Here is a 260,275-nt window from a genome sequence, read left to right on the forward strand (position 1 = left end):
GATGCCTATACTGTAAGAGTGGATTCAAATCCAATCCAATCCCACAAGCGAATCAATCGAAGAGATCAAAATAGAACAGAAAAAATCCAAATTGATCCAATCACTAATTGAGAACAAAGACGTAAAAACTCGATTTTGCGGAGACAAACATAGAGAGGGAGAGAGAACTTTTCACCTGTGGCGAAATTAGGGAATTAGATTGTTCGCTAGGTAGAGAAAGTCAATGGGATAGAGAGACCGGGTTTAGGTGAAAAGTCAACGAATCAAAATCAGTGTCGCGAGATGAAGAAAGAGAAAGTGACGACGGAACCCAATGAAGCGGAGGAGGAAAGAGCCAACGTCAAGAGGGCGTGCGGTGTTTCTAGTATTTTCCGATTAGGAATGGGAAATAGACCGATTTTGAGTTGTCCGCTCATTGAATATAATTCCAATTTTACCCTTGACTGTCCTTGCTTATTACACAATCGGGACATGCTATTTTTTTTTTTTAATAGCAGTGTTGCTTGATTATACACAATTTTATCTCATAAACATATGGAATTCCAAAATGGTGGATGTTGAGTTCCAAGAACGACTAATACGAAATTGCAAAAGTAAGATGATATTTCAAGCAAGTTCAAAACTTTATAATCGAATAACGTAATTGAAACAAAAACCACAAGAAGATGATGTATCAGATGTAATCTCGAACTAGATAAAGCGAACAGCTAAGCTTTTTTACTCCTGCGATTAGTCGAAATGGCTTTTTTTCTAGGCTGATGAAGCAGCTGTCTTGTTCCTTGGCTTGGCTTCAGTACCTACAGTAAACAAAGAAATCAAGCCATTTAGAAAAAAACCAACTTCGACTGTAAGGAATCAATCAGAGTCGATTAATAAGATAACACTAACCTTCTCTGAATCCAGTCTTGAACCGGCGGGGAACATTTCGGAGATATCGCATCCTCCCGGTACCGGTAGTCTTTCTTCTGATGGCCTTCACACTCCAGTTATCTAAAATAAACCAAAGAGAGACGGATTTATAAAGATAAGAAGAATATCAGAATCGAGAAAGAAGACAACAAAGTCCATATACAATTCTCGAAAGTCCAATGGTTATTACACTTTCACAAGAAATCAATTGGCTACAGATACACGAGAACAGATATAGTTTCTACATTTTAGGTGATAATTCCAACTACACTACAATTCAATCGAGCTACACCTCTATTTCAGAACGATCATTGCATTTGCTCCACACGTTCATGTGACACACTAAGCTAATCTTAGTTCCATAAAGTTTCTAGATTTTCAAGCCACGTGTAGACTAAACTGCAATCTAACAACATAAAACGAAGAAAATGAAACACAAAGTGAGAGTTTTTAATAAAATTTCAGGAGTCTTACAGGTCCTCTTGCGAGCGGCAGGGTAGGCGCATGCGGAGCAGCGACTCTTCTGGATGTGGAAGCTACGGCGACCACATCTCACACAGAGAGTGTGACTCTTGTTCCTCCTCTTACCGAAACTTCCTGTTCCCTTCCCCTGCAATACTCAAAAGTGTCCACAACCAACATCAAAAATGGCTCTCTCGACGATAACTCCAAGAGAAAGTGTGGAGATGTAGATAGATTGAATTGAGAGATCACCATTGGAGCGAGTTGCGTGCCAGAAAGCCCTAGGAAGAAGCTTTACTTTTGTGACAGCTTATTTATACGAAGGTGATTCTAGGGTTGACGTGAAAATATGGGCCTTTTTATGTTTTGACGGAAATGGGCCTTACTGCAATTGTAATTTCGTTTACCCCTAATACAAATTTGTTGAAAACATGTCAGATTCTCATTTGCGAAAAATATATACAGAAAAGTATCAACCACAATAATTTTCAACACTTTTTGATTATTTGTTATTTAGTTTCGATGCATCTATTATTTCTATCAATTCTTTTTATTTAAAAATTATGATATAGAGCACAAATATCATCTTGAGAATTGGAAAATAGGAAGGTTTTTCTCTCTAATAGGTGTTTTTTAGTGAATTTACGCAATTACTGTTTCTTTCACCCTTTTTACGTGTTTTGTTAGAATATTAATGATATGCATTTTCAGTTACTTTAGTTTTTTTTTCTATTTTGTTTCCCATCAGATGCAAATATTGGGGAATGAGGATGATGATCATAAGAGAAATCAGTGTATTATGTGTCAATTACAAGGTATATTGAACAAATATTTTGCTGCTGAAATTTGTATAATAATAAATGAAATAAGAAAAATAAGCTCAACGTTATTATCATGGCACCACTTATTAGAAAAATTACTTTGCTGCCATGACTCATATGCTATGTGTAGGAACACCATAGATAAGCTGATTGTGGCAGCAACGGTAATAATATCCTCCACACTGCCATATTTTTCGGATGAGAGAACCATCTTAGCAAGCATTTGCTCTAAGGGGAATTCAACCATTTTTCTCTGCCCATTTTTGTTAGCTCCCCTTTCTTGTTTATTGCCCCGAACAAATATAAAGTTTGAAAAGCATTTGTGAGCTTAAGAGTCGTATGTCTTGCCTAATCAATGTTAAAAATGAATTGGTAAAAGAACAAAATTTTTGACAAAATTTCATCAAAGTTAGTTCCAGCATATCTGCATATCTCCATTCTCTAGTCACTTAGAGAAAAGTCGCTTAGAAAGCAGAACATGACAACAATGTCATAGTGTACCACTCTTGGTTTTTGTAAAATCTGAAAGTAAAAAATTGACATTTGTTAATAATCCATATTGACATAATTTAAAAAAGTTGCAAGCCATCTTTTTAAATTATCACACAAGTTGAAAAATATGTTGATTGAAAAACTATTACTACACAAAAATATCTAATATTGCGATTATCAAATTGATTTTTCATTGTGCATGTGTTGTGCAAACAACATAGGCGTTTTCGAGTACCATCAAATGTATCTATACCAACAAATTTGTTTAAGACAAAACAAGAACAACATTGTCGATAAGTGTTTAATTTTTCTTTATGTACAAATAAAGAAGAAAATATCATTTGTTTATACAAGATTTAGAGGAGTCAAAACAACGAAACCTCCTAGAAATCTTGAAATGATGCAAGGGAACGATTTGAATGAAAACAAAATTCAGATCACTTAGGTGGCTAATAGAAGCAAATATCATTTCCACAACCTTCGTGAATTTCCAAACTTTTGATTCTAGGGGGTCGATGTTGAATCATGGGCCTTTACATTAGGCTATGCATCGAAACTTCTGTTGCCCATTAATTAAGTTTAAATTGTTTTACAAAATCTTATTTCGCTTTTGGAAAAGTATATTTTGTTCATCACATCACCTTTTATTGTAACTTTTTTGTAAATGAAAATTGAGAAAACAGGTACATACGAAAACAGTTAGAGAGATAGGCGTCTCCAGAAAATGCCCCAAGGCATATAGGAGAATGATCGGATTCTGCGGCTGTCATCTCGCGATTAATGGAGTCGGGAGTTTCGGGGACGAAAGCCCAAGACCTATCGATAATGGAGTCGGGAGTTTCGGAGACGAAAGCCCAAGACGGAGTTGAAGACAAGAACCCTTGGAGAGATAGGCAGCTCCCCCCAAGACGGAGTTGAAGACAAAAAACTATTTTCTAGCAAGGTCGAAATTTGCCAGTGACCGACTTGAATTCAAAATCTGTAGACCGGTGTTTTTTTTTTCTTGAAGAATTATGGTATAATTTTTGTTCGAGAAAATTTCTCTAGGAAAACGAAGCCTTGTCGAGAAAATTTGTCCGACCCGATATCTTTCGTGGTGGTCGTCTCCTCCGGAAATTCTTAAGAGACATTCACGAATGTTGTACAAATAATATTTGCATCTAGGTGATCTGGATCATCATTTGCATTCTTACCTTGGCTTGCTTCGGTAAAGCTACCACCACGCTGAAGCCTTTCATTGTGTCAAGTCTTAGACCTAACCGTTTAACCTTGTTGGTCACTTGGCAGCACAAATTCCATTCTTATCTTGTAGTACGTAATTAATCAAACTAATCTGTAGTGTACCATATGTATATATGTTTCACATGCAGCAATCTGAGTCCTTTATAACTCAGCATAGGTTTTGAATGATGTTGATTTTCGCAGAAGCAGAAATAAATGTGGAAACCCTCAAATCAACTTCATCTGTATCATTTTGCTTTGAAGACATAAGAAAAATCGTCTGTGCCATATGATAAATCCTCAACCAGTTATTGATATTACGACTTAAAATGGTATAAATCCATTGTTCCTTAACGTATAACAAAGATGGATACAATTTCGTTAGTTTTAGTTTTTGGACCAATCTTGATACAAAAACTAATTGAATCAAGATTGGTCCAAAAATTAAAACTAACTAGATGAGTATATGATGCGAGTTTGGATGAGTAAAACTAAAACTAAAACTAAGTCCTAATACAAAATAACCAAAAGAAATCGCAAAACGGCAGCGTTTGGATGAGTATATGATGCGAGTTCCCAACACAGTCTCTCTATTCAAGTTTAACTTTTCACTTTTTCCTAAACGAATCTAGTCAAACGAAAATTTTCCTAAACCGAAAGGAATTTGGACAACCCTATTTCTAGGTTTGCTTATAAAAAGAGAGAGAGAGAGATTGCTTATCCGACATATCAGTTTGAGACGCTTAGAAAAGAACAGGAAAAAAACAAAGCTAGAGAGATTATTGGAATCGGACTCAGGCTTCGGAGAGACGTACGGGACGAGATCTACTCGATTGCGAAGGTATGTCATCTAGAAATCTGGAGATGAGAAGAGAGCTTCCCTTTGAATTAGTGGTGGAAATACTCGCTAGAATTCCTGTTAAGGACTTAGTGCGGTTTAGATGTGTCTGCAAAAGTTGGCGGTCGTTGATGCAAGATGAAAGGTTTTATAGAAAGCACATGACTCATGCCCGAACGAGGATTGTGGCGTTGCGTGATTTGGATACTCGTATTCCTATATGCCACTTTTCTTATGAACGTGGCAAGCTAGAGGCGATACTAGAAGCGCTTGACTTGAACATTGGAGATACAAGCTTACTTCTAAATTCTTTTGTGATTGGTCACTGCCATGGACTCTTTTGCTTAGATCTTCGAGATAATACTTTTGGTGTTTGGAACCCGGCATTGAGAGAGTTCAGAAGAATACAAACAAGGCATCTTAACTGGGCTGAGGTGGGTTTTGGCTATGACCACTCAACTCAAGATTACAAGATCGTCGTGTTGGTTCCGGATTTGGAAGGCGGCTGCTCTAGAGCACAAATATTATCCTCAAAGTCGGGTACGTCTTGTAATCTTGAGTTGAGTGGTCATAGCCAAAACCCACCTCAGCCCAGTTAAGATGCCTTGTTTGTATTCTTCTGAACTCTCTCAATGCCGGGTTCCAAACACCAAAAGTATTATCTCGAAGATCTAAGCAAAAGAGTCCATGGCAGTGACCAATCACAAAAGAATTTAGAAGTAAGCTTGTATCTCCAATGTTCAAGTCAAGCGCTTCTAGTATCGCCTCTAGCTTGCCACGTTCATAAGAAAAGTGGCATATAGGAATACGAGTATCCAAATCACGCAACGCCACAATCCTCGTTCGGGCATGAGTCATGTGCTTTCTATAAAACCTTTCATCTTGCATCAACGACCGCCAACTTTTGCAGACACATCTAAACCGCACTAAGTCCTTAACAGGAATTCTAGCGAGTATTTCCACCACTAATTCAAAGGGAAGCTCTCTTCTCATCTCCAGATTTCTAGATGACATACCTTCGCAATCGAGTAGATCTCGTCCCGTACGTCTCTCCGAAGCCTGAGTCCGATTCCAATAATCTCTCTAGCTTTGTTTTTTTCCTGTTCTTTTCTAAGCGTCTCAAACTGATATGTCGGATAAGCAATCTCTCTCTCTCTCTTTTTATAAGCAAACCTAGAAATAGGGTTGTCCAAATTCCTTTCGGTTTAGGAAAATTTTCGTTTGACTAGATTCGTTTAGGAAAAGGTGAAAAGTTAAACTTGAATAGAGAGACTGTGTTGGGAACTCGCATCATATACTCATCCAAACGCTGCCGTTTTGCGATTTCTTTTGGTTATTTTGTATTAGGACTTAGTTTTAGTTTTAGTTTTACTCATCCAAACTCGCATCATATACTCATCTAGTTAGTTTTAATTTTTGGACCAATCTTGATTCAATTAGTTTTTGTATCAAGATTGGTCCAAAAACTAAAACTAACGAAATTGTATCCATCTTTGTTATACGTTAAGGAACAATGGATTTATACCATTTTAAGTCGTAATATCAATAACTGGTTGAGGATTTATCATATGGCACAGACGATTTTTCTTATGTCTTCAAGCAAATGATACAGATGAAGTTGATTTGAGGGTTTCCACATTTATTTCTGCTTCTGCGAAAATCAACATCATTCAAAACCTATGCTGAGTTATAAAGGACTCAGATTGCTGCATGTGAAACATATATACATATGGTACACTACAGATTAGTTTGATTAATTACGTACTACAAGATAAGAATGGAATTTGTGCTGCCAAGTGACCAACAAGGTTAAACGGTTAGGTCTAAGACTTGGCACAATGAAAGGCTTCAGCGTGGTGGTAGCTTTACCGAAGCAAGCCAAGGTAAGAATGCAAATGATGATCCAGATCACCTAACATTCGTGAATGTATCTTAAGAGTTTACGGAATTTCCAAACTTTTGATTTTAGTGTTGAATCCGTGATTGTCTCTTAAGAGTTTACGGAATTTCCAAACTTTTGATTCTAGTGTTGATGTTGAATCATGGGCCTTTACATTACATAAACAGGCTATGCATCGAAACTTCTGTTGCCCATCAAAGAATCCCTTTGTTTACAAGGCCAATCACACACAGAGCAAGCATCAAATCCAAAATCTTTCAAATCATCTTAACATAGAGAAAAAATATGGAAAAAGATTTTTAAAAAATTGTTACGCCAAGATCGAGTAAAATCAAAATTTAGATTAACGTTGGTGGGTAGGTCCAAATAATAAGAGCAGCTTTAGCTTTGCTTGCATCTTAATGAATACTAAACCATGCTTTTAGACAACAATTTGTCAAACACCAATAGTACTTCCGAGGGGACATATGTACATAATTCTTTCTCCTTCCCTTTACTCTTTATTGAACTCGTACAGAAATAATTAATGTTTAACCAAGAATAACGTTTAATACCTTATAATACAATGAATAAAGGAAATGCACAGCTTCGGCTGCCAATTTAAATTCGTGCATCCATCACAATCCCGTTACTAAAACGAAGAGAGGTGACCAAGTTACAAAATCAATAATTTCATCTTTGATGTAAAGGTATAAGTAAAAAGTTTGTCTTTCGTCGTCAATAATTTCAAAAGAGAGGTAGCTAGATTATTCATTTATTGGAAAAGAACACGTCAAAATCGTAGTCGTTGCATACAATATGAAAACCGAATTCATGGTGTCATTATGGTTAGAAAGGAAAAAAATGGAATTAGGTGAATGGTGAAACTCATGAAACATGATTGTACACAACGGCAATCTCGGTTTTCTTATTAACTTTAATTTAAGATCTTTAATCGATTATATAAACATGAAAAAAAGAAAGAGAAAGGTGACATTCCAAGACAAGACAAATTTTCACTTTAGCCTTTTCTGATGCTGAGTAATAGACACTAAAGATACATTCGCAAATACTATGAAACTAAAGTAACTCATTAGGACATTAATAATATATAATTCGATTTCAATGACTGCAAAATGATTTATATATGTGAGAGAACATTGATCTGCCGACAAGAACATATCAGTCGCAGTGAAGAGAGATGTTTCATAAAACAAAGAGTATCTTCCACAAAACACTTCACAGTCTCAAGTCAATCATTCTCCGTGCAGGTAAGAAACTCACTAAACCAAAAACTCACTTCTCATGCACATTTTTCAGATCAAATTCTCTCGATGGTGATAATATCTACGCAAGTTTCCTCAACATCTGGGAGTCTGATATCGAAAACAGCATCGGAGTTCCATTAAAGTTGGAGCAGAAGAATAAAGAGCAAGAACAAGATCAAGAGAAGAGAATAGAAGCTTGCTCTTCGCGTTCATCAAAAGACTGCGATACAATGGAGAGGAAGATTAAGGAGATGTATACGATTGAGGCAGGAGATATAGAGCAAGCCCTTGACGTTGAAGAGGCACTTCATTACTATTCTCGTCTTAGAAGTCCTGTGTATCTCAACATCGTTGACAAGTTTTTCAGTGATCTCTACGCCTGATCCGAACAATCTAGTGCTATTATAATTTTTGTTTTCAATATTCTTGATTTGTTTGGTTATTACAAGTCTTTCTTCTTGAATGTTTGAATCATGCTTGTGTGTACTTCTTTGAAACGATGCACAATGAGAAAACAATACTTGAGCAACAACAAAATGAAGCTACTAAGGAAGAGAAGGAAAACGTAACAAAAGACATACTAATATAGAAGACTCTTACAAAATGTATTTCTGTATCTTTCTAAAATTTGCAAGATGAAATTTATGCAGTCAAAAGTGATTATCGAGATTCTATGAGGAGAAAAAATTCTATAAGTGCCATTGATATATCCCATCCAGTTTTAGAGGAGAAAAAAATTGTGAAGTGCATATATCAATGACACTAATAGAATGTGGAGAAAAAAATTAATATATAGATGAAACCATGAAGAATCTTATGGACTGAGGAATACTGGTTTGCCTGTGGAAAATTACGATGTGCTAAAAAAAAGTCGATGTGTATCAATATTTTGCTTTTACTGTTTTTTCATATTTAATATTTTTGATAATGTGTCACCTTTTACAAACATACAAATCTGATATGTCAACTCATATGATGAGATTCTAATATTATCATAGATTTATAGTATTGATTAATAAAAATAAAATAAACTGCAAATATGTGAAATTTTAGAATGTAAAGTAAGTTTAGATTATGAGCTCATTTTGTTAATCACATAGATACTAGATAAGGGTCTTACTTAGTTATATATATAAGATAAGATATTATATCAAGGGCTTGCTGTATAAAAAAAAAAGGATAATATATCATGGGGCTTTTTTATATCAAATTTTAAAACATACAAAAACAATTAAAAAACTGGGCGCTGGATCCACGGCGGTCGCTCCTCTCGCCATGGGTTAGAGCCGGGACTGGGAGCAGTCAATAGCCAGTGGTAGACACCAATACATTGTGCTCCCTAAGGCGTTTCTGGAAATGAGCAAGACGTGTCTGCAGTTGGAGTATACCTGCAGCCTTCTGAGACAGAATTGTGTTCAGTCTTGAAATATAACCATCTAGCTGGTTTCCGGGTTGGTCTGCTTCGACCAGCAAATTCATCTCCTGCGCATGTGAGTTTAAGGTGATTAGAGACATTCAAAAATAGAACGCAACACTAGGCTTACCAAAACTATCCAAATTAATACCTCTTTCACTATGTTCATGGTATCCTCAACTTGTTTACGGTGGGCATTCACAAGGTCTTCTTCTTCCTGGAAAATATGCATGAGCAATGATTCTTGCGTCAAGGCTGATAAAAACAGATAACTATTTTTTTCCTTTTTCTTAAGGAGAATATGTTACCTGCAGAAGCGCATTTAGATTGTCATCGGAGTTTGACTTCTTCATATCGGGCCTTGGCATGTCTCTTGACTTCATCGGCATAGAAGGTTTTGGGATTCTCTCCTGTGCCTGTGCCTGACCATTATAGGATGGCTCTAACTTCCCGTTTTTCTTCCACATTTGTTTCTCTTGCTCGTAATCCGATGCATCAAAGTCATCGTTTTCTTCCGTCCACATCTCATTCACGTCGTCATCATAGTTAGATGGAGTCGGAAGTGTGGAAGACAAAGGAACTTTTGTGGACTCCCTTAGGTTTACGGTTGAAGACGATACATCTTTCTTAGACCCGTTTCCTTTCGAGAGACTCTTAACCCTACAATTCTCATAGTTTATAGATAAGTTTATGGGACGCACATATGACAAAAAAAGAACAAAAAGTTAACAGCGAGCGAGTAAAAACCAACCTGTCCGCATATCTTAAGGTGTTAAGGGTGTGCTCACATGATCCAGAGCTTGGAGATATGCAAGAAATCATTACAGTACGAGAATTTCCCATGAACGAGTCCCTGAGAACTTCAGTCAACTTACTGCCTCTGAAAGGGATGTGACCTTGATCATTATCCAGAGCTCGAATACACTCCTTTAAGGCGAGTAAGCTCTTATTGATCTCTGCTCCTTCCAATCTGTGCCATATTTGATTTTGATAAATATCGAAGCAAATAGCCAGAAACAATATCCACACTGAACAATTTAAAGAGTAATCAGTGCCCCGGAACAGAGATAGTGTAAAGTGCTACCTTGTCTGCTTGTCATTGTCTGTTGTGTCTGCACCACGTTCACTTCCAGCAAGATCAATGAAAGAAAGTTTGCCAACGAGGCGAGGGGGCTTTGACTGATTTCCCTCTGCTGATTTTTTTATAGCGAGCTGAAGTATAGCATGTGAGCGAGAGGATTCTTCATTTGCACCAGTGGTTCCAGTGCTTCTTGTTGCACTACCTCTCTCGATAAGTTCCATAATCGCATCTGTATCAGATACTCTGTACTCTTGTAAACCAACAATGCACACTTGCTGCTTACCATCCTCTCTCATGCACAGCTTCCTATAAATTAAAAAAAAATTTGACTTTCAGATACATACATAAGCATTGCAGTCAGATAAGATAACAGCACGATATGCTTTTCAACTTACTTCCTCTCACTGAGAAGATCATAAAGCTTTCCTCCATAGATTTCAAAGAAGCTGACAAATAACTGAAACCCTTGGTTTCTGTATGTGTGGTGCATCAACCTCAGGATATCCCTTGAAGCCTTAAGAGGCAAAGGCTTCATAGTATAGGTTTTACCACTACCTGAGAGGCATACATAAACCAAAGATGGTTCACATTTGAATTTATACAATTCTAGAAAATTGGCTAATGTAAAGCAGAATATTAGTTGTTTCTGATATGTGGATGTTGATTATCACCTATCAGACTCATACCAATTTCTCAAATAGATTGAAAAAGACTATTTATATGCACGGTTTAGGAACGAGTAAGACGACATGCCAAATACTACATGAATTTGTAATGATCTAAGCTCTTGCTGTTATCTTGTCAGATTTTCTGGAAAGTGACCTTGTGTATCTATGATTCCTTCGGAGACTGTTTACCTGTCTGCCCATATGCAAAGCAAGTGGCTTTGATGCGCTGAAAAATTAAGGGGACAACAGGCTCCACTGTCTCACGATAAACCTACAGAGAGTGGCATAATAACTTGAGAAACAAGCGCCGCAACAGTGACTAGTTATTTGTAAAATAAGGCTTCCTCCAGCGTAAAAGTCGATCCTGTGTACTTTAAAACAGAATTTACCTCATCATTTGATACTTCCTCATCTAGCACAGCATCAAACACAAATTCATGCTTTTCAACATAGGCAGTTAAGTCAACCTGCAATAGTTTAGTTATAGATCAGTCGTAGTGTCTTGCTACAGTGATGACTAAGAAAATTATGACTGCATGAACCCGCACCATCAGAAACTGACCTTAAGTTTAGTTTCATGAACTGTTAAGCCATTGGAGTGGGTGTCAACTATGTCTTCCTCATTTTTCGTCGACTCCTTTTTGTTAAGTGGTCTCTTACGCACCTGTTCTCAAACAATCAGGGAACATCATGTCATGCTGAGGAAAATATTTAGTACTCACAACGCAAAAGGCAGAGATATCACATAATCCAAGGGGTAAATCAAGTGATCTGTGATGAGGACAGAAGAAAAAGGAAGAAAACGTACAACAACTTTGATCTTTGCAACAGCATTCATCCTTTCCTTCTCAGCAGCCAAGTTTTCAGCTAACACGCGACTACGGTTAGGCTGCTTGTTGTAAGCCTCAAAGTCATCAAAGCTTTGGCCTTGGCTAGGATTGAACATTGAGGGGCCATCTAAATGGCTAGAGACTGGAATCTGCTGATAAGATAATAAGTTAAGAACCTACCACAGGAACATAACGGCAAACGCAATAAAATCCACATATTTATCTTATGTTAAACAGAGAGTCAAATAACCAGATGTCGTCATATGATTCTATCAAATGTTTTGATTTATGTGCACCAAATTGGTAGGAGAAAAATACCCATGACAAAAAATCAAAACTTCTTCAACTAAAAATAGTCTGATGACTTAAAAGTGCTTTGTAAGGACTAAGGAGTCCACTCTTACAGCAATCAATCTACTTTATGGTACGGAAAAAAGAAAACTTGAATTGCAGTTTTGCCTCTGTAGCGCGAGTATGTAAATGGCAATCAAGAAGGCACTAAAAGTTTGAAAAGAAGCACATTTAATAGGTACCTCAGGAAGGAGCTCAGTATCAAAAGAATGCAGATCTAAGAGCCCGGGACTAAACTCAGATTCATCAGTGTTCTTTCTTTGGCTCGATGGACGAGCACCGTATTGAGGAGTAGTGGGTTCACCAAAGAAGTCGTTCCCTCCATTAAACCCTCTCTGAGCATTCTGGTATCCTCTTGTTGCTTGCCCACCGCCTTGTCCACCACCAGCATAGTATCCGTAATCCTGCTTGTAGTCTCACCATTAGCTTAAAAAATATCGAATACACTAAACTCGGGTTTAACACAGACAACTTCTCCGAGCAATCAAACACCAGATCGGAATAATCAATCCACCCAAGGAAAAGATCCAGAAATCTCCTCGACTAAAATTCAAAAATTTTAAACATTTTCTCTATCCTCGATGAAATGTAAGATGGAGAAGAAAAGGATCAGATTCCAGGGATTACATTGGCGGATGACTGGAAGTGCTGGAGACCATTGGATTGGAGCCATCTGCCATTGGAGGAGGACATGTCGAGGAGGTTATCGGAGAGCTGCCTCTGGTGGTGCACCGCCGCTGCGCCAGATCTCTGTCTCCCGCTCATCGTCTACTTGAATGCCGGAATCTGAGTTCTTCTCTAGCTCGAATCGGAGCTCGAATCGGATCCTTTAATCGGATCTCTAAACCACACTTTGTTCTCTCTTTTCTCTTTCTTCGTCTCCTCCTTCTCTCTATCTATCTAAACCCTTTATCTCTCTCTCTCTCTCCACAAGTTCAAATTAAAGCGCAGAGAAGAGAGTATTGGTCGCTGTTTCTCTCTCTCTTTCAAACGCTCCCTTAATTTTGTATAAATGTCGATTTCAATTCATCTAATATAAAATGAGATTTGTGGACCAATTCTAATGTTTACATAACATTATTTTTATGGGATTTTAGATTGCATTACATTTCTTATTACTACCAGGTAAATTATATAGAGTTGTTTTCTGATAAATACCTATAATATTAATAATTTAAGAGAAATGGATTGGATTGGACTATCAAAATTTGAAAAATCATATTCAAATATATAAACATTTTATTCTTCCTTTTATTTTTGCTTTACATCTTTAGTGACAAGTGATGACTGATGAAGATTAAACTAGAACTAAACACGTTGGTAACCAAATAGTTTGGATTGAAAATGTTTTAACTTTAAATTCGTAAAATAGATTGACAATTAGTTTATGATGTCATAAAACTCTGCCTAGTTGAATTATGATCGGATAATCAAATTCTAAATAATGAAATTCAAGTACCATATAATTTAAGATGCATCCTTTTCTACTGTACATTTAGAATGATGAGGATTTATATAAAAACAACAGCTAGAAATTTTAGATTTTGTTTCATTTTTTTTATCTTGCCGACTGTTTTTGTCTCATCTTATTAGATTGTAAGAACTTTACATTTACTTTAGAACTTTATTAAACCCCAAAAAACAACTTTAGAACTTTGGTAGTGGTGTGTAGCAGGGAGAGAGTAAAATCGACGGAAAGAGTAAAATTCACGTTCTCGATTATAATTGATTGAAACCTGGAAAAAAGAAATTAAAAATTTGATTGAACCAACAACACACAACTTGAAGCTCGTGAGGAGCACTAAAACGACGCCGTCTAGGTCGTGGCAATTGTCATTTAAAACAGAAACCCCACATGTGGTGGGCCACTAAGTAAGACAATTGTTGGATTGATTTTGGCGCCCCCTTTATTTCGTAAATTTCGTGCTTTCTTCTTTGACTCGTGTCCCTTTTCAACAAAATATCTGAGGAAGCGAGAATCACACAAGATGATGCCACCTGTTTCCTTCATATCGAACGGCTCTTAATAAAAGCCCCAATTACTTTGGGTCTTCGTTTCGTGGAGGCCCACTTTGTTTCTCTTACTTGGACAATACGACGTCGTCGTTAGTGAAGAACTCTCGATTCTTTCTCTGATCGGCGACCTAATTGATTCTCAGAGACGACCTTATTTTGACATTTTCGGAAGCTTCTCGACCAAACCACACTCTTCCTTCTTCTCCATTTCTCTATATTTCTCCTCACTTTCAACGTTGCTTCTCATTCTCTTCGCCATTTCCAAATCAGATCATCCATTGTGATAACCATTCTACAATCCAACAATGGCGGACCAAGATCAAGGCGCCGTTACTGTCTACAGCGGATCCGCGATCACCGACGCCGCGAAGAAAAACCATCCCTTCTCCGTCAAAGTTGGATTAGCTCAGGTACTCCGCGGCGGCGCCATTGTCGAAGTCACTTCTGTAAACCAAGCTAAGATCGCTGAATCCGCCGGCGCATGCTCTGTAATCGTCTCAGATCCAGTTCGATCGCTCGCTGGCGTCCGTCGGATGCCGGATCCGGTACTCGTCAAAGAGGTGAAGCGAGCGGTGTCTGTTCCGGTGATGGCACGCGCTCGCGTCGGTCATTTCGTGGAGGCTCAGATCTTGGAATCTCTGGCCGTCGATTACATTGACGAGAGCGAGGTCATCTCCGTCGCTGACGAAGAAAACTTCATCAACAAACATAATTTCCGATCTCCGTTCATATGTGGCTGCCGAGACACAGGAGAGGCCTTGAGGCGAATCAGAGAAGGTGCGGCGATGATCAGGATCCAAGGAGAGCTCACCGGGAAAGGGAACATTTTGGAGACTGTGAGGAACGTTAGGTCATTGATGGGTGATGTTAGAGTCCTGAGCAACATGGACGACGACGAGGTGTTCACGTTCGCTAAGAAGATATCAGCACCGTATGATCTGGTGGCTCAGACGAAGCAGATGGGAAGGGTTCCGGTGGTGCAGTTCGCATCGGGTGGGATCACGACTCCGGCTGATGCAGCCTTGATGATGCAGCTAGGTTGCGATGGAGTTTTCGTTGGTGCAGAGGTTTTCGATGGTCCGGATCCGTTCAAGAAAGTAAGGGGAATTGTTCAAGCTGTTCAGCATTACAACGATCCTCATGTGTTGGCTGAGATGAGTTCTGGGCTGGAGATTAGTAGAGCAATGGAAAGCTTGAGCGTTCATGGTGACAGGATTCAAGATTTTGGCCAAGGAAGTGCTTGATGGAGGTTACATTTGCAAAACATTTTGGACTTGAAAAGTTGTAATCTTTTTTTGGTTTCTTTCTAAATGTCTCATCTTTTGTTGTTAATGGTGGTGTGTAATCGGCTTTCTAACTAACATCTGTTGTGCTGGTGCAAATGGGCTTCTTTCTCTTGTTGTTTAATCGAAGCTTTGCAACATGATGTTAATGGTTACAACCACGAGCATATATATAAGTTTTCTGAAATATGAATTCCCAACAAGAAGGGAGATTTGAGAATTTTTTACATTGAGGAGATTGCTCTCTTATTTCTTCCCACTTTTCTTAAGCCCTGCGCCTCCAAATGATCCCTTTTGTGATGCCTTGGTCCTAAGTTCTTTAAGTGCCTGTTCTCATCAGAAAAACAACATAATCAGCAACCAATTCTTCTTTAAAATTGTAAAATGAATCATGATTAGGATTAGAAGAAGAAGAAGAAAAGAAAACAAATCTTACCTTTTCTTCTTCCTTCTTTTTCTGCAGTAACTCCATGTCATGCTGCATTCGGAACAAAGTAAACGTTGAGCTAATGAAATACGCACAAGTTGAAGTCATAATTCAAGACCAGTATTCAAGACAGCAATTGACCTAAAGATTCGGATACAGGATTAGGAGCTGATGTTTATGATCATAGCTCAGATCCCAGATACATAAACTTTGCAGGCAAAACACATGCACAAAACACATAAACCGACCAAAAATTGCCAAGATAAAAGGGGCAATAAGCGAGTTGAAGAAAGATCATACCTCATCATATTCCTTCTTACCAGACTTGGGCTGCTTCAAGGGCTTCAATTTCCCTCCTGAAACACCAGAAAGAGAAACCGATCAACCAAGAATCACATCACATTAAAGGTTGGATTTTTCAAAATGTTTTACAAGAACCACGTCAAATCAAAAGACACGATTTTTTTTTTTTTTTTTTGAATTTCAATGATGCGTTAATAGCACACGAGATTAATGGACCAGCAGGTTGATCAATGAACCCATGAGATCAAACCAGAAAGCAAGCACATGTCAACAAAAAAAAAACAAAAATTGTGAAGCAAGATAGATCAAAATGATTGATTCGAAACGAGGTTTCTCTACGCCTAAAATCCTGACATCAATAATCTTTCTTGGGGATAATTAACAGAGTACTTGAGGGCAGGAGGAAAATAGTAACCTTGCTTGGAAGACATGGCTGAATTGTTAGGGTAAGGGTTAGACCTGAAACTCGAAGAGAAAACAAATATAAGTTCCCTAAGCCCCCAAAACACAACAATAATATAATCTGTTTCTTCGAGTTTAGATAGTTGGTTCTTGTTCTGCGATCATTTATATATATATATAGTCCTATGTGAATCCCGCGTGAATCGTGATCACTCCGTGCCACACAAGCGTCCACGTGGAAAGTCTAATTTGTATTCGAATTCGAAATATGGAAAACCGCTTCTTCTTTTTTTATTTTTCTCCACAATAAAAATAGCCACACACACCCAACGAATATAACACAGAGTGAAAAAACCCAACGAATATTAAGCAAGTGACAAAACTAGAAAACGATGTAAAAGTGCATCGCGTTCCAAGATGATATGCTGTTTGATATGCATTAGGAATTTGACATCACAATCTTGATGGAAATTGTTGCTAGGAAAATCCGGCCTATTGAGTGGTCGCTAAATCTGAGCTCGAATAAATACATTTTTACTTTCATATATTTTAGAATATATCAGATATCTATTGCGATTTATATTTAGAATATTCTACGAAAATGAAAACTATTAATCCAATGATTGATTCGTAGAGAAAATATTATCTAAAAGATTTGTCGGAGTGGTGACAAATCTTCCTAAACCTTTATATAATGAGGTAAGGTCGGAATGGATAGACTCACAAGTCACAAATCATCAAAACTCAATCTAAAAAAATCCAACTATCCAAGTGACAATGAAATTTACTAGCTCATCTTGCTTCCACCACCATGATGGTAACTCTATTCACCGATACATTTTCCAGCTCCAGTGCTCAATAATTTACCAATGATGGATTTACGTGTATTGTAGAAAACTATATAATTACGTGTTTTCTACTAGCATAGCATGGAGTTGAATATCAAAGAGAGAGCCATAGATCTCATCTCATGTCCGAGAGAAGAAATCTCGTTTTGATTTTAATTTTGTTCCCTCCTTCTCTTCTCTCTTATTCATGATCTTAATTTTCTTCTATTATTGTGATGATTTATGGTACTATATATACATTATTTTTGTTGAAAGAAGGGGTTTTATATATCTATGGATTATAAACCTCTTTGGAGATTTATTTTAACTAACATCAATTTATTCACATGTCTTGCAATTGGATCTTTAATTTACATTTTATTATTATCATAGCTATGCTTAAGTCTGATAACTTAACTCTAGATCTATAAGAAGATGCATGGAAGCTTGACCGCAATATGTCAATGAACTAAGCCTTTTAGCAAAAAAATACATATATGTCATGAATCATGATGAACTAACTCTATTTAAATAACTTTTATCTATATCTAAATGACGCCTAAATAAGGATCTACGTAAAGTTAGCATACTAGTCTTAGCTTTCTAATGAAGACTAATTAATTTTCTTAGGATAATGATATAACTGAGCAAAGACTAATGTAAGGAGGTAGATTTAGTCTCGTATCCTTCTCCGAAGACAATATTCATGATAGTCGATTGACCAGATAGAAAATCACCATAAGAGAATCAATCATAGTCCATAGAGAACTTATATATATATATATATATATATATATATATATATATGTTTGCCAAAAAAAAAAAGATTGAAATTTGATTCATGCGTTTTTTTTTGGCTTAGAATTTGAACAACAAGCCAATTATGACATACATAATTTACATATTATCCCGAACTTCCTCTAATCTGTATTTTGTTTACTCTTGTAATTTGTTTTTGGTAATCGTTGGTTACCAAGAGTTCCATGCTACTGGAAAGAGGTGTAACCGAATGCTATTGGTTTATACAGTATTTATTGTTACCACTTACCAGATATAATCATGCAGAGATCGTCGAGTGAAATATTAACTTTATCAAGGATTTACAAAATAATAAGTTAGGTAAATACCATATATAGAGTGCACTGAATATATGATATAAGTATAACACATGCATCTCAAGTTTAGTTATCACCTAATCTAATCATATAAATGACCTGGAACGCTTAAAACGCATAAAAAGAAAATTTATAAGATTTGCATATTACATTTTAAGTAATAAATCTAATGATTTTCAGTAGAAAACAATAAAAAAAATAAGTAATTGGTCTGGAATAAAACATTACAGTGGCACAACATTTTCGTCTGTTATGTGCGCACCAAAAACTCTCGTTGCTTCTATCTTATGTAGTTAAAGATTTTTAACTTGAAATTAATTTATAATAAAAACATGATTAGCAAGGCTGACGAAGGAAACATGTGCAGAAATGGTGGTCGACACCTCCCCTTTTCTGGTCAAGACAGTCACAACGAGGAACAACCTTCTGAAATTCGTTCATGCAAGTTTTGTTTCCATCAGCTCCGCATTTCCCAGGGAACCTCAATCCAAATTGACACGCCCTTCCTTCTACCTCTAATATTGTGGTGTTTTACATCAATACAATGTTGTTTATTAATTATTTGTAGATTAGTACGTAATCTTTTTTTTTTTTTCTTCTAGGTAAACAATCGATAAAGTAACAGTCAATGTTTTCATATTCTCTGTATAACCAATCAAATTCAAAATTACGAATGGTATATCTATTAATTACCTTTAACATGGCTAATTAGAACGATGAATATGAGAACGCAAGAAACCACCTTACATAAAATAGTAAATCTCATGATTCAAATGATCAATAAAAAAAAAAAAAATGGTTTACTTTACGTGCAAAAATTTAGCTTTTGTTGTTAACATTTAATTATTTAAATATGTAATCAAATCAACACACTCAAAATAGATCGTTTGTCTTAAATTAGGGGTAACAAACGTGTGGGAGGGCCAAGTCAACGACATTATTCGTAATACCCTACTTTGACTCGATATTCATCATTCTGACTCATTCAAAATACTTTGGTATCAAATAAGGTTACATGTTAAATCCACATACATAAACAATGAGCTTTCACATACGATCTTTTTTTTTTTTTGTTTTAAGTTCACTAGCTCACATTGCTTCCATTACCGTGATCGTAGCTCTAGTCTCTTGATAGCCACTTCTTCCCCATCTTCAAGAAAGTAGCGGAAACATCAAAATCTGCTTTAAGTTAATATCAGAATATGTCGTACCTTATATATAAGACCAAAACCTCCTTCACCGAGCTTGTTTTGCATCAGAGAAGTAATCGGTTGCCAAGGCTAAACCTTTTTTCATTTCACTCTGTTTAAATAATGAGAGTTGTAAGTGCTCGATATGTCACTTTCTTCTTCTTCAGACCCAAATCGGAAGATCAGTTGGTGATAGCTGCTGGCCCGAACCTGAAAAACAGAGCCCAGTATCGTTACCTTTAGTAACAAGAAATCGAAGACGAAGACCTAATACATAATAGAAAGAGACGAGAGGCATAGAGAAGTCGTAAGAGAGTAAGAAACAGAGCCTAGTATCAAAGAAAAAGGAAATCGCATGACAATGAAAATTGCGTTTTTTATTACAAGTCGGTGAATGTACCGTGACTTTCAAGTAACCAAGGTGAATGTCCTAACGAAGAAGAGAAAGAGACTGTTAGACTATCGATTCATTTCCAAGGATAGTATTTAATTTAACAAATATTTACATGCATTAAAAAAATGTTACTGCAGCATAATATTATTGATAGATCACTTTAATGGACCGATTAAAAAAAAAAAAACAAACGTGGGTAAAAAGGGAGACTTTCTCAAATCCTAGGGTTTGTTCGTCATCTCCATATCGATTCAGCGATGAGTTCAGCGAATGAGAGTGAGGGACCGAAGCCTCCGTCCCCTAAAAGTCCGAAACTAGAGGAGCCGCCAAGCAGCGAGGAAGAAGATGATTCTGATGATGATGAGTGCAGCGAGGAAGAAGTTGATTCTGATGATGATGAGTGCAGCGAGGAAGAATTTGATTCTGATGATGATGAGTGCAGCGAGGAAGAATTTGATTCTGATGATGATGAGTGGGATAATTTGTCAGAGGACCTTCGACTCTTTGATGAAGAGTGGGGAGATGTTAGGGGATCTCGATCTTCTTTCTCTCTTTGTTGATTAATCAAACAATCTATTTGATTTATGATGAATGATTCTTCTCTTTATTGTTTCAGGGTTTTGATGTGGACTTCACGAAACTCCGTCACACATTCGGTGCCGGAGCTGCGGATCTCGACAGCAGTACCCTGGTTGCAGAGCCTGACACAAACAGAGCTTTGCTCAACAGATTGTCCGAGATGGCTATCTCCTACTACAAAGAAAACATGGTTTGTACATACGTTTTTTGTTCATTGTTTAGTGATTTACTTACGGATTCTCATATTGGTTGGTTCTTTATGGAGGTGGTAGGGCACAAGCTTGGAATTTGTTCAGGTGTCAAGAGCAAATTATCATCCATCTGCTGCAGTCACCATCTACATGACATTTGAAGCCAATGACCCTTCAGATGGTAACCAGAAAAAATCGTTCCAGACAGTGACTCGTTACTTGCCCGGAGATACTGAAGTATGTTCCTGCAGGCCTAAACCCTGTTGAGTTTAGATTTAGAGAGCTCAAAGGTTTTACATTTGCTCCAGCATATTTTGGTTAGTTGAATCTGTTGTGGCAAATTCTTCTACTTTGTTGGTTTCTCGGTGTTTTAAAATGGTTTTCATATGATGGAACAGAGTAGTAATTTTTTTGCAACTTCTACTTGAGTTTTATTTGGGTTACAAAGATGAAACATCTTTAACATGATCCACATTGCCAACAGCATCAAGTATCGATGAATAAGTGATTGCATCATACACAAAGCCTTTATCTTTCATCTCTTTCATCATTCTTGCAGCTTCTTCAAACATTCCAGCATGTGCAAAACATCCAAGAAGAGTATTGTAAGTGACACCATCAGGCTTCATACCAGAAAGCTTCATATTTTGAAACATATCTATAGCCCGCTTTGGCACACCTGTTCTTGCAAACCCATTGAGGATGATATTATGCGTGTTTAAATCCGCCCTGCAACCGTTTTCTTCCATCTTCCTAAGCAACGAGTTAGCTTCGTTTATCATACCAGCTTTCACCATTCCTGACATGAGCGCGTTGTAAGCATAAACATCAGGACCGCTTCCTTGGCTCTTCATCTCATTGAAGAGATCTACAGCTTCACTTAGCTTCCCACATTTCCCCAACTGTTTGATCATCACGGCGTATACTCGAGAACTTACATTCCCGTAATTCTCTTTTAGCTCTTTAAACAGCTCATTCGCTGCTTCATTTCTTTTCGCCTTTCCAAGAGCGTTTATGAGGCTGCAATACGCTGCAGGACAAGGTGGAAAGCCTTTCTCATCCATCTCTTCAAGAAGCAACAGAGCTTTCTCCACTCTGTTTGTTTTACAGTAACCATCTATAAGGATCGAGTAAGTGAACTCACTAGGAGAAACACCGTCTGCCTTCATCTTATCAAACCAAGAACTCACTTCCGAAACAGATGCTTTAGAATCAAACAGAGCTTTGATCACGGTATTGTATGAAATAACAGTTGGTGTACATCTCCACCTTCCCATCTCGCTGAAGACATTAGTCAGTTCCTCCACTCGACCCACTTTGCCTAAAATGTTCATCAGATTGTTTAAGAACACAACATCAGGAGTCAATCCATCTCTAAGAATGTCCTTATATAAACCATATGCTTCTTCTACCCTCCCTGCTTTACCAAGTCCCTTTATCATTTCTGTGTAAGTATAAACAGTCGGCGAGCAACCTGCTCTTTTCATCTCCTCGAAAAGATCTAAAGCTTTCTCAACTTTACCCACTTTAAAGTATATTCCCAGCAACGTAGTGTATATCTTCTCGGTAGGCTGCAAACCGTTATCCCTCATCTCATCAAACAAGCTAATCGCAGACTCATCACGACTTAATTTACCATACGAGGATATAAGCGCAGAGTAAGTAATCGTGTCCGGGAAACAATCACCTTCGTTACACATCTCAGTGTAAACCTCATGGACTTTCTCGTGCTGTCTTTCTTGCATCAACATCAGAATAACTGAGTTGTAAGTGCTCGACGTTGGTTTGCACTTGCGTCCTTTGGCTTGGTAAAAAACCGACAAAGCTTTGCTCACCATCTTAGCTCGCCCCAATGCTTTCACAAGCTCAGAGAGTACCGATGGGCTGACGCTAACATATGTGTTACGGACCACCTCTTGTATCGTTCTATACATTTCACCATAAAGCCTAGCTTCTTCTAGGCAACGTATCAAGGACATGTAAGTGGAGGAATCGTGTTGAAAGTTTCTTCTTTTACCAGCCCACTTGAAAAACTGAATCTTGACATTAATCTCAACGTCTATCTCAAGAATCGAACGAACTAGTCGATGATCAACTCTCAGTTTAAGCACCTCCAAAGCTTTCTCAGCATCAGGTCCCCATTTGAAGATTTTCAGTATCCTTATGAATCTCTCATCCAACATCCGCACTGACGGATCTCTTCTAGATAATTTCCATTTCTCTTGCGGCTTCTCAGATTCCTCAGGATTCGGAATACTAAACATCTGAACAATCTCATTTTCTGCTAATTTCAGAAACACACATGGATAAAAATTAAGACTTTGGGTCAAAAACCATGAATCTCGACAAGGCGATTTACTTATCGGCGAACAAGAGTAAGAGGAACAAAGTGTGCTGATTACCTGTTTGTTTAAATCTCTGAGAGAGGTGAGGTAGAGTTGAGACGCGTCGCTTCACGAAAATGGATCGAGCCGATATAAAAACCATCTTCATAAACGGGTTTTATATGCAACAGTTTCACGAATTTTATTCATCCGGTGGCGGCTACTTCCGGCGTCCAAAGATCGGGATTTCAAGTCGCCGTCGGTGGTTTTAGCTTTCAGACAAAAAAATCATTAGGGTCAGAGACTTGAAGTTGAAGAAGACGCACGTGAGCATCACGTGTTTTCTTAAAGATAAAGAGAGGATGACGAGGCGGTAAAGCCTTTAGGTGGCTAGTTTTCATTGGTTAATATCATCACAAATCACCGAACTACTCGAAAATTGCAGAAATTGCCATTGCCTCCAAATGAAAATGTTCGATCTTTGATTTCCCAATTTCGTTTTTCCAACATTGTTTTTAGGAATTTACGATGAATAGATCCTATTTGTTTACTTGAGATCGAAGGAAATAATTCTGAATTTCTTAGCATAACATTTTTCTTTTTCTTCTTTGGGATTTTGCCGAGGTCACATACAGTACACAACACAAAGGAAGCTCTTTTTAGCTGACAAAAAAAGCTCCTCTTTTTTTTCCTTGGGTGATTTTAGGATTTGCCATTTGCCACACATTTCCAATCTCCAAATAATTCACGGCGAAGAGATGGGTTTCCTGATTGGAGGCTCTTGCTTCGCCCCATCTACTCCTCTCCACTCTCGATTCCTCCCATCTCCTTCTTCTTCTTCTTCTTCTTCTTCTTCTCCGTCGCAGTTCGTGCTTCTCTGCTCCAGCAATGCCGCCAAGTTCAAGCGTCGCCGACCACCATCGGCTTCTCTACGCCGCCAAGATGCAAACGAAGACTCTGCTTCCGTTGATAGGAGAGCTTTTGTTCTTGTGGGTATCTCCGTTCTTCCGTTTTTGCAATGTCGATCGCCGGCTATGGCGGATGAAAGTTAGTTCTTTTATTCTTCTTCTTCCTTTTTAATTTCGTGATTACTCTCTTAATGTCTACATAGTGTATGAGAATGCTCAAATTTGCTTATTGCTGTCTTTCATTAATCATTACTGCCATCAATTGTTCATTTTTTTTTTCTAATCTCAGGAGACGACAATGAGATAAAGACATCAAAGCTTAACCAAGGAACTGAGGTTTTTTAAAACTCTCTTAGATCTTCTAAGTTGAATTCTGAAACCTCCTTGCATCCATTTTTTGAGAAACAATATGTTTTTTTAAGTGCTATAAGCGTTTAAACTAAATCAGTATTGCTTTGGTTAATAGGTTGCAGTAAGTGAAGGAACATCCCCAAACCCACTTCTGTCTCTCTTAAATGGTCTTGGCATTTTTAGTGCTGGTGTTCTTGGTGCTCTCTATGCACTGGCTCGGCAAGATACGAAAACTGCTGAAGAAACCATCGAATCTGTAAGCTACTCTGCTACTCGCCTTTATTTGCTTATCAATTGTGGCAGAATGCTCTTGTTGGCCTTTGAATTCTCTCATTACAGGTCTTGTGGCAGAATGTTTTATCATTTAGTTTGAACTTCTTTAACTTTCTGAAGGTTATGAACATATACTCTGCTGGATTTCATCCTCTTTTTCTTAAGCTACGGATAACCTTGACTTACAGCTAAAGAACCAGTTGAGAGACAAAGAAAGAGCTCTAATTTTGAAGGAGAAAGACATTGAAGCAAGACTGCAGCGTGAGGAGGAAGAGCGGAACAAGGAACAAAAAAAGTCGAAAGAAGAACAATTGTCATTGATCAACCAGTTGAATTCTGCAAAGAATGTAGTGGCAGGATTAGGCCGGGAGCTAAGCAGCGAAAAGAACTTATGTAAGGAGCTTAGAGTACAAATCGAAAGTCTACAATATAATCTGTCAAAGGCTGGCGAAGACAAAAAGGCACTTGAAACAGAGCTCAGAGAAAAGCTTGATTTGGTTGAGGGGCTACAAGATCGGATCAACTTGCTTAGTTTGGAGCTGAAAGATAATGAAGAAAAAACTCAACGTATTAGCACATCACTGGCTGAAAAAGAAGCAGAGCTGAAGAATCTCAACTCTACTTACACTCAAACTGTCCGAGATCTTGCTGAAGCAAAATCAGAAATCAAACAGCTCAAGGAAGAAGTCACAAGAAGCCAGACTGAATTGGACTCGAAGAATTCCGCCATTGAGGAGTTAAACACGAGCACAAAGACTTTAGTTGATGAGAAAGAGAGTTATATCCAAAAGCTTGATGATGTTTCAAAAGATTACAGCGCTTTCCAATCGACCTCTGAAACGCGAGCAGCTGCTGATGCGGAGCTCATAAGCAGGAAAGAACAGGAGATTCTGCAGCTCAAGGAGAAGCTGGATCATGCGCTAAATGATGTGAATGAGAATAAAGAGAAAGTTGTTGACTTTACTGAGAAGTATGAAGACTCGAAGAGGATGCTGGATATAGAACTAACTAATGTACAAAATTTGAGGCATGAACTTGAAGGAACAAAGAAAACACTTCAGGCATCTCGAGATCGTGTCTCTGACCTGGAAAAGCTGCTTGATGAATCGAGAGCTTTGTGTTCAAAGTTTGAATCAGAGCTCTCTGTAGTTCACGCAGAGTTTGATAAAGCTAAGGAAAGATATGAAAGTAACCTTGACGAGGCAAAACGAAACGGTGAGATTTTGACTAGCGAACTTGCAGTGGAGAAAGATCTTCTGAAGAAAGCTAGAGACAAGCTTGAGGGACTGACTCATGAACTCGAAGAATCTTCTGTCAAGAACCAGAGCCTCCAGAAGGAACTAGTGGAGATTTACAAGAAAGCTGAAACCACTAACAAGGAATTGGAAGAGGAGAAAAAGACGGTTTTGGCATTGAACAATGAGGTGAAAGCAATGGAAAAGCAGATGTTGATGGACAAGGAGGCGAGGAAATCACTTGAAACAGACCTCGAAGAAGCAGTAAATTCCTTAGATGAGATGAACAAGAACACATCGACACTGTCACGAGAGTTTGAGAAGGTGAATACCCTTGTCTCAAGCTTGGAAGACGAGAAAGAAGTGCTGCAAAGATCACTAGAAGAGGCAAAGAACGCATCAAAAGAAGCCAAGGAAAACGTGGAAGACGCACATATCCTCGTGCTAAGTCTGGGAAAAGAGAGGGAAACGCTAGAGAAGAAAGTGAAGAAGCTCGAGGAGGACTTGGGCTCTGCAAAGGGAGAGATACTGCGCATGAGGAGCCAACCAAATTCTGTTAAAGCTGTAAAAAGTACAGACGACAAAGAGAAGAACGGCGATAAGGTTACTGTGAAGAAAGTTGTCAGGAGGAGAAAGAGCAGTACCAGTTCTTGAAGAGACAAGGTCATCATGACCAGAGCTTGCTTCTCTTATCATATAACTCTAATCTTTTATTTGTAACCAGTATTAAATCTTTGTGTAAATTTTGACAAGAGGCAGATGGCTCCAGAGTTTTATCGTTGAGATCATTCCTTCAATGAAGATAGGAAATATAGAGTGAGAAGATCAATGCTTTGCGTCGGGCTATTCATGTCTAAGTTATGATTTCATATCGATATGTTAAAGCTGAAATTACATTTATTATACAACTAAAACCGAAGCTTCCTCAAGGAGTTACACGGCTAGCACCAAAAATTGTTTCTCAAGAGGCTGCTTTGTCTTCAGAAACAACCATCCAGGAAAAGTTCTCAAATTCTGACCATTAGAAGTTCAAAGTTCTCATATATATAAGAGGCTGCTTTATTTCATGGCTGGCCCTGAGCTTTCCATGTTGATGAGAGATCAGCCACAGCTTCACCAACTGTTAGATAAAGTCCACTCAGCCCTAGTGACTCAATGATCTTGGATTTGTGTAGCTTTTCCATAACACTCCCCACAGGATTCACCAGCACAAGCTATTTGAACAAGTGAAAACATAAAATTAGCGTGTTTTCCTCTCATAAGGTATGATCTTTGTTTAAAGGTAGAGGTCTAACCTGAAGTGATTGCTTTTCCAGCCTCCTCCTAAGTTCAAACACCGCTTCAATCCCGCTTGTGTCTATGGACGAAACAGCTGAAATAATTCCAAAAAAGGATAGGCATAAGTAAAGAAGATGAATCAAAAATTCATGATCATATCTCAGATGGGAACAGAAGTTACCTGTCATGTCAAGAATCACGCATTTTAAGGTACTACCATTGTTCTCCTTTATCCGAGTTTCCTCTTCCCTGGTCCATCTCAAGATCCTACAGAGCCATAAACTCATTTCCATAAGAACAAACACAAAACCATATCATCAAGAAAGTTATTTAGTACGAAGATAGTTATTTAACTGACCTTTCTTGCAGGTAAGTGCTATTGGCGAAGTAAATTGGAGATTCAACGGCAAGAATAGGAAACCAGGGATTCTTGAGGCTTCTCTGTATCTCTTAAGACTCTGATATATCTGAGTCCCTTGGATATTTCCAAATTCTAAAGTGTTTGGCTGTCACGTGCAACAAGATCTTGAGACCGAAACTCCCACCTGTACAGAAGTATCAACTAGATAACAACAATCTGAGAATTTAGTAAACCAGAACTGAAGAATAGTTGTACACTCACTGCTATGCTAGGCCAAGAGGTACAGAAACGAAGAGAACGCCAAAGAAGGAACACATGCAAGTGAAGAAATCGAATTTGTCTACTTTCCAGAGCTTGTAAGCCGCTTGATAATCAATGAGGCCTATCACCGCAGTTAAGATGATGGCGGCTAGGATCAAATTAGGAGTGTAGTAGAAGAGTGGCATCAGAAACAAAAGGGTCACAAGAACTGCCGAGGCCATCACAATGTTAGAAACCGCTGTTTTCGCTCCAGCATTGTAGTTTACAGCAGATCTAGAGAAAGACCCTAAAGAAAACAATAAACAGAAGTCGTCAAAAAACATTGTTCCCTGAGCCACAAGGTAAATGAGATTGGTTTCCAAGTTAGTTTATAAACCTGTTGTAATATAGCAAGAGGTGCAAGAACCAGCCATGTTCATAAAACCTATAGCCATCATTTCTTTGTTCCCATTAACTTGATAGTTCTTTAGCGATGCAAAAGTTCTCCCTACAGCAATCCCTTCCTGAAAAATCACATTGAGCTCCAAAAGTTAATAACTTAACTCTGCAATTTACGTTGGAGCTGGAAGTTTTGGAAAACTTACTGTAAGAGAAAGAATGCCGGTTATGATACCGGTCTTGATGGCTAGAGCAAGATGAGTACCACTGAAGTACAACATGTTTGATGAAGGTGGATTCAAACCCTTTGGTAGATGACCAATCTGCATTATAGAGTGAATCTCTTTAGTCTTAGTTTTCTCAATCTCAGTCTACACAGTAACACAAGTCTGGTTAAAAATGTTCTTACAAAAGAGATGGCATGGGTCTTGTTTCTGATGAGGAATACAAGCAGAGTTGAGATAACAACTGATACCAAAGGTGATGCAGCTGATATCCAGAAGAGTTTTGGCTTCCTCATGCTCTACATATTCGCAAAAAAAATACACAACAAGAAATGTTAAATAACCGATCTCAGTTAATTACTGTTGCAAAGAACTTGAGTTTACAAGTACTTACTATGTGTCTTGTGATTAAAAGAATGCTCAAGAAGCCAAGCCCCATCACAATAGTTTCCCAAGACCACTGAAATTGTGTAGTTGTAACATTATTAGATAAAGGGATCATTATGGTTTATTCTTCATAGCCTGTTTAAAGAGGAAAGTAATGTTTGACTTACTTCAGATTTATGGTTGAAAACAGATGACATGACAGGAACGAATTGCATTTTGCCAGTGAAATGAACAATTCCAAGAAGACCCTTGAGCTGTTGAAGTGACACAATCACTGCAGCACCAGCAGTGAAACCAACCAAAGTTGCCTTTGACAAAAAGTCAATCACAAATCCCAGCCTGAAATTTTTTTAGAAAATAGTTAAATTTATGGAAAAAAATATAAAATATTAATCCAACGTTGCTGACCATGAAAAAAAAATAAACAGTGAAACCACTAAGTAGAACGAAGCATCTTGGGAGGTCGACATTAGTACATGTCACTTGTCACCATCAAATCAAACTATATAGAATCTTGGTCTTTTTTACATATAACAATGTTATTAATCTCTCTATTCATCATGACGAATTTTCCTTTCGTTTTCAATGATAGTTCAACAAATGAGGCTTAAGCAAACTCTGAATATATTCTACACTAAGAATACTAAACTGCAATAAGAGGCTTTACTACATATTCTTTCACATGACGACGACGATTGCAGATTCGAAAGATTAATTTTGAGTTTTTTGATTAAAATTCAGAGAGATTATAGATTTGTACCTAAGAAGGCCAAGGGAGGCTTGGAAGAGACCAGCAAAGAAAGTTGAAGTGAAGGCTAACTTGAGATATAGAATTGAGTCTTGTGTTGGAGAAACACTTTCACTTAACATTGAACCCATCACAAGTGATGCTATTGAGACAGGACCAACCGCAAGATGTTTTGAACTCCCAAGAACTGAGTATACAAGTGGTGGCACAAAGCTTGAATCTGCATGCAACCCCCACAAATTTATTAATGATAACTTTGAGTTAGTTAATTAGACTGATTAGTCTGCAATTAGGTGATGATGATCGATACTTACAAAGACCAACTATGGGTGGCAAGTTTGCTAGCTTGGCATAGCTGATTCCCTGCATGAATTTTTCACAATTAATTAACGTGCCTTAATTAACACAAAAAATACAAATTTAAGAAAAAAAAACATTGATTAAAGGAGCCATCAGCGAAACCACTATGAAACAAACGAAATTAAAATATTCTGTTTCAAGTTTATTGAAACATTGAATGACATTAAATAGTCCAAAACAAAGACAAACAGAGAAAGACTTTTTTTTTCTTTTGTTTTAAACTCTTTGAGTCCAACCAGTCATCCCAACACTACTCAACGATTACATGACAAAATCTCTTCAATTACGCCTTTATTATCCTACCAACATAATATCGCCTTTTATTATCATCCCAAAATTAAAAAAAAAAAAAAAAATCAAATTCTTTGTTTTTAACCAGATTAGAAGAATCGTAAAACAATTTCGAATTGGTAGGATAATGTTTTTTTTTATATCGTCAAACTTTTTAAAAAGAGTAGAAAACTAATTTTGGAAAAGGAAATAAAAACATCAAAACCAGACATTAAAAAGGAAAAGAATCATAGTCATAGTAAAAGGAGAGATTTTGAAGTTTGTAACCTGAGGAATGGCGAGACTGGCAATGGTGAGACCAGAGATAACATCGGACCTAAAAAGCTTGAGATCGTAGTGAGAGCCCCATGTGAATATCGGGAACACGCTTTGAAGAGCCAGGATCACTTTGTTTCTCCATGTCTGGTTCCTAAACCTCTCTAACGGATCATCCGGGAAGAAAACATCAGCGACGCGCTTTTTCAGTTTCTGAAACGCTGTTTTCTTCGGCGGTAGACAAACGCTGTGTATCTCCACGATCGTTTCTCTCGCGTTTGCGGAGGTTCCATTGTTGGGTGACGACATGTCTTCTACTCTGTTCGTACCATGACCCATTGGTTTTTGAGACTGAATATATATGTGAAGGATTCTTGTATATAAACAGAGACGCGAAATTCAATTTTTATTTGTGATTATTTATGTGAGATTGTGTTGTAGGATTTGTGTGAGGAAAGATGGTTTAATTGTGCTCTGTATTTATAGAGACACTTGGCTGTGAAATTGTAGTTGGTATTATGGGTAATGGCAAAAGAAAAATTTGAAAGAAAAATGGAAAAAGCGGTTTCTGTTTTAATGTTTGGTCTTATAGGGGTAAATATGTCATTTCACTTAGGTCAAGTGAGTTAAAAAGGAAATTTTATATCCGCGTAAAAAGAAATAAAATCTTGAGGAAATCATATTTTCTGAGAGCATGGCTTATGAACAAGAACAGGATGAAGATTGAGAAAAGAGGAATCATTCGGATATCAGATATATAATTTATAATCAAACAAAATTTGATCCAGAGGGATTGTTTTCGTCTGACCTGGAGTAATCAAGAGAGATCGATTGCAGACCGAATCTTCCACGCTAGTGATTCAAACAAAATTCATCAGCATTTTAAAGTTTGCTCAATGGGAATTTCTTTAAGGTTTCAGCCTTTCATGTATACTATTCGATAATATAGTAAATATATATTAATATTAAGATTATATTAATTATCAGGGAATGTATAATAATTATCTTTAACAATGAATGTATAATAATTATCTTATCTTATCCTATAAAAAACATTCCTTGTTTAGCACATTTTAATATACATTTCCTAATCTATCGAATTTGGTAAAGTTTTCCAGCATTAACAATTCTGAAGGTCAAATTAATTAAAATTTTATTATGGTAGTTAATGTATATGTGTGTATGATTTCAAATTTTTTTTTTTTTTAAAGTAAATTTCGGCAAGTGTAATGTATGCATGTCAAATAAGCACACTAATTTATGGCAGTTAATGTATGCGTATTTTGGTCAACTTCTTGGAACGTTTGTAAATGCAACTCGTGGTTTTCAGCATTTTATATTAGATTTCTTATGAAAAATAAATAGAAAAATAGTGTTTTTAGAGGATTCTTACTATCTAATATTTTTCTTTACTGTATAAAGAAAAAAACTCTTTTTGGAAGGAAATAAGGAAAAAAAAATTCTTTGAATTCTTAATTGAAAATGAAGTAAAAAAAAAAAAATCCTATTGACTTGGCAAAAGACAGTGTCAATTGTCAAGTAAGAAAAAAAACTTACAGACAACAGTGGTTGCGTGGATCAATACTGAACGCTGATTGTTTTGGAGTGATGAGGACAGTTGAATTTGCAAGACTGGTGGGGCCTCCACTTTTAATGGCTTCAAATTAAAATTTTAAGAAATAAATTAAAAACTTTTTTGGTACTGAACAAAATATATTATAGAGCTATTGAACAAAGAAAAAGAATGGTTACAAGATTCCAAGTTGATTCAAAATTACTTTTATACCGTTAAAAGTATGTGTTCCATACGACAAATTATTTTATGATTTAATGGTTCCATATTTTTGATATAAATACGTTACAGATCCCTATAAATATCTATGGGATCTTATTATTGACCTGAAAGTTTTGCAATACTTAAAGTCCACTCTAATTAACCCGATACTAAGCAGCCATTGAACAAAGCATTAACGATGGAGAAAATTGATAATCTCCTAATGACATGGTTTTAATTGGTAAAACTGCTTCCTTTGTTTCTAATCTGACGTCTAGGTGATACGAAAAAGTTAGAAAAGGTGGCTCAGTAGAACACATGATTAGAAATTGAAATACAAAATAATTTAGAAACCCCATCTCTCTCTCCCTCTGTTTGGTAAAATAAACATGTTGATTTTTATAAAGAGGTATCTAATTCTTTTTAAGTATCTTTATTATTTATAACTGTTTTATATCTAAAACGTACACATTTTGCAAAGCGTTTTTTATATTTGTATATTGTTTCGACCATAATTATCAATTAAATTAACCTTTCGTTTCGTTTCGGTGAAACTGCTATTTGTTTTCTTATTGTTATCTTTTTCTATATTTGTATATTGTTTCGACCATATATAATTATCAGTTAACCTTTCGTTTCAGTTAAACTGTTACTTTGTTTTCTTATTGGTATCTCTTACAATTAGTTTTAAGTTTTAACCCACGGCTTTAATTCCCTTTCTCCCCCTTTTCATTCAGATTGAAAGTCTATCTGATTGGTCCAAAGATGAACTTAGTGTTTGGAGATTTTTTTTTTTTTTTGTATTTTAGAAGAAGAAAATAGAAAAGAACTTAGTCTGAACTTTTTTGACCCAATAAAATACTATTTTCTTATTTGGCCGGGGTGTTCTTTTTACCTAAATTGCTTTCTACTTAACATTGATCGAAATGTGTTCGTAATCAAGTTCGGTAACTTCCGTTCATATTCTTTCTTCTTAAACTTTGTTTTGGTAACTTCCGTTCATGTTTCGCGGAACCAATTAATTGTAAAACTCAAACCTGTTACTTAGCTAGTCCTTGAGATAGATTGTTGTCGGGTCATCTAATGAGCATTTCAGAAACTGTGGGTCTCAAATTTAATGTACTTTGTAGTATGGAACAATTAACTCAATTTATTAATGTGAGGAAATGGGTTATAATTTTTACCGCTGTCATATATTTATTTTACGGTTGCAACTTTTAAAGTTAATTCTTAACACGTTTACCAAAAAAAACTTTTAAAGTTAATCATGAAAATATCGGTCCAGAAACTAATTTTATCAGAAAAGATTAAGACAATCAAAGCAAATCTAATTCAGAAATCAGAACGGAAATCAATATAGAAGATGAGTTATACTAATTAATAGAAAGATATTTGTACTCCTATAAAACGTATCTTTCTAAATAATTTTTTGACTGGTATGATTTGTTTGTCTCAGTCTGTACATATAACAACATATATAAATACTGAGTGGCATGTATACTATAAGATAAACCACTGTGAGAGCTCCATCTGGATTTGTAAGATTCTTTTTATCGATTCTGTTTTGCTAAAGCAATATACACTTTAATTATCAGTATCCTCCCCTCCCTATCTCTATCCCTTTTCTTTTGTGATTGATTTAATTATTACTTGTTTTTTTGGTTAATAGTAATATATTAGTACTTGAAATTCGATTTTGTTAATTTTAAACTATTGATCATTATCCATCGACGTGAATTTAGACAATTCATGTAACATCACAAAGGTCTCTGCCTCTGAGTATTGCATATATACGTCATGGATGAGATGTATAGCCTATATTCATGTTGTGGTTATTTTGTCTTAGTGCTCATTTGAAAAGAAAAAAAAAAAAGATGGTGAAAAACTTCAGTCTTAGTGTTATTTTTGTTTTGTCACAACCAATGGATTTTCATACTTTGAAAATAAGCTACATGCAAGAAAAAGAGTGTCCACTATTTCTAACAAAGACTTGACACGTTAAATTTGAAAAGCATGTTAACTAAAATAGTAATTGGAAAATGAGAGAACTTAGAATAGGCTAAAAAGAATTAATGCATATATTCTTATATCGCAAAATGAATTGCTTTAAATCTCCATCCCACAAATAATTAATCCTTCCTCAAATTTCTTAAGATATAACAAAATAGATTCCAAAAATATCAATATTTGATTAAAGAAACATATTCGATGGTTGAAATCAAATATATCAAGTTACGATTTCATGTCTTGTATAATGTAGTGTTTTTTTCTTTCTGAAGAGTAAATTTGAGTATTGATATATAGCTCAACTAGTTAAAATCGATTTGACAATTTAGGCTTTGTACAACAACACCACCGGTGAACAAAATGATCCATAAACTTTGACCTTGGAGAACTATAAATCAAGAACAAATTTTCCCTAAGCTAACAAAAAGTGTCTTATTAATATGTGTGTGTTCTAACAAACTCAGACCAAACTCATTTGAAAACCGATCGAATAGTTTGTGCTAACTGGTAAGACAATCCAATTATGTATCCACGATCAATGCATCCATGCAAACATGATATGTATAACCAATGCGTGAAAAGTAAACTTATTATGACCCATTCGTATACTCGTATACAGTATACTCTGAATTAAAGATTAGGAATCTTAATATTTGATGTCAAAACAAAAGTTATGTTGTATCTAGTAGAATTTGAGGTATTTTTAGAAAAAAAAATGAAAAATAATATTTCTGCTTTACAATCAAAACAATGAAGTGAACTAAGAGTATATATATATATATATATATATGAGAATTCGCATAATTTTTTTTTTTAATTTATACAATATTTATTTTAGATGGAACATTTCTTTTATGGACCCTAAAGTTTGAGGTTAAAAACAAACATTTCATGCCCAAGGCTGGCCTGCTTACTCATTATTATCAAACCATATGAACTAAGCTTATCAAATAGTTATCGTTTACGATCTGGTGATCTTGTTTGTGTAATAGAAACAATGTATTGTATTTTTACCCAAAAAAAAAAGTGTTGTATATGCCACTAATGCAATATGCAAAAAGGTCAAGGTAGAAAAAAAAAAAAAAGCCAATAAGAATCTCTAGAAGGGAGCACGCGGACGCGACCTCTCTCGTTACGCGGCGAGAAGTAGAGGCGCCATTATATTCCATTTACTTGTTCAGATTTTCGTTTTCTTAAGTTAGATTCTTCTTGCTTTATTTTTCTATTTATATATTTCTTCTTTTGGAAATTTGTGGAAAAACAAAAATCAAATTCTAATTTCTCTCTCTGTTTTTTATTGTTGTGTCACATCATATTTTTATAAAAATGAATAACTGTGAAAAGATTTGTTAATCACTACGTCGCCACAAACGACGAACCTTATATTTAAAGCACAATGGCCTTCTTTTTGCGTTAGTTTATTTATTTTTCAGTGAAATATATAAACCTCTGTGTCCACTTGTTCCCTTCCCCTCAAAACATTAGTTACTATGTTCCTTTTTAATATGTTTGTTTTGATGTAATTGGGTTCTCACGAATCTCTATCGTATGCACGCATTGCAAAACATATGTAAGGTTATGGAGATACCCACATATTATAAACTCTTTTTTTTGGCTAAAGCAGATATTATAAACATATATATATATATATATATCTTTACAAATTGGTTACAAAATTTAACACACGACTAACTTGTTTTTTTTATTGTTTAGTAGCTTTAAAATAAGTTTCTTCAGCTGGAAACAGGTCGATTGATGCGTCATGATCTTCATAAATATCAAATAAAGAGAATCATCAGCATCTATTTTCCCTAAATTAAAATAATAAATATTGAGATATATCAAAGTTGCAACTTTCACAGAAAACACAAATTCATAACCCCTGCAATGGCAATATGTATGAATTCATATACGGTTGCTTTCTATCCGGACTTAGGGTATTTTTTCTTTCTTTTTTTATTAAATGAAATTTCTTATAAAAGAGTCAAGTGACCAGATACAATAATAGAGAGAATTTTTTTTTGTTAGTACAATAGAGAGATTACGAGTAGGAATCTCAAGATAATTAATACAATTCAAACTTAGGAGTTTACATGAAACGAGAATACCCTTCGGAAAAGAAAAACACGTGGGAGATCGTATAAGAGATCATATTAGAGAAAAATAACAATGAGTCAAGAGATCCATATTTTACTCTAGTTAATACCAAACATTCTAAAAAGAGGAATTGGCTAATGATGTTTTTTATTTCCTGGGAGAGAAAAAAACTTAAGATATTTAATTACTAGTATAGCCACAATATACGAACAGAACCGATTAAAATGGTTTTATGAAAAAATTGATTATAACATATATATATATATATATATATATATATATATATCAAGACCAACGTTGGATATACAAAATCAATTAAAACATGTGAAATCACATTAATTGATTGCACACGTTTGTTAATATAACATCATCTGTGATGAGGTGTATATATTTTTTTGGATGAGGTGTATTTTGATATATGATATGAAGAATTTTTAACCTTACATAATGCGTAATCTGATTTGAACGAAGGCGATATACTACGAAGATATGAAATCTATACTGTATGGTTGGCCGATGTTGACTTATATAATGATGGGAACGGAGATAAAGTTCCCCATAATCCATCTTATAAAATATAAACATGCATACGTAAAGTTTTTTTGCGTTCTTCTCTATACTTACACGATTATAGTACATACATTATATACATTGATTAAAACATCAACAAGCAAATACGTGGAATGAACAAAAGAATTGGAATCAGTTTGGAATTGGAACAATTAGAATTGATGTTACTCAATGGGATTGAGATGAGGATTTGGGGTTTCACTACTATGATTTCAATTATTCTTCGTTATTATGGACGTATTAACTAATTGAATATTTGATTAGACTAAACATTTATATGACTAGTGGGTTTTGCTGTCCGAGATTTTCAAATGATAACAAATATAGTACTATATAGTAGAATAGATGAAACATAATACGCATGCCACACACATGTTCACATTTTTATAACCATTTTCATCATAAATTAACAGCTGATAACAAATGTTAAGTGGTGGCGAAATACGTTTGCTGCGACTGCACTACTCCAACCACAACGAACGCATTAGATTCGTGAGCTTGTTGGTGTCCACCCTAAGGCACATCCCACTTTTGGTAGCCTTTAAACTGAAAAAGCAAGATCTTGAACAAATGCGAAGATAACTTGAACATTATTAGTCCATTGATCTATCCAACGGTAGATAGCTCTTTTGTAGGAAAATGGAATGTCCAAGTTTTTACTTTTGATTGGTTAATATCGTTTTTTATTTTCAAAAATTTATAAGTGGACAGGTATATTCTTTGGAATATACCAGTTTCATTCTCTTTCGACCTTTCTTCCCTCTCTCGTACGTGCTTCAATCATTTCGATCTTAATTTTGACCTAATTTCTCTCCTTTGACGGCCAATGCAAGGTCCCATTAGAAAAAAACATACATTAGAGACATCATTATTGTAAAACTCATAGTATTTGAATATGATGTTTTCCCCATAAAAATATAGCCATATGTTGGGTTTATTTAGCGAATTTGCATGTATGTGAAGAGCCAGGAAAAATTCAAATGAATGGGACAGCAAGCATCTAAACAAGTAATCTCTTTTGGGAATTGATGTGTGATGCGTCGAGTAGCTATATGCAACAACTAGAGGTGAAAAAAAAAACAAAAGCTGCGCAATAAGTATATATATATATATATATATATATATATATATATATATATATTCATCATGGTCTAATGTTAAATTCAGTTTCTGAACAAGAAAACAAACCAGTTCTAGCATTAGGTCTAATGTTAAATTCAATATATATTTACAAAGAAAACATTTTATCAGATCAATGCCAGTTGAAAGATATCAACTTCGAGTAGAAAGACCATATAACAATCTATAATACTGTATATTCAAATATTTATTCGGAATTGCCATAGACGACCATTGTCACACTTTTTTTTTGTCGATATATAAGCTTCCGGGTAATATCTTTTGCAAGTTCATAATATATAGGTTAAGGAAATATGAAGGTTTATCCTTCAACCAAGTAAATATGTTGTCTATAAAACTTGGTAGCTAGGAGGATCATGAAGGTTTATTCTCACTTACAACAGCCCTTTTCAAAATATCTTAAAGTTTCCTAACTTTCCATCAATCTAAACATGAAAGGTTGGTCTGCTAACAAATACTTTTTCTAAAAAAACTTGGTAGGAATCATGAAGGTTTATGCTCACCAACAACATACCTTTTCATTTTTTCAAAGCTTCTAATGACATTGTCTCGCTTTAAAAAAAAAAAACACTTTCTATCAACTTTGTTAATTTGGTCTTAAACTCGATTACCTATGATTAAATTAGGGTAATGTGCCAATTATAATTCCATTTCAATATAAAGAATGATAAAAAGACAGCTACAAATGAGTAGGGAAGAGTTAAGGAAACTAATGATAGTATAAACACGAAAACGATCTAAGCGGCAGAAAGTGCATACTTCTTCTATCGGTTTCTTTTGTTTAACTTGCAATAGTGATACTTTATTTTGTATTTTCTGGCTGTCAAATTCCAAATTTGATGTAAAATACAGATGAACCGACATTTCAAAATACAATTGATTATAATATAATGAATATTTTCATGAATACCTCTATTCAATTTTCAAGAAAAATGAAGGTCAGCGTAGTTGTCGACGCAAGATGCTTCTTAAGATTTGGGCCTAAACTCTTCGTTTACGAGTCTGGAGCCTTGGGCCATCATCACCTATCGGTTCCATAACCTTACTATAGAGCTTTAGTCAAAGGTAATGCTTTAAAACTTATTTAAACCAATATTACATGAGAGATTACGTTACGTCGACGGTGTAGAAACATATTCTTAGATCTATAGAACACTGTAAGTGCAACGTGTGAATGCTCGAGCAAGGGCATTAAGAAAGAGAACAAAGAGACCTGTAGGCAATTTTTTTTTAAAAAAGATCAGACAAAAATGGAAGGTTTGAAGAATATTTTTGTCGTTGTTTCGTAGTTTTTGGTTAATCTGTTAACTGAAAATTGGTAATATAATCTTTACATTTTATTAAAAAAAAAAAACATTTTTGGAATGTATGATTAATTACGACATTTTGGTTTATAAAGAAAATGTGAAGAAGTTATAAGAGTATAAAATTTTATGTTATAAGAGACATATAATGGGAAATCAAATTATGAAATTATGAGAAGTACATACTTTTCTTGCCATGTGTCAAAATTTGATTGCAGAAGTGAAATCACCTGTGTTTAACATTAATATTATTACATAAAGGATATATTTATCTCCGCCGTATACAAAGCTCTTAAAGAGCACTCAACGCCGAGCCTAACGTCTTTTCTTCCAACTTCGATCGCCGGTCTGCAGATTTTAGCGAAAATACGAGATCCGAAGAAGCAGATCATCTGCATAATCTGTAAAGATGGTGAGAAGTCAAATCTCTCATTTCGTTTTTCTTTCCTCCCCTCCCAGATCTCAAGTAAACTTGCTTGCGATGCGATCTAGATTTCTGCATCTCATCTCATTTGAGTGAGATCGTGGAATCCGAAATCTCATATGTTTTTTTTCGTTTCCTATTTGCTTAATTTGACACCTCAATCTCCGAATCCTGTTGTTGCTATTGGTTCATGAAATCGAGTGTAGTGTTGTCTGGCATTTGGTTTATGAGATTGAATTTGGATTGTGGTTATTGAATTTTGAAAAGATCTGGTGTTTCTGGGTTTTAAAGCTATCTATGCGTTCGCGCTTTGAATTCTATTATGTTTAGCCTGGTACTGACTATTATTCTCTTTCTTTCTATTGCAACAGCCGCTCAGACTCGATATCAAGGTATTGTTTATTCTTTCATGAAGTATTATATTATGAACACTTTTCTAACTTTTCTTCTCTGTTATTTTGTTATAATGCTGTGGTGATTATTTGCTTTTGTTACGTTTGCATCAGAGAAAATTTGCTCAACGATCAGAGAGAGTAAAATCTGTGGATCTGCATCCTACAGAACCATGGTAATTTCAGCTTTGGTTGTGCTATCTTGCTACTCTGATACTTGTTTAAGCTTTTATATTCTGGGTGTTGTTATGGAATAACAATTTACTCATCACTTGAGAAGCCTCAGTTGCTGTGGGTGCTACTTTGTCTCATTACGTTTGTACAATTTATAGCTGCTACAAATGACTGACATTTTAAATAATGCGGTGTTACAGGATTCTGGCAAGTTTGTATTCTGGAACCTTGTGTATTTGGAACTATCAGACACAGGTGGGTGAATATTTTGAATTTTGTTTCTTTGTCTCTTTGTGCTTGTATTATCCTACACTGAATAGCCTATGACATGGACTGGCCAAAACATAAAGTAGAAGCGAGGGTATCCTCACTATGAGTTAAGAGTTCTGTAGTTGGTCTTTTTTTATTTCATGGAATTACTTCTAATTCAAATCTAATATGATTGTCCTCAGACGATAACAAAATCCTTCGAGGTGACTGAATTGCCAGGTATAATAATTTTATGGACATCTTCTCAGTTAGTGTTTGTTGTTATAGATTTTTGACTTGCTGTATATGGCATTGTTCAATTTGTCTCTGTTGCTGAAATCTATATTTGACTCTGCAGTTAGGTCGGCCAAGTTTATCCCACGCAAGCAATGGGTTGTGGCAGGCGCGGATGATATGTACATCCGTGTATACAACTACAATACAATGGACAAGGTTAAAGTATTTGAGGCTCATTCGGATTACATTAGGTGTGTAGCTGTCCATCCGACCCTTCCATATGTGCTGTCATCTTCTGATGATATGCTCATAAAGCTTTGGGACTGGGAAAACGGTTGGGCTTGTACTCAGATATTTGAGGGACATTCGCACTATGTGATGCAAGTGGTATTTAATCCAAAAGACACCAACACTTTTGCCAGTGCATCGCTTGACCGTACCATAAAGGTGTGTAAGTGGGCCAAGCGCTTAGATTTATGGCTTAGTCAACATGAGGTGCTGTAAAAAGTTTTTGCTCTGACATTTTTCTCATGCTTGTTCATCTTCAGATATGGAATCTTGGTTCCCCAGACCCAAATTTTACACTGGATGCTCACCAGAAAGGAGTCAACTGCGTAGATTATTTCACAGGTGGTGATAAGCCCTATTTAATTACTGGCTCTGATGATCATACTGCAAAGGTATGCTTCCGGTTAAGCTTCCTATATATCTGTTTTCTTTCGCCTGAGCATGATGCATTGCAGATCATTTACTAGTTGTACTTTTGAAATCAGGTATGGGACTATCAAACCAAAAGTTGTGTCCAGACGCTAGAGGGACACACACACAATGTCTCTGCCGTATGTTTTCATCCGGAGCTTCCAATAATACTCACAGGTTCTGAGGACGGCACTGTTCGCATTTGGCACGCCACGACTTACAGGTACTTTACCTAAAAACTTTCTTCTGTCAAAAGACTACACCTTGTGCACATGAAGTTTTTTTATTATTGTATTCATTGTCAGAATATGTTTGTTTCTCTATTTTGTCAATTGATTTTGTTAATCTAATTTTTTTTTTTTTTTTCCAGGCTAGAGAACACATTGAATTATGGCCTTGAGAGAGTGTGGGCCATTGGTTACATAAAAAGTTCACGCCGGTGAGTTATTGGATTTTTGCTTCCTCATTTTACCTGTCTATAACGCTTTCAGGAGTAGATGTTCTCTCTAGGTAGAATCTTTGCTTCTGCCATTTTTGTCAGTATTATTCTGAAATTGACGATTTGGAGAGATTAGGGCGCTTCTAATATCTAAAGCTGTTGAGGGATCAGTGTTAGCGCTTTATTCATCTTATCATACAAGACCATCAATAGCGAATGTGTTTGCATTTTACAGGGTTGTGATTGGATATGATGAAGGAACCATCATGGTTAAACTTGGAAGAGAAATTCCAGTCGCTAGCATGGACAGTAGCGGAAAAATTATATGGGCCAAGCATAACGAAATTCAAACTGCAAATATCAAAAGTATTGGTGCGGGTTACGAGGTCTAGCTTCTAACTAAAACTATTGTATGATAGCATGGCCCTACCTGTGCGACTAATTTGTATTGTCTGATGATTTTAAGCTTACATCTCTTTACCTAGGTTACTGATGGAGAAAGACTTCCCTTGGCTGTTAAAGAGCTGGGGACCTGTGATCTTTATCCACAAGTGAGTGTTACTATGCATCGTCTGAAATTTGTCATGTTGTGCTGAATTATTATCGGGGAATACATTTCTGCTGCATGTCCCACTTTAATGGGTGTTATGGAAGTGTGTTGAAGTTGTGGGTATCACTAGAGCCATGCTTCAGCTAAATATGATGTTTCAGTGGTTCTTTGATACAATATGAATTTGAAACTAGGCGATAATTGATGATAAATTAAGTTGTGTTTCATACGAAGTCTCAAGAGTATGGTTGAGAATAATCATCTCTTGTCTCTCATAAATATATATTCATTCTATCTCACAGAGTTTGAAGCACAACCCTAACGGGAGGTTTGTCGTAGTCTGCGGTGATGGGGAGTACATAATCTACACAGCTTTGGCTTGGAGAAATAGATCATTCGGTTCTGGACTGGAATTTGTTTGGTCGTCCGAGGGGGAATGTGCAGTTAGAGAAAGCTCGTCAAAGATAAAGATATTCAGTAAAAATTTCCAGGTTTGCTATGCTCATTGTGGCCTTTCCAATTCCTTTTATTTGAGAGTGCTTCTAGGGTTAAATAAATTGCTGATGCTTGCAATGGAGACAGCTATTGGTGGTCTGGTGTATTAATTAAGGTGGTGTTTTCAGGAAAGAAAGAGTATACGGCCTACTTTCTCAGCTGAGAAGATTTTTGGAGGAACGTTGTTAGCAATGTGTTCAAATGATTTCATCTGCTTTTATGATTGGGCTGAATGTAGGCTGATTCAACAAATTGATGTCACAGTAAAGGTATTCACAGGTTGACTTGTCTCTGTTGTGTAATTTAACTTTCATCCTTTTTTTTTCAGTTCTCTCTTTAAATTTAATTTTCAGTTGGAAGTTGTCCCCGTTTGTGTCTTTTCTAACTCTTTAGTGCTCCCCTGAAAATTACGCAGAATCTTTATTGGGCTGAAAGTGGTGATTTAGTAGCTATTGCTAGTGATACGTCATTCTACATCTTGAAGTACAATGTGAGAATCCCGCTCAATCTCAAAATCTTCAGCAATATATTTACATTTCCACTTTCGTGGATTGTCTAAATCCTTACTCTGGTATTCCGCTCTGTTACAGCGTGACTTGGTTTCCTCACATTTTGATAGTGGAAGACCAACTGATGAAGAAGGTGTTGAGGATGCTTTTGAGGTTATCCATGAGAACGATGAACGTGTTAGGACAGGTATATGGGTTGGGGACTGCTTCATTTACAACAACGCTTCTTGGAAGCTTAACTATTGTGTTGGAGGCGAGGTACTTTGCATGTGTTTTCATTTCTCTTAGATTTAGTCATGTTTATCAAATAGACTATATCTTAGCTGCTAATTTACTTATCGCAGGTAACCACAATGTATCATTTGGACCGTCCAATGTATTTGTTAGGCTATATTGCCAATCAAAGCCGGGTCTACTTGGTAGACAAAGAATTTAAGTACGTTCCTTATTTCTGTGTTTCAGACTCTTTTATAATGCAGTCAGAATTTGCTGACGTATTTCACCTTTTCGTGGGAATGCAGTGTCATAGGATATACCCTACTGCTTAGCCTTATCGAATACAAGACTCTTGTGATGCGAGGTGATTTGGATAAAGCCAATGAAATTTTGCCTACAATTCCTAAAGAGCAGCATAACAAGTACGTTATAGGTTATTTTGGTCTAAGTTTCTACATTTACAGATTTATTCTTTACTGCACCTTATATCCTGCTGCCTCCTATGTCCTATGTGATGTTATTTTTGAAATTTTCCAAAGTGTTTTTTGTTTCCAATATACGAAGAATATTGTTATCAGGTTTTCTTTGAGATGTTTTTGAGGATTCACTCAGCTTGATAATCTACATAAAATCCCTCCTCCCTATTGGTTATTCACTATTTTAAGTATCCCTCTCTTAATTTTTTTCCTTGAAAATGCTTCCAATCGTTAGTGTTGCTCATTTCTTGGAGTCTCGGGGAAAGATTGAAGAAGCTTTAGAAATTGCGACAGATCCTGACTACAGATTTGAGTTAGCCATACAATTGGGTAGACTTGAAATTGCAAAGGTAATATTATATGTGATGATTGGTTGTTGAAGAAGGACTTTAACCTTCTTTTTTTTTGAATAGTAATTTGTTTCTTAACTGTGTTTTCCATGCTTGTAGGAAATCGCTGAGGAAGTGCAGAGCGAGTCTAAATGGAGGCAGTTAGGAGAGTTAGCCATGTCCTCTGGGAAGGTACATCTTCTCTTGAATTTTTTTTTTCCCTAAGGTTTTCTAATGGTAATAAGAAAATAACTCTCTGTGTAGATGTTATATCAGTCGATTAACTAAAATACATTGTACTAAAAACAGAAAGTTGTTATATTTAGATCTTATAATGTCAATTAGTTTTCTTCTGATTCGTGGATTCATCTCTGATACCCTACTATCTAAGTGATTTTGTTGCATTTGTGTGTGCTCCATCATGATAGCTGCAATTGGCGGAGGATTGCATGAAGTACGCTATGGATTTGAGTGGTTTGTTACTACTTTATTCTTCTCTGGGAGATGCTGAAGGGGTGTCAAACCTTGCATGCCTTGCTAAGGAGCAGGGAAAGAACAATGTCGCCTTTCTTAGCTTATTCATGCTGGGTAGATTGGAAGATTGTCTGCAGTTACTGGTGGAGAGGTATTCCATTTTTGTTCACTTGCACTTTGAAAAAAATTCTAATTCATGTGCCTTTTATTATCTCTGTGACAATATTTTCTATTTTCCAGCAACCGGATACCAGAAGCTGCTCTGATGGCACGTTCTTATCTTCCAAGCAAAGTTTCGGAGATAGTAGCTCTTTGGAGGGAAGATCTCAGCAAGGTTATTTCTCATCTTTTTTTGTTGAGCTTGGTCAATGAATAATATATTGTATGGATTTTAAGTTGCCTTTGACTTGTCAACAGGTAAATTCAAAAGCTGCAGAATCTTTGGCTGATCCTGAGGAGTACCCGAATCTTTTTGAGGATTGGCAAGTTGCTCTTTCTGTTGAAGCGAATGCTGTAAAGGCGAGGTAATCCTAGCATATCTTATTTGCTAATGTTTATTTTTCTCAAAGGTCTTTTTTGCTTTAAGCTGCAGGTCCTTAGTTATATTATATATGTATAGCTACCTTCGATTGTTCTGATTTGATGAGAATGCCCATAGGAAAACTTCCTTCATGAGCTACTCATTATTTCACATGTTTACCCAACGAGTATCATTGGTCTTGTCAAACCAAGAAATTGACTCTTGTTTATCTACAGGGGAGTTTATACTGCTGCAGAAAATTATCCAAGCCACGCCGATAAATCTTCCAGTACCCTCGTGGAAGCCTTCAGGAACATGCAAGTTGAAGCAGAAGAATCACTTGAAAATGGAGACATCGATCACGAGGTAAGTTTTCCTGGAGCAATAGGGGTCCGGATGACGGTTTCGTCAGTTGAATTGTTAAATTGTACTCTGTGCAGGTAGCAGAAGAAAATGGTCATGAAGAGATTGATAAGCATGAAGAGGAACAACATGAAGAAGAAGAAGTAGTGAATGAAGAAGAAGAAGAGGGAGTTGTTGATGAAGACTCTACGGATGGTGGTGCTGTACTTGTTAATGGAAGTGAGGGTGAGGAAGAGTGGGGTACGAATAACAAAGGAAACCCATCAGCCTAATAAGCAAGTCAGTCCAGGATCAATGTTGAAAAGTCAAATTTTTGTGTCTCTGGTGATTAATTGAAACCTCCCCCACAAAAATAAAATCTTCCCTTGTTTCTTGATCATTTACGCATAGGATGATTATATGTCTCCTCACCCTTAATAACATCTTTGAGTTTGCATCAGATGGGTTCAGTTGTTTTATGAGTTAACTTTGCTATATAATCTCTGCATCTATGTTTCTAGGATTTGGAGACTTGTCTCTCAATCGTTTAACTTTTGTATCTTTTGGTTTTGCAGTGCTTACGCCACGTCAATAGCCACCAGTGCCAGTACTTGGAACCATTTTGGAACAAGAAGCAATTCTTGGGTGGAAATTATGGATAAAAGAAGATGTGATCCGCGGTTTGAGGAAGTAATAGTTTTCTTTGAGTTATATCTTGGTGGCTCCCAGGTGGTGTTTTGGTTTTCATATATAGTCATTATATTTCAAAATCTTTTAACGGTTTGTTATAGTTTGTCCCCTATCTCTACTTTACTCCCTACCATTTCTCTTTTTTTCAAAACAAAGGCATTTTCGCCAACCAATATTATGTCTCTCACATCTTCTTACATAATTTTTTTTTAATATAAAATTATTGGTATTTACCTCGTTAACTCTTTTACAAATCTCTGCTTTAGATCTCAGCTCATGTCAACTAATTGCTCGTGCATATATAATAATTTTTTGGAAACCTTATTTTTTCTACCCTTATAAACAATAGTTGCAGAGTACTTTCAATAAGAAAATGGTTATTATTCTACTAATCTGAGTAAAAATTAAAAACGTAAACAGACAGTACATACTTACAAAATGGATGCAACGGGTAAATAGTGATTTATTGTATAACACGTAAACATCTTAGGAGTATTACATTATTACTAGAGCTGAGAAAAGACATTGCAAATACCTCTTTTTAATTAAAAATTAGATTTTAAAATGGCTCAAAAAATCGATTTGGAGAAGAGAACAATAAAAAACAAAATCTAAAATCGTTTTTTTTTTGTTACCGTAAAATTGACTTATTACCTTTCTAATTTTTTTTTTTTCAATCGACGCTATCATTATTGCGATTAATGTGCTAAAAATTCGATCGATAATCTTCCCCTTTAATACTCTCTCTTGGCTCCGGCGACAGGGTTTTTATGCTGCTTCTACTTGTCGGTAAGTCTGCCGAATTATCACAACCTCGTCGTCGCTGGTCTCCTTCTCCGAATCCGGATTTCTTATTGCCTTGTTTGGTATACTCTTCTTACTGCTCCCTGCTAGATTATCGTTGTGTGCCTGTCGGGAATCAGCTTCTACTTTTCTGATTCTGGTTCTTGTGGCTTTGTCTTCGCTGATTTATATGGGATTGGATTAACTTTTCTTCTGCACTATCATCGTATTGATTTTTAATACGAATTTCGTGGTGTTAATTGTTAAACATAAACGCCCTGTAATTTGGGTGGAACTTTTATCCTCGAAAATTTGAATTTTAAGATCGCAAATCGTTTTCTGATATCCTCTTACTTCTGTAAATCCCTCCTTCCTTTTCTTTGTGGTGATAGTTTAGATTTTCAATGTGTGTGCTCATTTATACGCTGGTTTCTCTCATCATTTTGATGCGTCCATCAACTACATCTTAGGTTGGTTTTTTTACTTGGTTCTGTTCATTTCTCCATTGTTGATCTCTTATTAGCCGGGTTCTTTGCATTAGAGGCTTCTTGGTTCTGCTTATTCACCTACAATACAGGCCTCTGATGGTTTATCAATTTCCCAATGCAGTTGCATCTTGACTCAGGCTTCCTAGATTTAGAATTTATGCATTTGTCTATGGTTGGTCTTTGGTTAACCGTGTAGATCCGCTGAGTTAGGTATACGTTAGCTATATAACGATGCTTTGGATATGAATTCAGGACCTCCTTATCCCCAAGATCGGTTCTGGTTAGTTGGTTCTTTGGCACGAATGGGAATATAATCTTAATGGAAATTATTTTGCACGGTGTTGTAGGTATTACATTTCTCAACGTATCAATGGGGGACTCAGAAAATGCTCAGCAGCCTTCCAGAAAGAGAGCTGCTTTGAAGGAGCTGTCTCGTGAAAATCCTGGTCTTGATGATGAAGAAGACTCCTCTGCGCTAGATAGTGCTACCTTCAAGACTGCAAGTGAGGAGGTGTTGGTAACCAGAAGAATTGTCAGAGTTAAGCGCAAAGATCCATCTCCAGCAGCACCATCATCCAATCCATTTGCTGGAATTCGTTTTACTGCTGCTCCGGAAACGAACAAACCTCTGTCTTTGTCAAATTCGGCTGCAGCGGAGGGAAAACAAGAGAGACAGGTTGATGGAAGATCTGATGCGACCAAGGATATTGATGGTGTCGAGAAAGATAAGTGTGAAGCCATTAATAGTGGAGATGGTGGAGCTGAAAACAAGATTACAGATGAGACAAAAACAACCACGGAAATTGAAGATGCCTCTGTGGAAGAGACTGAAAAGGCCAAAGATGACAAAGACAATAGCAACACTGGTAAGGGGATTGGCTGTGTTGACAAGGATTCAGGAGGTGATAAGAAAGAAAATAAAAAAGGCGATGGAAATGAATGCACTGATAAGAATGGAGATAGTGGAGCCTTGAGCTCTTTTCACCAGCATTCAAGTAGCAAAAACGCATTCACAGGACTTGCCAGTACAGGTTTCTCCGCTTCTTCATTCTCGTTCGGTTTGGTTCCACAGGAAGGTTCGGCTGGTTCAGGTTCAGGGTCTCTGACTGAACAGTCATCCTTCAGCTTTGGCCTGCCAAACAATGGAAACTCTTCTCTTTTCTGTACATCCGGTTCAACTTCCATTTCCACAAAGAGCTCTGGAACTACTACTGCATTTCCATCAAAGCAAGAGGTCTCAGTGGAAACAGGAGAAGAGAACGAGAAAGCAGCTTTCACAGCTGATTCAATAATGTTTGAATATCTTGAAGGAGGATGGAAAGAGCGTGGGAAAGGAGAACTCAAGGTAAACGTATCGACGACTGATAACAGAAAAGCCAGACTAGTAATGAGATCAAAAGGAAACTACAGGTTGATCTTAAACGCAAGTCTCTACCCGGAAATGAAACTGGCAAGCATGGACAAGAAAGGAATCACATTTGCTTGTGTGAATAGTATAAGTGAAGCCAAGAACGGTCTCTCTACGTTCGCACTCAAGTTCAAGGATCCAGCGGTTGTGGAAGAGTTCCGAGCAGTTATCGAAGAACATAAAAAGAGCAAACCAAAGGTTGTAGAAGCAGCAGCTTCTTTGAAGACACCTGAGAACTCCCCGAGGGCTGAAGATGCTTGAAAGAACATATCTTTGGAAATAGTTTCCTTGTGTTCCTGTCTTTGTTGTTTGAAGTTCAAATTTAGCAGAGAGAATAGAGAGAGATTATATAAGATCAGTTAAAACTCCTTATGGTTCTTTATATGAATATTGGAGGTGACTATGTTCTTAAATCTTATTGAACTCATCAACATCAAATATACATCCGGCGTAATCGGTAGCTAATTCAGTACAAAATAATTCATCTCAAGTGTCAAACAATCGGTATCAAACACTACATTTGTATAGGATTTGTTCATCTCATCTCATTCCTTAGAATCCTGTTTTCCTGAGACCAAAAAAAAAAAAAAAAAAAAACAGGTTTTCAATATTACCAATGTCGCACGTCAACGTCACCACAGTTCAATGAAAAAAATATATATATATAAGAAGATTTGGCAGTTTAGTCTTATTATTTATTTCGATCATCTGAAATGTAAAAAATAAATAGTTGAAAAAGGGGATAGTTGTGGTTTTTACATGCATTTATTAAAATTATTATACAACTTTATTCATTTTGTACCGTTTATTTTATAGTATGTTTAATTCCTTTTACATATTTATCATATTTGTGTTGTTTGATCTGTTTATTCTGCATTACTTGTTTAACGGTCGGAATTTTTATTTATTATAATAAGTTTGCAGTAAAAGAATTATCCAGTGTCTTTTTTCATTATTTATGCTCTACCATCACCATAATTCATATACTTTTCTGGTTTCCAATTGGCTACGCCAAACAGCAAATGCATGCATCATGCTACAAAAAACACATCCAAATCAAAGTCAATATTAATATATTAATATACTTTATTAAAATTTCATAGTAATATATATAAGACTTAAATCGGGGGTAGTCATCATTAGTTATGCATGTATTTAATTTCCTTCGTCTATTCATGTCAATTTTACAGTTATAAATAAGACCTTAGGTCGGGTCGTCGGGATAGTCAGAATAAATAATGTATTTGTTTCCTTCATTTATTCTTGACCATGTGAACCTATGTGATATATAACCCTATAAACTAATGTTATTGTCAACTCCATATGTTTAGAACAAGTGGGCAAGTCGTACCTTTTATGTTGTACAATGGATATGTAAAATGTTGACAGAAACAAAATTAATATCAAATTTCATTGTCGAACCTTATATCTCCTGATATCTGTTAACGTTTTTGGAATGAGTTCTGTATTGAAGAGATTACTAACTTGTTTAGAAGATTTACTTTTTAGTTAATCGTTCTTAATTTTTTTTAAAAAGAAGCGTATATTTTGATTTGTCATTTATTGGTTATAAATCCACTAACCTTCATAATTGTTACAACCATATAACAACTACTATTCAGAAAAAAAAACCTACTACGATTCGATTTTTTTTTTTCCGATAAATCATAGTAATAATTCAAATTTGAAGTGTGTTGGCCTTCATATATAGCTTGAGCCGGCCCTTGTTCTACATGTAAAAACGAATAGGCTTGAATGTTTTTTAATGAAACAGCGAAAACAATTCCTAATTTTAGTAAAGAACAAAAAATATAACCTGATCTCGTCAATTCAACCCCCTTTAGTGACACCATGCATCATCCATATTCAACAAACAAGATTTGAAGATAACTCAACAACGTACTTATTCGATGATAGATTAAGTGATACATTTTGTTCATAGTATATCACTAGTTACAAAGTTAAGATAGATACACCAACATAGCATAGTTTGAATCAGAAAAGGGAAAACCATCGACCACTTCAACCTTTTTTTTCTTTTTCCATAGTCGTCTATAATTCATATACACAACCAGATCTGAACCTTATTTATGACATAGGGGATGCATTTTTCAAATCATTAAGTTAAAAAAACACGGTCAACTACTTCAATATTTATCAGTAGATGAAGACGTAGACTTACATTAGTTATTAATTACGAAACATAAATGTACATATTGATGATAAAAGAAAAGACTCGTTTATTGGTTTATATATAAAAAAGACTGGTGATTATTTAAAGACATGAGAAAAACAAGACTCGTTGGTTTAGTCTACATCATGAGCTCTATATAAAGCACAGCAAGTTCTATTACAAACATCAAAACAAATTCAATTTTAATTTAAGGATCAAAGCAGTGTCTTTTAAGTTGGTGTTTGTAATGACAATCGCTGCGACGGGAAAGAAATGTGTGATTCTGTGTTTAGCAATGTTTCTCCTTCTCTCAAGTTTCCATGAGGTTTCTTGTCAGGTAAGTAAACCACAATTTAATACCTTTTGCTTTCTATTAATAATATATAAAAAAAATGCATAGAAGCATAAGAAGATGAAGATTGGAAGTAAAATCGGCTTGCATGCATTTGATTTTCATTTTAGGTTGACGCAGCGTCCAGCGAATCTCAAGAAGTGACATCATCATCTGAGTCTCGGTCGGTTGAATCCTCGGTAAAACCCTAGAGCTTTTTTTTTTTTTTTTTTTTTGGTTTGATGTTTGTAACATGATCTAGGATAAAACAGTAACTTATTGGTGCACTTTGGATATATATATAGTCTGAAGTTACTAGTGGTCAGGAAGTGCGTCAAGGTTCAAGTAGCTCGGAAGACGTGAGACGTCTACTGGAAGGTATGTTAATATGAGGTTTGAATGTTTTCAGACAATTAATGGGTGATTTATTGAACATGTGTCGATTTTTATTTGTTTTTTCGATCGTAGGTTTAAAAGGCAAAGCTGGATCTGATGGTGGTGAATCTATGGATGTTTCTGGGAATGGTAAAAGATAAACAACAAAACTTCCCCTTCTACTTTGTTTCTCCACTATGGACGCGCAGACTTGTTTTTGGTAATTTTTATTTTAATGTGTGTGTTTGATTCAGATGCTGAGAATCGGAAACGGCTGGAAGAGATTGAACGAAAATTCAAAGAAAGTGGTAACTTCCAATGTAAGAAACACTTCTAATTCTTTTTATGTTAGCTGGACATTGGATCTCTCTAACAAATTAAATAGATTCTTGGTTGATTCAATATAAATTCTCATTTACATGAATATACATGTGTTAATGTCACAGCTGGGGAAAACCATGACTTCATGATAAATGAGCCGAAAATAGTTGGAAGTGATGAAGGTATAATAAATCTTTTGTATTTTCAAGGCAGTTTTTTTTTTTTGTTAAAAGTATTATCAGATCATTGCAATAAAATTAATTATTTACAATGTATTCCAATTTACATATATCTGCGTTAATGTCACAGCTGAGGAAAACCAAGACATCATGATAAATACACCGAGAAAAATTAGTGAAGGTATGTTATAATCTTCATATTCTCAAGGCATTTATATATCAGATCATCATCATCTTTAACAACAACAAAAAAATATATTAGATCACACCAATGTACATAATTAATTATTTTCTTTCAGGTGTGTCAAGTGAGAGTCGTGAACAGTATGAGGCGACGTCGCAAAGCAGGTCTTCACAGATTAGAGAATCTCTAGGAATTGGAGAGTCAGGTTTATCTCTCAATGAAAGCTTTTATTTAGACATACCATACAAAATAAATTAACATGCTCGTATGATATCGTATAAGTGTTTGTCGTCTTTAAGTTATTTTGCTAATTAATAGGCTTATTTTCGCAAAATCTATATCTTTTTATATTAAAAAAAAAATTTGACAATGAAAAAAATCAAAATCTTAATTTAATTTTTTTTCTACAATTATAATAATTACAAGAAATCTTCCTTATAACAACTTAAGCCGATTTTGTCATCTCCTAATCAATACACAAGAAACTCAGAAGAGCTTAATTTATTCATATTTTTTTCGGTGGGTAGGTGCATGGCGCTGTATAAACCAAAACAAAAATGGTGCTAAGGACGACGATGACAGTCCTATCGTTATACCAAAGTACGACATAAATGACATCATCAAGGAAGAGATTAACCAGGTTTCTTCTTAGACTTAATTAGAGGAAATTTTTTTAATACTTCATGAAATATAAACGATAGATAATTAATATACCATTAATGGACTGTATATAGGGCTCCTCGTCAAAGACCTCTAGTCTCATAACATCGCTGACCGAAATTGTTGAGAAACATAAAAGAGGAAGATGGACAGATGTAAGAATAGGACAGGTTTCTACCAAGGAAACATCAGAGAGAGTAACAAAGCTAAAAACGACCCTTAAAAGCTATGTTGGTATACACGTGCGTGATCTTGTGGCTCGTTCAGATTTCGAGGAGATAATGACAATGGCTGCACGCTACGAACAACTAAGCTCGGCTTCGGTAACGTACATCGCAAGGCTGGCCACGTACACGACTGTGATAAAGCAAGGATTCAAGGCCTCGCAGCGAGTTCAGACCGTGCACGAGCGTGTCAAGTTACACGAAAACGTGGCCAAAGACCATCAGAAAAGAGTGGACGAAGAGTTCGCGGCAGTGAAGGCTGTGGCTAAGAAAGGAGACAATTTGTCCGTTCAGATATTCGCCATGAAGAGACTTGTGATGAAGCTTGAGGCCGACAAGAGACAGGTTGATGTAGAGTTCCAGAAGATTGTTGAGAATCTATCACGTGTTCTAGAGGAATCTTCTCACGCCTACGAGAAGTACCATGTGGTTGTGCGTGAGTGGAAGGAGGTTCAATCTACTGTCGAGTATTCGCGTGAGACCATCGAGAAGGCAGAGGGCGTTTGGGTTCAGTTTCTCAATACTCTTAGTCATTAGACACAACTTGTGTCACGCGAGCCTCCTCTTCTTCTTCTTCTCTTTTGATTTACACACTTTTTTGCTTTCTTCTTGTTTATATTTGTTTCATTATTCCTTATTGTCCTCACCTTTCAAATAAAAAGCTCCTTCTCATTTACGTTTCTTTTTGTTGAAATTATTCTGACCGACACCATATATATAAAATGTGCTTATAGCTAAAGATATACATAATCATATTCATGGCTTTGAAGGAATTTGAGAAAAAACTCGCTGAGTGTTGAAAAAATTAATTATACATATAGACAGTTTGATTTGATCCTTTTTTAGTTATTTATGTATTTTATGTAGTTTCATGTATAATTTTTCAATAACATGATTGATCGTCCTGTAGTATGATATATATACATACGTAATTTTAGCTTTGTGGAGAAAAAAAAAGAAGATATTTTATTGTTTTTGGAAATTTGGAGAATTTTGAAAGAAAAAGTAGTTTGTAGGTGGAAATATAAATTTTGTAGACTTGGGTGATAAAAAAGAAAAGCAAAATAGAATGGGAGGTGATAAAGAAACAAAAGAAAAAAAAAAGGAAAGTTCTCTCCATTTTTAAGAAACGGCGTCGGCTTGAACAAAAGATGGACTTTGTGAATTAAAAGAAGCCCAAGGCCCAAGCTGTTGTGGAAGTGCTCTGTTTTTTTTTTTCTAGAGCAAATGGATCTCTGAAGGGATTAAGGGAAGGTCACAGCAATTTTCTATGTGGTTGACTTTTTTACTACGGTGACTTATTCGTTTAGGTTATTTATAGAAACATTGAAGTGACAAAGACGAAAGAGAGGGGATATTGGATTTGTAGCGTGTTGATTTGTTTAAAATATTTCAACATTTAGTACTTGATGCTTAACGTGACTAAAAACTAATTGAAAATCAGTTTTGTTTTATCCCTCTATGTTAGCATGTTTTAGGAAACTATTGTTAAAATTAAGACGAAGCAGCTAGAAGAAATTATAGAGCAACGAAATGAAGAGATGGATTAAACATGGGAAGCTCGGTCGCGTATTATATGGGGTATGGGGAGATAATGTGTCCCCTCTTATTTGATTCTCTGCTGCTCTATCTTCATGTTGTTTGTACCAAAATTTTATATTTTATAGTAATTTTATAACACTATATATGGAGACATGTCATTGTGATAGTATTTAATTTTCCACGCGAGTCCCTATCGTTTATCGATGGGGTTGAGGACTTAATTGAGGCGGCTGGTGATCAATTAATTAATTTTTCTTTATTATAAAACAAAAAAGTATGAACTGAAAGCTAAATTATACTAAGTTTAATCTAAACAGCAAGCTATCTTTATCATTTTGCATCAATTACTTATTTTTGTACTTTTTAAAAGTTCTAGGCCGAGCCCCGTAGTCTTCTGCTTATATGTGATATCTTTCTACTTCAAACAAACAGAGGACAATATATACAATATGTATTAGACAAAGGTGGATTGGGTAAAAAGTGATAGAAATTACTCAGTCAACGTCTTGGGATTGTATAAACCTGAGTTGGAATTAATTGCTCTCGTTTAGAAATATATTAATAGTCAATAATTGAGTTGAGGGAGACACACATGTGTTGCACGCTGATATTATCTTATACCTGTAAAGATTTCTTCGCCAATGAGTGCAATATTAAACACTGATCGGTATGACATAGTATATATTAAATAGTTGTGCAAATCTGAAATATACGATTTGGTTGTTATGAGTCTAATGACCATTACATTTTTGATTTAAAGCAGCAAAGAAGTTCACAACAACTAGACAAAGATTAGTATTATTTCATAATATCGAAGTTAGTTAAATCGATTAAAAGTTAAATGTTGATTTTTTTTTTTCAAAAGTTAAATGTTGACTATAGTAGCTTTTATGGATCCTCTATATTTCAAAATTTAAACTATTTTCATTGTAGCGTATTTTCAAAAAAAAAAATTTTGTTAAGATAAAAAAAAAATTATTAGCCTAAGATGAAATTGTGATTGATAAAGAGTGGATAATCATAATTAATGAACATTTCACACAGAGAAACTACTACAGACAAAATAAAGAGGGTTAAATCGTTGTTAGTAAGCAGGGACGTGCAAAATATATAAAAAAATAAAGCCACGTGAATTTCTAATATAAAATAAAAAAGCCACGTTGAGTTGATTTGGATTTTATTTAAAGTCAAGTTTTATGCTTCCTCAAGCTTCAAGACAGTATTTTTTTTGATCTTTGTGATAACAATCTCCGCCATGGGAACGAAGTTTTTAGCTCTGGGTCTGTCCCTGTGTCTTGTTTTCTCAAGCTTTTATGATGTTTCTTGCCAGGTACGTAATACTCAACACACTTTTTCTTTAATTATATATATATATACAACAAACGAAAGTAGTAATCATATATGATCAATTGATTTAAGCTACATTCGTTTTTTGGTTTTAGGATGAAGGAACTACAGGTTTGAGTTTAGATCTATTTGAGCGTGAGTATCAAGGTAATTTTAAGATATATTGTCTCAAGAAGTCAATACATCTTAGATGAACACAAATCTTTGAATATTAAATGGAGATGATTTATGGTTGCAGCCAATGTAAATTCTCTCCAAGGCAACGAAGGAGAAGATCAGAGACAGAGTGAAAACCAGACCAGTGGTCAGAAAAACAGTACTGTGACGGATAACAACACCATTTCTCTGTCTCTATCGGAAGATTCCGTGAAAACTCTTAAAGATTCTGCTGATACCTCGTCTCAGGTCAATTACTGTTTATTAATTAGATTGCTAGGATTTCGATTTTGTTTTAGGATGCACATTTGATTGATCACTGGTTTCTTTTACTTTGGATCTATAGTTAGGAGCTGTTACTGATGAAGCGGGTAAAGGTTCGAGTATGTTGGACCATATTGAACTTGAGTTCCAAGGTATGTCATGACGTTTACTCTGTTTTTGATCTGTTTTCTTAAATGTCTCATAGTTGATTATGTTTCTGAAAGATGCTTGGATCAAAATCTTGACATGAAGAGTTTGTTTGTTTTTCCTTTTGTGTTTCTTGATTATAGCACATATCAATGAGCTTCAAAAAGCTGGTTCTGATGGAATCAACAATGTTGATGAACTTCAAAAAGCTGGATCTGATGGTATCAACAATGTTGATGTATCTAAGGATGATGAAGAACAAGGTTAAACAAACAAAAATCCTTCCTCTTTAATCTGATCACTTTTGCTAAGAGATTTGTCTTATGCTGTCTTTGTTGTTTCAGCTAGGAGACAGAAAATGCTGGAAGAAATTGAACGCGACTTTGAAGGTACCTTTCAATGTCCTCACATCAGTTCTTGAAACCACTTTTGTTGATAGATTCTTACTGACATTTGGTTCTTGTCTTCTTTAGCTGCTGCAGCTGGATTTGAACAACTCAGGACTAATGATTCCTCCCAAGGAAAAGATGATGAACAGTGTAAGAAACACACTCTTCCTCTAGTACTTGTTACAATCACATTTGGTTCTTCTTCGATATTCTTAAGTCCAAGTTCTCTGTTTTTTTTTTTTGTCTTTCTTTTGTTACAGCTGCAATGAGACAAAGCATGCTGGACGAGATTGAACGAGATTTCGAAGGTATCTTGACATACTAAATATCTGTTTAATTAATTACTTGATACCCAAAAACGTTAACTAATAATTAGTTTGTGTCCTCTGTTTCATTTCTTACTTGAAGCTGCTACAAAAGGTCTTGAACAACTAAAGGCTGATGATTTAACTGGAATCAATGATGAAGAACACGGTAAAAAAACTCTCCCAATGTTGCTTTGTTTGATGCGTAGCTTGTTTTTATTTACAGTATATTTGACTCAGATTTTGTGTTTGTTATAGCTGCACGGAGACAGAAGATGTTGGAAGAGATCGAAAGAGAGTTCGAAGGTATCTTAAAACGTATATAACCATTTATCTTGTCTTTAACAAGGTATCTTTTACAAAACCATCTTAGACTCTGTTTTTTCCTCTGTTTTCAGAAGCTACAAAAGGTCTTGAAGAACTAAGGCATTCCACCTCAAGCACAGATGATGAATCAAACTGTAATACTTGCTTTCTCTCTATTTTCATGATTCCTTAATGGGCTTAGTCTCAAATTATAGGACTCATAGATCTCATTGCTTTGTTATAGCTGCAAAGAGAAACAGTATGCTAGATGAAATCGAACGCGAGTTTGAAGGTACCTTGACATACTCAATATCTGTCCTGATTGGTTCACGTTCTTTTTGGTGAGACTTCTTAGATTATAAAGATTATGTTTCATCTTCTACTTGCAGCTGCTACGAGTGGTCTTAAACAGCTAAAGATTAATGCTTTCACTGTCGAAGATGATGATAAAGAACAAGGTAAGATATTGTTATCTTGACTTTGATACTTCTTTTGTCCCTTATTCAGTCTTCTGAGATAGATCTATGTTGTGTATTATTTACAGATTCCAGGAGACAAAGTATGCTAGATGCAATCGAGCGCGAGTTTGAAGGTAATTCAACATACCAATCATCATATTTAGAGAGAATTTATAACTCTTTCTTGGTTCAAGAAGTTCTAAGAGTTCTTTCTCCTCTTATGCAGCCGTTACCGAAAGTTTTAAACAACTTGATGATCTCGCCGAGAGCAAAGATGATGGAGACCAATGTAACAAAATCTTGCCATTCAATATTTTCTTCGTTCCTTTACCTTACTTGCAGTATTGTTTGTTCTCATACATGTCATTTTTTTCCAGCTGCAAAAAGACAAAGTATGTTGGATGAGATTGAACGTGAATTTGAAGGTACTTTCAATGTAGTTATATTTCTGATAATTAGTTCTTATGGTTCCAATATCAAATCTTGCAACATTTCCTCTGTTTTATCAATTTGCAGCTGCTACAAGTAGTCTTAAGCAACTAAAGCTTGAAGATTCCAGTGAAGGAACTGACAGTGCAGAATGTAATAACGTGTCCCCTCTGTTTTTTTTTTTTTTCTTATCACTTTGCATCTTCCATAGTATTCTGAAGAATGGTTTTATGTTTTCGTAACAGATGCAAAGAGAAATAGCATGCTTGAAGCTATCGAACGCGAGTTTGAAGGTTACTTTTATTGAACTTCTAAGCTGAATGTAAATCCATTAAAATAGATCAAGTAAATAAGTTTTATTTTGTTTTATTTTCTTACTTGCAGCTGCTACAAAAGATTTTGAAAAGCTAAAGGCTAGTGATTCAACCGAAGGCAAGGATGATGATGACCACGGTAAAAATTCTTTCCCTTAAAAGGGTTTTTGTGTTCCATTTTTGTTTCTAATGTATTCTGAATCAGAGTTTTTTTCCCATTTCTTTTAATAGCTGCAAGGAGAAAAAGTATGCTTGAAGCTATTGAACGCGAGTTTGAAGGTAATTCAACATATTCCTCTCTCTTGAGTTTGAAGAAAACTTGAACCATTCTTGGTGCAATAAATCTTGTTAAGTAGATGAATCCAAATCAAAATGATATAGAAAGAGTTTCCTTATGTATTATTGTTCCTATTCCTTATTTCAGCCTCGACAAGAGGCCTTGCAGAGATAAAGAATGATGAAGAACAAGGTAACTAATCTGATACCTTTGTTCCTCTCAAAGCCCTTAATTCGGACACAAATTTTAAAACTTTTGTTTTTTTGGCTTAACAGCTGAAAATAAGAGAAACCATATGTTGGAAGCAATCGAACGTGAATATGAAGGTAAACTCGAGAATCAAACGCAAGAATTCATAATGAAACAAGGAGAGGACTGTATAATCTGACAGTTTGGTTTATTTTTCCTGTTCATTTCTAACTTGCAGAAGCTGCAAGTGCCAAGGCTGATGAAAAAGAGAGTAAGAGATTCTTTTTCATCTTTCTCTGTTTGTGTCATGTTTATATCTTTTAAAAACATTTCTGAGAACAGCTCTCCTTATGTGTTGCCACAGCAGCTTCAAAGGACCCACAAACCATAAGTACAGTGGAGGAAACTTCTGGCGGATACAATGGTAATTAATCATCAGATTCTCTCAGCCATGTCTCTTTATAAGGAAAGTAGATCTCAATGTTGGTATGTTCTTTGTTTGACAGCTGCTGGTTTAGACAGTCTTCTAAAGCAAGCAGGTTAGCTTTCGACCTCATTCTTCTGAATGTTTTCTTTTTGATACTCACAAGATAGCTACTCTTAATTGTCTTCTCTGTGTTTGTGTTTCTTGAAGATGGTGTCTGTAACATAGCGGAGATACTCGATGAAGAATCCAAATTCCAGGTTTCTTATCTAGAATTTTTCTTTAAGGAAAACAATGGAAGGACTCTCACATCTAAATCAGTTTCTTGACTTTTGTTACATCTTTTGATTTTGGCTTTTGGTAGGGCTCAGAGACCCCTAGCCTCACCACATCACTGAACAATCTTGTTCAGACCCATAGAAAAGAAACGTCCTCAAAGGCAGCGTTTGGCTCATCTCCATCAGTTACTTCCACCACAAGCGAATCATCCGCTACATCAGAGAGCATAGAGAGCTTAAAGCTAACGTTACAGAAGCTACGTGGTCTAAGCGCACGTGATCTCGTAAACCACCCGAATTTCGACGAGATTATAGAAGCCGGTACACGTTACGAGGTACTCAGCTCAGCTTCCATTGGTTACATCTCATTGCTCGGCAAATACAAAACCGTCATTAAAGAAGGACTCGAGGCTTCTCAGAGAGTCCACATTGCTCAAACCAGGGCCAAACTGCTAAAAGAAACCGCGATGGAGAAGCAGAGAGCCGTGGACGCTGAGTTCGCATTCGCTAAGACTCTGGCTCAGGGAGGAGACGCCTTGTCTATCAAAATCTTGGCCATCAAGAAACTGTTGCTGAAGCTTGAAGCAGAGAAAAAGAATGTTGACCTAAAGTTTAAGTCAACGGAGACGAATCTAGCAAGACTTCTTAAGGAGGCTTCTCAAGCTTATGAAGAGTTTCATGCGGCTGTGCGTAAGGCAAAGGACGAGCAAGCAGCTGAGGAATTCGCGCTTGAGACGACTAAGAGAGCAGAATATATTTGGGTTGAGTTTCTTAGTTCACTTAATTGAACTAACGAGATTCTTGATTGTGCTTAAAGCACATCTTCAGTTAGTCGTTGTTCTTGTCTTGTATTTTCTGGTGTTGTTTTGTTTGAGACTTTGTTTGTTGGTTATATCAGGAGAGAGAGGTTGAATACTCTGAGAGAGATTGAAAAGAGTGACTGGGTGAGAGATGTTTTAGTCCTCTAATAAAACTTTTTTTTGGTTCCTTCATTCTAATTGATTATGCTATAAAATGGTGATATCATAACTATTTCTTTTTATTCTTGTCATTCATATACTGTATAGAGTAATTAGCTTATTTCTACTAGGCTAGTAGTAGGTACTTATAACAACTATATAGGCTAAATTTGGAAAGATATAAGAGTTTAGAGGCCAAACTCAGAAATCCGGATTCTTTTTTTTTTGTAACTTAATTTATTAGTAAATAAATCAGATTAAATAGCTATTAGTCCACCATTAACCTGATGATCCCATCATCATCAGAAAAGAACGTTATAGGTTATAACCACTTCAATGGATTAATTTTTTTCCGCTAATATGCAGTGTCGTGCCTAAACTTATAGAGGTCTAAGACAAATTTTATATCTTTGTATTTTTTTTTGGTTTAAACTTAAAAAAAAAATAATTTTTTGTATCATTATAAGCTAAATTCTATTTTAAAGTAAGAATTTAATCATTTATTCTATTTTATGTATGTAATATTATAATGATATAAGTATATAGATGTAAGTGTATGATATTTTGTTTAAAATCTTAAAATTTAATTATACAATCTATTTATAATGGTTAAAACCACATATAAAAGTTAATTCAACCTACTAATTAAACTACTTGTTACAAAAATGTGGCCCTTAATTTTTAAAATTTTGTCAGTGGCCTAAGGCAAATGCCTTTTTTGAATAAAGGAAGGCACACTCTGCTAATATGTTTCAAATTCAATAACTTGTAATTGGTTATGTTGTCATTGTTTTGGGTCAAGTTTTAATTTACGTTGTCAGTTAATAATTGTAGTGAGCCATTGTTTACGGTTTATTGACTCCTTCAAATTGAAAAATTTCCTTGCAAATTCAGACAACTTCACAGATAAGAAAATCTCAAATATCATGAAAAAAAAAAACAATCTTATAATAACCAAAAGCAACTGAGTCGTTTTGCAATATGAGCCATGAGGGAAGCAAAGCAACGCACCAAATATTATGGAGATAAGGTAAAGATCAGCCAAAGATTCTCCACTTTATATTTACAACCATATCCTACGACGTGGTGGACTTCGCACCGCCAAGATCTCAAGTCTCTCTATCTATCCAACGGATACGATCAAATCCACGTGTGCCTAATCTTATCGACAAAACGAACGACCATTAACTACTCACGTGTCATCAACGATGCGATTATTATCCTCTCGATCCAACGGACCCAAAACACTCTCTTTCTTTCTCTCTCGCCGCGACTTCTCCTCCGATTCTCTGTTCGCCGTTTCCCGATTTCTTCCTGAGGTCGATCTGAGATGGCGGATTCCGACAACGATTCAGGCGGTAACAAAGACGGAGGTAGCGCGTCGACGCGTGAGCAGGATAGATTCCTCCCGATTGCAAACGTGAGTCGGATCATGAAGAAAGCATTGCCTGCGAACGCTAAAATCTCCAAGGACGCGAAGGAGACTGTCCAGGAGTGCGTATCGGAATTCATTAGTTTCATCACCGGCGAGGCCTCCGATAAGTGTCAGAGAGAGAAGAGGAAGACAATCAACGGGGACGATCTTCTCTGGGCGATGACCACGCTAGGGTTCGAGGATTACGTGGAGCCATTGAAGATCTACCTGCAAAAGTACAGGGAGGTGGAAGGGGAGAAGACGACCACGGGGAGACAAGGGGATAAGGAAGGCGGCGGTGGAGGAAACGGAAGCTCTGGCGGCGGCGGCGGATTAGGAGGAGGAGGATATAATGGCGGAGGAGCTACGACGGCGGGCGGAGGGATGTACGGTGGGATTGTGACGATGGGGCATCATCATCAAGGACACGTGTACGGCGGTGGAGGATTACATCACACGCAGCAAAGCGGGTCCGCACGTGCTGATTAATTAAGAACAAACACGATTGGGGAAAAATTGATTAATAAAAAACACAATATATTGGAACAAATTAGTAGAATCAGGAACTCTCTCTGCTCTCTCCTTGCGCAGCTCTGACTCCGTTAACATAATGGCTCAAGCTTTAGATTCACAGGAGAATACTATAATGCAATGTAAATGTCTTCGTTCTTGTCTCTTTTTTACTTTCCTCCACTTCTTATGCAAGCTTGTGTTGTTCCTCCCTGGTGTTGATTTATTTCTTCTATGTTTTTTGACAAGTGTTCTTAGATGACTCCTAAATCATATATACAAACAAATCAAAATGTTACATATAAGAGTTTCTTTTTCTCGTTTCAGCCGCGGCAAGAGGCCTTGAAGAGATAAAGAATGATGAAGAAATCTGTTCCCTTTGTTCCTTCTTAAAGCCTACTTAATTCATCATGAAACAATGGGGGTTGTGTATGTAACATCTTGGTCTTCTTGTTCATTTCTATCCTAATTTTGCAGGAGAGCTATTCTTATATTGTCTTCTCTTTGTTTGTGTATCTTGCAGATGCTGTCTCTGGCTGTTTTGACCAAGACAGTCGACTTCTTGTTCAGATCACTGACCAATCTTGCTCAGAAGCATAGATAAAGAAACGTTCTCAAAGGTAGCCACAGTCTTCATCATCAGCTACTTCTACTACAAGTGCATCATCGGCTACATCAGACAGCACGGAATTTACTATTAACCATTGTCTAATAGTAGATACTAATAACCATTGTATCTACTATTAACCATTGTCTAGGCCACACTGGAAAGATATAAGAGTTTTAGGAGGCAAAACCAGAATTCCTGTTTCTGATCCTTCTTATTTGAACTGAAATTTATTAGTCAATGAGTCAATAACTAGAGATTAATCTACCATTTCCCTCATAATTTTTTTTTTTGTCGGCTCATTTGTCTGATAATTTAATTGACAAAAAAGGACGTTGTAACCACTTTTTATATATTTTTTTTTTGGTCGGCTAATAAATTTGTTTTTTAAATTCAACGAATTTAATATTTAATCAAATAACATAGTAACAGACTAGAGCAAAACTATAAATTATATTTCTTCTTTTCATCAAATTTAATTACGTTTTCAGTTAATACTTTTTATTATTTTTTAATTCCCATGACTTCATACAAATTCCCCGAAAAATATTAAAACAGAGTGCCCCACACGAGTCTCTAGCACGTGTGAGCCATCTCATACTCTCGGGAAAGCAAACAAGAATTATTTTATTGATTTGACGTCAGCAAAAACGTTTAACAAACAATTGGGAAAAATCAATTAATAAGGAAAAATTCGAACAAATTAAAATCAGCCACCTCTCTCAGCTCTCCCCTCCTGCACCTCTGACTCCGTTAAACTCCGAGTCTCTCTCTCTCCCTCTCTCTCTCTCTCGCCGCGATTCTGTTGAGCTCTTTTCTCATGCTTAGATCAAGGAGGAATTCTATATGCAATGTAATGTATATATTTATTTGTTTGTCTCTTTCACCTTCGTCTTCGTCTCTGCTTCTTCTGCAAGCTTGTGTTGTTTCGTCTCTCTTTGCATCGACGATTTTTTCTAGCTTAGTTGAAGAACATTGACTTTGGTATTCTTTAGATCGTAATTTCTGAAAATTCGTTTCAATCTTGTTGCGTTGCTTTCTTTCAGTACTTCAGAGCAGCTGCAGCATTGGAGCATCGGTGATCCAACTCGGAGATTTACTCAGCTTCGTAAACGAGTGTCTGACCTATCTGAACTAGTAAGATACTCGCTAAGATCTTGATCTTGAAATTGGAATTGATTTCTCTCTCCGCTTTATCTGCTAACCGGAAATTGTTTCCTTATTTAGTCGAACGCGATTCCCATTGAGATTCTATTTTGTTTCTGGCCTCCATATACCAATTGGAGTTCGAAATCCTTGTATTTGGAGAACCTATTGTGTGTGGAAACAAGTATATGATGAATTTGGATATCAAGTGATGTTATATATAGCTAAATCACACTTATTTGATATGCATTGCATGCTGATGATTGATTTTTCATTCTAGGTTTCAGTTTCACTGCTTCCTGAGAAATCATGGGCTGATGAGAATGGACTGTTTTTCTAAATGATGTTGAAGTGTGGAGAATAGGATATTGAGCATGCTATTGTAGTCAAGACAGTATGGAAGATCTTCGTCTATCACCGCTGAAACAAGGTAGCTTTAAGTCTCCACTGTCAGGGAAGTCTACTCCAAGGGGCTCACCGAATTTTAGGAGAGTGCATTCAGGCAGGACTCCACGTAGAGAGGGCAAAGGTAGTGGCGGAGCTGTTCAGTGGTTCAGAAGCAACCGACTTTTTTATTGGCTACTTTTGATTACTCTTTGGACCTATCTTGGGTTTTATGTTCAGTCCAGATGGGCGCATGATGATGATAGCAAAGTTGAGTTCTTACGGTTTGGAGGCAAACTGAGGGAAGATGTTTTGCATGTGGAGCAGAATAAACGACTGGATTCAGTTGCTAATGAGAGTTCTCACTCTGTAGTAGATAATACCAATATAGTTCATATAGGAGTAAATAAGAGAATGCATGTAACTTTGGTCAAGAAAGAGGATAGCACATCTCGACGAAGCTTGAGTTCCAGGAGGCGGACCAGAAAATCTGGTCGTGGTTCACGTACTAAGACTCGTAGTAAACAGAATGTGAGAAAAGTGGTGGAGAGTAAGGACTTGGATGATCAAGATCAAGAACTTCCAAAGACAAATGTTACGTTCAGTAAGCTTTTTGGTCCCTTTGGGTCACTAGAAGATAAAATTCTTGAATGGAGTCCGCAAAAGCGATCAGGGACCTGTGACAGGAAATCAGACTTTAAACGCCTTGTTTGGTCAAGGAGATTCGTCCTGCTTTTCCATGAATTGTCAATGACCGGTGCTCCAATTTCAATGATGGAGCTGGCTTCCGAGCTTTTGAGCTGTGGTGCAACAGTGTATGCGGTGGTTCTTAGCAGAAGGGGTGGATTACTGCATGAGCTCACCAGGAGAAGGATCAAAGTGGTTGAAGACAAAGGAGAACTCAGCTTCAAAACTGCTATGAAAGCAGATCTTGTCATTGCAGGATCAGCAGTTTGTGCTTCTTGGATAGGTAAGGCTGCGATAGTGATTTTTAAACTCGAGTTTATGATAAAGGAAAAATAGATCTGGTGATTCTTTGACATCGCTGTTTGCCTGAACATGTATTGACTTTCATTTCTAGAAATGTGTTTTATAGAAATGCATCTTATAATTATAAGTTGTCATGTTGGAGCAGTCTCATTTTAGATTTTTTTTTACTAGTGTGAATCTTACATATAGTTTGTTCATCAAAAAAAAAATTTGAATATTCTTTTTCCGCCTCAAGTGCGAAAACTCATTATGATATTTTTTACAATCTCTCGTCTTTTTTCCCAGATCAATACATGGATCACTTTCCAGCTGGTGGAAGTCAAATCGCTTGGTGGGTGATGGAGAACCGGCGAGAGTACTTTGATCGAGCGAAACCTGTGCTGAACCGAGTGAAACTGTTAATATTTTTATCTGAAATACAGAGCAAACAGTGGTTAACATGGTGTGAAGAGGATCATATAAAGCTTAGGTCTCAGCCGGTTATTGTTCCGCTATCTGTTAATGATGAGTTGGCTTTTGTTGCTGGGATTTCCTCTTCGTTAAATACTCCGACACTGACCCAGGAGATGATGAAGGAGAAGAGACAAAAACTACGTGAATCAGTCAGAACAGAGTTGGGTTTGACTGATAGGGATATGCTTGTGATGTCTCTTAGCAGCATAAATCCGGGAAAGGGACAGCTTCTTCTCCTTGAGTCTGCCGCCTTGGCACTGGAGAAAGAACAAGAAGCTGAAAGTAATCAGCCCCAAATAAAGAACCTCAATGGCATCAGGAAACAAAAGATGAGTCTTTCTGTCAGACATCGTTTAAGAGGTTCATCACGGAAGATGAAAATCGCGTCTCCTGTTCTTGACAATCCATCTGTTCTCTCTGCCACCGGTAAAAGAAAGCTGTTGTTGTCTGGCAACGTAACACAGAAACAAGACTTTAAACTTCTTCTTGGATCAGTTGGGTCTAAGAGCAACAAAGTTGCATACGTGAAGGAAATGTTGAGCTTCTTGTCAAACAATGGAAACTTATCGAACTCGGTTCTGTGGACTTTAGCGACCACTCGTGTTGCCTCACTATACTCTGCAGCAGATGTCTACGTAACAAACTCCCAGGTAATCTTTTTCATCTTGATCCTTATAAGGCTACACTCAAAACAGGGAATGCTATTTGAAGTCTTCTTCAACTTCTGTTTACCCTCTTCAATTTGTGAAACAGGGAATTGGTGAAACATTCGGGAGAGTGACCATCGAAGCAATGGCTTATGGTCTTCCGGTGAGAAACAAACTATAGATAAATCTGTGTTTTCTTAATCTGGAGAGACGAAAGGTGAATTTTTTGTGATACTAATCATTGTTTGTCATGGGACCAGGTGCTTGGAACAGACGCAGGAGGAACAAAAGAGATAGTGGAGCACAATGTTACAGGGCTACTCCACCCTGTGGGGAGGCCAGGTAACAAAGTTTTAGCTCAGAATCTCTTGTTTCTTCTTAGAAACCCATCTACAAGGCTACAACTAGGTAGCATAGGACGTGAAAAAGTTGAGAAGATGTATATGAAGCAACACATGTACAAGAGATTTGTGGACGTTCTAGTCAAATGTATGAGGCCCTAAGTGTGTACTCCCTTCGTTTATTTTGTTCAATTCTAGTAAGTTCGTGATTCAAGAGAAAAACAAGCTCCCCCAATTCTTTTCAGAATTCATGTTATTCTTTGGAGTTATTGCAATTCGAAGTATTTTACTTCTTCTTCTTTTTTGGGTCGCTATCTGTATTCTGAGAAGCTTAGCTGCTTCGCGACTTTTTATTGCACGTGAAGAAGGCATTGAGCATTAATTTTTCAGTGGCTTGGTAATAGTCAGGCAAGTTGTTGATAATTATATAGGACAGAACGAATCTTTACTAGTTAAGATCGATTCTGATTCGCCATAAGATTGACTTTGATATCATAGTTTAATGCAGGGAATCTGATGCTTCATCCTTCAATACTGGATCTATAATTAAATGATTTAGCTTAAACTATTTTAGTACTTTATTCTCGTTGCTATCTTTTAATGGTAACAAGAAAGAGAGAAAGAAAAGAAAAAAAAGAGCATTAGCAGAGAAATATTTTGAACCGCATATATTTAACCGTTAAGGTTTAAGAGGTCTTACATCAAGATAGAAGATTTGTTTTTGCCCTCCACAACAAGAATGAATTGCTCAGTTCCGTAATTAAGATATCTTTGATGATGATTAATGTCTATCCAGTCAGACTGAAAAAAACCATATTGGATTTTCCCTGGATGTCTAATCTGCCTCTGATTCTTGTTCAAGTTACACAACTATGTGGATCATATAAAGCATGTTGGAGATGTTCTGAATTGTCTTGATAAGCAAGTCTGTCTGGCTCTGAATGATAGGCGAGAGATCTCAGGCTTCTGTAGAGGATCAGAGCTTAAGTGCTCTGATCCGGTCAGATGGTGATTGCTATAGGCAATGCCCATTCTGTACAGGTTCGCAAAACCAGATTCTGTCTTCTATTCGATTGGTCCACAAGGTGCCTGCGTAAAGAGTGATCTTCCAGCAGATAAATTCATCAGTTTCCCCTGTAGGCTTCCCAGACTGGATCCAGCCTCTAACTGAATGTTGTGTTGAACAATTAAGTGAAACTTGTGCTGTCCTCTTATCCACAGCATTCGCCACAACTTTGACAGTGACAAACTATCATCTGTTCACATCTCAGGGTTCTCTATAATCTTGAACTGTGTATCCCTGGCTTCAGAAGCAATCAACTCGAAACTCATAGCTAAATTCTCTGTGAAACATAATCTTACCTAGCCTCCAACAATAATTCGGAAGTACAAGCCAGGTTCCCTGCAAATGTCGACTCCTGGGCTAATTCTTCTAGTTTTATGTAAATCTCTTCAGATTGAAGATGTGATTTGTCTCCAGAAACAAACTCTTGAGCAACACCGTTTACCTCAATTAAACTACAGCCTGGTATCTTCTTGGTTGTTATGTCCATCATCTTTCTTCTCACTTCTCGCAAATCCTCCCATCTTTCGCAAGCTGCATATATGTTGCATAGCAAAGAATAAACAGCCCCATTATCAGGCTCCAACTCAAGAATGTTCTTAGCTGCCAATTCAGCCATCGCTTCATCCTTATGAAGTCTAGAAGCACCGAGTAGAGCTCCCCACACAATCGAGTTTGGATTCATTGGCATGTTCCTAATCATTTCATATGCTTCCTTGACCAGCCCACCTCGCCCGAGCGCATCAACGATACATCCATAATGTGCTAAACTCGGCTCAATTCTATGGTCGCTTCTCATCTTGGTGAAAATTTTCCTTGCTTGGTCTACCATACCACTATGGTTACAAGCAGAGAGGACGCCGAGGTAAGTAATCTCATCTGGTTTTATCGACATGTCTTGCATTTGAAAGAAGACTTTAACGGCCTCTTGACCTTGTCCATTGTTTGCAAGACCAACAACCATGGCTGTCCATGTGAATATGTCTCTTTGACACATTTCATAGAAAACCTTCTTTGCTTTTTCAGCGCGCCCACATTTGAAATACATATCGATCAAAGCATTTCCTACAACAACATCGTTCTTGATCTTGTTTCTGTCTATGTATGTCTTAATCCATTCACCTATCTCAACGGCACCCCGATGAGCACAAGCTGTGAGAACACTAACCATGGTGAATTCATCAGGTACCAAGCCTGCACTTTGCATCTCACGGAAAATTCCTAGAGATTCATTAAAGCAATCAGCTCGTAGGTAACCATCGATCATAATAGTCCACGAAATTCTGTCTCTCACTGGCATCTGATCAAAATATGTTCTTGCCAATTCTAGATTCCCTATCTCGACAAACCCTTTCACAATAGAAGTCCAAGAAATCACATCCCTAGTCTTCAGACTCTTAAAGATCCTTACTGCTACATCCATTTCCCCGCACGCAGCATATGCATTTACCAGAGCATTCTCCAATCTCAAACTTGGTTCCCTCACACACTCACTTACATAGCCATGAACCCCTCTGCAGAGATCTTTATCCTTTACCTTTGCACAAGCAGAGAGAACAAGAAGTAAGGTAACAGAAGTTGGAACAACCAAGTTTCTCTCCATCTCCTTGAAAAGTGCCACGCTTTCTTCATATCGTCTCATTCTATTATACCCAGAGATCATCAAGTTCCAAGAAAACACATCCTCTTTGCATCTCCTGTCGAAAACCCCACGAGCCATATCCATTAGTCCACATAAAGAGTACATCTGAACAAGAGCATTCTGCACATAAAGGTTAGAACCTAATCCGAATTTCTCAACATGGCAATGCAGCTTCTTACCACAAGCCAACGCTTCATCCCGCTTAAGACCGTTGAACAAGAAAGGAAACGTGTGGCTGTCTGGGGTCACAGAGACACCTTTCTTCAACATATTCAAATACAATCTAACACCTTCCATGTCACAATCCACTCTTGACCAACCCTTGATCATATTGTTCCACACGACCACATCTGGTTCAGGTATTTTCACAAACAGCTTACAAGCATAACCCATGTGGCCACCTAAACGAGTACACCAGAAGAAAAGAAGCTTCTTTTGGATTGTTGGGTTTGGCGCAAGACCTCTCGTAATGCTCTGTGAGTGTAGTTGCTTGAATTGGTCCGTCGTTTTGCAGGCTCCAAGGATGGAGATGAAATGAGAGTAATAATCATTGGGAACAGATTCTGCGATCGTTGAGATGAACAGTACCTTGAAGATCGATACTTTAGGGTTAACTGGATTACGCAAAATCATTTCCGGGAAAAAAACCAAACATTTGCATCTCTACCAGAAGCAAAAGTGTATAAATATATTTCTTTTCGGAAAAAAAAAAAGAGCTCAGACGGCACTTGCTAACGTCACGGGTTAATCGGGACGACAGTGACGGACTCGCCGTCACTTTAATTGTTTTATCTTCACAGCTCTTTTCCGGACGGTCGAACCAGAGTTCTTAGACTCGGTATTCAACCGCCAGTCAAACCACTCGGCTAGAGTGGCCTTTGTGTAGATGCTTAAGAATAAAAGTACTAAAACGAAAGGGAGCCAAACGCACCGTTTTGACTTGGTGGGTGCAAGAACAAGAACAACAAAATGGGGGAGTTTTGATTGACAAGAATTATCTTGGAGAGAAGAGGAATCAACAGAAGAGTAAACGAAAAGGATGAATCTTTACGCGCACGATCTCTCAATCCTCGATTTTAACTATAATGTCTCTGGTCCCTACGGCGAGCCAGTTTCTCACCAGTTCCTCTCGCCTGGCCCTTTCTTCCACGGCGAGGACGACGATTATCCCCGCAATATTAGCTACAGTCTCGACGGAGCTTATGGTGGGGAATCTGTTACTGATCCGAGGTCATCTCCGGAGCATCGCCACGACGGGAAGTCTCCGTTACCTCTTGGGATGGATTGGAGTGCTCCTCCTCGTCATTGGGTATGTTTTTCTCCACCTTTTTTCCTGCAATATTTCAGTTTTTGGTGTTTCTGCTTCAATGTTCATAGCTGCCTAGCCTGCTTTGCTTAAAAGTGCTCTCTTTTTGTTTCACTTTTAAGTGATTTGGTCTTAACGCTCTCGTGCCTTTGAACATCTGCAGGACATTGAATAAGAGTTTTCCTTGTTCTGTTGAATAAGTTCATGACATACGGTTTTGTTAGCCTTTGCTGATTTTGCAATTACGAGAATGCATTTTACTAATACTCTATGTAGAAAAAGAGCAGGCTTGGTTTAACTTAAAATTATCCAATATTATTAGATTTGAGTTTCCCTTTTGAAAAATTAAACCATAGGTCCTTTTTTCTGTATTTTTTGATGGTTTTTGTTTGGATATTGTTCCTAACTGTAGGAAGGACGGAGCACTGTTTGGCCGCATGATCCTCGAACTGGTTGGAGTTATTGTGTTACTGTACCCTCTTGGGTTGACCATCCCAAATCAACTGTTTCAGAACCTGCCGTGGTGTGTAATACCTTTACACGTAGCTGTCTCTTTTGTACGAAACTGTTTATTTAATCATTCTATCTTGTAATTTCATGGTCTGTATGAACTAGAAACGTATTGGTTGTTTTTTTGTCCTTCAGAGTCCCTCGTCTTCCCATGACTGCAATCATATAATTTTCTTTCCTGATTTTTCTTTCCTCCTTATCAGTTTTATAGAGTGCAAGTGGCGATACAATCTCCCGAGGGAATCACCTCCGCTAGGCTAGTACTTAGAAGATTCAATGATTTCCTGGAGTTATATTCGTCAGTGAGTACTTTCTTTCCTCAATGCCCTTTTCTTATTTCTGGCTTGCTCATTTGTTTGTGTATGGAAGCGTAGAAAATCATACAACACTTTTATAAACAACTATGAGTTGCTTGGATATGATATTTCAGCCATTTTCGTTGGGATATGGCGTTTTCATCTTGATTCCCCATTTTCCAGATTAAAAAGGAGTTTGTAAAGAAAAGGTTACCGCAGGCACCACCAAAGCAGAGACTGAGGATGAAAAACCAGACACTTTTGGAAGAGGTATATATCGATTCTCTCAACTCTAAGCTTAGTGACAGCAATAATATTCTCAAAATGTTTAGTTTATTGCAGAGGAGGTGCTCTCTTGAAGATTGGATGAATAGACTTTTGTCAGATTTAGATATATCCAGAAGCGCTCTGATCGCAACATTTCTTGAGCTAGAAGCTGCTGTCAGGTCTTGTATGTGCTCTTCTTTATCTTCTGCTTTTTCCCTTTTTAATGAAAATAATGCAAAGAGGAAGTGAATTTATGTGAGCTGTCATCCCTTTATATTTTATATTGTGCCTATGTACTAAGTTGCTTCTTACTATTTGCTTTTTCAGATTTCAGTGATGAACATCAAGAAACTGAAGATAACTCTGTAGATAGTCCGTTACTTCTACCTAACACCAGTTCTGATGTTCCTGGTAGTTCATCAGTTACCATGGATCATGTCAATGACTCCGCTGATGAGACATCTGATACCTCAGCAATGAAGCATGACGAAGCTAGTATAAAAAATATGGTCTCAAGGAATTCAACTTCTGAAGATAATGTGACTGATTGGCATGAATTAATCACAGAATATGGACTTCTTGATAAGAGTCCTTTGCAGAAAAAAATAGAATGTCTTTCCAGAACTGATGAAACTGCAGACACTGATACCATAATTGGTGAGGCCATTTCTAGTGGAGTTGGATTTCAGAGATTGGATGGACGTGATAGAAAGTTTCAGAAAAAGACAATTGAAAGTGATATAACTCAAGTAAGGGACTCTGAGGCGTCAATTCCTGGGGAACCTAAACAAGGCTCTATGGACATTCATGATGAACCTCATGGAAATAGTTATGGTGAAAATACTGAGACTGAGAAGGATGTGGCAATTGTATTTCAGTCTGAGGAGAGAAATAAGTTAAAGAGAGTAGTTGATATGTTGCAGCAGAGACTGGAAACAGCAAAAGCTGATACGGAAGATCTTATCTCAAGGCTTAATCAGGAGTTAGCTGTTCGACAATTTTTGTCAACAAAGGTGTTTTCCCGCAATATTTCTAATGTCTTATTCTAATTTAATTCAAGTGAAGTGATCAGTGTCACAGTTGTCATTTTACTCTGTGAATGGATATAATATGTTGTTTTGGATGTTTGGGATTGGTCTCGTAGGTAAAAGACTTGGAGGTTGAACTTGAAACAACTCGAGAGAGCTGCAAGCAAGGCATGGAGCAAACAGTTCTGAACGAAAAGGAAAGATTTACTCAAATTCAGTGGGATATGGAGGAACTTCGGAAGCAATGCATGGAGATGGAATCGTTGTTAAACTCTATAACGGTTTGTGTTTCTCTTAGTTTCTTCACATATTATATCATTTGCATTCAATGATAGATATTTTTTATATATTTGGCTTACAGGACGAGAAAGCACATATTGAAAGTACAAATCAGTCACTCGTTCAAGAAAATCAAATGTTGCTGCAGCAGATCGATGATCTAAGAGACAAGTTTGAGAACTTGCATAAAGAACATGAAGAGCTGGAAATAAAATCGAAAGCAGAAATGAAGGTCCTTGTCAAAGAGGTCAAGTCTCTTCGAACCATTCAATCAGAATTGAAACAAGAGCTTAGCCGCACGATGAAAGAAAAACTGGAGATGGAGGTAATACGCTCTTTCCATGAGATTTATTCAAGTGTGTCGCAACTGTAAAATCTTCTTCGGAGAATTGGAAAATCCAGTAGCTTTAACGCCTAAATCTTAATGCAATTCAGAGGATTGTTCAGCGGGAGAAGGATAGAGAAGAAACTGCAAAAACAGCAAACAAGAAGTTGCTGCATGAGTGTGATGTTCTACAGAATCGGCTTCAAGAGTGCAATATCAAGTTCCACATAGAAGAGGAGAGTAAATTAATAATGGACTCATCATCTGCATTAGAAGCCTTGGATCTACTGACAACATCTGATAACCGAATAGGTCTTCTAATTGCTGAGGTAGGTTTACACCAACGACACTTTGATCTGAGTTTGCGCATGTTGAGTCACAAAATGTTAACGTTTTTTCTTTCTGGATTTGAACATTTTTATGCTCGATGAACAGACGCAGCTTCTCTCAGAAGAAGTGGAAAAGCTGAAGATACCAAGATCGGAAGAAGGTAGTGGAACAGATGATGTTGTAAGGAAGATGCTAACAGAGGTTCTGATTGATAATGCCAGATTAAGGAAGCAGATTAACTCTGTTATTCGTTGCTCTTTGTCCGGACATGGAATATCAGTTAGAGAAGCCAAATCAGAAGAAGAAGACGAAGAAAAGAAAGAAGGAAGTGTTGATCTAGCAAGAACTGTTCTGAGGAAGATCCTTGAGAAATGAATTTTATCAGGTTTTTCGTAAAAACTTTGAATTTTATAAATGGCTGTTTTTATCTTGTATTACGAATTCCTCTTGTAATAAACTTGTTTTCACTATATATATTAATTTGAAATTTTGTAATATATCACAATATCAATCTTGTTATGAAAGTAAGTGAAACGCAAACGAATTTAGACGCGTTTTAAAAGATTTCAAGAACCAACGCATAACGTGAGAGGTGTGTTTTAGCCTTTTAGGTGAAGTGTCGTGTCTCTCTTATCCTCTCTGAGTCTCTGTTCACGCCATTCACAAGACTGCTTGGCCAGAAAATACGGCAGCTTTAGAGAGATAAAAAGTGTGTGTGTGTGTGAGAGAGAGAGTGATGTCAGGTTCTGTCTTCGTTTCCGGTATGGTGGTTGGAGTTTCGAGGCTCTCTCGCTCGAGCTCTGTTCACCGGAGCTTGGAGCCAACGATGAAGAAGACCACGAGTAGCGTCAAATTCGTTACCAGTTTTCGAACTCCTTCCATTAATTCAGGGACAAAACGGTCATTTCGCGTCACGGCTTCCGATGACCGGTCGGAACAAGCCGATAACGGTCCAGGAATGCAGGTCAGTTCTGTGGACTGGAGAGCAAAGCTATTTTTGTTTGATTGTAGGGGCTTAAAGAATTCAAAAGTATCAAATAGCCCCTTAAGTTTAGAATTTGATCGATAAAGTCATGAGCTTATATTTAACTTTTTGGACTCAAATAATTCATATATATAGAATCAGCCCTATTTTTGATATGTATTGCGTTGACCAACGTACAGGAGGACTTGAACTACTTGTTGAAGCTCGGAGTTGGTTCTGTGGCGGGAGCAGCTATAATCAAATACGGAAGCGTTTTGCTCCCAGAGATCACAAGACCTAATCTCACTCAAGCACTCTTCATCATAATCGCTCCTGTTGTAATCTCTGTTATCCTTTTGATCCGATCATCTTCTTCCAAGAATCAGAACTTGAACTGATTGAGAAATATTATCTAATTCAGCTCATTGTGAAAAGATCGTGTTAAAAGTGTAAATGTTTCAGAATATAAGTATCAATTTTGCAACAAGACCAGAAGTATCACATTTTTGCCTTGAGTTGTCATACCCACACCTTACAAACTCCAATATCAGAGAATCAAATCAATGTTATGAACGAAAAAACACACAAACACAAACACAAAAATAAGCAATACCTCGAATCCAGTGATGCCATGGATAAAAAAACTAGCAAATATGAACAGAGAATGGTAAAAAAATAATAATAATCTGAGAGAACAAATTTATGCGCCTAAAAATACCCTATTCTTGTTGTTGTTGCTGATGATCCTTTTCTTCTGAGATCACATCTGAGCTTTCCTCTGCAACTTGCTGCTCTCTATTGTTTTCGTTTTCGTTTTCGTTGCTGCTATACGGATTCTTGAAGAGCGGATTGGCTTCAAGTTCAGACATTTTCTCCTTTGATTCATTCATTAGCAACTCCACCACTTCAGACATAGTTGGTCTCTTCTCCGGCTCTGTCTGAGCACACATAAGCCCCACCAAGACTACTTTTTTCAGCTTCTCTTCCACATGCTCTCCGCTCAGTCTCTGATCCACGATTTCACCAAACTTTCTTTCGTAAACAAGTGGTAACACCCATTCGGTTATACCACGCTTCGTTGTTGTGTTTAGCCTCTCGATTGGTCTCTTGCCACTAACAAGTTCCAGCAAAAGGATACCAAAACTGTACACATCTCCCGTTTCTGATTCTTTTCCTGATGCAACACACTCTGGTGAGAGATACCCATTATTACTTTTGCCTTTGGTGGCTCCATCTTCGGTATCATCTGGCATTAGTTTACCATATCCAAAATCTGTAACCTGAGCTTCAAATTCAGAATCAAGCAGCACGTTGCTAGCTCTCACATCTCCGTGGACTATATGTGGGGTTGCATGATGGTGTAGGTAACTAAACAAAGGACAAAAAAGATGTCAGAAACTATAACATATTAAGAAACTTCTCATGAATGGTTTTAAGATTATGAGACTCACGCAATGGCCTGTGCAGAGCTTATGGCGATCTTTATCCGCTTGGTGCAATCTAGAAGGCACTCAGCTGAATGCTGGCCATGAAGATGTGAAACCAAGCTCAAATTCGGCATGTAATCATACACAAGAAGACGCTCCTGTCCTTCTGCACAGTAACCACGAACAGACAACAAATTCTTGTGACGTATACGGGCAAGAATCTCGACTTCCACAACAAAATCTATCTCTTCCCTGTTGCTCCATGCCTTCAATCTCTTGACTGCAACCTGCAAGAAGACAGATTATTTTCCTCATAAGATCAGTTTCTAACAAGAAGCAAGTCCTACATAACAATTTAAGTCAAATTAGAAAAAATGTTGAGATCAGTTACTTGTGATCCATCCCATAGCTGACCCCAATACACACTCCCGAGTCGACCTTCACCGAGTTTGTTATCGTAATTGAAACTGTTAGTGGCCGCATGAAGTTCTTTCAATGAAAATATCCTCCATGATGGCTCTGTCTTCCCTTTCTTTTTTCTGTGTTCACATCAACCAAAACTTTAACCTCAGTTATCTTTAAAATAGAGCCTTTTTTCAGATTATTCAGAAACAACAATTTTTACGATGCAGAGCGGTTGAATCAATCATTCATTGCAGAACCAGTTCTTGTGATCTATAAACTTCGAAAACAATGCAATTTAGAAGCTTTACAAGGGATAATAAGATTACACTAAAACCAATCAACCGTTTCAACTGTGTTCAGATATAAGCGAGAGCCATCTATGATCCTCATCAGCTATTCAAAGATCAATCAGGTCATATATAGTGATGAGGATAAGCAATGGCTCTCGCTTAAACCTGATTTGAAATGCTTATTCGAACAGATTGTTTTCCCACTTACAACTTAGAAAAAAAGAAACTTTACATCAAAAAAACTAGAGATGAAGGAAAGGCATGAAGATGAGCACAAATAAGCTCCAAAATTCAAACATCCAGAACTGATATAAAATTCTTAAACCCTAATTAGGAAGAACACCATAACCGATTTAAGCAATAACACTTGTTTTTGCAGTGACCCAACAAAAGGGAAAATCAAACAAATCCATAAACGAAAGGAGCAAAGATAAACAAATCACCGAGTGAATGAATCAAGATAAATCCATACATACCCATCAAATCCTTTTCCACAGCAGCTATTAAAAAGTTGCATCTCTTAAATTCAGCTCCTTCTGTCTCTAGATTCTTCCTCGTTATTACGGAACAGAGAGAAAGGACAAACAAAAAGTAACGCTTTTTCTGGAGAATGTAACAGCAAAATAGAAGTCTCAGTCTTGACGAGAGAGAGAGAGTAGACTAATTATTTATTTTCTTCTTTTTATTTTTGAAGGATTTTCTTTCTTTTTTTTTTATTTTTGCACGCTTTACTTTTTCTTCATCTCACAGAAAAGCAGAAAAGGAGCAAATCTTACAAATATAAAACAAAAAAATAAAGCCATTCCAAAAGAAATAAAACTTTACCAAAAGAAGAAATTAAATTTTGAAAGGTATAGAAAAAGTATGTTTTTTAACTGTGTATTTTATATTTTACATGTTGACGAAATGGTCTTTTAATTTTTAAAGTTGTTGCTAAGGGCCGGCTGATGAGTCACGACAACTCATCGAAACCTTCTATTCGGATGTTTTCAAATATTAAAAAATTTAAAAAACCAGAAAAATGATTCTGCGATCTTCTTCAAAAAAAATAATATATTAAACAAATTCAAAATCGAATAGCTGTAGTACAGTTATAAACTTTTTGAATTAAAGCGATCGAGATAGACTTATAGTAACAATACGTTGATTAAATCGTTAAATAATCATCGTGATCAGAAAGGAATGTTTGCTCGAGACTCTAGTCATGAAATTCTATTTGAGGTGATGCTTCACTAGCATGGGCTTCAGGGATCATGTGCTAATTAATTCCAATCATTGATGATATTGTAGGAGTGTTTAAGTGATATAACAGCAACTATGGGGTATTTTTTTAGGAAACAGAAGATGATTCTGCAGTCTCTAATCTCTATGCGATGTTAAAATTTTCCAAAATATTTGATATATTTGTAAGCAAAAAATGGTTTGCTATATAAATTTTGGAGGGTTTCGTGAAAAAACATTTATCGATCGATATAAACAAGAAAAATCTGTTGGAATGAAATTAGAAAAGCACCATTAGGCGGGCCTATATCTAGTAAACTGGACTTAAAAGCCCAGAACCAATCAAGGACTATAGTGGGGAACTTTCTTGTATATGGCTCCTACTAAGTACTAATAGCATATTGTGGCTATAAAGTTGCATCAGCAATTCAGCATGAATTTAGTTTGCCAAAAACTTCGGTGGTGACTTTGTCATAACTAAAAATGATTTTAATATTTAATTTTTATAAAGATTTTCGTAGCTCTATAATATAGATAATATAACCATTTTCACACAAAAATATCATCACTGCCTCTATCTCGAACATCATTGATATATTTTCCGTTTTCTCATTCCATCAAAGATATTTTGGAGGTGATTTGGATTAGATTTGGATTTTATAAAGCTTGGCCTATAGATTAATCTCTGGCAACACGTCCAAATCCAAATTATGTAAAATTATCATATAATATTATCAAATCTCCAGCTTTGATAGAGAGTTGTATCTCTTCTTTTGGAAGACGAGGGAGAGTTTACAAAATTGTTTTAGATTTAGAGTGGCATGAAGCATAAGAACATTCTCTATTGTAAGAGATAGACGATGTCCGAAAAAAAGAAGAAGATAGACTATTGGTCCGTTTTTGAATTTAACTGCATACTGATTCATTCAACACATGGCGAATCCTGGACAAGGATCTAGTGTTTTCATGTCCCAGCTTAGGTCCACGTCTTTCTTTACGAGTCTGATACAACCGAACTATGATTTCAATTAAGGAAGATAAAAAATTCAATGTTCATGAAACAAAGAATCCAATTGTTCAACTTACAAGAATCCAGAGATAAGAAAGATTCTTTGTAGAGGATGAACAGAATCGCAATTACAGAGAAGAATTCCAGAAAAGAGAAAACAATCTAACAAACTCTCATAATTCTTTACAATTCCCCCGTCACACCTATATCTCTGTAATTTGCTTTCTGTTAGACTTGAATGAATCTCCACCGTCGCTTCATCTTTACATCACCACTGTCCACGTGTCTCTTTCTGTAAGTGATATAATATCTATATCAAATCCTTCCCTCCCAGACAACCATGTCCTCATGGTTGAAATTGTGGGTAACGCTGCAACAAATCGTATAAAAACTCCCAAGTGGCCTCTGTCTCATCTTCACCAACCCATTTCACTAAGACTTTAGTTGCTGCACGTCCTTGCCTGTTAACCATTCTCCTTTCAATTATGCTCTCTGGTTCTCGCAGCAAGACATCAGGAACCATTGTTGGAAATGTAGACCCAACCATGCCATTACCTACTCGCAACTTGAGTTGAGAAACGTGGAAAACGGGATGGATGCGAGAGTTTGCAGGAAGTTCCAACTTATAAGCCACTTTCCCACATTTCTCCAACACTTTGAATGGTCCATAATACTTCGGAGCAAGTTTTTGGTTCACTCGAAGTACTATAGATCCTTGACGATAGGGTTGAAGTTTCACATAAACAAGATCATCAACACTGAAACTTCTTTCTGAACGTCTTCTATTAGCCCCTTGTTCCATCCTATGCTGAGCCCTTAGTAAGTGAAATTTCAGGATCAACAGCATATTCTCACGATCCTGTAAATTCTGAGCAACCATAGCAACTCGTGATTTTCCTGGTACATACGGTAAATGTTGCGGAGGTAACTGACCATACATAGCTTCATATGGAGTCATTTGAGCTGATGTATGGAAGCTCGTATTATACCAGTATTCTGCTAACGGAAACCACTTACTCCATAAATGTGGTCGATCACTCGTCATACATCTTAAGTAAGTTTCAACACATCGATTCACAACTTCTGTTTGCCCATCACTCTGTGGGTGATAAGCACTGGAATAGTTCAGAGCAACTCCTTGCAGAGTGAAGAGTTCTCGCCAAAACTCACTTAAGAATACTGCATCTCGGTCACTTACTATTGACGTAGGAAGGCCGTGCAACTTGAAAACGTTGTCAAGGAAAACTTGTGCAACCGTTGTAGCTGTGTACGGATGTTTGATAGCCATGAAATGTGCAGCTTTTGTCGGACGATCGACCACTACATAGATGACAGATTTTCCAAATGAATTCGGAAGCCCTTCAATAAAGTCCATAGAAATTTCCAACCACATCGTCGTAGGAATTGGTAAGGGTTGGATCAATCCAGGGTAAGCTGAAGTATCATACTTGCATTGCTGACACACTGAGCAACTGCGTATGAATGCCTGAATATCTTTAGACATACCCTTCCAATAGAAAATTCCTTTAACTCGTTGATGAGTTGCATCTCGTCCAGAATGACCTCCTATACCAGAACAATGTAACCACTCCAATATTGATTGGCGTAGGGCTGGATCATTTGGAACCACCAGTTTCGTTTTTCTTCTTAACACTTCACGAGACCAGACATAGTGTTTCTTAGAACCCGGGTTAGCCTTTACTGCTTCTATAATATCCCTCAATACTCCATCAGTTTCATACCCGTTCTGAATTTGTTTCATTAGATCACACTCCATAACAGAAAGAGCCATATGCAGAATTTCAGAACCCTCAACACGCGACAATGCATCAGCCACCAAGTTTTCCTTCCCCTCCTTATACTGAATTTCATAGTCAAATTCCAACAACTTTGGGAGCCATTGCTGTTGGATCGGTGTATTTAACCGTTGCTCTAGCAAATATTTGAGGCTCCGTTGATCTGTTTTGATGACAAAATGACTATGCAACAGATAGTGTCGCCATTTTTGAACTGCAAACACCACGGCCAACAATTCTTTCTCATAGATGGAGAGATGAAGTTGTTTACCCTTTAAAAGGCGACTGATATAGGCCAAGGGATGACCATCTTGCATAAGTACTGCACCGATGCCCGTTCCACATGCGTCTGTTTCAACAACGAATGGCTTATCAAATAAGGGTAAAGCCAACACTGGAGCAGTACATAAAGCCGACTTCAATGCTTCAAATGCTGCTTGAGCTTCATCACACCATATAAAAGAATCCTTTTTTGTCAGTAAGGTCAAGGGTCTTGCGATAACACCAAAGCTCTTAACAAATCTTTTATAATATCCAGCTAACCCCAGAAATCCTCTTAGCTGTTTCAAATTTGTTGGTTTCGGCCATTCTGCTACAGCTTGTACTTTTGCTGGTTCGGTAGACACACCTTTGGCCTCAATAAAGTGGCCTAAATATTCCACTTTCCTTGTTGCAACCGCACATTTACTCTTTTTTGCAAATAGTTTCTGAGTTCTCATCTCTTCAAATACACACCGCAGATGTTGTACATGTGCCTCCACTGTACTGCTATAGATGAGAATGTCATCAAAGAATATCAAAACAAACTTCCTCAAAAACTCTTTAAAGACTGAATTCATCAATCCTTGAAATGTGGCTGGGGCGTTTGTAAGTCCAAATGGCATGACAATATATTCAAAATGACCGCTATGAGTTTTAAATGCCGTCTTGTGTATATCCGCAGGACACATTCGCACCTGATGATAACCTGCCCTGAGATTGATCTTTGAATATATTGTTGACCCCCCTAACTCGTCCATCAGATCTTCGATCAGTTGTATAGGAAACCTGTCTTTGACTGTTAGGTTGTTTAAACCTCTGTAGTCTACACATAATCTCCATGACCCATCCTTTTTCTTAACCAATATGACTGGTGATGCAAAGGAGCTTGCACTAGGTTGAATGGTACCATTTTTGAGAAGTTCCTGCACCATTTTATCGATTTCATTCTTTTGATGAATCGCGTATCAATATGGCCTCTGGTTGATTGGGTTAGCACCTTCCATCAACTGGATCTTGTGATCATGATTCGTACGAAAAGGTGGTAAACCAGTTGGTTCTTCAAATATGTCCGCATATTCATTCACTAATTCTTCCACCGGAGTGCATAACATAGTCTCTGTGGGAACTGTGTCAATTGAGAATAATGCAGCTTCTGTCAACTCTTCTTCTTGTCTTACACATATCATTGATATTTGCATATCCTCAGCTTGCCTTTTGTTCAGTTTCTCTGCTTTCACACTATGCACTGAACCTTCAGATATACCATGTAAAACCACCTTGCGTTGATTGTAGATAAATTTCATGGTAAGCTTCCTGAAGTCCCACGTGATTGGACTAATGGTTTCTAACCATTGACATCCTAACACACCATCGCATCCATTCAATGGTATTGCCATGAAATCATCTTCAAAATGAGTACCTTGGAATTCCCACTGAAACTTGTCAATACGAGCTTGCACTGTGACTCTATTCCCGTCAGCCACTATTGCTCTTGCATTCCCTGCTGGTCTCATACGACAACCCAACTTCTCAGCCACTTTAGTATCAAGGAAGTTGTGTGTTGATCCTGAGTCAATAAGGATGAATATAGGACGTTTCTGGTATATTCCTTTAACTCGCATTGTATTGTGTGATGATATTCCCGCAAGTGCTTAACCGAGATCTTGGCTATTTCTCCTTCCAGTGGTTCATTCTCTTTATCCTCTTCCATTGCACAAGTGTATTGTTCTTCCTCCACATCTAACAGAAACAACTGTGCCTTTTTGTGGACTTTTGCATGCTCCAGAGAATATTTTTCGTCACAAAAGTAACATAATCCCTTCGCTCTTCTTTCATTCATCTCCTCTGTAGATAGGAATTTCCTTGGTTGAAAAACAGACTCTCTACTTCTGTCTGTCATCCCTTGCTTGAAATTCTCGGGTTCCTTTTTCAGTTGCAGGATACCTCTCCCTGTATTGTTAGTCTTCCATGTATTTGGTTGAGTTTTACGAGGGTGAGCTGTTTCATATAACCGACCTAGCATCAGGCATTGACGTACCGTTTATGGTTGGAACATCCTGATGTGCATTTGTGTATCAGTTCGTAATCCCGCCAAATATGCACTAACCAAATACGCCTTAGAAAGTTTTACCCGAGTTCTGATTTTCTCAAACTTCTTGTGATAATCCATAATCCCTTCTGTTTCTTGTAGGCGTTTCAATTCTGCTATCGGATCATCCCAGAACTCGTCAAACCTCTCTTTCAACATTTCTTTATAAACTGTCCAATTTCTAACATTCTCAAATCCCAGTTCTTCAACTACTGACTGATGCCACTCAGCTGCATCATCTTCCAAATGAATTGATACAACCGGTATTTTGATTTCTTCAGGAGTATGATCAATCGCAAAGAACTGTTCTACTTTGAATAACCATTCCTTCAACTTATCTCCATTAAACCTAGGGAAATTCAGTTTAGCAAGGCGCGTGACTCCGGCATAGTTAGAGATGTTACCTGAGAAATTCCCATTTGTCGGAGGCAAATTAACTCTCGTCGGAGCTGGGGATGAGTGTCGAGAGTCTCGCTCACCGCTATTCGAAGTCGATCCAGGTGGTTTTTGAATGAGTCGAATCGCTTCGAACATATCGGCCACCGTCTTCTCCATCTGTTGATTTTGGGATGCTAATGTTTCCTCAAGATTCTCTGTGCGACAAAGCATCTGATCTACTCGAGTACTCAGATCTTCAGCTACCGCTTGTGATGTTGTTTCCTTCCTCATCGCCATCGATCTTGTTTCTGCCATCGATTCCGAGGATGACCGTTGTCTGATACATTTGATACAACTGAACTATGATTTCAATTAAGGAAGATAAAGAATCCAATGTTCATGAAACAAAGAATCCAATTGTTTAACTTACAAGAATCCAGAGATAAGATTCTTCGTAGAGGATGAACAGTATCGCAATTACAGAGAAGAATTCCAGAAAAGAGAAAACAATCTAACAAACTCTCATAATTCTTTACAATTCCCCCCGTCACACCTATATCTCTGTAATTTGCTTTCTGTTAGACTTGAATGAATCTCCACCGTTGCTTCATCTTTACATCACCACTGTCCACGTGTCTCTTTCTGTAAGTGATATAATATCTATATCGGAGTCTCGGTATATTTTGCTCCAGAGACTATAAAGCCGAATTCATCATTACAGTAAGAAGTAAGTTCATGCTAAATCAAGCTCTTACGTCCCACACTGCATGCCCTCTAAAAGTTCTTGATGAAAAGCTGAAGATCATCAAGAATACAATCTCACCGTTCAACAATACCAGTTTGATTTCTAGCGATTACACAAAAGAGAAGAAAAACATGTTTCTATATCCTTGTATTTGTTACCATTTACACATGATTTAGATTTATACTTTACAAAAGTAAAGATAATCCCAAAAACCTATTTTCTTTTTTTTTAAAAAGGAAAGGCGATTCTTTCGTTCTAATAAACAATTTTATTATCACATCTGATTCAATAATTTTCTCAAAGTTCAAATCCGTTCCATATTATTATTTTGTCAAGGAATGATTAATTAATAGTCAGTCAGAAAATTTTAAAATGTTTATAATTTATTATTGACGGTTAGCTGATGTCGTAATTGATAAATACTCCCTTTGTTTCATTATAGTTGATTTTCTAGGTTTTTTTTCTTATTTCATAATATTTGATTTCCTAGATCTAATTAATGCATGTCTCTTCTTTAGATTGAATGAATAATATTAATGCATGTTACTTTACTCTATTAATACATAGTTAGAAAAGAAAAAGTAATAATAAAAATAATGAAATTAGTTGTAAAAGTAATTTAATTAAGAAAAATAAACAGTAAATAATTGAGCATTTATAGCTTTCTTAATCTATGTGTAAATATTCAGAAAATCAACAGAGGGAGTAGTAAGTATATATAAATGTCACTAAATTCTACAGAGGAAGAGAGAAATATGCCAATTATGAGATACTTTTATTTAATGCATCGTTTGAAAAACGAGACGAAGTTACGTCAAAAGACTCAAAATCTAACGAGAAAGCATTTAAGTAGACAGCAGTGAGGTACTAAGATTCGCAAAAACATAAATGCATACGGTCTTAATACCGTCATTAAAAATAATAATACTAATAATACATTAAATTTTAAAAATAAGTAAAACGAGCTTATTATGGTGGGGTGCGACGTATATTAATCTTTCCTTTTTTAGTTGGCTTTTTGCCTTTTTCACTTAAATTCCTATCTACAAAATACACGCTTCTTCTAATAAAGTATAAACACAAACGCCCAACGACCACACAAAAAAATAAAATAATAATAACAAAAAATTAAGAGCAATAAATCCAAAAAAAAAAAGGAAACTCCGAAAACGAGACAGCATCAGAAATTATCGGCATAAATAGCCCACGACTCTCTCTCTTTAATCTCTCTGCTCTCAAAGTCTCTCTTCTCTCTTCTCTCTGTTTCGTCTCTCTCCTTTGTTCAAAGTCAATTCAACAGGTATATTTATCAAACTTTCTTTACATTTTTTTCGGGGGCCTCCCCGTATATTCTCGCACGTGCGCTTCTCGCCACCTGGGGATTCGCCTTTCATTCCGATCTATTTGTGTTTCGATTCTTGTCTGTTTAGATCTGTATCTTCGTGTTTTCTTATGTCAATTTGCTTTCTTTTTTTTTGTGGGAGATGATGTTTAAAACCCTAATTCTCTTGGATGGTGGTTTCTGTGTGTGTTGAAAGTGTTTCATGAGTGGTATTGTGATCGATCTCTTACTTTTGGAGAGAGGATATGTCGTCGCTCAGCAGAGAACTCGTCTTCTTGATACTCCAGTTTCTCGACGAAGAGAAATTCAAAGAGACTGTTCACAGGTTCATTTCTCTCTCCATTTTCCTCAAACATTTTTAAATTTGTTTGCTTGTTGGCATTAGAGTAGAGTTAGTCGCCTTAGAGAATTTAGAGACTTAAAGTTAAGTTTATTGGAAATGAGACGGAAGCAGTTAGAGATTTGAAAGCTTGTCTTCATGTCTAGTTTCTTCTTTTTGCTAAATTATGTCCCTTTGCTGAGGCTTGTGTGGTTTTATTCTAAGGCTGGAGAAGGAGTCTGGATTTTTCTTCAACATGAGGTACTTTGAAGACAGTGTAACAGCTGGTGAATGGGACGATGTAGAGAAATACCTTTCTGGATTCACTAAAGTTGATGATAATAGATACTCCATGAAGATATTTTTCGAGATTCGAAAGCAGAAGTACCTTGAAGCACTTGACAAGTAAGTTTTCTTGTTTTCTATTTGGATGCCAAAGACTCAACTTTGTTGTTGAGTCATTGAATTGGAAGGTCTTTGAGGATCCAGAATTTATATATTGATTTCTCCTTTTGTTTTTCTGTAGGAAAGATCATGCCAAAGCAGTTGAAATTCTTGTTAAGGAGTTAAAAGTGTTCTCGACATTCAATGAAGAGCTTTTTAAGGAGATTACCATGCTTTTAACCTTAACAAACTTCAGGTAGAGTCCTTACTTGCTTAACCGTTGTATTTTCTGTGTCTGAAATGAAGTATGGGAGAGAGAAATTTCAGTGAAGATGTTTACTGCATTACGTTGTTGAGTACTTGAGTTGATAACTGGTTTCGTTGACCACTGGATTATTAAAAAAGCTTGCTTTTATGATGTTGATTTTATTCAAGGGAAAATGAGCAGCTTTCCAAGTATGGAGATACTAAATCTGCAAGAGGAATTATGCTGGGGGAACTTAAAAAACTGATTGAGGCAAATCCTCTCTTCCGGGACAAACTTCAATTTCCAAGTTTGAAGAATTCAAGATTGAGAACCTTAATAAATCAAAGGTACAAGCTTTATTTTATACTGTCTCTCTCCCGTTTTTTTTTGGTGGGGCAACTAACTGAGTGTGTTTGTGCTAAATTGTAGCTTGAACTGGCAGCATCAGCTTTGCAAGAATCCAAGGCCTAACCCGGATATAAAAACACTGTTTGTTGATCATACTTGTGGGCATCCAAATGGTGCACATGTTCCCTCCCCTGCAACTAATCATTTAATGGGTTCGGTCCCTAAAGTTGGAGGCTTCCCACCATTAGGTGCTCACGGTGTAAGTTGCTCTAAAATATAGCTGCTTGTGTTCGACTAGTTTTTAGCACATGTATTTAACATCTTAGTCTATATGTTTATCTCTTGGTTCAGCCCTTTCAGCCAACACCAGCTCCTCTTACAACATCTCTTGCAGGATGGATGCCCAATCCATCTGCATCACACCCTACTGTTTCTGCTGGGCCTATCGGCCTAGGTGCCCCCAACAGTGCTGGTAATGTTGTCATGACTAATTTTTATATTCTACTCTATCTGTGTTGGAGATCTATTTTACCTAGAGTATTAGTTACTTCGATTATGGAAGTATCATCCCTTGTTTATAGTAACATTAGTTGAATGGTTTATCTGTGATTCTTATGGACTGCTTGAACTGCATGAAAGGTGATATGATATACTTACTGAGTCACATTTTTCCACAGTTGTACTGGTAAACTACATCCATGGTGAATAATAGATAGAGAAACATACGTTCATATGTGCCCATTTGTTTTGTTTTCCCAAAATATTCTTGTTTATGGATAATAGATAGAACCAAATATTTGATTTAATGTAAGATAACCTTTAAATGTCATCATATGTCTGAAAGTTCCTCTTTATTGCCATTTTGTGTAGTTCGTAATGTGGAGATCTCTTTGTGTATTATCTGTTTGCCAATTAGATATCTCACCATCATCTGTAATCATCATTTCCTCCTTACAGTGTCGATGCTAAAGCGTCCAAGGAGTCCTCCAACTAATGGTCTAGCAATGGATTATCAGACAGCAGATTCTGACAGTGTACTGAAGAGACCTAGACCTTTTGGTATATCAGACGGGGTATTAATGGCTGCTTATTCGTTTTTCATCTTGAGTTCTCATCCTTAATATTTTAGAAGTTCACAGTTTTCTTTGAACACATTGCAGGTTAATAATCTTCCAGTCAATGTCATGCCAGTCACATACCCAGGGCACAGCCATGCTCATGCAACTGATTCTACTGATGACTTACCCAAAAATGTTAGCAGGGTTTTGAGTCAGGGTTCTGCCATTAAAAGCATGGATTTTCATCCAGTACAACAAACTATGCTTCTTGGTTAGTTTTCACCACCGAAGCATGCATCAGTCTTATGATTTATGCTGGCTTATACCATAGTTACCTGCAAAACTTGTATCTGAAAGCACGTATTTTTATCTTCTCAGTACAGTATCTGATTTATCTTGCTTTTAATGTTGTATTTGCATTGGTTACATAGTTGGCACCAATCTTGGTGACATTGCAATATGGGAGGTGGGTAGCAGGGATAAGCTAGTTTCTAGAAGCTTCAAAGTTTGGGATCTTGCTGCTTGCACTGTCAATCTTCAGGTATTGTTCACCTTTTCATTGATCTATTGTAACAGTTAAAAAAATAAATCGAGTGGGAGATTTTTTTATAAGTTAGACAAAACTACAGAGGATTTTCTTCTCTTCCTTGTGGGGAACATAGAAAGGTTAATAGCTAGCTATCTGAAATAACTCATAAAGCTTTCACTATGGCCATATACTATATCAAGTTTATCTTTTCCTTTTGCTGACCTGTTGTTTGGTCTCATTCTGTGCATTAGGCTTCACTTGCTAGCGAGTATACTGCAGGAGTAAACCGAGTTGTTTGGAGTCCTGATGGAGGTCTTCTGGGTATGCCATTCTGATTCTTGTGGTCGTATTGTTGAGTCAATTATTTGTGTTCCTCATGGGTTTAGGGCTGGTTGTCATATAAATTTTACAGTAAATCAATCTCATAATGTCTACTTCCTATTTTCAGGCGTTGCATATTCCAAGCATATTGTGCATATTTATTCATATCATGGTGGCGATGATTTACGGAATCATCTAGAGGTTTGTCTCTTACTCACGACTTTATATTTGTTACGAGTTTGCACCAACTTCTGTATCTTTCCCTAGTCAGCTACCATTCCTTTTATGTTTTCTTATTTATTTTGTGATATTATTGTTATATGTTGAAAACATAGGCATGGAAATATGGAATCTGCTCACTGGACGAATATATAGTTACCTGGTTTATATATTTGTTCTTGTCTGTAGGATTCTAATAGTATTGTCTTATTCGCTTGGGTCCCTATTTGTTTTTATCACTGAGCAGCATTCTTAGATCGTTGATGTTTGTTTTTTTTTTTGTTTACCGTTATAGATTGATGCTCATGCTGGTAACGTCAACGATCTTGCTTTCTCCCAACCAAACCAGCAATTGTGTATTGTGACTTGTGGAGAAGACAAGACAATTAAGGTTTGAATCCTGGCTTATGTTTTCGGAATTGTAATGAGACCATCCTGGTTATATAATAGTTTATATACAGGTCTGGGATGCTGTTACTGGAAATAAATTGCACACATTTGAAGGCCATGAGGCACCTGTTTATTCTGTGTGCCCGCACCAAAAAGAGAATATTCAGGTAGTGTAATATGCGTAAAGTGTCTCTTGCTCTTTATTCAAAGGCATTCCGTAAGATGAAATCATCCTTTAGCAAGGTGTCTGTTTGTAGGTCTCTGCTCTAGTAGAATTCTTGATCTCCTGTACTTCCCATCTTATGCCAAGCTTATATTATTTACAGAAATACAAATATATGTACATATCCTATTAGAAGCATCTGCAGCACATTCTGTTTTCAAAGTTTAAGCTTGAAACTCACTTTTCGTGATAATTTCTTGTGTTTTGCTATAAAGTGATGTGAGGACCTTTATGTTTTACTCACTCTTGCCCTTAAAATTGTTATGATGGAAGTTTTTTCTTTCTGTCAGTTCATATTCTCAACCGCTGTCGATGGGAAAATAAAGGCTTGGTTATATGACAATATGGGTTCTAGAGTGGATTATGATGCACCCGGTCGATCTTGCACGGCAATGGCATATTGTGCTGACGGAACTAGGTAAATGATTCCCAACTGTTCTTGCCATGCTATACTTATCCAAACTTTTGCTCATGTCTCTTTTACCTTCTCGTTTGTTGTAGATTATTCTCTTGTGGTACTAGTAAGGAGGGGGAATCATTCATTGTTGAATGGAATGAAAGTGAGGGAGCTGTGAAGCGGACTTACCTTGGATTGGGGAAACGATCTGTGGGGGTTGTTCAGTTCGATACCATGAAAAATAAATTTTTGGTAGCTGGTGATGAGTTCCAAGTCAAATTCTGGGATATGGATAGTGTTGATCTCTTGACTACAACGAATGCAGAAGGGGGATTGCCGGTAATGGTCTACTTTGATCTCAGTTGCTATTCGTCTAATTGACCTTTAAAGAAATGGTTGCTGACTTAATATTATCAGTCTTCTCCTTGCTTAAGGATCAATAAAGAAGGAACCCTGCTGGCTGTCTCAACTACTGAGAATGGAATCAAGGTACTATCGAATGCTGAGGGTTCCAGGATTTTGCACACCATGGCAAACCGTGGCCTTGAAAGCTCTAGAGCTCCTCCTGGGTCAGTTGCAAAGGTAGGAACCTGTCATCATACTTATTTATTCTGTTATATCTGGGTGCTATTGCAGAAAAAATAATTGAATGCATGATTTTGTTCATAGGGTCCTATTGTTAGTTCAAGCACTGGAATGAATCTATCAATGTCTGAAAGAAGTGGACCAGGGGCATCTGTTACTGCAATGGTAATTTCGATTACATATCTACATATTAACTCAATGGAGATAGTTGACCATTTAAAATGTCCACTTTCTTTTTCTAGTGAAGTTGGCAGAGATCAAAGTGTAATTTTTTACTAGTTCATGCAAACGCCACAAAAAGGAAAATGTTGGTACTTTCCTGAATTCCTGCTAAGTTTATTTCGCAATCTTTTGGTTTTAGAATGGAGAAACCCGCAGTCTGCAAGATGTCAAACCACGTATCCCTGATGAGTCAGAAAAATCAAAAATTTGGAAGCTGACAGAGATCAGCGAACGTTCCCAGCTTCGTACTCTTAGGCTTCCTGACAGTCTGCTACCAGCAAGAGTATGTATCCAATCATGTTGCCATTATTCTTCAAACTAGAATCTGTGGCAGACCTTTACTTACAAGAGTTGTAGGCGAATTCTTTTCATTATTCTATTGATTAGATATAAAAAAGTTCATTATTGGTAGTTCACATAATCTTTAAGTAGAGCATCTTAGATTCTTTTGGATATCTAATTTATTTTCCATTCCAGAAAAGTTGATATGTGGAGTCGTTTGTATGCACTCTCTTCTCGCTTCTTATCTTTGTCATGATGTCATCTTGTTTCTTGGTGCAGGTTGTTAAGTTAATATATACAAATTCTGGAGGTGCTATATTGGCATTGGCAGAAAATGCTGTACACAAACTATGGAAATGGCAAAAGAGTGAGCGGAATCTTTTGGGAAAGGTACATCATATCCGTTGCGATACGACATCTAGTGATGATTTTGAAACACATAAGTATAGCCTCTTATATAGTTTTTGCGTGTTTAGGCAAACAGCAATGTCCCACCACAGCTTTGGCAGCCATCTAGTGGAGTAATAATGACAAATGACACGCGCGAGGGAATCATAGAAGATGTAGTTCCATGCTTTGCGCTCTCAAAGAATGATTCTTATGTCATGTCAGCCTCAGGAGGAAAAATTTCCTTGTTCAACATGATGACTTTTAAGGTCCCTCCATTTCTGAGTTTGCGTTTATTCATCTGTTGGGCTACAAGCTTCGCATTTACTCACTTATATTCTTTGTTTATTTTGCAGACGATGACGACATTCATGGCGCCACCTCCAGCAGCGACTTCCCTCGCCTTCCATCCTCAAGACAATAACATTATTGCTATTGGAATGGACGACTCGTCTATTCAAATCTACAATGTTAGAGTGGATGAGGTATCCCGACTCAACTGAAAGTATTAAGAGTTTTTTTTTCTATTTGTCATAGAAACTAATATTCCAAACAACTTGTGGCTGGTGTAATGATTCATGTAGGTTAAAAGTAAATTGAAAGGTCATCAGAAGAGAGTGACTGGTTTAGCATTCTCAAACGTTTTAAATGTACTTGTTTCGTCTGGTGCTGATTCCCAGGTATGCTCAGATAAACACTACATTGGCTTTCATCTGTGGATCTATCTGTTTTCCAAAGTAATTGGTTTTTATCTGTATATAGCTTTGTGTGTGGAGCATGGATGGTTGGGAAAAGCAAGCTAGCAAACAGATACAAATTCCTAGCGGGCATTCGCCAAACCCACTTGCTCATACACGCGTTCAGTTCCATCAAGATCAGACACATGTTCTGGTTGTCCATGCCAGCCAGTTAGCCATATATGAGGCTCCTAAATTAGAGAGCATGAAGCAGGTTTGTTGCTCTACATTTTTCATCCATGTCTTTAGAGCTTTGCATTAAATGTTTTGTCAACGTCATTCAAGACTTGATCGGTTGGCTTCTCTTCTCTCTTACTTCAGTGGATACCAAAGGAGTCAAGTGGTTCGGTGACAGATGCTGTATACTCATGTGATAGCCAGTCAATCTACGCAGCCTTTGATGATGGAAGTGTGAGTATCCTGACGGCAACGACACTGCAACTGAAGTGCCGCATTGGTCCCAGTTCATATTTGCCTTCAAACCCAAGGTAAAGAATCCTCTCCTGTATTTCAACTTTTATCAGAGTCAAGACCATAGGCCAACACAAACATCAGTAACATATGGTTTCTGTTGAACAGCTCTAGAGTATATCCAGCCACCATCACAGCCCATCCCTCTGAACCGAACCAATTTGCAGTTGGTCTAACCGATGGTGGGGTTCACGTGATTGAACCACCAGGACCAGAAGGGATGTGGGGAATTTCCCCACCGCAAGAAAACGGTGCAGCCAGCAGAGCCGGTTCTGGGTAGAACCACCATAGAATTTTTAAATTAATTTAGGAGCCATTTTGTATAAATACTAGTTGGTTAAGATTGTTTTTGAAAAATGTGTCATGCTGTTATTTACTAGTGATTATGATCATATTTTTCATACTTTATTTTTTAATCAAACATTATATTATAAAATTAGTTTTCCTTTAACAAATAAACTGAAAAAGGAACAAACAAAACAAAAAACCACATTGTCCCTCTTACAAGAGATTTAAGTTATATATTGCCTTCCATTTAATTCTAGTGTTCTATTGTTAAATCGTTCTTTCGAGATTATTCTTATCATCGTAGAGTTTCCTTTCCAAACAGCCTGGTTAATTGGTTTTCAAGGTTTGTTGATATAAGATTAATTAGCAAATTCAAAAATGCTGATAATGTGAAAGTGTTCTTGGAGGCACACAAATGACAGAGTTCTATTTACTGAAAAGAATTAGGACATTATTCATAGTAGTTGGTTTGAGATAATTATTAAAGGTGTAGAAGATAATTTATGTAAGGAATGAAGGATCAAACCAAAGCCATTCTCTTCTTTTGAGCTTGAGAAGGTAGCTTAACGTTAGTGGCCAAACCAATAGCTTCAAGAAACCTAATGAGATACCAAGTAACGTCTAGTTGCCACCACTCGAGTCCATGCCTTGCAGAGAACTCGAACGCATGATGATTGTTATGCCATCCTTCGCCAAGTGTAATTATCGCTGCCCACCTGATTCAGTCATCACCAATTATATTTATCAGTTACTATAATTTAGAGAGAGATAAATATACGTAAATGCATAGAAATTAAGAAGTAGGTACCAATTGTTTTTGGAGAAGTCAGGTGTGTTCCAAGCTCGTTTTCCCCATATATGGCAAACTGAGTTCACCAGAAAAGTCCCGTGGAGTCGAACCGTAGTTGCCACACCCTGTGCCATTGCCAATTCTCTCATTATTATTATTATTTTCTTAAAGGTAATATTTTCTCTTGGGGTTTTTATTTGGATTATATCATTGTGTTCCACAAAATGACTTGTCTCTTCCTGTTAGATCGTCTCAGACTCTCTCTCATGTGTCTAAATCAATTTGACACTAGTCCTAGTCAAATTATTTTATCATGATATATTGAATATATACAGTATATATATATATATCTCACAAATTTCAAGAATAGTATTATTATAAAGTGATGAAAACTAAGAAAAGGAGGATGTGTGCCTTACTATTCCCCAGACGAGGAAAGGCATGCCTCCACAAATATAGAGGAGAGTGGCAAAAGCCATCAGATGCAAAAGAAAGGTTCGCTGAAGGAACCTATAGAAGGGCTGCCTCACAAGGTCATTTACATTCTCATGTCCACCCAATGATTTACTCAGAGTTAGATGGTGGAGCCAGAATTTTTTTTCATTGGGAACATATAGAGACATATATGATTTTATAAGGGAGGCATTAACACTAAATTTTTATAAATTACACTAGTTTTTTTAAATTCATTGGGGGCGAACGCCCCCGACTGGCTCCGCAAGGTTGTCTGATTCACCCATATAATCAATCCTAGCAAGCTAGTTCTCTAGTAGGCTAATGCCGGATTTTCAATATACCTTTTTGAGGATAGAACCGGTATCAAATATCCAAGTCATGTGACTAAACCAAAACCCTTGTGTAGGGCTGTGTGGGTCAAGTTGTGTATCACAATGCTTATGATGGTACCGATGGTTGCTCACCCATTCTATTGGGTCTCCCTGCACTTACACAATTTACAAGTTACGATATGTTTATAGCGTTCATATCAAAAAAATCATATTTATTAGAAAAATTATAAAGTCAAACCTGAAAAGACAGAACACCACCATAAGCAAAGAGATACTCGAGCCATTTCGGTAGATCGAAACTTCGGTGAGAAAGATTCCTATGATAAGACAAGGTGATGCAGAATCCAATGATCACAGCCAGCCAAAGGAAAAGCCTAAAAGCCGCCCAGCTGAAGTAAACTGGAGCCGAGAGGCTCAGCAAATGAAGCCCAACGAACATGACTAACTTGCTCACGTCCCAGGAAGTCCAACTCCTTTCCCAGAATGCACATTTCTTTCTCACCACCAAACCCTCCGTCAAGGGAATTCCCCAGGAGCTCTCGACCTGAACCGGTGTATCATGTACTGCCATGAACGTGTGTTTCTTGTGAGCCACGGATCCTGCTCGTTTGGACAATAGGGAGTTTGTAGAGTTAGGTGTGTGATGAGTGAACAAGGCATTACGATTTCTGAGGTTATGATGTTTAACAAATGGTGAAACCGGAGAAAGCGGTTTGAGAATTGTACATAGAGAAACCATGGGTATAGGGTTAATTTGTTCAAGTTGATGAGAGTTGTATACTATATATTATTATCAAACATGACTGGAAAGTTATCAGTGTTTTTATTTTTCTTACCATTTGAAGATACTTTAATTTCTGTAAGAAACAATTTCAGTATATATATACGAGGGACTATTAAAAGATTGAATGGATAGAATTTCGTGTAAATGTTTACAGAAATAAGATTCTATTTTAAGAACAAAAATAGTCTCTTGCAATTTCTTTCGTAATGATATATAAGCAAAAACTATTTGTTGGCTTTGCAAATAACATATTTGTTCCTTTGACAAAAAAAAAAGAAAAAAGAAAAAAAAATCACAAGATCCTCATTATTTGTTCTAATGAACAAATGTATTAAGTAGCCTTTTTCAACAAAAACAGTCAAATAGAGATATTAGCAAAAAGAAACCCAAAAAATAATGTCAAATAGACATTTTTTATGACTCAAAATCAAGATGAATAAGATAATAATCGAGTAAAAGTAGACTGAACTACAATTGTTCAGAGGATGAAGCAAAAGTCTCTTTTTTATACATTAATCAGTAAAATATTATTGGCATAAGTAATTTGACTGAAACATATAAGAGCATATTAAATTAATTAAATAAACCTTTAAGTATTCCTTCAGTTTTCATTTCAAATTATCAGATTTATGATATTTTGGACTCAACATCTTGTGTCTTGAGCCAAAAAAAAAAAAAAGGTTTTTCGCTGAATGGTTTACTCATTACTCTTCAAAATGAAACCAACTTCAAATCAAAATATCCCTTTACCGTACAGAAGAACGAAATATGTGTTTACCATACAAAGTAAATATAATATATATATATATGTGTGTATATATAGAATGGTTGTGATGACACGTTTCACTCACGTAGACGTAGTACAACTTGTATAAGTAAGTTTTTAGGTTGGTGAGTTATAAATTATAAGTTTTGGCGTTTAATGAACTAAAAAAGGTACAAGTACAAGTGAAGTGGTCAGTTGGTCACAACTTCACAAAGCGTTAAGAAGTACATCTAGTACGCAAAATAATGGAGGAGAGAGAGGCCGCCGGTAATCGATAAGAGTATATATATATATTCAGTCACAATCTTACAAAACGTAAATCATTAATTTTTTAACTGAAAAACTCTAATCGGGGAACAAAGCTCTCCCAAGAAATACCACAAGTCCCCTTTGAATCCATGAAACTAACAAGAAAACCGAACAGAAAACAGATATCATCCATATGATCAATTTATGGTGTGTGTTTGATAACAATGTTTTCTTAGACGCAAACTATAAATTCTAACGGATTTCTTCTAGATAAAGTGCGTCATTCTTCTAAGTTTTATTTTTTTAATTACTATCACATGATAAGGTGAAAGTTTCCCTTTTACTTATCAGAATACTCGTTGAAACCCACACACACGCACATACACAAAAGAATAGTATATTTTTTGCTGTTGAAAAAAAAAAAGCACGAAGGAGATCGATTACAGGAATACGAATAGATATAGTACATGGTATTGTATCAATTCCCTCAAACGCACCTCTAAAATATTATTACGTGAAGACTTAAGACCATGTATATATAACACTGTGAAGAGGAGAGTGTTAGGGTTATGATTTGATCATCGTCCTTGGACTGTTAATTGGACAATTATGTAAGGAAAGGCAGAGAGTGGTTTGACTTTTGAGCGAAGTAGATAGAGAAACCATGTGTGTTAGTAAATAGTAATGAAGTGATGAGATAATAAAGTAGTACTGAGTTTCTTCAAACACTCATTATCTCTCAAGACCCATCTTCTTCATATTCTCATTTCATTTACTTATCCCTCACCCGTGGTAAGTCAAGGTCAGCGAATATTTGCTGATTATGATCATCATACTGTTGGAAGTTGGAACTCAGTGGTCTCTTCTATTCTATTTGCCCAGTCCAATCAACCCTATTTCTTCTGAGGCTCAAGAGCTGAGTCTGGGCCGAGATTTCTCAATAAATAGGCCCATAAAACAAAATTGAACCGACTGATAAAGCTATATGAGACAGCTTCATTGACAGTTCTGTTACGATTGATCAAAATTTACATTTTTAGCATATGTAACCATTTGTTTGTTGACACACCAAAAAAAAACCGTTCGATTGTTTGTTTTTCCTCGAAATAAAATCTAAAAAAAAAAACTAAAAGAAAGTTTAACAGCTTCGGTTTTCAAGTAAACCATGATAAGTAACATATATTTATGAGAGAGGGACCAACTAACGATCGAGAACACAAAAAAAGAAAAAGATGGAACTTAACATCAACGTTCTCAAAACCCTAGCTCGGTGGTGTCTTCTTCTACAAGCCATCATGATCTCTTCCAACACCGTGGCTCTCAAGGAACCCGACTACGTAAACATGAACATAACAATCCGAAACGCATTGACCGGATTAATCCGCCCGGAGATCGTATATCGATGCCAGTCTAAACACAAAGACTATGGTTGGCATCGATCTTCAAAACCAGGAATTCAATTTTCATTCCCAATCATTCTCATAAAAGGCGAAAGCAAGATACCGGCAATTCACATCTGCCATTTCCGGTCCGTCTTAGGAACCGCCACACTCGTCATCGAAAACACTTATCTTGACGCTGAGATGTGCCCTAAATCATCATGTGCACACGAGGCAACACCGAAAGGGATCGTGTTCAGAGGCCTTGAATGGGATTTCAAAACCGTATTTCCAAAACTCAAACCAGTTGAGTATCTAGAATTGCCATGGACACCTTGGCCAAACAGAACATGATTATTTCTCCTCTTTTGTTATTGAATGTAATCATAGATATTTAAAATTCATAATCAGTTTGTCACATACAATCTCTTGCACAGATATATACCTTTATGTAAACACACACAAAAAAAAGAAGCACAAAACCCTTTTTTTGACTTTCATCATAGCTCCAAATAGATTTGATTCTGGACATTGCCACATAGTTTTACGATCAGTCGCTGGTCAATGCCATTCTCTGTTTCTGAGCTTCTGAAGGCAGTTTCACATCGGTTGCTAAACCGACGGCTTGGAGAAATCTAACGACGTACCAAGTCATATCGAGTTGCCACCATTCTAAACCGTGCCGAGCTGAGAACTCAAAAGCATGGTGATTGTTGTGCCATCCTTCCCCAAATGCAAGAGCTGCTACCCACCTGAAACGTTATATAATTCAGAGTTTTTTTAGTACTTCTTAGATCAATATGTGAAAGACATTTCTCAATGGATTGATCGGATGATGATGAGTTTTACCAGTTGTTCTTAGACAAATCGCCGGTGTTCCATGCTTGTTTTCCCCAAACATGACAAGCTGAGTTCACTAGCCAAGTTATATGATATACCCATACTATTCTTACACCCTGCAAATTAAGAGACGAAAGGTATGAGACGTAATGCTCGGAACAATCAAGTTTCTTGTGCCTTTTCCCCCTTCTTACGTGCCGTTTACGAAATTTTTCTAAATTAGTTATTGTAGTTTCGCTTTTAAGCATGCAAAATGTTGTCTATTTCTAAACACAACCAAAAGAATTTAGTCACCATTCACGAGAAGAGCGTGAGCTTAGAGATCTTTCCTACAAGAAGGATAAGATATTTACTTATGGTTCTGGCTTTGTTCAACTAACAGCACTTGCGTGCCTTAGGTCAATAATCTAATTAACACTAAATGACAAGAAAACTCAAGTTGTCTAAGAAAAAATCAGGTGGAGGAGATCTTGCCAGCAAATTGATAATGATAGCCACACAAACACTGGTGGATTTTATTTTTGTTTCCGGCTTTTCGCCGAGCTAAAACACATCATAGTCCTAGAGCCTAGTTCTGAGAATTAACAGTGATCAATTCAAAATGCACGATTAGCCACAGAGCATACCATTCCCCAAACGATGAAGGGAAAGCCACCAATTGCGTATAGAGCAACTGCTAGAGCCACCGGATGCCAAATGTAGGTACTTCGAAGGAATCGATAGAATGACTGTTTCTCCAAATCCCCAACATTATTGGGCTCTCCAACCTTTAACCATCAAAAAACAAAACACAAAGCTTTAAATCACTGGGAAACAAAAAGAGCACATTTTTGCAGACAAATCTTAATAAGAAACAAAAATGGTTACCCTTTGGGTGATTGTATTGGTATCAAACATCCAATTCATGTGACTGAACCAAAACCCTTCAAGTGGGCTATGAGGGTCTCTGTCTGAATCACAGAACTGATGATGGTACCTATGCGTACTCACCCAATCAATTGGGTTCCCCTGAAGAAACAACACAACAACATCAATTGCACACTTCAACATGCCAAAATATGTAAAGAGACAAACTACATTATCATCAAATCTATGAAAAAACTTCGTATTTACCCACCTGAAGAGCTTGAGCTCCACAATAAGCGAACAAGTACTCAAGCCATTTGGGAAGCTTGAAACTTTTGTGAGAGAGGTTTCTATGGAAAGACAGAGTAATACCCAGAAGACCTGTGACGATGTAGAGCCCAAAAGCAACAGAAACAGCTCTCCAATTGAATTGAAACGGAGCCAAGAGGCTAAGCAAATGCATTGACAAAACCACAGCGACAGCTCCAAAATCCATCGGCTTCCATTTCCTTTCCCACCAAAGCACCTTATCTTTCTTCTTCACCATAACATCGGAGAGCATTATCCTCCTGTAATCTCCCTCCGCCGCCGCCTCCGTCGCTGCAGCTGCGGTGACATCTCTCTTCGGACCCTTTTCAGAGAATGCGGCGACTAGGCTCGGAGGCCTGAAAGAAGCTAGCTTTTGGCTGTGGTTGAATGGATTGAATGAAATTCTGGTGAAATTCAACGACGGTGATGTGTTAAGAGTTCGTGGAGACAGGAAAACGGGCTTGGGCTTTGTTATAGGAGAAGTCAAAAGAGATGCCATTACCGATGTGATAGCTGAGAGAAGAAGAAGAAGAGGAAGAAGAGGAGAAGAAACTTAAACCCTACAATTACATACATATATATATTAATTGATATATATGGTATAGTGTGTGCGTGTATAAATGAGGGTCGGTCTTTTTGTATGCTCACAAGTAGTAGTTGTGATGACAAAGACGTGCAAGATCTTTCATCTTTGTGGTTCACGGATTTCTACATTGCGGCTTATAGAGAGAAAGAGAGGATAAGATGGTCTAGAGATTTGGATTGCCAATTTGGGGCAGTAAACTAAAATGCGGATCTTCCCTTCACATTTTCTGCTGTTTTACTGGAAGAGCCCTTGTTGTTTCTTGGAGTTTGCAAATCGCCCGAATCATTTGTTTTTGGAACAAATCAATGACAATTCTTAGTTTCCCCAATTTGGGCTTTGATTGGTATTCTTAAATGGGCTTATTTAGGTTTTAGCATTATTCTTCCATGATGTTCCGACAATTAAAACACGATATTTCTCTCCATGATGTACTTAAAAAAGTCTTTGTTTTCATCTGTGTAAGGAAAAATCTTTTGACAAGATATTTGTATTTGTGGTGGCAAAAAACCCTTATCTTGAAACCATATATTAATAGTCCCATATTTCTCTCCTTCCTTCATCCATCCCAAAACGTGTCTCATTAGATCGGTTTCCATGGCTGCAGCTGCTAACACCGCCGCTATTTTCGCCTCTCCTTCGCAGCCTTTATCCACTAAACGCAGTCTTTGTAAGTCTTTTCCACACAAGATTCCTAATTTATTGATGTTGATCTATATACTATATACGTTTTTATGTAATGCTAAACATTGAAGCTTATGAATAATACAGTGTATAGTTCAACGATAATTAGTCCAATACAAAGGAGATTTCCAAGGAGGAAACTTGAACTGCAAGTAAAAGCTGTTGCCACCACTCTTGCACCCCTCGAAGAGATCAAAGAGTTTGTCCTTTTTTAATAGCTCGTCTTGTTACTTTTTTCGATATAAACTATAGTATGAGAGTAAATTAGCATAGTTCATGGTTGATCATTTCTGTAGATATAAGCTTCCTTCATGGGCAATGTTCGAGTTGGGGACTGCTCCTGTGTACTGGAAAACCATGAATGGTCTTCTTCCAACCGCAGTAAGTTTCTCTTGCCATATTCTGATGCTAATTAAGCTTAAAGTTAAATACTCTTTTTCAATTCAAACTTCTCTTATGAAACATTTTTGAATTTTAGGGTGAAAAGTTGAAACTTTTCTATAATCCAGCTGCAACCAAACTCACTCCTAACGAGGACTATGGGGTTGCTTTCAACGGTGAGTTTCTCATACAACACCTAATAAACTTGTATTCAAATTTGTTCCAATGAGTTGAGATTGTTTTTGGGATTGTTTTGGTATCTAAAATTAATTAGCAATCAAAGCGTACTACTTACTCACGGAATTTAATCAAGAATTACATCAAAGTATGGATTGCGAGTAACTTCGTGTCATTTTGAAATAAAATTAGTCGGACGCTACATATATAGACCACACCAGTCTTATGGAATAACAAAAAAAAAAAACAAACTGAAAAATAATTATTCAATTGATTCCTAATGGTGCAGGAGGATTTAATCAACCAATCATGTGTGGTGGGGAACCAAGAGCAATGCTTAAGAAAGATCGAGGCAAAGCCGATTCTCCCATTTACACTATGCAGATTTGCATTCCTAAGCATGGTCCGTTTTTATATAATCCAACCTCAAAGGCGAAATCATTATTATGAGATAAAAAATAGTTATTGCTATTAATATTTGACATTTTCATCGTCATTTTCAGCTGTAAATTTGATATTCTCGTTCACCAATGGTGTCGATTGGGACGGTCCATACAGACTTCAGTTCCAGGTCCCCAAGGGATGGCAAAACAAACCTATTGAGTTCTTCAACGAGGTATATAATGAATTTCTTTCAATATTTTAATTTATATTACTTAGTCATCTAAGTATCTCTTGACCTAAAAAGAAGAGTCATCTATACATAATACATCTCTAAATATCCACTGTACACGCCTTATTGTTTCATTTATTTGTATCAATTATTGGTGCCTAAAGGGTCTAGCGAAAGAGTTGGGCCAAGATGGAGCATGCGAGAGAGCAATATTTCCTGACTCGAACATCGTTGCTACAAGATGCACAATGATTGCCAACTTGACGGTCGAAGGAGTATGTATCTCACCAACTTATATTAAAAACCATTTGTTAAATATATTTCAGGTTTTAACTAATGAATATATTTCAGGGAAATAGATGCAATCTGGATCTGGTTCCTGGGTGCATGGATACAAATTCAGAACATTTCAACCCGTTGGCTAATGTTGATGATGGCTCTTGTCCCCTCGATTTATCTGATTCTCATGAGGAATAGAACTAATCTTTATATATATTCATGTAAATATAAAAACACATATGTTACTGTCGATATTTGAATATGTACATGTTGATTTGTGGTAATTGTATACGGTTGATTTTTATTATCTATAAGAGCTTTACGATTAAAATATCTATTTTCTTAAGTCACCGAACATTATAAATGTTCACATGCATGTTGATCTATTTATTAGCTGAACTAACAAGTTTAAAGACTTCAATTATATTAGAAAACTTTCTCAACAAAAAGGCAAAACAAATAAATTAAGATCTATTGCTTTCCCCTGAGACCAAACACTCATGATCATGGATCGGTGTACCTGTCCCGTTAACTTATACGAAACCCATCTTCACCTACCAATGGAAAACATAACACATGTTGCACCAAAAATAGTGAAGAAGTACATTCAACGTTTAATTGCCGGTTTTTTTGTATCAGTAGATTTAGGCTCTGATCGATTGGCAATTTACGCATTACCAATATGGCCACATGATTTTGTAATTTTAAGTTCTTTTATAATCATATCAGAAGGTTATATAGAATCAACCACCCACGCAAGTCAGTAATAAAATTAATAACAATTGGAACATGAAATTTATATGATAGACACTAGACAGGATGTTTTGACTAAGTTGTAGAGACAATCAATGTTGGATAGACTCAGTACCTATCTCATTGAATTGAATGAAGTAGTTGTATGAAGAGCATAGAAACTCCTAATGGTAACCTCACAAACACGTATACACTTGGCTACGTTCAAGTAACCGTATTCAATTAGAATCAGTTGAAAGAAAATAAATTTAATTCATTAGACTTCAACTACATTCAATATGTTCAACTAAACATTTTAACAAGAAAAACAAAAATTACTTGACTAGAGAGTCTTTCGATATCAAACTAAAACCATTGCCTAAATTGTGTCTCTTGCTCATCATCTCTTCGTATTTCCCGGCAAATGAGTCAAAGAGAATCCCAGCGCCTACTCCGACAGCGAGATCGATCGTGTAGTGACCTCTAGTCCCGAGCAGCCTGATCGATTGTAATACATTGAGGATGTCAAAAAGCATCGCTAGTCTAAACCTCTTCATTCTCCTCATGTCCAATGATGCTATCATTGAACCAGCGACGTGACCCGAGTAAAAGAGGAAGAATGACACGTTTCCCACCGGAAAATCGACTCCTGATCCTAGAAAATCCTGTTATAAAAGATATTTCAATAATTTCTAGGATTATGTTTATCTTAATCACGCACAAGAGGTAATTAGCCTTAATTTATTCTTGAACATGTTAATATGTTTTATTCGGACGACGCATACAAATCCATATGGATTGATGTTACATCACAAAAGAAAACTAGATAAACGAGTGGCTAGAAGCCTAGAACCCTGTAGAACGTAAATGAGTGAGAAACTGATATTTATGTCCAGTCAATCAACTCGTGAAACATTATTTTCAAAGATGGCAAAAAGTTAGGTAACAAACGAAAACAAAATAGTGATCCCTAAAAAAAAACAGTCACTCTGATGATGATAGACTGATAGTTAACACAAACCCCACAAGTTAAAGCATTATATACAATCATTTACTCTTTCTAATTCACAATAAATGTTGTTTTAGGTAATGATAGAAAAATCAAAACTATTTTGAATGGGGGTCCAGATTATCAAAATATTTAGAGACACTACATTTTTTATACGGTAGTGGCCAAGGGAAATCACACGTTCAAAAAACATTGGAATTATGATATCGATCGAGTGATAAAATTGGACTTTGCTTCTAATTAATTGGTAGAATATCACTAAATTATCTATATATTTCAAATTTTAGCAGAAAAAATATATATATAGATTTTTTAATAGCTAGGGAAAAGTAATGTTGAGTGGAACCTGAGGAAGAGGGAGCTGAGTAGAGTAACCGAGAATGCCTCGACAAGTAAACATGAAGCAAGCCGAGATGGTAGCTCGTGGTCTTCCTTCCATTAACCATGTCCATACTATATACGTCGTTTGCATCCCTACGAACACCTGTCCCCACCCATCCACCCACAATTTTTAAAAATATACTTCAAAAAGTACAAAACTCAAAGTCGAATCTAACCAATCTCTCTGTTTGCATGTGATCGTGTCTTCAACTCATAACCCATGTGTTCCTTTTTTAGTGGGTTTATAACTTTAAAAGTTAAAGAGCGATCTTATATACAGTAGTACTTCGTTATAATTCAACAAACAAACAAAATGGCAGTTGTTCAAAAGCTGATGATGATAACTTAACAAAGAGATTACATTAAATACATTTTTATCCACTAATTATCCTACTAAACACCATTTTAATATTTTGATTGTTCCTTTTGCCTCTCTCTTGGGAAATTTCATTGCATGTTACCACCGTTGACAGAAAAATTCCAGCTGGAGAATTAATTAAATACCTCACAAAATAAAGAAACAGATCTAGGACTTGTTTCCATCACTAGCCCATTTATTTTTTTTTTTGGTATTTGACTAATTCAATATATTATTACGATTTAAAAAATGACAAAGAAAAAAACAAAATATTTAGGTGAGGAATTGAGAGATTATAAATCATTAAATATATTTTTACCCTTTGATCATTAATACGACATTACCGTGTTTAGAGCAGCTAAAACGGTGTTAAGATCCGGCGAAGATGCCAAGACGCGATTAAGAGAGCGCGTGGCCACAAAACCAATATCGAACGGCTCAGACCTCGCGGGAATCATCTGGAGCGTGTACTCCACGCCCGTGAAGAACAGAACCCCGACAGCGAACAAACACGGTATCCAATGGTGTCTCGCCACGTACACAGCGTCACGCGCCGTCCACGTCAGAAACGACGCCTTGCTTCTCCCTCCTCCTCCTCCGCCGCCGTTTGCGTAGCCGTTGTCCGTTTTCTTGACAATGTTCTCCATTTCGCTATTAACTGATCCGATGCGGCGACTTTGGCCGTCGACGGAGACGCCGTTAGTGTGTTTTCCGTTGAGAGGGTTAGATCTGCGACGGAGAGGGACGACGGTTTTAGTTGACATGACCGTTAGATTTAACGGAGAGGAACATTTCGAGGTTCGGAGAGACGGGTTATATAAGAGATACGAGGCGGAGAGTTCGAAGGAATATTGTTTTTATTTTTTATTTTTTTCGAACTGTTGGAAGGAAGATTGTTTGGGCTAATTCAATTCATACGAAAACGATGAGTTTGAGGTTAGAGAGCGACATTAAGCTTATTTTACGCTAAGTCGTATTTTATTTTATTTTCCTTTGTTGGGCTATACTTTTTGTACCGACATGTTGTTCTTTTTATATGTCAAGTTTGATATTTTAGACGACAAAAAAAAAGATAGAGAAGAGTATGAGATTCTCATTACTATAATACAACTAGTTTATATCACATCTAAAACACATTAGTGTGTGTATATGTATTAATAACTTGTATGCAATCTTAATTGAAGATTATGGAAATATCAAAAGATTCGATGGTTCGTTGAATACATCACTAATAGATTCGATGGTTCGTTGAATACATCACTAATTTTATTGCATTGAGGAGTTAGATAGCGATTTTGAGAGTTTCGTCTTTGCTGTGAGTATTGGGATTTGATTTGAAAAGTTGGGTTTCAAAAAATGAAGTCTTTGGTCTTAAATCCAATAGTTTTCACTTTTCACCATCACCGCTTTTGGAATTACAAGGAGTGCACAGAGCCGAGGGTGGAGGTGAAATCTTAACTTGTAGTATAATTAAAACAGCATGAAGCCTTAATTAGTCTTGGAAAGATTCGATATTACAAGAAACTACATATTACATATATGATTATTTGTTAGCGAGTATGGCTTATCGTAAGAAATTAACATGTAAATTCGTTTTTGCCTTCTTTTTTTTTGTAATTTGTTCTTTGTAAACATGAATATGATGTCAAGTTAGACGTTTTTGCCCTTTGGCGCAAATCTTCTTTCACACTTATGTGATAGCTATCGTCTATTGCATTACTTTTAAACTACTTAATTAAATCCCCAATATAGTAATTCAAAAACATAAAGACATTTCTTACTTGTCGAATTTAAATGATTTATTTCTATATTCGTGAAATTGACAATGTATCTAATTCTATATGTATTCGTAAGTTATACCTAATACTGACAATCATAAATTTTTTCCAATTTATATATATATATATATATTATAATTTCAAACAGTATTTAAATTTTACATAAATTGTGCTAAAAATATCTATAAAAAGGTTGATTAATTTACAGACGCTAAACTTTTTACTGTAACTTATATGCAAATACTGAAAATTTTCTCATATGATATGATATAAGGTAAAATAATGTCTTGTCATCCAAAGCAGCCAAAAGCTGCAGTAAAAAACACAAATGCTACTCGGCAGTAAATAAACAAATATAGGAAAAAACAAGATGATTGACACATACCAAGCGATATGGAACTTTTTCTTTTTGGCAGATTGACATTATTTACCCAGTACGATCACGGATTTTGATATATAAGGTCGACAAAGTTGTATACTTTTTCCAAAACCTAACATAGATTTTTTCCCTTTTTTTAACATACATCCAACCATAATTAATATGTTTTGATTAAATTTCTCTTTAGTTTGCCCATGTAGAGTAAAAAATTGTTTTAAGATCTAACTTAAAAAGTTATTATTTTGATAAGAGAATTTTTGTATCTTTCTAAAAGATTATACAAGTTTTATTGTTAAACGATGATTTAATTTTTAAACTTTTAAGAGCATGTTCTTTTGTTTGGTAAAGACGAGGATAGAAACAAAAGGTACGAGAGGCAGTTTAGTTATGTTTATCTTATTTTGTTGTACATACTCCATGATTATAGAGTTTTCTGTAGATTTATAGTACTAGACATAAGTACTAAAAGATTAGTCATTGCGGAAGCATAATAAATGTTATTATTCTGTTTAGCATAACTATTAAGTTATTAAAAAGGTGGGGTATAGGTAATTATATAAATGATGCAAAATGTAAATTTAAATTAAGAGGAGGTGAGGTTTTATGTTTTTCAAGTAATTAATTTCGATGTGTCTATCTAATCTTCACCTAATTAGACGTGTTTCTCGAGTGGTCTAGGCTATGATTTGGGACATTGTTTGATTCAATATTTTTTAACTTTATTTTAAAATATTCGATAGATTTTGATTTACAAATATTGTATCCACCATAACCATCAATTTCCAATTTCTCTTTTCTCATATGCTATGAATGCATACTTTTAAATAATTTACAAATGATGCATGCTATTATAATTTACAAAACTCTCATAATTAAAACGTAGCACGTGAACGTTAAAAAAAATGTTCAAAAAAGTTACAGTTATAAACTTGCTGTGTGAATACATAAAACTTTGTCGACACAAAAATACATGAAACATTAATGTAAAAAATACCCATCTATAAAGTTTCTAATGACCATGCCTAGGCCTAGCTACTCTGTTTTTTTAAGCTGGGATATAAAACCGGCGTGTAAGCAGATCTAAAAACCGATTAAAATACCAATTTTCAAGTCGTCGCATGTTATTAAACTATATATATACACATGACTTTTTAATTTCTATTTCCTGGCCAATAAGGAAGGAGACTATTAAGAGATATTTCGACGTTAAAATATAAACGCGTCAAGCGCGTGTATGTATATAAATAGAGGCATTGGGAAGGGGAGGAGAAGAGTGTCCATATCATAATCATTTGTAAAATCAAACCACAAAATCTAACTTCCTCGCACACACACACACACACAAAAAAAAAAGAGAAGAAAATGGGATTAGTTGAAGAGACCTTTTCAAAAGAAGAGAATAATATGGGAAAAAGAATTGTGGTGGACAAAGCTTATCTCTACGAAGAAGACAAACCACTCACAGTTTGCAAAACCTCTCTCTTCTCCACCGGCGATGGTTTCGCCGCCTACGACTGTAACGGCGATATTATCTTCAGGGTCGATTCGTACGGACCCGATACAAGAGATAACGATGAGTTTGTCCTCATGAACGCCACCGGAAAGTGTCTCCTCACCGTTAAACGAAAGGTAATCTTTTTAAGTAATTAAGTCGACCAATCATATCTCTCTCTCTCTCTCTCTCTCTCTCTCTCTCTGTGTGCCTTTTTCTTTCTTTTCTCTGAATTGAGTTCGGGTGAGTTACTCGTGAAGGTGACTCGGTGATTAGAAATAAAGTTTGATGCTTTGCTTGTTGAGCTGGTTTCGAGACTAGATGGGTTTTGTTTGGTAAATAAACTTCATTGATGGGTATCGTTTCTTGTTCTTGATAGCTTATGTTAAACTATCTGAATTACATTTGGAAATCTTGCGTTGAGTAAACAATTGGATAATTTGGTTAAAAGGCTAAATTTTTCGATAAACTGTTTTTTGGTAGAAAAAGATCTTTTTTTGAGCTATACAAAATGTAATCAATTGTTTGTTTCAGCCGAGTTCCGAGTCAATCAGATCGACTAAACCCAATTATGACCGTGTTCTTTGCTATTAGCTCCAAGATAATACTGAGTTAACTCGTCAAGTTTTCTTTTTTGTTCTGTTTTGATGAACAGAGACCGACTCTGCATCAGAGATGGGAAGGTTTTCTCGGCGAGAGATCGGAGGGTCAGAAACCGATCTTCAGCGTCCGGAGATCGTCGATAATCGGACGGTGTACGATGGAAGTTGATGTTTACGACGGAACCGGAGAAGAGTACACGATCGATGGAGACTTCTCGCTACGAAGCTGCCTCATATACGACACGGAGAAGCGAACTGTGGCTGAGATCAAACGCAAAGTGGACGCGTCAACGAACGTCATGCTTGGACGCGATGTGTTCACTCTCGAGATTAAACCCGGTTTCGACGGAGCTTTCGCGATGGGTTTGGTCCTTGTGCTTGACCAGATCAACGGTGATGATCCGGTTGAGATTGGTGATGAACAGGTGCACCCTTTTGTTGAGGATTAGTCTCTCTCTCTTTCACCTCTATTAAACGGTCAAATCTATGTTCCGGTTTAACGAATCGAATCTAAAATCTTTGGGGTTTTTCCAATCTTTGGATTCGGATATTTGCGGCTGTTTCTGTATCATTATGTGTAAAAAACATAAAGTTGCTACGTTACATGATAATATATAGTCTCTGTCTAGAAATTTGATTTGACTATAAGTTGATGTTACAAATCTATTCTTTCTATTTAAAAACAAAAAAAAACAAATCACTGTATTATAAAATGTCTTAGAAATCTGTAGATCTGGTCATCTAGATTTATCCGTTGACCAGAGTATATGATTGTAGAAATAATACGCTAATCATACGTTATAAAAAATTTCAAGTTCAAATAATATATGTAGTATGGTACTATCGAATAACTCTTTTTGGGTGTACGTATGATATGTAATCATGTAACGTGATTTGTACGCATGTTTAATGCCAAGTGGAAATTTAAAAGTCTCGTGATTCCTGAATACAGTTCTATTTTAGGTGTCAGTTGATGACATAAGATAATAAGAGAGTGCGTAAGAATATTGATTAATTAAAATAAAAGGAAAGAATATTATTACATAAATAGAAGGTGCCCGAATAAGATTTGATAAAACAATTAGTATGGGAATCTAATTAAGAGAGAAGGTATATCTTGACTACTTGCTCCACTCTATGTAATATATTTGATTAATTGATTCGTTAGCGTAATCAAAATTTTCATGCTGTCGTAACTTTACAATTAATATATATATATATATATAAATACTTATATATACATATATCTACACCCTTTCTTTGTGTATACAGTTGATTAGTTGTATACCAAGTGTACCATAAAACAAAACAAAATATCAGAGCTACAACTAATCATAAGGCGAAGATAATTTTGGTGTATGTTGGAAATAGTTGTAAAAGTTCTCTAATAGTTTAATTAATGTAGAAAAAATCTAACATGTCAAAATAAATAATATCGTCCCAAAATAAGCACATGTAGATCAATCAAGAAGTTCTTAAATATAAAGAAAGAGGACTAATGAAGTTCTTATATATCAAGTTAAAAAGGGACTAATCATATACAAATCAAGAATTACGGGGTTAAATTGAATATATCTCCATAAACGAAATGGTCAACTGAAAAGAAAACAAACAACTCTCACGACAAGGGCAACAAACGGTGAAGAAGAAGAAACATAACAACAGAAGCAGAAACAAGAGCGTTCAAGGACGTGCCAAAACGACACCGAGTGGCAGAAGAATACTTGAGTCCCGTGAAGCCAATATCGTAGGCAATGCTACCGTCGGGCTTGAAAAGGCCGAAGTTTCTCTCGGAAGTAGGACCCGGTTTTAGATTCTCGTTGAAGAGAGCAAACACGTAGGCTCTAACCACCATGTCTGGTCTGTACGGTGTGCCTTTTCTCTTCTTGAGCCGTTTCCTAAGATTCCGGTTATATGTTCTCGCGTTCTTCACCGTCGCTCCGGCTTCGTCTGCGTCACCTTTTGATGCCCATCCTGTCTCCGAAACGATGACCTAACACGCATAATATAATGGTTCAATCAGGTTCATGACAAGTAAAACATTATGGTAACATATAAACAGAAACTAAAAAAGAGTCAAATGAAGGTTTATGTTGTGTTTGTGTGCCTTTACGTATACAAATTGTGTTAATGTACATACTTTCAAAAATAGAACGACGTTTAAGAAAGAGAACAAACCTTAATTTTTGAGTTAGTTTAATGAACATATATAAAAAAATTAAGCAAATTAACCCTAGTTAATTAATTGATGGTGATAAGGAGTACGTACAGGGACTTTTGGGAAGCCAGCTTTTTCGAGAGCAGCATAAGAAGCATCAACCATGGCATCAAACATGTTATCGTAATGAAGCTTAGTTTTGTCGTCGTAGATGCCATTGGTGTGCTCGAAGATAGCGTAGTTAAGGTCAATGTGACTCGGATCTGATTTATAAGCTAGAAATGGGTAAGCGTTAATGTAAAACGGCGACCCAATCTGCCAGAAAAACGCTAACAACGGTTTCATAAACGGTGCCACATCGTCCCTGAACGTGCAAGACGACGGTGGATACGAGTTTGCAAACACCGCCTCCGAATGTGGACTCGAAACCTACAGATACAAGTTTGATTATTTATGAAAAAAAGACTTTAGACTCGAAATTTAATGTTACAAGATTAATGTAACGTACCTCGACGATGGTGTGAAGTCCAAGACGGCGAAGAGCGGTGTAAACGTTTTTAGCCGCGGGTAAAAGAACTTCCCAAAGCTCGATAGTGGTGCCACCTAAAATCTCGTTTCCCACGGCGATACCACTAATTTTAGTACCACTTCGTATGAAAGGCTCGACGTTTTCTTTAACCCAGTTCATGGCTCGGTCTTCACCAACGCTAATGTCTTTGAGAAACTCATTGCCTAAGCCAACGATGATCTCGATCCCTGTGTTACGGAACGCAGTGAGGACGGAGTGATCAGCGTCGTAGATACGTGTGTTTTTGATCTTTGCTGATTTAAGGAGTGTTGCTACCGCGTATGGAGACGGGAGATTGTCGGCTATGCGACCGTAGTTTACACCGTATGTTCCCGTGAATGCTAGGGACGTTTGCGAGGAGGAGAAGAAGATAGAGAAGACTAAAAGAAGCGAGAGAAAGAAAGAAGAGAAAACCATACGCGAATATTCCATTTCTGAGAAATGCATTTGCGTTTTGTCTCAAATGATTATGTTTTAAAAACAGAGTACTTAGATGTTTTTTTTGTTTTGGTTTTTTTTTTTTTGGTTCTAAAATGGGAACCAGAAGAGTTTATACTATTATGTTGTGATCCTTAATAGGAAGATTCTAAACCTTTGTTACCGGGACCATCCATGCAAAAAAAGAAAGGAATCAGGGGAAGTTGTTTTGAAGGCAAAATCAAAAGATTCTTCTACTTGAAACTGAATCTAAAGAAATAAGAGAACTAACATTGTGGGTCTTTCTTTGCATTAGATTCTTACTTTACCTTCAAAGCAAAACTTTTTCCTTTTTGCTCTTGAATCTTCTTTTGCCTTTCTTCTATTCTTTTTTTTTTTTGGAAGAAACTCTTCACATTTCTTTGGCTTTTAGATTAAAATTGGACCAAAATCAAAAGATGTTATGAAGATTAACCATTCTGCTGGTCTTTAGTCTGACTTGCTTAAAAATATGGCATGTAAATTGTAAAAAGAAACTAAAGATTGCACCAGAAAGATAAACACCAACACATAACGATTGCAAAGGTTTTACAGAAGAGTTAAGTTATATCCTCTACATAATCATATACCTAAGAGAACATGCACTTGCAAATCTCAGCCTAATTAGATACAAAAAAAGCATGTAAGGAAAAGGAAAGCAGATATTTCAATAGATTAACAGAGATAACTGACTTACACAGTACATGAGCTAAAGAGAAGCAGAGCAGGGCATGACTATTCAGTAACTTATGCTTCTACCGTTCTCACTTTCCCCTTCAACTTCTGTTGTCAAGACCATTCATGGTTTCTGGTCTTAGCTTCAGACTCAGGTGCCCCTTGGCCTGCAACATCCTTCTTTTCCTCACCAGTATCTTCAACGTTCTTAGTCTCTGCATCAAGCGATTTCTTTTCAACTAACCCAGTCTCCTCGTCTTTGTCACTCTGAGACTCCACTTTCTCATTCCTGGTATCTTCAACTAGATGTGATGCTTTCTCCTTTATCGATTCACCAGCTTCTTGAATTGGAGCAGGTTTAGGAGCTCTCTCTCTCTCTCTCTCTCTCTCTCTTTTTTTTTGACATCATTATACTGTTTCAGCTCTCATAAGAACAAAATGACCAAACTTCTCTCAGTAAATTATACTGTTTCAGCTCTCACCAGTTTGTGCATAATTTGATCTGGTGACTGTAAAGAGGGATGATGACTATATGAGATTAGCGTTTCCAAGAAGATAAGACGAGAGAATCATCTTATCATGTATTATTGTATACTATCACCTGAACAACTGATCTACAAGAAATATGCTCTGAGTTTCTACAGGTGGTTTTGATCTCTCTGGACATAACAGACATATATCTATATATACAGCGTAGTAGATGATATTCAATCACCAAACTTGGGAAGACTATTTGAAACGTGAGCCCTTCTTCCCTTTTCCTTTACCTCTCCCATCGGTCACCGTAACCCAAAAGAAGAGAGACATCCAAAATAGCACTGCGAGGAAGATCTTTACACGGTCTTGAACCCTTGTCACAGCTCCTACAAGACCTATCCAAAGCCACCAAAGAAAAGAAGAAGAAGTTAAAACCCAAATTATGTGTGTAAAGGACTAATGGGAGATGAAGAGAATGCATTTCAGTCTGTGTAGTAAGTTGAGTGTTTTCTGAATCACGAACAAATACACATCTATTCAACACAACATATAGAAGAACATGTCCACAAGAAATGGCTGCCCTTTTGGATCACAAAGAGGAGGAGAGTCTGCAATCCTAATTTGCCTAAAACGAAAACCCACAAAACATGTAATAGGACACATTTAATTAGATAAAATCATCACCCTCTAATGGAAATTTGATGAAACAATGACGATCGGCACGAGCCATTACTCAGTACCAACCACATAGACTTGGTAAACCACATATGCATCAAACTATCCGAGCAGAAAGAAAAAAATTGAATCTTGGGACCAAAGAACACATTTTTAAGTGAAAAGTGGATACAAAAACGGCCAACAAAACAAATTCGAAGGCTGCACAATATTCTCTTTTTTGTGTTAAAGAGCAAAAAATTATCTGGGAAAGAAGAATTGAACCTTCAAGCTGAGTGGTGTTCTCAGGCGGAGGCGGATCAGGACTCGGAGGAGATGGAGATGGAGAGCCACCAACGATGGTGAGGCGGCGTAAGCGGCGACGAGTCGCGAGTAAGAAGATATGTCGACGGCGAAAGTGAAATGGCGGTGAGAACGGCGAGAGAATTGAGTGGTGGTAGAGGTTAGAGCTCGTGGTCGTGTTGGACAAAGCCGTCGCCATTTTTTTTCATCCACGATAATAATTTCGACCTCATTTTCTCACCTTTATTTAATTTTATAAATAACTTTTTAATTTGATAACTGATGAAAATATTCCAGTCAAGCGATTTTCGCCACGTTAAAGTCCTCAGGAACGAATTGACAAAAACCAAAAAAACAAATGGCATAAGTCAGACCTCAAATTAGCACTATTATTATATTCAATTAAATAGATAAGAAATCACCTAGAAACCTTTATCAATTGGGATCATTTACTTTTCTATTTACACATTTAGTTTCTCTCTCCTCTCTCTCCTTTTTACGTTTCTCTTTTCAAAAAAACCTTTATTGCTCTTTTTTACGTTTTCTCTACGTTTTTTCACATTTAATTTCTCTCATTCCCAAAAAATATAGAAATGTTAATGATTTTGATAATGAATAAGTCAATTACATATATACAACTATTTCTTAGTCACCTATTCGAATATTTATATAAGTATAATACTTTAATATTTCAAATAATTTTCTATGTATTCATTGATTTGATGATGAATTACTCATCTATATTTAAATAACTATTTTGTCAGTAATTATCTACTCGAACATCTACATTAACATATGATGTTTTAATGCTTCAAAATTTTTATTTTGTATGTGCATATATTTATAGTAGTCTATATTTATATGACTATTTCATCAATAGTTACCTATTCGAGTACTTACATAATTATGATGCTATAATATTTCAGAAATTCTTTTATGTGTTTATTGTTAGTGATTTAATAATGAATTAGTCATATATATTTACACGTTAATTTACTCATCTATTCAAGCACATATGTTAACATAATTATAATTTTTTTATGTGTGTACATTTATAATCATCTACATTTAGACGACTATTTCATCACTAATCATCTACTCGAGCACTTACATTGGCATAACTATAATGTTTTAATGTTTCAATTTTCTTTTTATGTTTATACATTTATAGTCGTCTACTTTTACACGACTACTTCGTCAATAATCACCTACTTGAATACCTACATAACTATGATCCTTTAATGCTTCATTTTTTTCATATGTGTTTATTGTGAGTGATTTAGTGATGAATTAGTTGTCTACATTTAGGTGAATATTTTGTCAATTGTCATCTACTCGAGCACCTAAATTAACATAACTATGAAAAACAAAATTTCTCATGTGTATACATTTATAGTTATCTACATTTAGACGACTATAACTATAATAGTTTAATGTTTCAAACCAAATTTACTTGAACATCTATAATGTAGTTATTTAATTTGTTAACAAATACAAAAATAGCCATTTATTTTAATTGTCGAGATAGTCATCTATTTTATTAAGAAAGAGAAAACGTTAAATATTTGTTTTGTCTTTTAGTGACATAAAAAAGAATTTATGTACAACATTTTACATAAAGTAAATGTCATTTTCGTGTCAGTATAAAGCAATATATGAGATAAAGGAACAAAGAGTTTTTAGTATTTTCCTTTGACTACTGTCATTTACCTAATTGACCGATCTTGCATGGTATTCACCTAATTGTCACAATAAAAAGTATTATTTATGCAAATCACCATAAAAAATTGGATATAGAAGAACGGGAAGAACTGGATTTTCGGTTCTCAATCATTTTTATTTTTGTAAACTCTCTAAACAAAATGATTTTTTCACACCACAAAATGTTGATGTTATAATTTGATATTTTTTAAAGAACTAATAAAGTCAAAAATGATTTTTTTTAAATAATGTTAGGTTTTTTTAATAGAGTGATTTGCATAAATAATACTTTCTATATCCAATTTTTTTTTTGTTGAAAACCTATTTAGTACTCTCCTGGAAACGTAATAATTGATTTTAAGTTAGAACACAATCCAGATAAATTATATAGTTCAAATGTTCAATGTGATACACAAATTTTACAAAAAGTCTTTTCTTTCACTTTCTCAATCTGCTAATGAGTACTGACTAATTTACTGGTCAAATATACATCGTCACTTTTGATTTTATAACAAATAATTAGAAAAGTAGAAAATAAGAAGACCACCCACTCCTAAAGAATAAGAAGAAGAAGTCCACCTACTACAATTTCTGAAATTTCCAAGAAATATTGTATTACCGGAAAATATAAGAAAAAAAAAAAAGTCAATAAGAACATTGAGTTCTGTGATCTCGATCTCTGAGAATCCCACTGTACAGAGCCATCCGGTTCGCTGGCATCGTGGAGATTCTACAATTCGAATTAGTCTTTCCCGGTTTAGTAACTGGTTCCGGTACGGTTATTTTGCTGAGTTCCCTCCTCCGGTACTCTTTTCCGTTCCCTTTCGTATCTTTCACATTCTCGGCGAAGCGAACCTTCTTCTTCCTCCTCTGTTTCTTCGTTTCCTCTGCATCCCAAGAAAAACTTATATATATTCCCGAGAAAACCAATCGGAAAGAAGTTTTGAGCCCGAGAGGAAAAAGATCGTACCTGAAAATAGACAAGAACGGAGGATTGGTCGTGGAGTCTGATCATGAGCCTTGGAGGTTTGATTCCCATGACGAGCCATCGCAAGAAACAGAGCAGTGCTCGAGAAAACCATGGCGGTCGCGATCGCGACAGTGCCATTAGAACAACCCAACATACAAGACATGTGCTTGGAGCCGGCGAATTCGAAGAAACCAAGAAAGTGGTTTCGTCAAGTAACCCAACGGAAAAGAGGAATTTGGGCTGAGCTGAGAGCGATGATTGGTTGTGAGGAGAAACGTGTCTGTGTGTGTGTTTTTGCAGAGACTTGTAACTTAACAACTGTTGAAATTCTATGGTAGGATCTCTTCTCTTGACTCTCTCTTCTATACTTATACAAACATAATCGGTAGGAAATTTAATAAAATAGATAAATGGAAAAATATATAAAAGTTGGAAAAGAGGAGTGCGAGTTAGATTTTGGTGCTTTCGATATCCACAATGCATGTCCAAGTGGGAAAAGGAAATTTAATTAGAGTAAGACTATTTTTTGGTCAATAAACAAGTCGTATTTTAGAGACCTCTATCTATTATTTATGTAAAAAATCAACTCGGAATTTACAATTAATATTCCTAGTTTTGAAAAGAAAATCTATTGTATAAATCTCACCGTGTATAGTCTCTCATATATATTTATCAACTAACATCCGTTATATGTTTGGATAAAGTCGAACAATATCACATGTATAATGTAAAATCCAACTCATAATCTTGGTTGTCAAATAAATAAAAATAGAAATTACTTGATGGATTATTAAAATATATATATATATATATATATATCCAGAAAAAGACACACAGTGTAGTAACGAGAATTATTGGAAGCTTGCTTGTCCACTGAACGTGAGGTTTTGTTAACTTGGATGAATGTTAACCACTGACCTTATTGCACAGACATATCTAGCAGATGATAGACAATATCGAATGAATCTAAGCACTTACGTAAAGCTGATGAGAGTTGGGCTTCATACACGTGTCTTTTCGATTTCGAAAACCCAATACTTGCTAATATCTCTAACATTAAACCAATAAGGTTCCAACATGTTTTCATAATAAGAAATTTCCGTATTGAGAAAGAACTACTCGAGAAGAAATCTTACGAAACTTCTTAGTAATTAGTTTTCGAATTAAAAAAGTTTGTTTCTTACAAGTAATTTGTTTTAAATCAAGGCCAACTTTGATGTAAAACACTTAATTTGTAATAAAATATCAAATATAAGATTCATAAGTTCAACGATACATAAATAACAAAAAGAAGGTAAAATAGGATTACAAAGCTACACTCTCACGACGTCATTGTAAGAATTTAAAACCAAAAGTGCATCATCACGCCAACGATTAACTTATAAGGTCTAAAAAGGTAGAGAGACACTCAATTTATTCAAAGCAGAGAGACACAGATCATTACAAGACATACCCTGTGGAATTAAGTTGTAAGGATAGGAGGCAGGTAGTCTGATTTGGTGCCAAGGATACGGGCCTTTGTGTCCGGGAAGAATTCAAATCCTGGAAGCTCAGTGATGTCTCCTTCGCTGGCCACACCGATCGGGTAGCGGAGCAAGTGACCAGGAAGGTCATGTTCAAGTGACTCACTTGAGTATAAGTCCCAATACTTATCGGAGATGCGGTTAACTTTCTCAATGCATTCCAAGCTCGAGGGATCGAGGAAGGTCTCATCAAGCATTCCCAAGTGTTCATACCAGAGTGACATACGGAAGCCATGGATCTGGCCACGAGCTGGTTGTCTATGGGACAAGTGATGTGGTTGATAGCCTCCCATTGCTATCTCAGAGTCCCTTGCACCATCCATCGACCTCTGGTTAATGTTGGCAGATCCGATGATTATATACTCATCATCAACTGCAAATAAGTCAAAGTGAGTCACTCACACACACACACACAAACATTTATGCAAAAAAAATGTAAACTAACCGATCATCATTTTGCTATGGACGTAAATCATGAAGCGACGTGCTTCTTGCGCCCTCATATAGTCAGAGTCGGGGTCTGGTCTTTCTGCAGGCTCATACTCTCCCTCTTTCTTAACCTCACGGTTTCCGAGGCAAAAGAATGTCAGATAGTTTCTAGGATCTTCCTCTAGCCCCTGAGCCCTGAGTGCCTGAATAACGTCCTTGTACATCATCTCCATGGTCCTCCTCTGCCAATCTAATATAGCTTGCACTGATGCACTCTCTGGGAGACCTTCTGGCCACATTGGAACCGTAACATAAACCCTAAACTTCTCTCCTTTCTCGATCTTGCTAACGATCTTCAGAGAAAGCTCTTTTGGGATCAAGTGCAGAGCATTAATGTCCTCAGGAGTGATACCATCTGCGGCCCAAGCAAAAGAGCTCCCAAGGAAGTACTGGTTTTCAATGTAGATGAAGTCTTTGGCCCGTCTGATGGCGTGAATGTAGGCATCTTGGATACTCCTATCAATGATGTTATCTTTTCCACTTACAAGACCAGCTTCCGCAGCAGCTTCAGGTGACTCGGGGAACCCAGCAGCAGCTCCACCGTCAATGGATCTAAACAGCTGGACATTCCACACGTCGTGGTCCTCTTGGAACATAACAGGAGAAGGTGTGATAATAATATCACTGAGGTCTCTCAACTTAACCAGAATGTCTTTACCACCCTGCTTGCTCCATCGCTGTTCGAAATTGTACATGACATCCCAAGCAATGGGACCTTCAAGACGAGAGTGGATGTCCTGCCAAGGCTCCCTAGGACCACCTTTGGTGATAGCTGCACCGGTGAAGTTTGGTTGATGGAAGTCATCATGGTGAACTGTGTCCAATGTCCTGAACAAGGAGTGGAACGGAGTGTCGTATCTTCCATCACAGAGATCAATACCGCCAACAAAACTCATAATCCTCCTCATCTCTGATCCTCCTTGGCTTGGCATCTCGGTGTCCACAACAACGATTTTCTGGTGATGTGTGAACATGGTAGAGATCTGCAAGCTTTGTACGAAGCTACCACCATCATCAGGGTTACGAGGGCACAAAACACAATGGACGTCGCTTCCCCTGAAGAAATTCTCAGTATCTTCATCATGAGTAGCCATGAGCCCATCTTTTTTCAGTACATCAACAGAAGTTCTGTCATCCCAAATTAGCAAAAGAACCCTGACGCCTTCACTAGCCTTCTTCTTGAGTAGCTCACCAATAGTCATATCTCCTCCTGGCTTTGGCCTCCTTGAGTCCCTCACCAAAGTTATCTCAGTATAAACAGACCAGCCGGTGATGTAGATCAGATGTTTTGCGTTGCTTATGGCATCGAAAATATCCTCCCAACACCTGTGAGGCTCATAGTTCTTCCCTCCAGCGAGAGGAATCTTGGGGACAAAGTTGTCTGGAATATGAGCACCTTGGTACAGAGAAACTTTGCAGCCTTGTCTCTGTGAGAAGAACGTGTAAGGGACTCCAGGGAACTTTGCACTTTTGATACCCATATTCCAGTTACGATCCTCCTCAACATGAAAATATTGGAGCTTCACATGAATCTTTGATCCTCCTTCGATGGGGTTTCTGTCATTATCCAAGATCTCAACCCACTGATCAACTTCCTCGCCATTAATGACTTGGTCAACAGGAATGTATGCTCTTCCGATGAGTGTGGCCCCAATGGGATTATCATCTTTCACAGTGAAAATGATATCAGAAGCCAAGTGGGCACAGTAGATATGAAATGACTCATACCACTTTGGGTTTTTAGGTTCATTTTTTATCTTCCTGGTTCTCCCAACTCTGGCTTTTTGCAGATCAATCGTTGCATATAGCTGTGTTTCTCCTTTGCCAACACCAATCTTCTCTTCTACATTTGCCAGCACCTGAAAGTTTGAAATAAATATCAAATCTTGAATTACAACTTAAACAAGATTCATATTAATCCATGAATTATAGAGAAAACCAAACAATAAACTTAGGAGCTATAGATACCTTCCCGAGGAAGCCTTGCCTGATTCCACCACCATGTAGCGCATCAACTTCAAAGATTGTAGCATGCAACGTCCCGTGCAACAGATGCTGCGCCATTTTATCACCTGTAACAATATTAATTGTACAACACATCTTAGTATAAGTTTTCTTCTGCTTTTTTTCTGTCGGTCAAACAAAAAACAAAAAAGCGAGATCGAGGAATAGTACATCGAACTTGGAGATCTGAGATCAGAAGACAGCAACAAAGTATAAGCTACCAACAAATTCTTATAATATCCAACGAAGAAAAGAACCTTCACTACTGTATTCAAGAAATTACAGTCACTGATCTCGCTCAAAAGTCAAAACAAAAATCGGATCAGAGCAATCAAATCACAACACTATGGATGAAAGCAAGGAAACTCATAGAAATTAACCCGATCGCTGTGTATTCGATCATCATGTTAAGTATAAACGAATCCTAAACAACAAAACAGAGTTAGCGAGTACCACTCATTTCGAAACCAAAGACCCACTAAATCGTATCGACTATTCGACTTCTTAACCCCAAAAGAAAACAAGCGCAAGAACAATAAGAAGAAGAGAAACGAATGAGATGCAGAAATATAAGAATCCATAGAATCACTTACTGCGAGATCGGAGAAACTGAATCGGAGGTCAGAGGAAGAAAGAATTCGGGATCTAATCCGTGATGGAAGCTTTTTTAAGAGCAACTTTGTGGAGCTGTTCGATATTAATTGGAGCGCGTGGGACCTGTCTTTTTTATTTTTTCTCTACTAATGTCGATGTACGAAGAAAAACCATTTTTTGTTTCATCCCTAAAGTTTGTTAGTTTCATAACTTGGTCCTAATAGTTACTTAAATTACTCTCAAGATTTCTTTCAATTTGTGATTATACCGATGTACGAACGATAAATTATGTTTGGTATACAGTAATTGGTTCTGTTACTTCTGTATCATACAAAGTAGATAATTCAACATCAACTAAAAACAATATAATTTACGAATTTAGAGATATAATGTAAATTTATATAAATAAAGGTTCAAAAAGGAGAAAAGGGAAGAGTTATCGGTTATTACAAATTCTTAAAAATTTTACGGAAGAATATTCAAAGTTGTAATATCCCTGACTTGGAGATAAAATATCCCCATCGTGCTCCCAACGTTCTGCATCCAATTGCTACGACGCCGTTTCCAAAGCTAGATCGTCACCGTTCATCGAGAGAAACTCTATGATCTACTATTTTTCGAGGTACAACGTGTTCATACTGAACCACTAATAATAAATCTTCATCATTGGATCTCGTGATAAGATTTGGGATTGTTGTATCACAATATCCATTATTAAAAAAGAAATAGATCATAGAGATTTGGAGGATATAATGTTGTTATTCCTCATTATAGATATAATGTTGACCATAGATCTAATTAAACTCTAAGACATTGTATCGATAAAAAGTTGATCATTGATATAATGATATATAAATATTCTAATGAAAAATATTCATTATGAAAATAAAAAGTAAACTCCGGTAATTATTCTTCTTGTCACTAATTAGTCATAATGTTTTTAGAATTATTCAAACTCTAAGACATGGACGACGGGGGCACACGGTGCCGACAATGGCGATGTCGTTTTCAATGGATTAATTAATACTAATTAATTTGCATATGCGCTGATTGGTTGTTAAGGTTATTTGGGAAAATATACAATATATAATCCGAGTACTGTATAGTGTGTTTAAATCCGGTTAAACCAGACTATATAACAGATATTAACCCGTTTAAAAGTGAAAGTAATATTGACAGAAATAAGAAGTCGAGGAATAGAATGGCCGATGCCGGCATAAATGGGATTATCTGTTTGTTGACTGAGCTTATAAGTCATAACTCCATTTTCCTTTAGAAACAATATTTTCCTGTTAATTATAATTAGATACAGATTCATTCTCCAGTCAACATGTAATTGGTTAATGAGTATTTGGTCAAAATCTTCTCTTGCAATTTATATAAATACAAAGATTCAATGTATGCTAACTTTATACAAATTCCGACATGCACGGAAGATCATTCCATACCAACTTACTCCTTTGTTAACCTTTTCTCTGCTCTTGAGTGTTTTGCAAAACTTATGGTAAGACACGTTTATCTTTATTATCATGGCGCCATCTTTTTCTCTTTTCAATTCTTTATTTTCAAAATCACGAACGAAAAAACCAATATATTCTAAATAATTTTAATTATATTCGAATCAATGCAGGAATATTTGTGGATTCTATTGTTGTTGTGCTCTTCATATACCGTTAACTCTCAAAACACATATGATGTCACCGAATACGGAGCCGTTGGAGATCAAAAGACAGATGACTCACGTGTACGTACATGTGATGTCTTTTTACTTATACGTATATTGTACACTCGTGCATCTATATTAGCATATAAATATATGTATACGTATAACATTTTTTTATTTGTTTGTTTGTAGGCTTTTCTAGAAGCATGGGCAGCAGCATGTGCGGCAAATACAGCCAAGGTCGCGATTGTAGCCCCCCATGGAAAAACTTTCTTGGTTAAGACCGCAAAATTTACAGGTCCATGTACAGCAAGCCGACTTCATTTTCGGGTAATACTTAATTAGCTACAATGTTTTTTCTTCACATATATAGACTGTTTTCACAAAATTGAATATTACAATAAATTAAATTTCAATCATATTTTAGGGAAAATTCGAAAAATACAAAATATACCCCTTTCAGTGCATATTGCTCTCGAAAATTAATTCTCATTGCTAAACGATAATAAATAAGTAAAAAATCTAAGCTAGCAATAAATAAATAAAATATATATATATATATATGTATGTGTGTGTGTATTATGAATTTATGATGATATACAGATTCGAGTACTAATTACTGTTTTAATTGGATATATTAAGGTGAATGGTAACGTTGTGGCACCAAGTTCACCGTGGAGTAATGTGAGTGATTATTGGCTCTCGTTCTATCATGTCCACGGTTTGAAAGTTGAAGGCAATGGACAAATCGACGGCAAAGGAGCCATATGGTGGAACCGTTGTCCCATTGTATGTAATTACAGATATATATATATATATATATATATATATATAATATTCTTGAACCGGTCTTGATGTATATATATGCCTGTGTGTACAGAACTGTATTGTGTCTTCGTTTTGGAACAATTCTTACGTAAATTTTTTTCCATATGACCAATCAGGTGGGAAAATGCAGAAGACCCATGGTAAGCATGCACGACCGTATATTATTTTTCACGATGTTTTTTAATGCTGATATGTATCAACCAAAAACTAGCCATCTATATCACCGTTTTCACTTTCTAAATTATTAGAATTTTAAGCCTTAAATCACTGGTTATATTTTATGAAACTTTTTCCAGCAATTAGGATTCGTTGCATGTACGAATATGTTAGTGAAAGGTATTCATTTAACCAACAGTCCAAGGAGTCATTTTGAACTCAAATTCTGTAGCAACGTTAATATCACTGGCGTTCACATCTCTGCTCCTGAATCAAGCCCTAACACCGACGGAATCGATATTAGTTCCTCTACTTATATCTATATTACAGACACACAAATCTCCGTAGGTATGCATATCTTATACTTACGAGTTACTATATATATGTTTGCATCTATTTTGACAAAAATATATGTTTGCATCTATGATTAACAAGAGTTTAATGTAGGTGATGATTGTATCGCAGTCGAAAGTGGTTCTTCTCATATCTATATAACAAGGGTCACTTGCGGTCCAGGCCATGGAATTAGGTATAACGATATGAAAATTTTCAAACGATGATGTATAATTATGCAATCCAACATTACTATTAATTATAACATTTTAATTTAACAGTATAGGGAGTCTAGGAGTCAACGGAGATCAAAACGCAACAGCTGAAGAAATACATGTGAAAGATTCGATTATAAACTCCGCTACTAATGGTTTACGAATTAAAACTTGGAAGGTGATAATTATTAATTATATATATAATATATTCATTCATATTATTAGTTGTTTAATAGTGTTTTTTTGCCTTATAATTAAATAGGGAGCTGGAGGATATGCGAGACATATCTCATACACTAATGTTACTCTTGATTCAACTTACAACCCAATCATCATCGATCAACAATATTGCCCGCGTAAAAAGTGCCCAAACAATTCTAAAGTACTTAACTCTGATCAGTAAAAACCTAAATCATTCTTATGCTTTATTTTATAAAATTCAAAAGCTTCAAGATTTTATAATTTATGATATCAAATTTTCTTACTTTCTTTTTAATAGACAAATGCAAATACGGTGAAGATCAGCGATGTATCATTTACGGATATAAAAGGGACGATAAAGGGTAATATCGGTGTAATGCTGAATTGTAGCACAGTAGTAGGATGCACCGGACTTGTTTTGAAGGGTATCAACTTAACTTCGGCTGATGCAGCAGGTGACATTACCTTATCAATGTGTAGTAATGCTCATGGAGAGGTATACCATACGCAGCCACCAGTTACTTGTCTCGTACCTTAGCCGGATATACTAGGTAGTGAGATAGTGGCATACGAGATCATTAAACACTATGTTTCAACTATAGACTAAATAACCAGTAATAAATGTATCAAATTTTCGAATTCAGTTTTGCTAGATATAAGAATACATCATGAGGGAAACAAGGAATGAAACTGATTTTTGTATTGCATAATACTTCATTTTTTTATTTTTTTTCTTCTGTTCTTTGGGGCCTTTGGGCTAAACTACATTGTGGCCACAAAAGCCTTGTAGATCCATTTCCTTTAGTGTTTGGGATATTAAACTACATTTGTTTAATTACAATTGTTTAAAAAATAGATTTTAGAGATTAGATTTTGAGTTGCCCAAGTAAAAGAGAAAGAAACAAAAAAAAAAAGATCAAAGATTTTAAGTATATGAGCTTTTGGAAGTATGTGCGGTTCCTGATACTGTCATATGGGCCATTATTGGGGGTGATGGTCTAACATTGTCTTGACACTAGTATTTAGGCCTGTATCTTGGAAAACAAAATTATTATTAAAATTGTAATTAATTATTAAGAATTTTGTTGTTGTTTACAAGTATAAAACTTTCCTCTTTATTTTACTACAACTCAGTATATTATTTTAAAATTTTGGTTCTTAACTTTTAACTATAAAAAGTAAAATAAAAAATTAGAAAGGCGGAATATAGAAGAAACCCAAACCGAAGCCTTCACAAAAGTAATTAAAAGCAAAACACTAAGTCAAAAATAGACACAAAAAGATGCGAAAGCAATGTTCTATTTTTGCATTCACATATTAGTTTGTATTTGGAAGTTTTGTTGGAATGGACATTCACATAAATTACATTTACGGCATATATTAATATAGACAATGTATTTTTAAGTAAAGTTTATTTTATTTTATTTATTTATTTGCCTTACACTTGTGTCTTGAATCGAGTTCCTGAAAACTGAACCAATCAAGAGAAAAGGAACAAAAGCGAAAGAAGAACATATTTTTTTATGGTACGTATTTTCAAGATATCTTTTTACTGAAAATTAATTAATAACAGTGCCCACTCCGATGCCTCATGGACACAAGTAATTAATCTGAGTTAAAAATGTTATCATTCCTTTTGTTAATATATTAAAATGTACATATACGTATTCGTATGTCCATTATCTTTACATATATTGTCTGCTACTGTCCGCAAAATATCCGCTTAACATGGTACTAATGCCTTTACCATCTTCTTTCGTCTAAAAAAATGCATCTATATAGGAGTATATATGAAATTTGATAACGTATATATATTATGTTCATAAATTGTAGATATATTTGATGATGTTACTCTTTATCTGGAAAATTCATGTAGGAGAAGACATGGATCTTAAATTTCTCAATGTTCATTCTCCAAATCTTCACATCTTCGACAGCATTGGATGTTACTCAATTTGGAGCGATTGGAGATGGAGTTACAGACGATTCGCAGGTAAAAGATAAGAGTTTATAGTTGTAAATATATAAAACCTTTGCTCATTACACATCCAAAAGAATCATATTATATGAAAGCTTTGTATCTTTTTCTTGGAAGGCGTTCTTGAAAGCTTGGGAAGTTGTCTGTAGCGGGACAGGAGATGGGCAGCTTGTCGTTCCGGCAGGGATGACATTTATGTTACAGCCCTTGAATTTTCAAGGTTCTTGTAAATCCACCCCTGTAGTTGTTCAGGTACTCTGTTTTTCCCCTGTTTTGTTGTTGTTATTGTTGTTACAACTACAATGATGAATATACTGAAGCAAGCAGTTAGTGACTTTAATTTGAAGATTTTGGGCAATCTGGTTGCATCGAGTAAAGGGAAATGGAAAGGGGACAAAGATCAATGGATTCTATTTACAGATATCGAAGGACTTGTGGTTGAAGGTGGTGGCGAAATAAACGGCCAGGGTTCGAGCTGGTGGGAACACAAAGGCAGTAGACCAACCGTAAGGATAACGTTAGGGCTTTCTTTTTTCTTTTCCAAAACAAATTCTTTTTCTTTTGTATCAAAAACTAAAATGAGCTTTTCTTCTTTTCTTTTTGAGGTTAGGCATTGAAGTTCAAGAGCTGCAACAACCTTAGATTGAGTGGAATAACACATGTAGATAGTCCAATGGCTCACATTCATATAAACCAATGCAACGATGTGAGCATCTCAAATCTCCGGATAAATGCGCCGGAATCAAGTCCTAACACCGATGGAATCGATGTCGCCGCTTCTTCCAATGTTATTATCCAGGATTGCATCATCGCCACTGGTATGAAACTGTATTTTTGGAGATTTGTGTAGATTCCAAACAGAAAAGCAGAAAATACAATTAAAAAATCAGGATGCTGTATGAATGCAAATATTTATATGTCAAAATAGACGGTCCCTCGAATGTCACATCCAATAATGTCGCTCGAAATGTACTACTACTAGTGATCATCATCATTATCGTTTCGTTATGCACATGACCGTTTGTAATGATTGTATAGGTGACGATTGCATTGCCATAAACTCGGGGACGTCTAACATCAGAATTTCCGGAATAGATTGCGGACCAGGCCATGGAATAAGGTTTAACCAATTAATAATTATCTACTGACAAAATGTTATTTTATGACATATATCTAAATCCTGTATATTTGTGAAATATTTAGCATAGGAAGTTTGGGAAAAGATGGAGAGACGGCTTCGGTGGAGAATGTATGTGTCCAAAACTGTAACTTTAGAGGAACTATGAATGGTGCTAGGATCAAAACCTGGCCGGTAACGTTAAATTTCTTATTATTCTCATTTTGTAATATTTTGTATTGTTTTTTTCTTATTGTTCTTCAAGATAAAATATTCTGGTAATATATATACACAGGGAGGATCGGGTTACGCGAGAATGATTACTTTCCATGGAATTACTCTAGATAATGTCGAAAATCCGATCATAATCGATCAGCATTACAACAACGGAGGTTCTGAAAAAACCAAAGATGATAAGGTATACGTACCGTTAGTAATGTTAGATTTGATTGGAACGCAAACAAATACTTTATACTCCGACCACAAGATTGTTTTATATAGAAAAATGTAATGTTTTATTTTAGTCGTCGGCTGTGGAAGTGAGCAAAGTTATGTACAGTAATTTCGTGGGGACGTCCAAGTCAGAGTACGGTGTTGACTTTAGGTGCAGCCAGAGTGTACCGTGCACAGATATTTTTATGAGAGACGTGAGAATAGAAACGGCAACATCAGGACAAGGACAAGTCGCGCAAGGACAATGTTTAAACGTGAGAGGTGTGTCCACGCTTGCCTTACCAGGACTAGAGTGCTTAGCCATTTCCACAGATATGTTGTCATCGGCGGAACTGCCGGAACAAACCTGTGCTTTGCCGCAATCAGTGCAACCAAATACACTACCGTTGCAAGATCCATTATGGGTTTATGGAAGCGGAGGAAAACGACTCAGAGTTTACAGTGTCGTATTAACTTCATTTATCTCTCTGGTTATATTTGTTTTAGGTTAATCAAAGACTTCAAAATGTGAGTCGAGATGATACATTAATCGGAGAGCTTGTATTTCAATGGTTTTTATTAGTGTCACCACCTTGATTCAAGCTTTATTTGTACCAAAACAAATTTACCAAACATAACTCTGCTTGCAAAAAAAAAAAAAGAGAAGAGAAGAAAACTTACCCCAAATTTGGAGAGACATAACTTTTTCCGAGACCATTGGGACTGAGTCAAAGATTATGTTTCAAGCCACTAGAAATGTAGTAATGTAAAACCAAGGATGTTCCATCTTACCAATCATTGTCTTATGAAAACAGGTCAGTTACACTAAGCACGTCTCACACTTGCAAACTCCTCAGTCAGAGTAATTATAGCCCACAAAAAAGTAAAGAAAGCAGAGGACTTGCTTATAAGACCCAGTTAACTGATAACAATTTATAGCTTTTACATATTTGCATAGAAGAAAACTAGAAGAAATGAGAACAATACAAGTTATTAAGTGACTAATAATCATGTTCAAAGAGCAAATCAAATAGGCCATGGTTTTTCAAATCATGCAGGTTGGTTGATTTGCACTGAACTTGGAACATAGGAGCACGCATGAGGAAAACCCTCTTTGCCTGTTGTAATCTTTCCTATATCCACTTCTCTGTAGTAATCATTTTCTCCAATGATGTAAGCTGTGTTGCGAGTAGGTTTATTTACATTTTTATCTTCATCGAAAACAACAACCACCGTCTTCTCCTCGTCAATGAGGAAACTCCCACCAGTATAAAACCGAAACCCAGAGAGTGGTCTCATATCAACCACCAAAAACAAGCTCCAGGACAGAGCATTGGGATCAATCTTAGTCGTAACCCAAACAACCATCTCAAATGTATGACAGTTCTGATATAACACCGCAAGCTGCTCTTCTCTAACACTAGATAGAGTCACGACATCATCAGAAGAAGACCTAAACGGCAGAGACAGACGCGGAACAAATCGCTCTCTTGTAAAATCAAAGCAGAGTAAAAACCTGTCTCCTAATCGCTTATCAGTAGCATACCAGTACGTGTTTCCTTTCAAGGACAGTCCATGAGATTCATACTTCACATCCCAGTCTGGAGTGACATCAAGAACCCTCCATGAATCAGAATTAAAATCATAGATTTCGTGCACAGATCTTTCCGAGTCAAGACGAGCAAATCTCAGGATTTTGTGGATGCGGCAAGATTTGCCCTTTTCGTATCCGAGAGCATGAGAATACCAAAGCTTTATGTGGTGAACAGATGTAGATTCGACGCCGATCCACCGAGTTTGCCCCGAGTACGGATTCCAAACCGCGAGACTCGTGTAAGCTTCCGTTGTGCATAACAATAAACCTTCACAGTGACATATTCGAGATATAACGACTCGATCTGAATCGTCGAGGGTAATAACTGTACCTGTAAGCCTTATAGAAGGATCATAGTCGTTGTAAACTCCGTGGAGGTTGATGTTCATCAGATAAAGACTACAATTCATCGTCACGATCGCAAGAAACTCACATTCCCTTGCTCCTGCTGCTGCTTGAGTAAACTGAAGCTTTGTAAAGTTGTCATTTTTAGATAAAGTGTTCCACTTTTTGCAAGTACATCGGACTGCTCTCATAGATGTCATCGGAACCCTGGAGAGAATATCCTCTAACAAAACCCTTGGAAGATTGGTCATCTTCGCCATCGATCTTCGATTTTCGACAAGCATCGATGTAACAACACAAAAAGTTATATTAACCTTCAACAAGTCTCTGTTTTTCTTTAACCAAAAAAAAAAAGAGTCTGTGTTATTTCCTCTCTGTTAAAGATTCTTCTCCCGGCGGTGAATAAAAATACATTATTAAGCGGAGAAAGAAGGTAAAGACATACATACCCTTAATGAAGCTGGGCCAATTGTTGGCTCTAAATGTGGGTCGGCTTTTGATCTTTGATTTTTAAGTGGTCTTTTTGGTAACAAGAGTATAGTCAAGGGGCTAACCATTTAAAGTTAGTCTTTAGTATTTAAACCGGTTTGACTGTAAACCCGATACATTTCGATATTTAAACCGATTTCCAAAAACGCTCGTGGAGAAATCGTCTTCTTCGTCTTGGAACTTCTTCACTGAAACGCGTGGGGAGAAACTTCTGCGGATCTGAATCATTTTGGCTGAAAATTGAAGGAAGAAGAAATATGGGTTGGATCGGTGAAACAGTAGATTCAATCAAATCCATCAAGATCCGTCAGCTTGTCACTCAGGTCGTCACGCTCGGTTCGTTTCGATATGACTGATTTAACTCCATTTGTGTTTGAATTCTCGATTAATATTTAAAAAACGACAAATTGGTATCTAGGTTTCACAACATTTCTCCTCCGATTTCGTTTTTCGGAAAATCAATCGTGTTTTAGATTGATCACCCAATTCCGTCTCAGTGTTCCATCCTGAGAAGCATAATTTTTTTTTTTTTTTATGATATGGTATGTAAATTGTTCTCATAATATATGAAAAAGGGTTGCCTTTTTATTTTGTAAAGGTATGATCGTTACGTCTGCATTGATAATATGGAAGGCGTTGATGTGTGTGACTGGCACTGAATCCCCAGTAGTGGTTGTTCTCTCAGGAAGCATGGAACCTGGATTTAAGAGAGTAAGTTTATGTGTTGCATTTAAGCTTATGTGGTTCTTGCTCCTCCTATTTCAGATTGAATGAGTTAATAATCAATTTGAGGGCAATTTGACAGGGGGATATATTGTTCTTGCACATGACCAAGGAGCCCATTCGGGCTGGCGAGATTGTTGTTTTCAATGTTGATGTAAGTGCCATTTTTTGTCTCGTCTGTGTCTCTTTTTGTGTTCCATCAAACCACTAACTTCCTTCCAATTTATTTTCTCCTACTTGATGCTTCTTCTTTTTAGGGTCGTGATATTCCAATCGTCCATCGTGCCATCAAAGTAATGTTTTTCTTATACCTTTTTCTCATTATCATCTCTGGAGATTAGTCAGAGGATTGTTCAGAATAGTTAACATATTCTATCAAATCACAGGTTCATGAGAGGGAAAATACTGGAGAAGTTGATGTTCTAACAAAAGGTGCTTGTTTTGTTGGTCTTGAATGAATGTTGACCCTTTTATGGCTACTGTGTATATTCATGGATTACTTGATCACGCTTTTGCATTTTCCAGGTGACAACAATGACATCGATGACATAGGTCTCTATGCTGAAGGACAGTTTTGGCTTCATCGGCACCATATAATGGGCAGAGCTATTGGGTAAATACTTTAATTTCAACAACCTCTCGTGCCAAACATACAAAAAGATCCACTGAAACTGCTACAAAAGATAAAAACAATAGTCGTAAATGGTTCTCTTTTCGTCTTTTTCAGGTTCTTGCCATATGTTGGATGGGTGACTATTATCATGACAGAACAACCTATCATCAAGGTATAATCTTCTAACACGGCTTGCGATTTTGTCTGTCATGGTTTTTCACTTGAGATGTATATATAAGATCTTTTTTTTTTTGTTGTCTTCCCTTCTTTCAGTATATACTTATTGGTGCATTGGGTTTGCTCGTTATAACATCTAAAGACTGAGATTACATTCAAAAAGAGCTGGTCAATTGGTGGGGAGGTGGCTGCTTCTGCAACTCTCATCATCCTTTTCTAGCCATTTTCTTAAACATAAGAACAAAACAAATTTTATATTTAAACTGTAGAATCCTCTAAGCCAAATTTTATAATTATACAGTTTTAGCTTTCACTCAGCAACATTTTTGTGACGATTTCTTTAACTTCCATTCAGGAGGAAAATTTGAGCTCTGAAGCGATAAATTTTGTTTATCCGATTCCAAAATAGTAGGGCGATTTAGTAACAATTAAAATATGAGGACTTTAATGCAAAATAAACGTAACTTGTGTCTGAGAATTACAGCTTGGATTCACAAAAACAGCCAGGCAATGCAGATCCTCTGCCAATTTCAAAATCATTCTTATGAACTTCCCAAAGAGCTTTTTTCAGCTTTTCCTCTTGAAGTCCCTGTGAAGTTAGCTCTGCAAATGCCTTCCTACTCAAGAACAGAGTTTTATGCATCCCTTTAAAAGCTCGCATTGCTGCAACCATCTTATCCATGTTTCCAAAATAAGTTGCCACATACGCATCGCTGTTGATGGAAACATAATAGTCCAATGCAGCTTTTGTGTTTCCATGCATTCTTGTGAAATCTTCATGGTTCAGCAGAGCAGACTTTGTGAACACTTTTGTATAAACCGATGTAAACCCTTCCATTTCCATCAGACCATCTCCAGCAGCTAAGTATATGTTTGTGCTTGTTGGTATTCTTAGTGACTGAAGCACCAAAACTGTTTCGTTAGGAGTTAAAGGGCATTTGCCTCGCTTTCTCCAGCTCTGAGCTAGCTCTCCTGTCCAAGGCTTTTTGTCTACTTGAGCAGCTTCAATGGCAGCAACTGAGGAAAGAGAGAGGTTTGGGTATTCACATCGGCTGTATGCTACCATGTCAGGCTCAAATCTAAGGTGAAGTGACAAAAAAGGTTTGGGTATGGCATCTAAAAGCTCGATGGCTTTCTTCTCCAAGGAGCTAGTGACGCGTAGAGCGGAGTAACAAGCTTGACAGAGCGTGGCTTTTGCGTATTGGGGATACCTGAAATGTAACCACACAAATGCTGAAAAAAATAAGGAACTATGAGACTCCACAAAATGTAAATTCCAGAATCTGACAAAACCAGGTACCTGTCCCTGCGCTGGCTCATTGCGGGTGTAAAAGAAATGTAACGATGTTCCAATAATAGTGGGAGGATGCTTTCTCTGTAATCGAACTGACCTTTTCTCTTGCTACAGTCTACTCTGAATGGCTCTTTCGATGCTATATCTGTTGGCAGATCCTTGACAACTTTGATAAAGCCACTCATCTTTTGAATGAAGTAGTCTACATCAAACACATCTGCAAATCCACTGCAGAAAGAATATATCATTTTTAATAGCAAATGTAAACTAGAGAAACTCAAACATTCAATGAGGTTACTACTACCTTGACTCATTCCAATACGCAGCTACCTCAAACTTTGGCAGAATAAGTGTGGCATTTAATAAACGGGCGATTCCAACACCATCGCAGAACTGCAAGCATCATATGATCATTGTTTATTGAGTGAGGCAAAGCAAGAAATGCAGTTTAGGTTTCTTGAATCAAACTCACATCGCGTCTCATCTGATTGAGGCCGCCATAGCAATCAATGCGGATGTATCCATTGCTTTCATCGGGCAGAGCTGAACAAAAAACCAAAGCAGGTGTCTGCAATGAAGGCTGATCAAAAGTTCTGACTGAGAAAAAATCAAACAGAGAACCTCCAGCCAACCAACAAACAATGCCCTTTTCAACACAATATAAGAACAAACGTCCTAAAAACCTTCACAATAGAGGAGATCAGAAAGAAACAGGAACCACAAACTTAGATCACTCACGGAGTCAAATAATGAACAAAAACTAGAGAGAATTCTAAACTCAGAAACTTAAGAAAAGAAAGAATGCATACGAGTGAGATGTCCTTGTAACCACCATTTGCAAGGACGCCATTCTGCTATCCTCTTGACGCTCCATATATCTAAATCACTGAAGCACAAAGCCAAGTTCAAGTTGTAAATTAACATAATTTCTCTCCACAGAAGACCAAGAAAACGATAAACTGGAAATCACTTCCCCTATGTCAGTATACAAATGGAAATTTTAGGCTGATTTTAATACATCTTTAACGCCTAACTAAATTCCATACCCGGAGAACCGTCGATCGAATGATACCAAAGCTAAACAAATTGACCTCATATCTGAAGATTTTCAATTTTCCCTATCTCCAGAACCGAGACCACGAAAAAGGTGAAATCTAAGAGCAGAGACAATCGCTTACAGCAAAGAAGCGGACGAGGCTGGAGTGTTCACGGACTGAGGCGACGGAGATAGAAGAATAACGGCGAGGAGGAGAGAAAAGGTCAAGACGACGACGAAGAGTGGCTTCACTGGAAACGAAACCATTTTGCTGTTGTGCTTTCGATCGGAGAAGACAAAGGAAGTAATTTATTCAGTTATATTATTATATATATGAAATCTGATCAAGTTATCGTTTTTTTTATATATATTATTTCATTTGATGATAAGTTCTTGTTTTTTTTGTCTTTCTTATTCATTTGATGATCTGAGTTCTCGTGTTTGAGAAAGAATAAATTAGTGTCTTAACACTAATCACCTGTATCTAGTGTTTAATCGATTTTACTGAAACACACCACTCATGTTCTCCAAGAAACAATTTAAACCTTTATGAATCTGTAATTATTGCCTCACTCTATAAATCCTCCATAGAGAACTTGTTGATCAACGTAGGTGTTCCGAGATCATGAGAACTGGAACAACAATAATAATGTCCTAATCTTTCTATTAAACGCTTCTCAACATAATCCAAATTTATCTTCCTCCATAGGAAACCCATCTGATCTGACTACGCAATTGTTTCATTTGTTGTCCCTGTAATCAGAAAACGCAACAAGACTGAGCAAAGTTTATAACAACAAATGAACATCTGACAATGAATTTAAGGAGTGGCTTACCTCTTGACAAAAGAATCATCCTCAGTGTTTATCACAATCTTTTCACCTGCCTCGAGATAAGATGGTACCTAAGAGGAACCATTAGTTTATTTGGTAGTTAGAGCCAATTCTTGATCGCAGGAAGATTGAAAATCAAAGAAAATATGAATTGCTGCTAACTTCCAAAGTAGAGAGAGAGTTTACCTGAATAGTGGAACCATTATCTAGGAGAGCTCTCTTGTACCTGCAATTTAAAGAATTATGGCGTTTTCTAATCACCTAAGGCTAAAAGCATTCTTGATCTGAAATACAAGAAGAAGAAGAAAAAAACATACCGAGGAGCTGATGTTAAGCCTTTCATGGGAAGCTGTGTTTCTTCAATTGTGCATGTGACATGCTTAGGGAGAGATGCAGATAATGCTCTTCCATCATACAGCTGCAACTGAACTTTCATTTCCTCTGTCAAACACAATATATATCATCACCGACAAGGAACGGATAAACAGATACGTTTAGCGATTATAGAACATGCAAATGGTTTCTAGCAAAAACAAACAAAATGGATTGATGTTGCTACACCAATAGATTCAAAAGCAGGACCTACACTACCAACCTTTTAAATATACAGCAGCTTTGCCAAATATGTCCAATGGCACTTCAACTTGCTCAAACGTATCGGGCCTGTGTGGTTATAAAGAAATAATGTTTACAAACTCATGGTTCTACCGAATGTATAAGGTCTATGAAAAAAGTAAGGAGACTTGCACAAAAAGTTGGACTCACTCAATCAGATATGCCGTATCTCCCTCTGTATATAAACATGTGAAAGATTTCTCCTGAACAAAAACCTCTGCAGTAAATTGATGCAATCAATATCACACCAAAATAATTTGATATAAGTACACTAGGATTTTGAATGTTATGGAATAAGAAACATACTTTCAACAGACTCCTCAGTTCCAAATCGCAAGTTAAGTTTATTTCCATTGTCAACATCGCGAAGCTCCACCTATTTCCCGCAAAGAATAGAGGTGTAAGTATTGAGGCTTAGAAACAGAATATCAACAGAAAAGACAAGGTGACACGAAAATTAAACTACTGACAAAACAGAACAAGTCAAGTACCAAAGGCTAAAACAGAAGACAAGCCGTAATAAACAAAATTGTTCTGCATATATCAAATATCTTCAGCGCTTTCACTCCACCAAAATTTCCAAGAACCGAAGGAGAGTAATTTCTTGATGAAGACTTTCAAATATGCATACCTGCATGGAGGCTCCTCCTCTGCCTTGTTGTTTATGCTCTGCTTCTACAACCTACAAAATGAAAAATCCATGTTTCTCATTGCGTAGAACCAAAAAGACTCGAGCTATAAAACCAATGTCCAAATGACTAACCCGGAAAGTACGTCCTGGAAGTCCACGTTCCATCAAAATGAGTTAGATTATAGCTAAACGTTCAGAAGTATAATGAAAAGGAGTAAACCTTAAACAAAAACCCCAACCTGTTCGTTCAATAACATTCCCTGGCCTTAGCTGAAAAAAAGCCCCAAGAACTCAGCGTGAGAATCCGGACGATACAAACCAAAAATGACGCCATACATCGAGTTTATACTATTTGAATTAGAATTACGAAGTTTACTATTTGCATCACAACAAACAAGACGAGCAATGGCTAGCTCACTAATCAAATAAGTAGAAGCTTCAATCTCCGCAAACTAAGTAAGAAACTTTACCTGAATCGCGTTAACTTTAACGCCGCGGCGTTGAACAGTAGACCAAAGCGAACCAAGCAGAGGAGTTTCTCGGCAGCATCCACCGGCTACGTACGCGGCTGGGTCGACTGCAATCCCGTGACGGAGGTGCGATAACAACGATCGGCTCAAAGAATAAAGTGATCTAGTCGCTATCCCTCGCATCTCCGTTATACCTGCAACAAAATTTTGACAAGAAACAAGCTTTCTTTTGAATCAGTGTCGAATTATATACGCAAAACAAATCAACGCTTGTCTTCTTCAGCAATTTAGATGTTTCCGGTTCTTCAAACAAAACAATAACCGACGAACACTTGGTAAATAATCAAACAAACTCAGAGTAGTACCATTTAGGAAAAGTTCCACTCACAATCCAATGGAGGGGAAAAAAAAGCATAATTTACTAGCAGAATCAGAAATTAAGAGCAAAAAAATCGCCATCCTCAGCTAATAACAACAAATTCGTATATCATAAACAGTTCTACAGCACTAAGGACAAATATTGCGAAATTACAAAGGTAAAAAATGAAACTTTTTGTAACCTTAAGGCTCAGAAGCAATAAGAGAGCGAAGAGGTGAGATCAGAAAGAGAGGATTTTACCGAAAGAGGAAGAAAACAAATCAAGTGAAGTGATGGAAATGCGAAAACCGATTTGAAGGGAGAAGAGACAAACGGCGGTGGAACTGTTTAAACCGGAACAAACTCTCTGTCTTATTAGGATTTGGGCCGAAAAGAAGAGTAGGCCCAATATGCAACTGGGTTACTGAGGGCTATATTTGAACGCAAACGTAATTTTGCGTTTCAAACGTAAAGTCGGGTATCATCCCTTACATCTTATACGAATATACAATGTACGAGTCAAATTTCATCTACTGATGTCATGTCTACTGTTTTTTTTTTTTTACGGATGTCAACTCTAATATTTTTTTAGAGTGTAATTAGTATATTAACAATCTTTTAAAACTTCATCTTCCAATAACTCATCCCAAATCTGGATCACCAAAAGATGAGGATACAAAATTTTACAATGATCGCTTAACCGCAACATCATCCAGGACCAAGTCAAAATTGGTCTTCTTAATCCAACTAGAATTATTGCAAGGAGAGAAAGATGACATGATAACCATAACAAGAGACAATTAACGAACACGGTTTTTGTTTATGTTATCGATGTTTATTTACTAAATTCATATTTTTTTGTCAACGTAGATAGTCAACTCATCTTAACATTAATCACTTCATCACACGATAAGAAGTACTATAAGATGATTAAATCCTTAATTAAGATCCTTCAACAACTAACACTCGAATAAAATAAACAAACACAACGTGCGGGTCAGTACAAGCCATGGCTAACACGATCATCTCTATACATATGGTTATAACTTATATGTTATTTGAGTGATTAATTTGTAGAAATAAAAAAAGAAGAAAAAAAAAGCTCAAAGGATGGGGAAAGATCTCAAAAGTATGGTGACACGATGCATCTACGTCGGGAAAGAGAACGATAACGTCAAGAAGCTGAAAACCGCAACGGAGGAGCTCAAGGATCTACGAAGCAATGTGATGAAAAGAGTCAAAATGTACGAGGATCAGCAAAAGCTGAAACGGCTCGAGAAAGTCCAGGTTTGGCTTAGACAATCCGACGCAGCGATCAAAGAGGCTGAAGAGATGCTGATGATGATGATGTCTTCTTCTTCTTCGAATGGATCGAGCATGATGATGATGAGTAGTAGTCACAAGACAGACAAGAAGATTTGCAAGATGCTGAAAGAGGTTCAGGAGATAAAGAGCAGAGGAACATTCGATGTGGTGGTTGAGAATAGTGGCATTGGTAATGGTGGTGGTGGTGGATCGATGATGAGCTCGACCGTTGATAGAGATGATCAGACAGTTGGACTGGAGGCGGTTTCGGGGTTAGTGTGGCGGTGCATGACGGTGGATAACACCGGAATTATTGGGTTGTACGGCGTTGAAGGAGTTGGAAAGACGACGGTGTTGACTCAGGTTAACAACAGGTTGCTTCAGCACAAGTTAAACGGGTTTGACTTTGTGATTTGGGTGTTTGTGTCCAAGAATCTGAATCTTGAGAAGATTCAGGACACGATTCGAGAGAAGATAGGGTTTCTTGACAGGTCGTGGACTAGCAAAACGGAGGAAGAGAAGGCCGGTAAGATCTTCGAGATACTTAGCAAGAGACGATTCGCTTTGTTCCTCGACGACGTTTGGGAGAAAGTAGATCTAGGTAAAGGATTACTTGTTGTGCAAGAAATCTGCATTATACATATGACTTGCGACCTAAGTCTTGTTGAGTTGATTTGGTCCTAATTTTTAGGGTTTTAAAATTTGTTAACAGTGAAAGCTGGTGTGCCGCCACCGGACGGACAGAACAGATCGAAGATAGTGTTCACGACGTGTTCGGACGAGGTTTGTCGGGAAATGGGAGCACAAACGAAGATCAAAATGGAGAAGCTGCCATGGGAGAGAGCGTGGGACTTGTTCAAGAAGAATGCCGGAGAAGAGACGGTGAAGAGCCACCCGGACATAACCAAGTTGGCTCAGGAGGTTGCAGCCAAGTGCGACGGCCTCCCCCTGGCTCTGGTCACAATCGGCCGAGCCATGGCCTCTAAGAAAACACCTCAAGAATGGCGTGACGCTTTGTACATCTTGAGTAATTCTCCTCCCAATTTCTCAGGTTCAGTTCTATTAACTTGTTAAGATGTTATATTATTAGTTTATACTATATTGAGTTTCATTTTTGTGTGTATATGAACATTTTATTTAATTGTGTAACAGTTCTCAAGTTACTGGATAGGAACTAGATAATGCACACTCGAGGTATATTTTTTTTTGCATATTTATAAATGAATAACTAGTCCAACATAGTATTTGTGTGTTTATGACTACTAAACCACATTTTTGTGTGTTCATGACTACTAAACCACATTTTATATTAATCGTGTAACAGTTCTCAAATTACTGGACAGGAACTAGTTACTGCACACTCGAGGTATTTTTTTTTAGTATATTTAAAAAGAATAACTAGTCCAACTTATCATCAGATCATTATACATATAGTATATTATTTCCTACAAACTCTTCCTTTTCCCTGTTTTTATGTAGGAAAGTGCACGGACAACAAAAGATAGTTGCGTAGATTTTGATTAGGGAGATTAAAGATTGTAATTTATTTGTGTATTTTATCTGAGAGTAATGTATTGTTATCGTCACCGGCTAGAGTTTGAAGAATTTGGTTGAAGCTTGAAATGTTTTGATGGTTAATTATTGGTTTCATATTTAGCTTTTATTATTTAAATCGAAGACGTTTGGTTATCGTGAATATATAGATGTTTTCTCTCTAATTATGTGACAAATGGATTAATCTGCATAGCCTTTCTTTTTGTTATTATTGATCTTGAAAATCTCCTGAAGGATATATGCTTTTGGCTAACTAAAGCGAAAGTTAGGCAGATACTTAGGCCATAATAGTATTCCTTCCTATGTTATATCATATGGTTGTCTTCATCACGGCACATACTTTATTTGATTTTCCTTAGTATTTTCTGGAAACTTCAAATCATTGACTGTGTTAGGTATAATATTATATCATATGCATTTATTCGTGGGAAAAAAGGATAATATGAGTAATATTGAAGGCAAATAGACAATCAAGGGAAAAAAAAAACCCTGAAACATTTTACAGTAATAAGAATTTTTACGAAAATTTAAAGATCAATTTCTCAAGCGTGTTTTCGAAACATTTCTGAACGTTGCTCCATTTCTACAGATAAAACGTGTTCTACACAAACATATGCGTATCTTAAGTTTGGCATTGTACAATAATGTTTTATCTTAATCCAAAAAGTTTATTCTATTGACAGTTCAATGTATCTACAGCCATCTTCTACATACTTTATAAATAGTTTATGCATATACATATCTATATAAATATATATGTTCACACAAATCATCATTTGAATAAAAACAAAACTAAAAAAGGAACAAAGCAAGAAGCATTAGTGTTGAAAAAACACAATGGAGCAACGTTTATCTCATTCTCATATCATGTCTCCATCTTGCATATCTTCAATCTACGAGCAGCCGAAGAGAGCAGGGACGGTGGAGAATTTTCCGGCAAGGAAGCCGGCAGTGAAAGAACGTGACATCAACGAAAGTGCAGAAGCATTTATACAGAAATTCAGAAAGCAGCTTCTTCTCCAACGGCTGGAATCAACTGTCAATAACGGCCATGCCCAGATCTTTAACTATTAGAAACCATCATCTATCGTTTTAACCTTTGAAAATCTTGGGATTGTATGTATACATAATCCTCAATGTATTATTAAAAAAAAAAAAGTATCATAACGTTTTCTTTTTTTGGCGTATCATAACGTTTTTTATATATGAAAAAAAGAACAGAATAAAACAGTGTCTTAAAGAAGAACTTTCAGAGAAGCAAAAGACAAACAGAACACAGAGATATGAATGAAGTTTATTTGTTCTAAAAAAGCATACACAAGGCACAGTGCACAACTCAAAACCAGCTCGAATTTGGTTTTACTGAAGCTTCTTGATCCCAGGGAAAGACGGAAGGATCGAGATGAGAGCATCATTGTATCCTACGGGCTCTGTTTCGAATGAGAAAACGAGAAAAAAAAAAAAATTACACACGTCAAGTCTTGAGAAAAACATGGAAAGGTTAAAGAAGAAGAAAGACTTGCCTCCATCCTCTCGGAGTATTTTGACAACCTCGCCGGTAACATCAGACTGGAAGATTCATCGAGAAACAGAGAAGCAATTTTAACAGACTTGGTAGAAGCAAACTACTATACTAGAAATTCAGATGGGATATTATATAACCTCAATTGGGAATTGGCCACCTAGTTGTTCAATGTAGCACAGAACTTGACCTTCTTTCACTTGGTCTTTCTGTCAGAGTAAACAAAAGCAAAGCTGAGAGTAATGAGCGGTTTTGCCATAAAAGCAATCGTTCTCTTCTGCTCAAGAAGATTGGTCATACCTCTTTACATGACGAAGGAGTACGTTTACCCTTTATGGTTTTGGATCTCCTGAAGAACCCTACCTGCACATTACCACACCATTTAGATTGGGAAAAACTTTATGATTAAAACTCAGCTCTCCTTTTTTTCACAAGAATTATAAAAGAGGAAATTTCCCAACAGAGTAAATGAAAGTTCTGACATTTTGCGTTTAAGTTGTGTGGTCTCTTACTTTTGGAGATTGGAGAATCACCAAACCCTGATCAGCAGCTGAAGATGCTGGTTTTGTGATAGCCAATGAAGTAGAGGAAGCTGATCCATTCGAATCAAGATTCTCAGTAGTTGCATTTGCAGCAACCACAGCAGGAATTGGCTGAGGTTGAGGGCTACTTTTTTCAGCTAAGTTCCTTGCTACATATAGGCGGAAACCCCCCAGCTATTAGAATATGCAAATAAAAGACATAGATGTATTAGATAAGAATACTACTCGAAAACTCAGCTGAGATGACTATTCAGAAGAGCAGTTACATAACTACAACTCAATTGCGTGGGGACTTACTTTCAGTTCAAACTCTGCAATTGATGATGAATCGCATATTTCAGTGACCAGAGCTTCCACCTAGCAGATAGCCAAAAAAGAAAGAACTCAGATGAAGTGCATCCAATTAAAAAACAGAGTAAATATTCATTACTCTGCACGCAGTAAGTAAAATTCACATAAACCATGTTCCACTAGATTCGAAAAAAAAAAAACATGTTCCACTAGTTCATCAAGATTACGAATTCTCTTCTTTTGGATTTGAGGATGATAAGGGCGGAAAAAAAAACGGAAATTATCAGCCAGAGTTCCTCAAATGACATCCTAATATATAGTGGTAAATCAAAACCCACCTCAGAGGGCTTGGGAATGAGCTGAGCGTTCAATGGATATGACTTGGTCTCTTCAGAATCCTCTACTTCTATAGTAGCTAAAGATAAGAAGGTTAAATCAGAAAACATTTAAATAAAAAGACATTTTCCATGCGCATATCAGTCCACCTGTGAACCCACTCGATATGCAAAACAATTAAACCGCAAAAAAACGCTAGAAAGACCCAAAGATCAGAAAAACAAAGAGGGATAAGCTTACCTGCTGTTTCAGCAGCTGTGACAGTAGACGCTTGGACAGCTTTCACAGAACCAAGAGTTGCCCTCAGACTCAAGTACTTAACCGGCCTTTGACAAATCAATGATCTTTGATTGCATGGTACTATCTGTAAGCTTCCAGATCTTACTCTACTAAGCTCTACTGCTGAGATTTTGATTTTGGGAACTCCTAGGCTACCTGAAATAGACGCCAAGGTCTCATTTGAGGAAATCAGCGAAAACAAAGACAGGCTCAAGAAGAAAAAGACCAATCACTTTCTGAGTTATACATAATCATGTCTTAAACTCTCAATCCGAGATAGCTCCAGAAGATTCCTAGTAATTCGAAATATAGTGTCTATGTAGTGCTGTTGAATATTCCAAATTTAGGATTTCGAAACTATGAAAATAACATTAACAATGCCAAGCCCATGGAAATGATGTATTCAATTCAATTACAGAGAGTCCAGATGAAAAAAAACTGATCAATTTAGATTAGCTTTCACAGTTCGATAACAAGAAAGTAGATTGAATCTCATCACCACTGAGACAAAGAATGAATAAGAATTCTTAAATTTTAGATATCTGATTCACCCCAAAATCAACCTAATTGTTAAAATTTAAGTCCCTTTCGGAGTAACCTCTCACTCAATCACTCAATATAAGCAGAATCACCAAAGCTCCATCTTTTTCGATGGATATGATTCAGTGAGAACAAAAAACTAAGAAAGCATCGAAATTTGAATGTAAGAACGAAAACCCGGCCTCGTGTGCGATTTAAGAAACGTGAGACTTGTAAGATCAGACAAGACAACAAAAGACAGGTAGAGAAACTTACAGGAAGCCATGGAGAGAGGCAAGGATTCAAGACAGAGAATGTAATGCAGCGAAGGAGGTTATAAGGCGATACGATAACGATACCAACGAGGAAGACGAATTGAGGAGTGAGAAGCGATCTAATCAAATTTGAGGTTAACGCTCGTCGTTGGTTGGGTTTCGCTCGTTCGATACAACCAGAGTAGTCTTTGCACAGCGAAGCACGAAAGGTTGAAATTTTTTATTTTATTTGGGCTTTTCTAGCCCATTAATCTGACTACAAGCCCATGATAAGTTTTCTTATAATAATTTTTAATGGTGAAGGTTATAAAATAATTTGCACTTAGTTGGGGTAATAAATTATTCGTTAGTTACATTTTAGATATAAAATAGAAATAAAATGTCCAATAATTCATTTGAAAAATATATTTACACATGTTTAAGTACATATTTTCAAAAAATCATTTTTTTTAAAAAAAAAATCTTCTTATACGTACTATACGTCTACACGTTCTTGAAGATCATCAGGAGATGCATGGAACAACCTCCATACTATCCTAAACAAGTTCAAATTTGATATATTTTTTGGCCATAGTAGTTGTTATAATATCGTCGGTTAGATTAGTAATATTCTGCTTATTACAAGCTGATAACTTGTAATAACTATATCTACTCTTTTACATGTTTTGATATCAAACTCCAGTGATTGTTCTTTATCCAACAAACAATCAAGTGATTGTAATATCATAACATAGTGATAGTGTGATAGTCTAGCCGCCCCTATACTATAGTCTATAAGAATGTACGTTGAAAAGGCTGGACAACAAAAAAACAAAAAAAAAGTAGCAACTCATGTATAAAGCGATGAAATTGAGAAGAGAATCTTCTTTTAAGAAAGACATGCAGCGTACAATGATTAGAATAATAAAACTCTTAAAAAGAAATTTTCGAATTAAGGAAGAAAAAAAGGAAAAAAAAAAGAAATATAATAAAATGGATAATACATCCAAAAGCACGACAGCTAAAGTTACAAGATTGGCTCTCATTGCAACATCTAACAAAATTATCATCTTTTAATTCTCCTTTGCTTCTCTTTCTCCTTTTCCATTGATTGAAACGGTGCCTGGAAAATACCAAATTTGAAAAGAAAAGAAAAATTAAACATTTCATATATGGAATGGAAGTACCAACTACCAAGTATATATAATATTGTCTGTATATAATACTGTGATCACAGACGAAAAGGGTTTTTTGTGTTTCATAACAATGAAATAGTTCCTATAGTCTTGGTCTTACTTAATAAACAATCAAAATATTCGTTTTTTTCAAAGTAGTGATGGAATATATAAAATTGAATTACCCAAGAAATTGGAAACAAGGCTACTTCAAAGGCATTTTTGTATAATTTAGAAAGAGGTTCTGTTGCTGAAATCCCTTGGTGCATTGCATCTGAAGCATTCCATTCTGCTTGCAAAGTTATGCTCATTGCAACCAATCCTGTTTCCAATAAATCATCTATATATATCAACTAATCTTTAACATAATTTACATCAATATGTGTGTAGTATATAAATAGACCAAATATATTGATTTGGTACCTGGTGCAAATCCAGTCGCCGGATTTCCAGCTGGAGCGGCCAGCGTTGCCAGAGAGTCTAGACCGCATAACATCGGCGTCAAACATGGCCGGACCGCCGATGCCGCCGCCTCCGCCACCACCGGTGGATTCGTCCTTGAAAGTGCCGCATTTGAAGCAGGTGGAGCGGCTGGCGAAGTTGTGAGTCCCGCAGTTTCCGACGGTGCAGTACCAGTCACCGGGACGAACGTCGGAGCCGGTGGTGAATCCGAAAGCAGACATAGCTCTGCCGCCGAAACCACTGAAGTCTAAGCCACCGACTCCACCGGCTCCGGAACGAGAGTCGCCGCAACGCTGGCAAGAATCACGGCGCTGGAAGTTGAGGTGGCTGCATGATCTACAGTTCCAGTCTCCGGGTCTGCTCATCTTCGAATATCGGTTCTTGTATGCGTGCGCTTATATGTTTTCTGTAACATGCATAAACATGCATATTATTTTACCAAAAACAAAAAAATAAACATGCATATTAATTTGAATATTTCTATTGCTCCTAGATAATTCCAAAAAATGTTACCTCAGATTTCTATTTATTTTTTTAAAAAAGATCTCGAAGTACCATGCAACTAATGAAAATGAATTTCTTATGTATTGAACTCTTTGCTTTCGTTAAAAGTTAGGACAAAAAATCATGTTTGGTTACCAAATTTATATTTATGTTAGAAATAAAAGTGGATATATATATATATATACTCATATGTACTTATTATAGTTTTGAAGATTACTCATTTTATTATATTCATCGGCTATAGTAAGACATATATTTTATTTGCCAGTTGGTTGTGACTAGCTATATATTTTTGTTGAAAGAGATGTGAATATATTAATTGATTTAATCAAATAGTTACGAATAATAACAAACTATAAGAGACTGACCTTGATGAACTTGGAAGAGATGTGATTATGTGTTTAGTGAAAGACAACAAGTCATGAAGCTTTGAAAGAGTGATGTGAAGAGGATGTGCTTAAATAGAACAGAGAAGATCAACTGGTGTCTCGGGGAAAAAAAAAACTAATAAATAGTGACTTTTTCGTTTTCTTCACCTCAGTTGTAAACTTTCGCAAAAGAAGAGCAACAAAAAAAAAACGAGAATATATAAATAAATTAAGTGAATAATTTCGGCTGAGATTCCCAAGCCTTGAATTTTTAAAATATGGATAAATGCTTTGCCTGGGCATAGCTCTGGCTCTGAGTGTTTGTTGTATGTTGAAATCTTTAGATTAATACATGCAGGTGTAGCTCTCTTTTTTTTTTTTTTTTTACGACATATAACTCAGTTTAATTACTTGTTCACAAAGGACGTCGTAGTTCGTATTAAGAAATTTAATCCCGTGGTTAAAAAGAAATAATAAATTTAAATTTCAACCTAATATAGCAATATGTTTTTCCTTTTGTCAGCTAGTACTATGTATATATTAAAATTAAATTTCGTTTATGCAAAACTATACATATAGTCAAAGATAAACTAGACAATTTGATTTTCACTCGGCATGTTGTTTTTAGTCACTTCTCGCTCATTTTTTAGATTGTCTCTTGGTCACTTCATTTTTTATAGAACAGTTCTGAATTTAAGTTTTAGTTTGAATTTTGATATAATAATACTCAATCATAAAATAAAAGTACTTTGGTAAGAATCTTGGGTCAAAGCATGATGTAATTTTAAGTAATCTAAGAGTGACAAGAAGCCAACAAACAACTTAAGGAGCCCACACCCAACTAAAAGAATAGATCTTGTTAACCTCTTCCTCTACACAAAAGTTCTTTGACTCGTAACTTTTTGGACCCTCTATCTCTAGTGCAATTCATAAATATATGTTATATATTTATGATTATATGCTTCAACAGCAAGGAAGCTCATCATTAGTTATTAATGAACAATAGTAGATTTTTAGTTTAAATAGCTAGTAGCTAGCTAGGCGACCTTGCTTAATGCTATCACCTATCACAATTTTTTAATTAAATACACATTAATGTTGACAGAAGTAGCAACATTTGTTATTGTAACACACATATATATATATATATATATATATATATATATCAGTATATATAAGCTAAGCAGGTTAAGCTGTAAAATATAAAGAACAAAATCTATAAAATACTTCATATTTTTCATGTTTTTAACATGGTACTATAGTAACAACTAACGAGACTCAACTTTTCTCTATAATGAAACTTGTTAACATATTTTGGTAGATATTAACGATGGTAGATAGCGAAGAAAGCAGAGAAGTAGTTGCCGAAGACCGTTTTTGGATGGTATCCTTAATTTTATAAGTATTAGACGTCGCGCATAGTTTGATTTTACAACTGATTTGAAATTAACAGTAAGTTTTAATTCATTATATATTCGTCTTAGATCTTACGTTTTCAATGTAAAAGTACTATTACGAAGTACTCTATGCTGCGATAGGTTGCTATAAATATAAATCTATATTACTATATAATATCATTATAAGCCATGTATTTCAAATTTCTCGCCTAAAAATATATATATACTGAGGTCAGGCAAAAAACTATAAATGTTCATACATATATTTCTCAACGTGTAGGCCGTGTGAGTTGTAATAGGTTCAAACTCTAGGGTCTCAATTAGAAAGAAAATCTAAAGAAAAAATTTGATAAATGAATTTAGATAAAGGTGTACATATAAAGAGATGTTGAATAGAGAATCGATTCGGTATCTTGTACGTGGTATAAGCTTTTGGTTGATATAGAAAAAGGTGGCTTAATCTCTCAATTATATTATGGTAAGTCTCTTTCATTTATACTTTAAGGAGGCAACTGAATCGACATCCGAGACACGAATAAAAATCTATATTACTTTTGAATTTTGAATATTCAGTATTTTTTGCTCTTCTTTTCTTTTTATAAAAAAATTATAATACGAGTTCTCCTTTGCTTAGCGGCAACGTAATAATAGTTGAAAACTTCCAAAAGAATGATCAATCTGATGGATTTTGATAAGTACTTGCATGGGATGTTAAGATTTGCCATTTAGAATTTTGGGTTTCTAGCTTGCACTCTTGCTTTGTTGTTACATGTTCTACTTCGAGTATGTAATACTTTTAAGGGAATCTAATTGAAAACTATTAATTACGTCGATTTATATGTCTGAGGTGGTCCAAAAAAAAACAATTTGTGTTTTACATTCTCTTTTTTGTTTTTTTTAGGGTAAGGGTTTAGTGTTAAACATTTTCTTAATAATGTTACAAGTTTTTTATTTGAGTATAGAGTGTTCCCAATCTTATTTATAATATTGAAACAACGACATTTTGTATCATTTTTTGATCGAGCATGAATTAAATATTTAATTTGTTATCAAATAAACTTATCTATAAATATGTTGAATAAATTCGTTTTTTATATTCTTTTCTTTAAAATTAATTAGATTTGTAAGCATTCATCTGTTAATAAAAACATTGGTATAAGAAAATTAAAATATTATGTATCTAATAAAATATCGATTAAGCTTAATGACTAATTTTCTAAAAATTTTAATATTAAATTAAAATTTTAATCTAACTCATAATCTCTCACGATAAGTTGTACATATACAGCATAATTAAAAGAAATATAGTTTTTTTGTAAGAGTTGTAAAGAATATTTTCATACGATTAAGTTCAAAATGGTATAAACAAGAAAATATGTACAAATGCGTGGATGGGATAGAAATGAGAAAACCATACAAATATGATAATGTTAAAAAAATGAGCCTATTATGATTATGGGTCAAAAAAACATAAAAAGAGGGGAAAAGAAAAGATAAAGGGAAAATCAAAAGGGATGAGGCAAAATAGAGAGTTTCAATAAAGATAAATTTGGGTGATGGTGACGGAATAATTCTTCGATGTTTTCGTTTTGACCATCTTTTCCTTTATTTCTCACTTTAATTTTCCTTTATTTCTCTTGCTGTTTATTCCCAGATTTTTAGAATTACATAAGAAAAAAAAGATAAAATTGACAATGTTCCAAATATAAATAATTTTTCTATTATGATTAAGCAGATAAAAGAGGGGGAAACTGCTAATATCTGGAGTCCATTCTCTTGGAGAAGGGTAAAGTGGGCAACGAACCAAAAACAAAAAGGAACTGAGCTGATTCGATTCTCTTTGGGACTCCCATCCATGCATCACCTCTCCACCCTCTTTCATTTTTACTTTTATTTTTCTAATTTACAAAATTAACATTTACTTCTTTTTAGTTTAATTATTATTAAGAATACTCTCCATATTCCATAATAAAACCTTTCTTTTTATGGTCTCAAACGCTCAAGAATACTCCTAAGTCCATAATAAAATTTACAAAATATGTATATATATTACGAATTTACGACTAATATCTATATATATATATATATATACCTTAAACATGTAAGTGGGATGGCACCGGAGCTAGGTCTTGTCGGCGTTTGTCACAAGAGAGCTCTTCGCAGTTGGGGCAGTACCCCTTGTTCATTTGTTCTAATGTTCCCGTTTCATTTCAAAACATTTTGCATGAGAATTATATTATATAACTAATCAAAGTGAAAGTAGAAGATATCGGATCTAGATTAATATTGAGTATTTTCCCGTAAAATAAGTTCAATACAAAAAAGGAATAACTGAAAAATGTCTTCATTTTAACGTATATATTAAACCATAAAATTTTATTATGCTTTTGGGTAATTAATATCTAAAGAATGGTTGTAAGACAAAACAATAAGATAAGAAAGAGAATCGAACAATAAAAATATGAAAAATAAAATATTGGAGAACATTAGTGGGTTGAGATCGTTCAAGCTAGGCTGCCTGTAACTGTGATCCTGATTTTACCGATCCATGCTGGTTCATTTTTTTGTTTGATACATTGTTCAAAAATTTCATCTATTTTTTTGCCGTCACGTTTTGGTGCCATTTCAGATTCAAACGTGGCAAGTATATTATTGGCTAATTGTTACACATCTAACAAGGCTAATTATGTGTGGAGGTTAGTTCGAAGTTCAAGGAATAACCTCGAAGTTACTCGTTTTCGGTGAATACTTAGTACTGTAGTATATATTAATCTTTGATTTCATCACAGTGGTAATTTAATTGTACTTATATAAATATTAATCTCGATTTCATCACACTGGTAATTTAATTGTAGTATATGAATGTAGGTGATGGTTGACATGGTCACGGAACATGCATGCAGTAATGACCGATACAAATGAACAAAATTGAATATAGCCATAGCATGCGGCGATGACACTTACGGTGTTGCCACGTAACAAGCATCTTCCAATTAACCATGACGTGTCGCAACCACAGAGGACAACACGCACAACATCGAGATACCGCATAATAATAACACTCGCAAAGTACAACACCCCATACTCCTCCTAATTTTAATTGGGTTTTAATCTCAGCACACCACGCAGCTATACACGTATCTCTTACGGTAACACGTGTCCTGTTCTCCAACCGACCAAGACACACTACAAATGTCCCGATGGTTTGGGTGAAACAATACACACAGCAACAAATACTTTCACAGAAAAAAAAAGCTTTAATTGTCGTTTCATATCTTACGCATTCGAAAAGAAAGAAAAAATGGCGTCGAACCAACAAAGCTACAAAGCTGGTGAAACCAGAGGCAAGACTCAGGTAATAAGAATATCTCTATATCTATCTATTCATATATATATGTAAACCTCATTTTATTTCCAGTACTTTTTAAGATGATTTTGGCTGCGTAATAACAGGAGAAGACTGGACAAGCTATGGGAGCGATGAGGGACAAGGCTGAGGAAGGCAGGGACAAGACTTCTCAAACTGCCCAAACAGCCCAACAAAAGGCCCATGAGACGGCACAGTCAGCGAAAGACAAGACTTCTCAAACGGCTCAAACGGCTCAACAAAAGGCCCAGGAAACAGCACAGGCAGCAAAAGAAAAGTCATCTCAAACTGCCCAAACAGCCCAACAAAAGGCCCAGGAAACAACACAGGCAGCAAAAGAAAAGACATCTCAAGCTGCCCAGACGGCCCAAGACAAAGCCCGTGAGTCCAAGGACAAGACCGGGAGCTACATGTCGGAGACAGGAGAAGCCATCAAGCAAAAGGCTCAAGACGCTGCTCAGTACACTAAGGAGACGGCTGAAGCCGGTAGGGACAAGACGGGCGGGTTCTTGAGCCAGACCGGTGAGCATGTGAAGCAAATGGCTATGGGTGCAGCTGATGCGGTGAAGCATACTTTTGGTATGGCTACGGAGGAAGAAGACAGAGAACATTTTCCAGGCACTACCACTACTGGTACTACTCGGACCACTGATACGACTCATCAGACTTATCAGAGGAAGTGAGAATAAAGAAGAGAGCTATGAATGAATGTCTCTATCTTTTGTTTCTATAATAATGTTTGTTCGGTCTTTTGCATTTCTGTGTTCTTGTGTTTGTAATTTCCGCTGTGTTTGTGTCTTTGTGATTGTGTTTCTTTTGTTGTAACGGTGATCCTGGAGACTTCTAATTTCCAGCGTCAATAAGTTTAGATTCGATCCCGTTACAACATTTGTGTCGTCCAATTTGTACTATTGCTATAATAAACAGCTATTAATTTCATACCACGGTCTACGTTATAAAATGGATTTTAATCAGTGTACCTGTTTAAACCGAATTAGTTCTACTAATCTTATAGAATTCAACAACATATCATGCAGTTGATTTATATGACCTGCTAGTTTTTGTAATTCTCCCTAAAAATGGATGTTATTTTTCTTTTTTACTTGCAAAGACAGATAAATAACTGGATGACTAAATTAAAAAAAGATGAAACAAAACATTTTCCCCAATTTCGTATTCTACATTAATCTTTGATAAGGATTTTGAACTCGATAAGATTATTGTTTACAACAGATCTTTTGGTTCGTGTTTTCTGTTTTTGAATGAATTTGCCGTATTAGATAATAAATTACTATCTCAACCGGACAAAACCGAACCAGAAAACAAGAAGTCAACGGACGACGCTCACGCTTTCAGTGACAAACACAAACGACACCGTATAACATCTTAGGGTTATGACACGACGTCGTTTTTGGGTCGGCGACTTGAGGAAGAGAAGAAGCGGTCGTGACATTGTTAAGATCTTTAGAGACGGTGTAGTGATTATTTTTGTGAGCTACGAACTGATATTTTTCTGCTCCGTTCTTAGCTGCAATTTCCCATTTTCCAGCAGGTAGTCATGTTTCTTCCTTCACGAAAGTATTACTAGCCACGGTTCTTCTTCCTTTTGCTCCTTCAAAATCTCTGAAATTTTGGTGAATTCACTTGCTTGGTTTTTGGAGACGAAATCATTGCATCCTCTCTGACTTTTCCCTTTCCCCTGCTTCAAATTTTCTTGACAGGTAGATTAAAATCTCGGAACTTTCGTTGTGGATTGGATAAATCTGTGTGATTTTGGAGATGGCGGCTGCTTTGTCGAGCAGATTTCTGAAGGGAATCGCCAGCCTCCAGGCTGTTCGTTCCAGCAGATTGGTTAGTTTACTCTCAAAACTCTTTGTTTGATCTGCTCATTCAGTTTTCTCTTTTCTTATTAAGAATCACTTGAAAAATGGTTTCTTTTTCCTCTTGTAAACGCCATTTGTATCATTTGGCTTCTCATGTACGAGATTGGGGACTTGATGTTCGTTTGTTGCATGTTTTAGTTTTTTTTTGTTTTGGGAAAATCGAATTGGTTTTTCAATAGAGCATGGTTTGGTGATCACGACAGTTGAATTTTACGAAGAGAATTAATGGTTTTGTGATGTGATTTTTCCTGTTTTATAGGTATCTGCATCAGTCTACCAAAATGGGATGATGAGATACTCCTCTACAGTTCCCAGTGATTCAGACACGCATGATGATTTCAAGCCTACCCAAAAAGTGCCTTCTGGTTCGACGGACTCACTCAAGGATATCGTTGAGAATGTATGTGAACTCCAGCTTTTAGATTTCAAGTTGATGTTTTGTGCATTTATTTGATTCTGCATCTGGTTAGTTTTTTTTGTTTATGCTATTTAGCTTGGGCTGTGTAGGATGTGAAGGATAATCCTGTTATGATCTACATGAAAGGAGTCCCTGAATCTCCTCAGTGTGGGTTTAGCTCACTAGCCGTAAGAGTTTTGCAACAATATAGTAAGTTTTGATGTACTTGTGTAGATTGAAGTTGAAGCCATTAGCCATCCCCTTGTTTAAAACTCTTGAATGTAATGATTCTTTTTTTGTTTTTTTGTGATGCTCTCTTCTTCAGATGTTCCCATCAGTGCTAGAAACATTCTAGAAGACCAAGAGTTGAAAAACGCTGTGAAATCCTTCAGGTGAGTACGCAATAAATATGTTTCATAGAGAGGGCTGCATAATCTCACTCCTAAAATTGTTTGCCTTTATTTGTTCTAACAATTGAGGGTCACCTTCTTGGTCTCTTCTGCCTTCCTTAAATGTTTGTATACAGTGAGATGGGAAATTATCTGTTCTAGGCGCTTCTCTGACTAAAATATTTCCTCATTGGTCTTTCATTTGATTCACGAAACCTTCTTCTTTGCAGCCATTGGCCTACGTTTCCACAGATCTTCATCAAGGGCGAGTTCATTGGCGGCTCAGACATCATTCTCAACATGCACAAGGTTAGTTTCACCAGGAACATACTGTTTTTCTTCTTGTTTTTCCATTTTGTTGGCTTATGATCCCAATTCCCTTTTACAATTCCAGGAAGGTGAATTGGAGGAGAAGCTTAAAGACGTCTCTGGAAACCAAAAGTCTCAATAAACAACGAGAGATTAAACGAGGCTGTGCTGACTGCTGAATGAAGTTATTTTGTTTTTTGTTCTCTTTTTATAAGAATGTCTTTTGATGTACGGCAATAATGTCTCAAGAAACTCAAAATCTTTGGATTTGGTATTGAACGAAACTTGGTATATTTAGAAGAATGCATAAGTGGCCTTTATTTTTATTTATTCATAATCAAGAATCAAAGAGCACAAAATAAAAAATAATATCAAAACAGTAGAAACATGAAATACCGTATACCTCAAGAAACCCACCCATTATATTTATATTATTATTTATATATATATTCTACACCATGTATAAATAGCTATAGATGCTTAGATGCTTTTGGAGTTTAACGCGAGCCCTCGAGACCAAGCCTTGAGGCGAGCCAGTGAACGACCTCTTCCATTTCTTTAGGTACCGTGTAGTGACCAAGCCTAGACAGTGACAATAAACCTTAAAATCTCAGACCACAACAATAAAGCAAATTAGACTGATAACTTTGGTATAAGTTAACATTTACCCTTCATATGGTTTGAACATAACTTGTCGGAATCCAGCCAAGGCAAGTGAATGCGCTGATTTTTCTCCAAATATGTAAGGAACTACATCATCCGCTGCAACCAAAGAACATATCAAGAGAGAAAAATCAGATTCTACTGACAGTTATCTTGAAACAGTAAATCGGACTTTATATTACAGAATACACATACAAGTTCCATGTGCAAGTATAACTGGTATTGATGCAGCACGCCTTGTAGCCTCATTCGAACTTTCTATTTTGCTCCTCAAGCTCCTGCAATGTTAATTTCACATTTTCAATACTTAGCCTCTATGTTAACTAAAGACATGCAAAGGGTTGAAGAAATATATTTATACCTCCAACCAGGAAGCCAACCACTAAGTCCTACTGTAGCTCGTAGGTTTATAGTATAAGGATGTCCGTTTCCATAACGTCCAAGAGCGCAGCACGTCGTGGAATAGAGAGCTATCGCTGCACCCATACTGAAACCTCCAATCCCAACTTTGACTGAACCAAACCACAAAGAGCATTTGCAGGTTAAGCTGGAGACTGTGATGGATAGTATCGAGGGCGGTGAAAGAGGCATGAAGATAACTACAACTTTTGACTGACTTACCATCTCTTGGTTCGGCAGACAAGAGGTTAGCAATATGTGCAGCTGAAGCATCTAAGCCTTCGACATCATCATGAAGATTCTCAGAAATTTCACCCACGTCAAACCCTGAGAAAAGCATAAAGGTTGGTTTTTTTAATTGTTCAGCAATGGCTTTGAAAGTATGTTTTCGTGAAGTCTAGACAAGCCTAGAAGCCGAATGAGCTTACAGGCAGTGCAGGGGAATCCACCCAGAAGCGAAACAGGACGGGAAGGAGCAGTTGGACAAATCCATTTTATCTGTTCATAGCATACATCTTTTATCAGAAACCCTTCAATGAGAGTTTAGTAATACAGAAAATTACTTCAAAATGGTTGTTTTTATGGATCCTTACGTTTGGAAGAGGCAGGCTCTCCAAGAGCTGAGATGAGCTGCAGAGAGAACATAGACAAAGTGAGAATTTCTTAACCAGAGAACATACCAAAATTCGACTTTCTAAATAAAAAAAGTTAAAACTTTTCAGGACACATTTATACTTAGATTGCTCAACTAACAGGGGAAAATGTGAACTTTTGTCTCAGGAACAGATAGTTTTGGCATCTTTTAAGTGATTTGGGCATTGTTTTGACAAGCATGAGTTTAAGCTTTGAAGCATAGACCGTTCTTTATCACTTGACTCAAGAAATGGGCATTGATCATAAATACAAGGCAAGAGAGAGTATTTTTATTACCTGGAGCCATTGTCTCCAAGACCGTGCAACCAAACAATAGTAGCTTGGTGCTTTCCTTTAGGCCTGACAACATAAGTCCTTCCAAACTCGTAGCCCCTTGCACTTCTACTACCTACAAAGGTTTTGCCAGAAACATATTCAAGCAGAGTAATCACATAACAGAGTTGCAAGCACTTAGTAACACGCTTCATAACTCAACACCAAACCATTTAAGACAATATAACAAAGAGCAAACAAGAAGTAGAAACAAACCAGAACCCATGCTTTGATGAGAGTAACTCATTGTTGTTCAATGGATCTTTTTCACTACAATTTTGAAGACTTTGCTGTGATTTGGTAGATAGTTTTCGAATGACGGAAAATATAAGAGAATGTAAGGGAGGGGAAATGTGTATTTATAGAGCAAAATATGAGGTTGATGTTGAGAGGAGATGGAATAAAAGAAAAGAGATGTGAATCTGAATCATTCACTATGGGATGTTAAATGTGTACACCAGCTACACAAAACCTGCTACTAAGAGAAGGCATCCATGGAAATGGAAAAAAGGAAATCAATTTCTTTTCTTTCTTTTCCTTTATATTAAAAACAAAATAAATAAATCGTTTTGGGAACACAAGGAATCAAAATCAAAACCAGAGCAGAGCTAGCGGCGAAAATACACAGAGGAGAGAGAGAGAGGGAGAGAATCAATGCCTTGTGGGCAGTGGAGGAAAATAAACTGTTGCGCGTAAAAGAATATTAATTCTATATATATATAACACAGGTATATTACTAGAAACACGAGGGCATAATCCAAAATTGAAAAAGAAGAAGGAAAGGGAAAAATCTCCTCGTTCAATCATTTGTTTAATGAAAAAAAGAAAGAAAGTGAGATTGATGGATGGATACCCATTAACCAGAAAGCTTAAAAGTCTGAAACTTTCTCCGAGCAAAAGGATTAAAATTTGGGGAATTTGATTGGGGGTGCATTATACAGTGGACAAAGAGATTACATTTAAGGTTTTTTTTAGGGTTCTTGGATTTGTGAAATCTGAAAGCACTGAGTGTAATGATGATAAGTAGGAAACATCAGTGACCAACCTGGATTTCATGTGGGGAAAGCAATAAACCAAAAAAGCCTCTGATCTTTTTTTCTCATCTTCTTCAACGCCTTCTTTCATTACTCTCTTGTTTGTTGCTGTTGCGTTTTGCCCACCAAATTGGCTGACGTTATCAACCCCACTAATTTCACCTACAGTCATTTTTTTCTTACTATATATCAAAAAGGAAATAAGATTTTGTTGTGAATATACTGTAGTTTTGCCATTATGTCATAATCCAAATCTAGTAGCAACAGATATGACAAAAAAAAGAATTGCAAAATATGTTTATTTATATATTGTGCATACTTAATTAAGTTTTATTATTTAGTGAATACATTAAAAAAGTATTTCGTTATATGACATCTGATACTTTATTTGTTGGTTGCTAGTTGGCAAAAAAAAAATCTTTAATCAAGTATATATTTTTTTTTTTTGTTAACAAGTTTTTTCTTTTGACAATTTGTTTTGTTAGTGTGTTAACTATATATTTTATGCGGGTTTTAATATGGATTTGTCACACATCCACGATAAAATGTTATACTACTATTGTGCTAAGAGACTTTCTTCAGTCCATTTCTTTAGTTATGCATTAATGTAGTTGTTTTGTTCTACATATTTACATTTTCTATGTTTAGTACGTTTGGTCCACTTAAATTATTTAGACCCTAATACTTCTATTTAGTTTTCCAATCACTGGAGTATTCATGGGTTGAACATCGATTAAAACATATATTTTCATGGGTTGAACATCGATTAAAACATATATTTTACACACGTGTAATTCTATTTTGGGTTGGGTAAGTTAATTGCTATCTATACGTTATTACTAAATGAAAATTATAAAGAGAAAGAACTTTAGTGGGAGTGACCTACATGAGGATATAAAATCGGAATGGGTCTGAGCAACGAAACTTTCATGATTGTCTGAGGCGCAATGAAACTTTCATGATTTAAAACCCCCTTCACTCAAATTTTAGTTTTCATGTAAGATACCCATACATTTTAAGCCACTGTAACGGATCCTATTCCTATCCTAATTACGAGTTACGACCTTATATATTGAAATGAAAATCCCCGTTAACAATTTAACATGTTTTTAAAAAGTATATAGCAAAAAGAAAAAAATAAACAAAACATGTTAAAACCAAAGAAAAAATGGAAACAAAAAATTCTGATAAGTGAACACTGAACAATGGACATGGTTACATGAATACGTCACGTATCATAAGCGTAATAATTGCCTTTTGTCTGCATTTCTATTTCTAACACAAATATCTTTATAGATTTTATGGAATGATTAGTAATTATCTTTCGTGAAAGGTTTAAAGTATTACCACTGAACTAATTGGTCCTGTTTTTTTTATCAAAAAACTATTTATATTTTTTAAATTTAATTTGTGACCGATTATCATATATCATATATGATATTTTTTCTAAGATTTAAATGTCAGATTTCCAATATGGTGCACCCAAGTATTTTATTAGGTAAACAGCTAAAAATAATTTACCTGTGACAAACATAGAATGAACAAAAATCGTAAGTATTTATAGATTTGCTAAGAACTCCATATCCTCGACAATACAAAAAAAAAAAAAATTGTTGTTGACATTTTTCTTAGTAATGACGGCATCATATTACATAACTTTTAACAAAGATCAACCACTTTTTGCGATTTTTTTTAAACTTGTTTTAGCTTTTGGTTAGTCAACTCTTCTAGTGACCCACCATTGTCATTAAGAAAACAAATTCAATTGGTGTCGTGAATAGTCAACCCAATTTATATAAAAAAAAGATGATTATAAACATATTTGCACTTAGATTTTCTTATCAATTGACATAAAACAAGACAATGGATGCTTCCAGCACTACTTTTGATACTTTGAACATTTTTGTATTACAAAAAGTATAGGGAAGAGTATACATAGCGTTCGTTCATATAATAAAAGGATATTAATATCCATAAAAGTTAATGCATTTTTAATACTACAAATCCCATCGATTATAGAATATATACTCTAAAACTTATTTTTTAACTCTTTTTCTGCCGACCAAAAAAGGACCTTATTTGTTTTCATTTGTAAAGAGCATGTTTGCTGATAAACAGCCTTACTTTACTTATTATATAACTTGTTTCGTACCAATATAAATAATACATTTTTTGTTTAAAAGCAATACAAATATTAATTATTATTTTCGAGCAGATCGACAGGAAAGGACCATTCATGCCGTTTTTTATATAAATTTAAGGTTTATATGCGATCAGTGATAGTACATGTCTATGCATAATTAATTTAAGGGAGCCATTTAGAGACGAACAAACAATGTCAACATATTTTTTATTCTTCCTAATATATAAACTGAAATGATGAATACACTACTCGCAAAGAAGGGTATCGTTTTGCATAAAACAAGATACGAGATGCCTTACTTTGTATACACATATAGATTGCATAGATTTTTACTCTGTGTGTGTATATAGTATGTGTACATTCGTATGTGACTACTTACTACACATGATACACATCATAAGTTCATAATCAGATTTATAATTGTTCTGTTCACTTTTGATATGTTAATATATATAATATAAACTATTTGATAAAATTGGGTATAGCAAGTGAAAGGAGTGAAGGCTTTAACCCAAAAAAAACAGTTGAAGGAGTGAAGGATGAAATTCCCGTAGCTCGCTGTATGGATAAGAGTGATCTTATCATAAGACAATATTGATATGTTTAATCATGAGGATAAAGTATTTCACATAAATTAATCATATTGCATTTATCTTTTGCAAGCAATTTACAAGTCTTATAATCCTTTAACCGGGGACAAGTGGCATTTGATATTGTTACGATCGTGTAATTATATCTGCAAATACTATGCATAAATTTTCAGCACTAGATGGTTTAATCAAGACTTTTGACCCAAAAACAAAAAGATGGTTTAATCAAGACTAGCATTAACTAATACTTTGAGTCCAATTGATGTTAAAAATACTCGGTAAATTTATGTTTTAATTTTCAAAATTACCACTAAAATTATAATGTGTACTATTAAAAATTATGATATTTACAATATAGAGTACAAACTAAAAATGATAGTTTTGGCAATACTCTTTTTATTTACTTGTTTTCCGTATATTACATTATTATCAAAACCATAACATGGTAAAAATAATAATTTATCATATACAACACGTTAGTCTTACATCCATATGGCTACAACCAATGCATCTAACAAAAATATTTTTAATTTTTTTTTGGGGTAAATATATTTTCAACTTAATTTTAGAATTGTACATATAAAGATGTGCTGTAATATAAGTATGAATAATGAATATAGACGATGAATATAAAGATAAAAGGAATATTAAAGACGTGTATAAACGTCATGCCCATACAGAGCAGCGCATGTTCCTTCCATCGCCTGATCTTAGTCAGCTAACAATATACATGTTTAGTTTACTAATCAATCTGTTAAAAGCACCTAACTAGAAAGGGTGTAAAATCGTAACATTTACCTAAGGCATAATATGATTTCTACCTATTACTTATCTAATTTCACTAAGAAACACTGATTTATAGATAACAAACAAAAACATTAAACATATGTATATGTGTATGCATAATGCATGTCTGAACACGAGAAGGTTCGTTATGAGGGCAAGCTGTGTCGAACATTAGAGAATAACTATTTTATTTGGTGATTTGTCTTAAGTAGAAATGGAATATTAAACTCCGACGTTCCTTTTCTTGATAGTTTGTTTCTTTTTCGTTTTTTCTTTGTTAACTTAGACCTTTTGAGAATTTTTTTGGGAATATATTCCTCGGGCATTTTCCGAAAACACTGTCCTTTGATTGTCTTTGTATTTTTCTAATTTATAGCTTGTTAGGCTTTGCTTTGGTTACACACGGTGGTTGGTTATTTAAAGAAGATATAGATATATATATATATATATATGATATATATATACTACTATTTTTGTTTCTGCTTGGTCTTTTCATTGTGAACATATGATATAAATAAGAGCTGAGTAGCTGACGCAACTTTGGGATATGTACATTCTGCACAGTTTCATTTTCGATAAATCAAGTTAACTTAATTTGGCCTCAAGTTTATAGTCTTTGAGAATATAATTTAAGAAGAAAACGTTAAGAAAAAGTCGAAATACAGCTGCATCGCGAGGGAATAATAGCGGCCTTGATGTTAACCACACCGTTCTTGGTTCTTGTATATATTAAAAAAAGATGGGAGGAAAGTAAAATGCAGATGCATTGTATGAGTAATTAGTGAGTGTTAAACCAATTAATGAACAAGGTTGAAAGAAACTCGATTTATCGATAATATATTGTGAATTATATGGCCGTTCACAAGGAATCAGGGACATGATCAAAACGTCCAATATGAAAAGACATCGAACCCATGGAGGACTTAAAAGGTGAAAACCTATAATAAGCAAAAGGCAAGAATGATTCTGATTCAAGAGTTGTTACAAAAGACAAAAACAAAAAACAACGGTCGTGAGAGTTTTGGGCCTTTTGGCACTTGGAAACTCAGATACCGAGTCTTAATCTTCTTAAAGGATCAAAATTATTTTTCAACTGTTTGTTTTCACCAGCGGCATATATATTTTTTATTATTCCAAACCAATTCATAAAAAAATTCTAAAAATATTTTAAGAAAGTGAAAATGAAAAGGAAATCTCGCGGCAAGGGAAAGGCCGGACTCAATGGTGGTGCTCATCGTCTTCATCACCGTGACCATCGGGAGGCCCACCAGGACCAACCACTTCCAGCTGCAAAACATACAGTTTAACCAATTCAATATTTGGAAAGCTCAACGATGTCTTGCTCTAATCCTTTTACAGATTTGTCTGACCAATGACTATTTTTTTATTTTACCATTTAGAGCATCTGATACGAGTTTAACTTTACCTCAAAGTACTGAGTGCAAACCGGGCATTCAAAATGCTTTCCTTTCTCGAGCCAGAACCACACAACATCGTGTTCATCCTCTGCAGCAGATCAGACCAATCCATGGTAAATATATGGGTCAAACGAATTTATAACGATGAAAACAATCTTATACCATTGGATTCTTGCAAGATAAAAAAATCTTATGAGTATGTGCCATTAAAGAGTGAAGAAGGGATGAACTTACCGCCTTCACCACCAGGGCATCCTACAATTCGCTTGTCGTAGTAGGATTTCACAATAGCAGGAGCTTCCTAAGGTAATACGAATGATAGATGGAGATGTATCAAGAAGACGACAAAATTGTTTAAAGCATCCATTGGTAGCCAAAAGAAACTAAAAACATCAAATGTCTCAATGACACAGTTATACAGCATGCGGAATTCACCAGTCATACACCCCTATATGATTTCAGTTATTCCGAGAATTTTTTTAAAGAACTAATTTTCCATGATCCATATTGTATGTGACATCTGCAAATTTTCGTCATCATCATGAACATAAGCATCATGGGCATTGGACCATGGTAAACTAACAACCACATCTTAAAGACTTGTTGAATGAACCATCGAAATCCCATACATGATCCAAATCCAAGCTACTGCCTCATTCAGGGAAACTAATATTAATTACATTATTCACATATTTCTTAAAAAATGACCAGAGAAAATAGGAAGAAAGCTGAATGTGACAATCAAACAAGTTCCAAATAGACATAACAAAAGTGAGTGTTGCATGCTAAAGCAGTCATAAGTGAAATAATACGGACCAAAACAAAGGCACGCGTTGACAATCTAATTTGGATGAGAAATAAGTCTCAGGATTTCGGATCTTGATATTTGAGGTCAGTGAAACGGCTAAATTTAAATTGGGCTTATAAAGCCATTCATCATACTTACGTTAAGTGAGGTGTGCTTTATTAGTTTCAGATGTAATACGAGTTCTAGTGATGAACGTAAACTCCATACAATGCCTAGAAACACTAATGGGGTGTAAAACTTTGCAGTGAAAATAAGGTTAAGATATTCAAAGTGCGGGTTACGACATATCTCAGGTAATAGAAACTAAACTAACCTTCGTTCCAAAAGGACCTTCAGGGAAGTCAATGTCAAGAAGCCTCCTCCCCTATCCCAAGAAAACAATGACAAGGTCAAAATGAGTGTATCATCAAGCAGAAAGATTGTTATGTCGGAGTCATTATCAAAAGTGGAATTTAATTAAAACACATTTGTATCATACTCAGATCTTAAAATGTATACAGACGAAAACAAGAGCAATCACCTCCAATTCAGCTTCAAGCTCTTCCTTTTCATGTCCAGTTGCAATGGGCATTACATCTTCCACCTTCTTCTTCGCAAGCGTCTCTGCTGCAAAGTACAAGCGTAATAACATTCATTAACCCCTTAAAGGAAAAGAAAACGAAAATTGCAGAGAGGATTAACAACGAAATGAGTACTTAGAATCCTATATCAGAAACTTGGATTAATAGCGACCTAAGATTATAGAGCGAGACTCGAATCAAAATCCACTGCAAAATGGAGTCCCAAGCCGAGATCTGAAAACAAGCAATAAGAAAAACTTTAACAATGATCTATCACCTGCTTCGGAGCTGAAATGGCGCGGGATAACGGAAGAAGAAGCAGAAATGGCTGATCGATTTGCAGATAGATAGAAGCCAACGGGCCTCGCGGTGGCGGCTACCGATCGACGAGGCGAAGCAGCGGCGACATCGGAGGCTAGGGTTTTGAGATGAGAGGAGACGATTCTTCTCCACATGATGATGAAAGATGAGGCTTCGAGTAGAGATTGTTCGGTGTCGTGATCTTATTCTCAGGTCACACCGTGAAGAAGGATAAGCGAACCCCCAAGCGTTTTTTTCTTTTCTTCTTTTCAGTCTTCACCGATGATCCTTTCTTCTGGCCCTTTGCTTAAAAAAAGCAAAAATAATAGAGATTCTAATGTGGAATAACACTTCATAATTGATTAACATATATGAAGGAACTTTCATTTTGTTGTTGCTCTCATGACAAACATGTATATTAACAATCCATCTACCATTCATATATAAAAAGTTTGAGGCTTTGGTTATATGATCTTGATCTTAGAAGGAGACTAGAGATGAGAATAAAAGAGACGAGAGAAGAGAGAAAACAGAGATTCATTACATTGTGCTTTGATAAGTATTTCATGAGGAGGTATTCCTCTACATAAAGGGAAAATACTCATAACCAAAACATAACAGTTAGAGCCGGTTTCACCAACTGCGGAATTTGTTTTATTCTCAAAAAAATGTTAAGATATATGAAAAAGTGAAAACAAAAAGTAAAACTCGCGGCAAGGGAGAGGCCGGAATCAGTGGTGGTGCTCATCATCTTCATCACCGTGACCATCGGGAGGCCCACCAGGACCAACCACTTCCAGCTGCAAAACATACATTATAACAGAGTCAATATTTTGGAAAAAGCTCGACGAGGTCTTACTCTAATCCTTTTACAGATTCGTCTGATGACTCGGTTCGACTTATCTACCGTTTAGAGCATCTGAAACGAGCAACTTACCTCAAAGTACTGAGTGCACACCGGGCATTCAAAAGACTTTCCTTTCTCGAGCCAGAACCACACAACATCGTGCTCATCCTCTGCAGTTTTCCAGGAGAAATAAAGATCAGACAAGTCATTTTGTAGATTATAAGCACACTGGTTTGTTATATACATGTATGTAATGTTCAATAAAGACAACAATCAACAACAAAATCTTGGAGTATGTTGCCATTAAAGAGAGAAGACGAGGTGAACTTACCGCCTTCACCACCGGGGCATCCCACAATTCGCTTGTCATAGTAGGATTTGACAATAGCAGGAGCTTCCTAAAGGTAATACAGTTCGGTAAGTGGATATGTATTAAGATGACAAAATTGCTATCAAAATGGTAGCCAAACGAGAATGGATGCTGTTCACACGAGACAAAATGACATGAGAAAAATGAAAAAGATCAAAAGTCTCAATTGTGTTATACAGCATGCAAAATTCAGCATTCACATACTCTTATATGATTTCAGTAATTCGGAAAACGATTACTTAAAAATGCAAGAAATGAATTTTTCATGATCTGCAAACACTTGCACATGTTGAATGTGACATCTGCAAATTTTCGTCATCATCGTGAACACAAACACAGTAGGCAGTGAAGCATGGGAAAATAAAACACAGCTTCGGGAATTAATGAACTAATCAAACCCCAAATATGATTCAAATCCCACCTAGTGCTTCATTCAGGGAACTAATACTAATTACATTGTTCACATAAGTTCTCGAAGATATGACCAAAGTAATAACAAGAGAGTTTAGTGTGACAATAAGACAAGATTTAGATAGACTAACCTTTGTTCCAAAAGGCCCTTCGGGGAAGTCAATGTCAAGCAGCCTCCTTCCCTGCCACAACAAAACAACAAAGTTATATATCCTCAATTGAAGAGTATAACCAAGCAAAAAAAATATACTCGATCGTAATGCCAGAAATTCATCCAGGGGTAACAACAAGATCACAGGTGAAGTTGCGGTAAGGCACATATTTAATCAGAGTGTCATACTCATATATGTTAAAATGTATACAGACGAAAACAAGAGCAATCACCTCCAATTCAGCTTCAAGCTCTTCCTTCTCATGTCCAGTTGCAATGGGCATTACATCCTCCACCTTCTTCTTCGCAAGCGTCTCCACTGCAAAGTATAAGCGTCATAACAATCATTCACCACCCTCTTGCATAGCTTTAATAGCAAAGAGAAAAAACAAAATCGCAAAGACATAATTAAGTAGACAAAGTTCTAGATTAGTGATGAGAAAATCACAGAAACTTAGGATTAACGAAGACGTAAACATTAAAACCAACATACATAGAATCCAAAGCCGAGATCTGAAAACGAAAAAACTATGGCAATGATTTATCACCTGATTCGGAGCTGAAATGACGAGGGATGACGGAAAAAGATGCAGGAATAGCTGATCGATCGGCAGCGAGATAGAAGCCAACTGGTCTCGCGGTGGTGGCTATCGATCGACGAGGCGAAGCAGCGGCGACATCGGCGGCTAGGGTTTTCAAGTGAGAGGAGACAATTCTTCTCCACATGGTGATGAGTGATGAATCAAAAGGGGCTTCGAGTAGAGATTGTTTGTGTCGTGATCTCAGGTCACACCTTTAAGGATTGGCGAAACCTCCCCAAACGTTTTTTGTTTTGCTAGTTCGAATCTCTTCACCGATGCTCCGTTTTTTAGTGGCCTTGAGGAGAAATGAGAGATGTCTAATTTGGAATTGGTCAGTCTTACTGGAAATTAACTCACACGTGAGAACCTACACACTACACACGTGTCAAATTGATAATTTATGAGGAAGTGTACATGTAGCAGCAATTTAGAATTTATGAGGAAATATATAAATTTACATGTTTCTGAATCCTTTACATAGGCACGATCAAGTTACTAACGTCAGCATCTAAATCCACAATCCACAATTCAAAAACTATATACGTAAATTCAGTGAAGATATCCAGACATAATTTATACCGGATATGAAATGATCTCTATATATAATCTATATCTATGTACAAGGTGGAACTACCCCTGCATACATATACATTTGAGATTGAATTAATTATGGGTTCCTTTTGTTAGAGATTATAAGGTTAACATGAAAGCTATATATCATAAATAAAATACATATGGAGTAGTAGTGTGAATCAAATATATGACGTTCACCAGAGACAAAGATAGAGACTTTGAGCAAAATGCAAACGATAACTGTCGACCTATCAACGGTTAGCAGAAATAGTAGCTGACGAAGAATTCTTCGATGAACATCACTGCCTCCAACAACAAATATAGAAGAGAAAAATAGGGATATATATCGACTCAATCCTCTAGCTGGTCTAGATAGAGTGTTTGCCTTCACCATCCAAGCATTGTTGATAAACAGTAGTAGTAGTGAGCATAGTTGATAAACACTAGTGATTTGTTGTTCTCACCGTAAATTTATTCGTAATCAATACAAAAAATTATACATTATGATAATGTTACTCACTATGAAGTTAGGAATTATGATCTTACCAGTCCCAAAAGTTGATATAGAGAAATTTCGTTGAAGTTTCCACTTGAGGTGAGCCATCAAAAGAAAGACCACGGTTGTCGAATGAAGGTATAAGATTTCGAACTTTTTGATCAGGTAATTTGCTTAGCTTATAATTTTTTTTTTTTGTTGTCTTGCATGCGGCGTCTAAAGAGTGTTGCTGGCCTTTGATTCTAAGATATGCATCAGCCATTTTTTTTTTTTGCTTCAAAATCTTACTCATGCAAGACAACAATACAAATTCAGAGTGTTCGGGCATTTGCTCAGAGGTGTGAAGAAAGCATTTATAGGTTTATCAGTTAGATTATTCTAAGGCAAATGACCAAACTCTAAAGCAAAATGACCAATCATCAACTCTTCTTTTAGTTATGGGATATCAGTTTATAGGTACACCACCGGTACCCAAATAACCCAGTCAAGCAAACTTAATTAGTTAATTATATGTTACAATTAATCAATTTAGCACTAAAACCCAAATATTTTTTCCTTATGACTTGCGAACAGTAAACAATGGTCAACATGATTGGCGGATTTTTATCTAAGAATGCTAAAAATAATGAATTCAGGCATCCGTAACAAAGAACTCATCTTCGGTGCAAATAATCATCACATCATGTACATCAGTACATGTAAATTCCATTTTTTGTTTGTCTAACATAGTAACACGGATAGTTCTTTTGGTTGGAAAAAGAAAAAAAAAAAGGTGCCTTAACAAACAAGATTGCATTTTTGATTAGGAGTAGGAAATTTGTCGACGAAGAGAAATAGTCGATATCACCAACGATCATTTCATGAATCATGATATACGGATATGTAGACCAAACTTATGAAATATCTGATTATAATACTCTCGTTTTCCTTGAAAAGAAAATTGAATTAATACCTCCAATGAACATATATACGTCGATGTTGACCTCGTCATTTTGACACTTTGATAAAAATCCAAAACTTATAATAAAAGCGAAAAGTGAAGATGGAGACATTTCACAATTGGCAACGCTGCTCAGCTCCACGCCTTCAATCTTATCCACAACTCCTAAAAGAAATACAATAATCCAGTGCTCTCATCTCCACCTTAATTATCGTGGTACACAACGCCATTAACGTTGTACATTCTTTCCGATATTACCCTTTGCGTAGGTAAAATAAACAAACACAATCTGTTGCGCACCTACACTATAAAAACCATACCGAACATCAGGTGATTCCTATCGAAAATATCTAAATTTAACTATCAATCCACAATCTTTCTATTCTTCCCCAAATACACAGTCTTTTACAAGTTTTTTTCTATCTCAATCAATCACATTTCTAAATTTTCTCTCTGCATTTGACCTAACAATGGCTACAATCATCACCTGCTCAGCTCTCTCTTCGATCAGAGCATCTTCTGAACCCGGATCCGTCAATAAATCGGATCCGACCCGGAAGAAACCCGCTTCCTCGGTTTCGTGGTGGGGTCCTCTTTTCGGGTGGTCGTCGGAACCAGATTACGTGAACAACAGCTCCTCCGCGAATCGGGAATCAGATCTGGAGAAAACTGAGCAGAGGTCTATGCGAAGGTGTCTAACGGAGGAGAAGGCTAAGCAGCTTCGGAGGAAAATCGCCGAGGTTTCCACATTCCACGAAGTCATGTATCATTCTGCGATCGCATCACGACTCGCGTCTGACGTGTCCGTTCGGGTCAAGGAGTAACTGGATCGGGTCATGGATCCTCCGTTCTAGATTTAATAACTAGAAATGTGTCTGTTTTTTTGTTTTTTTTTTTCCGTTGGGTTGAAGAACAACCTCTTTCGATCGATGATACTCAACAACCGTTTGATTGTGCGTCGTCGTTTGTGTTTCCACGGTGTGGATCGTGCGTGATGTTGTTGTTTCGTAAGAACTGTTGGATCGTAAATTAGTTTACCTTCTTTATTATTTTTTAACCAAAAGATATATAAGTATATAACGGTGACTGTTGGATCGCTAGTGGAACTTCAGACAAGTGTAACGTTTGATCTGCAAGGTGTTACCCAAAAAAGATCCATAGCACTAAATTAGTTACTATCAGAAATATGGATGCTTAAATGGATCTATAAGTTCAAGTGATTATCATCAAATATTATTGTTTAGATGTTTTTTCTTAAATACTAAACTTGGTTCATATGATCAAAATATGATTCGACTGAAAATCTCAAATATGTGAAATGTACTTTCTGAATTTCACTATTACCGGATATAAAGGTGTGACTGTTATCCTCAGTGAAATGTTCTTCCTCTATAGTAACGACGTGGCGTAATTATTAACCGTTGAGATTTTAACGTTATACGTCGATTACCGCGCATATTAGTCAAACATAAAATGGGAAGAGCGCATTGTTAACCGCAGGTTACAATTAAGCACATTCCTCGCGCTTTTGGAAGGCGCGAATTCTCCTAAAAACTCGTGAGTGGAGACGTATCAGACAATTCATGAGACGATTCTCCGTCTGTTCACCTTCAAGTTATCGTCTCAGTCCCATAACATCAATGGCTACTGGATCCGGTTCACTGATTTGGTTCCGGAAAGGGCTTCGGGTCCACGACAATCCGGCTCTTGAATACGCCTCCAAGGGTTCCCAATTTCTGTATCCGGTTTTTGTGATTGACCCGCATTACATGGAGTCCGACCCGTCTGCGTTCTCTCCCGGTTCGTCGCGCGCCGGGGTAAACCGGATCCGGTTCTTGCTGGAGAGTCTCAGGGATCTCGATTCCAGCCTGAAGAAACTCGGTTCGCGGTTGCTGGTTCTTAAGGGTGAACCTGGCGAAATTCTGGTTCGTTGCTTGCAAGAGGTAATGTAGTGTTTTTCTTAGAGTTTAGGTCTATAAATTTTTTGTTTTTTCAAAACATTGATTTACTTGAGGCAATAGAGGAATCTGTAATGCTTATCATCTGTGTGGTGAATATTTTTTTATTTTTTATCTGGGTAGTGGAAGGTGAAAAGGCTTTGCTTTGAGTATGATACAGATCCGTATTATCAAGCTCTAGATTTTAAAGTTAAGGTAAAAACCTCGGTTCATTAAGCCTTTAAAGTTTTTATATTGCTTTACGAAGACGCGTCTCATTGAGGTTTAAGCTAACTCAAGTGATCTTTGTCTCTTAAAGGATTATGCTTCTTCAACTGGAGTTGAGGTTTTCTCTCCAGTGAGCCATACTCTTTTCAATCCCTCAGACATTATTGCGAAAGTAAGTGCTTATGCCGTAATCTTGATTGAGTTCATTTTAGATTATCCTCTACGGGACTGTGAAGATTCAGGATTTATGTGTGTGTTTTCTTGCAAGTAAAGAATGGTGGGAAGCCACCTTTGAGTTATCAGTCATTTCTGAAGATTGCCGGCGAGCCTTCATGTGTTGAATCTGAACTTGTGATGTCTTATTCGTCACTTCCTCCTATTGGAGATGTTGGAAAACTTGGCATTTCAGAAGTACCAACACTTGAGGAACTTGGCTACAGAGAGGATGAACAAGTTAAGAGATGATCTTGTTTCTTGAAGTAGCTAAACTTATTTCCATCTTAGAAACTTATGCTCGTGTAAATGTCTGTAGGCTGAATGGACTCCTTTTAGAGGTGGTGAATCGGAAGCCTTGAAACGATTGACCAAGTCAATCAGTGATAAGGTACGATCAAGAACTTGAAGCTTTTCTCTTATTTAAACAAAAAAAAAATCGGAGCAAACTGTTTGATCGAGTACTTTCTTAGACTGAAGGAATCCTATCTATTGGAGAATTAGCAGTCTTCCCTTCATGATCCTAGAACTGATACGTGTGCATTGACTTCAGAGATTTATGTATTCTCTATCATACTCAAGATGAATGCTTTGTGGGTTTTATCTGTAGTGTAGGTATGGGTTGCAAACTTTGAGAAACCAAAGGGTGATCCATCTGCATTCTTGAAGCCCGCAACTACGGTTTTGTCACCTTATTTGAAAGTGAGTTACAGAACATAATCTGTCTACTTAAGCTTTTCCCTCCATTTTGCTTACATTTCTATCTATTTCTTCGAGAAGTTTGGATGCCTTTCTTCGAGGTACTTTTATCAATGCCTTCAACGTATTTACAAGGATATGAAAAAACATACATCGCCGCCAGTTTCTCTACTTGGACAGGTCAGTCAATGTCTAACACTTTCTTACACTGCCCGACTTCGGAAAGTTGATCCTTTTTTTCTTATATTTTTTTAGTTGCTGTGGCGAGAATTTTTCTACACCACTGCATTTGGAACTCCTAATTTTGACAAAATGAAGGGAAACCGGATCTGCAAACAGGTAAATAGATAACAACGTTAGTATGGTTTCTCTTATCAAGTTCCTTCACCTTTGGATTTATTATTGCTTTTTGGACCAATGTTTTGTTCCATATGCAACCTAGATTCCATGGAAAGAGGATCCTGACATGTTGGCTGCTTGGAGGGATAGTAAGACAGGTTACCCTTGGATTGATGCCATCATGGTTCAGGTTAGATTTTAGTCAAAGTGAATGCCTTTAGCTTTCCTTGTAAGCATCATTCTTGAATCATTTGAATTTATAGCTTCGGAAATGGGGTTGGATGCACCATCTAGCGCGTCATTGTGTAGCCTGTTTTCTCACTCGTGGGGACCTGGTAATCTTCTACTATTCTTGCTTCTCTCTTCCTCAGTAAATTTCAACTGATATGCATAATGTTTCTCGTGTCAGTTCATACATTGGGAACAAGGGCGTGATGTGTTCGAGAGGCTTTTGATTGATTCAGACTGGGCAGTTAATAATGGGAACTGGATGTGGTTATCATGTTCGTCGTTCTTTTACCAGGCATTGTCACCTTTCTTTTCTTTCCGCATTTTTCGTGTTTTTATTTGGCTTTCGGAGCTCCCTGCTGTGCAATTGGGTTAAATAGATCTAAAGCATCACATCCATTTACCATATGAATGTTTGTTTTATTTGTAAAGTTTCTTTAGTCATGCTTACTTACATTAGAAGCCGATGCTTTGTGGTGGTTTCAGTACAATCGCATATACTCTCCTGTATCTTTTGGAAAGAAGTATGATCCTGATGGGAAGTACATTAGACATTTTCTACCGGTACTGAAAGGTAACTGAAGTTGGTTCCATTAACCTGTTAAGTCTGTTTACAATTTCTTAATTCACTGGCTAATAAGTTGTCTGATTCAGATATGCCAAAGCAGTATATTTACGAGCCATGGACAGCGCCAATCAGCGTACAAGCTAAAGCTAAGTGCATAGTTGGGAAGGACTACCCGAAACCAAGTTAGAATTTCCGTCTCTATTTACATAATACATGTTAGAAAGATATGAATATGATTGTGAGTAGCCAAAAAATTTTGAAAGTACAATCAATATCATGAAGTAGGTAGTGAATCATGTGGTTGCCTGTTGTTTGAAAGTTATCGGTTTACTGTTCATTAATGGAAAAGAAAGTCTTTCGCTTAGTTCTGGCTTTGTTGTTGGCAGTGGTTTTGCATGATTTAGCAAGCAAGGAGTGCAAGAGGAAGATGGGTGAAACATATGCATTGAACAAGAAGATGAACGGTAAGGTCGGTGATGAAGATCTGAGGGATTTGAGGAGAAAGCTTCAGAAAGATGATGAACATGACGAGTCCAAGATCAGGAATCAACGACCAAAACTCAACTAAGTAGGACATTAAAGTAGTAGTAACTGAGATTGACTGGTGAAATGGGCATTTGTTACTTAATTGTAGCTGATGTGGCTTGTAAACATGGTTTCACTGTATGTTCGATGTCTAAGTAAAATATCTGATTGCATCAATGGCCTAGATAAACAAATATCCATCAGAAGCCTTATTTTAAGGTCAACGTAAACTGTAGGGGCTATTTTGTGAAGGATTAAAATATCGGTATCAAATCGAAGAAGACAAAAGAAAAATTGAAGCTTCCTGAAATAGAAATATCTCAAACATGAAGCCTACTGGTTACAAAACGAAATCTCCTTCACATTCTTACACTTGCTTCCTCTTTGATTTGCCAGTTTTTCTTTTATAATTTTCCTTTTTTTGCCCTTTTCTTTTGAATTTTCGGGGAGGCTGCATTTCCACTGGAGCTGCAGAAATCTTCCAATCAAGTATTAGATCGATCCAAGTTTTAGATTCGTGAAATTTTCTTCAAATTAGATATATATAGGTAAAAGGAAATGAAATAGACCGGATTTTTGTTTTGTCGGATCTTAATCTCGTATCATCATCGTCTCAAGCTGCTCTTCTGTGGAATTTTAGCGCCAAATTTCCCCCTTGAATCGTTTGAATCAGATACTCTCTGGAAGAAGTTGCGATTTCGTCTTAGCGTCTCTTTGGATAGGGTTATTCTGTGTTAAAATTTGTAAGGGAGATGGAGAAGAAGAAAGCAGCGGTTCCACTAGTGTGCCATGGCCATTCGAGACCTGTTGTTGATTTGTTCTACAGTCCAATCACCCCTGATGGTTTTTTCCTCATCAGCGCCAGCAAAGGTAATATCATAATTTTCTAGATTTGTTATTGTGAGTTGGATTTTGTAAGATCCATTGGAAATGTTGTTCTGTTTCACTACTGTTGATTTGCTTGGGTTTTATGAACTGAGTTACGTAAGTTTTGAGGATGTTTTTCATGTCTTGATGGTTTTGTAACTCTTGCTCTAATTAGATTCTCATCCAATGTTGAGAAATGGGGAAACTGGAGATTGGATTGGTACGTTTGAAGGGCATAAAGGTGCTGTATGGAGTTCTTGTCTGGATAACAATGCATTACGTGCAGCATCCGCATCTGCAGATTTCTCAGCGTAAGTGATGGAGCTTATTTCTCTTCAAAGGAAGAACGCGACTTTTATCTTTGTTTTGATTTTATGCTCGAATCGGTTTCATTCTTGTGCTGTTTGATTGGTTGGCCAAGTAATTTGACATCTATGATTGGCTTAATATAACCTTTTAGGAAACTTTGGGATGCTTTGACCGGGGATGTGTTGCATTCTTTTGAGCACAAGCATATTGTTCGAGCGTGCGCCTTTTCCGAGGTATATAGTAAAGTTATTTGTTGTCATTCTCTATTTGGTTGATTAGGGTATATTTCTGATTTTCCACATAGTACTATGGTTGAAGTGGTCTTGGTATATGTTATCTCTCCATTATTCATGTTCTCTGCTCAAGTCGATGTATTATGTAAATATCCTGCATGCTTCTAACATGGTTCTTTCATCAGGATACAAAATTTCTAGTCACAGGAGGGTTTGAGAAAATTCTTCGTGTGTTCGACTTGAATCGCTTGGATGCACCTCCTACAGAAATTGATAAATCTCCTGGTTCCATCAGAACACTGACATGGCTTCACAGTGATCAAACGATACTAAGTTCTTGCACTGATATTGGTGGTGTGAGGTATGAAGTATATAACTCATAAAGAAAAGTACATTGTATAAGGACAAGACAAATGTAGAAACTCATTGTTTCTTGGCCTATTTGTCTTGTACAGGTTATGGGATGTGAGGAGTGGCAAAATTGTGCAAACATTAGAAACCAAATCTCCGGTCACCAGCGCTGAAGTGAGTCAAGATGGACGGTATATAACAACCGCTGATGGGTCGACTGTTAAATTTTGGGATGCGAATCAGTAAGCTCTTGATCTCCGTGTCTTTTGTTTTGAAATAGAATAATCGCATTCTGCTCAAAGTCTCTATCTTTGTCCTTGGTAACTTCCAGTTTCGGACTAGTGAAGAGTTACAACATGCCCTGCAATATCGAATCTGCATCGCTTGATCCAAAATCTGGTAACAAATTTGTTGCTGGTGGAGAAGATATGTGGGTTCGATTATTTGATTTCCACACCGGAGAAGAGATTGGTGAGTGATTAAAAACTTAAAACACTTGCATAACCTCAGCTTGTTTAGCAGATTTGATTGTGTCTTATGTGTCTCTTTTCTCTGGACTTTAGGATGCAACAAGGGACATCACGGTCCGGTCCACTGCGTGAGGTTTGCACCAACAGGTGAATCTTATGCATCAGGGTCTGAAGATGGTACAATCAGGATCTGGGAGACAGGTCCAGTGAATGCTGAAAAGGTTATAGAATCAAAGTCAGGGAGGCAGAGTGTGGACGAGGTTGCTCGTAAGATTGAAGGCTTTGACATTAACAAGGGAGGGGAAACTGCAGAGAAACCATCTGATGCCTGAGGCTAAAAAACAAAAGAAAAAGAAATGTCTGCTTCTCTTTGTCTTCTCACTGTATTTGAATGTGTATTTGTTTCTAGACTGAATGAATGAATATACGGGAATTCATAACAAGCTAAATTTGGATTCAATGCAAGTTTGTGGATGTAGCTGATCTTTTAGGGATTAATGGTTTTTTTTACTGATTAAAGCTAAATAGTAGGGCCAATTTGTTATATTTTAGTAATTTGACATGGGCTTTGGGCTTTCGATTTGACAGATGACAACTGGAACGACAGATCCTAGGGGTAAAAGTGTCAATCTAAGTCCAGTAAAAATCAATCCCCCTTGAGAGACCAGCGTCTACTTTCTCTTTTATCTGGTCCGAATCTCTCACTATCTTTCCCTGACACACTCTCTCTCTCCGACTAAGACGGACTGTGATAGTTTTTTGGCGGGAAAATGTCTGGAAAAGGAGCGAAAGGGCTGATAATGGGGAAACCCAGCGGCAAGGAGAAGGACAAGGACAAGAAGAAACCCATTACTCGCTCTTCTCGTGCTGGTCTACAGGTCTCTCTCTCTCTTACACATTCCTTTCGTTATTTGCTACTTACTTCTCTTGGGATGTGTGAATGACGGATCTGCGAGGTTCTGAATTTCTGAACTAGATTATATTAGTCTCTAGAGATCGAGTTGTGTGTATCCTCTGTTTTTAATTTTGGAAAAAAAAATTCATAGATTTTGACCATAAATGCATGGTGTGTACAAGGTTGGTTACTGTTGTATATTTAATGACACTGATGAAAATTTTAAGTCACGAATAGCTTCAAAAGCTGTGATGAAGGTTGGTTCTTAAAAGCTGCAAAGCGTTTTCATGTCTTTTAAAAACTACAAGTGCATGCTAGTGGCCGTGAACCTCTTGATTCAACCCGTTGACTTCGAATCCTGATGCTTTGATGAGTTTATAGATATTTCCGAAACATATGTCTTGTTATTGATATAATAAGGTGTGTGTGTCTCGCTCTCCCTTGTGTGCAGTTTCCTGTGGGAAGAGTCCACAGGCTGCTGAAAGGAAGGTCAACTGCTCATGGACGCGTTGGAGCAACCGCAGCGGTTTACGCAGCCGCCATTTTGGAGTACCTAACCGCAGAAGTCTTGGAGCTGGCCGGTAACGCGAGCAAGGATCTGAAAGTGAAGCGTATCACACCTAGGCATTTGCAGCTCGCTATCCGTGGGGACGAAGAGCTCGATACTCTCATCAAAGGAACTATTGCTGGTGGTGGAGTCATTCCACACATTCACAAGTCCCTCATCAACAAATCTGGCAAAGAATAGCTTTGTCTCCAGAAATTCCTCATAATCTCTCTGTCTCTCCGACCTTTTTCTTAATTGTCGTGTATGCTTAAGACTACTAGTAAAGGAACTCTATTAGGATTGTTTGTGTGTTAAGGACCTACCTGTGGCTTGTGGCTTGTTTCTCTCATATGAAAACAGCCGCTAAGAAAAAAAAAATACAAATCTAAACGGAGACTTGACTGATTCATAAGATAGACACAGCTGTTTTTTCTTTTTGGAACGTAGTTTCTATGACATCAAAATTTGCTAAGACGTTTCTTTATGTACCCTACGTCCTAAACCCAAAATTAGCATCAGCGAGTGAGTGTGTTAAGTTATTGCCACCTAAAGACACAAAAGGGGGTTGGCATCATCTAAATTCTGTAAACTAAACCAAAATCCGACAAATACTCTTCCTTGCTGTTGAGACAAGGGGCTTGCAATCTTGCTCCTATCCTCTGGTTTCTCAAGGGTTTTTGCTCCTCATGATGTTGAGATCCTTGGCTTGTTCCTGCAATGGATGAGGAGAAAAGATGAAAGACTGGGAAGGACAACAAAAAGTTTGTGAAAAGAGAAGAAAGAGCAGACCTCGAATAGCCTCTTCCACTGCAATTCTGACTTTCCCTGTAGAGCATGCCATTCACACGCCATCTCGTATACAATGTGGTTGGGCTGCGCGCAGTGTGATGTAGCAACGGCTTTTCTCTTTTGACATAAAAAAAAGGTTGAAAGAACAAAACTGTGTGAGACAATGATTTTCTACTATGAACTTTTTAGTGCGTTCAATAAAAGGAAAACGTTTGACATGAGTTATTGCAACCACTTGCCTTCTCAAACGACATATGAGCTTTATCCAACAAGCCAAGATGTCCAGTAAATCTTCTACATTCATCAACTTCCTTTGGTCCATATCTGCTACCTACTAGAGGCCTGCAAAAGGATCATATAAGAAAAAAAGGAAAGAAGGGATTGATGAAGTTTTCAAATCTGTGAGAGATAGAAACATAGTAACCTCTCGCGAGTCTCGTCAGATAACATCAGGCACCCTTCAGCTAACCGCGACATGGCATTATCAGCTGACTTTGTGGTTTGAAATATCACAAGAGCTCTCCCTGATTAGAAAATGCGATTAACATTGGTTTCACTGCCAGTGATTTGATTCTATCAATGATGTTAAGCTAACAAACAGCAAAAAGGAAGGTCTAAACCAGATATACCATAATGTGGGTTAGACACAGGACTTGCTGGGATCATCCTTGCACCAACTCGTTCGTTGAAAGCTTGCCTACAAATATACTGCACACAACAAAAAGAAACAGCGATAAGTGTGTTATACTTTGAAGGCTTTACATAATGATTGCTAAAAGTATGAGTCTTTGATCAACCTATGTAGATAGAATTGCGATGTCAACATTGATAAGGATGCAAAAACGATTGTTCTCAAAAAATAATTCTAGAAAATAATTGACATTAAGTGAGATTCCTAACATGCCACTTCGAGATCGAACCTCTTTTGGCCAATTTCATCTCGAACTTAATCCCACTTTGGGATCACTTAAATGTTATTCGAGTCAACCTAAGTTCCTGGGTTTTTCACCTGATTGACAATTAATGGAGTGATGTCATTTATACAATAGATTGATCTTCTTACTATCAATTAGGATCACATACCTCCACCTCCAGCGATGAGTATGATGGTTCCAGGTTCTCAAATAAGATCACTCTGTCGTTTTCTGTAGCTTCTTTTAGTTCGTCCTCAAAAGGCTGGAAAAATGTATATAACAGTGTTAAATGAAGTAACCGAGTGTTGTAAGAAATACTTTTTATCCTGAACCAGGACAAATCATGAACTAACTTTATCTTTAACTATACACTAGTTTTATGTGAACAGTAATATATTCTTATCCTTGATTTCGTGTGATGAAAGCCAATAGCTTGAAAAACATTGCCTACGGGAATCAATTGTTTCAGCACGAAAAAAATTTGTAATCCAGCTGGCCTACATGAGAGGAGAAGCCATGGTAAAGGCGTCAGAGACTTTACCAGTTTCTTATACCAGCTGCTTTTACCCTGCAAGGCAGATAAAAGAAGAAAATAGGTTGCAAATGTCATAAGTGAATGGGGAATAATATCTAATCCAAACTATGAACAATCTTTGTGCTACGCTTAAATGTCATAAGTTAACGTTATGGTACGTACAATGTTCTGAGTAGGAGCTTTATCTACAAGAGGAGGCATTTTGATGAATCTACTCTCTCCTGGTTCAGGGCCTGAATCATCTCTTTCTGGAGTGCTGAGTCTAAGCTTCCTCTTTGTAGCAGGCTTGGAATCGAGTGATGAATTTGAAGCAAGTGAATTCCCTAATGCTCTAGTTTTAATTTCCAGACATCTTGACGTGATATCAGTATAGAGAGGAGGGTTCTTCTTCACAGGTACATGAACAACACGGTCCTTCAGAACCACATCTTTGAAAAGGAAGGTTAGTGTTAATCTGGTCTGTCCATTTCACAACTATAAATGACATAAGAGGCCAGAAAAAATAGGAAAAAGGATCAACCTTTCTTTACCATGCTTATCCTACTTGTCTGCTTTCCATCTTTGTTATCGTTGTTTCTTAACTCTGTTGATCGCGATTCTAAACGAGAAGGCTTCACTGGAGAAGGCCAGGAACCGGTAGCTGCGCTTGGGTTTAGACGTTTTAGAGGCGGTTTATCTCTTATCTTGTTGAAGAAATTCTCCACTGCATTATTCGAGCCAGAAAGTAAAATTGGCATTCATCAGTTCCAAACCGAAGAGCATTACGGGTTGAACAATAAAGCTTTCTAAATTCTGTTCTAACCCAAACCTCTAATTCCAGCTATTGCATCTGTAAAGTCTTCTGATACAATATTCAGTCTTGTATTGAAGGTGCGGGAGAATACGTAGTTAGCGTTCCTCAACTCACTTCTTGCTGGTTGTGGGTTTCTTCGGTCATTTGATACGCATAAAACATTGCATTTCCCCAAGATTGCTTCCTGGACCAACAACAACAAAAAGGAAACCCAAGCTGATCTTATTACATATAGAGTAAACAATAAACATATCATCCCAGTAAGAAGAAGAGAAAAGGAGATGGAAAGGCCAGCAAAACTTACCACATCGTTTATATTGTAAACCCCTGGGCCATCACCACAAGCCAAGTACAACTCATCCCATCGTGGCTCATATCCTCCCAAGAAGCTGCGGATTTCAATAGGTCGGAAAAACCAAAGGACCTTGACTTTCTTCTTCCCTGCTGATGTCTCAAACATCTTGATAAGCTTCCCGATTGAAGTCTCGCATTGACCATACACTTGAAAACAAGCACAGTCAAAAAGCTGGTAATCGATTCCCTTATAGGTAAACGATTCATAGAAGTGAACGTTTTTATCTGCCCGTCCCACTCCTGTCTTAACACCCCACTTAAAATCAGGGATCTCTTCTCCACCGGCATCCATGGATCGCATCATTCTGAGATATTCCAAAACTGTACAAGAAAGAAGAAGATAAACAAAATTAGACGCAATACCGTAAACCAAAGAGAGTGGATAACTTCATCATCGTTTGAGTTTTGGACTATCAAGGAACCTTTAACAGAGAAATTATCAAAAACCAACGTTTTAAAAGAATGATTACAATTCAAACATTTCATCTTACTAAACCTAAGCAATCTTGATGGCTTGAACAGTACCTAGAAACAGATTCTACCATTCTCCAAGTTTACAATGTCACAGAAATTGAAGGTGAGTAATGTGTAATCGAGCCGATTCGACCTAGAACCCCCTTCAGCGAAACAGAAAGCGTGCAAGGAGATGGAACAGTGACAAAATCACTAAAAGCATCGCTTGGTACTACAGAAATAGCTAAAATGTTTCTTAAAATCGAAAAAGTAACGACGATTCCGAGAGCAGAGAAGAGAGGAGGAAGCTTACCGAAAGCTGATAAGCTTCTAATCGTCGTCCGATCAAGGGACAATCCGGAAAATGCGGTGCAAACGACGTGAAAACTAGTCAGCTCAGCTTGGGGAACGGTACTTCTGGCGATTTTAGGTCACCGGAGACACGGCGAGGAGGGATTTACAGGAGGAGATGAGGAGAGAAGCGAACATGAAAAGGGTTTTTGAGGTTTTGGTATCTGAGAGCAGGAAAAAGTGACAGACGAAGCAACATGCTTCATGGAAATTTCTGGAGGAATTGCTTAGTTATGAATTTAATTACTGTAATTAGTAAGTTTTACTCTTTTTCTCACGACGCTGTTTTCTCTGACTCACGTCTTTGTCTTAACAAATTTTTTTGGTTATAAACGTTAATTAATGAATTAATCTCACTTTTTTCTTTACTTTTAAGTCTTATATTTAATTTACTAGCCTATTATCCCCTATCACGAAGCTGTAAATGTAGCCTCTGTAATTAAAAGGGAAACAAAATTAATTTTTTACACCTCGTAACTAAATGTGGAAATTTTTATTGCTTATTATAATCCTAAAATATTGTTGTATTGAGCAGGATAAAATTTTATTGCTGATTAATAAGTGTGATTACTGTTGGAACTCTAACATAATTTCAACAACGTCATTCATTTTTCCTCTGATAAGCGATATATGTACATAATAATAAAAAAAAAAATTATGTACATAATAGTTTTATACTTTTATTTCAAACACTTTGTTATACGTCTAAAGATTTGGCACCAAAGATGCCCTTAATGAGACTTTGACCATGATACCCTTTAACCACCCTAGCAGGCATTAAACCCTTTGAGGTTTTTTTTTTCTTGTCGTGTTGCGATCACTTCTCTCCGGCGGAAAAAAAAACCCCTCGAATCGTAAGCCCCTCTCTCTCTCTCATACGTCGTCTCCATTTCTGCGTATACCGTATAAGCTCGATTTCTGATGTTAAATTCACCGAATTTCTCTCTTTTATCGTTCGTGTTTAGTCTACGAGAAATGGGTTTTGCTTCTTCGGTTTGTAGATGATTGCTGATACCACCAGTGTCGAATTGTTTCTCAGGGTCTTGAGCTCATTTGGTTGAAGGAAGTTATGTATTCGATTTCGAAGATCTTGCGAAGGTAAAAGCGTCTTAATTTTAGATTCTGGGTTCTGGTTTTTGTTAATTTCACTGTTCTTAGAGCTCTTGTGTTAACCAGCAAGCAATTTTAGATCTTCCTTATGGGATTTGTTCCTTTTTACGGCTTATTTGGATTGAAAGTTTTGTTTTTTTAATTGTGTGTGTTAGGAGTGGAAGATTTAATCTTGCGCCTTCTTCGTTTAGTGCGGTCAGTAAACTAGAAATATCATCTGGTGACAAAGAAATATCATCTGGATTGATTTATAATAAGTCCCAAGGTTTAATCAGAAGCTATTCCGTAAGAGATGTGTTTTCGCGTTTCATTGGCATCAACAAGCTTTCTTCTATAGCTGATGCAAATGACAAAGGAGATGAGGAAGACAGGTTATCTGAACCAGTGGAGACACTTCCTCTTTCTGGGGATATACCAGAGGGAGTTGAAGATGGTTCCTTGTTCGATTCTGAGCTTGGTAGTGATGTAGATGCGGCTGATGATGATCTTGAAATGGAAGTGGAGCATTCAAACGAGGGGAAAACAAAAAATAAAAGAGCCCGCTGTGAGTTGTTTGAATCCATTGTTGCTTACAAATCAGTGAAACATGTTCTTGAAGCGTGGGTCAAAGAAGGAAAAGATTTGACTCAAGCAGAGGTTACTCTTGCTATTCACAATCTGCGTAAACGCAAATCCTACGCTATGGGTTTGCAGGTGAGCTTTACTAATTTTGCCACATCTTTTATTGTTATGTCTATCAAAAGCCCATTCATTTGTGTGCCCTTGCTTTGGTTCTGCAGCTCTGGGAGTGGCTGAGAGCTAATACACAGTTTGAGTTCACAGAGGCAAATTACGCTTCTCAACTGGATTTGGTGGCCAAGGTGCACAGTTTAAAAAAAGCTGAAGACTTTTTGAAGGATATTCCAGAATCTTTCAGGGGAGAAGTAGTGTACAGAACCCTGCTGGCAAATTGTGTACTTAAGCTCCATGTGAAAAAAGCTGAAGAACTTTTTAACAAAATGAGAGAACTGAAGTTTCCAACAAGCGTGTTTGCTTGCAACCAGCTGCTTCTCCTCTACAGTAAGCATGACAGGAAGAAGATAGCTGATATTTTGTTACTGATGGAGAGCGAAAACATCAAGCCAACTCGCGGCACCTATCAGTTTTTAATCAACAGTAAAGGTTTAGCCGGGGACATAGATGGAATGGACAAGATCGTGGAGACAATGAAGGAAGAAGGTATTGAACTAGACCCAGAAATACAGGCTACCCTGGCTAGGTACTACCTAAGAGCGGGTCTTAAAGACCGAGCAGAAGAAGTTATGAAGGAAATAGAAGGGAAAGGCTTGACACAAACTCCATGGGTGTGCCGTTCATTACTCCCTCTTTATGCAGACATAGGAGATAAGAACAATGTGAGAAGATTGAGTAGGTTTGTTGATCAAACGTTGAGATATGATAATTGCATTGCTGCCATTAAAGCATGGGGAAAGCTGAAGGAAATTGAAGAAGCAGAGGCAGTGTTTGATAGACTTGTGAAAAGATACAAACTTGTCCCTATGCTGCCGTATTTTGCCCTCATGGAGATATACACGGAGAACAAGATGCTAGCGAAAGGCAAAGACTTGGTTAAACGAGTGTCGAATGCAGGGATTAAGATCGGCCCGTCGACATGGCACGCACTTGTGAAGCTCTATGTTAAAGCTGGAGAAGTTGAAAAAGCCGAGCAGATATTGAACAAAGCGACAAAGGATAACAAGATGAGGCCTTTGTTCATAACTTACATGGTGATTCTTGAGGAATACGCGAAGAGAGGCGATGTTCATAACACGGAGAAGGTTTTCCTGAGGACGAAACAAGCAGGCTATGTAGCTCAGCTTATGCAGTATGAAACACTTCTCGTGGCTTATCTCAACGCCAAAACTCCAGCTTATGGGATGAAAGAGAGGATGAATGTAGACAATGTGTTCCCGAATAGGACTCTTGCTGTGAAACTGGCTCAGGTTGATCCATTTAGAAAGACTCCAATGTCTGCTCTACTTGACGATTGACCATAATTGAACTGCAAGTGTTTCTTCTTATTGCTGCTAAGCTTAGTGAATAACAAACAGATGATTCGTTTTCCTTCAAATCAAACTAGATAATTATTGTCCACGCTCTATATTTAAAATAGGCTTAACATTTTTATATTTGCATTTTGCTTCAGTTTAAATTCAAAACAGCGCTGTAAAATTTTGAGTTAAAGCTCTCTCATTCAATTTCAGAATGGCTAATTACCTTTTACCCTTTCTTATATTTTTTAAAAATAAAATTTAATAAAAACTTATTAAAAATCGAAAATTAATAAAAAAATTATTACAAAAATTATTAAAAATCGGAATTTAATAAAAATTATTAAAAAATTAATAAAAATGATAAATTAATAAAAATATTATTATAAATCGGAATTTAATAAAAAAATATTTAATTTTTAAAAAATTATTAAAAATTAGAATTTAATATAAAGAAAAACATTAAAATCATATCATATATACTATACGCAAAGTAAATTTTTTGCTATAAGCTCTTTTATTCAATCTAGGTGACTAATCATCATAGTATATATCAAAAGCGAAGTGAATTTTAGCTTTAAAGACCTCTCATTCAATCTCAGCTTGGTTAATTAGTTTTTGTCTCTTACTAAAAGGTCATTAATATCCTTTAATTGGTTAAAATTAAGTTTTATTTATAATTAACTATACCAAATTTTGTTACCATTAAGTTAATATTGGATCTTTTAATGCTAAAAAATTGTATGGTTTTGTATATGAAAGTCCCAAGGCTCTCATTTTAGCCCTAATCTCCGATTAGTCAGAGATTCTTCCTCAACCGGTGGTTTCTGTGTTTTGACGTTTGAGTTGTATTGCTTTATTAAAATCTTCGAATTAGGGTTTTTTTTTTGTTTCAAAGCTTTGGGTCTGTGTTCATGATGAATGAGGAGGATGATTATTTAAGCTTTGCGATTAATTTCCATCGATATTGCTCTATAAGTCTATGACCGATCGGATCCCATACTGTTTATGCTCCTCCATCTCAACTTCGTTTCTGATTATGGAAATGTGTGTGGTTTATCCAAAAATAATTTTGCTTCGGACTTGAGATTATGTTTAGATTTCATGTTTAAGGTTTATTCATCGCAGTTAAATTTTGAGGAATCAAAGTGATGCTAATCATACTGATTTAGCTTTGTGTATTGTGATGTCTAGTTATAGTGAAGAGTATATTCATAAGCATAAAATCATAGCAAAAAAAAAATATTCACAAGCATAAAAGAGACCATATTGAACGAGTTTATACTGTTCTCTCTATAAGCCAAGTCGAATTGATCGCGCTGCTTCTTCACTCTTATTATAGTAAAGGCGGAAGAAATCGTTGGAATAAAGATTTCAATGAGCCCGGGACTCTTGCCCCAACCAGACTTTCTTGGCCGTGCGAAATACATGGTTATTCAAGGTGAGCCATGATCATGCCCTAACCAGATCTTTTAATGCTATAAAATTGTATGGTTTTGTATATGAAAGTCCCCAAGGCTCTCACTTTAGCATTAATCTCCGATTAGTCAGAGCTTCTTCCTCAACCGGTGGTTTCTGTGTTTTGACGTTTGAGTTGTATTGTTTTATAAAATTTTTGAATTAGGGTTTTTTTTGTTTCAACGCTTTGGGTCTGTGTTCATGATGAATGAGGAGGATTGAGTATTTAAGCTTTACGATTAATTTTCATCGATATTGCTCTATAAGTCTATGACCGATCAGATCCCATACTGTTTATGCTCCTCCATCTCAACTTCGTTTCTGCTTTTGGAATGTGTCTGGTTTATCCAAAAATAATTTTGCTTCGGACTTGAGATTCTGTTTGGATTGCATGTTTAAGGTTTATTCATCTCAGTTAAATTTTGAAGAATCAAAGTGATGCTAATCATGCTGATTTAGCATTGTGTATTGTGATGTCCAGTTATAGTGAAAAATATATTCACAAGCATAAAATCGTAGCCAAACAAAAAAAAATATTCACAAGCATAAAAGAGACCATATTGAATGAGTTTCTACTGTTCTCTCTATAAGCCAAGTCGAATTGATCGCTCTGCTTCTTCACTCTTATTATAGTAAAGGCGGAAGAAATCGTTGGATTAAAGATTTCGATGAGTTCGAGACTCCTGCCCCAACCAGACTTTCTTGGCTATGCGAAATACATGGTTATTCAAGGTGAACCAGGATCATGCATAATTGAATATAAATAGGAAATTATTGATTAAATTTAAACAAAACTAGACCAATCAGTGTTTAAAAATTAAATTTTTCATGTTAAATCTTGTGGAATCGTTGAACAGAAAGTGTGATTTCACTAAAGACTGTTATTGGTAAAATCTTGCAATCATGCTAATTTAGGAATATTAGTAATGAGACTTTCAATGAGACTTTTGTTACAACATTTTTCTTATACGGATCAAGGTATTGGAATGTAGGAGGGTCTTGAAATGGACATTTGCATATGGATACTACCTTGCTCATCATGAACATGCAAAGACACAATTTTTTCGAGTATTTGCAAGGGAAAGCTCGAGCTTGTTTGGAGAGGCTTCATCATTGTGCAGAGATGTAGTTGGAACAGTTTGTCTCCAGAACTAATGAACCATCCAAAAGTTTCAATTATTTCGTTTGACTAAAGTAACCAAACCTACTTCGAAAAACACGTGAAAGCTTTGGAAAATAGTTTTGCTGATGTGTAACACAATGAGAGCACAAATCAACAACAGACTCTAGATCTTCTTTCAAATGACAAATGTTGACAAGGGTCTAAGAAAGATCCAAGTGGTAAGTGAGAGATCTTTCAGCTTCAGATCTATATTATTAGTGCAAAAAACCATATGGTTTATTGCAAGTGGTATTTTCCAAATTAAGGATCATACCAAGTATTCGGTTTACAATTCGGAGGGACATGTGAAAAATTGTAAGGTTATAGTATTGAGAAGTTATTGGTTAAGATAAATAAAGAATAGATTTTTTCCCTTAAAAAAACCTATAGCATCACTCCGCTAATTAAAAGATTTTTACTTCTTTCAATGCCTTATAGAAAAAATAACCTCATTATGTAAATCTCAATAACATAGTACATTGGTAAAGTTTCAAAAACCAGAAAATAGTTAAGATAATACCAGTCGGTACCTTACATAACGATCAAATGGAAAGTGAGTAACTCCTATGAGAGAGTCATCTCATTAAGTATAATTGTTTAAGAATCTAATATTTTTTAAGAAAATAATTGGAAGAATATATGTCTCAAATAATAAATAATTCATTATGTGAAGATTATTCTTTCTACGAAATATAAGAAGTGAATATAGTTCTAATTTTTATGATTAAAAATTAAAACATGTTTAGTTGTTTGATTTATATATAATTTTGAGATTACTTTTTAGGCAATAAAGAATAACAACTTTAAGAGTGACTTCGTTTCAGCTTCTAAACTATATTTCATCTTCGTTTTAAGAAAAGAGTTCAAATTAGAATACTCGGATAATATGTCTCTATGTTATCTTTGTGCTTCACTTTGCAATATTTTTTTAAATTGATCGTTTATACAAAGATAGTCAAACCTATAAAAGATGTGTAAATATACATCTGAAAACTTCCAAACTTCCAAAAATAAATAGTAGAAGAAAATACAAAGAAGAAATAAAACTAAAAAAAAAGAAAAACACAAAGAAGAAGTTTGTTTATTTAGTATTTTATGTAGAAGAATAAGAAATTGAAAAATACATACTATATAAAGAATAATAGAAAGAAAAAAAACCGAAAGAACAAAACGAAAAGATGATGTTCCCGCCCGCGCAATGCGATTTTGAGTAAATCTTTCAAGTAAATTAACGATTTTGAGTAAGTATTTTCAATGAAACATCTCCACCCGCACAAAGTGCAGGCTAAACACCTAGTATATATGAATGGTAAATGTTTGTTAATATTTTGTCATGAGCAACGACAAAATGAAAGTTCATATATGTTAATCAGTTTTTATTTAGTTAAACTACTTTTATTGAATTCAAAATTTAGTAGTATTTTAGGAATCTACTAAAATACATAATTTTAGTGTCCTACAAAATGGTATGTTATGCATAAGGAAAATAGAACTGAACCAAATTAAACGAGCATGAGACGAAAACCGAACCGGTAACCGAACCGGTTACACAGTTAAAAATTAAAAATTAAAGATATGCGGTGAGCGTGGATCGAACACGCGACCTTCAGATCTTCAGTCTGACGCTCTCCCAACTGAGCTATCCCCGCTTTGTGATGTTGTTAAGAGTAATGTTTTTATTATATCAATTTTCATTTTATTTATAATTCTACTCTTCCTTTGAGCTCGTCTTTCTAAAACACACGCGAAAAGAAAATCTGCGGTGGTGTGGTCGAAGATGAAATCTTTCAAGGAAGAATTGTCGTTGGGTTCGTAGCTATTTCACGATCGATCTGCTAATGGTTTCTGGTTGATTTAGAGTTGAAAACTCAATTTAGCTTATCTCTTATTTTGCAGAAGAGAGGCTCGCGGAATCGAGGGAGATAATCGCTAAGTACCCTACTCGGATTCCAGTAAGTCTATGCTGCTCAATTTCTATTCTTCTATTCAATTAATGGATGCAAACAATATAAGAATTTATCTGTTTATACATTCATTCAATTAACTTTCTGAAATTTTCAGAACTCAAATGTTTTCTTTCGATCATGTGTTGCAGGTAATTGCTGAGAAGTATTGCAAAACCGATCTGCCTGATATCGAGAAAAAGAAGTAAAAAATATTATGTATTTTTCATAGTTTTGTACTAACTCATGACTTATTTGATAATCTATTCGATCTTGCTCCACTTAAGCTGAATTTTATAACTTCAAAATTCTCATGCCCATGTTTATGTCTTTGGAAGAGATGATCTTGACTTGTCTTTCAAATGTTAGGTTTCTGGTTCCAAGAGATATGTCGGTTGGCCAATTCATCTACATATTGAGTGCTAGATTGCACTTGTCTCCTGGTAAAGCCTTGTTCGTGTTTGTGAACAACACTCTGCCTCAAACAGGTGAGTTTCTGCAGCTCGGTTTTTGCTTGTAAGAGCTTTCTAGGCAAAAGTTGTTTGATGTGTTCTGTCTATTCTCTCTCTCTGCAGCTGCTCTAATGGACTCCGTATACGAAACTTACAAAGACGAAGATGGATTCGTTTACATGTGTTATAGCAGTGAGAAAACCTTTGGTTGAACCAAATCCATGTTTTTACATTTACTTCATCATAACCTCTTCACTACATCAAAAGACACAAACACTTGTACGCTTATGTGACTGTTTTATCCTTATACTGTTGTTCATCTGTGCAAAATCTTTGTACTTCATTTTCATCTCCAAAGTATTTCCCCAAAACGCACCTCTTTCTGTCATCATTTGCTCATTTTCGTGAGATTGTATTGAAGGACGATACAATAGATTGGGTTTATGAGATGGTTTCAGAAGTATGGGTCCAAAAACGGCTTGACCACACAATGTGCTTTAAGAAATATCAGTGAAAATGTTCATTGACCCACCGTCCCACCCACAATTTTGGATTGCAAAAACCCTTTTTTTTTTTTTTATCATAATTGAAATACATTATGGAATAATTGCAGTCCCTACTATTTTGTAGTCAAAGACAAGCATAGAATTTAGATCTTGGCTGCATCGCCTTGCATTCGGGAACTTGCCACTTTGGTGGTTGCTTACGGTACGGTATTAGTATCAATCTTGTTGAGATTACTTGGAAATCATAGCTCAAGGCATAGGTAAAGACTCTCATCACCCAAATCCAAAACTTTGTATAGTTCCAAATTCTGATCCTTGCGCTTATTATAAATCTCACACTAGGAGTTCCCTAGCCCAGACGAGTACTCATCATCATTCATAGGCAATTTATCGACTTTAACTAAGATAACAACTATGATAATGAATATAATGAACCGGTACATTTTCGACAAGCACTGCTTGGGTTTTGTTGAGTCCTTCTTCATTCATATTTGAAGTAAATAAGCTTCTCATTACTTATTGTAAAGGTGAGTCAGAACAGCCAATGCCCCTATATGTATGTGGGTTAGTATGGGCCTTCAATGGGCTACAACAACCGGTTGGTTGTGTTGTCATCACACTCGTGATGTGATGTGAGTGTACAATGGGAACAAAAAGAAAAGCTAGAGACAGAATATTATTTTTGGCATGTACGTACTACGTATGGTTGTGCTAAGACAAGCGGCATGGTCACGATATTCTAAAACGGGACCATTCCTTGTCGTTTCATCTGTAAAACCACATGGAGAGAAGGATATTACAAAAGAACGAAACAGAGAGACTATGATTCATTTGTCTTTTCCAAAGTAATGTCTTTTTTAGCTAAATGCATATAAACTTATCTCGTTAGTTTCTTTTAACAGTCAAAATTGCAGTCAATCATGATTGTACTTGGTATGTTATAGCATTGTTGAAATCTATTTTACACAAATTAAAACAGTTTCTGTTTGAACATTCGTCAAACGATAATCCTATTTTGGGTATTTCTTGTTGTACACATAACAGTTTATGCTTGTCATTATAGCGGAGTTTACAGTCGAAATCAAACTAATACTGTAAAAATCGTTTAACGTATCTAGCATTAATTCGACACCACTAGAATACAATCACCATTAGCGTTGCAGAGAATAAGACAGGTCTATGCATTGATGATATTCCCTTTGTAATAGTAGTATATATATTATTTATATGTAAGGCAAATCAAGAGGGTTTTGTCGTCATCCTTTTCTTATCTCCATCTTCCTCCACAGCCTCTCAATCCTCTAACATTAGGATCATCATGTGTATCATCTCTAAATAAAACCTTAGCATATATATATCGAATACTGTATAGGTAGAAGAACTAATAATATAAAGTAAATTTCATTTTACAGAAACTCTGAAACTCTGAAATTTCATTTTCTGCTTAGTATAAATTACTTTTAACCCTTTTCTATTATAATGGAACAGTAATTATTTTACATACAGTATATAGGAACTAGTGATTATAAAATTTCCTAAATGGAAAAAGAATTGAAGACCTAACATAAGTACTTACGAAAATCAACAAAAATTTACCTTATCGTTTATGAACTTTTATTGCCGACAAAGTAAATAATGTACTTTTAGTTACTTCAAAACCAGAGAAAATGTTTGATTTTATTGCGAGTTACTTACAGTTAGGCCCTTAGCTGGGATGTATATACAATAGTGGATATGAATCATATACATTAGTGGATATGAATCATATTAGTTGCCAAAAAAAAAAGAATCATATATTCTTACGAAAATGAAAATTAGTCTAATTTCTTCTAAGAAATCCAAAACAGTTTGTTCTTTCTTTAGGAATTTTGCGCCAAGTCATGATTACGCTCTCTGATGACCTTTTAGAGCAAAATCAAAGGAAAACGTAAAAAGACCATCCATCACTTTGCTTTCTATATATATGTATAAAACCACCCAACCACACTTGACACTACACTTCGAGCTCACGGTAAAAGTCATGAAGAGAACACCTTCGCCGGAACCAGTCACCATCTTCGCCAATCAGCCGTCGCATCATCACCAAGAAACCTTCGCCGGAGATATGGAATACTACTCTTGGTTCGACGACGCTTGTATCCAAGACATGAACTATTTCGTCAAAACCATCGCCGGAATCAAATCCAAAGGAATCCGACCAGACCTCATCGGTTCCATCATCGCTCACTACGCTTCCAAGTGGCTCCCTGATCTCTCCGGCAACATCTCCTCCGTCACGGAATCGAGAAACCCACCACAGACGGAGAGCGTCACGGCTTCTGTAATGAAGAAACGGTTTTTCGTCGAGACCCTAATCGGAATCCTCCCGCCGGAGAAAGACTCCGTTCCATGCAATTTCCTCCTCCGTCTCCTCAGGACGGCGAAAATGGTCGGAGCCAATCCGAATTACTTAACGGAGCTTGAAAACAGAGTATCTTGGCAGCTTGACCAAGCCTCGCTAAAGGAGCTTATGATACCTTCTTTTAGCCACACGTGCGGGACGTTGCTCGACGTTGAGCTCGTGACGCGACTCGTGAAGAAATTCGCTGGCTTGGACATTGAAGGTGTTAAAACCGGTGCGTCTCTCGTTAAAGTGGCTAAGCTTGTTGACTCTTACCTCGCTGAAGCCGCCATTGACGGTGGTTTGACTCTACCGGAGTTTGTTTCTCTAATCGAAGCTCTGCCTAGCCATGCTCGTACCACTGAGGATGGCTTGTACCGAGCCATTGATACATATCTCAAGGTAAACTAATAAAGCTTGTGAGTATTCAATTCTTTAAGACTCTTATTAAAGATTTCAACTTTATTTGCAGGCTCATCCTCTGTTGTTGAAGCAAGAAAGGAAGGAACTTTGCAGACTTATTGATAGCAGGAAGCTATCACCAGAAGCAGCACTCCACGCGGCTCAGAACGATCGTTTACCAGTGAGAGCAATCATCAGAGTGTTGTTCACTGAGCAGACAAAGCTAAGCCGTCACATAGACTGGAGTGGTAGCTCTATAAGCAGCACGATGAGGAGCCCAACAAACCCTTCTGGCTCGCATTACTTGGAGTCAGGCTCTGCAGCGCGGTGCTTGTCTAAACGTGAGATGAATGTTCAGCAAGCGGAGATCAGAAGGCTTAGAGAGGATGTGGCGAGGCTGCAGAGCGAGTGTGGTGCTATGCATTTGCAGCTGGAGAGGCTTATGGAGAAGAAGAGTAGTAGTGGAAGTAAAGGGTTTTTCCGTTGGAAGAGGCTCGGGTTAGTACCTTCGATTAGAGGAAGTGTTAGCGTTGAAAAGATGGCAAATGGCGAGGAAGAATCCGGTGAGAATGGTGAAGGATTTGAGCCTCGGACTCCTGGGAATATGAAGACAAGGCTTGTCAAAGGAAGAACAACACCTTCAAGGTGGAGAAAATCTATGTCTTAAATTTTGCATTTAATGGAAAACAACACAACAAGCTGTTATTACACAATGAGGAAGTAGTCTTTTTTATACACGAACAATGAATGAATCACCAAATTGATCACACACTACTAAAAACAAATGCATATCTTATGAAGAAGATGATGTTTTAAAATTTGACAGCTCGTTTGATTGTTTGGAGAGATGACTTGATGAAGTTGTTCTTAACGAGATACTCATTCTCATCGTCGTGACCTGAAACCACGGGCTTCTTCCTGATGCAGTCAATTCCTTTTTTCATTCCGAAGATGAGTGATGGAGATGATGGAATCCTTCTGAAAGCTCTAGCACTCTCTGATCTTTTCACCACTTTGTCTCTGCCACTCTTCTCTGGTGTGTTCTTCAAATCAAAACTCATCCTGCTTCTACGGGAGCTTTCAGTTTCCACCTTTCCTGTGTTGTTGTTTGCATCCTCCGCCTGCAATTGCAAGTCTACAACTTCTTCCTCAACCTTTTCAAGCAAAGGGAACTTGTGGTCCAGTTTCTCTATCATTTCATCAATCTTCTTGCTTCTTTCGGTTTGAGGATCCTGGGGATTGGTTTTGCTATTGTTTTCCAGTAAAATGTGGAGCCATTTCTCAACATTTCCTTTCCCCCTCTCTCTCCTGCTTTCCTCATCTTCCTCACTCTCTGGTTCCTTGAAAACTGGAAATGCTCTGAAGCTTCTGCTGCCTCTCTTCCCTTCTTCTTCTACTACATCTAGCTTTTCTTCAACCGGTTTGTTATCTTCTAACGAAAACAGGAGACTTCTCAGACACCTCTGGATTCTTCTGTTCCTCTTCCTCCTCCTCTATTTCCCCACGCTTCCGAGTTTCAGCCTCCGAAGCTGCTGCTTTATGCTCTTCTTCAAGGTATACTCTTAACTCCTTGTGTAACGACACATCTTCTTCACTTGTTTCCAGGAAGATACAAAGATAACTTCCTGTCTCTATCTTCTAGCAACAAGTCATCTTCATCACTCAGTGAAAGTCTGGATCTTTTCCTTGCTTTCTCCAGCTCAGGCCTCACTTGATTCTCCAGCTCCTCTCTTTCTTTAAACTTCTTGTGAAGTTCTTTCTCTGAGCCATCACAAATCGCCTTTTGCGCCTCTAATCTCGCCATAAGTGCACTACTTGCAGCCTGGTTTAACCTCACTTGTTCCTTATACACAACACTCCTACAAACAAACAAAATTAAAGAAACAATTGAGCTAAAGCATATATCGAAATGCAATTATTTTTTTTGTATAGAGAAAAAAAAAATCTCTTACTGGTGCATAGCGTCGCGGATCATCTTCTCGAGTGTATTCCTATACGAGCATTGAGCTTCTGCCAATCTCCTGCACTTTTCAGCTCTTCTTCTTCGCTTAATCAGCTCGCTCTCCAGCTCCTGAATTGTAAGCTGCTCTTCACTGTTCTTTCTTTTCAAGTAATTCATTTCATCATCTAACTTCTTCATCTCAGCTCTCATATTCTTCGCTTCCTCTCGGTGTCTTAGTGAATCCCTAGCAGCAACAAGGGCTTGATACGGATTCTTCATTAAATCTGGAGTCTCATTCTCTTTCTTTGCACCGAGTCTCATCTTCCTTGCTGCAGCATAAAATATGATTCAGTACAGCAATAAAATAAAATAAAAAACTGAGGATTTATCTCTTGTCTATAACCGAAGAGCCATCTAACCAGGAGTTTGGCGGTTGTAATCGAGTGATCTCAATACTAATGAAGGGTCATAAGGATCTCTTCTTGAAACAACAACTGCAGCAGAAGCAAGACCAAACTTGTCTTTTGATTCGACAAAATGTTGAGGGAAATGGTGTGAGTCAACCGTTTGTGAACCGTTAAGTTCCTCGCTTTCGCCTTCTTTGAACAAGAAGGAAAATGCTCTCCTCCTGTTAAAAAAAAAACAAAAACTTTCATTTTCATAAAATTGTATGTTTTGATCAAGCAGATAGGCAGACATATATACAGCAAAAAGATTGTTTAACTATACCTGAAATCAGAACTTGAAGCAGCGAAAATCGACAGGAACTGATTAACTGAAATGCCAACTTGAAGATCCCACCATGGTACTAGGAACTCGAGTTTGTCCTTCTTGTTCTTGCGTGCCTGCCATTGCACTATCCTTAGGTTGCTTGGTACTGTTAAACCTCCTCCTACAACAAATTCAAAAGACAGAAAAAAAAAAAAAGCTTTAATCAATCAGACAACAAAGTAGAGAAACTCTGAGTCTAAAACAAAAGGAAGATGTTTTTGAGGATGTGTGTACTTGAGCAAGGGAACCAATGATCAAAACCCCAAGCAAGAGGAGAAGCTGAATCAGCGTGGAAGTAAAGAACATTCCCATACGGATCTATCCGAATAACAGCCGGATCAAACCCAGCATTTCTACAAACAAAAAAATCAAAACCATAAGAATCTGAATCTTAAAATCATAATTTGTGTAATGAGAATAAGCCCTTACCCTAGATGATTAAGTTGTTTCCAAAGAAGACTGAGGAAGATCTTTGGCTTTGTTGTTGGTCTCGCTTTCGGATCAATCACTGGGAACATCTGATCTACTTCTCTGCATCTTGAGCTCTTCAGGACAAACAAAAAGAGTATAGCTTTTTGTCATTACAGAGATAAAAAACCACTCTTCCAATTTCACATCTCAGGTTTTGTAAGAAGCAAACACTTAGTTTGAAGATCAAATTCAATATAACTGAAAGCTGAAAAAAAAGAAAAGAATCTCTGACTCTGAGCTTCCAATTATCCCAAAAAAACCCCAAAATAAAGCAATTTAGGTCTGGCTAATATATGATTGGGCCAAAATTTACCTCGTTCGGCTGCTGAAGAATGTATGGAATGAAGGTAAAAGGAGGGCCATTTCTGTACGGAAGAGCATCAAAATCGCGACAGATCTTTGCGTAAGCTCTCGGGTAGCCCTGAGCTTCCTCGATGACCATGTCTTCCTCCGTTATACCATAATCGCCCAACATCGTCGTCACGAATAAAGAACAAGATCAACCGTTTCTCTTTATCTCTCTCTATATTTTTGGTGTTTGACCTTAAAGAAAACCAAAAAAAATGAAACAAAGGAAAGCTTTTTGGGAAGATTGAGTTCTGTTTCGGGCAAGAAGAAGATAAACTCAAACAACGGTCGGATTTTCTGTGTTCTTTACGACGACAAGTCCGTTTTTATTATTTCTATATATTTTTAAAATAATAATAGCTGTAGTAGAAGAGAATTTAAAAAGAACAGTCGCGCCACGTAAGCATAGAACAGCTTGTGGGACCATAACGGCTATATGCCACGTTGGACCCACGCTCCTCCACTTCCCTTCTTTAATGGAGAGTAGGTTGTTGATGATCACGTATCCAAACTTCATCTTTGTCTTCGTATATCCCACTCCTGAAACATATATAATATTTAATATTAATTGTGTGTTTGATTATATTGCGAAAGATAGAAAAGTCTAACAAAGAAAACAACGAATGGTAAATCCCTAGTTTCTTACAAAGTTTTCAAATAATATGAAACGATTTTGGAGTTAAACAAGCCCGATCATCAAAAGCTAATTTTAAACCACCTACAAATCTAGAATTCCCGTGATGAATAATAAAATATCTCTTATGTCGGTTGATTCATCAATACGAACCCGAGGCTATATAGCCACCTTTCAAATGAAATTTTTACTATTAAAAAATAAAGAAAGTTAAGAGAAGAGATCTCTATGCCCCGTGTTCTAATCAATGAATTCCACCAGCACCTTCTCTGCTCTTCAAACCCCAGCAGCAATCAATATAGGGAAAAAACTGCCTTGGAGGCTGGTGACTGCCCAATAACCAATTTGATCCCAAGTCTCAAGAGTCATAATTACGTTCTAAATCTCTTATACATTCACAATACGTATCTTCCACACACAAAAAAAAACAAAAATCAAGGGAGGTATAATTTTGATTTAATGGACGACCACATATATATCAATTAAATTACAAGTATGTTCCATATATATATATATATATATATATAATTACAATATGAGTTATGCAACGGCTAACGCTTTTTATATTATTACTAGATGAATACCCGCGTAGATACGTAGATTTTTTTAATAAATATATATGTTTATGTATATGTATTTGTAACATGATAAATTAGTGATTTGATTAGTTTTTTCTAAAAAATTAATCATCTAATATACAAATTTGAAAACTTTGTTAAAATAAATATTTTCTTCAGATATTTGGTCATTATTTAACCTACATCAATATCACTTGAACATGAGTTACATAATCAGATTAAAAAACATACCATATTTTTTATGATATTAAACTTTTTACTAATTCGTTTGTCCTAAAGCAAACTAATCTAATTTTGTTTGATATTCGTTAAGTTTTATGATTCAGCACTCAAATTATTAAGTACTTGGTTTTCTTTGTTCTATTTACCAACCACTTTGTTGTATTTTATTTTTGATTATAAACATCGGGACATATATCTTACATAAAAATTTACCGAATTATATAAATAGTTTTAAGGTGGATGAATTGTTTCTTTTACATTTTCTATTAAAATATTGGATAATTTTACATTATGGAACTCTTATTTATCATTTTTTTGTTTGTTGGTAACATCAAAAGAACGTGATGTATCAATGTAATCTGTTTTGGTTTACTTTCAATTGTTCAGAGGTAAGATACAATAGTATAATTTAAGTCACCATCTTCATTACAAAATACATCAAGTTAAGAATCAAAATGTAATTCATTAGAAAAACTCTTTGCCTGATTATTTCTCTTAAAATTCTACATTGAATATATATTTCTATCAAGTAACATGGAGAGTTTGTGATCCTGTTAAATAAATATGCTAGTTTATTTCTGAACATTTGTAATAATATAACTTTAATTCGTAAGACGTTATTTTAAATTATAAAGACAGAGAAATGAACTTTGATTTGAAGTGTTTTTTAAAACTAAACATAGAACAATTGCCAGAACCCATAATTTTAAGAAAATAGTGAAACTAATTGTCTATAAAAATCGACAAGTATTTAAAATAGATGAAAAATCAGTATTTTGTTTAGTGTTCGTTTTATACTGAATAACTTACTTTGCTATATCTTGAAATTTCTTCAACTTGCAGACATTTTTTTTTGTTCAATCTCTTCTGTTTCTCTGTTTTTTTTGTTCAACAATGGATATTGTAATGTTTTTCTTTTTGGAGTTTCGTTCAGATTAAATTACAATGTATTTTATTATTGTAGGTAAGGTTGAAGTAATTATTGTTAGAAGGTTGAACGTGCATGATAAGAATTTGTAACGTTTTTAAGGTGTTTTTACTTTAATTGATTGTGGACCAATGACAGACGTTTAATTTATCTCAGCTATGGATTTTTTTTATAAAAAATTATTTTAAAGAGCTGATGTGGTAAATGATGTGTCTTAAGGATATAACCTTATGTGTCAAGCTTGTGAGACTCAACTGAGTCTTTATATAATAGATTCTCAGTATTTATATCATCTCATATAAAGCACACAATATTTTGGTTACATGTGTACAGTCAGAATCAAGAGAATATTTGGTTGGACGCATAAAGGAGGTTTATAAACCAATCTTTACCGGAATATATTCAGGCAATAATATAAGTATGAATAGAGAACAAAATGCAGGTATAGAAATAGGCAAATAGCTAATGTTGTTGAAATATTGAAATGTATTGATTCAGTTTTATCAGCTTTTTTAAAGTAAAAGATTAGAACTATTAATTCTGTAGCAAAAGATGTACAAAATTAGCATATGTATATCTAAATTTATTTTAATAGAAATGGGAAGAAGAATCATTAGAATTTTTGTTTTTTTTTAACATAAACCCCGCAAAATAATTATTTGTTACATTAAAAAAGGGCTGAGTATCTGTTTCAGTGTTCTCGGCGGCTGAGAATCTGTTGCTCGTGGTTCAGATCTACATCATTAATTCATTTCTTTACGATTCTCAACTAGACGAGCACACCCATCTTCCACAGACTTGCGGCTCCTTGAACTGTATCAAATGTCGTCGTCAAGTAGAAAGCCAATCCCAAGCCTAGCTTGGAGGCCACAAATATCATAGCTCCTGACCCAACGATCGCCGAAGAGAATCGTAATTCTGTAGCAAAAGATTAGAACTATTCATTCGTAACTGAAGAAACTTGCCACATATAATATTCTCGCACTGCAGAAGTTTGTGTTGAAATTTTCCACATATTTGAAATATATTTTAATTTCGTGTTTCCATATGAACCAAGAATCCAAAAAAAAAATTATTGACTTTAGTCCAGTTTCTCATTCAGATTCTTTAGAAGTAAGAAAACGTTTGTTCAAGTAAACCTAGAGTAATTTTAGAACATATTGACATCAATGGGTTGTTCGTCTGGGTAGTACACACGTTTACAGCGCTGGATGACATTAACAGAGAATACATGATCCCTTTATAGTCTTATATATCTTCAGTTGCACAAAAATAGGGCATTAAGCTATTGATAATATATAGTGTTAGTCAGTGCTGGCCATGTGAGACGAATATATAGTGTCAAATGCGCCTAATACCATTTGTTTGTTATGTCTATATTCCACTTTAAATTGTCCCCTTATTTAAATGAATACCACATTTTACACAAGGAGAAGCTATAATAATAATAATAAAAAAATGTTACAATTGTTATAGCTATGTTTACTTGCTCTGGCACGACAATGAGACACTATAAACATAATATAAAATTTTACATTAGTTAATAGTAATAAGTCACATCATTCTTATTTTCTAATTTCCTTTTTTCATTGTTATCTTGATCCACTATGATTGTATATATTAGGAGGACTCGTGGTCCATGACATGTGAAAAACAATGAGATTGTACTCCATTGATGCGACTTTTTCTGTCTATATAATCAGGAAGCGATAGTCTTTAAATCTTCACGTAAACAAAAGATAAACTACAATCTTAATTCTTAACTTTTAAAGAAAAATAATGACAACAAATTCAAAACACCTATTTCTTCCCCTTGGCCTTCCAGTCATCGACTTCTCAATTCCAAACCTCAAACTGGGAACTCCAGAATGGGACTATGTGAGATCCCACGTCCGAAAAGCTCTAGAGGAATACGGATGTTTTGAGGCTTTGTTTGACGGAGCTTCAGTGGAGCTACGGAAGGCATTGTTCAAGGCCTCGGAGGAAGTTTTTGATTTACCATTGGAGACCAAAGTGAGTGCAAAGTCGAAAAATCGTAACAGTGGTTACTCCGGTCAGGTTCCGGCTATGCCATTGTTCGAAGGCATGGGCTTTGACGGTGTAGAAAATCATGAGGTTGTTAATGACTTGACTCACAAGGTTTGGCCTCAAGGCAACACCACTTTCAGGTTCCCCGGCCTCTTATATACTTTTTGTTTTTTTTCTTATGCAAGAGATATTCAATTCAAACAAAAAATATTGTTCATGCATGTCCCTTGAATGAGATTTTATCAAAATTGAACGTTTATTTATGGAAATTTTTTTGAAATGGTAGATATAAAATAAAATATAGAGGATGTATAAAAGATATGTGTTGCACAATATAGAAGATTTTTGTTTTTTTAGACACCAATGATTTATATTAATCTCAAAAGTATAGAAGATATGTAGATGTTTTAGTAATAATTCTAAAGATTGTTTCAATTCTATAATTGTAAACTAATATGTATAGATAATTAGCTCTAATAACTAAAAAATCGTTAACACAGAAGTATCGTAGAAAAAAATACTAAGATCTGCGATAAATTTCAGCAATACTGTTCAGTCGTTTGCGGAGAAGTTGATAGAACTAAACGTGAAGGTGAGAACAATGATCATGGAAAGTTTCGGGCTCGAGAAATACGTAGAGGAGCATCTTAACTCAGCGAAGAATCGCTTTCATTTATTTAAATACAAAGGACTCGACGACAATACTGAAGCGAATGTAGGCATTGACCCTCATATCGACAGACATTTCCTCACCATATTATGTCAGAATGACGTAGTAGATGGCTTGGAGATCAGAACCAAAGACGGTAAAGAGTGGATCAAAGCTAAGCCATCTCAAGACTCTTCTTACCTTGTTATGGCCGGAGCTTCTCTTCATGTAAAATTAAGTTTCCTTGAGTCTCAAGTTTCATCCTTTATAATCTTCAATTTATGTGATATATATATCATAAAATGTGGGTTTTGCAGGTACTGTTGAATGGTGAGGTATTTCCTCCGCTTCATCATGTCGTTATAACCGGAAAGAAAGATCGGTATGTGGCTGGACTGTTCTTGCGTCCTAAAGAAGGACTTATTATAAATGCGCCTGAGGAGATGGTTGATGATGAACATCCTCGTCTCTATAAGCCTTTTAATTTTGAGGATTACTTTAAGTTTACCTACATAGACACCAAGAAGAGAGATCTATCTGCTCTCAAGACTTACTGTGCCCTTTAAAGATTCATGATGCCATGCGAATAAATAAAACTATGTATCATTTGATCACTGTGCACTTGTTGATTTGCGCTCGATTTGGTTTGTTGTTAACTTTACTTTGCCTTGTTGACTCTTGAGGTTGTAATAAAACATAACTAGCAGAAACTCCAAAATTGCTTTCTTCATTGATTCCCTCCGAAGAAGGAATATCAATAATTAATCTCGAGCACGACAAACACATACTGAATTTTTATTTTATATCAGTTTTTTAATGATGCAATTAAAAACAAATAATAATAATTTACGGCTTAAAAACTTTAAAAACTTTTAATATTTGCCAGTTTTCTACCCGAACTTTTTGTGTTGCCAGAAAATTATATGAATTAATTTTTTGCATCAAAAAATTACCTGAAATATTTTATGATTCCAGTTTCCAGCTCATGATTTCATGGCCGTTAACGGTCAAATAAAATTAGTAAATTCCGTTATTTTCCAAAACAAAAAAAAACTAAAAAAACCCTCAACTATTTAATATTTGCCAAAAAAATACCTGAACTTTTTACGTTATCATAAATTCACATTAGCTAATTTTTTTAAATGTTGAATGATACTTTATTTAAAAACCAAAATATCAAAGAGTTTACAACAACTAAAAAAAGTTGTCACCAATAGAATTCGAAATAAATTACAATATATTTTTTTTTGAAATTCGATATATTTATGGCTAAAGATTCTGCAAATTAGTGCTTTATTTTACTTTTGGACTGATTTAATCTCCACTGAAATGATCTTTGTAGATGATCAAAACAACTATCATACTTTATCTCAGTTAATCACCTGCTAATTTATATTTATTACTCTATTATAAGTTCCTAAGATCATTGTTCCAAAGAGTCGATTACTTAAGAGCTTATATTCAAATTGCGTTTCGGAATAGATGTGGTCAACGATGAGAAACTAACCAATACCAAATGAATAACTATTAGCGAATGAAGTTGGGGAAAACCATTAATGGATGTAAAGTAATGGGTAGAAGCTGAAACTGTATAATATTTCAGGTTTTTTTTTTACATTGGAAAATTAGTTTGTGTGGGTTTTTGGCAACATTAAAAGTTTGGATGTTTTTCTAGCGAAGATTAAATAGTTGAGGGTTTTTTTATCTTTTTCTTGTTTTAGAAACTAACGGAGTTTACTAATTCTGTTTGACTGTTAACGATCGTGAAATCGTGGAGTGAAAACTGGAACCATAAAATTATATATATTTTTATCCAGAAAAATTAGTTCGTATAGTTTTCTGGCAACGCAAAAAAATCGGGTAGAAAACTAGCAAATATTAAATAGTTAAGAGTTTTTTAAGATTTTTTCCCAATAATTTAGTACCAAACAAACAAGTAATAACGTCAGTTATATTAATTAATCAATGTTAAACTACAAGATTGGTATCACTTGTCAATAAACAACTCTAATAATTATCCATATGGATTAGAATATTCACTTGATTTTGCTAAGAACTATGGATTTTTTTTTAATAATAATGTACACGCATTCTACCGCCCTTAAGTCTTACACTACATACCATAAGACTACATATCAGGATCATGAACTAGAATTTAAATGTTGTAAAAATTAATCCGACATTTAAATCGATAGTTGAGTATAAAAATGTATTAGTTTAATTGGTGCTCATTTTAGATGCCATCAGATAACGTGTCAATGTTTGTATATGCATTAACTAAATTCATTTTTGTATTACGTTATATAGTTTTAGGCAATGAAGTCTACATATAATATAGGTGATCATCTAGATATTATATACATTAATGGAAGCCCTTGGTCTAGATTATATATGAACCGGTTGCCCCTTACAATACTTAAATATCTATTTATGTGTGTGTGTGATTTTATATAGTGGTTGTTAATTATTTCGTAGTATATGTCTGGCAATTGCCTAAATTACAAATATTAAAAGATATATACAAGACTGGCTAATTATATACGATACTGAAGATAAGAATTTTGGGTTTAACGTCATAAATCTTTTTTTTCTACCATGCTAGATCTATACAAGGGGATTGTGAGAAATGGTTTGCCCACATATATATCTAGAATAAATAACACATAGTATAGCCTAATCATCGAATATGTTTAGCATATATATATATATATATCCCAAATATTAAATTATTAGGTTGATTTCAGTAAAAAAGAAAATAAAATTCATTTATATATATATAATGTTTCATGAACTAATGACGACATCATCACCATTATAAAGATACTTACAGAAAATAGCATCGTATATTTCTGGAACATCCAATGTATTAGAGATTTAGTTTCTATAGAAGAAAAAAAATCATAAAAACAGAAGTATACTAATCATAGATTGTAGAAAATTGTTAGATTTGATAGTTTACCTTTTAAAGTTCCAAATTTAGTAATTAGAGAAATGCTATTTAAATTCTGCATAAGACTAATATATTTATTTTGTTAATTTGTCTTCAACCATGACCATAAGGTTGCTGACAGGCAGATTCTCATTTTTTAATACATCCTCGCTTATAGTCTTTTTGTATTCCAATTTAATAAAGTGGAGTAAATTTAACTAAGGTTACAAATTCCTATAAATATTATTGTTTAAGACCAAGCTAATGTCAACACTTTCTTCCTCCTCTATATTTTTGTTAAAGTTCTCCTCCTATATAATAACCAACCGAGTCTTCGAAGTATTTACAAAACACAAACACTATCTACAGTTATAATTCTTAAAAACTATAATGACGATAAGTTTGAAAACCCAATTTCCCCTTACCCTTCCGGTCATCGACTTCTCGAGTCGTGACCTCAAACCGGAAACACTCGAGTGGGACTCGGTGAGAGCCCGAGTCCGAAAAGCCCTAGAAGAATACGGATGTTTCGAGGCCTTGTTCGATGGAGCTTCAGTGGAGCTACGGAAGGCACTGTTCGAGGCTTCCGAGGAAGCTTTTGATTTACCATTGGAGACCAAACAAAGTACAAAGTCTGACAAACTCTACAAAGGATACGTCGGTCAGGTTCCAACTATACCTTTATACGAAGGTATGGGCTTTGACGGTGCGGATAATCCTGAAGTTGTCGATGACATGACTCACAAGCTTTGGCCTCAAGGCAACGTCACCTTCAGGTTCTCTTACCTTTTTTTTTATACTCTACCATTTTGTTATTTTATCAAATCCACCATTTTTGTAATTTTTTATAACCAAAATTATAACTTTTTTTTGGTCAAAATTATAACTTAAAGTCTCCAATTTGTCAAATTTATAACATTATAAATTTGTTAACAATCAAAACTAGGAAACAAACTGATGAGTTAAATTATATTTTAATAAACTTTTGTATGAACAACAGCAAGAATGTTCAGTCATTCGCGGAGAAGTTAATAGAATTGGACGTGAAAGTAAGGACGATGATCATGGAGAGTTTCGGGCTCGAGAAATACATCGATGAGCATCTTAACTCAGCGAAAAACCACTTTCGTTTCTTTAAATATAGAGGACTTGACGAAAACACCGAGGAGAAGCTAGGCCTTGACCCTCATATTGATAGACATTTTCTCACCATACTTTGCCAAAATGACGTAGTAGATGGCTTGGAGATCAAAGCCAAAGATGGTGAAGAGTGGATCAAAGCTAAGCCATCTCAAGATTCTTCTTTCCTTGTCATAGCCGGAGCTTCTCTTCATGTAAAATCAAGTTTCCTTGAGTCTCAAGTTCCATCATTCATAATTTTTTTAATTAAGTGACCCATGATTTTTTTTTTTTTTAATCAACATCAAATATGTTATTTTGTAGGTACTATTGAATGGTGGGGTGTTTCCTCCGCTTCACCGTGTGATTATAACCGGAAAGAAAGATAGGCACGCGGCTGGACTATTCTTGCTTCCTAAAGAAGGGCTGATCATAAATGCACCAGAGGAGATGGTCGATGATGAACATCCTCGTCTCTATAAGCCTTTTGATTTTGAGGCTTACTTTAAGTTCACCTACACAGACACCAAGAAGAGAGATCTATCTGCTCTCAAGACCTACTGTTCCCTTTAAAAAAAAAAGATATATATATATATATATATATGCCTTGTGGATAAATAAAACTATTATGTATGATGTGATTAAGCTATGCTTGTTTGATTTGCTTTTGCGTTGGCCTTTGTTGTTACCTGTACTTTGTCTTTAAGCTTGTAATAAAACCTGATTTACAGAAACTCCATAATTATGATTTTCACTGATTACATAAGAGGAAGAAATATCAACACACCAACTAATAAAGGGTTGGGTGGAGTGAGTTTTGTTTCCCGTACAGAGATTTCATTTTGAGTTTGTTACAATACACAAACTCAGAGATTTAAAAAAAGAGAAACTGATACACAAACACTTAAATGTACAAGACCGTAACTTCACCGTAGTTGACCATGGAAATGGCCAAACCATAACATAAGAAAAATGTCTTGTTCTTGAGGATGGTATTAGTGAGTGCTATTTTTTAAGACTTGTTTTTGGCTGATAAGTCCGACAAAATTCCTTCTGAGAATTTGCTGGATCTCTCTGATTATCCGAGCAGAAGATGATGAGACAGATGTATCTAACCGAGTTATTGATGTGAGTTAGACCCCTCCAAAGAATGAGAAGTCTTGCCCCTTGTTTCATTTCTTTGTTGGGATGGATATTCGTATCATGACGTGGGAAAGATGACCAGAATTTCTGGGATGATTAATCATCAATAACCAAATTTAAAAAAAAAGTCCGACGTGAACACGTTTTGATCGTGGAGTCAATAATTAGACGGGTAGATGACATTTGAGACTGGTATTCAAATGTTTCGGCTAAATCCTTCAAAATATATCCGCATTGTATTTGTTTGACTAAATCCTTCATAAAATAAAAATTCCACTTAATTAACCTCGGTTAGCTTTTTAACCCTTCATGTTAAAAGCATTGCACCATCAATAGTATTGGATGATGGCAACATTAATTTTGAGCCAAAAAAGTGGAATTAGGAGGGCATGGGCTGATATTTTGCTGTTTCTGGTTCGCGATGCACATGGCTTTACCAAATCAAACACACGTAGGTCACAGTTGTAACAAATCATATGTGGTTGTTTCATAATCAGATACCTTTTTCATTTAAATAAAACCGAGTATTTAGTTCTACAGAAAGACAATATAGAACAACTAGGTCGTCATACCAAACATGTCGGTGTGTTTAATATAACTGATATTAAATATATCAAAAGAAAGAGAGTGTATCGTTAATTTATAGATTCGTCCAAAAAAAAAGAGAAGATCATCCTAAAACTTATAAAATGCAATCTTAACTTAATATGTCAAATTATGATAATGAGAAAAACGATTGACAAGTTTGGAGTTAGAAGATTATTTAAGCGGCAAAAAGTAAAAAGCTTATACTAGATCATACAAAAATAATCGGAAAATAGGAAGAATGAGTTCAGAATTGAGAATAAAAGTTAATAAATATTTAGACTATAATTATCAGATATTCCATTAGAATTGAGAATACATTATATATACCATTAAATTTATGTTTAAGGTTATGATAAAAAAACATATTATGAATTTTTATTACAACTTTATAAGTTGACTATTTGTAGTTTTCATCAGAAATTTTTATTGCAACTTTACATTTGATATTTACTATCAAAATTTACATTGAAAATCTAAAATGATATTTAATTATTAAAACAAACAAAGTTTAGACGATACTTAATTTAAAATCTAATGAGTATATGGATCTAGGATCTCAATAACGGTAAAATTTAAACAAATGATAATGTCTTGACTCAACATTCAAGAAACAAAGTAGTGTATGTATATAGCTGTCTTTCTGAAAATAATCATACAAACCATAACTTGAATTCTGTTGCAGAATAGTACTATAACAAATATTTATATAACATGAATAGGAAAAATGTTCTAAAGGATCTTGATCAAGTTTAAAGGTTAAATTAATTAACCAGCTTCTTGCTTCTTCTTCAAGTCATCATCACTCGTCTACTCCTCTAGGCTGCAACCCAAAACCTGTAGCATCCGATCTTTTCATAATCCTCAGCCTCTTGCACGACTCTATGAACATTCTGCAAAATCAAAGTATCCAATCCCATATAAATATAAAACTGTGACATATATAAGTTTATAATGAGATATAATCTAAGTCAAAAGATATGAACATACCCCCAAGGTACATCTCCAGCGAGCATCCAATCTCCATCTTTGTCTTCGTATATGGTAACGTATTCGCAGTTATCACCATCTTTCAAGGCCACTCCTGAAACATATATGCATACGTAAACATTAATTGTATGTTTGATTATATTGCAAAAATAGAAAAGTCTAACAAAAAAAACAAATAGTGAACTCTGCCTTTTTACAAAGTTTTCAGACAATATGAAACGGTTCTAAAGTTAAACCAGCCAGATCATCAAAAGCCGAAACTCATCATCAGAGATTTTAGGACAAATCTTAAACCACCTAAAACTGAAATTCCAGTGATGGATAATAAAATATCTCAACGCTCGTACTAAGTACGTATTTAACATCGCTAATTAACACAGCATTATTAACTAAATTAACTAACCTAGACGTTTTCGTTCCCACATGTGCTAGCTCCTTAATTATTTCTTGCATTACTTAGAAAACATCAAAACACAACGATTCTTAATCCCATCTCTGGTACAATCAATTAATTTTTTTCTTTCACATGATCTAACCACTCTACTTTAACCGGATAAAGGAAAAGAAATTTGATTTTACTAACCGATGCCACGGAAACCGAAGAGCTTATCGAGAGCAAAGGCTAAATCATAGTAACCTTGGCTTGAACCAAGATCCATCTTCCTCAAGTAAGGCACACCATCCATGCTCACTTTCACATACCCTAATCCCACTTTCGTCGTCGAAGTTTCCTTACAGCTGTTTTTCTTCCGGTAAGAGCAAACCGGCGGCCACCCCACCACCTGACTTTTCGCCGCCGGAGAATCACTAGCAACCTTCTCCACGTCACCACCTGATGAAACGACGCCGCTTTCACATTGATCACTATTACTACCAGAAGACGTCATGATCATCTCCGTGAAAGCTCTTTTCTTCATCAGCTTCTCCGCCACATCTCTCCCCGGAAGACCCAATCTCAGCTCCGTTATCTCAAGCTCGAGTCCATCTTTCTCCATTTCTTCTGAACTTTTTTTCTCTTTATTATTCGATATAATTATATGAAATATGATAACTTTCGTCTCACACACACTTCTCTTATTGTAGCAATGGTACTACGTAACGCGTCGTGCTTTTTATATGTTGCTTCGTTGGTCCACACGATAAAAGCGATGAAAACCAATCAGTAATCGACACGTGGAGTCGTTTGATATCTAAAGTCTTCTTCTTTCAGTTTGTGTGGGGAGACAAAGTGGGGGCAAAGACAGGTCAACTGAGGATGCGGTGGTCGGTCACATGAGAGACATAAGTTTGGTGCTGTTTTTTTTTCTATCTTTTAATTTTCTACGAAATTAATAAAAGACCGGCATTACAAGGTGGTTAAGGGAACAGATCCTACGGTTGTGAAATTTTCTTTTGATTTTTCTCTGACCGTTGGATTATTAGAATCCGAATCTTCTTCTCCTAACATCCCATGTGTTTTCCTTTTGTAAAGATTCTTGTTCTAACTAGTAAATCACATCTACGGTATGCTTTTTTCTAATAAGTTAATGCTATTTTGTTATTTAATAGTGTGAATAAGTATAAAGTTTAGCCTATTTGTTCGCTTTTTCTAATAAGAGTATAGGAATATTACATGAAATCCTACCATTTTGGGATATGCTAGTTATCTCTCTTGGCATCCTTTTTAACTACTAAATTAGCAACATTTAGCTTAATAATAAGATATTTCAGCAATGATTTTGATTGGTCACTGCCTTAATGTCACATGGAGAGAGTATACAGCAGATATAGTACGATTTAGTTTTGGATTAGGAAAAAATAAAGTAAATAAAGTAAAACTGTATCTGATAACCGATTGATTTAGTATTATTTATTTTTGGGTTCAGGTTCAAATTATGTTAAATCATAATTATCTTATTATAAATATATAGCTTTTAAATTGTGGTTTGATATTTCCTTGATATGTATACATATATATATATATATGTATATTTGCGAGTTGCAGTTGCTAGATCTCATTTCAGACTACTAAGACGATAACAATGTATTACAGTACTATTAAGTTAGGGTTCTTCATGTAATATACGTATCTCCAATGTTAGAGTCGAACCAATGACTTCGAGCGAAGCAAACTAGTTTCGGAAAGGTTCAAACTCATTTTACACCCGCATTGTTAGGTTATTGTTAACTATCTTTAACTCATCGTACCAATAAAACACAAGAAGTAATGATGGGGTTTAGAAATGTAGGGACACGAGAATAGAAAAGAAGATCGACCGTGTGTATGTGTGTGAGTGTGTGTGGGTTCACTCTTGTCTACAAACTTTGATTGATTGATGAACAGCAACAGGTTGGGCCACGTGAAATTATATGAAATCCAACCACATAAAGAGAGAGATATTGAGCCAATATTCCCATATTTCTTGTTTAATCTCAATGGTTTCAATGACTCACAAACGACATATTCATTTGGCACCAATTTTTTTCCTTATAAATTTAACATTGAGTATTCCGGTTTCACCGAATTCACTTCGAAGTGTCCAACTAATTTTGAGGGTGAACAAATTAATCTCTTGACTCTTGGTAAGGATTTTTTCTTTTTTGTATATCCACCACATGTAAAGTACCCGAATCAAAGCTCAAGTGACCAAGTGGTCCACATGCAGTTTGCAAACAGTAGAATCGAACCTGAGACTATAGAGAAAACACGCCAATTGACCATACGTGGGTTTATAACACCACGATGAAAAAAACAATGTTCCTACGAACAAGGCCTGTAAAAATGGTTTTTATATATATTAAACTCGTTGGTACTTTGAACAAAAAAAAACTAGTTGGTACAGGTTTTAAGCTTGAACAATGGCTGGTTTTACATCTAAAACGGACACATGTCATATTCAAAAAATCATGTATTATAATTTATATCTAAACAAAAATATTTAAACCACAAAAATTTCATCTAAAACGAAATTTTTGTTAACCATGAAACTATATATAGATCTTTAGTTCATAGTTTATGCATAGTACCAGTCTTTGATAATATTTATAACAGGATTACAATGCATATACACCATACCTACGACTGATCATATATACATATAAATTTATACTCAAATTCGGATTCAATAACACTAAAACAATATATTTCTAACCGACGGAGCTAATTAGTGTACTTATATGGTCATAGATCGCATCAAAAATCGGAGTGCTTCAACCACTTAAAGCCTCGATTTACCTATAGCATACGATGTTTGTGTTTTTTTTCCTCATGAAAAATGAGTAGGAAACCTGCCATTGAACTTGGAAACTATCCACCGTTTGCTATTTGGAATAATGCCATTCAACTTGGAATGTTTAATTGAAACTCACTTCCCAAAATATATTATGCTTTCATTATAATATATTTAAAAATGTCTAATATAATTTCATGTGCGTCTACTCGAGTTTTGATCGGAAAACTTTTATAGTGATTGTGACCTGTCTCATGTTTCTTATACGTTAGGTCGTTATCCTATCCATGATTCTCTTGCTTATGTTTTCGGTTACTTAATAAAATATTATAAGCCTCCAAAGTCATAATTATGTTCTAAATCCCTTCTACATTCACAATCCGTATCGTCCAGAAAATCAAGGGAGGTATAATTTTGATAAAATGGACGACCAAATCTAAATTAATTTACAAATATGTTCCATTGTTCCCACTAAGCAGCGTAATATGAGTTTATTTAACCGAAAACGCCTTTTTATTATTATTGTCAGAATCAGGAGATTGTTTTGTTGGGAAGCATGAAGGAGGTTAATAAATCAATTTTTACCGGAATAAATTCAGGCAATTAATAATTTAATTATTAGTAGGAGAGAACAAAAGGCAAATATAGAAATAGATTATTTTGATGAAGTATATTGATTCAGTTTTATCAGCTGCTTATAAGCTGTACAAATTAATAAAGTTTATGTTTAAAAACAAAGTTATAGTGATATTTTTTAGTTTTTCCATGAAAATAGTTCTAATAGAAAAAAGTGGAATTATGATGAATGTACTTGTTACTTACAAAAAATATATTTATCATTTCCGATGAAAAGTAAAACATTAATAGCTTATTATTCTTCTCGAAAACTATACAATTTAAATGATCAATAATACGAAGTATAAATTATTTATAATTCTACTTGTTATTAAATAAGTTTGCGTTAACAATAATAAAACATTGTCCGACAAATGGGCAACATGCTATAAAAGGAAAGCACGAGTGTTTAGCGGACGCTTAGTCTCTGTAATCGAGCCTTTTTTAAAATATAAAAAGTATAAATTTTTTTTATTATGCGGATAGTCGTCGGATACTAAGATATAGTTTCATGCATATTAGTATCTTAGTAAAGCATAATTAAACAGAGAATACAAAATGTGAACGGCGTAGGATACAGAAAATGTGTTTAAAGTACGCTAGGCTTAGAGTAGGGCTTCTTGGCTGGGCAGCCTGTGCTTTTATTCGCTAGCTTATCAACCCAACTTGAATCTCCCGACAAATGTCCCGTTTCTGCGATTATAGTTTGATTACATATAAATGTTATATTTTTGTTAAAAACGTATAGCCTTTGGGAAAACCATATATAATACATGTGAACTTGGCGTAATAGACTATAGCAGAAAATAAGATTCAAAGTACTCTTGATCTTCATCGAACCCGATACGAAGTAACGCAGTTCCTGATTTAAAAAGTCTATCGAGCCACTCTTTTGTCCTGTAAACTAGAGCGAGCAAACAAAAGAGCTTATACACACCAAAGACTTGAATACACAATACAAGAATGAATGATAGTTTAAATCGAGGTTACAAATTTAGTGGCTAAAATTTGTTACTCACCTCGCGTTTTATTAGCAGTTTCCCACCAGATTTTGGACACACTGAGAAATAAAAGCACGGTCATCAATATAAAGTACAAGTGTTTAGCCATTATGTAACTGAATGTTTGTAATTATGTATTGTAAAATTCGTAAAGACTAGATACGTAAAGAGAAGTAACAGAGAAGAGTTGATTTATATAGACATCTTCATTAACTACAACATTTTTGAAAATGATTATTGACCATGTCCAAACTAATTTGGTCCTTACATTTTGCCCCTCAAGACACGATGGAGAAAGACTAGACTTGCCTTTTTTTGTACACAGATCTTACTTATGTCACACGCTGGAAAAATATTTAGATTTTTTTTTGGTCCATTGGACCCAACTTCATGTCCACCAATAGCGTTTAAGATTTGGGAATCGATATACATAGTACATGAGAAGATTGATTTGATATGATTTCAGCATATTGATTTTTATTGCTTACCACTTTCACCCATATGAATGGCTTTAGATGAATTGGGTCTTCTTATAGAAATTCACATTCGAATTGACGTCGTACAATCAGAGATGAAAAGATCCAAGAAATTTTGAAATGATTTCTTTGAAACTTGAAGCAAATTAATAAATATAAGATGTATAGGGTAAAAATAGAAAGTGCACATTATTCGTGATAAAGACAGTAAAATACATGTTTTTTTTAAAAAAAAAAGACTGAATACAAGATTTCAACTGATTAGGCCGGAAAGAGAGGAAGGTAAAGCCCAAAAATGCAACTGCTTCCTTAAACATGTGTGTGTTGGGTTTCTCTTATCCTCATTTTCTCCTCATTTTCTTAATCAAGGATCTAAAAAAAGGTGAACGAAAAGTCATTCAATAGTTTTTTTTGTTATCGCGAAATTGTTCAATAGTTTTTATTGTTATCAATAACACGTAGTATATTAGATTTTAACTCAGGAAGTGACACAATAACGATACTAGTTTAAAACGAGTAGTATGCTACATGTCTTGATCAATTATTCAAGAGTAAAAACGCTTTTCTTATTTACATTGCGTTTATGGCTCAATCACTTAGAAAAGAATAGTTTTAGACTAAAACTTTTAGTAATGTCATATCTGTATTCAAGCCTGATCCTTACATTTGGGAATATGTATTATCTAATGGTTGGTGTGAAACTTACTCGGGTTTTTGTTAAGTATAAGAAAAGAATATACGTGTATTTGTGTGGGCCTTCAATTTTGTGTATATGTGGTGATCAGGATATCCTAGTACTACTAGAGATATTAAAAAAAAAAAGGAACAAAAACCAAATTCAGTTTTTGTACGCATATGTATATGGTTTATTCTCTATACTTGTGCTGATATATTGATAACATTTTTAAATTTATTGAAGTGCAAAATATTTGTTGAAGTGTAGATTATAACCGTAGTATTAAGTAAGAGTAACTTAATTTGCAATATGGCGGACTTCCTTTTCTTTTATCATTAGTCTTCTCTAAATGCAAATTAGTTAGAATTGTATAAAGAAAATAGCGTTTCCATCAAAATTTGATGATTGGTAAAAAAATATAATTTCCGAGATATATTCCGCCATTTCACAAAATACGATTTGAAAATTCTCTTTTTATGATAGTAGACGACGGAATAAGCCTATTGTAAATATTAGGCCACTAATATCCGCGAAACTAAAATTCAGAAAAGAAATATAAAAGCATATGTAAAGTAGAATATCAACGGTAGGATTTAAGAACGGAGCCGCAAAAGCTGCAGACGATGGCTCTCCAAGATCTGCAATAAATAGGTATTAGACAAAACCTCGTCGAAGTCTTCATGTCGGCGACTCTTGCACCACGTCGGCACCGGGAACAGATTCCAGCCGCCGGTTTGCTTGCTTTCATCTTCTTCTTCTGGTCCACCAAGAAACAGAAACACACCATTTCTCAATCCTTCTCCAAATTCAGAAATCAAAAGGCAGTGGAAAGAATAATAATCTTGTAATCACACAGGATTGTGGTGTTTCTTGAAGATGCAGTTAGGTTGGAAATGTACGTGATATTGCTTCAGTGATGCACACGTGTTTGGTCTAGAAATTTAGTAATTAAGAATATGCTTCGGAACATTATATTATATAGAGACTATGATATTTGAAAGATTTTTTTGACGTGCGTACACACGTACAACCCCCAACTTCTAACCGAATTCTTCATTCTTGATATTTTATAATATGCTCTTATTTCAATTATATATTTTTCATTATTTCAATTTTATATTAATTCATATTTTCAAAGAGAAATGAATTCTCTATATATATAAAATTCAGTTTTAATATAATACTTTATCGTTGTGACGTTCGAGATTAAAAAAATTACATACATCTGTTGTTACGTGAAGGCAAAATATGTCATTGATGAATCAGTGGATTTCTGGCACGTTGATAAGTGTAGTTGGGGGTTGAGTTTGTCATTTTGTTTGCTCCCTAACGGTTAACGGGAATATGGGTCATGAGAAATATCCCATTCTCCAATCTCCACCTTGAATTTCCAATTTCTTCACATTCGAATTTCTTGATATTTAACGCTCCACATAGAAATGGGCCTAAAACATATCCAACTTGCACTCTTTAAAAGTCTGTATATACAATTCGACTAGCTTACTGTAAGCCCAAAGTCTTAAATTTTTAAGATTTTTTTTTTTTTTGTCCCTGGCGACGGCTCTGAGTTTTGCAGTTAAAAGGAAATAACAAGTTTTTCAAGAAATCACTCACATTGTAATTTTAAGGTTATGAAGATTTACATCGTTCAGAGTTAAACGGACTGAGCATAAAGAAAAGATGGAACAAAAATGTAATGTCACTTTTTTTTGTCCGCTCTGCTCTACATTGTAATTATGGGGAGACTAATTGTGCACTTAATTGCACGATTGATCAAAATAAAATGGTCACTTGTATAGTTGTATTCTACATAACTTCATTATTTTCTTCCAAAGAATACAAGAAAAATGGTCACAACTGACAGGTAATTGTGTACTTTTATGCACAATTAATCAAAACAAAATGGTCACATGTATTTAACTAATGGATAATATTGCCGTTAAGACAAGAAAGTGTTAGGTATTGATGATAAACTAAATACAAACGGGACAAATTAAACAAGCAAAATTGAAAGTAGAGTTACAAGTCAACGACGTGGTAGGTCGCTCTGCGTGCGTCTACCAACTAATCAGGTTACTACTTCGTAAACTATTCTCAAAGACCTTTTAGATTCTTTCTACTGCTGTTCTTTGACTTTTGACGAATATTATTTTACACATAAAACCTAATTATATCTCCCCTGCATTTTAATTTAATTCCATAATCTCCCACGCTTTAACATAACCTATTGTTGAGCAAAGAAAAACACCACAGGTCCACAGGTTACCGTCTTCTTTTGGCATAAGATAAATATGATTTAGCTAGTCCTGAATTTATAATTGATGTTTCCTATACTCTTTGGAATAAGAAGTCTTTCTTTTAGTAAACATTTTAAATAAAAATGCATGGGATCTTAAATATCACAAAACAAAATAAAATTGATGTAAAAATGCTGAGATATGACAGAATACAATTTTGGAAATCGTTATCCATATCAGAAAATAAAAAAAATTTCCTCCGTGATAATGTTACACAGAGAATGGTGATACAAACCAAAAGAAATGTTATTTGACATTTGAGAAGATATAAGAAAATAACTTCACCTGGCTGGTTATGTGTAGGAAATGGTCATGGACCCAATGGTCATGTTTGGATATGAGGCTTCCCGCATATGTGAACACAGAACACCGACACTTCATTTAATAATATATTAATTCTTAACAAATCTTAGTATTTCACCATAGGATTAGTCCCCACACACAGCTGAACTATTTTCTCTCTATAAATAACTTTCACAAAAAGTAACTTGAATTTCTGTTAATTGTTATAAGATTTGAAATATTCGATGTAGCCTGCACCCTGTTTTGCGAAAACAAGATTATACAACATAAGAAAGAAAAACGCATATAACATAACTTACCTACTTTTCATGTCCTTTTGTAATATGACTTAAGTATTGCTATATATATATTTTTTTTTTTCTTTATGTTTTGTCTCTTACACTCTTTTAACAAATCGCCATAACTAATTGTGAAATTTAAACCAAAGTGAATTTTCTCACAACAAAAATCGATAAGACAAAAGCAAACGGTCCAACTTATAAAAAAAAAAAAGCAAACTTTCATTTTATGGATCTTATCAGTCCTAACTCCTATCAAATTCTATAAACTAAACGGATCTTATAACAAATCTGAATGTGATGAATCTAATTAAGCAAACTTTAATAGGTCAAGTCTACCTTCTTTCAGATCTCGTATTTGCTGATTATATTTCGTATTTGCTGACAATATTTCGTTTAGTTAAAGTTTCTTAGTGTTCACTGGTCCGAGTGAGTGATAATAACAGTACGTAAAAAGGTCCTTAGCACAATCCATTTTTTGTTGGACAACAACTTTCATGTATATTTTTTTTTTCATATATTAAAATCGATGTTTAGATTAATATATTGCATATGCCAAAAAGGAAAAAAGAATAATCTATTGCATTTTTTGAAGTCGAGTAATCTCTCTTTGATATAACAACCATTTTATGAAAATTATAATTCAATAGAGACGAGACAAAACATCAGAGTATAATTTTGATTTTTAGCCTCAGATCCTCAACACATGATTATTTATTAAAAGAAAAATCAACGTTTAGTCTTTTGCGTATGTAGTCCAGAACTCAATAGCTATCAATTCGAATTTCAAATATATAGCTCAAAATTCTATAAGATTCATATTTTCAAAATGAAATTAATCAAATAAAACCAGAGGAAAAAAGTCTATGCATAAAGACGCATATTTCCGGAAATATTTGCCTTTTTGGGTGTGTGTGTTTGTCAAAAGAGAATGGTGTAGCAAGTAGGAATGTAAAACTTTAGACTTTAGTGTTTTGTTATTCAAAAAAGAGCAATTAATAAAGCCGGTGGGGTAATGCTCCCTTCTGTTTCCCATACGCATTTTACGTTTTCTTACTACTATTCGTCAAACCATTGGACCCCAAAATCCTTAAAACTTTAATTTTCTCCGGTCTTTTGCATAATACATATTCTATAATCAGCGGGAAGTATGATTAAAAATAAACATCAATGATTATATCTTTAATTTGTATTGTATCCCTTTAAGACAGCGCGTAGTCGATAATATTACATCCAAAGTTAACAAATAAAAGAAAAGAAAACATACTGTACTCTAAAGTTTGGGAGGGACCTATATTTGAGTTCGGTTCCCAGTTTGGGTAATCTTGGTTTAGCCCTGATGGCCCGGTTATAAATTTATTTCTGTCCGTAATTTCGGCGATTATCAGAGGTTATCGATAATAAATATATAGGAGTTAATATCATTCCAATTGCCATTACAAAAATATCGGATTTGTGTGTTTTTTAACTTTCTTTTTTTTTAATAAAAGGGGTATAATTCGAAAAGCAGAAAATGGAAAAAGAATCTAGTTGCTTTCTGGGGGATAATTATGTTTTACGAGGGTTCTTTTTTCACGTAAACACGCACGATTAGCGGAGAATCCAAAATATTGACAAAGATAACACGTGTCGACCTGGTAAGTGGAGAGAGTGCCAGATGTACGGCTGCTGTTTACTGATTGAACTTACCACTGGTGATAATTTGATTCAAGCAATCTTACGCAATGGATGTTCTCTCCTTTGTAAGATCGCGAACAGCCTGACAAGTGACAATGTCACCTCTTCGTATCTTTAGAATTTGAAATTTGATGTGTTATGTTTCAAATTAAAATATTTTTATGTTATTTTTTTTTTTTGTCGTAAAAAAATAGTGGAGGTGATCTCGAATCTTAGAACACAGAACACAGTGCATGCATGCTAACAAACGTATCTACTAGGATTTCAATTTCACGTCGTCTCTGATTGTTAGATCTACGGGCTATCAAAATTTTATATGTACATCTGTCGGAATTGTTACAAAATTTTGTTTGTTGTTAGAGTGAGATATTTATATATAAAAACAATATTTATCGTGAAGATGCATAAATACTCTAAATTTTGTCTCTTTTCTGAATTCTCATCTTAACCCCCTCGAGAACGCGTTTCTTCTTTGAAAAGACTTACACATGGTCTCTAATTTTTTATTTTGTTAACCATGGCCTGTAATTCTTTTTAAGAAATTCAAAATTTACGACTCGGTGATCGAATATAGGATCTAATAAAGTATATAAATTTCATAAGTTAAGTCTATTCACTAGCTAGTGATGGGTTAGTATACCCAATGAAACTACAAAACAATCAAGCAAACATTTTTGACTTAGTTGATAGTAGTTTTCCTTTACTCTATAAATAACAAAAAATTATAATTCAATACATATATCGCTTACAATTATATATAGTTAGTAAGAAACTGCATATAATTGTTTTGTAGTCTTAGGTTTCATGAATAATATTCATTTGATAGATTATATATTATATGGACGTTTGCATGCTATTATAGTCTATTAAACCCATACAAATATATGGTCTACAGAACCCTATAAACGACAGATATAGTAATTTTCAAAATTAATTACTGATGAATCAAAACTATTGTTCACAATATTTAAAATTATAAAATTTACTGTAACTCGGCAAAATCTTACAAAGCTTGTTCTTTTGTTGTGTATATTGCTTAATAAGTAAATAAGTAATGATATAAGTTCAATGATTATTGACTGACAACATCATGAACTAACTCGCATGAGATATTATTTATACCTCATGACCATTGTGGATAGCGCATCCCTAAACTACATCTACAATAAGGAAAAAAAGGAAAATGAAACTAGGTATACAGTATTTACTATTAAATACTCAGAAGGTATATAATAAGATAAATAAAAGATTAGAAAAGGGATTATCTCATAATGACTTTCTGTTAGGAACCTACAAATTAAAAATCTAGCGACTTAGCGGGTTTTTTTTAATTCAAAATGTAAACCCAGTGGTTTGAAAATGCAGAAACCGACAAGCACAGAAGTGAAAAGAAAGCGCGTGAACATGGTAAAAGACCAAAAGTTGGAAAATTTCCCTTTTCCATAATTCCTTTTTTGCCATTTTTTCTTCTTCTTCATAAGTTCACTCTCTCACCTTGATCCTGTGACGATACTCTTCCACTTACCCTACACCATATCTCTTTCTTCTTCTTCTTCATCGTCCTTGATCTAATTTCAGCTCACTCGCCACTGGAATTGCTAGATTCCGTTATTTGAAAGTCACTCAGATTCAAGCTCTCGAGATCTGTTTGTTTCCCGAAGAAAACAGCTTGTTTTCACCGTCTTTGATCCTCTGCTACTCCTGGTACTTGCTTCTACTTTACTTGTTAGTTATATCTTCGTTCTCGTGAGCTTCGAATTCGAATTTCAAATGTGACGAGCTGATAGATCGGGATTTTTTGTTATTGTCGTCTCAGATTTACCTCGAACCGTGTGATCGGAAATCGAGAAATCATATAAAAATGGGTAAAACCGCCGGGAACAGAGACTGGACTCAGATCTACGCGATATACGGGATTGAACAATGGCAGACGCTCGTCTTCCTCCTCTTCCATGCCTTCTTCTTCTCCCTCCTCTCTGTTCTCTTCCTCATCTACTTCGACCAGATTTGCCTCTTCCTCGATTCCTTCTTTCTCTCCGGCGCCGCCAGACTAGCAGCTGGTTTCACCGGCGCCGTCACGGCTCTCTCCGCCGTCTGTCTCCTCTTCGCCGCCGCTAATTTCGTCTACTCCGACGTTCCTCTCCAGTACGAGATGGCTCAGCGCATGGTCAGTTCCGTCGGCGACTGGTCCTGTGTCAAGACGGCGCTCGATCTCGGCTGCGGCCGCGGCATCCTCCTCAATGCCGTCGCCACACAGCTCAAGAAAACCGGTAGCTCGGGTCGGGTCGTCGGGTTAGACCGCTCCAAACGCACCACTCTCTCCACTCTCCGCACCGCCAAACTTGAAGGTACACTTCCCCAAAATTCAGATTCCAAATTTTTCCTTATATATAAATTAAACTGAAATTCAATCGAATGAAAAGGTTTTAATATATCGTTTCTCAGGTGTGCAAGAGTATGTGACTTGTAGAGAGGGAGATGTGAGGACGTTGCCGTTTGGGGATAACTATTTCGACGTGGTGGTGTCGTCGGTGTTCGTACACACGGTGGGGAAAGAGCACGGGCAGAAGTCGGTGGAGGCGGCGGCGGAGAGGATGAGGGTGCTTGGTGAGATCGTGAGGGTTGTGAAGCCTGGAGGCTTGTGTGTGGTTTGGGATCTGTTGCACGTGCCGGAGTACGTGCGGCGTCTTCAGGAGCTGAAGATGGAGGATATCCGAGTCTCCGAGCGAGTCACGGCGTTTATGGCCGGAAGCCACATCGTGACTTTCCGGAAACCCAGTGAACTCGTCGCCGGACCCCGTGAAGTCCGCCTCGATTGGAGATGATGACGTGGCTTTTTTTAAAACGGATGTTGTGTCGGTTCGTTTATATAGAAAACGGCACACGTTGTCCAAGTCTGGAGGTTCGAGACGATATAATTGTTATATACTTTAATTACGAGTCTAAAAACTAGAAAATATCAAATGTATGTAGCGTCTGGGGAGGCCAAGCGGAACCAGATCCTTTGTTGAAGAGGCTAATCGCTGAGTTTACGTTTTGATATTGTATTTATATAAACGATAGTACTATCATCAAACAATCTATTCAGCGATAGTCTCTTATTATTGCGTTAGCGTTTCAGACGCTGGTCTGTTAACGTCATGGAGAGAAGTAGCTAACGAATCAGTTTACGATAGAACAGAAAAAAAAAAAATCGACCATGTTGAATGTTGAGTGAATTTCAAGAATGTCGTCGTCTTGTAAATATCGTTGTAACATTAAATGACCTGTCTTTTTCATTTTCACGTCGATGTGATATATATCTGTTCCATATTTATTTTTTTAACATTTCCGTAAAATCAGGCAATGCATAAACGAATTCTCAAAACGTCGAGTTGTTTGATTAATAAGAAGTAGAACACCATTGCGTTTTCTAAACTTTCACAGAACGCCACGTGTATCCATTCACATATATCCACATAAGCGGCTGGAAGATGAGGCGCGCCAACAAAAAAGAAGCTCATCATCTTTCTCCTTCCCTATCCTTCTCTCCATCACTTGTATGTCTCCATCAATGGCTTCCTCTTTGTCTTCCTCCACCGTCGTCACTCACCGGATTTTATCACTCCACCCTTCGCCTCTTAATCGCAGCTTACTCTTCCTAAAACCCAAATTACCCTTCAGTCGAACTGTTCCCGGAGATTTCCGCATGCGTTTGCATTCTACATCCAGGAATTGTGGCGCTAAGGTCGGGTTTAAAGTTCTCAAACTATCTTTGCCATGTGAACAATGCTCTAGAAAAGTGTCACATTAGGGTTTAATAGATTATCTAGCATTTAGCTCAAAACTCGATCTACAATTTCTGGGTTGGTGAAAAAAAATCGCAATTTTCTTCTGAAAACTTGTTTTCAACAGTGCAGGAACTTATACCTTCCTGCAATTCTTCAATTGATTTGAAGTTGAACCCTTTTGAAGCTGGATCAAAAAGTCTCGAGAAATTTGTTGCAACGATCCTGATATTTGTTCAAGTTTGGTCTCCGTTGCCCTTACTTGGTCTGGACTCTGCGGAGGCTGTTCTTTACTCTCCAGACACTAAAGTTCCAAGAAGTGGGGAACTTGCTCTAAGACGGGCTATTCCTGCTAATCCAAACATGAAGACTATACAGGCATGTCACTGTCTTAAGACTGGTTTGTTTGTGGTGGATTTAGTTTCTGACAGTATTATGTGTCGGTTCTTAGGCTTCATTGGAAGATATATCATATCTTCTCAGAATTCCCCAAAGAAAGCCTTATGGTACCATGGAGAGCAATGTAAAGAAAGCTCTAAAGGTAAACTTCGTTACTCTTGGTATTCTCTATATATGCTACTTGACTTGATCGATCTTGTTTCAAATGTTTTGAGAGTCTCTTGGATTGGTTCTCGACTTGTCTTACGTGAAGTAGAAGATTGAGTTCCTTATTGAAATTGTTTCAGGTGGCAATTGACGATAAGGATTCGATATTGGCTAGTATTCCAGCAGACTTGAAAGACAAGGGCTCAGAACTGTATACATCTCTGGTTGATGGCAAGGTACTTCGAAATTAAACTGAAACTCTGTTCTCAAGCTGATGGATTGTAATCCCTGAAACAGTTTCATTAATGTCTGGTGAACTGAAAGATGGTCTGGTGGTGTTCAATTGAAAATTTCTCTTACTTTGCAACTCATTGCACTAGGCGGTTATATATTATCTTAGATTCATTTGATAAGCGGGTAATAAACCTTATCTTCCTGTGATTGATAGGGTGGACTTCAAGCACTTATAAAATCAATAAAGAATCAAGATCCTGATAAAGTGTCCATTGGCCTGGCATCATCACTAGACACCGTTGCGGAGCTGGAGTTATTACAAGTAGATGCAATTCTTCTGGGTAGGATTGAAACGCATTAGCACAAGATCTAGTTCCTGACTTTGAAAATTGTTGTTGCAGGCACCTGGATTGTCATTTTTGCTTCCTCAGCAATACTTAAATTATCCCAGGTTAGACATATTTTCTGTCTCTCTGAGTTATATTCCTCTTAAGAGCTGTAATTGAAACAGATCTTATGTGGAACTTTAGGTTAGCTGGAAGAGGAACTGTGGAAATCACCATTGAGAAAGGTGATGGTTCGACATTTCAAGCTGAATCGGGGGGTGATCAAAGAAAGAGTGCTACAATCCAGGTACCAAAGTTAAATCTGATCTTGCTTAAGCAACTGTACTGGTTATTTACTCCATAATCTCTCTAGCTGTTCTTTCACGAGACAATGCTTTTGCTTATATAATGGATTCATCAGGTGGTCATCGATGGATTTTCAGCACCACTAACAGCAGGGAATTTCGCAAAACTGGTAAGGTAGTTTACTCTAACTTCAACCTTTGTTGGCTATAAACATCCTGAACCTATGAGACTGTACTCTTAAATCTTAAAAATGTGTGGCACCACAAACTGTTGCTCTCGTGTTTTTCAGGTAACTAGCGGTGCATATGATGGAGCCAAGCTCAATACGGTGAACCAAGCTGTTATCACAGAGGATGGAAGTGGTAAGGTGGAGAGTGTTAGTGTTCCATTGGAAGTAATGCCTTCTGGACAGTTCGAACCTCTCTACAGAACCCCATTAAGTGTCCAGGTATAAGTAAGACAGCTTCTATTTCCAAATCAAAAGCCGGAAAAGCTGACTTTGCTTCTTCTTTTTTTTCTTGCATTTTGACATTGAAAGGATGGGGAGTTGCCAGTTCTTCCTCTATCAGTTTATGGAGCTGTTGCAATGGCGCACAGCGAAAACTCAGATGAATACTCTTCTCCTTACCAATTCTTCATCTACCTATACGATAAAAGAAACGTAAAGCCTACTCCAAAACGTCCTTAGGCTTGATCCCATTTTGGAAACTAAAGGAGCTTGCTTTTGATATTGAAGTTTTCTTTTTTTTCTGCAGTCTGGCTTAGGAGGTTTGTCCTTTGACGAAGGGCAGTTCTCGGTTTTCGGATACACAACAGCAGGAAGAGATATTCTTGGGCAGATCAAGACGGGAGATATCATCAAATCTGCAAAACTAATTGAAGGCCAAGATCGCCTTATTTTGCCTACTCATAACAACTCATCCAATTGATTCTTCTTCTTTCTTTGCCTCCAAAATGTTCTAAACACTTTCTTGTTCTATAAACAGAGTACAAGTTTCTATTATCGGAAGGGTTCGTTCCATGAATATCTGCGATTGGGTCTGAATCTTATTCGATTTCCAACATGACCATAACAAAAAGATCTCAATTTTATTTACATTCAAACAAAAACAAAAAAGTTCTCAGCTTTAAGTATCCAATTTTATAAATCAAACGGAAGACATTCTACAGAGTCGGCTAGGAGTTGGCCGGAAGTTTAACCACCGGAGATTCATCCGCCGGATCGGAGGCGTCAAAGCTCTCCGCAAGACTTCTCTGCTTCCATCGCTCGCCTTCCGCGTAAGCTTGTCATCGCTTGGCACCATAAACCCGTGCCGTACACACTTCGTTGAACCAGGCCGTCCCGAACACGTACAAGCCACTCGAACTCTAAGACCCGACCCATGACTCCTCCGTCTGACCCGGTTCGTCTCGGATCGTTCACGCATCTCTACGCCTTCTCCTGATGGGATTCTTCTCACAACCTGCATTAGTTTTTCTGATTATTATCTACAGATCTTTCTTGGAATTTTGCAATAAACAAACAAAAAAGCTGTTGTTTTTATGAAATGGCTGTGAGAGAGTGAATGAAATTCTTGTGTCTTTTTATATTTATGTGGAAATGGAGAACACCATTGACTTGGTTACAGACTTTCTGTGATGGAGAGGTTGGTCTAATTTTCAATTTCTGAATGCTCAATTTGTCAAAGTTTGAATGTTCGACCAAATCCACACTTCACCTACGGGTCAACGCGACTCTTATGAAGAATAAAATGAGAAAATTCAATGCGGTATTATTTTATTATTATTCAGTGAAGAACAAAATGAAACATGCATATGCTTTCTGCCAAACTCTCTACTAACTTTATTATTTACTCCTTACTTGTTGCTTACACAAAGGCCAAAACTATTTACAATTTTTTTTTTTCGGGTCCAATCTATTTTAGACCATATTGAGAAGAACTAGAAATTTTGTGAGGTCCATGCAATTTTAATAATTGGTATTGTCATTTTGTATCATACTGGGTACAAAATGGGCTTTTGCCTTGGATCTATGGATCTCTCTTCTTCTTCTTTTTTTTCTCCAATGGTACCATTTTGTGGGTCATTAATTTTGCTAAAGTGGAATGTACTTGTGTATCTAAAACTGCAAACCTAAATGTATTTGTGACAAAATCGAATACAAACGAAATTTTTTTATTTTATCCCGTTAACAATTCGTCCATTTGAAAGAAGAAAATTTGAAGAAGTATTATTTGCATAGCTGAAAACTATATTTAACCCAAGAAAAAAATATCAAAAGATATAGATACTAAAATATTCGAAAATATTATTTGGGATTCATATGTCTTGCTGCAAGGCGTCCATGAATCCCATCTTGTTGTAATGAGGACTCAAAAATATAACCGAAATTATGAAGAAAAAAAAGTTTTATTGTTTTTTGCTAAAAAAAGTGTTTTCTTATCCTTCTACAATAATAAATGATTCTATTAAATATATTTTGGAGGGTTTCTAAAAATTTACTCCTATCGTAATCAAAAGATCGTCATGTAGCCAATAGAGAGTTGAAGACAGCGTTAGTTCATATTCCCCGATCTGTCCCTATTTCATCCTTTCATTACCTCTTCACCAACCAACCCTTATTTACCTTCATTAATATTTTCTCCTTACTTTTTTGGTAATTTATAAATTAAATCTCAAATTAATCCACGTAGAAAACTTCTAATCCACATATATATGTGTGTTTTTGTATGTGGCAGTAATAAAATAACATAATTGTGTTTACGAGTTAAATCAAGTGCACTCGTATTATAGTGCTGCCACTTTAGTTCTCTTTTGTTTCACGTTTTTTTGTGTGTGTTGTTTACAAATGTTTTCAAAGTAATCTCAGGTGTATTTTCTTCTAGTGGAATAATTTATCTTAGTGTACAATCCATTATAATAAATTGTATTACTGGTTTTGGGTTAACCTCTCCGCATATGTAACGGCTGTTTTGCTTTTCTGTACATAGCTGTCGTCGATCTTCGTTATGCATTTTCCTTGCCTCTTACTGATCCATCTTTTTAATTTTTTTCATTTCAATCACTTTTTGTTATCTAGTTTGCTAATTCTATGTATACCAAATTTTTCTTCCACAATCGTTTTTCTTTAAAATTCTATCTGATGTGAAACAACGTACAAGATATATTACATGCGCATTGTTTCCTGTGGAACAAATTAATTATTACCAGGAAGAAATTTCAAGGAATTAAATGAGCATGAAGGATAATTAAAAGAAAAAAAAAGTAAAAAACGAATGGGTGTGAAAAAATATGGCAGATGTTTTCCAAAAATAATGCTAATGATGTCAAAACTTCTGAAAGGTGGTTTGTACTTATTATCCAGAATAGAATGTAATTAAAGGAGTTTTTAATTTCGTGGTTTAAAGATAATGATTCCTTTTGCTGATGTAGAAGCCTATGGTCCATTGCTGGCCATATTTTTCTAGTGCTTTTTTATGCATACATCGTATGCCTTTTTCCAATCTCTTTTTCTCAAACACACAATTTCTTGATTATAAAATTAATTTCTGTACGTGGACGACTAATTCTATATAAAAAAAACTGCGATCTTTTAACTATTACGATTCTTTTTTGAACATAAAAACATACATAATTTTTGTTATCACCTTTTGGACCGATAAGACCCGACTCAATAGTCGTAATAATCCTACAATATATGCTTGTATAGTTGTATGTATTTCTTGCGAAAATATATTTTTCTAAATAAAAATCTCGAATTGACACAAATACTTTCAAGTTGACTGTTTAATTATATTGTTTACTAAATAAGAATATTGGCCGCTCAGGATTGAACCTCACTAGAACCATACATAAATTAATTTTGTTCATTGACGATTCAACTTACGACATATAGGCAAAAGATTTGATTGTATCTCCTTCCCATGGTCTTTCCGTTTAATTAGCACTCGGAAGATGTTTTCTCCCGTTTGGCACAGGAAACCATCAAACACTTCAAGACCACATGAGACGTATACTTTGAGTTGTATGAAAGACAACATTGCTCTGACTCGTCGAACCTAGAAGATGCATGCACCAGCCCACATAACATGCATTAGGTTCGCTGGCTATATATGTCAGAATCACAGTGATAACACATCTTCTAAGTGATTTTCACGTGGCAGATAAACCTGAACTAGGCCCCGATCATCCGGGATCCAACGTTCTTGACGAACTAAACTTTATAAGTCAATTCCGATTTCAACTTCAGTGGAGGTTTTTGATCCTTTAAGACAATTACCTTACATAATATTGTATAGTTATTACATCTGAAGTTTTCGAATGCCTTGAGCCTCAAAACTCAAAAGATCTGCAAAAGACAGTGTGCCTGCATGTATATATCTTGGGCAAATTTGACCATCAGTTTTCCAATGGTGTACATGTACCGAATTATACTCTCTACCACTTAGCGTCTATAAATATTTTTAACAACAAAAAACATTCAAAAGCAAAATCTTTCATCGATCACGAGTTCACGACCTTTCTCGGCTTTCTGTCAAGAAAAAAAAATAAAAAATTTCCCCCAAAAATGTGATTTATTTTGTATGCTTGTAATTGCATGATCGACCTATGGTTAATGGGAATCTAAGTTCTGAGCAGATTGCCAAAAATCAAAAGTTGTGTGCAGAAAATGACACCCGCACCTGAACATATCTGGAAACACTCTTAATCAGGGGGTTGTTTGTTCAAATCATATTATTAATTATGATTGAGTAAAAAATAACTACAGTTTGAGGTAAGATAAATATGTATAGCTAATGGCTATCTTAATTTATATATTGTGTTTATTACATTAATCTTTAGACGTTATAAAAGCGTTTTTGCTTAAATGAAAGTGTAACTTTAGCAGTATGTTATGATTACTAACTTAATAGAATTAACAAATAATTTTTTACTAATTTACTAGATTGTAAACATAGAACAAACGTAATATTTCACGTTTTAAACAAGAAATATCTTCTTCTTTATTTTTTGTTAGTCCAGTTGCGAATTTGTTTGGATCTTGCTTCCAAAAGATTATGGGTTGGCAATACAAAAATAGTTTCTTACAAATCGAGGATTCGTTTGGTATGAATTTAATGGTACATGATTTTTTTTTTAGAAAATAAGAACAAAAATCACAATCAACGTGAGATGGCCTCGTATATGTAACATAATATAATGCGATATTATATTTATAGCTTTACAAGCAATTATTGAAATTTCTTATCTACACAATGTAGCCGATGCTTATCATTACTTTTGATCAGTTCAGGATGTTTCTATAGAAGATTGGTTTTCACTATTTTTAATAATATAATGTCTATATATTATAATGTTTACATACACAAATGGCCACTGCGTCGATTCAAAAAAAAAAAAAAAAATTGGATATAAAGCAAGTCATGGCTTGGCATAATAGATATAGGTCTATATATATATTCCACTTTTCGATTGATATCGTAAGTATAACATGATATCATTTCAAATCCAAGACGTGAATTATAATAGAAAATAATGTATAATTACGGAGGTTTATTTTTTTTAATAAACTGATTTTTCATTTTTTGTGTGGTAAATATACAATTTTAATATTAGACCATGGTTTTAGTAATAAGACTGGCCGAATAAAATAGTTATGAATCTTTAATATGTAACTTTAACTTAGTGATTAATAAGCATCTAATGCTTTTCATATAATGGCTTAACGTCGTAAAACCTATTGAGCAAAAGAAAATGACTTACGTCTAATCAGACTCAGTCCGAAGATAGTTAAGCTAAGCGACGATTTACGACTAATTTAAAAAATTACTAACTTTTTATTAATAATAGTTATATTTTTAGAGAAACTGAAATTTCCAAACTACAAATTTTTGATTAAATCATACAAACCTTTTAAATGTATCGTTTAAATTTTGAGTTTTCGATGGTAATTTTTTTATTCAAATCAAACCTTGGCTCTAATGCTTTTTTTTTTTCATAAAAAAAGCTCCAGGCTTTAGAATATGGATTAGTACTTGGTAGTATTTCTCATCCAAAATTTCATAAAGCAACATCTCATTCCAAAAATAACTTTGATATTGAGCAAATATCTAGGTGAAGAAAAAAAAATACACAGCTAGCTACACAACTAGTTTTTTTTCTTTCATTTTTTTAATCATTTCTTTTACACGAGAATGCAAATTCAAAAATATAATGGAAAAGACTATATGCATCTATACAATCTATATATATATAAACATCTAAGTATGTAATTTATACATTTCGAAATTTAAATAAAGAAAACAGTATATTTTTTTTACTCCTATGTTTCTTCTATATGTTTTGCCTCACTTCTTCGCCTCTCTAAACCTCCTTTCCTCTAACCCCTATGGTCAAATCTCCAAATGACCAATAAATTAACCCAAAACATATACACAAATCTCGAATTATATATAATGCAAATAAATGACCCCACCAATTGGAAAATTCGTAAGTCCGAGATTCTTCACTGTCACGGGAAAAGCTTTCATACCGGTGGCGGAACAAATATCGGTTTAAGAAGAGTACCAATTTAAACCAGGTAACTGGTACGACGTCGTTCTGAATAACCCGTCTCCTAAAACACCACCTTGCTGTTGCATCAATGGCGGATGAGTCTCCTCCATCATCGAAGAAGACATGTTGGAACAGTCTCCTCCTCCTCCGCCGCCACCGCCGTGAAACCGTTTGCTCGGAGATACATCCTGCTCTTCCTCCGGTACAGGCCAATACGACGCCGGAAGAGCTCGTTTCAGGTTCGCCATCATCATCGGCTCAGACGACGAAGCCGGATTCAAACCGACGGCGTTAGTATTGCCGTTAGAACCGGAACCGTGGTTATGATCGGTACCGATGCTGTTGATCATACCGGCGTCGTACAAACCGGGATCGCCGTCGGAGAAAATACCGTAACCACCGGAGGAGAATTTTCCCGGGAAGAAATTCATTGATCTGGAGACATTGTGGTGGAGTCCGGTAGTAGCAGCCGCCATTGAAATCGACGGAGGAATTTTTCTGAAGATGTAATCGATCATATCGTGATCCTTATCGTTATCCACATGTCGACCTGCGTTGTTCTTCTTGTAGATTCGACATAGAACCCAATCATCAAGCTACATAACCAAAAAATTACCAATAAAAATCAATAAATCAACAAACGAAATCAAAACGAAGATCATTCTGGGTAAAGTAGAAAATTACTCGGAGGGAGTTTTTCTTGTTGCCGAAATCGCAGCCAGGAGGTCTGTTGTTTGGTTTGTTGTCGATGAGACGATACTCATGCATGATCCAATCGCTTTTCACGCCTTTTGGAGGTTTGCCACTGTAGAAGACGAGAGCCTTCTTCACGCCGACCTTTTGGTTACCTTCGGAGGTAAGCACCGGTTTATCTGTACCGGTCGCTTTCCAGTATCCCGACGTCGCTGCTCTGTTTGGCCTTGCTCCGTTTGGATACTTCCGATCTCTTGGACTGAAGAAGTACCATTCCTGTTCTCCAAACGAAGCCTTTGCTGCAACAACAAGGAACCAAAAAAAATCCAGAAATCAAAATTCAAAAAAAATATAATAATAATCAAACGTCACACAGAGAGAAATGATCTCTGGAAATTTTGAAAAAAAATAATCTTACAAAAGTAACAATAAATCAAAGAAAAGAAGAGGTGAAAAACTTGGATGATGATGATGATGAGATGGTGCGTACCGGGAAGTTCCCAAGGATCGAATTTATAGAGATCAACTTCGGCGATGATGGCGACGGGTAAAGGAGCGGAGGCGGCTTTGCGTTTGAGGTAGTGAACGACGAGCTCTTCGTCGGTTGGGTGAAACCGGAATCCCGGAGGAAGGTTAGGCTGAGGTGGCGGAGGACCACCGGAAGAATCGGTGCTTTCCATTTATACAAAGCTGCTGTTTCCTCTCCGTTGTTCTTAAAATCTAGCACCGTGATCGGACGATTTGTTGGTAGTTTCTCGGATTGTAGGAGGAGAAGCTCATGTTACTCTGAGATTATTCTCTCTCTTTTTTTTTTTTTTGTTGTGGGGAAGGAAGGTGGTACTGAAAAATGCTTCACAGAGTCGGCGTTATCATTCTTTTAAATGGCCGCATAAAACGCCAATTTGTGGGTTTTAATCCTCTGTTATTATTATATACACCCTCGGAGATTCACGTAAAATTATTGTTAACTAGTAATACTGCTAATGATTCTTTTTTTTTATAGAGCATTAATATTAACTATTACATCATGTATGTATCTGCATATATTAATTAGTAAAAGAACGGGATAGAGTGATAGTTAAGAAGTATGAAAAAGTAACGTTGATACAATCATGCAAAAATACGATATTACTACCCAATTGTCTTAACACAAACGCAAAATAATTTTCAAAATTACTATACCTAGTAACCGAGATAACTTTACATTACTGCGTACACGTTTAAGCTTTAGTTACCGAAATAATTTTGAATCACATAAATGCTGTTAATGAGAGATAATTAAAAAAAAGGTAGTAAAATTCCCCATATTTCAGCCGATTATGTGTTTTGGTTACACTAAAGGATCTAAATGTGGCGACAATGCGACACATATACAAAGCCTGACTAATCATGTCGAGCCTGTGTAATTACTAGATTAACCAAATCGCATGAGGGTACATTAGTCATTTCTGGCGAGATCAATAACTATAATTAACCATATAATTAAAAATTAATATTTTCTCTGCGTTTATATATAGGCTCGACACGGACGAACTACGACAACGAAGAGGAGGCTGCAATTAACGTCGAAAACGATATATCTTGCTACTTTTTTTTTTCCTTTGGTGACAAAAATATATATTATTTAAAGTCTAAAAAATAGCAAGATATGTATCGCTTTCTTCGTTAGTTGATGACAAATTACAATACCACATCAATTCCAATAATCGATGTATCTTGCTATAATAAATAACTATAACGATGTAAGTATATCGCAAAATGAACAAAAGTTTGAAGAATTTCTAATTTCATTTTGTAGGCTGTAACAAAATTGGGTCAGTTTTTTAATTAATTTGGTATGGCCACAATTACTGGTTAGTTTTCCAATGATAACTCGACACGTGTAATTCCTAGTGGGAGTGATATTCACACGTGGCAGTCGAAGACGTGGGACCCATATAATCGCCACAGAAGGTAACAAATTGATGACGTGGAAATAGATGGCCGGGTGGGTGTGGGAAAAAAAGCTTTACGTTTCAGATGTCATATGTCATGCTTTTGTTATTGAGATAATCGCACCACCAGAAGAAAAAAAAAACAGATTTTAAAAAAAAATAAAAAAAAATAAGGAAACAAACAAATCGACCCATTTCATGTGATTTTTAGTTTCGATTACTTTATTGTATTTTATTATAAGAATCTCTTCTTCATTTTTCTCAACGTCATAAGTTATAACCATGCATAATTTTTCGAGCACTAAGAGCATTTAACGCGGTTTTCAAATCGTTTTTTCAGAAACTTAATATTTTTTTAATCATGCAGCGTCTCCTATTTGCCCGAAACGTCTTCTATTTAGAGACGTTTTCACTCATTTCTTCCGACACGTGGCGTGTTTGTATTCCTTAAAAATATAGAGAGAGTTTTTTTATTTTTTACCTCCATCCATTTTTTTTGTTTTGGAAACCCATTTGGGACTCTTCATTGCACACCTAAATTACTAAGTCTCTAAAATAAGTTTTTAATCTCACTTTTTGCTCAAAACTAATTAAATAATAAGCTGAAAACCTTCATGAATCTCTCCCATTAAAGTTGCTGTAATATTCCTAGGATGTGTTTCTCGTTTTCGTAGGACTTTTGAGTTTTTGACTTCTGACCATGAGATTCCCAAAAGTAAAATATTAGAAAGTAAAATATTAGATAAAGTTGTTTTGCGTAATAGTACTCGATCTTTGGTAGTTGATTTCCATGTATCAAAATTTATTAACTCCTCTGTCTTTGCCAATGTGTGTTTAAGAAAATAGTTACATTTATTAAAGATGAATCAATGATTTCAAATATGTTCCTTCTAATTTTCCTATATCAATTAACATTTTTTAAGTATGTAAAACTCCAAAATATACAACTTAAATAAGCCGTTGGAGTAATTTATATGTTTGCTCATTTTTTAATTTGTTATAACAAATATTTATAGATTTAATCATCTAAACAAAGTACTATACCCATTTATAGTATATATATATATATATCTGTTTACGTAAATATTTTTGACTCCATAAAAATAAATATGTATTTAATTATTGTAAGTATTCATATATAGAGATATTTAAAATATATTTTGATAATTATTAAAATATAAATATTAAAAAAATGGTATTTTATTTTTTACACATTTATAATTTGTCTTTGTCTCACATATGTTTATTTCTTTGGTATATATAAAGTATTTTACAATTAAATATTCATAAATTAAAAGACAGTCTCTTTTGTTTTGTGTTTTTTTAATGTCAATTTAAAGACAGTATATCCCCAGTTTTGTCTTCAGAGCACTTCGTTTATAAAAGGATGGAAAATGTAAAGAAACGAGAAAGGTGGACCATATTTTACACACGTTGTACCAACTCAAATAAATGCTTGCCTCTAATTAGTCAAATTAATTACATCATTTCTAAGTCACATCCATCAGATCAGTATTTCAATTTTCAAGAGACATCCTATTTGTATTCACAGAGATTTCTAGTGCTTTACATTGTTGCGCACCTTTTTTTTTTTTTTGTTAACGTCCAGAATCTCAAAACAGCCACACACACCTCCTGATCCGTTTTACATTATTCGAACCCATAGTTTTTTCTTTTGCTTTTTGTTAAAGAATATTTTCAACTTTGAAAAAACAAGTGTAAATATACCAGTCTTACGTCTAGAGAAAAAGAGAAATTAAGCATACACTTCAAACCATGAAAGAAGACAATTTCGATCATAATTTTCAATCTTATAATTTTAAGGTCCCAGCTAAAACACATTTTCAACCCCTTAATATAATCCCTTCATGCATGGGATGCGAGCCTGCGAGGGCGATTCGAACACTTGATACTTAATAATAACTATTATTCAACAATAACAGCAGGTTGGTAAATTTCACTCTACTACCAGGTATTTAATAATAGTAAACCTAACTTCAAACTTTATACTATATTTTAAATTTTCCACATTAAGAAAAACTTTATGCAGAAAAAAACGACCTACTTTCGAATGATCCAGTGTGTGAACTTTTGTAACCATAGCTTTCATCATGTGATACAATACTTTTATGCCATTCAGAAAAATATCTAAACCAAATTAAGTGTCATATTACACGCTCTTCTGTAACGTGACAAGCCAAACATCGTTACACCTAGCTTAAAAAAAACATTTTGATATTTAATTTCGAAAATCTTAGCTGGCCTTTTGCCAATTGTTTCACTTCCTAACCATATTCTAGCCTATAGATAGTTTTGTTTTGAAATTTATATGTCTTTGGTTCACATTCATTAATATATGAGGTAACCAGGTCCATATGTGATGTCTTGATGCTAGTCTTATGTGCCTAACCGAACCAGCCGATACGATTACTATCAGTTCGTTCTATAAATTTATCTAAATAGAATTTCAGACACAAATTAGGTCCCTAGTCAGATGTAACTCAATTTAATAGTCTTAGACACATGTTTTTTTTAGAATCTAAGTAGATTGGTTTAACATTTTTATATTCAACGTGTTCAATTTAGGGTCTTGTTTCAAAAGATGCTCTCGAGTCTCGAATTGATTTGAGTGTTTGCCGGATATACTAATTCATGAGCACAATTAATCTGGTAAATAAATGAGAATCATCAAAGATATATAACTACATACCTATCATATATAGATTTTTTTTCCGGTAGGTATATCAGTATATGCATCTTTAAAATGCTGGACATATAAGGTGATCTTTCTAGACTTTCCCCTTTCTTTATTTCGCTTTTTTAGATTTTGTTATTTGTGAAACCCACAAAAAAAAAATTTTGGTCTGAATAATCCTTCTATATACATAATAGACTCATATTTAGTGTAATCTCCAAGAGTTAAGAATGATATCAAAGACAACACATGAATCTTATGACACCAGGGAAAGCTACAAATTTCTTTTTATTTATATTTAAAAGATGCAAAACGGATTTGAGAAGAGCTCTTTTTGCATGACCCTATTTTTATTTTAAATGCGTGCCCTTGTATATGTTTCACGACGAAATGCAGTTATTTTCATTCAGTTTTTAAAATGATATATGTGTGTACAGTACCACGTGTTTAAAATCCTGGTTATCGTTGTAAGATTGAACCAAATTTTGACGTAGAATATAATTAAGAGTTGTAACACACTGAGTGAACCGGAAAGCCATAAGTCGAAGACTATATAGAGTTTTCAGGAGCTTATACAAAAGATCCATAAGATTTGTGATTATCCAGTCATACAATCAACAGAAAAAAACTTATATAAATAGTTGCCTCATTTTCTCTCTTTTTAATTAATTAACGTTTTAGAAGTTCATCTCATTCACAACAATGCGTTAGAGACCAAGAGTACAAAAATCAAACGAAGAATTAAACGAAGAAGTTGGGAAATTAATTTACGTAATCAAAATCCACTATGACAAACAACCTCTGCTTCCGATGTGGGAAGGTCAAAGTTCTTCATCATCGACCACCACGCGCACTGTACGTTTTAGTGAAGCAGTGATCAGTGTTCTCTGATTTGTTGAAATTTTTAATTTAAATCGAAGTCACTAAAGTAATCAATATGAATAGTGTGTATAATCACACGTGTCGTATATATTTAAATTGCATACAAAGAAAGAAAAAGCAAAAGACAAAAGAGATCTTGTGTACCCCCTACTGTCTTACTATTAGATAGAAGTTAGTCCAGGCGTAGCCAATCCCTTTTAAGTTTTCACCATAGATCCCAACACCCGCCAGTTTTATTGTTTCATATGTGTAAGAAAATGTACATATAACAGATAATATCATTTTTCTCAAAAGTATACCTATCATCTAGTTATGCTCATAATTTATATATGCAGAGCGTTTTTTTTTCAAACATACATAGAAAGTATTTGTTAATTAATTTTCAAACTAATTCAAATACGTGGCCTTTTCTTGTAGTTGGAATCATTGTTTTCAAAATTTAATGATACCATCATCAGTTTTCAAATCTCCAAATTATAAACAAACCAAATTATAAGTTTTTTGTTTTTACAACATAAATAAATATTTTTATATTTTTTATTATTGATTTTTTCATAATTATCTTCTGTAGACTGGTCAATATCTAATACATACAACATAACGTAAATATTATGTAAATATTCGTTTGAGATAGAGTTTAAATATATATATATATATATTTATATATTGATGGTCATGATTAATTATGCCTAATGAAGGGATCTATCAAGTAGATTAAGACGTGATTCTGCTGAGACTTTGCTTTATTTTTTCTTTCTAATTTTTGTTTTAAACTTGATATGGAAAGTGATTAAGGACCTCCCCAATTGTCTGCTTTGTTAAATATGATAAGTGACCTTCTCAACTCACCGGAAGGCCGTAGAATCAACAACAACAAAAAAGGTTGTCTAGGTTAGATGTATTTGATCGCAAATGTCATTGTTAAATACCATACGATATTGCATTTTAATTGCACATGTTCGATATTTAGTCGGAATAGATTAATTAAAGTGACGCGAATTTTTTTTTGGACAATCTAAAACTTAAATAGTGAAAAGTATTAAGTTACGCGTGAGTATAAAAATATTGCATTAAAATTAGTACATATATAGATAATTTCATTGGTTATTAAAATTTTATAAATTTTCCAACTAACGGCAGCATATACAAACACATTTATATAGTTGGGTAAGTAAGTTCAGTTTTAGATCAAAGCATGTATACACATATTCCATAAATTTCAATATTAACTTTATTTATTTAAACTTGAACTCTAACACGGTGTACGGAATATAGTTGTAGGTGTAGTAATTAAATAAAACAACAAGTGAACTCTAAAAATCATGTAGGCATCCGGAAAAAATCTTATCATCTCATCTTTTTTAACCTTTTTAACTTTTAGATCTATCATTCTACAAAGTTATTCTTAATGATAAATATGCTACATATATATTAAAAAAATATTAAGCTGGCAAAGAAAGTAGTCGAATCTTTCAATTTTCACACAGCAAGAGTATTCTCGATCAAGATATTTTGTGTTTTCGAACAAAAACAAAAACAAAAAAAAGGAAGAAAAAATGCGTTTGTTAAGCTCTAATTAACTAGCCCAATAAGGAGGATTAATAATGTAAAATGAATAGGCCCAAATGATCCCAGTTTTGGCCCATGGCACAGTTGATATATATAATATATATATATATATATATTTTTATCCGCAATATATATATATACACACTTTTTTGGGTGCAATATAATTATATAAATACTAACTACGTGTGATATGTATGGTCGAACGAATGGTTGGACTTCAACGTACAGAAACATCTTGAATTTGGACCACAAAAGTATTGTACTAAAACTTTCGTTTTCATGTATTAACGATAGAATATGCTCTTCCAACGGGTTGCGTTGAGCTTAGTCCAACAAAATTTACATGTAAAAATATGTATCCCTTAAACTTAGAAAATTTTCAACTATTAGTTACAAAATAAAATAAAATTCAACTTTTAAAATAATAGCTCAACCTTAATTATCACAAATTTTAACGTAATAAAAATGTTTATAATCCAACTTAATGGATATTCATTTGTAGACTGGTTCCGTTTTCAATAATAATAATAAATTAGTACATTGTTCTTTAAATTAGAGTAAAAAGTGGCCTAGCATAAAAAGATATAAAATGTGTTTTATTTTAAAGAAAACACCAAGTTCAGTAACTTTATAGATTGTTTATCCTGTTTCAATTAATTTTAGATAATTAATTAACTAGATAGATAGCTAAAAAAGATGAAAATCTGCTAAGACGAGTAAAAAGTGTTGCTGTGTTTGAAACTTGTACGGCGTGAACTGTTGCTATTTTAGGAAAGAATCGATTCTAAAGCTGATCAAAGAAGCTGTCCACGTTGACCCACACGTGCGATATCGGGAAAACCCAAACGGTCCAATCTTATCCCAAAGTCCAATTGGTCTTTAAGGTTTGGTCAGCTATATTACCATCACTATCCTATTCCCATTAAACAGTACACATATCCGTTTTGATATATCTTCCATTTCTCAACAAAAAGTTTAACCTGATCATAATTCATGTCAACAGGCAACAGCTGTACATGACTATTTCAAACATTGCGTATTGCGTCTTGGTATACGTCATCGTACACAAAACGAATATATGCACAAGTATCTCGTGCGAAATTATATTCTGTCGTATGTACGTTTATAAAAATAGTATTAATTTTAAAATATACTTGTGTTCTAGGCTAGAGAATAGCGATCATCACTAACAGATACCCTCAGCAAAATATAACGAATCCTAATGTTTGTTTTTGCTGGTGTTAATTTATCGTACAAACGATGAATGATATATAGTGATCTTCGTTTTGTAGTTGCAATTAGAAAGAAAGATATTAAACGCTGAAACTTCTAGTGTTATAGATTATGAATGAACAAATAAGATTTCGTCGCTAAAAGAGTATAATTGTTGTTAAAATAGCTGGATATATGAACGAGAATGAGAAGATTTAAAATATGCTATAGTTGCTTAAATAACTGGATGAACGATAATGAAACGATTATCGTTTTATTTTAACGTTGTTGTTTGTCGTCAATGATCGACTGCGAAGGGACGAAACAAAATATATCAATATGCAACATGTTTATATATATAAAATCATTAATTGATAACAGAAAGGATCCAGCTAAAAGTTTGCAAAATTTTATCTTTTGAATACAAATGACAGATGAATAATAAAAGTGGAAGAGTACTGGAACCTAAACCTAACCCCAAAGAATCCCAATTCTACAATATATTAATTGATGAACTAATCTGACTCGGACAAAAACAAATTATATTCTTTTTTTTTTCTATTACGTTACCATTACACAATCACATAAACCCGAAACCATTAGGTTGTTGACCCGAGTACCCATATCTGTTAACCGGGTCAACATTCTGATGAGGTAACACGTCCGGATTATTAAACAGAGTAATCCCTTCACCATGTTGCTGCGTTCTACCATCTTCTTGGATTGTCTTCACACCGTGAAAATAACCACCACCGAGTTCCGAGACCGAGTTCTGTCCACCAAAATTCGTCCAATCGAAGCTTGGCTCCCTGACCAAACTATGAAACCCGGTTTTCTGCTCGGTTAAAACCGGTCTATGACTATGGGGAATCGCATTCGATGAACTGGCGGCAAATCTCATACTTCTGTTGTCGATCTCGTGTAACGACTCGAGAACGTCGTCGTATTGATGAGACGAAGAAGAAGTTGATGAACCGTTGTTGCTGTATTCTCGTGTCATTAGATTGCTGTAAATCTGTTTTTGTGCGCTTGATTGCTTTTTGTATATTCGGCATAAAACCCAATCATCAAGCTGGATATAAAAAAGAAAATGATAATCAGAAAAATTGTTTTCTCATTTGAATATAAACAAAGAGTATAATAATATATACAAAATGATTCATATATATACTTTAAAAAAAAAAAAAAAAATTTAGGTTACCTTGGTGCTACCATTTCGGCGAGAAGGTTCGAAGAGACGATACTCATGCATGATCCAATTGGTTTTGGTGCCTTTTGGAGCTTTTCCAACGTAAAACACCAAAGCTTTCTTGATACCGACTCTTCTTCCTTCCGTGGAGATAACCTTATCTGTACCGGTGGCTTTCCAATAACCCGACCCGGCAACCCGATTGGGTCTCGACCCGTTCGGATACTTCCTATCTCTCGGGCTGAAGAAATACCATTCTTTTTCCCCAAACAACGCCTTACCTACATACAAAAAGAACAACCAAACAAGAAAAATGAGATAATTAAACAAGGAAAATCATAGATGTGGTTTAAACAAAACCGGGGCCGGTTTAAGGGTTTACTTGGTAAAACCCAAGGGTCGAATTTGTAGAGATCGATTTCAGCGATGAGCTGGAGAGAGAAGTCGTGACCGACGGCTTTTCTGCATAGATATTCAACCATCAGCTCTTCGTCCGTCGGGTAAAACCGGAAACCCGGTGGCAAGCTCAATTGGGCTAACGGGTCTAGTTCTTGGATACCCATTTTACTTATTTCCTCTCCGATAAATAAAATATCTGCACCTTTTGATATTTTATTGTTTCTTTCTTTTTTTTTGGTATTTTCACATAAAGATTTCGAAGCTTTGCTACTTGTGTGCGTGTGTATATATAATATACACCGCCGCCCAATCTTCGTTAACGTGCAGCCTCAATATGGGCCCCACTTTTGAGATTATCATGATACGTGGATAAGTTTAGAGCGTCGTGATTTTATGCCATCCCTTGGGTTCGTTGAACCTATATACTATAAGAAAGTTGATTATTATTATGAATACTTTAATATGTTGTAACACTGTACCGCCTCGAATGATTTTTACTGTTTCCCAACTGTTTTTTTTTTTTTAAGTTTTGTCAAAGGTTTCCCAAGTGTTCGGAAAAATTAAATAATTTAAAGAAATTCCATATATTTGTACGTTCAAATCAAAATTAGGTGATTGCTAAGACTTATATGACTCGTGGTTATCTTGTAATTTACGCGGTAAATCGGTTTGAATGAGTTACATCACTGTGACAAATATACGAAAATTATATTCTGGAAACACTAAATAATATCTTTTTTAATGGGTATGTTGCCAACTTGTATAATTTTTTTGGTTGTGTCAAGAGAATAGACACGCGTAAGTGAATGATGGGGTGAGATCACTAGATATTTAGGGTTAACATGGAAAGCGTTTTTCCATACGGATAGAACTACCACGAAACGACACGTGTCTAGTGTTTATGGGCTGAGTTAGGCGGGATATTTGCCTCGTCAAAAGGCCGTTAGAGATTAGAGAAGGACAAACAACAAACATGAGCTGATGATGCAGACTCGAGATTATTTTTTTCTAATATTTTCTAAGTTGATTGTAAATTTTGACTGACTGCATATTAGATCAGTTTGTAACATTTAAAACGAAAGTATATATATACAAGCATACAATCAGATATATCAGAAAATGTTACGGTTTTGTGGTTGAGAGATATAAATTTAGGATACAAACTCACTTCTCTTCCAATTTTTCTTTGTACGTGATTGAATAAGATTTTACCAGTAAGGCGTTAGGCCAAAATCTCCCTCTATCAATATCGATTAAACACCAAGTCCATGTGCTATCTTCCTTCAAGCACGAAAAAATGATGATTTCTACCTAATACATATTGGTTGGATATTTCATACTGGGGATAGTGAACAAGGGATTGAGTTAATCTACTGTGATTTTAGTAATGGTCAATCACAATAGACATACTGTGGATATTTTTATCCGACTTTTTACATGTCTCAGAATTAGCTTAAAATCCATTACAAATCGTCGAATATAACAACAACAAAAAAGAGTTTTTTTTAGTTTGAAACGTAGTCAGCAAATTTGTAGAAACATATACATATATATGTGTAGGTTTTTTTTCTTTATCATATAATTAAATGGCTTTTACTCTTTATTTAATAATTTCCTTAGGGGGGTTATTGGGAGTTGGTTTTATGAAGATTTTAGTTGATTTTAAAAATCATGAGATTTGTCAAATTTTTAAGAGTTTTGTTGGATTTGTAAAATTTAGAGAGCGTTTTATAGATTTAAACAATCTATTAAGAATTTTTTAATATGACAGATTTTGAGAATCCAAGGGATATAGATAGTATTTTGAGAATCATGATTTATGAATTAAATTACAAAGAATCATTATGCCAATAACACTAGATTATAACAGAATCATAGAATCATTAAAATGCAGACTTTTTGAATAACAATGGATTTTGATTAGATTATAAAAATCATCATATCAATAACAACTGATTTTTATAATCTCTAAATGAATAACAGATGAATCTATTAAGAATGTAAAAATTCACAAACCAATAACTATAGAATCTTAAACTCTAAAAATCTTTATAAATCAACTCTTCAATAACACCCCCTTATTGCTGCCAATATTTATAAATATATATTTCCTCTGTTTTATAATTAGTGTCATTTTTGGCATTTTGCACACAGATTAATAAAATACATTGAAAATTCAATAATACTCTTAAAATATATTATAAGTTTTGAAATTCTTCAATAGATCTAAGGTTAAATTAGGTATTTTATGTCAAAATTTGTTTTAAAATATAAAACGACACAATGAAACTAGAAAAAAATTCTTAAACGACACTTATTATAAAACAGAAAGAATATATGTGTGTAATATGTGATCTGGATATTGAAATGAAAGTTAACGATCAGTTTATTTAAAATATATACTGTATTCGCAAATTGCGAATACATGATGCTTTAAAGTGTAAAAAAAATCAAGAGAATACAAGAATTAAGGAATTGTGGTTTCTTTCACTCAATAGCTTTCGTGTCACGGGTCATCTGGTGTTAATAAGTTCCATATATATTGTTTCTCTTCGAAGAGAGAAATCCATCAAATGATAAAGAATGGACTGGTCAAAGTTGTTCTTTAAGCTTTGTGCCTCTCTTTTTCGCGATGAAGTCATGCATATATCATAACGTGCATGTCATGCATATATCATAATCACATAATGTGTACACCCGGAAAATTATAATAAAATTTGATGACGTGGATTTCAAGATGCTATAAGTTTTAACCTCTTACTGTTTTACATGTGAGTTTAATTAATGGTTTGTTGAATAAACAATGACAACACCAATATACTTTTTTACGAATTTCTCAGTTTTGGAGTCTTTTTGTTTTATATAATAGGAAGATCATATAGATACAGACTTGTTTAACAAAAAACGATTCATGCAGACTTTAATCTCAATCTCTATAAGATTAATTTACAATGCTCCAGTGAAATTTGAACTCGAATCCGAGATGCTACTTTACATTTTATTGGTTTGTTTCAATTTGATTTTTGATCATATAGAACTAGCTCTAATATCTGGAGCATGCTGAGTTCTTTCCATAAATATAATGTAACATTACCAGATAAAAGAGATAAGCGATCTTGAACGAGTCTTATTTAATAATTTTTAAAAGCTTAAGTAATTATTAGGCAAAGAGTAATTTCATAAGGTTAAAATTATTAAACAAAGAGTACAATGTTCTCTTATACCTTTCGTCAAAACGTTAGAAAAAATGCTTAGAAACAGTGAGACCAAATAACAAAGATTAGTCAAAGTTCTTACAAAAAAAAAAGGATTAATGAATTACAGTTTCGATCCAGATCTCATAAATAGAAGAAAAGGTATTTTGATAAGAACAGAAATATATAATAATATTCTAAACCAATATAAAGCTAATTAATATTCTCGTCAAGTTGGAGATATATCGATCATATTGAGTACCAACTTGTGCATATTATACGTCTTTTCATATTCTTAAAATAGAATAGAAACGAAAAAGGGAATCCAACGATGAAGATGAACATTGGAGATCAAACCCCCCACTTCATCCAACTTTATCTTATCATAAAGTTTTATTTAAAATATATAGATTTTTTTGGGATTTTTTTTATATACATAGTTTAATAACGAATATATTTTTATAGAGTAATGGTTATGTTTAAAATCATATTAAATCACTAGTTAATGGTTAATATAATAAGAATTTGTTTTGTCTGGCAACGATGTCTTTCAAAAAGAAAGATAGAGCCAGAGAGGTCTTTCATTAGGGTTTGTTTTTTGGTCATCGGTTAGTAGTGAAGCAAAGACTTTTCATGTTTACAGATATATGTGAGCCACGTGGTAACAATAGGAGCTCTGAGCTGATAAAGTAGCTAAGGCCCACGTTGTTCGATAACATCTTTTACCATACCTCTCAAAATCAAAGCTGGAGACTCCTGGAAACACTAAGATTAGATAAGAAGAAGAAAAAAAGCGACATATATCTAGGTTTTGCCAATTATTTTATTGCGACGACGTATTATCAGATTCTTCTATTATGAGGAGTTAGACTTTACACGTCATTTGTTTCTTTTATATTGACATTTTTTCTTCAGTTTTTTATAACAAAATATGGATATCATATCACTGTATAAAGATCCCAAGAAGTTTTTACCCCCCTTTTTTTTCTTTCAGAAAGGCTAAACTTGAGAAAAGCTATGCCAGCTCTGGTACGGTGTTTATTAAGTATCAACAAATTTAGACAGCCAATAAGGCATGAAATATCTTTTAGCCCAAAGTACTTTCAGGCGGCCCATGAGTTTAAATGACCTGTCTTTTTTTCATAACCCAGATCCGATAATAGTACTTATGGATTGTACACGACAAAATCAAATTACACTTTCAAGTTCACTGATACGTTTACAGACTTTTGCACGATTTATACAATAGTATTAACGCACGACCAAAAAAAAAAAAAAACCAATAGTATTAACGCTTGAAATTGGTACTTCAAATTTAATTATTTTTCAACTAATATGATTCCATAATATACATTCATCTGTATATTAAACTGATATTATGGATAACAACTAAAAAAAAAATTGTAATAAAATATTTTTTGATATTTTTTCACAAATTAATCTAAATATTTTACCAAATTTGTATTTGATTAATCTAAATACATTGACTTACCATTGAAAACTAGGTGGTTAGCCCGCGCAAGGCACGAGCGTAAAGTTTATGAAACGAAATCCAAACCATTAAATTTATTATCATGGTAGACTAAATACAAATTAACAGCAACGTAAGACATAAAATTAAAATTACATATTCATCAATTTTTAAACTCCATCTATCACACTTACATGTATGTGAAGGCTTTAACTTCTTTATCAACAATATTACACATAAATCAGAAACACAAAAAAACTAATTAACACCGATACTATATAGATTAACTACATATATTCGAAGGCTTTAAATTTATATATCTCTAGATTCTTAATTTTGATTTCCCTTCGTTGTTTCTCGAGAATCTTCAACATATTCTTCTTCTTCTTTTTCTCCTTCATGATATATAATTTCTACATAAGTTTAGTCTTGTCTTCTGGAACTGCTCCAGTCTTCTTCTTTTTTTTCTTAGTTTAACTTTCAAAACGCTATCTTTTACTTCTCTTTATTCATATTGATCACACATTTATTTTCCGTTAAAACAATTATCATTTTAACCATTGTTTCAGTGTATCTTATGTGCTTTTTGTTTGATACTCTGGTCAACCATTAAACGTTTTTGAAATGTAGTTCCAACAACTTGAAACAAATTACAGGGATGATGCAAATTACTACTCGAATATTTCCCTGATAAATTCTTTTTCCTTTGTACTTGTGACTCTTCTTGTTTCATCTGGTGTTTTCTCTCCTTTAATGGCCTGAGAGCTTCCCATTTATGGTAAAAAAAACGATGAGTTCAGTACGATGAATCTAAGAGGTAGGTCAGTGATTAACCATAACATCATTCAGCACCAATGTGATCAACTATGAATCAAAGAAACGGACCTGTGACACAATTTTACAGAAACCATACATAATTTGAAGAGGACAATTTGGATAACCATGCTAACCATAGAAGGTCCCAACTCCTGATCCATCTATAATTTAAAATGCCATAATTGCAACTAAAATTTACAGGTTCTTGTTTGTGAGTCATATAATCGTTTCAAGGTTTTTCAAACATATAGCAACAGGGGAACTAAAACAAAACGTCTACATAAAGTGTACTTCAATGCATTTCCTATTGAAACCGGTGTAGCCCGTAAAGAAACTAAAAGAGGAAGATATTTATTTACTTAAAAGACCAAATAAGATTAGTGTTACCTAAAGATAAAATTTACAAAAACAATTCGGAATAAAAAAGATCTTAGTCTGAGGAATGTGCAAAAGATCAAAGTGCCAATAGTTACGTTCTTCTTCTTGTTCTTCTTCTTGTTCTTTTCACTGTCTTCCCCGCAAGTAAAATAAAAGAACCAAAAAAATATCCAAGAGCAATCAAATCTAAGAGAGTAATAAAAATAATCTCAGCCTTTCCTACTGAAAAGGAAAAACAAAATGAAAATATGAATACACATAAATATCCAAACACTGAACACAAGAGACAATAACACACAAAACCCATTCAAATGAGCGAGAATTGAATTCAAGCCCAAAAATTTAACAGTGGCAGTGAAGGCAGCGGTATGATAGATAGAAATCATGTGCTCTGTTTAACATTCTAGCTTAATATAGAGACAGTCGCTTGTATCTTCATACCCTGTGCAACCAAAAACGTTAATACATTTAATACGAAGAAACATTACCATAACGAACGTACAAATATAGCAAACCTGCTGGTCACATAATACAAGCTCGAGCCTTCTCCTGACGAACACGAAGGATCTTCACGAATATCATTGAATCGTATAGACCATGATCAACCGAGAGACACCTGTAAGCTGTAGCTATTGGATTAAAACTAAACAGAAAATTATCTGATTTAACAAAACCTCGGTCACCGCAACGTTCGACTCCGTTATTGTCATTGTGAAAAAGAGAACATCTTGCATGATTCCCCATGGCAACAGAAGAAGGCCTAACAAAAATACCGTTCCCGAGTTTTGTTGGTGTCCCAGGATAGGCTATAGCCTCCAAAGATCAGACAACCGGAACAGCACCACGCTTTCATTTTGACGGGCGGAGAACGAACAAAAAGCAACTTGAAACCAAAGCACTTAAACTCAATAAAAAAAACCAATAACAATAACGATAAACTTACAACGATACAAAGCACAAAATCATTTGTGTTAGAAAACCAAAGCACCACTTATACGCAGCCTCTTAATCTTTCTGCAGTAGTGAACAAAACCATGGAGTTATATTATTAACGTTAAAGAAAATCAAAAACCATACAACCCAGTGAAATATAGCAAGAATATACTATCCCATTTTTTTCATTGCTTTCATCTTTCTTTTCTCTTCTAATATAGAATCTGATTGTCTCACCAAGACATTGGCTGATATAGGAATCAGCCAACCAAATTGTAACGATGCATTCCAACTCTAAGCTCCCATCTTTTCCTCAAACAATCCAAAATCCAAACTGGCCAAAACACAAACACACGCACACACACACAGACACAAACAAATTTCAAACTCAGGATCGGTTCGTAACAATTAACAGTTTCAACTGCAAAAATCATCTAGAATCGCACCGTCAGAATTTTGAGATTTACTAAGACCGATCTCATTTCTCCTCTACTTGTGATTATGTGAAAGAGATTAATGGCTATACAAACCGTGAACAAAGAGAAAAAGCGATAGAATCCAAACCTGAATACCTGATCTTATCGTAGTCTGGAAGAGATCTCCGACCTGGCTATAGAGTCCACACCTGTTTTAAAAAATAAAATACACAAAAAATCTAATTAGATCTAACTTACAAACCTGAGTTATTGTAATCACAACAAAAATATAGAATCTCTTATGAATAATATTAGACAAAAGTCAAAAGTCTTACAGGTGGAATTGAAACGATATGTTGTGATCAAGATCTAGGCGTATGTAATCTCACGTCTCAGGACTGGGATACATTCATCAGCATCAATATTATTAGCACAAAATTGATCAGAGATGAATAAATCTTAAACATATAGATCCAATCAAAATACGAACATACTTAGCAAATGAACATAAAACAACTACAAAGAGAGACCCACCTACACAGCACAACCAAGAACACAAAAACAAAAAAATGAAAATCGAGAACCACTATCACCCAAAATTAAAAAGCAAAAGAAACAACGATCAACACACAAAAAAGGTACCTATCGAAGGTAAAAAGTAAATTTTTAAAATCAAACCAACCAATAACACATAATCAATAACAAATATATCACAAAACACCATAACTAAGAACAGTACAAAAAATAACATGCAGACACATAATCAATAACAAATAGATCACAAACACCCTAACTAAGAACAGTATAAAAAATAATATGCAGATAAATCACTCAGCCAAACCAAAAATCAGACCCGTAAACACCACAACCACCTCCACATAAGTAAACACGAACCCTAAAAAAGAAAATACAAAAAATAAAACCCATATTAGTTGCTAAAACAATTTTTTTTAAAAAGAGAGATAAAGAAGAGATGATAACAAAAATAGCAAAAAAAAAAAAAAAAAACAGCTCGCAGAACATAAAAGTTTACAATAAACCACGAAGAGTGTAAAACTAATCAGTTAGAAACTTTACTTCCATCAAACACTTTAATCTTTTTTTTAAAAAAAAAGTTACAATAAACCACGAAGAGTGTAAAACTAATCAGTTAGAAACTTTATTTCCATCAAACACTTTAATCTTTAAAAAAAAAAAACAGACTACAACAACAAAAAAACCATAAACAACACGAGAACCATACAAACTCGCAGGCGACCATGTCTAGACCCACACCATCAACTACAAAAAAAACCAAACACAGACGGCTGAAAATCTACCAGTAAGCAAGAAAACCAAAAAAACCGTATAAACAAACGAACATAAACACAAACGTAACTACAAAATACAAGTGTAACAAACAAATATAACCACAAAACTAAGCTCAAAGACTACCTTTTGGCATCTCGATAATAGATACAACCAGCCACCGAGACAACCTATAACCCAATAACAACAACAGATAAGTTAAATCCAAATTTATTAAATAGACTGATCTAGCATATTTCAAAGTCCTAAAACAAAACATTATAAAAATGAGTCGATCGCTCATCAAAGATCACAAACTATACAATTAAATAAATATAACAAATCTGAAAAAGGGAAAAAAAAAACCAAACTAACATAATCAAAAGCAATTGGAAGTCTCGTGGTGCTCTACGTGCAAGGCAAACGAAGTTGTTTTTATAAGAATAACACACGGGCTATGTCTTCTCTGTTTATAAGAAACAGAACAAACCTAGAACACTTATTTGGAATCTATCACCGATTGGTAGCTAACTCTTCAGTAATCAAATTATTAACCACGCACCCTTCTAAACAAAAACTAAAATAAATCTACCATGAATTTAGATCCACGTAAAACAAACAATCAACAACGATTAAGAAAATAAGGTAGTAACTTGATATATATATATATATATTAAGTTAGTTTCTCGGTTGGAATTTTTTTAACCTAATACGGCCAACATTTTTTGTTTGTTTTAATTTGTTTTTATAAAAATATGTTTAAACAAATTTAAGGAGGGGCAAAAAGTAATTAGCCACCTTAAAATTGAATGAGAGAGCTTAAAACTAAAATTTTACTTTGCTTATAATTATAATGATAACTTTTAAGAAATCAGATTTCTGAAACTTAAAATGCATTAAAATGGAAGCACATCCTTTTTACTTATTAGAATTAAAACTAAGTAATAAAAAATTGACGTCAACAAAAAAGTAGTGATATAAAATTCTGAAATTAACTGGATATGAAGAGAGAAAGAAAAGTAATGCAGCTTTTACAATAGTATAAGACTTCAAAATCTAATGAATACATTCAAACCAAACAACAATCCGAATTGAATCAACTCTTATCTCATGAACGATGATCGATCTCTTCCTCGCGACTCTCCAAGATTTGAATGCTGAAACTTCGAGTTCTCCTTCATTAGTTTTTCTCTCCCAACAACAGTTTTCGGTTTCTCTATCTTCACCGCATTAGAATCGGCAATGCCAAGATTATCATTGGAAGCAAAAATTTCACTTAATTCCACAGAAGCAGTAATGTTGGTTTGGGAAATTCCCATTAGAATCTCTGGACTAATTGCATCTTGCGGCATCGTCGTGTCTAGAATCTGAACTATCTCCGAACTCACGAGGTTCCCTGGACGCAAATCTACACAATCTTTGTCAAACTGAACCCCAAATCTTTGAACGAACAAGCTCCTTATATTTTGAAGCTCCTTAAGCTCGCCGATTCTTGATGCCGAAAATATCAATCCGGCCATTGCTTTTTTAGTTTCTTCCGGTAGGAGGAGAACATCACTTGCGAGAGAAACAATAAGTAATCAGGAATTTTTTAACCATTACATTTTTTTTACTGTTACCGTGTGTTACAAGGCATCAAGAACAACCTACCTTTGATAATTTAAAGGAGAAAAATTCTGCAAGATGGATGTGCAGAAGTACTCGACCTGATCGTAAGCCGATAACCTTTTTGCATCTTCATAGAAATGCTTCGCCTACACGGTTTTAATATTCAAACCCAAAAAAAACAAAATAATTAATGTAGAAAAATTTAATTTAACAAGATAAGGCAAGTATTGATCATCGAGATTTTGATCAATATAAAAGAAAATTGTACATATGGTGACTGAGATTAGCCTCATGTATACCTTAGGAAGTGCCTCCGGAAAGCGGCCATAAGGAAGGAGTTGAGAAATATCGGACCTGGATTGATTAACCATACACTCTCTTCGTCTCCGTTGCACTTTGACAGAAGATAGCAGATTTTGCATATGGATTTTGCTGCAGAGAAGACGGATTTGATTAAATAGTTAAACAGGAAACAAAATTCTTACAGTCTAACGCAAGTGAACAAAAGGTTTCTTACCACTTCGAAGCTTTTTGCCATTTCGAAGGACGAAACCAAACAGCCAAAACATTACGATAGCATCCAAACTTGGGTTCTGTTTTGTTGGCCAACATCATTACCTTTCCTCGGTAGGAAGATGAACAGAGCCCTCTTAAGAGAAAGGTCTAATAAAGAGATGTTATTATCTATAGAAAAAAATCTATATATAATCTCCTTTAAAAGTGGGTTTTAAAAACCATTTAGTATTATGATTTACTTATGGTATTAAATCTTGGAAAACCCGCTTTTTCTTTTCCAATATGGAATGTGAAAATCCAAATGCATTAAACGTACGCTGTTTTTACAGATAAATCAGTAACTTCAGGTAATATAAGGAAGGAACATAAAAAAGCATTTCATGAGTTTCATCTTCTGGCAGCAATTCAATCGTCGTTTGTTTTTATTTTTTTTTATTCAAGATTTCAGTTTTAATCTGGCGAATTAATGAATTCACTATATTTAGTTGAGACTTTTTGTTTTTCTGAACATTTAAACCTCGTTTTTTCATTGTCGCCAAACCTCGTTTTCTTAACAAGTAATTATCTCTGTTTCCTTATACAATAGAAATTTGGAAATATATTGTAGATATATAGAAAATATTTCGAGAAATCGAATTAAACTATTCTCCAAAACAACAAAAGTCTGAAAAAGGACAAAAATATAGTTACTGTATCTATTGAACTTATTTAGCTATATCTAAATCTTACACAAATTATATATATAAATTATTGATCGTAGAAGGATATGCATTGTATTATATTTGTATAAAAGATATCAAAAACAGAAAATAAATCTAAGTTGTTTATTTCCATAAAATGAACATATATATATTTAAACAGATTCGTTATTTGTTGTTGGTGGTAAGTGGTAACTTAACTTGGTAGTAAAGCTGATTTTTTTATAAAACCATTCATGATCATAGTCGAGCCCAAGTATATGGGCCTTTAGCAGAAGGTATTATGAATCAAATATTAGGATCACGAAAAAATAACAAACAAACAAAAAGACTAGTGAGTTCAATACTATATGGTTAATGTCAATATATTTCTGAAGGGCAACCGACAAACCGGAATTACCAGTTGCCGGTAAAACCGACGCGTATAATACAGCAGTCGCCAGATCAGCCGGTTAGATCTAAACCATTCACTTTAGTCTTCGTGAAGAGACGGCGACCTTTTAACTAATCCACTTTCTTAAACCGTTTTAATTTTTGCAGACACTCCACTAAAGCAGTGAACAGTCGTTGTTTTCTCTGTTTAATTGAAACTAAAGAACATTTTTTTTGTGAATTGTTTTCTTCAAAAGAGGGAGAAAATTGGGTCAAAGCTTCATTTGACGTTATCGACGATTTGCTATTTTCAAGTGAAAGAGGAAATCACCACAAAAGCTGCTTGAGAGAGAGAGAGAAAGCTCAGAGTTTAAATCAGTAATGGCTTCGAAGCTTGTAGTGATAATTGTGCTCATCCTCGATCTCATCGCCGTTGGGTTAGCCATTTCCGCCGAGCAGAGAAGAAGTGTCGTAAGTCCATTCTCTCTTCCCTTGTCTTCTCCTTTACTTGATAGCTTTTCTTGGTTCTTGCTCACTCTGTATCTTTGATTCTGTATAATTTCTAGACTATTGTCAGTGAAGCTTCCCTCTCTAAGTAGTCTCTCCATTGGTGCTGCGATCTTAAATTGTAGTGACTGGATTACTTTCTTGTCAAGTTTAGCCTATGGCATTGTTGAAATTCCACATACTGATTAACTTATTAGCTAAACACAGAGAGCCTATAATAAAGGGTATATTAAGATCCAATTATATATGGAAACTTTCTTCGTAAGTGTTGTGAGATTCCACATTCGAGCTACTATTTAGCTCTCTAGCTAAAGCCTAATGTCATATGTTTAGATCAAAACCAAATCTTCTAGTATGTATTGGCTCTGCAAGACCTTAAATGTGGTTTCTGCATATGTTTTCTTTATGTGGTAAAGATTCATTTGTTTTGACAGGGCAAAGTTATGACGGACAATGAGAAGGCATATGAGTACTGTGTATATGGCACGGACATTGCTACGAGCTATGGAGCTGTTGCATTCGCACTCCTCTTTATAAGCCAGGTCCTTATTATGGTGGCTAGCCGTTGCTTCTGCTGTGGAAAGTCCCTTAACCCCGGCGGTTCAAGAGCTTGTGCTATTCTTCTCTTCCTCATTTGCTGGTAACAAACAACATACCAATCTCATGTTAAATTTTTCCTCGACAAGATCACATAGGTCTTAAACTCTTCAAATGGGGTTTGATCATTAATTTGTAGAATTCTATTGCAGGGTATTCTTCCTGATTGCTGAAATATGTTTGCTTGCGGCATCAATCAGAAATGCTTACCACACAAAGTATAGGAAGATGTGGAACAATGATAATCCGCCGAGCTGTGAAGTTATAAGGAAAGGAGTGTTTGCAGCTGGTGCTGCATTTACCCTCTTCACTGCTATCGTCTCTCAGTTCTATTACGTTTGCTACTCTCGTGCTCGTAATGCTTACCAGAATCCGTCTTACTAAAAAACGTTACTTTCACAGCAAGCAACGTTTAGCATCCGGTACTGTCTTCTTGTGGTGATCGCTCAGTTTGTTTAGTATCCGGTACTGTTACTTATCCGATAGGGTGTTTTGGATTTGATGGTGTCGACAAGAAACACTGAGATATGATTGTTTCTTGTCATCAGTCATTGTATGTTGTCATGTGTCATGTAATGTATAAAGATAGAGTAGAAAACATGTTTTCTGATTCACTGTTTTTTTTTTTTTTTTTTTGTTATGTGAGAGGAAGCATTATGTGATCATTATTTAAACTAAGTTTGACACACAAAAAAGAACGTAAAATGTACAGGCTCAATTCCAAGTCTAGTCAATCCAGAAATACCTGATGTAAAAATTCATAACAGGCGATGTTAGACCTTTTTTCAGGCGAAAAGTAGTTAAGATTTTAAGGAGAAAGTTGTACATGATTTAGTTCAGGTGAAGTGAAGAGAAAACATGGATTTCTTAGAGTGGCTTAAATCACTGATTTCGTCTGATTTATATAGTTTTTTTAAGAATCTTATCAGTAACTTCACTGTTTCATCTACATTAATCACTGTTAACCACAAGCAGACCTAGAAAAATCCACATTTAAAAAAATTAAAATCCACATACATATTTCAGGTTTAACTACAAGACTTCCATAATTCTGGGTATTTGAGCTTCTGGTTAGCAGATCATTGACTGTCGAAAGCCAAGTCGCAAGCACTAATGTTGGGCCCAACCTGTAAGAGTAATAGCTGCTATTACAATTAGGGGCCATCAGGTCGAGGTTTTTTTTTCCTTTTGGGTCAAAAGGTCGAAGTCTTTAAACATACATTTCATTGTTGTACATAATATACGTCAAAATACCAAATGTCATAGAACACGTAATCCCTATTAACTCTCTCTCAATATTATATAAATATATTGACTGTTTAGCAGCATTCAGCAAGGTCGTTAGGACTTAGGATAGAATAATTATGAGCAAATTGTACATAAAAAAAAACTAAAATAAACAATTGTTGGCATAGTACCCCAACATATGCTTCATCATAGCACATGACCATTAGCACATTATGATTCAAGATACCAATTTACAAACCATTATCATCTTAATATCAGCCAAGAATATGAGGGAATTATTTTTATTTAAAGAAAAAAAATCTGAAATCTAATTATCCTTTTTCTTCAAACGGACATTGAGAAAATTTGAACTTCTAAATTAAACAATTTAAAACAAAAAAAATTAAAATTGTTTCTTATCAGTCATAAGCTTATAACCATAATCTATACATGTTCCAAGTACAACAAATGCAACACTTATACGTGCAAAATTGCATACATATATTTACATCTAAGCACACTAATACTAATCATACAATACATTGTAGATATACAATTGCTTGTATCCACACGTTACACGTACGTAATTACGTATGTTTGTCATGTGGGAAAATGCGTTTAGCATTTTTTATTATATTAATTTTCAGAGGATCGCCAGAACAGAGAGAAACTTATGATTGCTCACACCCATTTGTCCTTTGTTAGATCTCAGATACTTTTAACTTTCAAGTCGCATTTTCCTCTGTACTTTCTCTTAATTTTATAATCAACTTAACATGTTAAATATTGACTTTAGTGTCTTCTCGAATACTTGAGTAGTCACCTCCAATTAATTTTTTAAAAAGAAACAAGAAAATGCATTACCGTGACTTGTTAGTTTAATGGAACGCCACCGATAAAAATATTACCTAAATCCACGCTCAAACAGTTGTAAGAGGTCAAGTTTAGGGAAATGCAGACAAGATACTTGTAGGAAGCAACTACACATATTAATTTCGAAAAAAAAGAGTTTTTATATTATATACAAAACTTGCAGAGCTTACAATTGCTAATATAGGTCAAAAGTTCTGTTAACCTTAAACTTGTCTCCTATTTTATAGCTTTTCGCCAAGTCTAGTCACTTCGCATATCTCGGACTCTCGTGATGCACCTAAATCCACATATTTCAGAATTGTGCAGATTTGTCAAATATACTAACTGACCCGTCAAGATAATATCTCGCCGAAGTTTGCAGCTTGTCGCGTTTATTAATAACTTGGAGTTTGTTTTGTTGATACGAATTAGATGATCCTACTAATACTATGATTGGAGATTTTGGCATTTTATTGACTTAGCGTAAATTCTGTAATAAATTTGTTTATGGACCAGATCTAGCGGGTACAACCAGTTCCAATGATACTTATAACAACTTTTCAATTGATTGTTTACAAATCAGTTTAATATATTCAGATAATGTGACATATAAAGAGTGATCCTACAAACAAAAAAGGTCACAATAATAATTTAGAGTAAGACTCCTTATCACAATAAAAAAAAAAAGAATATATATGCTCCTAATACAACTCTATCTTTTTATCCTAATAGTTGTTGAGATAAGAAAACTTTATATATGCAGCTTTTGCATCTTTTCCCCCAAACCTTGTTGCTTTAAATCTCTTATAAATGTAAGAAAATCACAACTATATAATAATAGCCATGTCTCTATACAAGAAAGTTAGACGTGTGCGTCTAAATCTAACCAAACAAGATAAACAAAGCTATCTCAATTTCTCAAGTGTTTGCATCCCAAAATTTAGGCCGACCCGACAAAGAAATATATGGTCAAACTCTACTTTCGCCCCAAGAAAAAAATTATACCAAAAAGGGAATCATCTACAAATTTTTACATATGTTGTTGTCGATAAGAAAACAGAAAGTCATTGAAGAAAAATTGGACATTTGGATAAAGATAAGTAAAAACAAACTGTGATCATTTTTGCTTGGTCAAGATTTGTCTTCGCGTTTGTTAATAGTTATAGACACCTCATCAATATTTGTGAAGGTCTTAGCTTTCTCAAAGCTGCTATTATCAATCTACGTATACATACCATCCCATGAGAAGAAAAGAAATATTAAAGTGTTAATCAAATTATGCCAACGAGCTCTAAATAGATGAAGTCATGCCAACAGCGAATGAGTGAAGTTATGCCAACGAGCTCTAAATAGAGGTTGGTGGGTGAGAATGATTCAGACCATTAAATTTCTAACGGTTTTGTGTATCTTTTTAATGATAATATAATTTTATTTTATTTATTCTGATATAAATTAATTAAACACCTATTTACAACAGATTTAATAGTTGACTTTTTCTGAAGATGTCCCTATAACCTATGTGTGTTTTATCCCCCGAAACCACTTGAGTAGTTGAGCCCGTTTTAGTTTTTTTTTTTTTTAACGCAAATACTTGAACCTGTTAGATTCCGAAAACATACCTAGACTGATGATCCTAATTCAATTTTTAAATAGCCAAATATGAAATCCTTTCAGATCTAAACAAATTCATGAAGCAAACACAAAGCAAGTCAAAATTATCACACAGTTGTTCAAAACGTTATCATATGATGATCTCATGCACGATATATAAGATACAAGTCTATATATATAATCCGCCAGGATAGTAAGTAATTTTTTTTTCATCAAAGAATCACAATTTTTTTTATAAAAAAAAAACAACATGTTTTCCTGACAACTATTGCGAATGTCATTTATCTATTTTACTAGAATACCATTGAATTTAGTCGGTTTATATAAAATATTAGAAAGAAATAAAGACAAAGAGAGAAGAATGGGGGGAGGAGGAGAGTGACGTGGCTGATCTGAAGACACTGACAAGTTTTGCAACTTCAACGGTCGACGGCGACACCCTATCATACTCTTTATATATATTTCGATTTCTGTTTACTAATTTCTTATCTTATTTATAATGTCATTCTATTTATTTATTTGTATATGACAGACCGGTTTCCAGCTTTTGACATAACTAAATGTTTCACTTTAACCATAATAACTATACAAAAAATAATACTAATTCAATACTCTTTTACACCATTTAATAAAAATCTCGCTGTTCTTTTTTTATTCCTCTGTTTTTTCTCTTATGATTTTATTTTAAATTGATGATAATGTTTATAATTACTATAATGTGATGTAAGGCCGGGAATGGTTCTCGGTGATTGATTTGAAGTATGCAATGCTATGATTTGAATGGATGCCGAGATGAATCAATCATAATTTCAATTAATATCTTTACCAGGTCAAGTAGTTTGAGATATTTTGTTTGAATAGTCTTTTATTTGGCAATCATATCTCAAATACTACAACGTTGCATCAATAAAACTGATTAGAACCTTAATTTATAGTTTTCATGAAAAACATTATTTGTAGATTAATCACGCTGTTTGCAATGGGTTCTATCGTTTTTTTTTTTGTTTGTCAACGGGTTCTAACGTTTTTTCACCTGCACAAATTGTAGATCAGCATAATCTACCAAATATTTTTTTTTTTCTGCTTGATCAGTATGTTCCATCAGAAATTAACACACCAATTGAGATTCTTACATTTAATTTCATCTAGCGCCTAGCGATTTTTTCTGTAGTGTTTTTATCTTACTTTTTAAAACAAAATGTTATGTCACTCGTTAGCTTCGAATTCTTTCTGACATACCTATATCCAGATTAACTAGTTTATTGAAGCTCCGGTTACTAAATATTGTGAAACAATGTTGTAAATGAAACCAAGAGAAAACGCAAAACGC

The 260,275-nt window shown here is 35.6% G+C and overlaps 65 protein-coding genes, 1 long non-coding RNA gene and 2 other non-coding genes across 91 annotated transcripts in view; 34 read left to right on the plus strand and 34 right to left on the minus strand.

The window, feature by feature from the left end:
* The window catches only part of LOC18024273 (ERAD-associated E3 ubiquitin-protein ligase HRD1A), a 3,233-nt gene extending 2,880 nt beyond the window's left edge, over positions 1-353 (minus strand). For all 3 annotated transcript variants that reach the window (XM_024159868.1, XM_006406817.2, XM_006406816.2), the window contains exon 1: positions 176-353. The gene's annotated coding sequence lies outside the window, so the exon portion shown is untranslated. The remainder of the gene's footprint in view (positions 1-175) is intronic.
* A 225-nt stretch (positions 354-578) lies between these two features.
* LOC18024275 (60S ribosomal protein L37-3) lies at positions 579-1,680 on the minus strand. Its single transcript, XM_006406820.2, has 4 exons — positions 1,624-1,680; positions 1,384-1,519; positions 889-990; positions 579-797 (listed from the first exon to the last, which is right to left on the minus strand). Exons 1-4 carry the CDS (start codon positions 1,624-1,626, stop codon positions 751-753), a joined length of 288 nt encoding a protein of 95 aa, XP_006406883.1. The 5' UTR covers positions 1,627-1,680; the 3' UTR covers positions 579-750.
* A 3,068-nt stretch (positions 1,681-4,748) lies between these two features.
* LOC18024276 (putative F-box protein At3g16210) lies at positions 4,749-5,342 on the plus strand. Its single transcript, XM_024159479.1, has one exon. The coding sequence runs from the start codon at positions 4,749-4,751 to the stop codon at positions 5,340-5,342; it is 594 nt and encodes a 197-aa protein (XP_024015247.1).
* A 2,481-nt stretch (positions 5,343-7,823) lies between these two features.
* On the plus strand, positions 7,824-8,273 carry LOC18024277. The gene has a single exon (XM_006406822.1). The coding sequence runs from the start codon at positions 7,824-7,826 to the stop codon at positions 8,271-8,273; it is 450 nt and encodes a 149-aa protein (XP_006406885.1).
* A 699-nt stretch (positions 8,274-8,972) lies between these two features.
* Positions 8,973-13,216, minus strand: LOC18024278 (kinesin-like protein KIN-13B). Of its 2 annotated transcripts, none has more exons than XM_024159686.1 (12): positions 12,862-13,216; positions 12,417-12,638; positions 11,862-12,035; positions 11,616-11,717; positions 11,443-11,520; positions 11,243-11,324; positions 10,781-10,940; positions 10,389-10,691; positions 10,056-10,274; positions 9,613-9,964; positions 9,456-9,521; positions 8,973-9,372 (listed from the first exon to the last, which is right to left on the minus strand). In XM_024159686.1, exons 1-12 carry the CDS (start codon positions 12,997-12,999, stop codon positions 9,193-9,195), a joined length of 2,076 nt encoding a protein of 691 aa, XP_024015454.1. In that variant the 5' UTR covers positions 13,000-13,216; the 3' UTR covers positions 8,973-9,192. The 2 variants fall into 2 exon arrangements, with proteins under 2 accessions (XP_024015454.1, XP_006406886.1); XM_006406823.2 differs by having other exon boundaries at positions 8,974-9,372; positions 11,862-12,032.
* A 1,161-nt stretch (positions 13,217-14,377) lies between these two features.
* On the plus strand, positions 14,378-15,665 carry LOC18024279 (pyridoxal 5'-phosphate synthase-like subunit PDX1.2). The gene has a single exon (XM_006406824.2). It carries the CDS (start codon positions 14,556-14,558, stop codon positions 15,492-15,494), a length of 939 nt encoding a protein of 312 aa, XP_006406887.1. The 5' UTR covers positions 14,378-14,555; the 3' UTR covers positions 15,495-15,665.
* Positions 15,666-15,728: 63 nt separating this feature from the next.
* LOC18025092 (translation machinery-associated protein 7) lies at positions 15,729-16,800 on the minus strand. Its single transcript, XM_006406825.2, has 4 exons — positions 16,679-16,800; positions 16,261-16,316; positions 15,970-16,011; positions 15,729-15,860 (listed from the first exon to the last, which is right to left on the minus strand). The coding sequence occupies exons 1-4, from the start codon at positions 16,692-16,694 to the stop codon at positions 15,780-15,782; spliced, it is 195 nt and encodes a 64-aa protein (XP_006406888.2). The 5' UTR covers positions 16,695-16,800; the 3' UTR covers positions 15,729-15,779.
* Positions 16,801-20,448: 3,648 nt separating this feature from the next.
* LOC112088928 (serine-aspartate repeat-containing protein F-like) lies at positions 20,449-21,228 on the plus strand. The gene is made up of 3 exons (XM_024159480.1): positions 20,449-20,715; positions 20,808-20,960; positions 21,043-21,228. The coding sequence occupies exons 1-3, from the start codon at positions 20,449-20,451 to the stop codon at positions 21,226-21,228; spliced, it is 606 nt and encodes a 201-aa protein (XP_024015248.1).
* A 133-nt stretch (positions 21,229-21,361) lies between these two features.
* LOC18025093 (pentatricopeptide repeat-containing protein At3g16010) lies at positions 21,362-23,560 on the minus strand. Of its 2 annotated transcripts, none has more exons than XM_006406826.2 (2): positions 23,364-23,560; positions 21,362-23,242 (listed from the first exon to the last, which is right to left on the minus strand). In XM_006406826.2, exons 1-2 carry the CDS (start codon positions 23,452-23,454, stop codon positions 21,402-21,404), a joined length of 1,932 nt encoding a protein of 643 aa, XP_006406889.2. In that variant the 5' UTR covers positions 23,455-23,560; the 3' UTR covers positions 21,362-21,401. The 2 variants fall into 2 exon arrangements, with proteins under 2 accessions (XP_006406889.2, XP_024014840.1); XM_024159072.1 differs by having other exon boundaries at positions 21,362-23,245; positions 23,364-23,542.
* A 231-nt stretch (positions 23,561-23,791) lies between these two features.
* On the plus strand, positions 23,792-26,881 carry LOC18025094 (MAR-binding filament-like protein 1). Its single transcript, XM_006406827.2, has 4 exons — positions 23,792-24,332; positions 24,483-24,529; positions 24,660-24,800; positions 25,006-26,881. Exons 1-4 carry the CDS (start codon positions 24,044-24,046, stop codon positions 26,704-26,706), a joined length of 2,178 nt encoding a protein of 725 aa, XP_006406890.1. The 5' UTR covers positions 23,792-24,043; the 3' UTR covers positions 26,707-26,881.
* A 17-nt stretch (positions 26,882-26,898) lies between these two features.
* Positions 26,899-31,050, minus strand: LOC18025095 (probable sulfate transporter 3.4). The gene is given in 15 exon segments (XM_024160006.1): positions 26,899-27,266; positions 27,348-27,424; positions 27,512-27,597; positions 27,689-27,746; positions 27,749-27,837; positions 27,839-27,855; positions 27,931-28,238; positions 28,329-28,455; positions 28,537-28,653; positions 28,740-28,853; positions 28,949-29,014; positions 29,109-29,280; positions 29,702-29,909; positions 30,004-30,052; positions 30,608-31,050. Coding segments are annotated over 15 exon segments (1,965 nt in total). The 5' UTR covers positions 30,935-31,050; the 3' UTR covers positions 26,899-27,116.
* Positions 31,051-39,761: 8,711 nt separating this feature from the next.
* On the plus strand, positions 39,762-46,931 carry LOC18025096 (coatomer subunit beta'-3). Of its 3 annotated transcripts, none has more exons than XR_002900751.1 (25): positions 39,762-39,899; positions 40,283-40,303; positions 40,418-40,479; positions 40,678-40,732; positions 40,930-40,966; positions 41,085-41,410; positions 41,512-41,643; positions 41,737-41,885; positions 42,033-42,101; positions 42,337-42,487; positions 42,587-42,652; positions 42,954-43,142; positions 43,275-43,415; positions 43,562-43,636; positions 43,737-43,913; positions 44,000-44,091; positions 44,177-44,293; positions 44,583-44,697; positions 44,797-44,868; positions 45,105-45,301; positions 45,391-45,484; positions 45,568-45,674; positions 45,907-46,036; positions 46,111-46,357; positions 46,588-46,931. XR_002900751.1 is itself a non-coding variant. In XM_006406829.2 (25 exons), the coding sequence occupies exons 1-25, from the start codon at positions 39,897-39,899 to the stop codon at positions 46,605-46,607; spliced, it is 2,760 nt and encodes a 919-aa protein (XP_006406892.1). In that variant the 5' UTR covers positions 39,762-39,896; the 3' UTR covers positions 46,608-46,920. The 3 variants fall into 3 exon arrangements, 2 of the variants coding, with proteins under 2 accessions (XP_006406892.1, XP_006406894.1); XM_006406829.2 differs by having other exon boundaries at positions 46,111-46,273; positions 46,588-46,920; XM_006406831.2 differs by having other exon boundaries at positions 46,111-46,312; positions 46,588-46,891.
* A 447-nt stretch (positions 46,932-47,378) lies between these two features.
* LOC18025097 (nuclear pore complex protein NUP50B) lies at positions 47,379-49,821 on the plus strand. 2 transcript variants are annotated; one of them, XM_024159752.1, is made up of 2 exons: positions 47,379-47,491; positions 48,321-49,821. In XM_024159752.1, the coding sequence occupies exons 1-2, from the start codon at positions 47,473-47,475 to the stop codon at positions 49,640-49,642; spliced, it is 1,341 nt and encodes a 446-aa protein (XP_024015520.1). In that variant the 5' UTR covers positions 47,379-47,472; the 3' UTR covers positions 49,643-49,821. The 2 variants fall into 2 exon arrangements, with proteins under 2 accessions (XP_024015520.1, XP_006406895.1); XM_006406832.2 differs by having other exon boundaries at positions 47,421-47,568.
* Positions 49,822-51,801: 1,980 nt separating this feature from the next.
* Positions 51,802-54,365, plus strand: LOC18025098 (NAI2-like protein). The gene is made up of 10 exons (XM_024159481.1): positions 51,802-51,891; positions 52,017-52,085; positions 52,191-52,263; positions 52,354-52,410; positions 52,515-52,580; positions 52,707-52,763; positions 52,891-52,941; positions 53,060-53,149; positions 53,472-53,584; positions 53,679-54,365. The coding sequence occupies exons 1-10, from the start codon at positions 51,802-51,804 to the stop codon at positions 54,363-54,365; spliced, it is 1,353 nt and encodes a 450-aa protein (XP_024015249.1).
* Positions 54,366-56,567: 2,202 nt separating this feature from the next.
* Positions 56,568-61,638, plus strand: LOC18025099 (TSA1-like protein). Of its 6 annotated transcripts, none has more exons than XM_024159447.1 (27): positions 56,568-56,700; positions 56,813-56,864; positions 56,956-57,122; positions 57,220-57,289; positions 57,428-57,547; positions 57,629-57,673; positions 57,758-57,823; positions 57,934-57,981; positions 58,082-58,147; positions 58,237-58,296; positions 58,377-58,439; positions 58,529-58,576; positions 58,674-58,742; positions 58,829-58,876; positions 58,969-59,031; positions 59,120-59,167; positions 59,259-59,324; positions 59,417-59,464; positions 59,556-59,624; positions 59,717-59,764; positions 59,910-59,954; positions 60,038-60,088; positions 60,190-60,222; positions 60,316-60,375; positions 60,458-60,490; positions 60,586-60,635; positions 60,740-61,638. In XM_024159447.1, the coding sequence occupies exons 1-27, from the start codon at positions 56,626-56,628 to the stop codon at positions 61,439-61,441; spliced, it is 2,313 nt and encodes a 770-aa protein (XP_024015215.1). In that variant the 5' UTR covers positions 56,568-56,625; the 3' UTR covers positions 61,442-61,638. The 6 variants fall into 6 exon arrangements, with proteins under 6 accessions (XP_024015215.1, XP_024015216.1, XP_006406898.1 ...); XM_024159448.1 differs by having other exon boundaries at positions 60,319-60,375; XM_006406835.2 differs by having other exon boundaries at positions 58,237-58,284.
* Positions 61,639-62,811: 1,173 nt separating this feature from the next.
* LOC18025100 (nuclear transcription factor Y subunit B-3) lies at positions 62,812-64,410 on the plus strand. The gene is made up of 3 exons (XM_006406836.2): positions 62,812-63,679; positions 63,864-63,965; positions 64,060-64,410. Exon 1 carries the CDS (start codon positions 62,943-62,945, stop codon positions 63,513-63,515), a length of 573 nt encoding a protein of 190 aa, XP_006406899.1. The 5' UTR covers positions 62,812-62,942; the 3' UTR covers positions 63,516-63,679; positions 63,864-63,965; positions 64,060-64,410.
* A 464-nt stretch (positions 64,411-64,874) lies between these two features.
* LOC18025101 lies at positions 64,875-68,446 on the plus strand. Of its 3 annotated transcripts, none has more exons than XM_024159922.1 (6): positions 64,875-64,996; positions 65,190-65,280; positions 65,570-66,643; positions 66,949-67,766; positions 67,870-67,926; positions 68,024-68,266. In XM_024159922.1, exons 3-6 carry the CDS (start codon positions 65,686-65,688, stop codon positions 68,264-68,266), a joined length of 2,076 nt encoding a protein of 691 aa, XP_024015690.1. In that variant the 5' UTR covers positions 64,875-64,996; positions 65,190-65,280; positions 65,570-65,685. The 3 variants fall into 3 exon arrangements, with proteins under 3 accessions (XP_024015690.1, XP_024015691.1, XP_006406901.1); XM_024159923.1 differs by having other exon boundaries at positions 64,931-65,001; positions 65,642-66,643; XM_006406838.2 differs by lacking the exons at positions 64,875-64,996; positions 65,190-65,280 and having other exon boundaries at positions 65,686-66,643; positions 68,024-68,446.
* A 326-nt stretch (positions 68,447-68,772) lies between these two features.
* On the minus strand, positions 68,773-71,540 carry LOC18025102 (putative pentatricopeptide repeat-containing protein At3g15930). The gene has a single exon (XM_006406839.2). It carries the CDS (start codon positions 71,440-71,442, stop codon positions 69,463-69,465), a length of 1,980 nt encoding a protein of 659 aa, XP_006406902.1. The 5' UTR covers positions 71,443-71,540; the 3' UTR covers positions 68,773-69,462.
* Positions 71,524-71,611, minus strand: LOC112089045. The gene has a single exon (XR_002900857.1). It is a non-coding gene; the product is annotated as a small nucleolar RNA snoR121 (small nucleolar RNA).
* Positions 71,612-71,805: 194 nt separating this feature from the next.
* On the plus strand, positions 71,806-75,611 carry LOC18025103 (PX domain-containing protein EREX). The gene is made up of 10 exons (XM_006406840.2): positions 71,806-72,118; positions 72,528-72,638; positions 72,829-72,927; positions 73,105-73,191; positions 73,264-73,372; positions 73,516-74,201; positions 74,333-74,497; positions 74,578-74,820; positions 74,931-75,149; positions 75,256-75,611. The coding sequence occupies exons 1-10, from the start codon at positions 71,849-71,851 to the stop codon at positions 75,523-75,525; spliced, it is 2,259 nt and encodes a 752-aa protein (XP_006406903.1). The 5' UTR covers positions 71,806-71,848; the 3' UTR covers positions 75,526-75,611.
* Positions 75,612-75,717: 106 nt separating this feature from the next.
* Positions 75,718-76,543, plus strand: LOC18025104. The gene is made up of 2 exons (XM_006406841.2): positions 75,718-76,114; positions 76,315-76,543. The coding sequence occupies exons 1-2, from the start codon at positions 75,887-75,889 to the stop codon at positions 76,510-76,512; spliced, it is 426 nt and encodes a 141-aa protein (XP_006406904.1). The 5' UTR covers positions 75,718-75,886; the 3' UTR covers positions 76,513-76,543.
* Positions 76,544-76,578: 35 nt separating this feature from the next.
* On the minus strand, positions 76,579-78,864 carry LOC18025105 (PTI1-like tyrosine-protein kinase At3g15890). The gene is made up of 4 exons (XM_006406842.2): positions 78,713-78,864; positions 77,933-78,080; positions 77,566-77,828; positions 76,579-77,482 (listed from the first exon to the last, which is right to left on the minus strand). The coding sequence occupies exons 1-4, from the start codon at positions 78,751-78,753 to the stop codon at positions 76,834-76,836; spliced, it is 1,101 nt and encodes a 366-aa protein (XP_006406905.1). The 5' UTR covers positions 78,754-78,864; the 3' UTR covers positions 76,579-76,833.
* Positions 78,865-86,926: 8,062 nt separating this feature from the next.
* On the plus strand, positions 86,927-94,663 carry LOC18025106 (topless-related protein 4). Its single transcript, XM_006406843.2, has 26 exons — positions 86,927-87,035; positions 87,274-87,402; positions 87,622-87,801; positions 87,923-88,036; positions 88,216-88,374; positions 88,457-88,634; positions 88,727-88,847; positions 89,333-89,448; positions 89,536-89,704; positions 89,865-89,974; positions 90,214-90,283; positions 90,411-90,484; positions 90,798-90,893; positions 90,964-91,059; positions 91,406-91,533; positions 91,617-91,851; positions 91,930-92,094; positions 92,182-92,262; positions 92,459-92,602; positions 92,881-92,991; positions 93,078-93,257; positions 93,345-93,473; positions 93,573-93,668; positions 93,751-93,939; positions 94,047-94,213; positions 94,305-94,663. Exons 2-26 carry the CDS (start codon positions 87,323-87,325, stop codon positions 94,474-94,476), a joined length of 3,360 nt encoding a protein of 1,119 aa, XP_006406906.1. The 5' UTR covers positions 86,927-87,035; positions 87,274-87,322; the 3' UTR covers positions 94,477-94,663.
* A 341-nt stretch (positions 94,664-95,004) lies between these two features.
* LOC18025107 (probable lipid desaturase ADS3.2, chloroplastic) lies at positions 95,005-96,801 on the minus strand. Its single transcript, XM_024159738.1, has 5 exons — positions 96,301-96,801; positions 96,079-96,212; positions 95,694-95,841; positions 95,293-95,399; positions 95,005-95,200 (listed from the first exon to the last, which is right to left on the minus strand). The coding sequence occupies exons 1-5, from the start codon at positions 96,799-96,801 to the stop codon at positions 95,005-95,007; spliced, it is 1,086 nt and encodes a 361-aa protein (XP_024015506.1).
* Positions 96,802-99,093: 2,292 nt separating this feature from the next.
* On the plus strand, positions 99,094-99,594 carry LOC18025329. Its single transcript, XM_006406845.1, has one exon. It carries the CDS (start codon positions 99,094-99,096, stop codon positions 99,592-99,594), a length of 501 nt encoding a protein of 166 aa, XP_006406908.1.
* A 17-nt stretch (positions 99,595-99,611) lies between these two features.
* On the minus strand, positions 99,612-101,926 carry LOC18025330 (palmitoyl-monogalactosyldiacylglycerol delta-7 desaturase, chloroplastic). The gene is made up of 5 exons (XM_006406846.2): positions 101,198-101,926; positions 100,948-101,088; positions 100,707-100,847; positions 100,090-100,196; positions 99,612-99,992 (listed from the first exon to the last, which is right to left on the minus strand). The coding sequence occupies exons 1-5, from the start codon at positions 101,732-101,734 to the stop codon at positions 99,791-99,793; spliced, it is 1,128 nt and encodes a 375-aa protein (XP_006406909.1). The 5' UTR covers positions 101,735-101,926; the 3' UTR covers positions 99,612-99,790.
* A 378-nt stretch (positions 101,927-102,304) lies between these two features.
* LOC18025331 lies at positions 102,305-104,285 on the plus strand. Its single transcript, XM_006406851.2, has 8 exons — positions 102,305-102,488; positions 102,590-102,701; positions 102,799-102,883; positions 102,981-103,059; positions 103,350-103,463; positions 103,564-103,676; positions 103,838-103,948; positions 104,025-104,285. Exons 1-8 carry the CDS (start codon positions 102,416-102,418, stop codon positions 104,148-104,150), a joined length of 813 nt encoding a protein of 270 aa, XP_006406914.1. The 5' UTR covers positions 102,305-102,415; the 3' UTR covers positions 104,151-104,285.
* A 648-nt stretch (positions 104,286-104,933) lies between these two features.
* On the minus strand, positions 104,934-107,337 carry LOC18025332 (phosphatidylcholine:diacylglycerol cholinephosphotransferase 1). The gene is made up of 3 exons (XM_006406852.2): positions 106,777-107,337; positions 106,040-106,177; positions 104,934-105,349 (listed from the first exon to the last, which is right to left on the minus strand). Exons 1-3 carry the CDS (start codon positions 107,194-107,196, stop codon positions 105,020-105,022), a joined length of 888 nt encoding a protein of 295 aa, XP_006406915.1. The 5' UTR covers positions 107,197-107,337; the 3' UTR covers positions 104,934-105,019.
* Positions 107,338-109,863: 2,526 nt separating this feature from the next.
* Positions 109,864-111,337, plus strand: LOC18025333 (protein LURP-one-related 12). The gene is made up of 2 exons (XM_006406853.2): positions 109,864-110,218; positions 110,737-111,337. The coding sequence occupies exons 1-2, from the start codon at positions 109,952-109,954 to the stop codon at positions 111,130-111,132; spliced, it is 663 nt and encodes a 220-aa protein (XP_006406916.1). The 5' UTR covers positions 109,864-109,951; the 3' UTR covers positions 111,133-111,337.
* An 876-nt stretch (positions 111,338-112,213) lies between these two features.
* LOC18025334 (glucan endo-1,3-beta-glucosidase 14) lies at positions 112,214-113,826 on the minus strand. The gene is made up of 3 exons (XM_006406854.2): positions 113,350-113,826; positions 112,953-113,270; positions 112,214-112,676 (listed from the first exon to the last, which is right to left on the minus strand). Exons 1-3 carry the CDS (start codon positions 113,824-113,826, stop codon positions 112,302-112,304), a joined length of 1,170 nt encoding a protein of 389 aa, XP_006406917.2. The 3' UTR covers positions 112,214-112,301.
* A 1,113-nt stretch (positions 113,827-114,939) lies between these two features.
* LOC18025336 lies at positions 114,940-116,205 on the minus strand. The gene is made up of 2 exons (XM_006406856.2): positions 115,957-116,205; positions 114,940-115,412 (listed from the first exon to the last, which is right to left on the minus strand). The coding sequence occupies exons 1-2, from the start codon at positions 116,171-116,173 to the stop codon at positions 115,270-115,272; spliced, it is 360 nt and encodes a 119-aa protein (XP_006406919.1). The 5' UTR covers positions 116,174-116,205; the 3' UTR covers positions 114,940-115,269.
* A 1,845-nt stretch (positions 116,206-118,050) lies between these two features.
* On the minus strand, positions 118,051-119,031 carry LOC18025337. Its single transcript, XM_006406857.2, has 2 exons — positions 118,646-119,031; positions 118,051-118,562 (listed from the first exon to the last, which is right to left on the minus strand). Exons 1-2 carry the CDS (start codon positions 118,806-118,808, stop codon positions 118,321-118,323), a joined length of 405 nt encoding a protein of 134 aa, XP_006406920.1. The 5' UTR covers positions 118,809-119,031; the 3' UTR covers positions 118,051-118,320.
* Positions 119,032-119,857: 826 nt separating this feature from the next.
* On the minus strand, positions 119,858-123,373 carry LOC18025338 (phospholipase D alpha 1). Its single transcript, XM_006406860.2, has 4 exons — positions 123,255-123,373; positions 122,626-122,729; positions 120,614-122,516; positions 119,858-120,541 (listed from the first exon to the last, which is right to left on the minus strand). Exons 2-4 carry the CDS (start codon positions 122,719-122,721, stop codon positions 120,108-120,110), a joined length of 2,433 nt encoding a protein of 810 aa, XP_006406923.1. The 5' UTR covers positions 122,722-122,729; positions 123,255-123,373; the 3' UTR covers positions 119,858-120,107.
* A 5,148-nt stretch (positions 123,374-128,521) lies between these two features.
* On the plus strand, positions 128,522-130,690 carry LOC18025340 (probable polygalacturonase At3g15720). Its single transcript, XM_006406862.2, is given in 8 exon segments — positions 128,522-128,644; positions 128,747-128,881; positions 128,977-129,135; positions 129,240-129,447; positions 129,668-129,749; positions 129,833-129,941; positions 130,042-130,164; positions 130,271-130,690. Coding segments are annotated over 8 exon segments (1,359 nt in total).
* Positions 130,691-131,218: 528 nt separating this feature from the next.
* Positions 131,219-132,377, minus strand: LOC18025341 (putative F-box protein At3g17620). The gene has a single exon (XM_006406863.2). The coding sequence runs from the start codon at positions 132,375-132,377 to the stop codon at positions 131,229-131,231; it is 1,149 nt and encodes a 382-aa protein (XP_006406926.2). The 3' UTR covers positions 131,219-131,228.
* A 344-nt stretch (positions 132,378-132,721) lies between these two features.
* LOC18025342 (signal peptidase complex catalytic subunit SEC11C) lies at positions 132,722-134,434 on the plus strand. The gene is made up of 8 exons (XM_006406865.2): positions 132,722-132,942; positions 133,205-133,317; positions 133,412-133,483; positions 133,587-133,622; positions 133,716-133,761; positions 133,855-133,942; positions 134,057-134,114; positions 134,216-134,434. The coding sequence occupies exons 1-8, from the start codon at positions 132,864-132,866 to the stop codon at positions 134,264-134,266; spliced, it is 543 nt and encodes a 180-aa protein (XP_006406928.1). The 5' UTR covers positions 132,722-132,863; the 3' UTR covers positions 134,267-134,434.
* Positions 134,435-134,513: 79 nt separating this feature from the next.
* On the minus strand, positions 134,514-136,736 carry LOC18025344 (O-fucosyltransferase 13). 4 transcript variants are annotated; one of them, XM_006406864.2, is made up of 6 exons: positions 136,592-136,736; positions 136,223-136,299; positions 135,886-135,956; positions 135,718-135,806; positions 135,420-135,641; positions 134,514-135,330 (listed from the first exon to the last, which is right to left on the minus strand). In XM_006406864.2, exons 1-6 carry the CDS (start codon positions 136,714-136,716, stop codon positions 134,598-134,600), a joined length of 1,317 nt encoding a protein of 438 aa, XP_006406927.1. In that variant the 5' UTR covers positions 136,717-136,736; the 3' UTR covers positions 134,514-134,597. The 4 variants fall into 4 exon arrangements, with proteins under 4 accessions (XP_006406927.1, XP_024015369.1, XP_024015371.1 ...); XM_024159601.1 differs by having other exon boundaries at positions 135,886-136,096; positions 136,592-136,733; XM_024159603.1 differs by having other exon boundaries at positions 135,886-135,981; positions 136,592-136,632.
* Positions 136,737-136,934: 198 nt separating this feature from the next.
* On the minus strand, positions 136,935-139,671 carry LOC18025343 (elongation factor P). Of its 3 annotated transcripts, none has more exons than XM_024159543.1 (12): positions 139,618-139,671; positions 138,999-139,192; positions 138,768-138,798; positions 138,661-138,674; positions 138,529-138,579; positions 138,204-138,273; positions 138,048-138,114; positions 137,878-137,945; positions 137,600-137,723; positions 137,469-137,508; positions 137,286-137,353; positions 136,935-137,202 (listed from the first exon to the last, which is right to left on the minus strand). In XM_024159543.1, exons 2-12 carry the CDS (start codon positions 139,179-139,181, stop codon positions 137,190-137,192), a joined length of 729 nt encoding a protein of 242 aa, XP_024015311.1. In that variant the 5' UTR covers positions 139,182-139,192; positions 139,618-139,671; the 3' UTR covers positions 136,935-137,189. The 3 variants fall into 3 exon arrangements, with proteins under 3 accessions (XP_024015311.1, XP_006406929.1, XP_024015312.1); XM_006406866.2 differs by having other exon boundaries at positions 139,559-139,657; XM_024159544.1 differs by lacking the exon at positions 139,618-139,671 and adding an exon at positions 139,364-139,495.
* Positions 139,672-140,466: 795 nt separating this feature from the next.
* Positions 140,467-141,839, plus strand: LOC18025345 (putative disease resistance protein At3g15700). Its single transcript, XM_006406867.2, has 3 exons — positions 140,467-141,262; positions 141,374-141,712; positions 141,814-141,839. Exons 1-3 carry the CDS (start codon positions 140,467-140,469, stop codon positions 141,837-141,839), a joined length of 1,161 nt encoding a protein of 386 aa, XP_006406930.2.
* A 1,535-nt stretch (positions 141,840-143,374) lies between these two features.
* On the minus strand, positions 143,375-146,162 carry LOC18025346 (biotin carboxyl carrier protein of acetyl-CoA carboxylase). 2 transcript variants are annotated; one of them, XM_006406869.2, is made up of 9 exons: positions 145,981-146,162; positions 145,147-145,341; positions 144,909-144,985; positions 144,577-144,636; positions 144,250-144,453; positions 144,038-144,100; positions 143,878-143,946; positions 143,739-143,784; positions 143,375-143,645 (listed from the first exon to the last, which is right to left on the minus strand). In XM_006406869.2, exons 1-9 carry the CDS (start codon positions 145,988-145,990, stop codon positions 143,575-143,577), a joined length of 795 nt encoding a protein of 264 aa, XP_006406932.1. In that variant the 5' UTR covers positions 145,991-146,162; the 3' UTR covers positions 143,375-143,574. The 2 variants fall into 2 exon arrangements, with proteins under 2 accessions (XP_006406932.1, XP_006406931.1); XM_006406868.2 differs by having other exon boundaries at positions 144,909-144,976; positions 145,981-146,154.
* A 651-nt stretch (positions 146,163-146,813) lies between these two features.
* Positions 146,814-148,593, minus strand: LOC18025347 (transcription initiation factor TFIID subunit 15b). Its single transcript, XM_006406871.2, has 4 exons — positions 148,468-148,593; positions 147,557-148,001; positions 147,319-147,455; positions 146,814-147,081 (listed from the first exon to the last, which is right to left on the minus strand). Exons 2-3 carry the CDS (start codon positions 147,958-147,960, stop codon positions 147,365-147,367), a joined length of 495 nt encoding a protein of 164 aa, XP_006406934.1. The 5' UTR covers positions 147,961-148,001; positions 148,468-148,593; the 3' UTR covers positions 146,814-147,081; positions 147,319-147,364.
* A 4,496-nt stretch (positions 148,594-153,089) lies between these two features.
* On the plus strand, positions 153,090-154,170 carry LOC18025021 (late embryogenesis abundant protein 29). The gene is made up of 2 exons (XM_006406872.2): positions 153,090-153,219; positions 153,318-154,170. The coding sequence occupies exons 1-2, from the start codon at positions 153,166-153,168 to the stop codon at positions 153,912-153,914; spliced, it is 651 nt and encodes a 216-aa protein (XP_006406935.1). The 5' UTR covers positions 153,090-153,165; the 3' UTR covers positions 153,915-154,170.
* Positions 154,171-154,649: 479 nt separating this feature from the next.
* On the plus strand, positions 154,650-156,535 carry LOC18025022 (monothiol glutaredoxin-S15, mitochondrial). The gene is made up of 7 exons (XM_006406874.2): positions 154,650-154,783; positions 154,953-155,082; positions 155,374-155,514; positions 155,622-155,721; positions 155,837-155,903; positions 156,131-156,209; positions 156,295-156,535. Exons 2-7 carry the CDS (start codon positions 155,011-155,013, stop codon positions 156,349-156,351), a joined length of 516 nt encoding a protein of 171 aa, XP_006406937.1. The 5' UTR covers positions 154,650-154,783; positions 154,953-155,010; the 3' UTR covers positions 156,352-156,535.
* On the minus strand, positions 156,488-159,109 carry LOC18025023 (acyl-protein thioesterase 2). Of its 2 annotated transcripts, none has more exons than XM_024159701.1 (9): positions 159,091-159,109; positions 158,202-158,313; positions 157,865-157,901; positions 157,700-157,769; positions 157,494-157,598; positions 157,234-157,384; positions 157,068-157,150; positions 156,878-156,971; positions 156,488-156,791 (listed from the first exon to the last, which is right to left on the minus strand). In XM_024159701.1, the coding sequence occupies exons 1-9, from the start codon at positions 159,092-159,094 to the stop codon at positions 156,707-156,709; spliced, it is 741 nt and encodes a 246-aa protein (XP_024015469.1). In that variant the 5' UTR covers positions 159,095-159,109; the 3' UTR covers positions 156,488-156,706. The 2 variants fall into 2 exon arrangements, with proteins under 2 accessions (XP_024015469.1, XP_006406938.1); XM_006406875.2 differs by lacking the exon at positions 159,091-159,109 and adding an exon at positions 158,454-159,051.
* Positions 159,110-163,734: 4,625 nt separating this feature from the next.
* LOC18025024 (cytochrome c oxidase subunit 5b-1, mitochondrial) lies at positions 163,735-166,241 on the minus strand. 2 transcript variants are annotated; one of them, XM_006406878.2, is made up of 6 exons: positions 165,854-166,241; positions 165,537-165,622; positions 165,330-165,380; positions 164,443-164,509; positions 164,217-164,296; positions 163,735-164,077 (listed from the first exon to the last, which is right to left on the minus strand). In XM_006406878.2, exons 1-6 carry the CDS (start codon positions 166,029-166,031, stop codon positions 164,009-164,011), a joined length of 531 nt encoding a protein of 176 aa, XP_006406941.1. In that variant the 5' UTR covers positions 166,032-166,241; the 3' UTR covers positions 163,735-164,008. The 2 variants fall into 2 exon arrangements, with proteins under 2 accessions (XP_006406941.1, XP_006406940.1); XM_006406877.2 differs by having other exon boundaries at positions 165,537-165,619; positions 165,854-166,218.
* A 135-nt stretch (positions 166,242-166,376) lies between these two features.
* LOC18025025 (cytochrome c oxidase subunit 5b-1, mitochondrial) lies at positions 166,377-168,555 on the minus strand. Its single transcript, XM_006406879.2, has 6 exons — positions 168,204-168,555; positions 167,889-167,974; positions 167,636-167,686; positions 167,055-167,121; positions 166,814-166,893; positions 166,377-166,676 (listed from the first exon to the last, which is right to left on the minus strand). The coding sequence occupies exons 1-6, from the start codon at positions 168,379-168,381 to the stop codon at positions 166,608-166,610; spliced, it is 531 nt and encodes a 176-aa protein (XP_006406942.1). The 5' UTR covers positions 168,382-168,555; the 3' UTR covers positions 166,377-166,607.
* Positions 168,556-170,562: 2,007 nt separating this feature from the next.
* LOC18025026 lies at positions 170,563-171,345 on the plus strand. Its single transcript, XM_024159081.1, has one exon. It carries the CDS (start codon positions 170,716-170,718, stop codon positions 171,067-171,069), a length of 354 nt encoding a protein of 117 aa, XP_024014849.1. The 5' UTR covers positions 170,563-170,715; the 3' UTR covers positions 171,070-171,345.
* A 414-nt stretch (positions 171,346-171,759) lies between these two features.
* On the plus strand, positions 171,760-175,146 carry LOC18025027 ((6-4)DNA photolyase). Its single transcript, XM_006406881.2, has 14 exons — positions 171,760-172,188; positions 172,327-172,398; positions 172,502-172,582; positions 172,684-172,863; positions 172,943-173,014; positions 173,239-173,325; positions 173,404-173,502; positions 173,578-173,661; positions 173,765-173,851; positions 173,925-173,996; positions 174,071-174,184; positions 174,376-174,463; positions 174,544-174,639; positions 174,844-175,146. The coding sequence occupies exons 1-14, from the start codon at positions 171,829-171,831 to the stop codon at positions 175,023-175,025; spliced, it is 1,674 nt and encodes a 557-aa protein (XP_006406944.1). The 5' UTR covers positions 171,760-171,828; the 3' UTR covers positions 175,026-175,146.
* A 182-nt stretch (positions 175,147-175,328) lies between these two features.
* On the plus strand, positions 175,329-177,696 carry LOC18025028 (serine-threonine kinase receptor-associated protein). The gene is made up of 7 exons (XM_006406882.2): positions 175,329-175,852; positions 176,025-176,160; positions 176,310-176,391; positions 176,577-176,752; positions 176,847-176,984; positions 177,074-177,213; positions 177,306-177,696. The coding sequence occupies exons 1-7, from the start codon at positions 175,735-175,737 to the stop codon at positions 177,542-177,544; spliced, it is 1,029 nt and encodes a 342-aa protein (XP_006406945.1). The 5' UTR covers positions 175,329-175,734; the 3' UTR covers positions 177,545-177,696.
* Positions 177,697-177,882: 186 nt separating this feature from the next.
* LOC18025030 (probable histone H2A variant 3) lies at positions 177,883-179,066 on the plus strand. Its single transcript, XM_006406884.2, has 2 exons — positions 177,883-178,090; positions 178,559-179,066. The coding sequence occupies exons 1-2, from the start codon at positions 177,983-177,985 to the stop codon at positions 178,853-178,855; spliced, it is 405 nt and encodes a 134-aa protein (XP_006406947.1). The 5' UTR covers positions 177,883-177,982; the 3' UTR covers positions 178,856-179,066.
* Positions 179,067-179,321: 255 nt separating this feature from the next.
* LOC18025029 (protein ANTI-SILENCING 1) lies at positions 179,322-182,343 on the minus strand. The gene is made up of 12 exons (XM_024159482.1): positions 182,186-182,343; positions 181,990-182,074; positions 181,701-181,869; positions 181,413-181,595; positions 181,055-181,320; positions 180,899-180,925; positions 180,527-180,619; positions 180,073-180,151; positions 179,868-179,967; positions 179,683-179,785; positions 179,444-179,560; positions 179,322-179,366 (listed from the first exon to the last, which is right to left on the minus strand). The coding sequence occupies exons 1-12, from the start codon at positions 182,341-182,343 to the stop codon at positions 179,322-179,324; spliced, it is 1,425 nt and encodes a 474-aa protein (XP_024015250.1).
* Positions 182,344-183,657: 1,314 nt separating this feature from the next.
* LOC18025031 (pentatricopeptide repeat-containing protein At3g15590, mitochondrial) lies at positions 183,658-186,183 on the plus strand. Its single transcript, XM_006406886.2, has 4 exons — positions 183,658-183,697; positions 183,883-183,941; positions 184,109-184,646; positions 184,733-186,183. The coding sequence occupies exons 2-4, from the start codon at positions 183,913-183,915 to the stop codon at positions 185,981-185,983; spliced, it is 1,818 nt and encodes a 605-aa protein (XP_006406949.1). The 5' UTR covers positions 183,658-183,697; positions 183,883-183,912; the 3' UTR covers positions 185,984-186,183.
* Positions 186,184-190,179: 3,996 nt separating this feature from the next.
* TRNAF-GAA lies at positions 190,180-190,252 on the minus strand. The gene has a single exon. It is a non-coding gene; the product is annotated as a tRNA-Phe (tRNA).
* Positions 190,253-190,313: 61 nt separating this feature from the next.
* Positions 190,314-191,373, plus strand: LOC18025032 (autophagy-related protein 8i). The gene is made up of 5 exons (XM_006406887.2): positions 190,314-190,411; positions 190,500-190,555; positions 190,699-190,751; positions 190,916-191,034; positions 191,122-191,373. Exons 1-5 carry the CDS (start codon positions 190,381-190,383, stop codon positions 191,208-191,210), a joined length of 348 nt encoding a protein of 115 aa, XP_006406950.1. The 5' UTR covers positions 190,314-190,380; the 3' UTR covers positions 191,211-191,373.
* Positions 191,374-193,508: 2,135 nt separating this feature from the next.
* LOC18025033 (root phototropism protein 3) lies at positions 193,509-195,018 on the plus strand. The gene is made up of 2 exons (XM_006406888.2): positions 193,509-194,286; positions 194,357-195,018. Exons 1-2 carry the CDS (start codon positions 193,525-193,527, stop codon positions 194,951-194,953), a joined length of 1,359 nt encoding a protein of 452 aa, XP_006406951.1. The 5' UTR covers positions 193,509-193,524; the 3' UTR covers positions 194,954-195,018.
* A 23-nt stretch (positions 195,019-195,041) lies between these two features.
* On the minus strand, positions 195,042-198,061 carry LOC18025034 (cingulin). Its single transcript, XM_024159841.1, is given in 9 exon segments — positions 195,042-195,731; positions 195,733-195,885; positions 195,887-196,145; positions 196,239-196,557; positions 196,648-196,856; positions 196,958-197,120; positions 197,234-197,352; positions 197,429-197,544; positions 197,784-198,061. Coding segments are annotated over 9 exon segments (2,133 nt in total). The 5' UTR covers positions 197,946-198,061; the 3' UTR covers positions 195,042-195,098.
* Positions 198,062-201,959: 3,898 nt separating this feature from the next.
* On the plus strand, positions 201,960-203,423 carry LOC18025035 (probable 2-oxoglutarate-dependent dioxygenase AOP1). The gene is made up of 3 exons (XM_006406890.1): positions 201,960-202,348; positions 202,752-203,085; positions 203,175-203,423. Exons 1-3 carry the CDS (start codon positions 201,960-201,962, stop codon positions 203,421-203,423), a joined length of 972 nt encoding a protein of 323 aa, XP_006406953.1.
* A 2,753-nt stretch (positions 203,424-206,176) lies between these two features.
* Positions 206,177-207,478, plus strand: LOC18025036 (probable 2-oxoglutarate-dependent dioxygenase AOP1). The gene is made up of 3 exons (XM_006406891.2): positions 206,177-206,562; positions 206,787-207,120; positions 207,230-207,478. Exons 1-3 carry the CDS (start codon positions 206,177-206,179, stop codon positions 207,476-207,478), a joined length of 969 nt encoding a protein of 322 aa, XP_006406954.1.
* A 1,711-nt stretch (positions 207,479-209,189) lies between these two features.
* Positions 209,190-210,701, minus strand: LOC18025037 (auxin-responsive protein IAA19). Its single transcript, XM_006406892.2, has 3 exons — positions 210,207-210,701; positions 209,624-209,717; positions 209,190-209,526 (listed from the first exon to the last, which is right to left on the minus strand). The coding sequence occupies exons 1-3, from the start codon at positions 210,616-210,618 to the stop codon at positions 209,436-209,438; spliced, it is 597 nt and encodes a 198-aa protein (XP_006406955.1). The 5' UTR covers positions 210,619-210,701; the 3' UTR covers positions 209,190-209,435.
* A 3,186-nt stretch (positions 210,702-213,887) lies between these two features.
* Positions 213,888-214,613, minus strand: LOC18025038. Its single transcript, XR_002900794.1, has 2 exons — positions 214,467-214,613; positions 213,888-214,351 (listed from the first exon to the last, which is right to left on the minus strand). It is a non-coding gene; the product is annotated as an uncharacterized LOC18025038 (long non-coding RNA).
* A 1,567-nt stretch (positions 214,614-216,180) lies between these two features.
* On the minus strand, positions 216,181-216,413 carry LOC18025039. The gene has a single exon (XM_006406894.2). It carries the CDS (start codon positions 216,385-216,387, stop codon positions 216,181-216,183), a length of 207 nt encoding a protein of 68 aa, XP_006406957.1. The 5' UTR covers positions 216,388-216,413.
* A 5,212-nt stretch (positions 216,414-221,625) lies between these two features.
* LOC18025040 lies at positions 221,626-223,275 on the plus strand. The gene is made up of 3 exons (XM_006406895.2): positions 221,626-221,859; positions 221,972-222,503; positions 222,601-223,275. Exons 2-3 carry the CDS (start codon positions 222,017-222,019, stop codon positions 222,978-222,980), a joined length of 867 nt encoding a protein of 288 aa, XP_006406958.1. The 5' UTR covers positions 221,626-221,859; positions 221,972-222,016; the 3' UTR covers positions 222,981-223,275.
* Positions 223,276-223,649: 374 nt separating this feature from the next.
* Positions 223,650-226,356, plus strand: LOC18023222 (peptidyl-prolyl cis-trans isomerase CYP37, chloroplastic). 2 transcript variants are annotated; one of them, XM_024159852.1, is made up of 11 exons: positions 223,650-223,882; positions 224,050-224,300; positions 224,374-224,463; positions 224,609-224,704; positions 224,917-225,024; positions 225,104-225,153; positions 225,233-225,335; positions 225,450-225,503; positions 225,624-225,782; positions 225,873-225,995; positions 226,090-226,356. In XM_024159852.1, exons 2-11 carry the CDS (start codon positions 224,286-224,288, stop codon positions 226,261-226,263), a joined length of 972 nt encoding a protein of 323 aa, XP_024015620.1. In that variant the 5' UTR covers positions 223,650-223,882; positions 224,050-224,285; the 3' UTR covers positions 226,264-226,356. The 2 variants fall into 2 exon arrangements, with proteins under 2 accessions (XP_024015620.1, XP_006406959.1); XM_006406896.2 differs by having other exon boundaries at positions 224,055-224,300.
* A 1-nt stretch (position 226,357) lies between these two features.
* Positions 226,358-226,934, minus strand: LOC18023223. The gene has a single exon (XM_006406897.2). It carries the CDS (start codon positions 226,801-226,803, stop codon positions 226,483-226,485), a length of 321 nt encoding a protein of 106 aa, XP_006406960.1. The 5' UTR covers positions 226,804-226,934; the 3' UTR covers positions 226,358-226,482.
* A 4,544-nt stretch (positions 226,935-231,478) lies between these two features.
* LOC18023224 (NAC transcription factor 56) lies at positions 231,479-233,426 on the minus strand. Its single transcript, XM_006406898.2, has 3 exons — positions 233,073-233,426; positions 232,574-232,881; positions 231,479-232,485 (listed from the first exon to the last, which is right to left on the minus strand). Exons 1-3 carry the CDS (start codon positions 233,260-233,262, stop codon positions 231,889-231,891), a joined length of 1,095 nt encoding a protein of 364 aa, XP_006406961.1. The 5' UTR covers positions 233,263-233,426; the 3' UTR covers positions 231,479-231,888.
* A 7,837-nt stretch (positions 233,427-241,263) lies between these two features.
* LOC18023225 (NAC domain-containing protein 55) lies at positions 241,264-242,713 on the minus strand. The gene is made up of 3 exons (XM_006406899.2): positions 242,446-242,713; positions 242,076-242,344; positions 241,264-241,946 (listed from the first exon to the last, which is right to left on the minus strand). The coding sequence occupies exons 1-3, from the start codon at positions 242,624-242,626 to the stop codon at positions 241,455-241,457; spliced, it is 942 nt and encodes a 313-aa protein (XP_006406962.1). The 5' UTR covers positions 242,627-242,713; the 3' UTR covers positions 241,264-241,454.
* Positions 242,714-252,060: 9,347 nt separating this feature from the next.
* Positions 252,061-252,936, minus strand: LOC18023226. The gene is made up of 3 exons (XM_006406900.1): positions 252,865-252,936; positions 252,608-252,711; positions 252,061-252,514 (listed from the first exon to the last, which is right to left on the minus strand). Exons 1-3 carry the CDS (start codon positions 252,934-252,936, stop codon positions 252,061-252,063), a joined length of 630 nt encoding a protein of 209 aa, XP_006406963.1.
* Positions 252,937-254,353: 1,417 nt separating this feature from the next.
* Positions 254,354-255,874, plus strand: LOC18023227. Its single transcript, XM_006406901.2, has 3 exons — positions 254,354-254,622; positions 255,093-255,298; positions 255,408-255,874. The coding sequence occupies exons 1-3, from the start codon at positions 254,533-254,535 to the stop codon at positions 255,637-255,639; spliced, it is 528 nt and encodes a 175-aa protein (XP_006406964.1). The 5' UTR covers positions 254,354-254,532; the 3' UTR covers positions 255,640-255,874.
* The last annotated feature ends 4,401 nt before the right edge of the window (positions 255,875-260,275 follow it).

Source organism: Eutrema salsugineum, unplaced genomic scaffold, assembly GCF_000478725.1.
Source record: "Eutrema salsugineum unplaced genomic scaffold, Eutsalg1_0 scaffold_13, whole genome shotgun sequence".
NCBI lineage: Eukaryota > Viridiplantae > Streptophyta > Magnoliopsida > Brassicales > Brassicaceae > Eutrema > Eutrema salsugineum.

Bases quoted from the DNA above. Each gene is read 5' to 3' on its own strand.
- LOC18025035 (XM_006406890.1), top strand. From the start codon at position 201,960: ATGACAACAAATTCAAAACACCTATTTCTTCCCCTTGGCCTTCCAGTC. The intron at 202,349-202,751 runs GTTCCCCGGCCT...GATAAATTTCAG, and splicing joins CAAGGCAACACCACTTTCAG to CAATACTGTTCAGTCGTTTG. The intron at 203,086-203,174 runs GTAAAATTAAGT...TGGGTTTTGCAG, and splicing joins TGGCCGGAGCTTCTCTTCAT to GTACTGTTGAATGGTGAGGT.
- LOC18025096 (XM_006406831.2), top strand. The intron at 44,092-44,176 runs GTACGTTCCTTA...GTGGGAATGCAG, and splicing joins TTGGTAGACAAAGAATTTAA to TGTCATAGGATATACCCTAC. The intron at 44,869-45,104 runs GTACATCTTCTC...CCATCATGATAG, and splicing joins TAGCCATGTCCTCTGGGAAG to CTGCAATTGGCGGAGGATTG.
- LOC18025026 (XM_024159081.1), top strand. From the start codon at position 170,716: ATGGCTACAATCATCACCTGCTCAGCTCTCTCTTCGATCAGAGCATCT.
- LOC18024276 (XM_024159479.1), top strand. From the start codon at position 4,749: ATGTCATCTAGAAATCTGGAGATGAGAAGAGAGCTTCCCTTTGAATTA.
- LOC18025330 (XM_006406846.2), bottom strand. From the start codon at position 101,734: ATGGCATCTCTTTTGACTTCTCCTATAACAAAGCCCAAGCCCGTTTTC. The intron at 101,089-101,197 runs GTGGGTAAATAC...TTGTTTCTTCAG, and splicing joins GTGGAGCTCAAGCTCTTCAG to GGGAACCCAATTGATTGGGT. The intron at 99,993-100,089 runs GTAAAACTCATC...ATAACGTTTCAG, and splicing joins GATTTGTCTAAGAACAACTG to GTGGGTAGCAGCTCTTGCAT.
- LOC18025092 (XM_006406825.2), bottom strand. The intron at 16,012-16,260 runs GTATGATCTTTC...TTCCGAATGCAG, and splicing joins GTAAGAAGGAATATGATGAG to CATGACATGGAGTTACTGCA. The intron at 15,861-15,969 runs GTAAGATTTGTT...TGATGAGAACAG, and splicing joins AAAAGAAGGAAGAAGAAAAG to GCACTTAAAGAACTTAGGAC.
- LOC18025333 (XM_006406853.2), top strand. From the start codon at position 109,952: ATGGGATTAGTTGAAGAGACCTTTTCAAAAGAAGAGAATAATATGGGA. The intron at 110,219-110,736 runs GTAATCTTTTTA...TTTGATGAACAG, and splicing joins TCCTCACCGTTAAACGAAAG to AGACCGACTCTGCATCAGAG.
- LOC18025102 (XM_006406839.2), bottom strand. From the start codon at position 71,442: ATGATTTTGCGTAATCCAGTTAACCCTAAAGTATCGATCTTCAAGGTA.
- LOC18023226 (XM_006406900.1), bottom strand. From the start codon at position 252,936: ATGGTTAATCAATCCAGGTCCGATATTTCTCAACTCCTTCCTTATGGC. The intron at 252,712-252,864 runs GTATACATGAGG...AAAACCGTGTAG, and splicing joins TTCCGGAGGCACTTCCTAAG to GCGAAGCATTTCTATGAAGA. The intron at 252,515-252,607 runs GTAGGTTGTTCT...TTCTCTCGCAAG, and splicing joins TCTCCTTTAAATTATCAAAG to TGATGTTCTCCTCCTACCGG.
- LOC18025106 (XM_006406843.2), top strand. From the start codon at position 87,323: ATGTCGTCGCTCAGCAGAGAACTCGTCTTCTTGATACTCCAGTTTCTC. The intron at 90,485-90,797 runs GTTTGTCTCTTA...TTACCGTTATAG, and splicing joins ATTTACGGAATCATCTAGAG to ATTGATGCTCATGCTGGTAA. The intron at 91,852-91,929 runs GTAATGGTCTAC...TAATATTATCAG, and splicing joins ATGCAGAAGGGGGATTGCCG to TCTTCTCCTTGCTTAAGGAT.
- LOC18023223 (XM_006406897.2), bottom strand. From the start codon at position 226,803: ATGCAGGTTGTGAGAAGAATCCCATCAGGAGAAGGCGTAGAGATGCGT.
- LOC18023227 (XM_006406901.2), top strand. From the start codon at position 254,533: ATGGCTTCGAAGCTTGTAGTGATAATTGTGCTCATCCTCGATCTCATC. The intron at 254,623-255,092 runs GTAAGTCCATTC...TTGTTTTGACAG, and splicing joins CCGAGCAGAGAAGAAGTGTC to GGCAAAGTTATGACGGACAA. The intron at 255,299-255,407 runs GTAACAAACAAC...ATTCTATTGCAG, and splicing joins CTTCTCTTCCTCATTTGCTG to GGTATTCTTCCTGATTGCTG.
- LOC18023224 (XM_006406898.2), bottom strand. From the start codon at position 233,262: ATGGAAAGCACCGATTCTTCCGGTGGTCCTCCGCCACCTCAGCCTAAC. The intron at 232,882-233,072 runs GTACGCACCATC...TTGTTGTTGCAG, and splicing joins CGATCCTTGGGAACTTCCCG to CAAAGGCTTCGTTTGGAGAA. The intron at 232,486-232,573 runs GTAATTTTCTAC...TTGGTTATGTAG, and splicing joins ACAAGAAAAACTCCCTCCGA to CTTGATGATTGGGTTCTATG.
- LOC18025028 (XM_006406882.2), top strand. From the start codon at position 175,735: ATGGAGAAGAAGAAAGCAGCGGTTCCACTAGTGTGCCATGGCCATTCG. The intron at 175,853-176,024 runs GTAATATCATAA...TGCTCTAATTAG, and splicing joins CCTCATCAGCGCCAGCAAAG to ATTCTCATCCAATGTTGAGA. The intron at 176,985-177,073 runs GTAAGCTCTTGA...GGTAACTTCCAG, and splicing joins AAATTTTGGGATGCGAATCA to TTTCGGACTAGTGAAGAGTT.
- LOC18025332 (XM_006406852.2), bottom strand. From the start codon at position 107,196: ATGTCAACTAAAACCGTCGTCCCTCTCCGTCGCAGATCTAACCCTCTC. The intron at 106,178-106,776 runs GTAATGTCGTAT...GGGTGGGGACAG, and splicing joins TTTTAGCTGCTCTAAACACG to GTGTTCGTAGGGATGCAAAC. The intron at 105,350-106,039 runs GTTCCACTCAAC...CTTTTATAACAG, and splicing joins CTCAGCTCCCTCTTCCTCAG to GATTTTCTAGGATCAGGAGT.
- LOC18025027 (XM_006406881.2), top strand. From the start codon at position 171,829: ATGAGACGATTCTCCGTCTGTTCACCTTCAAGTTATCGTCTCAGTCCC. The intron at 173,503-173,577 runs GTCAGTCAATGT...ATATTTTTTTAG, and splicing joins CAGTTTCTCTACTTGGACAG to TTGCTGTGGCGAGAATTTTT. The intron at 173,852-173,924 runs GTTAGATTTTAG...TTGAATTTATAG, and splicing joins TTGATGCCATCATGGTTCAG to CTTCGGAAATGGGGTTGGAT.
- LOC18025094 (XM_006406827.2), top strand. From the start codon at position 24,044: ATGGGTTTCCTGATTGGAGGCTCTTGCTTCGCCCCATCTACTCCTCTC. The intron at 24,333-24,482 runs GTTAGTTCTTTT...TTCTAATCTCAG, and splicing joins GCCGGCTATGGCGGATGAAA to GAGACGACAATGAGATAAAG. The intron at 24,530-24,659 runs GTTTTTTAAAAC...TTTGGTTAATAG, and splicing joins AGCTTAACCAAGGAACTGAG to GTTGCAGTAAGTGAAGGAAC.
- LOC18025347 (XM_006406871.2), bottom strand. From the start codon at position 147,960: ATGAGCAGACCCGGAGACTGGAACTGTAGATCATGCAGCCACCTCAAC. The intron at 147,456-147,556 runs GTACCAAATCAA...TATTGGAAACAG, and splicing joins GGCGACTGGATTTGCACCAG to GATTGGTTGCAATGAGCATA.
- LOC18025103 (XM_006406840.2), top strand. From the start codon at position 71,849: ATGAATCTTTACGCGCACGATCTCTCAATCCTCGATTTTAACTATAAT. The intron at 74,821-74,930 runs GTAATACGCTCT...AATGCAATTCAG, and splicing joins AAGAAAAACTGGAGATGGAG to AGGATTGTTCAGCGGGAGAA. The intron at 75,150-75,255 runs GTAGGTTTACAC...CTCGATGAACAG, and splicing joins TAGGTCTTCTAATTGCTGAG to ACGCAGCTTCTCTCAGAAGA.
- LOC18025023 (XM_006406875.2), bottom strand. From the start codon at position 158,484: ATGAGTTACTCTCATCAAAGCATGGGTTCTG. The intron at 157,770-157,864 runs GTAAGGATCCAT...TGCTATGAACAG, and splicing joins AGAGCCTGCCTCTTCCAAAC to ATAAAATGGATTTGTCCAAC. The intron at 156,972-157,067 runs GTATGTGTATTC...CTTTGGTTGCAG, and splicing joins TATACTTGCACATGGAACTT to CGGATGATGTAGTTCCTTAC.
- LOC18025022 (XM_006406874.2), top strand. From the start codon at position 155,011: ATGGCGGCTGCTTTGTCGAGCAGATTTCTGAAGGGAATCGCCAGCCTC. The intron at 155,904-156,130 runs GTGAGTACGCAA...TCTTCTTTGCAG, and splicing joins AACGCTGTGAAATCCTTCAG to CCATTGGCCTACGTTTCCAC. The intron at 156,210-156,294 runs GTTAGTTTCACC...TTACAATTCCAG, and splicing joins TCATTCTCAACATGCACAAG to GAAGGTGAATTGGAGGAGAA.
- LOC18024275 (XM_006406820.2), bottom strand. The intron at 991-1,383 runs GTAAGACTCCTG...GGTTTATTTTAG, and splicing joins TGCCGCTCGCAAGAGGACCT to ATAACTGGAGTGTGAAGGCC. The intron at 798-888 runs GTTAGTGTTATC...TGTTTACTGTAG, and splicing joins CAAGACTGGATTCAGAGAAG to GTACTGAAGCCAAGCCAAGG.
- LOC18025098 (XM_024159481.1), top strand. From the start codon at position 51,802: ATGACAATCGCTGCGACGGGAAAGAAATGTGTGATTCTGTGTTTAGCA. The intron at 51,892-52,016 runs GTAAGTAAACCA...TTTTCATTTTAG, and splicing joins TCCATGAGGTTTCTTGTCAG to GTTGACGCAGCGTCCAGCGA. The intron at 52,942-53,059 runs GTATGTTATAAT...ATTTTCTTTCAG, and splicing joins ACCGAGAAAAATTAGTGAAG to GTGTGTCAAGTGAGAGTCGT.
- LOC18025104 (XM_006406841.2), top strand. From the start codon at position 75,887: ATGTCAGGTTCTGTCTTCGTTTCCGGTATGGTGGTTGGAGTTTCGAGG. The intron at 76,115-76,314 runs GTCAGTTCTGTG...ACCAACGTACAG, and splicing joins ATAACGGTCCAGGAATGCAG to GAGGACTTGAACTACTTGTT.
- LOC18025105 (XM_006406842.2), bottom strand. From the start codon at position 78,753: ATGCAACTTTTTAATAGCTGCTGTGGAAAAGGATTTGATGG. The intron at 78,081-78,712 runs GTATGTATGGAT...ATGTGAACACAG, and splicing joins TGTGGAAAAGGATTTGATGG to AAAAAAGAAAGGGAAGACAG. The intron at 77,829-77,932 runs GTAACTGATCTC...GTCTTCTTGCAG, and splicing joins AGCTATGGGATGGATCACAA to GTTGCAGTCAAGAGATTGAA.
- LOC18025342 (XM_006406865.2), top strand. From the start codon at position 132,864: ATGGGTTGGATCGGTGAAACAGTAGATTCAATCAAATCCATCAAGATC. The intron at 133,484-133,586 runs GTAAGTGCCATT...TCTTCTTTTTAG, and splicing joins TTGTTGTTTTCAATGTTGAT to GGTCGTGATATTCCAATCGT. The intron at 133,943-134,056 runs GTAAATACTTTA...CGTCTTTTTCAG, and splicing joins ATAATGGGCAGAGCTATTGG to GTTCTTGCCATATGTTGGAT.
- LOC18025345 (XM_006406867.2), top strand. From the start codon at position 140,467: ATGGGGAAAGATCTCAAAAGTATGGTGACACGATGCATCTACGTCGGG. The intron at 141,263-141,373 runs GTAAAGGATTAC...ATTTGTTAACAG, and splicing joins TTGGGAGAAAGTAGATCTAG to TGAAAGCTGGTGTGCCGCCA. The intron at 141,713-141,813 runs GTTCAGTTCTAT...ATTGTGTAACAG, and splicing joins TTCTCCTCCCAATTTCTCAG to TTCTCAAGTTACTGGATAGG.
- LOC18025341 (XM_006406863.2), bottom strand. From the start codon at position 132,377: ATGGCGAAGATGACCAATCTTCCAAGGGTTTTGTTAGAGGATATTCTC.
- LOC18025343 (XM_024159543.1), bottom strand. From the start codon at position 139,181: ATGCGAGGGATAGCGACTAGATCACTTTATTCTTTGAGCCGATCGTTG. The intron at 137,946-138,047 runs GTGAGTCCAACT...ATAACCACACAG, and splicing joins GATACGGCATATCTGATTGA to GCCCGATACGTTTGAGCAAG. The intron at 137,354-137,468 runs GTAAACTCTCTC...GGTTCCTCTTAG, and splicing joins ATAATGGTTCCACTATTCAG to GTACCATCTTATCTCGAGGC.
- LOC18025039 (XM_006406894.2), bottom strand. From the start codon at position 216,387: ATGGTGTGTTTCTGTTTCTTGGTGGACCAGAAGAAGAAGATGAAAGCA.
- LOC18025100 (XM_006406836.2), top strand. From the start codon at position 62,943: ATGGCGGATTCCGACAACGATTCAGGCGGTAACAAAGACGGAGGTAGC.
- LOC18025099 (XM_024159447.1), top strand. From the start codon at position 56,626: ATGGGAACGAAGTTTTTAGCTCTGGGTCTGTCCCTGTGTCTTGTTTTC. The intron at 57,123-57,219 runs GTCAATTACTGT...TTGGATCTATAG, and splicing joins CTGCTGATACCTCGTCTCAG to TTAGGAGCTGTTACTGATGA. The intron at 57,674-57,757 runs GTACCTTTCAAT...TGTCTTCTTTAG, and splicing joins AATTGAACGCGACTTTGAAG to CTGCTGCAGCTGGATTTGAA.
- LOC18025040 (XM_006406895.2), top strand. From the start codon at position 222,017: ATGGGTAAAACCGCCGGGAACAGAGACTGGACTCAGATCTACGCGATA. The intron at 222,504-222,600 runs GTACACTTCCCC...ATCGTTTCTCAG, and splicing joins CCGCACCGCCAAACTTGAAG to GTGTGCAAGAGTATGTGACT.
- LOC18024278 (XM_024159686.1), bottom strand. From the start codon at position 12,999: ATGAGCGGGAGACAGAGATCTGGCGCAGCGGCGGTGCACCACCAGAGG. The intron at 11,521-11,615 runs GTCAGTTTCTGA...AAACTATTGCAG, and splicing joins TTCATGAAACTAAACTTAAG to GTTGACTTAACTGCCTATGT. The intron at 9,522-9,612 runs GTAACATATTCT...CATATTTTCCAG, and splicing joins ATCTAAATGCGCTTCTGCAG to GAAGAAGAAGACCTTGTGAA.
- LOC18025331 (XM_006406851.2), top strand. From the start codon at position 102,416: ATGGCTGCAGCTGCTAACACCGCCGCTATTTTCGCCTCTCCTTCGCAG. The intron at 102,702-102,798 runs GTTTGTCCTTTT...TCATTTCTGTAG, and splicing joins CCCCTCGAAGAGATCAAAGA to ATATAAGCTTCCTTCATGGG. The intron at 103,060-103,349 runs GTGAGTTTCTCA...CTAATGGTGCAG, and splicing joins CTATGGGGTTGCTTTCAACG to GAGGATTTAATCAACCAATC.
- LOC18025107 (XM_024159738.1), bottom strand. From the start codon at position 96,801: ATGGTTTCTCTATGTACAATTCTCAAACCGCTTTCTCCGGTTTCACCA. The intron at 96,213-96,300 runs GTTTGACTTTAT...GTGTAAGTGCAG, and splicing joins GTGGTGTTCTGTCTTTTCAG to GGAGACCCAATAGAATGGGT. The intron at 95,842-96,078 runs CAAAAAGGTATA...TCTAACTCTGAG, and splicing joins TTTGATACCGGTTCTATCCT to TAAATCATTGGGTGGACATG.
- LOC18024277 (XM_006406822.1), top strand. From the start codon at position 7,824: ATGTTTCATAAAACAAAGAGTATCTTCCACAAAACACTTCACAGTCTC.
- LOC18025329 (XM_006406845.1), top strand. From the start codon at position 99,094: ATGGAACTTAACATCAACGTTCTCAAAACCCTAGCTCGGTGGTGTCTT.
- LOC18023225 (XM_006406899.2), bottom strand. From the start codon at position 242,626: ATGGGTATCCAAGAACTAGACCCGTTAGCCCAATTGAGCTTGCCACCG. The intron at 242,345-242,445 runs GTAAACCCTTAA...TTTTGTATGTAG, and splicing joins CGACCCTTGGGTTTTACCAA to GTAAGGCGTTGTTTGGGGAA. The intron at 241,947-242,075 runs GTAACCTAAATT...TTTTATATCCAG, and splicing joins GCCGAAATGGTAGCACCAAG to CTTGATGATTGGGTTTTATG.
- LOC18025030 (XM_006406884.2), top strand. From the start codon at position 177,983: ATGTCTGGAAAAGGAGCGAAAGGGCTGATAATGGGGAAACCCAGCGGC. The intron at 178,091-178,558 runs GTCTCTCTCTCT...CCTTGTGTGCAG, and splicing joins CTTCTCGTGCTGGTCTACAG to TTTCCTGTGGGAAGAGTCCA.
- LOC18025036 (XM_006406891.2), top strand. From the start codon at position 206,177: ATGACGATAAGTTTGAAAACCCAATTTCCCCTTACCCTTCCGGTCATC. The intron at 206,563-206,786 runs GTTCTCTTACCT...TATGAACAACAG, and splicing joins CAAGGCAACGTCACCTTCAG to CAAGAATGTTCAGTCATTCG. The intron at 207,121-207,229 runs GTAAAATCAAGT...GTTATTTTGTAG, and splicing joins TAGCCGGAGCTTCTCTTCAT to GTACTATTGAATGGTGGGGT.
- LOC18025337 (XM_006406857.2), bottom strand. From the start codon at position 118,808: ATGTCTTGTATGTTGGGTTGTTCTAATGGCACTGTCGCGATCGCGACC. The intron at 118,563-118,645 runs GTACGATCTTTT...CTTGGGATGCAG, and splicing joins CCGTTCTTGTCTATTTTCAG to AGGAAACGAAGAAACAGAGG.
- LOC18023222 (XM_006406896.2), top strand. From the start codon at position 223,697: ATGTCTCCATCAATGGCTTCCTCTTTGTCTTCCTCCACCGTCGTCACT. The intron at 224,301-224,373 runs GCATGTCACTGT...GTCGGTTCTTAG, and splicing joins CAAACATGAAGACTATACAG to GCTTCATTGGAAGATATATC. The intron at 225,154-225,232 runs GTTAGACATATT...GTGGAACTTTAG, and splicing joins CAATACTTAAATTATCCCAG to GTTAGCTGGAAGAGGAACTG.
- LOC18025093 (XM_024159072.1), bottom strand. From the start codon at position 23,454: ATGAAGATGGTTTTTATATCGGCTCGATCCATTTTCGTGAAGCGACGC. The intron at 23,246-23,363 runs GTAATCAGCACA...TTCTGAAATTAG, and splicing joins TCAGAGATTTAAACAAACAG to CAGAAAATGAGATTGTTCAG.
- LOC18025031 (XM_006406886.2), top strand. From the start codon at position 183,913: ATGTATTCGATTTCGAAGATCTTGCGAAG. The intron at 183,942-184,108 runs GTAAAAGCGTCT...TGTGTGTGTTAG, and splicing joins ATTTCGAAGATCTTGCGAAG to GAGTGGAAGATTTAATCTTG. The intron at 184,647-184,732 runs GTGAGCTTTACT...TTGGTTCTGCAG, and splicing joins CCTACGCTATGGGTTTGCAG to CTCTGGGAGTGGCTGAGAGC.
- LOC112088928 (XM_024159480.1), top strand. From the start codon at position 20,449: ATGAGTTCAGCGAATGAGAGTGAGGGACCGAAGCCTCCGTCCCCTAAA. The intron at 20,716-20,807 runs GTTAGGGGATCT...TTATTGTTTCAG, and splicing joins TTGATGAAGAGTGGGGAGAT to GGTTTTGATGTGGACTTCAC. The intron at 20,961-21,042 runs GTTTGTACATAC...TGGAGGTGGTAG, and splicing joins CCTACTACAAAGAAAACATG to GGCACAAGCTTGGAATTTGT.
- LOC18025344 (XM_024159601.1), bottom strand. From the start codon at position 136,287: ATGGAGCGTCAAGAGGATAGCAGAATGGCGTCCTTGCAAATGGTGGTT. The intron at 136,097-136,222 runs GTATGCATTCTT...TCTATTGTGAAG, and splicing joins GTTACAAGGACATCTCACTC to GTTTTTAGGACGTTTGTTCT. The intron at 135,642-135,717 runs GTAGTAGTAACC...TTCTTTCTGCAG, and splicing joins GCGTATTGGAATGAGTCAAG to TGGATTTGCAGATGTGTTTG.
- LOC18024279 (XM_006406824.2), top strand. From the start codon at position 14,556: ATGGCGGACCAAGATCAAGGCGCCGTTACTGTCTACAGCGGATCCGCG.
- LOC18025334 (XM_006406854.2), bottom strand. From the start codon at position 113,826: ATGGTTTTCTCTTCTTTCTTTCTCTCGCTTCTTTTAGTCTTCTCTATC. The intron at 113,271-113,349 runs GTACGTTACATT...TTGTATCTGTAG, and splicing joins GACTTCACACCATCGTCGAG to GTTTCGAGTCCACATTCGGA. The intron at 112,677-112,952 runs GTACGTACTCCT...TATGCGTGTTAG, and splicing joins CTGGCTTCCCAAAAGTCCCT to GTCATCGTTTCGGAGACAGG.
- LOC18025032 (XM_006406887.2), top strand. From the start codon at position 190,381: ATGAAATCTTTCAAGGAAGAATTGTCGTTGG. The intron at 190,752-190,915 runs GTAAAAAATATT...TTCAAATGTTAG, and splicing joins CCTGATATCGAGAAAAAGAA to GTTTCTGGTTCCAAGAGATA. The intron at 191,035-191,121 runs GTGAGTTTCTGC...CTCTCTCTGCAG, and splicing joins CAACACTCTGCCTCAAACAG to CTGCTCTAATGGACTCCGTA.
- LOC18025024 (XM_006406878.2), bottom strand. From the start codon at position 166,031: ATGTGGAGAAGAATCGTCTCCTCTCATCTCAAAACCCTAGCCTCCGAT. The intron at 164,510-165,329 runs GTTAGTTTAGTT...GTATTACCTTAG, and splicing joins AAGGTCCTTTTGGAACGAAG to GAAGCTCCTGCTATTGTGAA. The intron at 164,297-164,442 runs GTAAGTTCATCC...GATCTGCTGCAG, and splicing joins ATGCCCTGGTGGTGAAGGCG to AGGATGAACACGATGTTGTG.
- LOC18025346 (XM_006406869.2), bottom strand. The intron at 143,785-143,877 runs GTTATATAATAT...TGAATCTTCCAG, and splicing joins GTGGCCAATTCCCAATTGAG to TCTGATGTTACCGGCGAGGT. The intron at 143,646-143,738 runs GCAAGTCTTTCT...CATTCGAAACAG, and splicing joins AATACTCCGAGAGGATGGAG to AGCCCGTAGGATACAATGAT.
- LOC18025338 (XM_006406860.2), bottom strand. From the start codon at position 122,721: ATGGCGCAGCATCTGTTGCACGGGACGTTGCATGCTACAATCTTTGAA. The intron at 122,517-122,625 runs GTATCTATAGCT...TCAAACTTTCAG, and splicing joins GGCAAGGCTTCCTCGGGAAG to GTGCTGGCAAATGTAGAAGA. The intron at 120,542-120,613 runs GTTAGTTTACAT...ACTTATTTGCAG, and splicing joins CCATAGCAAAATGATGATCG to TTGATGATGAGTATATAATC.
- LOC18025101 (XM_024159922.1), top strand. From the start codon at position 65,686: ATGGAAGATCTTCGTCTATCACCGCTGAAACAAGGTAGCTTTAAGTCT. The intron at 66,644-66,948 runs GTAAGGCTGCGA...CTTTTTTCCCAG, and splicing joins AGTTTGTGCTTCTTGGATAG to ATCAATACATGGATCACTTT. The intron at 67,767-67,869 runs GTAATCTTTTTC...TTTGTGAAACAG, and splicing joins TCTACGTAACAAACTCCCAG to GGAATTGGTGAAACATTCGG.
- LOC18025033 (XM_006406888.2), top strand. From the start codon at position 193,525: ATGAAGAGAACACCTTCGCCGGAACCAGTCACCATCTTCGCCAATCAG. The intron at 194,287-194,356 runs GTAAACTAATAA...CTTTATTTGCAG, and splicing joins CCATTGATACATATCTCAAG to GCTCATCCTCTGTTGTTGAA.
- LOC18025029 (XM_024159482.1), bottom strand. From the start codon at position 182,343: ATGATGCGATCCATGGATGCCGGTGGAGAAGAGATCCCTGATTTTAAG. The intron at 181,870-181,989 runs GTAAGTTTTGCT...TTGTTGGTCCAG, and splicing joins TTTACAATATAAACGATGTG to GAAGCAATCTTGGGGAAATG. The intron at 179,367-179,443 runs GTCTGCTCTTTC...CATCCATTGCAG, and splicing joins AGTGGAAGAGGCTATTCGAG to GAACAAGCCAAGGATCTCAA.
- LOC18025336 (XM_006406856.2), bottom strand. From the start codon at position 116,173: ATGGCGACGGCTTTGTCCAACACGACCACGAGCTCTAACCTCTACCAC. The intron at 115,413-115,956 runs GTTCAATTCTTC...GGCTTTGGATAG, and splicing joins GAACACCACTCAGCTTGAAG to GTCTTGTAGGAGCTGTGACA.
- LOC18025021 (XM_006406872.2), top strand. From the start codon at position 153,166: ATGGCGTCGAACCAACAAAGCTACAAAGCTGGTGAAACCAGAGGCAAG. The intron at 153,220-153,317 runs GTAATAAGAATA...GCGTAATAACAG, and splicing joins AAACCAGAGGCAAGACTCAG to GAGAAGACTGGACAAGCTAT.
- LOC18025037 (XM_006406892.2), bottom strand. From the start codon at position 210,618: ATGGAGAAAGATGGACTCGAGCTTGAGATAACGGAGCTGAGATTGGGT. The intron at 209,718-210,206 runs GTTAGTAAAATC...TATATGTTTCAG, and splicing joins CTTCGGTTTCCGTGGCATCG to GAGTGGCCTTGAAAGATGGT. The intron at 209,527-209,623 runs GTATGTTCATAT...TTGATTTTGCAG, and splicing joins GCTGGAGATGTACCTTGGGG to AATGTTCATAGAGTCGTGCA.
- LOC18025025 (XM_006406879.2), bottom strand. From the start codon at position 168,381: ATGTGGAGAAGAATTGTCTCCTCTCACTTGAAAACCCTAGCCGCCGAT. The intron at 167,975-168,203 runs GTGATAAATCAT...TATACTTTGCAG, and splicing joins TCATTTCAGCTCCGAATCAG to TGGAGACGCTTGCGAAGAAG. The intron at 166,894-167,054 runs GTAAGTTCACCT...GGAAAACTGCAG, and splicing joins ATGCCCCGGTGGTGAAGGCG to AGGATGAGCACGATGTTGTG.